The 282,926-nt window shown below is 36.8% G+C and overlaps 3 protein-coding genes across 7 annotated transcripts; 2 read left to right on the forward strand and 1 right to left on the reverse strand.

Annotated features, from left to right (window-relative positions):
- The first annotated feature begins 1,946 nt into the window (after positions 1–1,946).
- LOC105224605 (5-hydroxytryptamine receptor 1) lies at positions 1,947–186,648 on the forward strand. 5 transcript variants are annotated; one of them, XM_049448655.1, is made up of 5 exons: positions 1,947–2,483; positions 43,227–43,283; positions 80,297–80,329; positions 174,557–174,609; positions 181,410–186,648. In XM_049448655.1, the coding sequence occupies exon 5, from the start codon at positions 182,421–182,423 to the stop codon at positions 184,359–184,361; it is 1,941 nt and encodes a 646-aa protein (XP_049304612.1). In that variant the 5' UTR covers positions 1,947–2,483; positions 43,227–43,283; positions 80,297–80,329; positions 174,557–174,609; positions 181,410–182,420; the 3' UTR covers positions 184,362–186,648. The 5 variants fall into 5 exon arrangements, with proteins under 5 accessions (XP_049304612.1, XP_019845228.2, XP_049304614.1 ...); XM_019989669.3 differs by lacking the exon at positions 174,557–174,609; XM_049448657.1 differs by lacking the exon at positions 43,227–43,283.
- On the reverse strand, positions 155,583–188,713 carry LOC125776488 (uncharacterized). Its single transcript, XM_049448658.1, has 2 exons — positions 187,276–188,713; positions 155,583–155,664 (listed from the first exon to the last, which is right to left on the reverse strand). The coding sequence occupies exon 1, from the start codon at positions 188,441–188,443 to the stop codon at positions 187,358–187,360; it is 1,086 nt and encodes a 361-aa protein (XP_049304615.1). The 5' UTR covers positions 188,444–188,713; the 3' UTR covers positions 155,583–155,664; positions 187,276–187,357.
- Positions 188,714–238,444: 49,731 nt separating this feature from the next.
- Positions 238,445–239,087, forward strand: LOC105224607 (uncharacterized). The gene is made up of 3 exons (XM_049449738.1): positions 238,445–238,460; positions 238,558–238,681; positions 238,744–239,087. The coding sequence occupies exons 1-3, from the start codon at positions 238,445–238,447 to the stop codon at positions 238,976–238,978; spliced, it is 375 nt and encodes a 124-aa protein (XP_049305695.1). The 3' UTR covers positions 238,979–239,087.
- Positions 239,088–282,926: the final 43,839 nt, after the last annotated feature.

Raw genomic sequence — 282,926 nt, forward strand, 5'->3', positions numbered from 1 at the left:
TGAGCGCGAACAGCTGGCGAGCGCTTAATAACGACTGAGTAATCCAGAGAGAGAGAGCGGGAGAGAGAGCACGGAATACTCGTATGTGCTGCAAATCTCAAAATCGTCTGATAACAGTGCACAGACTAATAAACAAACACGCTGGTGAGTAATAGGTCGAACAAAGAAGTCTTCAGAGATTTACAGCCATGGCACTGCGATGCCATGGTCATGCTGTACAGCTGGATGGCTGACCGAGCACAAACCCCGAGCAACAGGGGCGTGCGCGGGCTGGGCAGCAGTGCTGATTGGCGATGCGTGTGCTCGATAGACCCACTGACATAGAGAATACGTTTACGAACAGCATAGGAAGTGTCAATTGTATGCGCCCGAAGTGCTGTTGGTCGTGGCCGGTGCTGATAACAGTTCAGTGCTTCGATAGTTGGGCAATACGGGCACACGTGTGTGTGTGTTACGCTGAGCGGAGAAATTTGCTGAGAGAGAGAGCGAGTGAGCGTATAACGTATGAAGTGCTCAGCGCTAATCACAGTTGCCCGCAAGCACGAACGATAACGGCATAAACGAGTGCTGCTATAGCGCGGATGACGTTGGCGCCGTGTAGAAACAGCAGCAACAGCAACAACTGCTGGGGCACCCAGCAGCTTACCTACACTGTTCGGGCTGCATAGCTGCGACTACTGTTGGCTTTTCAGCTGTTATTGGCTCGGCCTGCGAACGGGGGCAACGTCACCGCAAAGGTTCCAGTCGAAAATGCTCCGTGCGCGCGAGAACAAACACAATTGAAAAGCGGACGATAACGCGCTAATTAAATTTGTGTGATTGTCTTAATGTCTAAGCGTAACGGTTTAAGAGTTTCAAAAGCGCTGTAAAAAGTTAGTTTAAGTGGAAATTTTTCCTTCGAAACGAGTAAAAGTGGAAATTTGTGCGAAAAACTTCTATAAGTTTAAATAAAATTTTGAATAACGGAAATTGTGTAGTGTGTTAGAAATAGTTAAAAGCATAAGAAATTGCAGTGCAACGGTAAATAACGGAAGCTTCAATATAAAATTAAAAAAAAAGCTTACGAGTCAAATAAATCCATTTGATTGTGCGCCGCTTGGAAGTGCACACAAATTAATGATCTCTCAATGCAATAACGGTACATAGTTGAAAAAAAAATAAGAGTAATAATAATAATAATAGCGTATGCAAGTGATGAACTCTGTGCAGCGAAATTGCTATTAATTTTAATTCACTTAAGGAAATTGCTCATACGCCGTGTACGCTGCTGTGCTCCAGCGCTGAAGTGGCTTAACGACAGCAGCTGCGAGCCTGCAACTTGCAACACTGCAACGGCAACGCTAACGGTAACGTTGAGCTAAAGTAGCTGCGCAATTATGCGTTTGTGAAGATTAGCTTAATCTGATTGCAGCCGGAGAGGTGACACACTCGAAGCAAAAAGTAAAATTGCGCTTATCAAATCTGAAAATCAGTGCCACAGAGGAAAGACAGTGCTGTAAGTTGACAAATAGTGCTATAAAAAAGAGGGAGAGCAGCAATTGATAAATGCAGCCAATGAAAAATATAGAAAAAATTATATAAAAAAAAAATTATTTGAAGCGCGTACTTGTGAATTTTAATAATTAAAATGCATTAAATTGAGTTTGCAAACTTTTCCTGTAAAGAAATTATGAATTGATTTTGTGGTATTCACGTGTTTCTAGGCAAAAAATTAATCATTAAAAACAATTTAAAAAATTAAGAAAAATTAGAAAAAAAAATTTTGAAAAAAAATTTGAAAAAAAAAATTTAAAAAAGTTTTAATAAAGTTAAAAAAGTGTGAAGAAATTAAAAAAAAAATTAAAAAATTTTAATTAAATAAATTAAAAAAAATTTAAAATTTGAATAATATTAAAAATTATGTTTTAAAATAAAAATAAAGCTAAACACTTTAGTCTGATAAAATACAAATAAATACAATTTACTTTTCGAATTAGTTTTAATAAAAATTGTAATAAAAGCAAATTAAAAAAAAAATACAAAAATATATATTAATGCTAAATGTGCTTGAAAATTGCTTAGTAATAAAATTATATAAAAAATTATATAAAAAGGCAAAGAAAAATTATATTTTAAAATAAAATCCATATAAACAAACCAAAGCAACCCATTAACGCAAATTTCCCTGACGTTTTTACCCCACCTATGTACCTGTTTGTGTGTTTGTAAGTGTTTTCGCCTGGCTTGCTACCCTTTCGCCAAATATTGAAGTTTGCCGCATTGTGCGCGTCTGCCCGAGCGCCGACCTTCACACTCCCTCAGCTGCATCAGTGAAATATTTAAGAAAGTCTGCTGACTGCGCACTTTCGTTTATTTCCATATTTACCAAAGTGTTTTTGTGTGCGTGTAAGTGTGTGCGTGTGCGAAAACTAGCTCAGCAGTTTTCAGCTACAACAGTTAGCGGCTGTGTATTTTCGGCAACTTATAGCACAGCTTTGTTTTTGGTAAGTTTTGCATGTATTTGTATTAAAGTTAATTTTGAATTTTGACAGACTTTTACCTTCGTACTTTGAGGTTGGAAAAATATGGATTGGGATTCAGAAATAATAACTGTGTATCGACTATAAATCTAGGTTTGAATTGGTAAAATGTTGCTTCTCGGCTTAAAAGTGTCTCCCAGTATGACATTTTTAAAAAACCCTTTTTTTACATTCCTAAAAGTCATACCTTTAAAAATAATAAAATTCTGAATCGATACCAAGGTAGATTTACAATTACAAGTATCTGTAATGTGACCGCTCAATTCAATCAGATTCATGAGTTTATCTTTAAACGCGCTTTTCTCGAAATTTAATACGGAATAGAAGTATAGCCAACAATCTCAGTAAACCAAATTCAGTCTTTGTCTTGTTAGGAAACTGCGCCTACATACATGCACTTCTTCTTTAAAGACGTAGACACTGCTTACGCGGTTATAGCCGAAGTGGACGTAGGTGTAAGTATATTTTATGATTTAATGACGGTTTCTATCGTCTTTGATAACAACATGCTAGGGCTGATCGAGTACAAAGGTATGATTATTTATATACATACATAAGTATATATTTTTTTTTGAATTTTCAAAATTAAATTGGATAATTTTGAAAAGGATTTTCACTTGCAAAAACTCTTTGACTTAAAATATCGACTAGATTATATTAATTACATTATTTAAATATTTTAGACTCTTAAATACAAATTCGAACAAAAATTATTATTTCAGAATAAAAAACTGTATCTAATATTTAATGCATGAGATAATCAAATGGAATGCATATTATTTGCTTTGATTACATATGTATGTACACATAGAAAACTCAGTCACCATGTGGTTTATAGTTGTGTCATGTCTCATATAACCGGTTTCTTAATTTGAAATTCAACATTTAATGTAATATTTAATTACATATGCTTTAAGTACTACTATGAGCAAAAAAAGTAAGACTTTGTTAATAATTTAAAATTGTTAATATATTCTTCAAACTCTATGCCGTTCCTTTCAAAGAAATCCCAGTTAAAATGAATCGGAGTGCACCACACCTCGATAATCGAAGAAAACTGCCAACATAACCTTTATTTTTGACTTCATTTAATGTGACTTCTTCGTCTTCGGCTCACCTTTGCGACGATATTCGGCCGATTGATCGTCTGTTTTCGTGCATCTAAGCATAAGCATAGAACCAAGAATTATCGCCAGTAATAATACGTTTCAAGATATTTTAGCAGTCGGAAAGCGTTGTTTCACAGACGTTAACGCGAAGCTATTTTCGAAATATTTGAGTGGTTTTGGAGCCAAACGTGATTACACTTTTCTTAGGCCCAAATGACATTTCTTAATGGTTTTCACTGATCCGTTCGATATTCGAACGATGCCAGTAAGATCTCTGACTACAAATCGTCGATTCTCAAGTACCAATTCCTTTATTTTGTTGACGTGCTCTGCATAAGTTGATATTGATGACCGTCTTGGCGTGGTTCCTCGTCAACGCATTACGTGGGTTTACAGATTTCAAAAAATCTAACTTTTATTATCTTATTAAATTTTACAACAACTTTACAATACTGTCTTAAATAGTGATAGTTTTGGAGATGCGGCTGTGAGAACTTGTACATTCGAGGGTAAGCTAGGCTAACTGCACCATCTTTAAACGCGTTTTCCTCGAACCTGTGTTTTTGAAGGCAGAAATTTTTTTTATATTTCTGAAAATATTTTCGAGATTTAATGTTCAAATTTCTTACTGAAAATTCAAATTAAAGTATCTGTATGACAAATATTTGGTTACTCAACTAACCTCAATCAATACAGCTTCCAATGGCGGACCAGTATTTCTTACCATATTATAAATATACGACAATTTTGACCTTTCTACTTTGTTGATGAGTTTTTTCCAACAAAATATATGGGTTCGTGACGTCATAAACGAATATAGGCAAGCTTTTCGTTTACAATTACTATGAAAGCTTAGCGGTTTGTTTCATTTATGAGATTGCGCCTCGCGAGCTTGTATATAATATTCTTATACCGTTCCAAGTGACTAAATTATATAGTAATCATTATATTAATATCACAGATGATTCTTATAATCTAATTTAAAATCAAAATTGCATTTTCTTTGATAAGTATGGATGTACGTGAAACGTATCAAACAGTTACACACATTCTTCAAACGAAATTAAATAATTTTCAATAAAAGTCCGAAAGAAAAGCTTTACTTTTAAATTTTTATTTTAAACAACCACCATAAAGTATCGACATCCTCAATTTATTATTATTTATGTGCATAAAAATTTTCCGACGTAGCTACGCCAATATACCCATTTATATGCACTACATATGTATATGTATGTATATACTTCTGTCTCTTTATAAGAACACTGCAACATTAATCTTAAGGGCAATCGATCACACGAATACTATATAGCAAAGAATGCTACACTTGTGTATGTGTAGACCGGCTACAAGCCGTAAACATGACCATAAACTTCCAGTGAACATTAAACTTTTTATTCAATCTCTTTCTTGTTTGAAAAATGATAGCAGGCGAAATTTAAAGATAAATGAAGCAATTTACAAAATACTGTTATTGGCATAAAAGGGGTAACATGATGGGCGGATAGTGGGTGATATACAAAAATGTGACTGAAAGTTAATGTATACAATTTTTGTGCTTATAAAGAATCGAATATATATATATACATATATATATTTATTTTTTAGCAAACTAAGTGATTGCTAGAATAAAGCACTAAATTGACTTGACGCTCTAAAAGTAATGCCTAGTCATGCGTTAAAGTTACAATAAATACTTAACTGAGTGGATCGGACTTGTCATTAAAATTGTACCGAATCGCCAATGCATTAATTTTGTAAATATATTCTGTTTATTATTATTAATAGACATTTGCTTAGCTAAGGCTTGAATATGATTTTTGCCATGATTACTCAATCATGTTTTTACCCCCTAGCATTTGTGTGTTAATGAGAATATCACAGAAATTTATAAACTCAATTGAAATTGAGCCGCGAAGACCATAAAAGTGTGTGTTAATTATATTGAGGTTTTTTTTTGTTATAAAATTAAGTACTTTTCAAGGTCAAAAACATATTTTGACATTATTTTTAATGAGATAATGAGGTAAACTATGGATTATTTTAGTCAAATCTGGTAGGTCAATAAGGCACGCATAGATCAGTTTTGGTCCTTTGCGATACCAAATGGAGTTTAGTTGTTGGCTCCTTTGGGATGCCTGCGCTTGACGCGAATTTTAAGACACTCTGCGGCCTCACTATCGATATCTCCTCCAGTGTCTCATACTGTGGGGACCACAAATGCTTACAGCGTACTTTTGCTAATGCGGGACAAGTGCACAAGAGGTGCTCCATTGCTTCCATGGTGCCCTGCTCTAGACATTTCCTGCAGTCTTCTCTATCTGTCAGCTTCATCCTGCGTGTATGTGCCGTTACCAGACAGCGACCACTTAGTATTTACCTCAAGTTTCTACAATCTCTTCTATTGAGTGCCAATAGCTGTACTTCCGAGCTACCGTTTTGCACAAGACTTTCAAGTTTTGCACCCAGGTAGCTCGTTCCATCCGTTTTTGATTTTTTTACTATACTTCTGTCGATATCATCGAATAATCAACGATTAGGTTTCTCAATGTTGATCATGTTTCCGGATGTTAGCCGTACACCATTCTTTCCAATCTCGTTCACTATTTCGGTAAACTACACGGTGCTTTCCAAAGTATATAGGACTTTTTGAATCTAGCGCCCCTGGTAGCGCCGTCTATATGTCGACTGGTGTCCTTATCCAGTGAGAATTTCATGACATTTCATCGATTGAAAGTGGAGTTATTACGTTTTAAGTATTAGTAGGTTTGTGTTATCGGTGCGAAAATGAGCTTCAAACAAAGAGCCAACATTAAATTTTGTTTTATAATTGGTAGAACTTATACTGAAACGTTTCAATTGATGAAACAAGTTTTTGGCGATGATTGCCTATCCCGTAGCAGAGTGCATGAGTGGTTTCAACGTTTTCAAAGTGGTTGTGAAGACATAAATGAGGGTCAATATGTGGGCCAATGAAAATCTGTGATCACCGGAAATTCCATCGAAACTGTGCGTGAATTCATCAAAAATCAGCCGAAATCATCATTGAAATTCATGGAAATGGTATTGAACATCTCCAAAACATCGATTTATCGAATTTTGAACGAACATTTGGGCTAACGAAAGGTGTGTGCACGGTTTGTTCCGCACGAATTGACTGACGAACAAAACTTGCTCTAAATCCAACATTTGGAGGACGATTATTTGGCCAAAAAACACATTTTAACCATTAACCACTCCCCGTATTCACCTGATATGGCGCCGTGCGACTTCTTCCTTTTCGGAAAAATGCATTTGCCCGTGAAAAGAAAAGCCTTATGCAGAACTAGAGGCTATTTAAAAGGTTTGCACCGGCACACTGGCGGCCATACCGACCAACGAGCTAAATCACTCGTTCGACATGCTTTTGGACCATGCAAAAAGGTGTATTAAAGCAGAAGGAGACTATTTTGAATAAAATAAATTGATTTTGTCGAAGAAACCATTTGTTCTGTTTTTATTTTAAAAGTCCTGTTTACTTTGGAACGCACCTTGTATAACAAAGTTGTTCATTTGAGAGTGTCAAGGGAAGCGATGTAATAATTGAATAAAAGGCGTGGTACTGTACACTGTTAGGTGAATTCCTCTATCTCCGGATTTATTCTACAAACATCAACGAAATACTATATGTCAATTCCAAATTGTTTCTTTATCTCACAGTGTGAAAATTGGCTACATTGGAGTGCAACCATGCCTACTTCTCGCTTTTCAAAAATGTTTAATTCAATCTGAGCCGTACACCTTACCTTATAGAAATCAATCACTAACGAAGCCACGGAGATAAAACTTTCAGCAAACAATTTACTTAAAGTATGCCGCCTCGTGACCAAAAACTGTTCAAATCGCATCATAATGTTCCAAGCCCGCCGATAACAAATATTTGAAGCTCAGTGCATATGGCTGGCTTTTCAACGAAAATATTGGTTAATCTGTAATATGTTACGGTACCAAAAATGGATAACAACGGTTCAATATTATTCCTTGTTATTATATGCCTGATTATACCTTCTTCTTGATCCTTGATTATTGAAACTTTTTCTTTGTTTTTCCTAATGGATTGTCAAATTTCCTGTCCGAGTAATGTTCAGTTATTTTTTACAATGATCAAATATCAAGGTGCTAAAGTAACAAAGTAAACATTGCCCATATATTTTCTATGGAAATTCGAGAAGTTTAGATCACGTACCTTTTAATGTTAATATTAAGAGCTGAAGTTCTAAGAGGCTTGTTGTTTTACTTTCTTGTTAATGTTTGGCCTATTTTTAATTTTTTGTTTTAGAAAAGGTTGCCTAAGCATAACACAATTTAAAATATTATTATTTTACATACATACTTTCAAATTACTGTACTTTCAAACGATCTTTGAAAACAAAAATTAAAAATAAATTTTTCAATTGTCTCGTGTAGCGAATTTACTTATTTTATTTTTAACAGCGCTGATGAAATTTACCGGCGGCTTCGCTGTATTTTGCACCCACTAAGTGCGCGGGTACTCACCTCAGCTTCCGCGCTCTATTCATTTAGTGATAATAAACAATTTTAGTTTAGAATAAGAAATATTTACTTTAGCAACGTACTCGCAGCGCTTACTTAGTAAAAATTAAAAAAAGAAAAATCATATCGAAATATATTTGCATAAATACATATATACACAAGAGTGTGTGGACAGCCACAATATTATTATAGTGAAGAGAATACGCGATAAAATAATTTCGTGGCGGGTGTTGATGAGTTGGATTCATCAGCGAATGTAAAAACAAAACGTGAAATTGAAATGCGGGCGAGATTTATGTGCTCTCAAACATTGCCGTACACGGTCGTCACGTTTTTAGTGACAATTTTCCCAGTTTGATGATGCAAAAAAAAATATTCCATATTTGTGCTATGACGATTACTTTTTATGTGAATAAATGTTTACATAGAATGCGTGAATAAAACGCGAAGCATTATCTCGTTCTTACAATAAAAGTTTTGTTTAGTTTTTTGTTTACAGCTTTCGCTACAGTTAACCTGCTTTCTTAGAACAAAAAAAAACAGATGTGATATGAAAAGAGAAACATGTTTCCGGCGTTTAATCAAATATCTGTGTAATATGTTAAAACATGCCTTCGAACTGAAACCCCAAATATTCAGTGGTATATAAAGAGAGTGTTGGCAGTTCCTTCTCCACCTGGTCTTTCCAACGAATTGGAAGTATTTCTCTTCTTTTGTTGTTTCTGTCACGTACTGCGTCGAATACTCTCTGAACTGGCGTATTTTCATCCGTTCGGACGACATGACAGAAGACAAACATTTTCGAATATCAATGAAATTCTTTATTCCTGTGAAAAATACATTCGATGCCATTATGTATAAAACCCGTTTTCTTTTACATGGCTACCAAGGGCACGCTTGCAGAAGTGCAGAGGCTGAACCCAAAATCAGCAGATACTGCTGTAATTTCACATTCGATAATCTCACGAAGTTCATCAATCTTCGCTGGCTTGTTGGCGTAGACCATAGACTTGGCGTAGCCCCACTGGAAATAGTCTAACGGCGTCAAAGGTGGCCAATTGACCGTGCCATTTAGTGAAATAACACGTTCACCAAACTTGGTTTTCAATAAATCGTTTGTGACATTCGCATTATTGAACCACGTATTGTCCAAGGCCATCTCAACCAACTCGGGCCAGAAATATTCGGCTATCATTGAGCGGTAGCGATTTCTATTCACAGTAGCGTGCCGATCTTGATAATTATGGAAGAAGTACGGCCCGTAAACCGCACCAAACCGTAATTTTTCCTAGAAGCAATGGTGACTCATGGAGTACGTGTGGATTCCCGGCTGACCAATAACGCATATTTTGCTTATTGTCGAAGCCATTCAGCCAGAAATAAGCCTCAACGTTGATGATAATTTTTGATGAAAGTTCGGATCGTTTTCAAGTTGTTGCTCAGCGCAATTTACAAACGACCAACGATTTTGGTGGCCAATCGGCTTCAGTTCTTGCGTAAATTTGATTTTCTAAGGATGTAGGCCAAGATTTTTTTCGCAAAATTCACCACAGATGCCCAACACTTGAGAACGTCGTGTGAGTGACTGATTTGGGTCTTACTCAATTGATACACTATCGGCAGCCATCTTATCTCGACATTATAAGCACTACTTTGTCTCACTAGCACGGGAAAATTTATACTGTGCCTATGGTTTCAAATTTGTCCACTAGACGCTCAATTGTTGATTTAACAGGACGATTATGACGACCATAAATTGGACGTAGCGGTCTTAAAGATGATGCCACTGACTGAGTATTGTATCTTTCTATGATAAAATGACAAGCCTTACTGAAAAAAAATGTTAAAAGAGCAGAAAAAATATGGTGTCGTTTGCTGTCCCTATCGCTCTACTTTTGTAGCGTTCCTATTGAAACCCCCGTTACATTATTTTGCAAGCACCAGATGTACTATATTTTGCAATTGTTATGTGACATGTGGGAGAGAGTATTGCTTAAATTTAGCGAGCAGAGATGTGGCGAAGACGAGTATACCAGTGGTAGTTCACCTCATTGATAGATAACATTAACGATTGACAATTACATTTGATGGTGTTTGTAAGTTAATAATATACCGAGTTATAGAACTGTGACTTCTCGTTTCTTACACAAACCGATATAGCGTAGATCTTTGATCGTCTTTCTTTCGAATAATATTTGTATATTATTCTTATTATTTCACACATAATTAAGAGTAAAGTGCTGCTGTAACATCCCTTGAAGCAAGTTAGTCATTGATTATACAGTTATACGAGAATAGCGCCAAGTAAAAATCGCAAAAGCACTAAGCCAGCTTAATGTATTAAGCAATTAGCATTATAACAGGAATATGATGGCGAGCGTAGCCGTGATATAATTTTGTAGCAAATACTTTTTGTGGTGCTAAAATATTTCCATTGTGTTCCAATTAAGTCATTAGCATTACAGTTTGAATGCAAATAGTCAATTTATTTAGACGATTTTATTTTTAGATTCGCTCACTTCGCGCTTTGTAGCGAAATTTTAGCTAAGCAAACACACGCTTCAATTTTTATTTTGCTTTCAATGAAATATTTATTGGATTTGAAATATATGTGTTCACTGTTTTTGTTGTGTTATAATTAAAAACTACAAATAATGCTGATAAGCGGACGCCTTTAGCGTTTTAATCAGCTCGCATTCAAATTAATTTATTTGTTGTTGGTATTACTACCGTTTTACACCGTGACATAACTGTCATTCTATTCACGAATTCATAAATATACATAAACAATTATTTATTATCTACGGGCATTTAAATATTTCAATTCGCTGCGCCTGTTAACTCAACCCTTATCAAAATTCAGCGCCTTTTCTTGATAAGCTCATATTTAAGTTCACATATACATTTGTAAAGTAAGTGTAAGTGTGTGTGTGTGAATATGTCGGCACGTTTATGCTAATGATTGGCCTTTTGACTTGTCTTTGCCGTGGGTGACATAATTTATGCTGTAATAAAATTTATTTATTGATACCGCTACTTACCGCACACACACACACAACCTCAAATACGCATCTGTATGTATGTATATAATAAATATATGAACATATATATAAGTATAATTCGTGCACTGACCGCCGTGGAGGTTGTTCTGGGTTGTGCATTACTCATCCTGCATTTAAAGTGTTTTCTGGCTTTATTTTTATTCTATAGCATATACATATCTATCTTCATATTTATTTGCTATATCGATATACATATATTGATAAATGTATACAAAAAATAATTACAACTTTATATTATCTGTATATACATATAGCACATATTATTATAGTAATTTAACACGCGCAGGTGAAGTGTAATGACATATTTTCGACAAGTACACATATAACTACTTAAGTAATTTAAATGAACAATCGGTTCAAGAGTGTAATAATAAGCTCTCTGTTATTTGTGGTTTGATTGTTGATAGTGAAATGGTGTTTAAACAATTAAGGAAGCGCCACGAACATTTTATACTCCCGCAATTCTCACATATCAAAAGGGGGGGAAAGGTTTTGACCAATATATTGAAAGTGAGGTGGATAGTGTATAATCACTATATCGCTTACACTGAGGTTAAGGGAAGGTCTAGACTGATTGACTGAACTTTTACATAAATATACTCGAGGAAATGTTTACACGCATTTTTGTGAATATGGCACATAACTGGCCGTCATATTCTCCATGAATGTGGGTTCGGAATTTTCACAATCAAACATGTCCAAAGAAACCGCAAACACGTACTATTTTTGAATGAAAATTCAGTTTTATCGGGACGAGTCGTTTAAGAAGGGGTTTTATACTATATATAAAATACACACCAATATCATTCAAACGGGCTCACGAGAGATGTCGAGCTCTCTTTTTATCCCTCTAACACTTGCTTGACGATTTTTAAGCACCATATCGTTCATTTTTTTAATATTTTCATCAGTTGAAGAGACAGTATGATGTGTATGATATTTTTTTCCATTGTAAAAATCGCAACCGACTTATCAGTCTGTTTTTTTTTTATAAATAAATACAAAAAATAAATTTGACAAAATGGCTGCGGTTTGAACAAAAGGTATTGAATTTGCCCCTTTTTTCTACAGTTTTTCGTAGAAGAAAATAGGAAGATTTAAAAAAAAGCTTCCATAGCGCGATAGAGAATAACACTAAAAGTGTTCTCTCTAAATTGGAACTACAAATCTTCAAAACTCTACCTTTGAGAGTGGAAACCGAAAAATGCCATTTTGAGAAAAACGCGTTTAAAGATTGGAGTCGCTATGTTCCCCATTTTGGTCCCTCTCCACATCTTGCCGCTGTAGCGCCCGTAATAATTTCAATTTCCATTTCAAAATTTGAGAGAATGTTTATTATAATTATCGGAAATTTCACACTGATCGAATTCCTTAATTGTGTAATACTAATATTTTCTTAAGCGATCTAAGCCCAAGAGGAAGCATGAAAATTCCGACCCTGACCCGATCTTTTTAATTTTTACTTACTTATTTTCTTAAAATACCTCTAAGGTTGTGTTTCATTATCATAGTTCATGTATCGCCAATAACACATATGAAGTAAATCAAGTATGTACTCGTACATAGGAGCTAAAGCAAGAATTTTCCTAATGCTTCTGACGTATTTATTTATTGGGTTTATGAACCCTCATTGTCCGATTTCACCTATTTTAACGCTATCGCAAGAGGGATCGAAGTGATTTATCCTGTACAAATTTGTGTGACATAGCTTTAGTGGTTTTTGAGATACGATTAAATAGAGAGAAATATACATGTTGTCTGTTCTAAGAATCTTTACAAGAGCTTATTTAAATATCGTGGGAACTCTTGGCTCGATACCTCATGGAATTCACCTCTGAGTTTTGAATACTTTTGTATACTATATAAATTACTGCACAAGATGCACAAGTAACTTTTTGAGACACTCTAATATATAGTTAAACGGCATTGTAATTGTATTATTATTTTTGTAATAATGACGTTGGCAGTAGATCTAACGAATTCCGGTACTTAATAGGGTAAATTATAAATTTTCTCTAGGAACACATCGTTAATGATATTTACTTATATCTTTTCGAAAATAGAAACATAACGACCAAAATACCAGAACTAATACTGACTGAGAAGCTTTACAGTACAGCTTCTATAAATAAATATATACAATGTTTCAAATATGCTTCAGGTAAGCATTACGGTCCTTGCGTTCTACTTTCTACAAGTTGAGAGCGTTTTCCTGAACGAGAATCGTTTTGATGCTTGAAGAATAAATGAAAAATGTTATTAATCCGTCTATTTCCGTTATCGAAGTACGAAATTAAAATTTATCATCCTTGGGCTCTTATGACCTCCTTGTAACTATTTTTAATAGCGAATTTAGATTTCTGTTCAGATCTTAAGAATATGCTTTTAAAATTTTATAAAAATGTTCAAGAAGTTAATATTAAATCAGTGCATACAAATATTTATAAACATATCGATTATTATTTCCTGTATTTTTTAAAGCACTACGGAACTCTAAACCCAAAAGTTGATACTCACGCACTCCTTTTACTTCTTGATAAAAAATTTTAATAACTAATATTTAATATGCAAAAGATATGTTTCTCGTATGAATTTCTCACTCAACCTTTTGTGCCTTTATTTAGCATTTAAAGCACTTAAGTCTGCACTTTCAATGTAGCCTCAGCAAATAAGCCGTAATTGAGCAACAAAAAATATTTGTAATAAAATGAAAGGAAAATCAAAAAAAAAAAATGTATTAATAAATAAAAAAGAGCGTACAAAGCCTAGAATCTCGATAAGTGCTCATGCACCCATTGGATACGCTAGTTAAGTGTTATAATATTGTCAATATCAAATTCATTTGACGTGGAAATCATAAGCATATAAAAGCTTTTCATTGCCTGTGAAAATCGATTAATGCCTACAAAGGTATCAGGACGTATGAGTGACATTTAATCCTTTTGACACAATTACGTAGGAGAAATGCGAAAAGGCACAAAAATCTAGGTGAGTGCAACAACAGCAAAAACCAAAAGGAAAACAGCGATGAAAATAAAAAAGAAAACACAGTTGTGTGAAAAATATGAGTGTGGAAAAAAGGGTGAGGAAATTGAAGGCGCAAAAAATGAAAGGGAAATGAACTGAAGCGCGAAGGACGCAGGACGGTTGATGTGGAAGATGGGACTGTTGGGTAGATTAAATGGGTTTACTCTCCGCATTTTTTCATTACTGTGCGATTGACTGGATGCGCTGCGTATAACTAGTGTAACAGCATCCAAGTCGCACACACACACATGTGCATATGAACGAATGGCAATAGAATGAAAACAAGCAAATCGGATGTGGAATGAGTTAGCAAACTCTTTGTTATCAGCCAAACAATAACGTGAAGGTGAGTAGAGTGGAGGAGGATTGCAAAAAAATTACAAGCGAGCAAACCAGCGAATAACAAAGGAAACTGAGACGACAAAAAAACAAGCGGTGCAGTGCGATTCCACCACCTAGAGTCTCACTCAGTGTAAAAATAAATAGCTTTCGCCAAACGTATAGTTAACCGAAATAGGAGATTGGAAAACAAGAACGCATACAGCATCAAGCAAATGCAAAGCAAAAAAAACAAATTCTGAAAAAACACGCGAGTGTAAAAAACACAAAAGAGGAAACGGAAATACATTGGTTGAAGCTGAAGTCCTCTAACTGCCAGCGCCGCTTATAAAGCACGCACAAATGCAGACTCATACCTTGAACATACAGACATGCAAATCTACATACATATCTACGAGGAAATGTAAATCGGAAAGAAGTGAGAAGTGAAAGAGAATTCGCAGAAAAAACAAACTGCGCTGGGCAAGTGTTGCGTGGGATAAGTGCAAAAACTTGTTAAGATTAGCTGGCAGCGAAGGGTTAAGGCAGTTAGGAAGTTACAAAAGAACTCCGTTAGATATGTGTTTTCCCCAGGAAAGGGTAAACATTTGGTTTGGGAATACAAAAGTGGTAACCAAAAATTGGAAAATAATAAAAAAATAAGTGAAAAGAGAAGCGAAAGTAAACAGAACTTCAAGGCCGTTGGCAATACGTTTTCAGATCAGTGCTAATTTGGTTTTTCAATTGGGATTTAAACGGTTTGAAGTATTAGGCAACATTGTTCATAAATTCTATGGTCGTTTGTCCCAAACCTCTACAGTTGATGACGAAATGAAGAGTGGTCTTCTCCGCTTGCTTCCAAGCAATTCAGCTATAAAAACGGTTCGCAGAAATCTTCTTTGAGAACAGAAAATTAAGTCCAGAGAAAAAGATAAATCGATCAATATCAAGACATATTGGAGTTGATTTCCACCATGATAGTCTAGCGTTGGGCCACGGCGAATTATGATAAAAGGATGTGGTTATCACATTTTTCTCCAAGTGAATCGCAGTTTTATAAAAACTGTGTGTTTTGGATTAACTTAAAGTTAGACATGACAATAACCGACCGTGTAGTCGCAAAAAGGTATACGGTTTAAGAAGAATTAATAAAGAGATCTTATTCAGCTCTAACAATCAAAGAAGAAATCATAAGGGATTTGGTCAATCACTTTTAGAACACCGGTTCCGGTTGGAGTGCGCTACCTCCTTAATCTACCTTCGCTAATCTTATAAAAATACTATTAAATATAATGCGCAATAAACTTAAATTCCACCAAGACGGAGCTAAAATTGTTCAGACCGTGTTCTAGAAGCTACTTAGAAAAGAGCTCAGAACAAATAGTGGAATTCTTGGAACAACACCTAGTCAGGTACTAAATATCATTTTACATTTGACTTGTTCGCAAACAACTGGTAGCGAAGTCAGCTCTTTGACTAAGGAAATCCGTCAATTAAACGCCTGCAATAAGGAGCATTTTATGATTTTTACCAATTTCCCATTTCTTCCCACTACCACTTTTTGAAATACTATAGAACTGAAATTCGAACTTAACAATTGCTTTCCGGAGAACAGTGGGAAAGGACGAGGTAGACAGAGATGCAGGGATTAGCAGCTGTAATCAGATGCATCAGACTAAATAATTGACGTATTTTCAGCAAAATTAGATACAAAATCGCCTTCCGCTTACCAGATCACTCTTCCAAGTGGAGATCACAACAATCAACGACAGTTTTGTTGTTCTAAGAGTGTGCTTATAACATGGAATATTTATATAACGGGTGATTTTTTTGAGGTTAGGATTTTCATGCATTAGTATTTGGCAGATCACGTGGGATTTCAGACATGGTGTCAAAGAGAAAGATGCTCAGTATGCTTTGACATTTCATCATGAATAGACTTACTAACGAGCAACGCTTGCAAATCATTGAATTTTATTACCAAAATCAGTGTTCGGTTCGAAATGTGTTTATCGACAAATTTTGTTCAGCGATGAGGCTCATTTCTGGTTGAATGGCTACGTAAATAAGCAAAATTGCCGCATTTGGGGTGAAGAGCAACCAGAAGCCGTTCAAGAACTGCCCATGCATCCCGAAAAATGTACTGTTTGGTGTGGTTTGTACGCTGGTGGAATCATTGGACCGTATTTTTTCAAAGATGCTGTTGGACGCAACGTTACGGTGAATGGCGATCGCTATCGTTCGATGCTAACAAACTTTTTGTTGCCAAAAATGGAAGAACTGAACTTGGTTGACATGTGGTTTCAACAAGATGGCACTACATGCCACACAGCTCGCGATTCTATGGCCATTTTGAGGGAAAACTTCGGACAACAATTCATCTCAAGAAATGGACCCGTAAGTTGGCCACCAAGATCATGCGATTTAACGCCTTTAGACTATTTTTTGTGGGGCTACGTCAAGTCTAAAGTCTACAGAAATAAGCCAGCAACTATTCCAGCTTTGGAAGACAACATTTCCGAAGAAATTCGGGCTATTCCGGCCGAAATGCTCGAAAAAGTTGCCCAAAATTGGACTTTCCGAATGGACCACCTAAGACGCAGCCGCGGTCAACATTTAAATGAAATTATCTTCAAAAAGTAAATGTCATGAACCAATCTAACGTTTCAAATAAAGAACCGATGAGATTTTGCAAATTTTATGCGTTTTTTTTTTTTTTAAAGTTATCAAGCTCTTAAAAAATCACCCTTTATATCTATACACTAGGGTGTTTTTTTTTTATTGAACTATTAATTTTTTTCAGTCCCGTCACGAAATTTCCTTGACAATACCCTAAAAAAATTTCCCGAAAATTTTAGCCCTTAATATTAACATTAAGAACTGGACCTGGAGGCCTGTAAAAATTCTCCATAAAAAATACACTACAATCGTGAGTTTTTATTTTTAAATTCCTACAGATCAGAGGTATGTTATGGCATCGCTTTGTCTTTGGACGCATATTTCTCAGAATTGTTCACTCTACTAAAGTGCCCAGAGCAACAAAGTCGTAACTCACACCGGCGAGGTAGTAGGGGCTCTAACCCCGATTTTTCCAAGAATTTCGCATTTTTCTGTATATATCTCGTAAATGACAGGAGCTATTGAAAAAATGTTCGTGACAAATTTGTAGGAAATTTTATTTGCTATAAAAAAGATCCAAGATGAAAATTGCTCTCATTAATACTTCTCGAGTTATTCAGCTTTTTAAGCAAGGCTGTATGCAATTTTCATAGATTTTTTAATACATACCAACTATAAAAATTCTATAAAGCCTAAAAGGGTATCCATTATCATTATATTTCGTATAATATTAATTTATGCTACTACTTAGTCTGCCATAAGAACTGTTACAAGTTCAGGTCCTTATAAAAGTTCCTATAACCCTAGAAACTCCTTTTCTTCTCAAGAAACGAATATACGACCTTATTATCGCGACTATATTTCTTTGTTCTCAAGGCTAAGTTTTGAATTTTCCTTTAAAAGCCAGTTTAAATTTGCTGATTTAATATTAAAGATCTCTTCCGAGTAAGTATGGATGACTTGGCTTTAATGTTTGAAGGTTATGTTTATTTAACCATTTAGAGGACGGGGTCAAGCTCCCTTTGAAAAAGTGTTAAGCCCACAAGTGCCTCCTATTTTAATTCCCTGAACCAAACGACACTTATGTAACTTAATTTAGTGTTTAGTCATGTCATTTTATTGGTTTTCGTTTAATGGCGTGACTGGGATCCGACTAAAGAAAGTTTCATCAAGACATTCCCATGTTTACTAAAGTTTTCACTTGCAAACGGATGGATAGACAGACTATCACCCGGATTTCAACTCATCTCGTCACCCTGAAAAGATTCAAGAGCTGCCGTTTTATTTTATTTAGAAAAAACAATGGTTTGATGTGGTTTGGGGCCGGTGGAATAATCGGTTCTATATATCTTCAAAAATTATGCAAGTGAGAACGATATTGGCATAGCTCGGTTCTAAGGATATCATGAAATCATAAAGTTTCTCGCTTTAGTTAAATAATTTGCAGATTTTAATAAAATTTTTAAAATTTAAATAATTTAGTATTATTTTTTTAAAATGGCATTAACCACATCATAACCGGTTTTCGAAAATTTTTTAATTTCTATAAGAGTGCTGCTAATATGTGCACACATTTCCGTATACATAACATATAGTGTTTTTTTGTTGCCATACACTAGAACCACCGTAACAATAATGCCTGCGAGCTTTTTAAAGGCAAACACTGAACTTTGCCAAAAATCCAATTTATATATATTTTTCCTCTTTACTTTAGTTAATATGCCACACGCTGCTAACTTTATGTTGTTGTTGCAAGAATGTGCCCGTTTATATACATTTTTATGTGTGTTGGCACACAGAGCAGGTGAGCTGTGTAAAAAGTATCAAAGCGCAATGTAAATAAAAGATTTAGTACAGACTTGTTGTTGTTGTTGCTTGGCTGTGCTGTGCGCAAAGGGATTTAATTCGAAAATTAACGTGTTAAGCCGAAAGGGCTTAAGGAAACATAATTAATGGAATATAAACAAACTGTCAAGCGAAATCAAATGAAAGGCAAACAGAAATTTAAAAATATTTACCTGCCAACAACCCGAGGCACGGCCTAAGAGCTTAAGCCAGAGGTGTGAGTGAGGTGGCTTTAGGGCTGAGTTGGGCAAATATGTATTTTCAAGTATAAATTTAAACAAGCGGTTGTGTATACTAAAATAATTAACATACAAACTGAAAGTAAGTTTTAACGTTTTTGGGCGCAGAAATTAATTTTCCACAATTTGTATTCAATGAGGTGTACATTAGGGCGGATCGATTTTTTCACTATAAAATCACATATTCGGGAAATGTTTTACGGATTATTCTAAAGAACTTTTTCTAAGAGGTTATGGGTCTGAATCCAGTTTCAAGCCAGATTATTTACAAAACAAAATTAAAAAAAAATGAATTATTGGTTATATGGAAGATATATGATGTATGTAGTTGTCCGATCTGACCGATTCTGTCAGATGATCAATGGAATGTCAAAAAGCACATACAAGTATGTATAATTTTCATTCGGATGTGTTCAAAACTGACGCTGACTCGAAACCAGATTTAGACCCTTAATCTCTTAGGCAAAGTTGTTTGGCATAACCCGTAGAAAATTTCGCGCATACGAAATTTTTCCGTTGTTTAGGCTTCCTGTAGATGGACCCGTTCTAGTTTGCTGTGAAATTTCGAATTATTTTGTTTCTACTATGTGAAAACTTTTTATTATACATATGGAGAAAACTAATGAATTTCATTATTAAGAAGTTACATGGGTTTATGTGTCAATTTTTTTTAATCTTATTAAATTTTTCAACACCTCTGGAATATTTTGCTAAATTTTCAAGTTGATCCGAATGATAGTTACGAAAATACAGCATTGAGAACTTACGCGCTGTGTGTTTAAATTCGGTTGACAAGATTTTCGAAAACTGCTCATACATTTTTTAAAGACTTGGACGAAGGTTTTTTTCGATTACAACTGGTGGAAAAAAAATGTTGCGAAATTTTAATTTTGTTGTAAGGATGTCTGCCAAAACTCCAAAATTTTGCTTCGTCCAAATTCTGAGTTAAGGTTTGACTAAAACGCGTATTTGTTCACTTTGGATGATTGGATCGTGGTCGTGCAAGGAGTTATTCTACCAAGGCCGGCGCATCTTTTGTCGAAGGATCACCGGAAATGGCGTCTGAATGGCCGAGTTTAAAATATTTAATCCAAAAATTTCAGAATTTCTTTGCTAATAGTGTACTATGTTACTAACAAGAAAAAATTCTCATAAAGGAAAAGGCAAAATATCTCCTATCATCAAATAAACAGTCGTCGCGTCCGCAACTTGGTCACACGTCACTAATGACAGTCATAACTTCGAAATTGTTGATATTTTCGTCTATCTTGGAATCTTTCGCCAACAGGTGCTACTCTGGTCTGAGTAAGCAATTGAAAAGGAAAGTTTTTTCTCGTCGACTGAAGAATAAACTGTACATGTCCCCAATCGTTCCCATTCTGCTATCTGGTGCGGAGGTACGAAAGCGTTAGAAGTGAACGAGAGAGAGAGGGTTTGCGGAAAATGTATGGTCCTCTATGCAGGCTAAGTCATGATGTCAGAATGAAAGAGAAGACTCTAGCTCTGAAAGTATTCGATTCAGTACCCGCCGGTGAAAGCAGAGGAAGAGTTGTATTTGGTATTCCTGTTGTTAACTAGGCTAGAACCGCATAGTACAAATCAAGAACGCTTCGGCAAAAAAGTTTGAAATTTACTTTAAAATCTTCCGATATAGAATTAGGGACTAAGCTTCTGTGGTAAATACAATATTTGAAGAAATACCTATAAAGCGGCAAATAAAAAAATTAATTTTATGATATAACCTATGGGATCTGTTTTACTTGTGTGAAGGGATCTAATGAAGAGGTCACTAAGCAAATTTTATCCACTTTAGTTTAATATTCAAGGACTCTTTTGTTATCTTTACAAATGTGTAGATGGATAGGCTAAATTGTGGCCACTCAACTAGCGCTAGATGCCCTATTTTGATATACTCTTCGTAAGACATTTAAAATATTGTCATTCGTTTCATTATTGTGCCCAAACTATTTGTCGCCCTCATTGAAACTACTTATCGTGATTGAGCTATTCATAGATAAACACGCAAGGTTTGATATTTGATTCTAGATTCCAAGAATTCTAAATCGGTATTGTGAAAGAGTTGGACACACGCACATGAAGTATAGAACCGTTTCCTTACTCTCTTCGAATTTGCAACTGGGGCAAATATTGTTACGAGGCAATTCCGTTTTTTAACGTTTGCTATCCAAATGATCAATGCGCTGTTATGATATGATATGATGTCCTTAGTTTTGTCTTGTCATATTTTGGTCATATTGGTTTCACAATCTTGTACTTGGTTGTAGATTTCTATTTGTGCCGAGTTATTCGTTTCCTTATTTAGCTTCCTCTTGATAATTCCAAACGAGCACTGTACTGTCTCCTCCTCATACTCGTTTAAAGAGACTCCTGACTTACTCCATACTTCAAATCTGTGGTGGTTAAATGTTTTCGAACAAAACATTGTTCCAATTTATTTTTGTTTATTTAATTTTATTGTTATTAAGGGGTTATAAAAAACGAATTTTTCAAATTTTTTTCTAAGAAAACTTCTCAATTTATTTGTCCAAAAATTTGTACGCATATTATTGTGTCTTTAACGGTATTTTAGGACTTAGATTTAGTAAACATATTTATTTAGAAAGGAAGTAAAGCTGATCTACGGGAGCTCTTCTCATAAAAGACGGTTTCCGGTGACCACTATATCTCTGAACTAGTTCCTCTGAAATGAATATACCAAAAAGATTTCGTTAAAGTAGTGATAAATCTAGTAATAAACCAAAGAAATAAGTAAACTAAAATTTTTATTGGTTTTTATCCAAAATTTCGGCCTTAAGTTGTTTAAAAAAATATTTATAGGTGGGAAAAAATCTTTGTTTGATTACTAAAAAGCTTGTGAAGCTTGTGCTAAAATTTGAGACTAATCGGCTTAGTCGTTTTCGAGTAATGCCGGTCACCGACTTTGAAAACACCATCTTGAGAAAAACGCGTTTAAAGTTTGGCCATGTACTTCCAAGCGCTCTGAAACGCCTATTCGAATTTGCGTGTATATTCACCGGAACGATATGACGGTTTCTGTGTGCATTCTTAAATGTATTTTAAAAATTCGATTTTATTTTAAATTCTAACTGTACATATATAAGCCCTTGTACGGGGCGATAGGCTAAATTTTTTTTAACTTAATGTGAATTTCATAATTTTAAAATATATATCAATTTCTTATAACAACAAGCTTTTCCATTAAATTTGTTTTGCTGTTGGCAAAACCAAATGTTTAAAGAGCATCTAACTTCACTTCGTAAATATTTAATTCAAGCTCAAACCACATATACGCTTTGTTCATACACAATTTCGCAGAAAACTTCGTTGTGCTGCTTAAACTCCCCTCCTTTCCAAACCACAACAGGTGCCTCTTCTTGTCGGTTTAAATTCGAGTTTAGGCATTTGACTTATTGGTGATGCGGCTTTTAGGATTTTCGTTTCAGCCTAATCTTAACCACGTCGGTTTTTTCGCTGGTTTGCGTCTCGAAGTATTTAGCTGACAATATACTTTGTACCTGCTGAAAGTTTGTCAAGCAGCTGCGTAAGCCTAAAGCAGCCATAATCTTATTTAAACACATCAAACCTAGACTTATATACTCCTTCCTGCAGTCGGAAGCGCGGTTGGCTGAGTGTGTGTTTCTAATACCGTCTTGGTTGGCGGTTATGGGGTGGTCCAGTGATTTAGTGTGCAGCATTAGTGGCGGCAGAACTTTCGCTACGCTAAGTGAGCATTAAGCAAATTAGCTATGTTAATTAGTTTTGGTTAATGAGCAATGTAAGCGGCAGTGTTGTGCATAAGCTACCTGGGCGTATACGCAATCAGCTGGTTGGATACAAGCCAGAGTATACAGTATAGAGTAATTATGTGCGTGGGAGCATATACTACTTAGTTAAAGCGAGTAGAAATTGTCGCCGGATATTGCTCCTGCCATTTGAACATATTTGTCGGAATTCTTTAAATTTTATTTGAGTAAAGTTTATGAGAAAATTTCTTGAGGTTTTTCGCGTATTTCGAGAATGTATTTCAAAGTAAAGCAAAAAGCTAAAATAATGGAGACAAGTAAAAAATCACTAAGTAATGATGATGCTTTTGGATTTACATTTGCTTCTCTGTGAGATTTTATACAACTTTAAAAAAATGTGTGTCTTTGTGTGCGTGTAATGCAAACTATTTTTGATATTTTTTTGAAGAAACACAGAGAAAATATTGAATGAAAAATATGAATTGAAAATGCACTAACAATTTCCCCACATCGCCGTATGAATAGCAAAACTAATTATTATAAAAACGCTGTGATATTGGACGAATAATTTTCTTTGAATAAGAATCCAGTAAAGAATATCAAGCCAAACCTAAAAAATTATAACCAATACAAAAAAGAAAAATAAAAATATGATATACTAAAATCACATTTTAATATATAAATATTTCCATCAGCAAATCAGTTTCAATGAATTTTATCCCTTTTCAGCTGTTTTTGTATATATTTTCCGCTTCATTAAATTATCCAAGCGAACTTTTTCGCTTTTTCGCTAACTCACTCATTCATTCATTCATTTAAATTAATGTGTTTGTGCTTCAAAGTAATTAAAACTGCAAAGCAAAAATTGCTAAAAGGATGTAAATTAAATTTCAAGTTAACTGCATAAAAAGCATGTCAAGACAAGCAATAAGCGCGGCGAATGACTTCACAACAGTGACATGTAACGGCACGAACACCAAGCGAATTGGCAGCATTTGGCAGGGCTAAAGCGAGCAAAATGAGGAAAACATACACAAGAGCGCTGCATAAAGTAAGAATGTAGAAGGGAGCATTGTATGAGAGAAGTTTAAAGAAGCGCATAATTTTTCTGAGTTTGAATTTTGCAGTGTATTCTCTTCTTCTTCTTGTTCTTCTTTTATGAGCAGCACGTGTGCTTGGGTCTTACTTTGTTAATAGGGATTAGTTAACTAGTAATTAAGTAAGGATGAGTCGACTAATGTTTTGTAAAGAGTTTTGGGCAGAATATAAATACATAGACCATAAAATTGTTAAGCAAAGTTGCGGAATTAATTTTGGTGTAATATTGAAATATCACTCATTTTTTAATAATTAATTCTTAATAAATATCTTGCTGACATATCGACAGAAAGTAAGGCCTAAAATTGGTCAAGATATTTTTTTGTTTATAACAGTAACGCTTTTTGTGTTAAGACAGATTTTCTTCACCAGTTGTTTTTGAAGGTGTGATAGGTGTGGTGAAAAGTTCGTAGGCTAGTCGAAAAAATTTTAGGTTTTCAAACTTTGATTTTAGTTTTTAACATAATTATCTTATAGGGTGATACAACGATGATATGTTTTTAATATAATTTCTATAATATATGTACTCGTAGATCTTGGCACGCGTTGCTGTGGTATACATTTTATACTATTATTCATATAAGCTATTCAATGCAGTGAAAATTATTTACGAATAAAGGTGAAAATGTTTTTGGCGGTATAAGAACCCAAGGAATTTTACTGGAGGTTTAATTTTGAATATATTGATAAAAATAAATTTCTTTGGAAAAAATAACAAATTTAATGCTGCTTTCTCAATATCTGGTTACCAGTCTTTCTTTGCAGTTAATAGAGTTGTTTGCTTAATAGATTGTACTTAATAAACATAAACACATTGTGGGACCGGCCAATGTGTATGGTTAATGGAGATGTCCGCTTAATAGAGCGTCCTTTCACAGTATTTTTTATTTAGGATTGTTTTTACTTTCTTTTATTCTAAGCTGTTTCGAACTGGACACAGTGTGCTAAATTTTGCTAAAATCGGTTCTGTAGTTTAGGAGTCAATCGCAGCTAAACAACGTGGCACGTGGTTTTTATATATAAAGATTTGCCTTAAGCCTAAAAATTAATCTCAATCATTGCGATTGCCTCTTCACTGTTGTTACTTTTTTTCCAGCGAGCATTATTTTAAGGTCAGAGAACAGAAAATAGTCATTGGGGCCCAAATTTGCAGAATACGGTGGATGCAGAAACAATTCGAAGCTTAATTCAGGAAATTTTGACATCGTTTTCATTGGTTTGTGATATTCAAATGCTTCAATAAAACAATGTAATAGCCGCTGTTGAATGTTTTTTTCATCTTGTAGATACTTAGTAGATGAATATTATACCACGTGCACCCCAAAATACTCATGCCGTAACCGTATCAGCCAACTTTAGCGTCTTTCCATGCTTTGGGTACGGTTGGTTTTGTTGTTATAGTGGCAGAATTCTGTCATGTTGACAGTCCTTGACCAGATAAAGAATCCTGGGCTGGTACGGTTACATAGACCGGACTATGGAAGAAACGGCTTTGGGGTCAGCTTAACATGTGCAGTCCACTGGGCTAACTGTCGATTGAATGCCGGTGTGAAGCGAGGGAACTATGCTTCATCCTTTGTCACCCAAAAATTTGGTTTTACTCGCATAACGTTGGAATAGCTTAGGTAGCGAGATAGGCCCAACTCGGTACATAATATATACAGCATACATTTCATATAATATATACAGCTATTAACGTATTGACATCCATGACACAGCTCGAGTAAGCCGTAACAAATGCCCCATCAGCAGAAAAGGTTGCAATCTAAAATCCTTAGAATCATCACGCGTGCACCATGACACATGCGTAATGAAAACATTTATAAAGATCTTGATATTCCTATGGTAAAGAAGGAGATTGAGGACAGCAGAATGAGACATATATTTCTAAACTTTGCGAACATCCAAACGCATTGGCTGATGTCTTGGTAAATTTTTGCAATCAAAGTGATCTACCAGCCTACTAGAGAGCAGCGCTCTATCAAAAAAGCTCAACCACATTCTTGAGCTTCTCTAGTTTTAAATTAGATTTAAGATTTCAATACTTATTGTTAGGCTTTACCAAGCAGATCCAAAAAAGAATAGCTTCAAACGCCCATCTATGAATGCGTTCTCTTTGTCTGGCTAAGGAACACGTAACATAGCCTCATGAGATAACGGGTGATTTTTTGAGGTTAGGATTTTCATGCATTAGTATTTGACAGATCACGTGGGATTTCAGACATGGTGTCAAAGAGAAAGATGCTCAGTATGCTTTGACATTTCATCATGAATAGACTTACTAACGAGCAACGCTTGCAAATCATTGAATTTTTTACCAAAATCAGTGTTCGGTTCGAAATGTGTTTCGCGCTTTACGTCCGATTTATGTCTACATATCATTTCTCATTTCTGGTTGAATGGCTACGTAAATAAGCAAAATTGCCGCATTTGGGGTGAAGAGCAACCAGAAGGCCGTTCAAGAACTGCCCATGCATCCCGAAAAATGCACTGTTTGGTGTGGTTTGTACGCTGGTGGAATCATTGGACCGTATTTTTTCAAAGATGCTGTTGGACGCAACGTTACGGTGAATGGCGACCGCTATCGTTCGATGCTAACAAACTTTTTGTTGCCAAAAATGGAAGAACTGAACTTGGTTGACATGTGGTTTCAACAAGATGGCGCTACATGCCACACAGCTCGCGATTCTATGGCCATTTTGAGGGAAAACTTCGGACAACAATTCATCTCAAGAAATGGAACCCGTGAGTTGGCCACCAAGTTCATGCGATTTAACGCCTTTAGACTATTTTTTGTGGGGCTACGTCAAGTCTAAAGTCTACAGAAATAAGCCAGCAACTATTCCAGCTTTGGAAGACAATATTTCCGAAGAAATTCGGGCTATTCCGGCCGAAATGCTCGAAAAAGTTGCCAAAATTGGACTTTCCGAATGGGACCACCTAAGACGCAGCCGCGGTCAACATTTAAATGAAATTATCTTCAAAAAGTAAATGTCATGAACCAATCTAACGTTTCGAATAAAGAACCGATGAGATTTTGCAAATTTTATGCGTTTTTTTTTTTAAAAAGTTATCAAGCTCTTAAAAAAATCACCCTATATGATGTGAACGCCCCAGCTTTGGTTGACTAATATCTTAAAGGAATATATACAAGTAGTATTTATGCTATTGAAAAATGAGTTAGGAATACACACACATACCAGTGTGAAGCAAAATATTTGTGCTATTTTGGAGTTGAAAATGTTATATTTCCTACAGGGTAGCATAAATAAATATGTATGCACTTGTTTGCTAGTTTATAACTCATTAACTCGGTATGATATCATTACTGCATCTTCGCTAGATAAATCAAAATGTACCCTAATTATAAATTGTCTCTTTTTCGAGAATTTCTTTTAACCATTTCTCGAAAACTGCTTACTTAAAAAAGCTCTACATCCCACTAAATTCAGCTTAGCACGAGTTTAGCATAAACGTTGCTTACCAACGAATACCCATTTTCCATACGTCATCAGTTTTTTAACATCAAACAGTTTTTAATGACGTCTACATGGGAGTGTCATATGTGCAGATACTCTACCAGATTTTAAAATGCCACAAAAGGTGCCTGTGGTTGAAAGTTATTAATGATGTTGCTGATTATCCTTATGCATCCACATATGTGTGCTTACGACATCCATAAATACTTATATGCGAGTATAAATCACGCTCTTGAAAAATAATGTTGAAAACCAGCTGCTGCTTCTGTCTGTATATGAAGTTGATGAATATGAACAAATTTATGTACTTCTGCACACGGCTATAAATAGCAGTATCCATTGCCTGTGGACACACCTTTTCAATATGCAGCTGTCACGTGTTACCGCAGTGGCCATATGGTAACGCTCGCTGCTGCTACGAATGGGGAAAATGTGCAGCCCACAGATAGAGTAAGCAGAAGCACCAGTAAGAGAGTAAGTATAATAAGACAATAACCCAGCAGCACTAGATAGCTGAACCCAGACTTATATTTTGGGGTTGACCAGCATAATGTGCTAGAGAATGTTTTAAGACTGGATCTGACAAAGGAAATGGAGGCTAATAATCACCTCGCATCTGCCTGGAAGATATATGACCTACATATGTACATATATGTATTGTTTTGATTTTGCATTGCTTCTAACGAATAAGCTACCGAAAGATCGAGTGTTGCGTTCCTCCAACATTTTTTAAACATTTTTTAAATTTTCGAATTTCTAAATCTCCTACGATTATTCTTGTCTTGATGAAATTTCCTTTCCTCATACACTGAAGAAAATTGGTGCTACAGATGAGCCTGATTCAATTGCAAGTACAAAAATAAAAGTTGGTACAAAAGATCACAATAGGATTAATGAATGATTTAAACAAGAAAAAACGTTAACTTCGGTTGCACCGAAGCTAAATACCCTTCACAGGTGCATTTCTGTTAGTAACTATCTGTTCAGTTTGTATGGCAGCTATATGCTATAGTAATCCGATCTGAACAATTTCTTCGGAAATTACATAGTTGCCTTAGAAAATAATCTATACCAAATTTTGTGAAGATACATTGTCAAATGTCAAAGTTTTCCGTACAAGAACATGATTCAGATCGTTCAGTTTGTATGGCAGCTATATGTTATAGTGGTGCGATATCTGCCGTTCCGAGAAATGAGCAGCTTCTTGAAGAGAAAATGGTGTTTGCAAAATTTCAAAAGGATATCTTAAAAACTGAGGGACTAGTTCGTATATATACAGACGGACGGACGGACAGACAGACGGACATGGCTAAATCGACTCAGCTCAACATACTGATCATGTATATATATTTTTTCCAGTTGACTTTACGTCTTCATTTTTTTCACTACAAGGTGCTCTCCATGTGAATCAACATGTTCAGAATCCTATATAGCTAACAGGAGATGAGTTCGACTTCTCCGATTTTTAAACTTAGCGAGGATCTAAGGGTGATTTTTTTTGAGGTTTGGATTTTCATGCATTAGTATTTGACAGATCACGTGGGATTTCAGACATGGTGTCAAAGAGAAAGATGCTCAGTATGCTTTGACATTTCATCATGAATAGACTTACTAACGAGCAACGCTTGCAAATCATTGAATTTTATTACCAAAATCAGTGTTCGGTTCGAAATGTGTTTTCTCGACAAATTTTGTTCAGCGATGAGGCTCATTTCTGGTTGAATGGCTACGTAAATAAGCAAAATTGCCGCATTTGGGGTGAAGAGCAACCAGAAGCCGTTCAAGAACTGCCCATGCATCCCGAAAAATGCACTGTTTGGTGTGGTTTGTACGCTGGTGGAATCATTGGACCGTATTTTTTCAAAGATGCTGTTGGACGCAACGTTACGGTGAATGGCGATCGCTATCGTTTCGATGCTAACAAACTTTTTGTTGCCAAAAAATGGAAGAACTGAACTTTGGTTGACATGTGGTTTCAACAAGATGGCGCTACATGCCACACAGCTCGCGATTCTATGGCCATTTTGAGGGAAAACTTCGGACAACAATTCATCTCAAGAAATGGACCCGTAAGTTGGCCACCAAGATCATGCGATTTAACGCCTTTAGACTATTTTTTGTGGGGCTACGTCAAGTCTAAAGTCTACAGAATAAGCCAGCAACTATTCCAGCTTTGGAAGACAACATTTCCGAAGAAATTCGGGCTATTCCGGCCGAAATGCTCGAAAAAGTTGCCCAAAAAATTGGACTTTCCGAATGGACCACCTAAGACGCAGCCGCGGTCAACATTTAAATGAAATTATCTTCAAAAAGTAAATGTCATGAACCAATCTAACGTTTCAAATAAAGAACCGATGACATTTTGCAAATTTTTATTGCGTTTTTTTTTTTTAAAAAGTTATCAAAGCTCTTAAAAAATCACCCTTTAGTATAGATGACAATCGAGCTTTGATCTTGCCTTGATCTGACTTTGTATTATAGATATTTATTTATATGTTATACATTCCCAAGTACATATGTGAGACAAAGTAACCTCTATCCGTGGGGCAATTTATGTACACGTTTGAAAATTGCGTGTCGAAAAACGTCAAGCACTGCATAAGCATCACGTTCTTATCAACTCCATACTGGACATCTCATTATTATCATCGCCAACGTTTGTCAATCCATCACATTGTACTTAAGCACATTCTTTGCCGTTATTCGGGCGATATATGCAGCTGGTGGCAATCTATTATCCTCTCACATACACTTGGTGAAAATGCGGCGGTTAGCGTGTCTGCATATTCAGGAGACCGAGCGCCATATAACAACATGATAACCATAATTATGGCTGATGCATACGTTTATCGACTCCAACTTGATGCGACGCTTGGCAGCCTCACCCGGCTCTCGAGCGCCGTTCTAATGCCAAGTCACCTAAGTGTGCTTGTGTGAGTGAGTTTGTGTTCGCTCTTAATATATTTTCAAGCCACCGACTGATACCGGTGTGACAATGAAAAAGCGAAGCAGTGAAAATGTATGCGAATATTTGTTTGTGTGGGTGTGTGCGTTTGCGTGACTGGTGTAGCTATTGCGTCATTATGCCAAAAAGGACCATAGACCGAGAGCATCACGACATTATGACTGTCATTAATATTGCGTCAACAGGGTGGCTTATTTGTGTCGCACATTAGTGGGGTGTAGTGTGGGTCAGTCAGGAAAATGTTGCTATCAAAGCATGCCATTGACGATGCCGCTGTCGCTGCCGCTGCTTTTATTATCATGCACATGTGAAGGCAGGCGACGACATTTTAGCTACTTTTGTACTCCAGTTTCTTGCCACAAAATGCAGTTAATGAATATCATGCAGTATTTATGTGTGAAGCTATATGTTTGTAGGGAGATAAATGTGCTTGTGCCGAAGCAAAATTTTGTTTAGCACAGATAGCCGCATCTTTAAACGCTTTTGGAGCACATAAGTGGGAGAAATTTGTGCTTGGAAATTATTATTTTTCTATTATTTGATAATGAAGTGAATGTCCAAATTAACAGCGCTACTAAAATCGGTAACTTAATATTCTTTGGACTGAAACTATTTTTTCAAATAAAATTTTCCATGAAATTTATTAGAGTAGCATTTACAACAACAGAGTTGTCAAGCCAACGGCAGCTTTGTCCCCTAAGTGTTATAAAGGGTGATTTTTTAAGAGCTTGATAACTTTAAAAAAAAAAAAAAACGCATCGGTTCTTTATTTGAAACGTTAGATTGGTTCATGACATTTACTTTTTGAAGATAATTTCATTTAAATGTTGACCGCGGCTGCGTCTTAGGTGGTCCATTCGGAAAGTCCAATTTTGGGCAACTTTTTCGAGCATTTCGGCCGGAATAGCCCGAATTTCTTCGGAAATGTTGTCTTCCAAAGCTGGAATAGTTGCTGGCTTATTTCTGTAGACTTTAGACTTGACGTAGCCCCACAAAAAATAGTCTAAAGGCGTTAAATCGCATGAACTTGGTGGCCAACTCACGGGTCCATTTCTTGAGATGAATTGTTGTCCGAAGTTTTCCCTCAAAATGGCCATAGAATCGCGAGCTGTGTGGCATGTAGCGCCATCTTGTTGAAACCACATGTCAACCAAGTTCAGTTCTTCCATTTTTGGCAACAAAAAGTTTGTTAGCATCGAACGATAGCGATCGCCATTCACCGTAACGTTGCGTCCAACAGCATCTTTGAAAAAATACGGTCCAATGATTCCACCAGCGTACAAACCACACCAAACAGTGCATTTTTCGGGATGCATGGGCAGTTCTTGAACGGCTTCTGGTTGCTCTTCACCCCAAATGCGGCAATTTTGCTTATTTACGTAGCCATTCAACCAGAAATGAGCCTCATCGCTGAACAAAATTTGTCGATAAAAACATTTCGAACCGAACACTGATTTTGGTAATAAAATTCAATGATTTGCAAGCGTTGCTCGTTAGTAAGTCTATTCATGATGAAATGTCAAAGCATACTGAGCATCTTTCTCTTTGACACCATGTCTGAAATCCCACGTGATCTGTCAAATACTAATGCATGAAAATCCTAACCTCAAAAAAATCACCCGTTATTTAATATCTAAAACTAATTGATAGATTGATCTCTCTGACTTTAGTCATATTTATGAAATTGCTTTACCTAGAATCCAATTATCTATTTAAGTAAGTAAGGAAGGTCTACGTTCGGGTGTCACCGAACATTTAATACTCTCGCATGATAAAGTGATAATCGAGATTTCATTATCCGTCATTTACATATTATTTTATTTTGCTGTAAAATTAATTAGATTAGTAGTTCCTGAGATATGGTTTTTGGTCCATAAGTGGGCGATACCACGCCCCTTTTCAATTTTTAAAAGAAGCCTGAGTGCAGCTTCCTTTTGCCATTTCTTTCGTAAAATTTAGTGTTTCCGACGTTTTTTGTTAGTCGGTTAACGCACTTTTGGTGATTTTCAACATAGCCTTTGTATGGGAGGTGGGCGTGGATTTTATCTGATTTCTTTCATTTTCGAACTGTATATGGAAATGCCTAAAGGAAACGACTCTATAGACTTTGGTTGACATAGCTATAGTAGTTTCCGAGATGTGTACAAAAAACTTAGTAGGGGGCGGGGTCACCACCACCCACCCACTTTTCCAAAAAAATTACGTCCAAATATGCCCCTTTCTAATGCGATCCTTTGTGCCAAATTTCACTTTAATATCTTTATTTATGGCTTAGTTATGGCACTTTATAGGTTTTCGGTTTCCGCCATTTTGTGGGCGTGGCAGTGGGCCGATTTTGCCCATCTTCGAACTTAACCTTCTTATGGAGCCAAGAAATACGTGTACGAAGTTTCATCATGATATCTCAATTTTTACTCAAGTTACAGCATGCACGGACGGACGGACGGACGGACAGACATTCGGATTTCAACTCTACTCGTCACCCTGATCACTTTGGTATATATAACCTATATCTGACGCTTTTAGTTTTAGGACTTACAAACAACCGTTATGTGAACAAAACTATAATACTCTCCTTAGCAACTTTGTTGCGAGAGTATAAAAAATCATACTATTTTTTTGAATCAGACTATTTCATTTCATTCTACCATAATCCAGCATCAATGAAGATATCGGTTATAGTGTCTTCTAAGTATGAAAATGTCCACCAAAACTGGTGGAAATCGACCATAAGTTTTTAATATCCTAGATACGGAACATATGGACCCAAGAATCTTTTCCAGAAAATAATGTGGTCTAAAATCACTAGTTCCCATTTACCTATTAAAAAAGTTTCTAACTTCCGGCTGAATTTTATCGTATATGTATGTATATCGGCCAAGATGTATAGTCAGATATATTAGCAAACGTAAGTGAACGTACTCTTCTTCTTCCTTATTGGCTTATATACTGCTTACGCGGTAGTAGCCGAGTGTACAACAGCGCGCCATTCGTTCTTCCTTTTTCCCATTTGGCGCCAATTGGACATTCCAAATGTAGCCAGGTCCTACTCTACCTGGTCTTTCCAGTAGAATGGAGGTCTTAGAAATACTCTCGGAACTGGTGTGTTTTCATCCATTTCGACGTCATAACCTAGCCAGCGTAGCCGCTGTCTCTTAATTCACTGAAATAATGTCGTCGTATATCTCGTACAGCTCATCGTTCCATCGACCGACAGCGGTATTCGCCGTTTACAATGCGCAAAGAACTACAAATCTGCCCTAGAACCTTTCTCTCGAATATTCCTAAGGCCGACTCATAAGATGATGTCATTGCACCACAGAGCAGGTAGGTGATTATGGGAGATTAGTACAATTGGGCTTTTTTCGTCGAGAGGTGACTTAACTTATCAATTGCCTACTCAGTAGCACCTGTTGGAAAAAGTTATCCTGCGTTGGATTTCCTATGATGACGTTGTTTTTGGTGTTAATGCTGGTTCCAAGGTAAACAAAATTATCATGGACTTCGAAGCTATGACTCATAACAGTGACGTGCGAGCCAAGTCGCTAACGCGGTGACTATTTGTTTGATGACAGGAGATATTTCGCCTTGCCGTCGCTCAAAACCAGATTCATTTTTTTCGCTTCCTTGTCCAACTTGGAGAAATCAGATCGTTGTCAACGGCATTCGCCAGTAGTTGTACACTCTCCTAGAAGATTGTACCTCCTCTATTCTTCTCTGCCCATCGTTTTTGCTCTTCTGTTTTGTTCATTAGGCAGATCGCACTTAAATTCCAATCATCCCACAATATCCTGCAAAGAAGCCTGTGCACCTTGTCAGTTTTTCGCTGCCGTATTTGAATAGCTCGCCCGGCATTATTGTTTAATGCTGAAAATGGGTGAAATGCATTCATGAAGTATCTGAAAGTGAAGCTGATTTATAAAACTTAGGCCTAACCATCCAGCATTGATCTGCAAGGAGACAACCGAGCTTCAGCCTGTTCCCATTATGGAGGTAGTAAGACTAGATTAACTCTTTCAGTCGGTCCTTTCCTCCCATATTCCCTTGGAAGTTATATGAGCAGTGAAAAGTCAGCTAGGACTAAGCTCGGTGACGTGTTATTTCAAGTATTTTGGAACAAAACCAAAGTATGCGCGGATTGCAGAATGTTTGGACCCGCAATCATCTAAGTTTTCAGCTTATCTGAGTTCGAGAGCAGCTTTTAGAATACTCGTATACACTTTCCTGAAAATTTTAGACAATATTCTAGAGGTATTGTGGAATTAAATAATTTTTTGAAACCCGTAAACCCATGTAACTCCTTCAGTACTCTAACGGAGCGAGGATGTGCCCGAACCTTGATGACTTATGACTTGGCCTTCCTTATATACATAGATCTTATAGATTTCGTGAAAATATAGTCCTAGAATTAAATTACTATATCACTTACATTATATAGTGAGTAAATTTTTTCATAAACGTTATCATCTCTCAGGGAAGTAAGGTGTGCACTATAACCTTTTTCCGGTGCGTACAACTTTTGCATAAATCAAATTGTTATTGCATTGTTTATTATTGTAAGATAATAAAAATTTATATCGCATATTTCTCATGTATAAAAACATATAAACCTAAAATAACATTCTCACAAAAGTGCCGTAATGCCCAATGATTTAGGGATACGCGCCACCGCTGCGTATGCGCAATTTTATTTTTTTGCTGTATAGTAAGCCCATATGTGTACATTTGTTGGTGGTTTACGCTTTGTTGCTCCCTACGAGCCACAAAAATTGCCATATGCTATGTAATTAACATAATTAATTGATTAAAATGGTGCAATTAACGTCAACATTTATTGCATAAATAATTTATCTTACTTAATGTAAATATTTGCAATAAATTTGCGTGCAAACACACGCCGGCACGCGTTAATAAATGCGATTGTTTCGGTTATGAGGGAGTCAGCTATATGTGGCTATATTTATAATACGAATGTGTATAATTTTTTAATTCAGCTTTAAAATTAATTGTGTGCTGGTAATGGTAAATGGAGGCTGGCGGGCAACTATTACTGCTTATTTGCGGATTTTAAATGTTTGTGTAAATAAAAATGAAAAAGAAAACTAACGACAAGCAAAATCGTGCACTTCCGGACACCAAAAGTATAATATCACTCACAGGTGCATGTTTTGTAGCATTAAAGGTAATAAAAATATGATTATCTTGATTTTGATCGTTCAGTTTGTATGACAGCTATATGCCACAGTAGACCGATCTGAACAATTTCTTCGAAAATTTTAATGTTATTTAGAGATTTTGCTCCTCCACAACTATCATCAACATATTGAGGTTTTTTTAATTGATGAGCAGTCTGGAATTGTTACAAGTAAAACAAGTAGAAACGAAAGCATCAAATTGACGAAATTTTTTCTATCAACATGGTCTAAAAAAGGTCGGAATAAGTTTGCTCAATATCTGTTCACTGATATGTGCATCGCTGAGTTAGAATTTTGTATTTAAATTATTTCATATAACCCTTCTCCACGCAATTTTATAAGTGTAATACGTTATAAGAAATCACCATGTTTAACCTTTTATAACTCTTTATTTTTCTTATGAAGCCATTTTTTAATTGTATGATGTTCAGACACTATGTTGTTATAATATCATATTTAATCTCAACAATTTCTCTGCCAAATATGCGTTAAAAAATGCCATAGTCAACGCCTTTATCTCAGCCATCAACGCTGTTTAGACCGACTCACTAAATACCACTTTTGTGTTTCTAATCCCTGTTTGACACTCAAATGCCGCTGAAATGGTAATATAAACTATTTCCATTCCATATTTTCTACGCCCACTCATACCACGCAAATGCTGATATTGTTGGCGTCCGTGCAGTAATTAATTTTCGCACTAGTCAGACACCACAAAGTCACAACCTTATCGGTGAATTTATGCGCGCGTTTTCTATGCGCACCGTTTGTCACGCCAATTAGTTGATCAATGTGCGTGCCTAACTACTGGGTATCGTGTGTATTGTGATTAATGTGCTCTAATTAATGTTGAAAGCCAACAAAGTTGACATTCGTCGCATTCTTCCGGCTGCCGGTGGGCACTTTCAAATTGTGAGTGGCGAAATATTTTCCAAAATAATAATAAGCATGTAAACATATGTTTAACCTCTTTTTATGTATGTATATACAAGTATATGTATAAATGTAAAAATGGTTGTGTTTGCTTGCTATTATATAATTATAATCACGAACAGTCATTATCTAGGTAAGTTTTGACATTTCCGCTTTGGGGAAACCGCAACAAATTAGTTTGGCCTGTTAATATTTGCTGTGTGCATAATTAGCAAGGGCTTAAGGTGGACGTGAGCAGAGTCGCCATGTGGCACGTAATCAGAGATTTAACCCTAATATCTATACTACCGTTAAGCATGCTTGTTTAAAGTTTAAAGATAGAATATTAAGTATGTTGATCCTTTGTTTATTTGTTGGACAAAGAGTGTGATTATGCGTACTAAAATGGATTATAGCTTTCCCCAAAAACGAACTGATTAAATATTTAAAATTATAATCGTTTGTTCAAGTGTGTTAATTATTTTACTGTCAATTGCCTAATTCTCAATGCTAACGAAAGGCTGTAGTATGCATGGCTTAGAAGCAATACAAGCGACTAATGAGAAAATATGTTTATTTAACTAGTATTTGATGTTGAGCTATTATGATATTAGGTATTTGGTATATGATATTTGGTATTATTTTTAGTACCTACATACATGATAAATACATTTATATCTTGAACACGGTATATTAAGTTTGCTACGAAGTTTGTGACTCCCGGAAGGATAGTTCGGAGATCCTATAAATATATACATATATATATATATATATGTAGATCATCAGAATGGCAAGTTGATTTAGCCATGTTGGGTGCTTGTATATACGCGCCCTAGTCACTCAATTTTTGAGATATCGCTTTGAAATTTTTCACATGTTCTTTACTTCCCAAGAGGCGACTTATTTGATAGAACCACCCTTGTCGGACCAATAAAGCACATGGCTGTCATACAAACTGAACGATCAAAATTATGAAAAATCTTGCATGGAAAACTTTTTTAACTGACAAAATATCTTCCTGAAATTTAACATGGTTTATTCTCCAAAACAAGCGTATAATCACCAAAGAAATTGTTCTGATCGGACCTCTATAGCGTATAGCTGCCATACAAACTGATCAATCAAAGTCCAGTCCATGCATGAATATATTTTTGTGAAGGGTATTATAGCTTCGGTGCAGCTTATGTTTACGTTTTATGCTCGTTTTCATTTCATTTTCACTTGTCTTTGTCACTTGTCACACTGTATTTTATGTCACAATCATATCTCGTTAAATTTTATGTATACGCCATGTCATCCTATTTATTTGACCCGGAACTTATATATATAATATATGTAATTGCATTAAAAATACTACAACTATCTTTTAATATAAATATATATATGTTACTAAGTGTGAAGCCGATGTTTATAGATAATCTGGTTATTTAGAAAAAAACGCTGTCTCTACAAATAAAGCCGTTGGAATGATAGTCGGAGCATTAGGTGACTTACTCAAAAACAGTCACTCATAACGATTTTCCTGCACTGTTACATATACATATAATAATATAATACATATACAGTTATCTGCATACTTAGTAGAAAACAGGGAATGTAGATCTCCTACATAATATTAATCGCAACTGAAATTAAGTGCATACTTAGAAATTACAACTACAACCTCACAACTGCTCCCTCCAGCCTAGTTATCTTAACTGCTGAGCTCCTCGGACCACTTTTCACTTCGCAGTTGCCTTGGTCACGATGCCATTGAATGCTTTGTAGGTATATGCGGTTGTATGTATTGCACCGTTAGTGGCGGGGTCGCGACTCTGCCGCGCAGCGAGTGTGACGAGCACTCATTAACGATGTGTTTGCGGGATCAAATGTCAGTGGAAGCAGCCGCAGCGCGTAATTATCTGCAGTCAGCAACAGTTGCTCGTCGCACCCAAACACACACACACACACACAGGCAAAGAGCATCGCTTTGGCTATACGCTGGTGCAGCGTTCATTTCCACTAATTGTTTGTTAGCTTATTTGTTTTCGCTCAGCGTGTTTTGTGTGGGCTTTTTGCATTGCCTTTCATACACTTTAGTTTTCATTTCGCCGCAGACTCCAATACAGGCGTCTACAATTGCGTTAGCTATTTCCCCATTGGACTTTTCTTGCGCGCAAATAACGGGCAATTGTTATAACAGTTGTTGGCGCTATACACTTGTGAGTGCCTATATGTGTGTATAACGGCATGTTTAGTTGTTGTTTAATTGCTTTCTCGTTTTGTGGTTGCCGGCGCCGCTTTGTTGCATGTTGCAGCTGGTAATACAAGCGTTTTTGTTGCTGGCCGCCACGTGGAAGCGTGCTCACACACAATGCCATTTACAAATATGTTTGTTTACTTGCTTGCTTTTGTGTTTTTGTAATGAAATTAAACTGCTCCATTAAGATATTACTAAGTGTGCACATGCAAATGACAGTTTTTATGCGTTCGCAATTGCGCGCTTCGAATATCGTGTGCATTCGCGCGTTAATCGCGTTTTCCCTTTGATATGACATTTCAATTTCAATTTAGAAATGCTTGTAAGTTCAATGCCGACTGCGGCATTATACATTTATGTCCATTAACGGCTAATGATCGGAAATTTTATTAAATTACTTTTTATCCCTATTGAGTGTACATAGCAATGCAAGCTATAATTCCCATTATGAATCCGATTAAATATTTTATAGATTTTGAGAACGAAAGAAGCAATAATACAGATGTTTTTATGCGAGCTTTAAAGAGAGGATTAAAATCCGTTCTTCTAACATGATTTTTATAAAACGTGTGGAGAACATGAAAAACGTTAACTTTGACCGCAACGACGCTACCAGATGTGAAGTGAGCATTAAGGTAACAATGAGTTGGTAGCGAACATTTGTTGTGAATGAGCCTTAATTAATTGGTTGGCTCGACAACTGTCAAACATGCCAATTGCAACAACCTTACAGTCATTGAATTTTTGTACCGAAAAGTGATGCTTTGCGGAAAGCATTATTTTTTTGTTTCCATTTGAAGAAAAGTACTGCAGAGTCACATCGAATACTTGTCAAGGCTTATGGTGATTAAGCTCTTCAAAGGAATATGCAAAAGTTGATTTCAATGATTCAGAGCTAATGATTTTGATGTGAGAAATGAAGAACGTGGAAGACCACGTCAAAGGCGCCGAACTGCTAGCAATTTTTGAATGAAAATGATACTTTGAGTCAAATACATCCATATGAAATGTCGTACAACAAACAATTTCAGACCGATTGGAAGCTATTGTAAAGCACAAAAAGTTTGGGAAATGGGTGCCATATGAATTGAAAAAATTACAAATGCCATTTCGAAAAAACAATTGCGAAAGGAAAATCAGTTTTCCATCGAATTGTCACTCGCGATGAAAATTAGATTTATTTTAAGAATCTTAAACGGAGAAAATCAGGGGTTAATCCGGGACAACGATTAACATCGGCTACGAAAGCAGATCGATTCGGTAAGAAGACAATGGTTTATGTTTGTTGAGATCAGAAGGATGCGATATATCATGAGCTCCTAAAACCTACTGGAACTGTCAAGGGATCCCCTCGGAGTGGCCCTCAGAAAAATGACTGTTTTTTTACGATTTTTTTTATGGTGAAATTAAGTAATAGGTTAGATTAAAAAAAAAAGACACACACACACACGTCGAATACAAAATGAGTTTTTTATATTTATTTATTAGGTGTATAATAACGAAATAAATTGTTGAAATAGCACGTTAAAAAAAGTCCAGTACGATGTCCAATGATCAAAAATAAAAATTTCAAAAAGCTCATTAATCGGTAGGAAAGTCGTTATTGCGCTATAAAGATATTTTTGTTTTGAAATTTGACAAAATTTCTCTTTCATTTGTGTTCATCGACGGAACACGCGCTGGTTCAGCAGCAAGTCGATTCCTAAGCAGAAGTCAAAATTTACATCTTATCCACAAGTTGCCAGAAATTGAACGCCTTTCTAAAGCAATGCTCAATACTTTTAGTAAATTTTTTTAATTTCTCGTTCAAAATTAGTCTTTCCTCTTCACTAAAAAAAAAACACTCTTTCATACTGGTACACGTTATATAATACCCGTCTTACATGCCTTTTTAATTAAGCATTTATCATTAAAGGACATACAGAGAGGGTTAAGTTTGTATGGCGGCTACAGAGTTCCGGCCTGAACAATTTGTTCGCAAATTTGAACTTTACGTTGGATAATAATCCATCCATTTTGTGAATATATTTTGTCCAAGAACAAAAATTTTCACACGTGAACGTAATTTGGATCGTTCTAATCTAATTTGGGGAGAAAATGACGAATGCATAATTTCAGAACAATATCATAAAAACTGCGGGACTAATTCGCATATAGAATTCTAAACACACAGATGGCTACATCTGGACGCAGGTAGACACGCTGATCATTTAAACGTATATATATATATTTTATAGGGTCTACGACGTTTCATTCTTCTTCTTACAAATTTTGAGGTAAACTTAACATAACGTACTAAGTGCCTAAGAGAGTGTGCAGCACTTACTATGCCGATAGTCCTCCTTACAAACATTAAACACAAAGATTCTGTAAAAAGTGACAGCAAAAACTCAACTGAATGATGAGAATTGTATATCCTGTTATAAGCCCTGGTGAGACTAAATGCCTTACACAAACTGTCATAGTTGTATGGAAGAAAGTGAGGTGGAAATATTCAGGCAGCTCCTCCATTGTTCAACTTTTGCAGGACTGATGTTGAAACATCTCGGCAGCCATACCTTCGGCGTATCAGGAGGCATAGGTGAAACTGTCATTAGTCATCTCAACAAATTTCTGATAGGCTCAAAGTGCTTCTTCGATTTATACGAGTCTTTATGATTAGTTTTATAGTAGTTTTGGGTGGGATACCTGTTGGGATTAACCTTTGAAAGTAACCGAATCTTTTAAGTAAATACAGATCACACTTTCTTCATTCTATTTTGGGCAATAAAACGGTCTTCGCCTTCGCCAGATTAGGTTCACTGTTTCGACTGATGAACTATTGGATTCTTATTCTGTCAGCAGTCGCGATACGATGCAGATACGCCTTCGGGATGCGCTTAAATAACGTTAAACTTTGCTTTGAAGGTATACGCTCTCTGCTCTCACTGCTCTATCTGCTTTGTAACCGGTGGGCTGTAAAGATTGTAGGTTAACATAGAAAAACATTTTTTTTGCTAAAATCCATTTCTTTATTTAATAGAGTCGTCTTCAAGAGCAACACAATGATTATAGCGGTAAATGAACATGCTGCCTTGAATTTCATAATACTTTTCATTTTTTTGAAATCTTCGCGCTCAAATCAAAAGTAAGAGTCCCATTTCTGTTTAATTTTGAGAGTAGACGTCTAATGAAATAACTGCACGATAGTTTCTATAATGCATTTCCTATCAAATCCCCTTCTAAAAGCTTTGTTCCCACAAAAAACTTACACCCTTTATGGTGTATCCGTAATTCATATTTATGTATATAACTTGTCATATTGGACTGCATAACTTTGTTGCAATATATTTTTATTGATATGAATAAAAGAATTTTTATTGACGAACTGCAGAATAGGTCTCAAATTGCTTTCCATGTGTGTATGTATTGTGTATATGAATGTATGTAAACATTGTCAATGAATTTCCAATGCAAAAATATGCAATTTACATTTATTATATTACTACTGAGTTCACACCTTTTAATTGAGCAAATAAAATAAAAGCTATATTAGTCATATTTATATACGTGATTTTAATTTATAACAGAAAATTGATAATTAAATAATTATTGACACACGGCACAGTGGTTGATTATTAACTTAATTGTTTGCAAATATTTTTGATGAATTTAAATTAGATATAATAGAAGTGGATGGCGCGGTGCTCCGCAATTGCAGGTATGTTTGTGGTTATTTGACAGTTATTTGATTGCTTCAAATAGCTTATTAAGGGAAATTTCATTACAATAATTTATAAAAATTCACGTTTCCACTTTCTCGCATTGTTGTTGCCAGTTTCGGCTTGTGTATGCAATTTGAATGCATTTATGAATTTCAAAGGAAAAAAGTGAAAATTTGCGCCGCTATCTACACCTTGCGAAAATTGTATGGAGTTTAATTGCCTATGGCATTTAATAGTATTGCCATAGCGATTTTTATCTATTAATAGTGCTTGTCGCTAAGTACCTATTTGAGTAGCTGAAGTACCCGTTAAGCTTTGACACTTGAGAGCACTGTTGCGGGAAGCAATTATTGAATAATACAAATGTCAATATTTATGTAATAATATCTATATATATAATTAGTGTCAATTCTCTAGCTATAAAGTTTTTAAGCAGTAAAGTAGAACTAATTAAAAATGGCAGCACTGATTGTGCTTTAGAAGTACTATTAAGACTTTACTCATGCCATTAATGCTTTAAATATTGCTTTAATTATGATTTGTTATGAATAAGTAACTGTTCGAGTGTTTTTACGTATTTCTCTTTTACTTTCTTTCAGCAATTTACGAAGCAATTCAAGAAGTCACCTAGGATGGCTTGAAACCCTTCAGAAAAGGTTAGTTTAAAAAACTGGATTTGTTTTTTCTATGGAAATAAATATGTTTTCGAATAATATTTACGAATTTAGTACCTTAATGAGATGAACATTTTGCTGTCTTTTCATTTATTTAGCTATATTTTTCATAGACCATGCAGCTTAGCAACTACGATTAACCTCTAATATGTAACTGTAATATTGCGATTTTGATATTAATATTGTTTAAGTATTATTCTCAAAATATTTTTCGTCTAAGCATTGTTTAAGTTTTAATCATGCTCTAAATGTAAATATATATGATTGATTAGAAGAGAAACTCGAGTCGTACTTTACAAAATGTCAGTAGCACCGAATCACTTCGTAAAAAGACAAGAAAGGTTGCCAGGCCACAGCAAAATCGCAGGTAACTGCAAAGCTATTAAGAAAAAGTATCTTAACTCCGTTATTAGTGAAAAGATGACGGGTTCCCAAGTGCGTTCCCTATTATGACGATCAGCGAACATAACCACACTTCACTTATATAAATAGACGCTATTGCTCCTTGCAAAATTCTAACAAAATACGAGCAAACCATTGTTGTGCTAGATGAACTGATACAGCATCGTCTTCGTAAACTTCACAAATTTCTTTGGTGGCTTGCGTGGCATTCTTCCATTTTTTATAAAAAAATTTCAAAATATAGCGAATTTCTTTATTATTTTCACTCATTTCTGAAAAGCTGTGACTCTTTTTCAACTTTTTTTAATTTTTTTTTAGTAAAAAGAAGAAGGCAAAATATCACCTTTCCAACACTGTATGGTATGACACAATGTGATATACGACTGCAACGACATCTTTTGACAAAATACGAAAAGACTTTTTCGACTACCCAATTACATGGGGGCTAAGGGAAGTATTAACCCGCTTCAAGCTATTTTTGTTACACACACATAAATATATCAGGCGAGCATTCTCTCCAAATTATAAATATTTATCTCACTCATTGACCGATATTTTCGATACAAAATTAACTTTATTCACTGGGGTCTACGAATTCGGAACCAAGAGGCTTGAATATTTTTCGTTCGATTTGGATAATTTTTGGTCATAAGGCACCATTGGTGCAAAGTTTTCTCGTTATATTAATTGGTTTGTAAAGAAACGGCATCAAAAGTAATATAAAATTGGGAATTTGGCGTGGTTATACCCCGATTTTGGTCATTTTCGCACTGTAAGTTATGAATATCAAAGGAATATTATGTGGCGAATTGAGTTTAAATTGGTCGAGCAGGGCTCAAGATATGTGATTTTACCTAAAAGTCTGCGGTGCCACGCCTATGGTCCAGTTATGACTGCAGATATTACTCAAATCTGAACTGGGTCGCCACATTAATATGTATGGAATACCTTATAATAATTATATACTCTATATATAGTATACTATAAATAATATGTGAGAATTTGTTTTAAGAGGACTTCTCCTCATTCCTTTCAATTTCTATAGCAATTTCAAATATTTTTTGTTGAAAGTAATATAAAAGGTTCTAAAATACATCGTTCTATCAAATGCGAATGTACGATAGCATGTATATACCAAGAAAATCAGTGTAAAATAAATATTTTTATTATAACAGCCAATACTTATTTTCCAACTTAAAGTTTATACAAATTCTTTTTCGCTTAACCACTTCTATCTCTATTATATATGTGTGTACTAAACATTTTTCATCAACCGTTTATCAAGCCATGCATTATTCTGAAAGTTTGCGCGTCTCTTTGTTCCCCAAATCAAATATTTTTGGTCTTTCGAGCGAATGCTATAAATAACCATCGATTAAACGAATTATCAATTGCTCACGCTTGCGTCTTTATTATTATTTATATACAAGCTTACTTTATGAAATATAATTTGTGTCGAAGAAATATTTATTACCAAGCGCAGAAATAAATCAAAATCCCCAAAAAGTTCCACTGGGCGCTATCAAAAAGTACTCGGTCTTCCCCCGTGTATGAAATTTTTTAACAAAGGTGTTTGTATGTATGTAAATAATAAAAAAAAGGTGGCGACTAATTTTCAGTTCACGGTGGCCTTTACTGACCCGTATTTGTCTATTTTTTGCTCTCGCCTTTTATTTTCCGCTTATGATTTGTGGCGGGCGTTATGAGATACATGCTATACATACATACATACATATATGTATGTGAGAATTCTAGCTAATTGAAGCGCTTTAAGTGCGCCGAAAAGTAAATATTATTGAGTGCAAGCATGTGTTGTGTATTAGGGTGAGTCAAAAACGAATCTATCAAATGTATGTGTAAAAATGGGCCCGTATGCCGAAAAAAATTATAATAAAATTATATACAAATTTTATAATAAATTAAACGCCTCAAACATTTAAAATATGTATTTTTGAAAACTTTTGAAAATTTAAAAGGTCAAAACATGCAGTGTATAAATTATTACAAAAGCGACGGAGAATGATTTAATAAATATTGCACTTTTTTGACAAATCTTGAATCATATTATAAACTATTTCATTTTATATGAATCTGAGATTTTTGTCAATTTTGATTCAATTAAAGGGTGTTTATTTGGAAATGTGGCTTTTGAGAAAAAATAAAACGGCCATATTTTATGTTATGGCCAAGAATTTAGCTTTATTTTAAAATAAATAAGGGTTCGCCTTTACACTGAAAAAGTAATATCGGCCAAGTGAGCGCAGAAATAAGATCGGAGAGGCCCGCTTTTCGACCACTTTTTGCAACAACTGGTGCTGTATGTCAACAATAACGCTTCGAATATTATCTTCCAAGGTGTCAAGGTCTCTGGCTTATCTGTGTATACAAGCGACTTAGCATAACCACACAAAAAAGAGTCTGGAGATCATGTCACTAGCCCACGATGCGAGATAATGCACTAACCAACATTTTGATTCAACAAATTGATTGTTTCGTTGACTATATGGCATAGAACATCAACATTCCTCAATTCAAACACAAGTAAATTATTAATAATAGTTCTACAGAGCTTGTCGTTGACTGCAATACGAGTATTATGGACAACTTCATTTTTGAAGAAATTTAAACCAATGATTTCTTTTGTCCATATATCAGACAAATCAGTAACTTTTTACGGATGGGAAGGGGAATGAATCAAAAATGGTTTGTGGATTATCATCACTCCAAATGCGACATTTTATTTATTAACTTATCCATTTAACCAGAAATGAGCTTCATTGCTGAACAAAGATTTCTAGTAAAAATCGGAATCAGATCCTTCCGCAATCCATCTATGAAGTGGATACGAACAGCTACAATTATTGCGCGCAACCCAATGAACTCAGTCGGTTTTTCTTGGATACTCTGCGCCACAGCGCCTTCAGCATATCTCAAGATGACGGTATTCATTAAAGTAAACGTGCTGTGAAATTGATGCATAATTGATCGAAATAATCAATGTGCTGGGCTATTAAGTTCACCGACACATTTTTAAATTAAATGTAAAATCCTGTGCTGCTGGGCAATTTTTGTACCCTGAAGTTTGCCATGAACTTTGTAAAACCCAGAAGAAGAAAACGGCGAGGACCCTATGAAATATATATTATAGTAACATGAGCAGGATGACGAGCTGAGTCTATTTAGACATGTCCGTTTGGAGCCTAGGCCCTTAGAGGGTGTGTGGAGAAAATTTATTTTGACGAGAAATCTTTCGAAAATTTGTAATGGATTATTTCGTAAGACAATAACGTAATCTCCGAAGAAATTGTTTAAATCGGATTACTATAGCATATAGCTGCCATAGAAGCTGAACGATCGGCATCAAGTTCTTGAAAGGAAACTTTTGTATTATGGAAGCCATCCAGGAAGGACCAGGCTGCGCATAGGTTCATTTTTAGCCATAAATTATATATTTTACTTTTTTTGTCTCACCCTAGTGTGTATGTTTGTATGAATTATTTCTATTATGCGGCGCTATAAGGTTATAAATTGTAACACTAAATATTTTTAACTCGCTCTTTTCACTAAACGCTTTTGTGTGCGCTTTTCTTGTTTACTTGCTATAATTTGTATGCGTTGTTTGCATTTGTTGTTGTTGTTTCCTCAGTGTTTCTTTGATTCCATGGCTTTTCGGCGACATAATCAATTTTAAACGATTTATATGCCATAAAAGCAAAAGATATGAGTATGTACATATGTACAAACATATATGTGTATGCATGTATTTTAATATGAAAATATGTACTTATGTATGTATTTATACGAGTATGTAATTGCATACATATATGCAAGGGCGCCGTTTTCTGTTGGTACTCGCCACAAGTCATATTTTATAACACAAAATCATATACAAACGCACACATACATAGACAAAGTATATATGTACATATCTACGTTTATGTAAATAAATTTGTGTGCGCCCTATTAATATACATATGTATGTATGACGGCTGACTGGCCATCTTATCGCCAGCGTCGTGGCTAGCTAAATACTGATATAGCGTTTTAATTGAAATAGAATTACAATAGCTTGCTCTCTCCCGCTCTGCCTCCCTCTCATGCACTGTGCTCTGCTCTTCCCGCTCACTCCCCGCTCGCCGCTTGTTAGTTTTGAAGGCCGAGTGACTTTTATGTGAATTTTGCTGGCGTTATGCCGCAACTTTTTCGGCTTGGCGCTGAGGTAAAATGTATTGAAGTGTGGCTAATTAATTAATTAATTAAAACACTTGTGTTTCATCTGCCCTAAGAACAAGTTTTTGTTTTGCTTCCATAATGCATGCATTTGTTGGGCTTCACTTGAATAACTAATTGAAAATTTATAAAATTTCGAAAAAATCCGATTATTAAATTACACACGCATGTGCTTGCGCGTTCGTATTCTTATGAGTGACTTCGTTTAGAGTAGAAATCAAAGTCAGTGAAGCAGAATTTATGTATACATTTGAATCGACGCTTAGGAAAACCGAAGCTAGTCTACGAGTATTTACATATGTATGAATGTAGGCTTATTGAAGCAAAATGTTATCAAAGCAAGTCTTCAAAAATGCGCAATTAAATAAAAAAAATTGTGTTTAGAAATCAGATATGTGTGTATGAATGCGCCCAGACAAATTCTGACTAACCAAATTGCTGCATGTTTTGGCTCAAATTTATGAAATTTACGCATATTTTACATTTTTACTATATGTGCGAATATATACTACTATGAACAAATTGTAAAACTATGTTAATAATTGTTCCTACATTTAAAATTCTTAATTTACATATTCTTTAAAATCTATGTCGTCCCCCTCAAAGACTCACCTAGGACCCAACACACTTGTGATAACGTTTTCTCCCATTTTCTTAACAATAGTAAAAGTCAATTTACGGAATAGCAATCAATGGGTGTAGCGACTTCAATTGACTAAAACCGGTTTCCCAGGAACAGTCGCTTGAGTTTTCTGAATAGCCGAAGTCCCCCCGGTCAAAATCAAAGGAATAGGGTGGTTGAGGCAGGATAGTGGTTGAAAATTTGGCGAAAAACTCACGAAAAAGCAATGCAGTATGTGGCTCTGCTTTATCGTGGTGCAAAAATCAAGAGTTGTTGGCACATAATTCCGACCACTTCTTACGCAGAGCTTCGCGCAAACGACGTATAACACTCAAATAGTCTCTTTTTTGACAGTTTGGCCATTCGGAAGGAATTCAGAGTGGACTACATCTGGATAATCGAAACTGTCAACATAATTTCAACTGATGAAAACTGTCAACATAAGCTTGAGTTTTGACCTGCTTTGACAAGGAAGTTTCGACTTCGACTCACCTTTGCCATGATATTCGGCTAATTGGTCATCTTTTTACGGGTCTTAAGCATATTTCCAGCATTCACCGAGAATAATAATCCAACATTCAGAGCGTTACACTTTATGTTAATAAAAAGCCATACCATTTTTTGACTACAGTAACCTCGGTCCGAATAAAGTGGCACAAGAGTAACTTAGATTCTCGGATCAACTGGAGATATTTGTCTGCAATGTGTATGAGTTTGACTCCAACTACGCTATCCGCTGGCAGGTAGTCGATGAAGGTGCTAGCGGTAAGTGCGAGTTCAAATTTTGTTACGTCCGAAGACTGGTATAACACTATTGACAATTTTCGCATGGTTCTCTTTGGGCGATCATTTGCCTTGTTTATCCTTGTACGATCAAAAGGCAATCAAAACACGATTTGTTTTCATTGATCGATATTTCCGATAATTTGTGACGTGAATACAATCAAAATCACCTAAACGAAATCGAGGAAACTGAAATTCCGAAAGATTGTCTATGAAGCTATCAAAACCATAAAAAGTATTCACATTTTCAACTTTTTCAACTGCCTAGTTTGCTTTTTCGCTTTTATTGAAGTAAAATAGTGGGTTCTGGTGTCCACCTTTGACACGTGCTCAAACAGGCTATGAAAAATACCTTCTTCATGATCAATTATTAAATTACCTAGCAGAGAATATTAACTTCGAGAGGAAATATCAGCAAATATATAAAATAATATGTATAGAGTAGAAAAGGTAAACACACACTTATATTTTTACAAGCTAACATTATGCAAAACAAATGTCAATGCTGCTTAGTATCTTAGTTAGTCATCCTTTCTAACTCTCCGTCTATTCATGCTTTATTTAAGTCTTGTGATTACGTTTGACAATTTTCGTACGCAATTGTATGAACGAAAGCGAATTTAAAAATACTGCTTGAAATAACTCGTACATAACATGTCTAAAATAAATACTTATTTTCAGATATTTTAAAAATATTTATTTTTTAGTTTATATTCTTACTTCAACGAAATTGATAATACAACTAAATAAATGTAATAAATTTTTCATAGAAGGCTAGAATACAAAAATTAAATATATTTGGCCAGCTGACATAATGTGTTGTACATGATATAGGTTATTTACGCACAGCTTCAAATAAGTATTTACAATTACAATACAAACAGTTGTACGAAACAAAATTATAACATCAAATAAATGTATTTATGTAGTTTAAAATAAAAGCCGCTCATTAAAAGACTATCACAAATTCCTCTGGCAGCCTGGATTTTTCTAACACTTTAATAAATATTTCATCAAAGCAAATTCAGAGACAAGAAATAAAAAAAAGCGCACTTTTTTGCAAACATTTGCAAGTAATTAATTTTATGAGCAAATGTGGGCGAGTAAAAACTGGCACATCAAGCTCTTGCATATGTAAAATTGCAAGTATTTATTTCTTTAAATGCGCTAACGAGATATAACGATTACATTTATTGTTGTAATCGATTTTGGTCACTGTGATAATTTTGCCTTTTGTGTATGGTCCACAACTTTATAAGTAGGTACATATATAGTAATCAGAAAAAATTAGAATTTGTAATTATTTTAAGGGGCACATCTTAATTAAAAAATCACTTTAAATAATTTATTTTCTTAAAAACACATTAAAATTTTGAATGATTATTCGAAACTTTTTTGAGTTACAGCCTTTAAAAGCCTCAGTTCTATCAGTTTATTTTTAAACGCGCTTGTTTTCAAAACTCTTCCTCGTATTTGCTTGCATAATTACTCCCATACAGTGGCGGATCGGCCGAAGGATTATGGGGTTCAAAACCCCAAAAAAATCGACAAAACATTTATATCAGCAGAAGTATTAGCAAAATTCATGAACAAATTTCTGTGCTTACAAGATACTCATATACTCAATAAGATAACAGGTATTTAATTTTTTCTTCTTGCATACTAACATTTAAATTCAAAAGTCCCCCACTCATATCTCCTACATGCATAGTTATAGTTCGCTTTATGCAATATGTATATAAAAGGTCATGTGTAAAGTCCCCGGCCCACCATGGTAAAACACATTCTTTTGGCAAATTTATTTATTTTTTTATTCATCATAGACTACTGTGCCCAAAATAAGGTGGCATTGTATTTATTTTGAAAATTCTTTATTTATTCTTCCAAATCAATTTCATCCCCTTCAAAGTAATCCCCTTCCGATGCAATGCACTTATGCCAACGGATTTTCCAATCTTCGAAACACTGGTTGTAGTCACTTTCCGGGATAGCCTTCAGTTCCGTCTTCGCTGCGGCTTGAATCTCCTCCATCATATAAAAACAGTGTCCCCGGAGCGGTCTTTTGAGCTTGGTGAACAGCCAGTAGTCGCATGGCGCCAGATCATGTGAATACGGTGGTTGCGGAACGATATGGGTTGAGTTTTTGGCGAAATGATCACGAATTACGAGGGCAGTACGGGATGGTGCATTATCGTGGTGTAAAAACCAAGAATTGTCTTTCCACAATTCCGGCCTTTTTAGGCGGATAGAGTTACGCAAACGATGCATAACGTTCAAATAATATTCCTTGTTGACTGTTTGACCGGTTGGAAGGAATCCATAATGCACAGCACCATGATAATCGAAGAAAATAGTCAGCATGACCTTGATTTTTGAGCGACTTTGGCGCAATTTTTTTTGGCCTCGGCTCTCTTTTGGCACGATATTCGCTCGATTGATCGGCTGTTTTGGGATCGTAAGCATAGATCCAAGTCTCATCGCCAGTTATAATGCATTTCATGACACCCTGGTAGTCGGAAAGCATCGTCTCACACACTTCAACGCGACGCCTTTTTTCCAAAAAATTCAATGTTTTCGGTACCAGTCGAGATTTGACGCGCTTGAGGCCAAAACATCCTTCAAAATGGTATTGGCTGAGCCTTTCGATATGCCAACTTCATCAGCAAGGTCTCTAATTGTTAATTGACGGTTTTTCAATACCAAATCTTTGATTTGTTGAACGTGAGTTTCGTCGGTTGAGCTTGATGGTCGCCCTGGACGCTCTTCGTCTTCGACACGTTCACGGCCGGCTTGGAACTCACTATACCACTTGTAAACATTTTTTTTAGACATAGCCTCATCACCAAAGGCTTTCTGCACCATCCTCAATGTATCCGCAGCAGAAAATTGATTCCGTAAACAAAATTTAATGCAAATTCTTTGCTCAACAAATTTCGACATCGCAAAAAACGAAAAACTCACTTTTAGCAGCTCACAAAACGACGTGTATCTCAAACACTAATAAATATTTTGACATGAAATTTGACATAAATGTGACTGACAGTACTACCAACCTAAAAAAAAAAATTATTCTCCAAATCCTTCGATGCGCGCAGTTTAAATTCAAATTTCACCTTATTTTTTGGGCGCAGTCCTTCTAGGGTGATACACTGAACATAGCGACCTTCCAACTTCTTGATATCACTCGACGTAAGTTTTTTCCCAGAGAGCATTCTTTTAAGATCAGAGAACATGGAATAGTCGCTGAAAGCTAGATCGGCGGATTCGAAAACAATCCGAAGCCCAATTCATGGAGTGATGGAGCCACGTTTCATTCATTTTCACATATCGACACAAGAACTAGGGTTTATTATGGCTGAACGTCTTCAAAAACGTTGTTTTTGTCATACCAAACCTTGATGAATTTTTTGTCTGGGGTATTGCCCGTCATCAAGACAAGTTTTTGCCTCCACAGTACTCAACTGTATTTTTTTCCTCTTAAAAGCAAGATTTGAAAATGTCTTTTTAACCATTGCTTTCATAATAAAAAGTGTTTTATTCAGAACCAATGAACCAACATTAAAATTTATACACGCGCATTTTGAAGGTTAGTTCTAAGGAAAACCCATATGGATTTCGTTCCAGTAGTACCTATCTAGATACTTGTAAAGCCTTATTTGACCTGTGATATGAAAAAATTTTATTCAGATAATTTTCTATGTTTACACAAACAATATCGATTCCATGAAAATTTTACACACCCATGTCTCTGTGAATATTCATGGAAGCTAGATCGTTGAGTCCCTCTTGAACTGTTGCATTCCAAAAGTAGATTTTGATTTTTCGCAAACGTGAGAAACTTCGTTCAGTTGTTGCTATTGACACGGACGTAAACCTAAGGTATTAAAACATTTAAGAAAGATTTATTTTTTTACAATTCCTCGGTGCACTTCGTTTTGAGGTGAGGAGGCGACTACTGTATGAGAGTTGCGAAGCTTTAATGAAAGCCTCTGGCTTCATCCGATTGCTGGAGCATCATCATAACCTTGACAATATCAAAAAAAGCAATCAACAACAATTTCCAAACGAATCTATTCTATTACTGGTTTTTCCAACTAATTTACTAATTAACGAAGTTAAGATGCTTGCAAAATATCATAAACATATGTATAGCAGAAGGATCTACAAAGTAACATCAATATTGAAAATATGCTGGAAAAAAAACTTTTTCTTTTTCTATGAAAGATATTCTGGCACCATCACTTCTCAGAAACGATCGGATGAAATGTGTTTGTATGTTGGATACATAGTTTTACATACGTTTATACACTAGTTTTTTGATCATATAGAAAATCGAATTTTGGCAGCTTAAGAACTGGATTCAAGTTTTTTCAGATCGCGTAAGATTTAGGCTTCTTATAAGCATATACATTTTTTTTCAACTTCAAATATTCATAAGTGTATGCATATACGAGTATGTATATACTCAGTTGAAAGACACGAACGCCCATGGAATTCACTAATGAGGTCAACTATTAAATTTTCGCACGCTGACAAATGCGACTATGCGACCACTGCTTGAGGCAACATTCTTTACACGCACCACAAGTGATGACAAGAAATTAATTTGTATGCAAAAGCGAAATGAATTCCGTGAGATGCCCACACACGTTAATTAAATACCTACCTACTTAGCGTGCGACGTAAAAATGAGATCGAGAGAGAGGAAGAGTGTAACGGCAACAAACCATGAGCATAAATAAGTCAGCGCAAGCATTAAATTAGCAAGACTGCCGGGCTGCGTGCACGCCACCAACACCGCTCTCCACAGTTATTAACGGTTGACAGTGGCGCCGGTTCATGTAAATAAGTGGACAGATTTTGTGCTTACTGCGGCGTTCATGTATGAAATGCTTGAAGTCCAAACGTGCGCTGTCTAGCTGGTCTAGCCGGTCTAGCTTTGCTGTTTGCGTTTACTTTTTCGCCAGCGTAACGGTAATGCGATAAGTATCCTGCAACAGCTGTGTTGACGATTTTGCGGGGCTTTAGCGTGGTGCTTTTTTCTAACACACATTTGGAGTTTTGGTGCTTCCCGGAGCCACGCATTACTGTTATTTACTCGGCTTGCAACATCCTTTATTCGGGCCGCTGTCTGAAATTCGACAATTACGCGGATTCTCTGTAGTCTCCCGCCGCTTTCACGTGGCGCCGCTTGTAAAAGGCGTGATTGCCTTAAGCTTGTTGCACAGTGGGTTAAAAGCGCAGAATAGTGTGATAAAAAGAAGTCGTATTGGAATGTACTATAACACACTCCAGTTTTCGCAACACAAAACAAAGATATCTAGTTTTGATTTGATATATGACTTTGAGGCTTTTATGTACTTTAAATGACCAGTTTTTTTTGATATCAGAACTGTGAACTAAATTTTATTTCAACGAGATCTAAGGCAATGACTGATTGACTATTAATATATAAACCAATTTTAATGCAAGTATTCAACGAAGGTATGCTTGAACAAATACTTCTGAAAATATGAGAATGAAGTTAGTTCGAACTGGCTCTCTTTATGAGAAGCTTCCCTGGTCATTACTACCCTTCTTTCTTGCTTTAAAGGCATTTTACAGATATAGAAACCAGCAAATTCTCAGTTTTTAGGTTTGAATGCAACATACATTAATATTTATACATACATACATTAATTATTAATATTCATTCTATGATTGTGTCGTTGGAACTTTTTTATCCCAACAAATTTTGATATATAAATTAGAATTCCAATTCTTTCTAGATTATGACGAAAAGAGGGACAGTTGGACAGATTTTTGGTGTTGTATGTTTGTTATACTTATACATATACTTATACTTATACTTATACTTATACTTATACTTATACTTATACTTATACTTATACTTATACTTATACTTATACTTATACTTATACTTATACTTATACTTATACTTATACTTATACTTATACTTATACTTATACTTATACTTATACTTATACTTATACTTATACTTATACTTATACTTATACTTATACTTATACTTATACTTATACTTATACTTATACTTATACTTATACTTATACTTATACTTATACTTATACTTCTACTTCTACTTCTACTTCTACTTCTACTTCTACTTCTACTTCTACTTCTACTTCTACTTCTACTTCTACTTCTACTTATACTTATTCTTATACTTATACTTATACTTATACTTATACTTATACTTATACTTATACTTATACTTATACTTATACTTATACTTATACTTATACTTATACTTATACTTATACTTATACTTATACTTATACTTATACTTATACTTATACTTATACTTATACTTATACTTATACTTATACTTATACTTATACTTATACTTATACTTATACTTATACTTATACTTATACTTATACTTATACTTATACTTATACTTATACTTATACTTATACTTATACTTATACTTATACTTATACTTATACTTATACTTATACTTATACTTATACTTATACTTATACTTATACTTATACTTATACTTATACTTATACTTATACTTATACTTATACTTATACTTATACTTTTACTTATACTTATACTTATACTTATACTTATACTTATACTTATACTTTAACTTCACATAACACACAAAAAATAGTCCAGCGATGTTAAATTGGACGATATTAGAGTACGCGCCACCGACCCATCATGCGAGATAATGTGCTCACCAAAAGTTTACATAAAACTGTTGATGCTTTCGTTAGCTGTATGGCATGTAGCGCCGTGTTATTGGATCTATAGGTCGTCCATATCAACAGTATTTAATTTAAGACACGAAAAAGTCATCAATTATGGCTCTACAGAGTACCTCATTGACTGTAACGTTTTGGTCAGTTCCATCTTCTGAAGAAGGAGGGACCAATGACTTCTTCTGACCATAGACTGTAATTCTTTAGCGGCAAGCATTCTTTAAAGTATTAAAATTCTCGTTGAGCCTCCAGTACATCGCACCCTTCTGAAGGTACCTACACTGCACCACTGTTCGAAGCCTTGCATACAGTTGGTGTCATATTTCATACGCCGCCGGGAGTGTTTCGCACGCAACGCCAAAGTCAAAGCACTTAAGCGCGTCGTTGCTTTAGTAAAAATTACGCGCTTTGCGGCATATAAATTCGATACTTAAAGTTGCACACAAGCACGCACTTATGCGCCGCACCGCTGCTTGCCACTGCAGTACTTCTGCAGCACACGCTTACTCAAATGCATGCGTATGTGTGGCGGATGAGTCCATATGTGCCTATGCATAAGGGAAAGCATGACGTTGAAAGCGCAGAAAATAAATGAGACAAGCAGTTGACTGCCACTTGTGAATGCTAAATGTTACTCATACGCCATGTACACATGCAAGTGTTCTTCACAAACACCCACATTCACATGTGCATGTGTTCATATGGTTTTAATTTTTTAAATATAGCCGACTTACAGGCTTAGCAGCGCGCATTTGGCTTCTGTTTATGGGCTTTATTTCATATAATTTCGCTCAACTTTTTCGCTGTACGTTTCAGTTTGCGGAGTGTCTTCGCGTGCGGCGCTGAAATTAAACGTTTAAACGTTAATTCAACTTTTTATTGCTGTCTACGGCAAACTTAAATTGTCTGTGCAATTGCGCGAGCAGTATTTTGTTTAAATGACGACACCTTTAAACGGGGCCAACAGCGTGACTCGTCTGAAACGGCGTCACACACAGTGCGATTGCACTGAAGCTCCCACTGGCACTAGTAGTTCAACTTCAGTGCGCCTTTTTAGTAAAAAAATGAATTAAAAAACAGAAGTGTATGCGTGCCGCAAGGCCACAACCTTGCCACATGAACTTGCTACGTATTTATATTTACTCAACTCAGCCACTTAAAGTTGCGCCATACGCTTTACGCCTCTTTCACGAACAACCATTGACAGTGTTGGCAGTGCCAGCCGGCCAATGAACGCAGCTGCAACGCGTCATTAAAGCGAAATGCGCATTAAAACGGGTGAATGCAGTAAATATGCATTGCTTTATTGATTTTCACGCCAGCACAAGTGTAAGTTGGAAGAACATGTGGATGTATGTGTGTGCCTGTGCCTTAGCTTAAAGCGCTTTATTTATGACTTTGGCGCCTCTGTTGTATGCCATTTGTCTTCTAGCTGGTCGTCCAAATGTTTGTCTTCTACTTATCCGTCGAGGCACATGTGTTTGCAGTTATAGCGGTACTTTTGCCATAATGTGATTGTTCCATATTTTGTTGCTGTTCTGCTTGGCTGCGCTTTCTGTGCACATTTGTTACTGCTCCGCATTGGCAATTGCGCATTTGCCTCCTGTGCATGCATGCCAACTGACAATTTGGCAGGAGCGAGCATTGAACGATTTGCTGACGCTTCAAATGAGTTCTAAATATAAACTGTGCATTTTTAGTTTGAAAAATATACATTCATGCATTTTAATTTGTTTTATTTTTAATATTAGATAAATTGGTTGCTTAGCATGGCATGTTTTGTGTAGTGGGACATGCGATTTGTTATGCCTTCGTTGTTGGCGGACTATTTCAATATTTTTTATAAGCGAAAGCAATTGGAAGTATTTATTCTTTTATATTCGTTGCTTAAATAGCCCGCAAAAAGTTGAATATTAAGCAAAAAGGTTTTATTAAATGCATCAATGGAAAATTTAGTTTCATAGTTTTTGATTATCACAAAAATATAAAATTAATATCTGATCACAATTGATGCGGAATGACACTATATTTTCAGGTATTTTAATGAAAAGTTTATTATCGCCTTCTAAATAGGCTCCTGAGGCAAGTACAGGCATGCCAAGGAAAAATTCATTTTCATAAACATTTTATAAGCATCGACAGGGTTAGCCTTTAGCGCCTTCGGTGAATTTTGATTTTTTCGGCTTCGGCTAATTTTTGGAGCGCCATTCGCTAGATTAGTCTTTTTTCGTATTCAAACGCATATGTATCGCTATCAATAGTGGTCAGCAAAATTTTGACTGGTAAAGCATGCCTTTATTGTATTGCAACAGAAATGGAAAATCAATTATCCATATATATTATATTTACTAGTAATGCAAGCTTAGTGTCTGCTAATTGTGATTAATTTCTTCGTTTTATTGAATTCACAGGAATTTAATTAAATGATGGGATATGAATTGGAGTTTGATTTCCAAAATTCGAAGAGATTTCCTAGGAATGTCCGCTATGCAAGTGTTGATTTGACTAAATTGAATTTGGTAGTACAAGGGTTAGTTTTAACTCAATTAAATGAGTTATTAGTAATAGAAATGTGTGAAAGTTGTCAACAAAATATATGTACGTAACTGTACTTTTATGTGCTTGTAAACGGCTTTAACTCTAGGCGTGAATAGTGCTTTTCTATTGAGCAAATGGGTGGTACTAGTAATTGGAGCCTTATTTTAAGAACTAGAAGATTTCACTGGTATTTTTTGAATTTTGGTGAATGTAGAATAAACAGCTGATATGTTGCCGTTAATATGGAACGAAAATTGTTTCATTCTGCTCTCTTTCGTTGTACCCTTACATTAAGAATGTGCTTGTGTATTGGGTATTGCGTAGTAAATATTTATATGTGCAAAATGAGTCTAGCTGATCTTTCTTGCTGATATTGTCGCGGATAAATCTTTTTGCGTGAAAATTTATTTGCAAAACTATTGTAGGTGTATTAACTTGATGAATTATTTGCAATTTTAATACATTTATTTAACTTTAAGCCTAAAATGCCTCGTGGTATTAGTTTGTCAGCCAAGGAACAAGGAATAATTATAGGAATGCATGAAAGCGGTTCCAAAATATACGAGATTGCATCCAGACTAAAGCGGCATCGAAACTGTATATCAAGATTTGTTAAAAACCCCACCAATTATGGTACAGTGTGATGCAGCGGACGGAAAACCAACATTGATGATCGGTGCAAATGGATGATTCGACGGCTAGCAGTAGCGGATTCGATGAGTAGCGGTCAAATACGAACCAAGTTAAGACTGCAAATAACAAGGAATAGAATTGTTCAAATTATTCATGAAAATAAGTTTATCAAACACACCTCCATGGTACCTAAACCAAAGCTCTTGCAAAGGCATATTATAGCACGTTTGCAGTTTGCAAATAAATACCAATTCTGGGCCGAAGAGTGGCAGAATATAGTGTTTAGTGACGAAAAAAAATTCAATTTGGACGGCCCAGATTAGGGAGATTCGCGTCAGGAATGACGTTCCTGCTACATACAAGCGAGGCTTTGGAGGCGGTACCTTGATGGTATGGGCTGCAATCTGCTTCAATGGAAAGACACCTATATGCTATATATCCATTCAAATGAATGCTAGTATGTATGTAAATTTTTTGGACAGTGAGTTGATAGAATTTGCTGGCAATATTTATGGCGATAACTGGACATATCAGCAGGATAACGCTTCAATCCATACGGTACAGGTTACGAAGCGCTTCTTTAATGACAGGCAAATTCCCGTATTACAATGGCCAGCATTAAGTCCGGACCTAAATCCGATCAAAGATCTCTGGGGGATCCTCTCTGTGTTTTCCAAAACGGAAGGCAGTTTGAGACAGTACGTCACCTTAAATTAGCCATAGAGCAAGAATGGGCCAATATTGACATAACTATTCTACAGTCATTAGTTAATTTTATGCCAAAGCGGCTTAATTTAGTTTTAAAAAATAAGGGCAAAACTATTGACTATTAAAGTAGAGATGTCCTTTAGTTGAACTCAAATGAATAAGATTTAGAGGCAAAAATAGAAAAATGCACATATAAATATTTACTATAAGCATAAATTTAAAGTTTTGTTTTTTAGTTTAAAAAAATATTTGAAATTTGTTATTTCTTGTTTTTTTATATCTTAAGTAATAATAAAAATAAACCTGCATACCCAGAAATATTTTGCAATTTTGTAATCTTTTCTTTTTTTGCAAAAAGTTGATGCACATATAAATATTTGTATGAGGCTATTTTCCATTATGATCATTTCTCCACCTTTTGGCGAGGAGATTAATTCCATAAACATACAATTTTTGAACTTTTCAGACAAAAAAAAACTTGGTTCAAGCAATTTTTCAGTCCTGTTTTGAGGAGAAAGTTCTCCCATCCAAAAAAATTTGCATTAATGTCAAGGTGCGAGTTCTGGAGAATACGGTGGGTATGGCAGCACATTCCATTCAAGCTACAAAAGCTTTTATAAAGCCAACAAACTGGTATGAGATCTCACATTACCCTGTTGGGACATTACACTTTTTATATTAATTACTTCTGGTTTCTTCTGTTTGAGTGTATCACATTTGTCCGCCCTTGAAATTCCACTAAACAGACATTGTAATCTTTTTCTGGTGAGTATTGGCCTTTGAAGTGGTTTTAGCTGGTTCATGCTTCTTAGATCATGATTTCCTCCGCTTTTAATCTTTGTAAGCAACCCACTTTTCCACGCCAGTAAAATTGCACTTAAAAATTATTTACTTTTTTGGCGTTGATAATCAAATGACAGTTCTTAGGATGTAAATTTTGTTCAGTAAGAAAACGAAGAACCCATATATCAAGCATCGAAATTAATCCGTTAGACGACTTAAATCTTTCAGCCGTTTCTCAAGCTGTTATTGGACACTTTGCATTGTCCAGTGACTTTATTTAGTCCACATTGGCTTCAAGAGTCTTTCCGACTCGTGATTTATTTTTAAGATCGAAATTGCCAGAATGACATTCTGCAAAACGGTTTGACGTTGGCGTTCGGTCAACACATCTACTCCGTACACATTACATAATTTTTACTTTACTTGGTCTTTACAAGTTCGGGGACTACATATAACTCTCTCCCTCTAGATCAGCCATCAAACATAATATAACCTGACCTTATTTGAACCGCACTTTTAAGCGCTTGATTGTAAAACTAGAAAATATGCCGAAATTGCTGTTTTCGATCTTCCATCTATGTACAATGATTAGTATAATCAAAGCTTACAGCGCCAATTGTCCTAATGTTTAGTATATAAGAGAAACATATGTATACATATGTACTCATGCGCACATAATCGCATACTTAGTTCAATTAATTTCATTAACAAGAGCGAAATGAATGAACAACTTGCCGTTCATTGTCGCTTAAGTGTTACGTATACAAACGGTGTCCAACAATGCCCTGTTGTTAAACACATTGTACTTGCTCAATTTACCGGGCAGCCACATGTTAAATTGGTGAAATGTTGATCATTTGCACACGTGCTGCACTTAAGTGCAAATAAATGTGGCAAAGCGAAAATGATATGACATTATATACTTACATATACATATATACTACTATATATAAGCACGCACTAATTTGCAGAGGCAACCATATAAATGTGTGTAGATAAGTTTTCTTGGCAATAAAGTGAGAAGATTAATGCGCACTAATGTGGAGTACACACATGATTGTTAAGTATATGCATATGTACCGTATGTACATATATATATATACATATACATTAGTCCAATTAATCCAAAGAGCCCGCGCATGTAATGATACAAAACGGGGAAACATTCACACTAACCATGGAGAATAATCAAAACAAGCCCAAGTAAAAAGTAAAAGTAAAAGTAAAAGGACGAAAGCAAGTAGAATAACGTTTTCGGTAAGTAAAACATAAACTAGCGGAAATTGCGTACAATAGTCCTAACGAAGCAAAGCAGCGCACTGTGGCCCGAAAAGCAAGCAATGAAATAGTCGAAGCGTCCAAGGACATGGAAAATACACGCATAAATACACATGCACACCGTAACTGAAATGTGTTGGTGTTAAAACGCAGAAATATACATACACATATATGTGGATGATATTTTCCAGGCTTTGATTTGTCACTCGGCAATATGAGTCAGCCAGCAGGCAATTAAGTGTGAGTATACATATGTGCAAAGGTGCCATGACATACACATATGTATGCGTGAGTGTACGATTACTAAGTGGAGCAAAGAGGAAAAGTCAACAAGCTTATGTCATGACACTCAAAAGCTTCCTGTGCGCGGTGAACAGTGTGTGTTTTTACGTGGGAAGTGAAAAAAAAATAGAAATTGCTAAATGGTGTCTTCCATGTGGCGGTTCCATTCATATGATTTAAGTATGTAAAATATTTGCTGCTTTCAGAATTTTTTATGCAATTGTACCTCCTTTGAATAAGATTTTATTATTGTATAGGCTGGGAATTATGACTGACACATTCTTCGAATGACATGAAACATTTGTTGAAAATAAAATGAAATTTATTTTATGCAAAAATAAATAATTTTAATAAGCTGACATCTATTTAAAGACAAAATTAGGTAAGAGATATAATATAGATTTTCAGATATGATATTTTAAATGCAGTAGGTAGTTTTTAGGAGGATCGAGAAGTGCGAAACCTTAAAACTCATAATAGAGAAGTTATCAGCATTTCAAACTTCTACTAAAATTTCCTCCTACTAGTAATTCCCTCTCTTGTCATCTCTCTAACACTTGTCTTGATTTTTTTAATACTTTCGTCAGTTGAAGAGGTTGAAGATCGCCCAGAACGAGGCATGTCTTTAACGATCTATTGATCGTCTTTGAAGGCTTTGTAAGAAATAAAAAATATCTCTGTACAAGTAAAGGGTGATTTTTTAAGAGCTTGATAACTTTTTAAAAAAAAAAAACGCATAAAATTTGCAAAATCTCATCGGTTCTTTATTTGAAACGTTAGATTGTTTCATGACATTTACTTTTTGAAGATAATTTCATTTAAATGTTGACCGCGGCTGCGTCTTAGGTGGTCCATTCGGAAAGTCCAATTTTGGGCAACTTTTTCGAGCATTTCGGCCGGAATAGCCCGAATTTCTTCGGAAATGTTGTCTTCCAAAGCTGGAATAGTTGCTGGCTTATTTCTGTAGACTTTAGACTTGACGTAGCCCCACAAAAAATAGTCTAAAGGCGTTAAATCGCATGATCTTGGTGGCCAACTTACGGGTCCATTTCTTGAGATGAATTGTTGTCCGAAGTTTTCCCTCAAAATGGCCATAGAATCGCGAGCTGTGTGGCATGTAGCGCCATCTTGTTGAAACCACATGTCAACCAAGTTCAGTTCTTCCATTTTTGGCAACAAAAAGTTTGTTAGCATCGAACGATAGCGATCGCCATTCACCGTAACGTTGCGTCCAACAGCATCTTTGAAAAAATACGGTCCAATGATTCCACCAGCGTACAAACCACACCAAACAGTGCATTTTTCGGGATGCATGGGCAGTTCTTGAACGGCTTCTGGTTGCTCTTCACCCCAAATGCGGCAATTTTGCTTATTTACGTAGCCATTCAACCAGAAATGAGCCTCATCGCTGAACAAAACACGCGCGCGAAACACATTTCGAACCGAACACTGATTTTGGTAATAAAATTCAATGATTTGCAAGCGTTGCTCGTCAGTAAGTCTATTCATGATGAAATGTCAAAGCATACTGAGCATCTTTCTCTTTGACACCATGTCTGAAATCCCACGTGATCTGTCAAATACTAATGCATGAAAATCCTAACCTCAAAAAAATCACCCGTTACATACTCCATTTTGACCCTTCAGTTTGTATCGCAGCGTTTTGAAAAGAAAAGAATGAGTGCAGAGTTCCAAAGTGATATCTCAAAAACTGGAGGAGTAGTTTATGTATATTCGAGTAGACGGGCAGACAGATATGGTTAAATACTCCCAGTTCATCATGCTGATCAGACAACGGATTTCTAGAAGCTACAAAAGTAGACCGAGTTGGACAGCAAACGACGCAATATTTTTTCCTAAATTTTGACATTTCCCTTCAGTAAGATTTGCCATTTAGGGATAGATGTATGATCCAACGACGAGTCAAAATTATCGAAATTTACTACCGAAATTCGGAGTCAATGGCCTCAACTTTAAGAGCGCTACGTCCACTTTATGGTCGTCACCATCGTTTTCGCTGAGGAATATTGTGGAAGACCCATCTCACACGACGTTCTCAAGCGTTGGGCATCTCTGTGACATCCTTCTTCTTCTTCTTTACTGACGTAGAAACCGCTTACGCGATTATAGCCGAGTTAACAACAGTGCGCCAGTCGTTTCTTCTGACATCCTTACCTAAATGACGCGATTTTCATGGAAAAATTATCTTCAGCGATGAGACTCATTTCTCTCTGCATGGCTTCATCAATAAGCAAAATACGCATTATTGGTATGTACGTATTTTAGTACGGTTTGATGTGATGATCAAGACCGGCGCGTTACTGTGAATCGCTACGGCTCAATGATAACTAAACTTCTTTGGCCCGAATTGGTTGATATGGAGTTGAACAGTATGCGGTTTCAACAGGTCGGTGACACCAGCCACATAGCGAATGTCACAATCGATTTATTGAAAACTAAGTTTGGTAAATGTACCAATCAATTGGCCGCCTCCGTCGTGCGATTTCACACAGACTATTCCTGTATGACTGTGTAAAGTCTATGGTCTATGCCAACAAGCCGGCGACAATTGATGAATTTCGAACGTGAAATTTAAGCAGTATCGGCCGAAATGGATTTCTGCGAGCGTACTCGTTGTGACCAAGCAAAAAAAAAAAAAAAATACCTTTCACAAGAATAAAGAATTTCATTGATATCCCAAACTTTTGTAGCACTCTTATTGAAAAACGCGTTATATATATATTTTACAGAGTCTTCGATGTTTCCTTCTAAGTGTTTCCAACCTCGTGCTAAACTCAATTCGCAGCGCGCTGGGTATATATATATATATATATATTATATATATGAGAATATTCAGTCCCTCAGATATATACTATGGGTACCCCCTTGACTTTTTATCGAAATTTTCGTTAAACATCTTAATTTTTCTTAAATGAAAAATGTTTTATGTAAAAATTAATCCAATAAGTTTAGTGCCTCTATTTAGAGTAGGTCCGAACTATATAGCAAGTTTCTTTCAGAAAGGTTTTATTCTTCGAACAAATCTATACAAATAATTATTTGAACCCTCCAGCTAGCTAGTGTAAAAACTGCAGTTTCTTTATACATATGTACATATATCACTTTAAAGTCTGTTGTAAAAAATGGTCAAACGTAATAAAAATAAAATTAAATACTCAAATATTTTCTCAATATTTTCACCAAGTCACTTTGGTTTTTTGTCAAGGCACCAAAAAATCCATATCATTTACAAACTTCCTGTTTGAGATTTAACTGTATTTTGTACTTCAACGCATACGCCCACTCAAAAGTAGATGCGTAAGTGTAGGTGCGTGTGCATAGTGAAAAGATAAGGATTTGCAGTTGCTGCTGCCGGTTAAAATTTCTTCCACTCCATTATATCGCATTAGCAGGCAGCGATGTGCAACGAAATGTAACGACAACAGAAAGGCAAACAACAACTGGCAAAAGGCGCACAGCTACACATTACATACACACAGACTTATTAACGACAACGTCTGAGTGGTGATGGCTTTTTGAGTGGACTATGCCGTAGACAAATGTAAACACAAGTGAACACACGCGCCCGCACACCCATACACCCACACAACATATATGTACATGTGTTTTCATAAAAGCAGCATATTTTTCACCTAAATACCTTGACGGAACATTTGGCTGAGTGCTCTCCTAGATGTCATGGTGATGAATCAATGCTGTTAGGCCTAACCCAAATCTTAGATAGCACACAAGCATATGTGCTGAGCAAAGTGATCCTTATAGTGTGACAGTTACACGTGTGTGTGTATATGGGGGTTTATATGTATAAATCTCTTTCAAAAACAGACGTATGTGCATACATCACTGAAGTAATTTAAAGCCTTGTACCGTGTAAGACGAAATTCTGTGAATTCTGTAAACTCCACAAACTCACATACGCCTAAAAATTTTAATAACTTGTTTATGATTCGTTTTAAATTACAAAGGAAAAGGCATTCGTTTCTGTAAATATATACTTAAGACCTTTTTGCCATCTCGTAATGACAAGATTCCTAGCACACCATTTTAAGCGCTTCGATAGTGAGGTTTAAGCAATTAATCAGTAAACAAATCTTTTGCAAATTCCAAAACAAGCTCAGCAAATCTATTTCGAATTTTTCGTTTCAAAATTATTTGAGTATAAAAATCTTTCGGAACTCAAAGTTCTATTATTAGCTTGATGCATTCAAGTGCTCATCCACGTTTTAACTATTCCACATCCCCATCCGAATTCCACGAAGCTTAAGTAAAATTTTCTACATTTTCCGAAAGAAATTGAACTTCCCGATTAGAACCAAGACAAGAAATGAATCTCTGACTTATATAGGCAAAAAGTAATGATGATACGTTTATAATCAAACCTCAAGAGAAGAATTTGGAAAGCAGGAAATATTCAAGACAGAGGGAGCCGTCTCGAACCTGACTTATCTAGTCTTTTAATTCATAGTAAACTTATCAGACTCCTGAATAGTCAACTAGAAGATTATTTTGAAAGAGTCAGGTCTCAATATTTGAGTTGCTTGCTTCTCATGAAATCAAAGGTAAAATGATGTGTGGATTATGATGAAACGCATCTGAGCATAATTTACCCGGACTGACAAAAAAAACTATATTTGTAGATATTAAGTTATACAGTTATTTTAGGTTAGGTTCGATGGTTGATCAAACCATCAACCGATACAAATTTGCACAGGCGTTTAATTTCCAAATCCCCAGCTCTGTGGGACATCTGAGTGTCTGCGCTCCTAAGCATTTTGCTCTTGATCTCCCAAACGCGGGATAGTCAAAAGGAAGTGTTGAGTAGTTTCCACTTTATTTCTTCCATAGAGCTTCTGCAGATGCCGTAAGATTCCCGGCCTTACTTCCAAAAAGGGCAATGGCTCGGCTTTTCGACAGCGCATGTACCGAAGATGATCAGCTAGCCATAGTAGTAGAACATTAGAGGATACGGGACCACTGACCGGCTTCCATTCTACCGATAAGGGTTCTACGGTGCCTTTTCTTGATAGCTTCTTTGATCCATCCGTAAATAAGCTCAATTCCCCTCTCCAATAACGGTTTCTTCTCACTCACAACTTCCACGCCGATATATGAGTACAGAAGGAGCCTCCAGAGTTCGGATTAAGGACTCCAAGATCAAAGTGATCCGGGTTGAAGTCAAAATGTTTAAGGATTTTCGATTGTTCTTTTAGAAAGCTAGACTCTCTGTGTCTGATGGCAATTTTCACAGCAATACATGCTGATGAGCGTTGCCCGTTGAACGCTCCCTAGTTTCTTTGCAAGTTTGTTTGACTTCCGAAAAAGCTTCCTACCCAGGATGAGCCCTAAATATTTAACCGTATCCGCTGATCACATACTTTCCTTTGTCCATATGCCCTACATCATCTGCATAGTCAATCACCTTGAAGTCATAATCTTTTTTTAAGCAGGCCGTTAATGGCCAGAATCCATAGGAGGGGACAGAGAACTCCACATACTCACATTTTGTCGAGCACGTGCGTTTTTTCATCTCGTTTCATTCACTTTGTCGCACAAAAGACTGAAAATGAGTTGTTTGAAGTTAGATTCAACCCCAAGACCGACCAGAGCAATTAAGATTGCTTCCGGCAGCACGTTATTGAACTATATCGAGTAAAGATCCCAACAGCGATATTCTTAACCCTAATGGCTTCCTCAAACCAAGACACGATACTATGCAGAGCAGTATCCACTGACTTGCCTTTACAATAAGTATGTTGCGCACCTGATAAATGGTCCCTCCGAATGCCCTCCTTATGTACTAGTCCATCAGTCTCACCAAAGTTTTTAGTAATAAGGAGGAGAAGCTGATAGATCTGAAGTCCTTGGCAGCAACGTGGGAGCCCCTGCCAGTCTTCGGGATGAACGTAACTCCGAATCTTCTTCAGGCCCCCAGCATGTAACCCAGTCTTATGCAGTCTGAAAAGATAGGTGCCAACCACCTTAACAGCCTGTTGAAGCTGAGCTAGTATGATGCCAACTGGTACCGAAGACTTGAAAAATTTGAATAAATTGATCGCCAGGTCAAGTGTCGTTCATCCTGAAGGTCGATAAAGACCGCTTGGTCGTCTTGCAGCACTCCGAAAGATATCTCCTTAGAGGACTTGTTTCTCGGGAAGTGAACACCAAAAAGCATCTGAAGTGTATCCTCACTCTTCAGAGTCCACTTCTCAAGTGTAACATAATTCCTTTAATGTTTTCACCAAATTTTTTTGGTCTAATTTTTAGAGCGGTATAGTGTTGGACAGCTTAGTGGTCATATTCATAAACCCGCGTCTCGTCCCCAAGTCCTGAACTACGTTGTGACATTTCACATTTTTTATCCGATTCCTTAATTTTTGCATTCCTTAATTCATGATTTTAAAGTGATACATTTTATAACCTTCAAATTATTGAAGTGATTTCAGGTAGAAATAATACCGATCAAGTTATATGAATTTAGTCTGATACCAGTATGTACTTCTCTACCTCCCTAACCCCTACAGTGCATACTTCTTCAATCTACGGCGCGATTAAAATCTTCCAGTTTGACATTTTTAGCCGGTCTCTCTGCTCTGTGTTTCATTTTGGCTGTTAGCACTAAAACGCCTACCAGGTCCCTTAGCTGCGCCACGGCGTACCCTTAGGCATACTAGATAACCTCAAACAAACACTCGTACACCTAGAAAGCAGGGTTGCACGTGCGTGTATAGAAGTTTGCCAGTGCATGCCAAAACAACAGTCGAAATAACGCACACACATATACTCACCACTACATATGAAAATTTTCTAGTTTCTCACTATTACAACAAAGCGAACACAAACGAAATGGCACATTTTGGTACTTTTCCAGCTGCGAGTGCACAAGCGATCCGCCAGCGAGCGCTCCCTCGTGTGCATACTGTATGTAATACTTACGCTTCACTTCAACGTAAGCGTAGGAAAATCGATACTGCGTATAAGAGACGGATATTGTGTGCATTGGCCCCCAAATGACAGCCGGAATCCCCTATTAGGAGCTGCCTATCAAGCATAAAATCTATTACTAGCAGTTTATTTAACCATATCCTTGGTCATATTCAAGGCATAACTCGCCTTAAGTCTCCTTTGCGTGATCCTTTTTCCTACTTGCACTGGCAGCTGCCATTGTCATTTGCCCCGAAAAAGCCTTACTGTCACTTTCTATTTATTCTGCTCGTCGTCAACAAACAGCGACGGTTGTGTTCGTTTCGCCATCACGCATATTCCCAGCGCGTGTCTATGTGCAAACTCTTTATTTGTATGTAAGTCTTCTGAATTTTTGTCATTTTGTTTTTTACTCTGTTTGCATTACCGTTATCTCATTTGTAAGATTTACTATTTTTGCAATCTCATCCACTTTGCGTTTGTAGCTTTGTCCCCAGGCGCGCCTCTTTTTTGCCAAGCTTTCTATGCTCGCTTGCTATTCGTTCTTATTTAGCTTGCCTAGAAATCAATTTACGACTTGTCACTTCATTTAAGAATTAAGCGCATTGAAGGGTTTATGAGTTTGTCAATGTTTGGTGTAACGTAAACGACCGCGTGTGAGTTTATGGTATGCTCGTAAGTAGTCCTGTTTATCTTGATAATTTGTTAAGAGCTCTGTGCTACAAATATGCTATTGTTGTCAAGTGTGGTCAGATTCTTTGGTATTTAATTGAACAGTGTAGCGTATTCGATACTCGTAAAAATGGCACTTACTTCACGAAGCAGAAGCTCATTCAATTAAGTGGAGCGTGTGCATTTCATATTCTTGTTTCGGGTATGAAGTGATTAACTTGTTTGTTTTAAAATCGCCTGGTGAATATCTGGTCAGTTGTTGATTTGCCGGGTCTAAAGCCACACTGATAAGGTCCAATCAGTTTGTTGACGGTGGGCTTTTATATTTCACATGCTCTATAAGACCTTATACGGGATGTTGAGGAGGCTTATCCCACGGTAGTTGGCGCAGATTGTGGGGTCTCCTTTTTATGGATTGGGCATAGCACACTTAATTTCGAATCGTTGGGCATGCTTTCGTCCGACCATATTTTGAAAAGAAGCTGATGCATGCTCCTTATCAGTTCTTCGTCACAGTGTTTGAATAGCTTGGCCGCCCATCCATCGGCCCCCCGCTTTGTTGTTCTTCAGACGGGTAATTGCTATTCGAACTTTTTCATGGTCGGGCAATGAAACGTCGGCTCCATCGTTATCGATTGGGGAATCGGGTTTGGATCCTCTTGGCATTATGCTTAAAAGATCGTTTGTTGGGAAAAAACAAGGAAAAACATTAACTTCAACTGAAGCATAGCTATAATAACCTTCACAGGCGCATTTCTTATAGAAATAAGTATAATTAAATCTGAAAGGGAACCGGCTAACCATATTAGATGTATGGAGGCAGTTTACACCTTATAAATCTATCGAAATGTCATCAGTTATTTGGATTAAAAAGCTAGAAGAGATGTCAGCGCCAAAATTTTGTTGTATGACTATCATCTTTCATTGGTTTTATAACAATCATTTATGGTATATTTCACTTTTGACAGTTGACTTGCATCTTATTGAGCTGACCTCTTATTCATTCAAATTGTGTTTAGGCTATCGATGACCTGTTGATTTTTGATTACTTTGTGTCTCCTTTTGACTACTGTCTGTCACTTGTTTACTATTGAATTGTTTGCCTAACAATGATTATTGAATATCAACAGTTGCCCACGCAACATTGACTATTCGGTAGGGAGTTACCCACTGGCAATATAAACAAACCATGGATTATTATCCTGCCGTTCTGCCATTGTATTGACAATACGAATAATTATTTATTAAATTCTGAATCATACTAATTACAGACTATTGAATATTGACTGTTAATTATTGACGATTGAATTCCACTATTTTATTATTGAATAAACTATTTCCTATTAATTATTGTTGATTAAGTTTTGAAGAGCCATTAGAATATTGCCCCTCACTTCGAGACTGCATCGAAACTACTTCATATATTAAATACATATGTATATGTACTTAAATAATAATAACAGTGTTGCGTCGATGTGTCTAAAGGACTGCAAAGAGATATCTACATATATATGTAGGTGCGTTCATATACATATATACTGAATAGTAGCAAACCAAGAATGTAATTTTATTTCCGTATTCATTTTAAAAAGCGGAGCAAACTGGAGCGGTTAAGTAAGCAAGGAAATGTGCATGTTTACTTCCTGATATCAAGTTCTTGTAATAATAGTTAAGTGCCAAAAGACGTCTATTTTCTTTCCGATTGTCTCCCACGCATTGCTATATCTGACTCCATAAAAACAAGCAATATTTTTGTAAGCATTTTCATATAAAACAAAGCGAAACTTGGCAAAAATAAAACATTTCTGTAATACATAGTATATTTTGAATGTGCCAAAGTTGGCGTGAGTTCAAAAGAAAATTCCTTAACGTTTTTTTTAATTTTGAAGACTATGTGATCACTAGCCTATAATGCTTTGAATGCCTTAAGAGATACAAAGAGAAAATGTTTTCAGTTCAGGACACAGTAGTAAAAGCAGCCGCTGTTTAGCAAACTTGAAACTTAAATAAGCCTTTTACGTTTTTTATTACCTCCTTGATCTTTGGGGCCCTTGTCGATGAATTCGGCGTTACCAACATTTTAGGATATCAAAATACAACTACTATTTTTATACACTGAACAGAGTATATGAAGTTTGTCCCAAATCCAAATTGTATAGAAAACTTTTTTAAGTGACATAATAGCTTCAGAAAGTTTACATGGTAGAATCTCCGAAGATCTCCCTATAGCATATAGCTGTCTTACAAGCTGACCAATCAAAATCCAGTTCCTTTATATAAACTTTTGTATTTGTGAAGGATATTATAGGAAGAAAGTTAACGGATTTTAGCAATAACACGCAATATATTTTCATCCAAGGAGTCGCTTATCTCTGGTTTATCTGCATAGACAAGCGACTTCATATAATCGACAAAAAATAATCCAGACATGCTAAATTTTACGATCTTACCAAAAGTTTCCTTCAATAAATTGATTGTTTCGTTGGGTGTATGGCATGTATAACCGGTTTTGTTAGAATCGAAGGTCGTCTATAACAAGCTTTTCAAATTCAGACACGAACAAGTCATTAATCATGGCTCTATAACGAAGACCAGGTATGCCCCCTTCAAATTTGTCTTGCAAATATCGGGGTCGGTGGTCATCTCGTTTTGAGCCCATTCATTGAACGTGCGATGCGCTTGATAGTTGTTCGGCTTCACCCGAACGGTAATATTGTTAAGCAGTTCCACGATTTACATAAGTTACTCTGCTGTAAGTCTGTTCATTATGACATTAGCCGAATAAATAAAATACCAGCTGTTAAAAAGACCGTCTCTGAAAAAAAAATATAGCCTCATTCAGAACCAAACCTTTAAAAAAAAACTTATAACGGGTGTTTTTTAAAGGTGTTTGAAGACGATTTGAAATATTCCTTGAAAATGCCAAAATTGAGTTGGGTTCTAATATAGTGGATTTCTAGTGTACTTTGGACAAAAATCATTTTGGCAGCTACAAACCACTAGTTAAAGACCTCCTGCGTCCCTTCATCAAAGTTCAATGTAAAATGATGTGAAGTGTTGTCAGACGGTGACCGTTGGTCCACTTCTAAACAATTTGCAAGCTGAGCTAAAATAACTGAACGACTATTCTACGTAAAGCTTCATATTTTTAGCGCGTTCTTACTATACTCGTATGACTGATTCATTGCTAGAATTGTGATAATTGAGATGAGAATTCATAAACTTCTTCTTCTACTTTCAATCGGATGGCATGACCTAATTCGCTGAACTAAATATGTCAATGCTGACCATTTACTGCGGTATTCGCTGTTTGCAATGCGTAAAGTACAATAAATCTTCGGAAGAACCTTTCTCTCGAAAAACCTTATCGTCGACTCATCAGATTTTGTCATCGTCCATGCCTCTGCACCACTTAGGAGGACGGGAATGATTAGTGACTTGTAGAATTTGGTCTTTGTTCGTCGAGAGAGGACTTAACTTCTTAATTGCCTACTCAGTCCGAAATAGCACCAGTTGGCAGAAGTTATTTAGTGTTGGATTTCGAGGCTGGTATTGTTGTTGCTGTTAATACTGGTTCCAAGATAGACGAAGAATACACGACTTCGAAATTATGACTGTCAACAGTGATGTGAGAGCAAATTCGACGACTGTTTGGTTGATGATGATCGTCTTGCCCTCGTTCACTACCAGACCCATTTGCTTCGCTTCTTTGTCCAACCTGTAGAAAGCGGAACTAACGGCGCGGTTGTAATGGCAAATGATATCGATGTCATCGGTGTATGCCAGCAATTGTACATTCTTGTTCCTTTCCTATTTAATTCTGCAGCTCGAAAGGGAGTCGCCTTATCTGAAACCTCGTTTGGTATCGAACGGCTCGAAGAAGTGTTTCCCGAACCTGATCGAACTTTTGGTGTTGGTCCACGTCAGCTTATACAGTTGTATTAGTTACGAGTACATTCAGACCTAGCGGCATAAAACTAGTTCCTTTTCGTGAAGTTAAAAGCAGCTTTGAAATCGGCGAAGAGATGGTGAGTGTCGATTCTCATTTCACGGGTCTTTTCCCAAGATTTGGCGCAGCGTGAATATCTGATCAGTTGTTGGTTTTCCAGGTCTGCAGGCTGATAAGCTTCAATCCATGATATTTATGTTGCTTAAATTCGTAACATTTCGTCTATTTAGGAACCAGCATTAACACCACCAACAATGTCAGCCTAGAAATCCAACGCAGGATTACTCTTGCCAACAGGTGCTACTTCGGACTGAGTAGGCAATTGAAAAGTAAAGTCCTCTCTCGACGAACAAAAACCAAACTCTATAAGTCGCTCATAATTCCCGTCCTGCTATATGGTGCAGAGGCTTGGACGATGACAACAACCGATGAGTCGACGTTGCGAGTTTTCGAGAGAAAAGTTCTGCGGAAGATTTATGGTCCTTTGCGCGTTGGCCACGGCGAATACCGCATCCGATGGAACGATGAGCTGTACGAGATATACGACGCCATCGACATAGTTCAGCGAATTAAAAGACAGCGGCTACGCTGGCTAGGTCATGTTGTCCGGATGGATGAAAACACTCCAGCTCTGAAAGTATTCGACGCAGTACCCGCCGCGGGAAGCAGAGGAAGAGGAAGACTTCCACTCCGGTGGAAGGACCAAGTGGAGAAGGACCTGGCCTCGCTTGGAATATCCAATTGGCGCCACGTAGCGAAGAGAAGAAACGATTGGCGCGCTGTTGTTGACTCGGCTATAATCGCGTAAGCGGTGTCTACGCCAGTAAAGAAGAAGAAATTCGTAACATGTACTTTAAAATAAACTGGTTTGTAACATAAAATCTAAAAGACATTTTTTAAATGCTTAGCTTTAAAGCATTACCCAGAGGGACCAACTATCAAGCATGAGTGAGCACTTAAAAACGCAACAATAATACATTTAATATATGTACCCATATATTATATTATATGTGTATATGTATGTATAATATGTAAGTTCTGCATTTTTCCGTGACAGCAATTTTCTTGCAACTAAATGCAAAAACAAAAGTTCTTTATATTTGTGTGTAGGAGTAATATACATATTTGTAAGAGCATGCGGAATCGCAGACATAACGCCTACACGAATGCCTGCTGGCCAACAAAAAACCGCTATGGTGTGCACAACAACTGCTCATAACTACAAAATAGTGTCCATATATACGTATGCATGTATGTTGGGCTGTGTGTGGTGTAATTACGGCGCTTGCATGTCGTTGACAGGCTGGGGTGTCAAGTGTCATTAGCAGTGGCGACTAACAAAAAATAAATAACAACAAATTACACTGGAACTAAAAATAAAATCGAGAACAAACATACTCACGCTGCCAGGCAACTCACAGATGCACTTAAACATGCACACATATGCATGCACATATAACGGTGCAATTGAAACTTAGCCTTCGGCGTTGAAGCAAAGGTTGAGCACCACCGTCATATTGAAATGGTGAGAAGAGCATATGTGAGTATGTCTATGCAATAGGAAAGCCAGACACACTCTTCCTGTTGAATAATATAACAGTACATATACAGTTTCTCACACATGTATGTTGATTTTTACATGCTGGCGTATGCACTTAAGCATGCCGGTCCATAAATAAGTCCGAATATTGCCTCGAGTTGCAGTAAGCTGTGTTGTAGCAACATAGTAGACACCGTCATCGAAATGCTCTGCTGTGTTCTCGCATAATTTGCGGACATTGCAGGCTTGTAAGTGTTGATACGGCATTAAGGCAACATTTCTAAGGCAATTCATGCGATAAGCAAAGTCCTTCCACTCCATTAATTATTCTTAATATTCTTCGTAAAATGTTTTGAAAGTTTTCATGTAACTGGACATGATGTTTAAGACAATGATAGCATCATTGATACATATTTTGCAATATTTCATCTCTTTTACGGTTATACCAGTGTAACGCTTTTATTGGACACGTATTAGCATGTATTTTTTTCACTCTTGAAACATGCTGCTACAGAGTATCATTTGGTATTATGTTCACCTAACGGTTCTTTATATTACCTAAGAGGTCAATTGAAAATCCGCAGTCTAGCATAGTAAAACATACTTTTTGGCAAAATTATTTTTTTTTTTGTTTTCAACATAGTTCCTTTTAAGGGTGATGCACTGATTAAAGTGATGAAACTTTGATATGAACCTTGCTTGGTTCCGATCATCTGGTTGACATTTTGTACCTTAAAATATTTTCCTAGCTTTGATTCTTGCAAGTAGCAAGGGAATGAAAGTTCGGTTACACCCAAAAATAGTCTTCCTTACTTTCTGTAATACGATTTTCCCCAGTTTCGTCGATCACCTCTTCATTTGACGAAAATTTCTTGCTAGTGAACATTCTTTGGAGATCTGAGAACAGGAAATAGTCGCTGGGGGTCAGATATGGAGAATACAGCGGATGCGGAATCAATTCGAAGGTCAACTCACTGTGATTTGTGACACGGTTCATTATCTTGGTTAAACAGCATTTTCCTTTCCTCCAAATGAGGCCATTTTTCGGCGATTTCGTTTTTCAAACGATCCAATAACGCTATGTAATAGTCACTGTTGATGGTTCCTCATTCAGGTAGTCAATAAAAATTACTTCATACGCATCCCTAATACAGAGACCTTAATTTTGCCAGCTGACTGTTGCATATTTGCAGCTTTGGAATGAGTTCATCGGGTATAGTCCACTCGGGCTATGGATTGGACAAAATGACGGGACCATTTTACCTTTATTGTCAAAAGTCGACGCAAGAACTCGCGTTTATTGCGTTTGAACATAACCAAACACTGCACTCGTCGTTAGTTTTGATCAAAAGTGAGTTCGCGAGGCACCCACTTTGCACAGAGCTTTCTTATGATATACAGGTTCATTTGAAATTTTTTGATTGTTTTTTGTAGGTAACAACCTTTTTAAGGCGTCCTCTGCGTTCACTGTCTTTGGTGCTCATATCAACACATCTAAACTTAGCATACCGACCCTTGATAATTGATTTTCCTGGGGCTGTCGTTAACAAGCCAAAGTTTTGCTTCAACTGTATTTCTTCCTTTCAAAAAGCAATATTTCATCTAGACGCAAAATTTCGTTGTAGCAATTTTTTCACAATAACAGAAATTCTGTAAAACGATTCACAAACTGATGATCCGTCAGCTGTCAAATTTATACACGCACCTTTTGAAGGTTAGGTCTAATTAAAAATCATAAGGATTTACTTATTTGTTAGACCAGGGACTTTTAATTTGATCTATTATTAGTAAACAGGCTGATCAGACGAGTTGAAATCCGGGTAAGTGTCAGTCTGTTCGTCCAGCCCTTCATTTGGATGAAACTTAGTATACCATACCTTGATACAATAAAAAGGTTTGTATTCTAATTGTTTCGTCGTAAATGTTTTCGTCGAACTTTGAATTATGAATTCTTCGCAACATTTTCTAATATAAAGTTTTGCCAACACTTGAAGGTATTTCTCAGGTTTTGATTCTTGAGCTTAGCGCTTCATTACTTGTTAAGTCCGGCTGGTGGCTGAGCGATGGCTCGCTTTTCGCGTCAGTCAGCCTAAATCATGCCAGGCTGTGAGGCGCAGTGAGGCCTTTCGACTTCAGGCTTCTTAACCAAAACGCACAGTTTAATGGACGAGACCAGTTGAAATTTGATGTTGAGTATAATACACGCTTGCATCGTTACTCAGTACTAGATTACATGCATTAAATTATTTTGCTTTTGAAAATTTCTGTCAACTCTAATCAGCGCTTTAAATCTTTTAATATATTTTAATCTAACTTGAAAGATTCTGTCTTGTCATTGCTAGTGTAAATAGCGATATATGTATATGGATGTATCTGGATGTGTGTATGTAATGAATTAATCTAATGCCGCCTGCAATTCACTTCATCAGTACTTGGAGCTTCACAATAAATACAATTGCGCACATCAGCATTCAAATTTCAAAGGACATTGAAAATTTTCACAATCAACAAAAATTCGCAGAAACATTTCTCTTATATTTTATTTATAAAGGATCATGTGTATACACATGTACATATGTAACACGTATTTTCAGGCACATAAGCTTGTCGCGGCATGGCTGTCACTGCTTAGCATTACTTGTAGTGGCTGTCTGGCTAAGTGCGAAAGTGCGCCTGCCCGCCGGCATTCTTGTATTCTGTTGAATGTTGACATGAAACGAGCGAACGCCGTGTTTACCGAGGCGACCTCCCCTCAAGCGAGACTGCAGCATTTGCTGAGCATTTACATACGTGGTTTTCATTTAATGTTTACTCTACAATTCCGATTTTTTCTGGTGAATTTATTTTTTGTTTGCACGGCAAAAAATACGCTGTGTCACAAAATAAATATATGTGGGTTTGATTGTATGGGTGTGTACAATTTTTAGTACAATTTGATGCAGCTGTTGGCTTCAGGAATCATTAGGCTGGCGCCAGCATACAATCAATGCCTTGCAAGTAAATGTATAGTATCACCCACACTTGATTATATACATGTATGTATATTATGTCTAAAACAATAAATGTATATGTATAAAATGTTGTTGGTGTTGTTGGAAAAATGCACTTGATTATATGGTTTTATGGCAAATGCACTGGTTGTGCGCTGAATGCGTATTCTGATGAGCGTCTGGATGCTGTTCTGCTGCTGCCACTTGAAAGGCATAATTTTAAATATAAAATTCATATATAATGTTTGAATTTTATATATTCATATCTGCAAACTTATGCAAATTTGCACATCACTCCGTCACGCGTGTGGACCCGCTACGCAACATAAATTAAAATTATAATATTTATGTATATTTTTATTTTTAACGGCAATATTTTTTTAGAGACTGTGAGTGTGTGTATGAAATCATACTTTCAGTAAGTGGGCGTTTGATCAATGCAGCGCCAGTGTGCCTCTGGATATTTTGACGACCGTTGCTTATGGTCGAAAGAAATTGCACTGTGACACATAAATTAGGGTGAGCTTAAAAATGTAGCATTGAAGTTAAGAATGAAATGAACTTATATACAGAGAAAATACATTCGTGCAAGGCAAGACTTAAAGCTTAAGTTTTAAAGTCGGTGAACATTAAAAATTTTCTAAAAGAGCTACTTTTATACATTGTATAATCAAAACGCAAAATATCTAATTATTCATCAATTTTTATTTTGTCGCCTTCAAATTAATCCCCAGCAAATATAATACACTTATGGCAACGATTTTTACTGTCCTCGAAACACTTTCCATAAGCACATTTTGGGATGGTCTTCAGCACCTTCAGCGAATTTTGTTTTATCTCTTGATTCCGATCACACGGAGCCAAATCTGCTTAATACGGTAGTTTATCGATGGTATCCCTCGCATTTTTGGCTGTAAATTCGGTCACAATCGTAGCTTGATACGATAGAGCATTATCATCGTGTAAAATTCCGACCATTTTCAACGTATGTTCTAATGACCCACTGCCCCTCCGGAACAAATTCATGATGCACCAAAGCACGAGAATATCCAAAAAACAATGAGCATATCCTTGATTTTTGGGCGGCTTTGTCACATTTTCAATAATGTGTGTAATTCTGTGGATTTGATTAATCGTATAATGGTCAGCTCTAAACCCAAACCGATGAGATGTTTTATGATAATTTTCTCAAAAACATTGGCACGTATTTAAGATGAAAGACGCGTTAGTAATGTTGCTAATTTTTACTTTACTCACTAAAGGAAGCTGTTGTAGAACCTCGACAGTAATCAGGTCGTAAGCGGCGTATCTTTTGTTTTTTAAATTTTTTATTTCCTCATTCAGCTCACAGCTCGTGCAACTTTAGATTGCTTCGCTTTTTTGTCTAGAAAGATGAGAGATTAGTACTACAATGCAATTTTATTTCAACCAAACAATACCGGTAATCTTAAAAATCTTGAATCTTCTCATTATTTGACATTTCCATATCTGCTTTTGCAGTTGACTATTTCACTTCTCTATACTTGCTGCTCCTTAGTCGGGTTTCACTCGCTTATACTAAACTAAATTAATATTTATGAACAAGTGCAACACTCTTTATATTGGAAATGCATTACTTAACAATGGGAAAATTAATATAATTTTTTCTTAAAAATTGAAAACTTTCTCAAAAACTGTAAATGAACTTGTACATTTCTGTTGAAATTGACATACTTTGTGATTAGCCAATAGTATTTCTGCATACACTTAGCTTTTGGCCAGCTGAAAGCTAGATAAGCCCGCCAGATATGAATTTTTAAACTTTTATTTCATTTGCTTTTTGTTTATTTCTAGCCTAAAGATAAGAGTAAAGCAAGTAATTTTCCATTTCAATTTAATACCATAATAATGCGATATCTCTTCTACTTTGCAGATAAAATATGTCATTTCGATCATTTGCACGAAGGTGAGTAATAAACGTTGATTATTTGTTGCTTTCAATACATTTGCTACTTTCTTTACGATTTATTTTTTTTTTTTGATAATTTGGTCTTCGCTCAGATAGCGCCGCCAGTCACGTGCTCAGAAATTGAGCTGTCACTGCCTGATACATATATTGACAGGCGGTGCAATCAGTCAATTGCTGCACATATCGGCTGATTGGTCTGGGCGTTGAACGCAGCCGGCCCGTATGCCCTTATAACGCACTGCTCGTGTGTGCGCTCTGCTGGACGTAATTATTTGATATGGGTGTTTATATGGCTATGAACATGTGTTTCTTTTTTGTAGCTTCGTGTGCTCACCTTTGATTCTTTTCATTTCATTTATTTTGTGTTTGTGGTGCTGAGATTGCATGGTTATTTTTGGTTTTTGGCAAACAATAAATTTCATTTGACATTGGTTTGCTTTTATGGCGCAAATTTATTGCAGACAGGTAAACATAACGGTAGCAAAAGACGTAACGAAACCAGACGAAGGCCGTTTGTGTGGGTTATTTGACTTCTTCCATATTGCAGTTGATTAAGGCTTTAAGTTTTAATGGCAATTTGTTTATTTTGAATATTCACTCAGAAGGGTTATTCTATTTGTGGTGGCATATGTTTATTTTCGACCATTTGACTAACGACTAGATAAGGTACATATAAACTTATTTTCTCGTATATATATAAATTTATATTTAATATGATTCATACTTCGAATTAAATTCAAATAGGTTCGTTCACTGAACCTCACCTCTTTCTGCCTTAACTAATGAATTTGATAAACTGCTGGATTATTACGTAGCACTTATGCTACTTATACTACTATATGAAAACTGAGTAAAACGAGCCACCAAAACTTTCAAAGGTTAGGTAAATATCCTATGAAAGCACTGTTAGTAGTTATAGCGTAGAGACATATAGACTTTCCTTCAGTCTTCACGTACCTCCAACTGCATATTTGTCGGCGGGGCGCCCGGGTGTACTCCGTGAGCTGGCGGTCTCTGCAAAACTGCTACTCCAGAGTGACGTGGCGAGCAAACCTTCGAATATTTGTCGTAATCTAACGGTGATCGACGCCTAACTATACGGTTAAGCATAACAAGTGAGCCCTACCACTTACAGACTTAAGAAATAAGTGCGGGTCTGGTGAGTATAGACACTATTATGACATCTCCATCTGTTATGCTGCTATTTTGGTATATCTCCTACAGACTCGGCTTCAATTCCATATTCAGTTTGGCACTCATCTACAGAACGCATATATAAGTGGGCATTCAAGGGCCTAGGGACCTACTCGTCGTGCACTTAGTAAATTAATACACATTATCCTACAGCTCCGGCGGACTATACACGTTGAATCTTATGATTCCAATGGAGTAGGTCCAATAGAGCATAACTGAACGCCGCTGAACACACCTATTCTGTTGCTACCGGGACAAGCTTCTTCCGAGTGTACCAGTGTTGACTATGGCGCAGTTGAAGGACGGGCCGCCTTTTCCTAATTCTTTGTGCATCGTCACTGAAGGTTTTCTTTTTACCGGTCGCTAAAACTCATGGTCCTTTCATTTAGTAACCTCGAATGTTCCGTGTCGGGTTTTTGTTTATTGTCTGAGAGGTCTCCATTGTCCTGAGGTCTGGATACTAGTATCCGTTGTTTGCGCACTGCGCATCCTTCGGCCTCGACGGCTTTAACAGAATTTTAGCCAGGCTTCCATTTACTGCTAAAATGGTGTTTGATGAACTTTTTCGTACTTCTGTGAGCAAGGTTGAGGATTTCAAAATAAGTGACCAGCCAGTCTAATCTGTGCACAGTTTAACACTTCTGTGGAAGTCACCTGGAGTATATATATGTACTTTCGATATCACCTATTCTCATACTGATTACACTGTGGAACATTTTTGGGATTATTATCTGGGGGGTGAGAAATTCCAAGTCAGGGTGATGGTACTAGGTCAGTACAGTAGAACCCTCAAAGGGTTTGGCGTTCGTATGTGTCAGTTTTTTTATGACCTTTTAAATTTTTTCCTTATCTTGATGTTTTTTCGCTTAGTTGTAACATTTTGGCAAAAACGTAGTTTAACATAACTCGCGAACCGCTTGTCCGATTTTGATAAAACAAATTTAGAAAAATTAATAATTACTAAAGGGTGATTTTTTAAGAGCTTGATAACTTTTTTAAAAAAAAAAACGCATAAAATTTGCAAAATCTCATCGGTTCTTTATTTGAAACGTTAGATTGGTTCATGACATTTCCTTTTTGAAGATAATTTCATTTAAATGTTGACCGCGGCTGCGTCTTAGGTGGTCCATTCGGAAAGTCCAATTTTGGGCAACTTTTTCGAGCATTTCGGCCGGAATAGCCCGAATTTCTTCGGAAATGTTGTCTTCCAAAGCTGGAATAGTTGCTGGCTTATTTCTGTAGACTTTAGACTTGACGTAGCCCCACAAAAAATAGGCTAAAGGCGTTAAATCGCATGATCTTGGTGGCCAACTTACGGGTCCATTTCTTGAGATGAATTGTTGTCCGAAGTTTTCCCTCAAAATGGCCATAGAATCGCGAGCTGTGTGGCATGTAGCGCCATCTTGTTGAAACCACATGTCAACCAAGTTCAGTTCTTCCATTTTTGGCAACAAAAAGTTTGTTAGCATCGAACGATAGCGATCGCCATTCACCGTAACGTTGCGTCCAACAGCATCTTTGAAAAAATACGGTCCAATGATTCCACCAGCGTACAAACCACACCAAACAGTGCATTTTTCGGGATGCATGGGCAGTTCTTGAACGGCTTCTGGTTGCTCTTCACCCCAAATGCGGCAATTTTGCTTATTTACGTAGCCATTCAACCAGAAATGAGCCTCATCGCTGAACAAAATTTGTCGATAAAAAAGCGGATTTTCACATTTCGAACCGAACACTGATTTTGGTAATAAAATTCAATGATTTGCAAGCGTTGCTCGTTAGTAAGTCTATTCATGATGAAATGTCAAAGCATACTGAGCATCTTTCTCTTTGACACCATGTCTGAAATCCCACGTGATCTGTCAAATACTAATGCATGAAAATCCTAACCTCAAAAAAATCACCCATTATTTCTATTTGTTTTTATTCAAAAAAGTGTCATTTACCGCCTTTTTTTATAAATTTTCCCCAATAACTCCAGACTTTTGGCCATAAACTACTGAAAAAATAAAGTAAACATTTTTATAATTTTATATTTTTATTTTATTTATTTATTTTTATTTATTTTAATAAATATTGCCTAGACTTTTTCGATGGTGGTTGTTCGGTACTAGTGGCATCGCATTCCTCGCTATCATCAGTTTCTGAACCACACATAATGTCAATGTGTGACTACGCCAGCAGCCGTACACTGTTACCATCTCTATTTATTTCTGCAGCTCGAATTATTTACTCCAAGAGAAATCGCACGATTGCACGGAGTCGTCTCGTCTGAAATATTGTTTGGTATCGAACGGCTCGGATATTTTCTCCGCGATCCTGATGATGCTTTTAGTGTAGCTCAACGTCAGCTAACACAGCCATATTAGCTTCGTGGGAATACCAGGTTTAGATATAGCGACATTATGTATGCATGTTTCATTGTCTGTAAAAAGGCTTGATTTTTGTAAACAATAAAACTAACACATACAAAAAATTTATAAATATTAATATGTAATTCTGAAATAAAATATTAATTTCCGCATTTTGCTTAATAAATTTCGCTGTCATAAATTTTACATTTTCTATTTACCAAATTTCCCAACAAACGCAATCGCTTAGTCACTTGTGGGTGTGTGTGTGAACACATGCATATTTATATACATAAAGACAAATTTCCGCTACACTCTAATCCACTTTGCTGCCAAATTCGATATTATCTCCGCCAAATTTACTACTACGTATGCCACACACATACACATGCATATAAACACATGCACACACGCGCATGCAAATGTCACCGTGCGCCGCCTGGATATGAGTGCGCGTGACCACAGCAATAAATTGTGCAAATTTAAATCAACAAATGGATTTAATTTCATTTGTACAACAAATGCTTGTGGTTGTGGCTTGCAAATGTCACAATAACTTTGCAGGCAAATATTCGGCACAACGCGCCCACACATGCACACACACGAACGTATATGAAATTTGCGTGCTTTTTGAAATGTGTGCCGATGTGGAAAGTGATTATATTAATCTAATATTTACAGTAATTAAAAATAAATCAATTGGAGTTGCATTTGCTGCACAAAGCAAACGGTTTATTTGCTTAGGCTTACATGTATGTATGTGTGCATGTATTAAAATTGTAGCTTTATCAAATAGAGCTACATTTGAACAAATAATTGTAATACTAAAATTGGGGTGTGGTTTATACTTTTTTAAGCTTTTACTGAAGCTTAGCGGAGACTTTTTCTTGATGCTATTGAACAATTTTCGAATTTTGTATATTATGTCTTCAATTCCTGATATACTTGTATTTTAAAGTTACAAGAATAGTTCATAGTTGAGTCAGGTTCAACAATCATATTGAATGCAACTTTACAAAAATAGTTACTCTTGAATAAAGCTGGGAGCCGCATTGAATTATTTGTTTTTGCCATTGAGTCAGAATTAGAAAAATCGACTAGTATCCGTATTTGGCTTTTTACACCCTAGGCAGAGTACATGAAGTTTATCATGAAGCTTGTAACAATCGCATTCGCATAGTCATAGAAGGAATTATCGGTGATAAAGTTTATTTATAAATGATCACCAGGACGAGCTGATATTTATCTGCTTATATGCGAACTAGTTCTCAAGTTTTTGAGATAACACCGAGATACTTTGCACATATAATTTTCTCGTCATGACGTTGCTGATTAATCGGAACCGCCAATATTAGACCACTACAGCATATAGTCGCCTTATAAACTGTTCGATGAAAATAAAGTTCTTATATGGAAAATATTTTTATTTGACGAAATATATTCATTAAATTTGGCATGGACTATTGCCTAAAACAATTCTTTCATATTTGAAAAAAATTTTCAAATCAGACAACTATAGCATATAGGTGCCATACAAACTGTTCGTTGGAAATAAAGTTCTTATATGGAAAATATTTTTATTTGATGAGATATCCTTACGGAATTTCGCTTGGAATATTGAAGAAATTTTTTAAGATCGGATCACTATAGCATATAGCTGTCATACAATTTATACAAGCAAAATCAAGTTTTTGTATGGAAATTTCAGCATTTGTGAAAGCTATACTACCCCTAACATAATCGAGTTTAACGTTTTGCTTCCTTCAATTAAAAATGTCTATATCCAAAAGATTTATTCAAAGAAACTCGAGTTATTGAGATTACACAAATCGCTACAGCAGGATCTCCAACTAGTTCAAATACCTATGCAGTTAAAAGTTTCCTTCATAAATATAAGTAATTTAATTGCCTTAAATAATAATACAATTTTTCCAATAAACAACACGATTTGGGAGTATCTGTTCAGCACCCTGGGCGTATACGCAACATTTAATGACTTAATGCGAGTACTAGCCGCCATGAGTTTAATGCGCTTATTTTCTTTATTAATCAACCAACAAAATAGTCGCACAGTAATTATTTAAGCTAATAAAAAAAAAACTGAAAGCGGCAAATTATATGAAACGCGCTAATTTATCACCATGTAATTGTAACAAGATAATTATCTCTACTGCTACCCGTGTCTTATTAATTATATGCAAGCTATTAATTTTTCATGCCGCATAATATTTAAGACAACAACTATAACAGCGTCGCTTAGCGCATTAAGTAGACGCGGTCTTAGCTGCGCGGCCGTCAGTGCGCACTACTTCATTATTTAGGCTTTCGATTAAGTGACGGAGCTGCAAATAATTACATTTGTTTATATATATACTTATAAGTATATATATATACACATATCTGTGAGTATATACTTTTTTAATATATATTTTGTGAGAGTGCGCTTCTTTGTATTTACTTTCACATAATAAATTAAAATATTTTCTGCACTCAATTCTTCACGGGCAATTTATCGCGCGCTTTTCTTGGCCTGCCATGCGGTTGAGCGCACTGCCTCTTTTTCTTCTCCTTCTTCCTATTCTTCTTATCGTCTTGGTTGAGAGCCGTTGCAAAGCAAATGCGATTTCTAATGAAATTGAAGCAATTTGTTGTTGGGGCAGTCGTTCTGCCGCAAAGCATTCTATAATTCCAATTTGTCAAATATGAGCGTTGGCAATAAAGTCTCGATAGTTTTAATTTCCAGTGCAAAATTAATTGCTATAATTTATTTGCGAGCAGAAAATAATTGAAAATGGCAAATATATATAGTGAGCCTTCAAGGCCAGTACGGCGAAGTAAAATAAATCTGCACTTGGAGCAAAGCAATCAATTAAATCCTGCTCTTCTCAACATTCATGATTTCCTCTTTTCCGACTAAATGTGCTTAAGCCATATTGGTTATTTTGCAATATATACTTGTATATACTTATGTATTTTAAATAAATGTCAGCGGATTTACTGTCCAAATGTATCCACAAACTTGTTTATTAATCGGATTTTCTATTTACAACAAAAGTGTTTTATGCTGCCCTCACTTTACGGCGCAATCCGTAAACAGTCCATTGATGTAAGCAATTGCATTTTGCTTAAAGCTAATCTCATTGAATCGGCCGGGTGAGGAAACGTGACTAATAAAATCTCAGCTTATTGGTTTATTTTTGGCACGCTTGCCAGACATCTAAAGCCAAGCGCGTACATATGCACAGACATTCTTACAAATAACCTCCCTAGCATATGGCTACACTTGCCGTTCTTTTTGTATGTGTGAGTCGCACACACACGCCTACAACTGCCACTTATATGCCATAGACCGTATTTAAGTGGAAAATAAAGCTGGAATTTATTACATTTAATGCCACAGCAAACCTGAATACTCGCCTCCTGGGTGGATAGGGGCTGTTGCAGGAAATGAAGTTTGAGATTAGCCTCTCTGACAGCGCTTTATTTTATTTTGTGAAATTTTCAAATTTCGTTTGGTCACAAACGGTGATGTCAATGTGAATAAAAATATTATTTTTAAATTAAAATACTTTAATATTACTAAAAGTAGAAATATTAAACCTAAGTAAGAAAATCGTTGACTTTGATTACCTTGAAGGTTTATTATCTTCGACAGTTACATTATTATGCCACCTCTACTCGTAGGTATAAGTAAATCTGAAAACGGAAAACATTTTTCTAGTTATTTCTAGTGACAGTGTTAAAAAGTACTTTTAAGTAAATCGATTTTTAAATCGACAAATCGTTTGGAGCCAATCACAAATTTCTTGAGACGACCAATGTCCGTTTCGCCTATCTCTTTTTGTTCACCGAAGGTAGGATTGCCGAGATGTTTCATCCTCAATCTTGCAAAGAATGATCAATGGAGAATAAAATGCCTAAATATTTCCACCTCACGCTTTTCCATATAACTTTAACAATTTGCGTCAAGATTTTTAGCTTTGCTGCATGAATGAGACTTGGAAAATTTCTAGTAAGAATTAGTATAGTTGCGGAGGTGAATGAGACTTGGAAATTGTCTAGTAAGAATTCATATAGTTGCGGAGTAGTCGAAAGAACCTCACAGTCGCACAGGAGCTAGATGTTAAATAGTGCTTTCTAAGCGAACGTGGGGTGGATTGGTCTATTGCTAGAACGGAAGTTGTGGATGGAGATCTAACTCGGCCCTATACCAACGTGAGCATGGCAAGGGTGCCCCTCTGGCTAGCTCGTCAGCTTGAAGTTTCCAGGGATTCCGCTGGGGTCAAGCACCCAAACGAGTTTGGTGATGAGGTAGCTAGATGTTATTTCTAGTGAGGTGAGACACTCTTTCACTAGCTTTGAACGCACAGTTAGCGTGATTAGTGCTAATATCGCTGTTCTACATTCCTAAGGTAAGCTCACCTCTATGAAAGAGGCTGCACTTCGTAGCAATACGTTTATCGCCACCTAAATAGCACTACGGTGGTCACATAGCCTAAAGCTATGATTGACGGAGAGTTTTTTTTATATAAAACTCTCCCTCCAACCTACTTTCTAAGAGTGGTTTAGATCGATGACAAACAACTTTTTATGAACGCAATTGGAAGAAGTTTGGCTTGACGACAAGTGGTTTCAACAAAATGAGCCTACGTATTGCGGTTTAACTATTTCAAGAAATTGTGACATTGAATGGCCTCCTAGGAGTTGTGATTTCACACCATAGACGATTTCTTGTGGGTTATTTGAAGTCGTTAGTTTTAGTAATAAAACCGATACTCTTCAAGCTTTAGTGGAAAAAGTACCTGAAAGGTGATTGTATCGATTGTATTTCGCATTAAGAAAAATCATTTGAGTTTCCTTAGCAATTAGTGGGCTTATTTTTGAATATAAATCATATCACGCCGTATAAAAATTTTCCATACAAGGGAAAACAAATGAAAAGAAATCATGTCACTCTTATTGGAAAACCCTCTATAAAAGTTTTCCATATAACGACTTGAGTTTGATGGGTCAGTTTGAGCTTTATATGTCCGATATCGTTAGTTCCGACAAATGAGCAACTTCCTATGTAGAGAGGGACGTATCCAAAATTACACGCCGATATCACAAGAACTGAGGGCCTAATTTGCATATACAAACAGACAGACGAACACGAGTAAATCGACCCAGCTCGACATGTTGATCATTTGCTATATGCATACGAGGTGTGTTCAAAAAGTATCGCGAATTTTGTGTTTTTTTTCAAAAATTATTTATTTATTCATGAATATCTATTTTGTCCCCTTCAAAGTAATCCCCATGAGATATTATACACTTATGCCAACGGTTTTTCCAATCTTCGAAGCACTTCAAAAAATCATTTTTTTTATCTTCTTCAGATCCTCCTTCGATGCCGTCTTTATCTCGTCAAGAGAAGCGTAACGTCGTCCTTTCATGGGCCTCTTCAGTTTAGGGAACAAGAAAAATTCACAGGGGGCCAGATCTGGGGAATACGGTGGCTGCGGCATCATTAGTGTGTTGTTTTTGAGTACCAACATAACGCCACAAAGAATTCGAAATTCGAATATACGAAGCCCGCGAAAATTAAAAATTCGCGATACTTTTTGAACACAAATGGCAAATTTTGTAAACACTGTTTAAGATATTAAGACATGATCCCATATTAGATTGGCATTAGAAAACCAAATATTTCACAATTTGGAATTTCGAATATTTTGAAAAATAATTATATTGTTTCTAAATTTGAAAAAAAGTTTAAACTTTCTTGTCAATAAATAAATGGCGCTGAAATACAGTCAAAACACTTATACCGTATAAGAACTCATATTTGCATGCAATTTGCACCTCGAAATAGTAATTTCCTAAATAGCGCTTATTCTGCCAAATTATTTGAAAAGTTTCGGCAAATAAAGAGATTGACCATATGTTCATTATTGCTTTCCAATTTCGTTTGTAAACACATGCACTTTAAATTTCATTGTATGGACTTAATTGGCGGATATGTTCAAAGTATTGCCTCCATCAGCAAATTTTTGTATATTTACTCACTTATTCTAAATATGTAAGAGCTCACCCGCACCTACAAATATATTCAAATAAAAAAATAAAAAATAGTGCGGATAGACAAATAAAAACGCTTAAATTTGTTTACTTCCTGCAAAGAAGTGTGTGTTAAATAAATTAAATTTTTTAAGCGCTTTTGACTATTTACCAATTTTTATCGCCACTGTATACAAGTAGCTAAATGTTTGCGGTTTTCAGTGATTTAGCATATCCGATAGCCAAAGCACCAGTCTTTATAAGTGTTTATGCAAGTGTGTAGTGTATAAATGAGTAAATATTTAGAGAGTGAGGTGAAAGTGAATGTAAAACAACACATATTGCATTTTGCTTTGTGAGTTTTTCATTCATTGATTATTTGTAAATATGTATATTGCTCGTTTAAAATGAGATGTTGATTTATTTGAAGCGAATGCACGAATTTTTTGCTTTGACCAAAGTTTGTTTACAACAAGCTTTCATGTAACATTTTTTACTTAAAACCTATTGCAGTTCAAAAAAATGTATTTTTTTAAGTTTGATTCATAAAATTTTTCAATGTTAATTTAAAGATAGTGTAATTATAAAAAATATTATACAAATTTATTCTTGAAAAATTCAAAAGCTCTTTTTGTACAAACTTTTATTTACTTTTCTCTATAGCATCCAATTGGTTTATTGCCTCGCAATTGAAAAATAATTTTAGATTACATTCTATAGCCATTGTTTTCATAGCAGTAGTAGATAAACCCGTAGCTAGCAGGTGCATTGGTGCGAAAGTCACTTTCAGGCTCAACGATGCTGAGTATATGAATGGGTGCAAACATGAACAATATGGTATAAAATTCACTCCACCTACAATTGGATTCGTGTACCACTGCGCACAATGGTTTCTTTGACTCTACGGAGTTCTCCAGCAAGCTCAGTTTTAGGTACCCATATCACTGCAGCGTTTTTCAGGCAAAAGTGGCTATCATTAAGGATGGAATATTGATCCGCAGTACAGTCTTTCTTAAGAAGGCGCGCATTCACTGCGGCAGCAAAGGTTGCAATACTAGCATTGGACCCGCTCACTGTGTGATTAAAGTTAGACAAGAACTGTTTCTCCTCCGCATCAAAATCATAAAGCTACTTCACCTTCAGACTCGTTGGGGTGCAGTCCACAAGGATACCGAATTCATGTAAAATTTTTTTGGTGTATCCAGCAAGGTCTGCCATTTCAACATGAAACATTTCACTTTGCAGCGGTTGGACATTGTCCAATGTTATTACGAAAATTCTTCTTCTTCTTTACTGGCGTAGACACCGCTTACGCGATTATAGCCGAGTCAACAATAGCGCGCCAGTCGTTTCTTCTCTTCGCTACGTGGCGCCAATTGGATATTCCAAGCGAAACCAGGTCCATCTCCACTTGGTCCTTCCAACGGAGTGGAGGTCTTCCTCTTCCTCTGCTTCCCGCGGCGGGTACTGCGTCGAATACTTTCAGAGCCGGAGTGTTTTCATCCATCCGGACAACATGACCTAGCCAGCGTAGCCGCTGTCTTTTAATTCGCTGAACTATGTCAATGTCGTCGTATAACTCGTACAGCTCATCGTTCCATCGAATGCGATATTCGCCGTGGCCAACGCGCAAAGGACCATAAATCTTTCGCAGAACTTTTCTCTCGAAAACTTGCAACGTCGACTCATCGGTTGTTGTCATCGTCCAAGCCTCTGCACCATATAGCAGGACGGGAATTATGGGCGACTTATAGAGTTTGGCTTTTGTTCGTCGAGAGAGGACTTTACTTTTCAATTGCCTACTCAGTCCGAAGTAGCACCTGTTGGCAAGAGTAATCCTGCGTTGGATTTCCAGGCTGACATTGTTGGTGGTGTTAACGCTGGTTCCTAAATAGACGAAATTATCTACAACTTCAAAGTTATGACTGTCAACAGTGACGTGGGGGCCAAGTCGCGAGTGCGACGACTGTTTGGTTGATGACAGGAGATATTTCGTCTTGCCCTCGTTCACTGCCAGACCCATTTGCGTTGCTTCCTTGTTCAGTCTGGAGAAAGCAGAACTAACGGCGCGGGTGTTGAGACCGATGATATCAATATCATCGGCATACGCCAGCAGCTGTACACTCTTATAAAAGATTGTACCTGCTCGATTAAGTTCTGCAGCTCGAACTATTTTCTCCAGCAGCAGATTGAAGAAATCGCACGATAGGGAGTCGCCTTGTCTGAAACCTCGTTTGGTATCGAACGGCTCGGAGAGGTCCTTCCCGATCCTGACGGAGCTTTTGGTCCCGCTCAATGTCAGTTTACACAGCCGTATTAGTTTTGCGGGGATACCAAATTCAGACATTGCGGCATAAAAGCAGCTCCTTTTCGTACTGTCGAAAGCAGCTTTAAAATCGACGAAGAGGTGATGTGTGTCGATTCTCCTTTCACGGGTCTTTTCCAAGATTTGGCGCATGGTGAATATCTGGTCGGTTGTTGATTTACCAGGTCTGAAGCCACACTGATAAGGTCCAATCAGTTTGTTGACGGTGGGCTTTAATCTTTCACACAATACGCTCGACAGAACCTTATATGCGATTTTGAGGAGGCTAATCCCACGGTAGTTGGCGCAGATTGTGGGGTCTCCTTTTTTATGGATTGGGCATAGCACACTTAAATTCCAATCGTTGGGCATACTTTCGTCCGACCATATTTTGCAAAGAAGCTGATGCATGCACCTTATCAGCTCTTCGCCGCCGTATTTGAATAGCTCGGCCGGCAATCCATCGGCCCCTGCCGCTTTGTTGCTTTTCAGTCGGGCAATTGCTATTCGAAATTCTTCATGGTCGGGCAATGGAACGTCTGCTCCATCGTCATCGATTGGGGAATCGGGTTCGCCTTCTCCTGGTGTTGTGCGTACACTGCCATTCAGCAGGCTGGAGAAGTGTTGCGTCCATAATTTAAGTATGCTCTGGGTATCGGTGGCTAGATCACCTTGGGGGGTTCTACAAGAGTATGCTCCGGTCTTGAAACCTTCTGTAAGTCGCCGCATCTTTTCATAGAATTTTCGAGCATTACCCCTGCCGGCCAGCTTATCGAGCTGTTCGTACTCACGCATTTCGGCCTCTTTCTTCTTCTGTCTGCAAATGCGTCTCGCTTCCCTCTTCAACTCTCGGTATCTATCCCATCCCGCACGTGTTGTGGTCGATCGTAACGTTGCGAGGTAAGCAGCCTGTTCACGTTCTTGAAAAAATCGTTGAAAAGCCGATCCACCTTCTCAGATGAGACCCTTTTTTGGCTTAATGACCTCGGCAAAAAAACCAAATTGTCATTACTGGGATGAGGATGAGTAGTTCAGGAAACGCAATCGCATTGCGTCAAAAAATTAGTTTCTACTAATTCGTATAAACTGATCTGCAGAATTCAGTGTACTTTGACCGACCTAAACGGTTTGAGGTCAAGTTGGGGCATATCGTGGCTAGAGAAAATTCTTAACGGGTTGATTATACAAGCATACTCAAGAAAATGTTTTCACACGAGAAGATATTTTACACAATTTTACACAGTTTGGTAGAAAATAGAATTTAGAAAATCGTATTTTGCATTTACGTGGGCCAAATATCCCACATGATCGGTTTTTAAAATATCCAATATTAACTTTGTTAAGATATTTTACGTAACTATACCGGTTTTAATTAAGTTTAAACATTACGACATATTATCATCATAAAGAAGATATTTTGCTGTTTTCATTAAGAAATCTCCTAGATTTACTTCTATTTAAGAATATTTACTTTTCCCTATTGTTGAAAGAAAATGTCACCGAGATCACGAGCTCTAATTTCAGACATTAAATAGACGGTCGCCTTTGACGGTTACGTTCTCACTGGAATCATTTTGATGAAATATAGACCAATAATTCCACTGGTTCATAAACCACACCAAACCGTTGCTTTTTCTTAATGAAATGGCGCTCTTGAATCTCTTCAGGTTGCTCTTTGTCTCAAATTCCGAAATTTTGCTTGTTTACATACATATTGAGCCACAAATTGGCTTCATGGCTGAACAAAACTTGACTCGAAAACGACGGATGTACTTGAAACTTTTCAAGAGCCCATAGAGCGATTTCACTTGGAAAGGTCGAGCGGCTTCAGTTCTTGTTAAAGCTGTTTTTGTTTCTTAAAATGAAAGATTTCGACGTAAAAGGTGCCAAGTCGTTCTATACGTCAGTCCGAACGGCGCCGGATCGACTCTCCACGGTCTTCGCGCACACTCTCAGTTACGACTACTATATTTCAGTTCACAACAAACCAAATTACAGTTTCGTTTCTTCTTGTGAAACCCAGTTAATGTCAGTTTGTAGGTTTTTGATTAATGACGTTTTATGGGCGACGATCCGATTCAATCCATCCTTAATAATAACCTTTTAATGGTGCCAGTAATAACCATAGCTTATGGTTCCAACAAAAAAATTTATATGGAATAAGAACCTCCTTAACGACACAGTAGTTTAAAAAATATATTGTTTTTGATTACTTTGCTAATTAAGACCGAATAATAATCAAAAAATGATGAGGAATATTTTAGTAATATCTTTAAATATGATAAAATATTATTCGGTTCTATACAGAACAGAGTGATTGTAAAATCTTACTTTTCTAATAAATTACTTAGGTAGTGTTTAAGATTTCAGAATGTGCATTATTTGAGTAATTTTTGTAAATTTTCTTCATCAATATTCTTGTACATATATTTATTTCTGTTTAAGGAATTAAAACAGTTATGCAAATATTTCAAGTGTCCCCTCAACATTTCTCAGAAAAAAGTTAGGTACTTCGTGGTCTCTGTGGCTACAACCAATTCGTTTGACACCACTTTGAGCAAATAAATATAAAAGAAACTTGCAAAGTGTTTTCAATTTCAATGCTTACAGTACCGTTACAATTCTTAATATTTATAAGAAACTTTGAAAATACTGTTCTCTGAAGAACAGCAACGGTAAATACTAAAAGGATCTGCATATCTGAGAATAGTCTTAGTTTTAGTGTTTGAAATAACATTGATATTGAGCTTATTATCCACTTTCGGTTCCAGTAAAATCTAAACCGTTTCACTAAATTACCGCGCAGCACATTAGATTCCATATTTATTGCTAGTGATAACAGTAAAACATGCGCTATTTGCTTAAATGATCGAAGTTTAAGGTGCACATCAAATACAAAGTTTTACCGACACCCAATTTATGTAGCTAACGAGCGATTAGCAGTTGGGGGCAAGGAGACAAGCAGTGACAAGAGCTCCGGCACAGATAAGTACATATATGTGTATGTTTGCATGTATGTTTGTATGTATGTAAGTATGCGTACACAGCAGCAAGCTCAACTCATAACTAATCATAATCGCTTTCGACGCCAGATCAACATTAGCGATATGAACAACAAAAGCACCGTATCGCCAACAGCAGCGTTTGTGTATAGAAACACACAAAAGATTGGCGCACTCACACACACACACAAGCAAACATTTCATCACATCGCCGCACATCGACTGCGGAATAAACTTATCAATGGAGCGGTGAGTATGATTGATGATGATTTAACGAAAAGGAGCTCCAAGTAAAATAACTTAGTATTTAAGAATGCGCTTATGTGTATGTATGGTAGGTGGCCAATTGTCGAAGCTCAGCGCTTGGAAGGGAAATTTCAATGCGCCTCAATATTCAACATAAATGTATTATTCAGCAAAATTTCGTCTGATTCAGAAAATTTGCGTAAATAAAAATTACAAACATACGCTACTACCTACTTAAGTACGCATAAATATGTTTGTACATTAGAGCGAGTCGATTTGTAAGATGCCGAAAAACGGAAAATCCCATATACAGCAAATGTTCTACAGTTTATTCTAAGTAACTGTTTAAGCTTTAAAAACTGCTTTTTTATATACAAAAAATTAGAGAATAGTCTGTTTCATATTATGATGACTTGTTAAGATCTTGAAAGTCTGCGAGTTTGCTTCTTCGTTCGTTCTAAAAGAACAAGCAAAGAAGTTGGCTTTGGTTGACCTGAAGCTGTACTATCTTTAGCAAGTGTATTTTAATATCATAAAACGGTTTAAAAAGTTAATTTTCTCAATTTTAATCGTTCAGTTTATATGACAGCTATATGCTATTGTAGTCCGATCTGCGTAATATGTTCCTTCAACTGAAGTATTAGAAGGATTTTAACTAAATATTCTGCTTCCAGAAAGTTTGTGCTTTGAAAACTAATGTAGTAAAGTTGTGAAGTCACTGCAGAAGAAGTTTTTGAAAGATTCTTAAAACTTGGCCCAAATCTTTTTTTTTTGTGACCTACACGTCTACGATTTATAATGTGCTTTTTCTAATTAGTAGGATTTGATATTAGAATGTCGTTTTGAAATTTTTCCAAACTGTATAAAGAGCATTTAACATAATAATCGTCGATGATAGAATTAAGCATCTGGCCATATGGGAGCAGCTCATAGTGGATGATTCCCTTCCAATCCCACCAAACACACAGCAAAACTTTCCTGGCCGTCAATCCTGGTTTAGTCACTGTTTGGGACGAGGATATTGATATTGTCGTATGTGAACCATTTTTCGTCGCCAGTCACCATCCGCTTCAAAAATGGGTCGAGTTCTTTCAGCAGCATATCACAGGCGTTGATTCGGTCCAGAAGGTTTTTTTGCGTCAAATCATTCGGCACCCAAACATCAAGCTTTTTTGTTTATCCAGCTTTCTGCGGATGATTTGATGACTAACTTCCATCTACTGGGCGATGTCACGAAATGCCACATGCCGGTCTAACGCGATGTCACAGGTATTCCGCCAGCTGGCTTATGAATGGTGTCCAATACATAGCCGCGTATTCAAAATACAAAAAGGCGGAAGGGACATATTCGACAACCTAATATTAGAGTAAAATCCAAAAAAATTATGTGCTCTTAGGTATTTTCTGCTTGTTATTATAAAACTTAAATAAACCTAATATATGTTGAACTTGCTCGAGCTGGTTGATTCCGAGGAATAATATCGAATCAATATCGAAATACTCCTAGGCGTTAAATTTCGATCGGTTTTCTGAAAAACTGGTGAACAGATTTTTATAACCCCTAAAAGCTAAATGTCGCCTTAAAAGGAGCGGCAACGAATCTATTGTAGACCCATACTCTCTTGCGCAGAGTTGTTCGGCATGATTCGTAAAACAATTTCCACACAAGGGATTTTTTATAGACAAGATTGACCCGCTCTAAAATACATACATACATATGTATATTTTTCTCTGCTTTGTAAGCATTAGCTGTGGCATGAGCAAAACTTGCACCGTGTTATTATGAAAATACCGTTAATGGCTTCATAGCTTTGACTGCCACGGTGGGAGCTTTGTAAGTTAGAGACGAACGCGTTAGCATGTGCCCATTATGTTGGCTTTGTAAAAAGATTTTATACATAAAGACGCTACATATAAACCAAGAACGATAAGTTGTTACATACATACGTATATATAGTACAAAGTATGTGCTTAAATATTGGTATATGTCAATATTTAAATATACAGCACTCAACACCTTGAAAATGTGTTCATATGCCTTCGTTTACTTTAAGCCCTGTTGATTGAATGTTTATTTGGCGTTAAAACACTGAGTTAATTATAATTTTGTTGTTTTTTCATATAAATACTACCACTAATAGTATGTATGTCTATAAAACACCATTTACTTAACTTTATATATGTATGTATATTATACCTTATAACGCCGGCTCACTGGGTGTTCATAATAATTCATCAAAATTGATAAAGCGTTGCTTTATGCAACTTTTAAACATCTACACACACTTTACCAGCAACTCTTTGCTGTCGAAAATTGCCTAACTTAGCAGCTCCCACCCGATTTTCGGCAGCCACAAAATTTACGTCTAATCAATCACTTGCAGCTTAAGTTGTTTATATCTAGTGTATAATACTTTTATTGTTTATTTTTCAATAATGTTTACATTACGGTAATTGCAGCAGTATATTTATACATACATATATAGATTTATATATACAAGTGAGATACATTATGTGGTTCATACTCTGTTTTGGGCACCACCTGTTGCGCTAATAAATTAGGTAATCGACCAATTAAATGTATGAATATACATATGTATGCAGATAAATAGAGAATGAGTCTATAGCTTCTTTTGAATTTTGGTTTTTTGTTTAAATTATTGACACTTAAAAGAGTATCTAGTAATTCCGAAGGTTTTCATATTCCTACTGCAAAAGTTGATGATATAAGTCAATTGAGTTGATACGAGGGCTGCTATATATATTTCTGGCCTAATAATGAAAATAGGAATATTTATCAACGAAAATGTTTTTTTTTTTCGTTGGATTTGGTTCGTCTTGGAAGACCCACACGGTCGATTGCTGTTTTGTTTCGGGCTCATACGCTTAGATCCATGATTCGTCACCTGTGACGATCTTATAAACGTCTTTTGAAGCACCGCGATCGCATTTTTTCAGCTTTTCTTTACACCAATCCACACGAGCCTTTTTTTGAGCGATTGTCAAATTGTGCGGGATCCAACAAGAACAAACCTTTTTTTACGGTCAGGTGTTCATGCAATAACGAATGTATGCTGGTGGGAGAAATGCATAGGCATGCCTCTATCTGAAGGTATGTTACATGACGGTCTTGCATTATCAGTTCACGTACGGCATCGATGTTTTCTGGCACAACGGCTGTTTTTGGACGACCTTCACGGAATTCGTCTTTGAGCGAGCGTCGGCCACGATTGAATTCTTTGTAACCGTTTTTCACAGAGCTATAGGATGGTGCTTCATAGCCATACAAAGATTTTTGTTCATCGATGCACTCTTGTCGTGATAATCCACGTCGAAATTTGTGAAAAATGATCCCACGAAAATGTTCACGAGTTAATTCCATTTTTTGGCCCAGATGAATTTTTTAATTCCCTGTAAATAAAACAATTAACGATTAAATGACAAAACGTTCTGAGTGATGTTATGCTAAAAAATGTCAAACTTTCCAATGGAAATGTCAGATTGCACACTTAGTGTTGCCTAGTCCAGAAATATATATAGCAGCCTATGTAGTATACTAGATCATCCGATCTTAGAAATAACTGTGGTTTTTCCTGAATCATTAAATTTCGCTTTAATATTATATCATCTCATCAAATTTGATCTAAAAAGAAGACAAGATTTTCGCGTATTTTCAAACAAATCTGTATTATTGCCTTTAAAAAGGTTCCTTTTGAGCTAATACCAAGCTTGCTAACACTTAATTCAGTTTTTCATACATTTGTTATAAGTCTCGGTTGGTATAGCCCTCAGTAGTTATTGTCATTGCTAGACTCGTAAGTAGAGGTCGCTTGACAACCTTGCTGAACTACTCTTCATTCATCCAAAGCATCTTTGTTGGTTACAGCACAGGAAAATAATTCATCTCTGGCGCCATCTACCAGAATCTCTATAAATTTCGAAACTGACCAAGAACTAAGTTCCAAATGAATTGTTAACAATTCTTTCCGGGCTATGGAGTATTTCAAAATATTGCGAATTTCTTCATTATTTCAATCATTTTTGAGAAGCTGTAACTTTCTTCAACTTCGCCGAATTTAATTTATTTTTTTGTTAAATGAAGCTTAAAATCGCACCTTTCCAACACTACATGGTATGACACAATGTGATTGGTAACACTGCAACGACATCTACGACAAAATACGAAATTACTTTTTCGACTGTCCAATATAATTCCAATAACTTTAATCTAATGAACCCATAAGCAATAACTTTTACCTGCCCTTCCAATAGTATATTCAAAGCCACTGAAACTAACTTTTCAAAATGAATAATATCGTAATATATTTAACTTATTTTCCTCACCGACCTGGAACATATTGTATATCCAACATAAAAGTCCCCTACATATCAATGTTGTTTTTTTTATTTGTCTGAAATATTATATATCTTATTTATAACATCGGCATCGAATTTCTTATGAAATTCAATTGTAATTGGGAGCAATACTACTTGCCACTCGCACATTCAGGGAAAAAGATATTGAGGTTATATATTTCTTGCTTACAGTGTCATTTTGTGTATTTTGGTATGAACATACAAACAAATAATACCGAAGCAAAATTCTTAATCAAACTCGTGCAATATTAATGTGACAATTTCGGCTTCCTATTTGAATTTGAACCCAAATGCCATGTTCATATGCATTCCTAATAACCTATACATACTCAAATAAAACTGGAGTAAAGTGATTCCCAAGTGCTGAATACAATACCGACGACAGCCCACAAATGACATCTGTCAAATATTAAAATACACACGTTCTTATGCACACTGTTATTTTGGCAGCTGCACGACTACACGACTGTAGGCCGACGGTTGTCGTTCTCGCTAACTTCAATTTTCTCCTATATTTGCCAACGACAGTAGAGTTGACAGTAGAATGGAAGATAGAGAGATGAGGAAGAGTGGTGATGCCACTAATATGTAAAATGTAAAATTAAACTTGACGTTATTTTACAAATAAAAGCATAAAATAGCTCTATTATATATATCATTTGTAATAACAATTGATAATTTAAAACAAAAATATATACATATTTAATTATTTTTTGCATAAAAATTTTCACTTTGAACAAAATATTAAAATTTCATTGGAGTGGAAGGTATTAGTATGGCCACAACGAAATTGTGTGCATGCAAAATGGAGAGCTGTGTTGTCTTGTTCATGTCGTAGGATGCACAACGCCGTTTTCAGTTCACTGTCGTGGTGCTATGTCGTGTCTTAAGCATTGTATTCAGCATACCAAAAGGAAAATCAATTGGCCCGAAGCAATATTGATGATAGTTCTAGTGAAATACTACTTTTATTTATAGCTGTTCGTATTATTAGAGTTTATATAGCAGTTGTGGAAAAATCATTTAACTATTAATAAACTGGCACGGAAACGAAATATAAACGACACCTGCTATATAATTTAAACCTTCTACATCTTACTTCTTTACGCCAGGTGACCAAGTAGGAAATAATTGTCACGACTGTACTTAAAAAGTTAGACTCAGCTTCAGTTATTATTTTTTTTTAATTAGAATTACTAGATTTTACAAATTGTAAGAGCGCATTTCTAAAAATACAGAACTTCTAAAATCCTGACTTGTATAACTTCTTCCAACACAGCCGTTCTTGTGTTGCTAACAACGCTTCGACTTCAAATTTTGATTGCTCAGTAAAAGCTGGTTGACTGATCGTAATATTTAAACTATTCCAGTATTGTGAAATCAAATGGTCGCGGTGGTCATCAGTTTGTCCGTTAAAATGATAATTTCATGGGTATAAATATTTTTCGGTCTTACTGAAAGCATTTAGCGATGGAAGGACTCTTATTGCTGTGGGAAATGAAAAGCTCGCTAATTGACCGCCTTGAACAATTGACAGCAATGTTGCCTCCGTATTTCATTTAAAATAAAGGGAACCAATGTTGGGTTAATAGTATACAAACCACGTAACAAGTGGAACCAGAGGACAACCAAAACGACATGAAATTTTTTATGACACAAATAAACTTACAACCTTGAAAACATTATATTTTAGTTCAAAATTTTTCTCTCGATTTTTTGAAAATACTTTTTAAGGTTTTACGCTCTTAGAATTATACATCAAATGTGCTGAGGTTTATAAATTTAGTAACACAACATTCATACAATCCCATGTCGCTTGGGTGCAATGAGGCACTTGTATGAATGCTCAGTACATTTGATGTAAAATGTTATTAAGAAAATGTTGTATTTCACCATTTTTTAAAGTTGAAAGTAGAACTAAGATAATTAAGGCATGGTCCTCAACAGATTCGTTTGGGTCATAACGGAATTATTGCAAACTGCAAGGCCGATGAGCTAGCCACACTGACATCGGAATGTGAACGAGTTAGATCTCCAATGTTCTAGCAATAGACCTCCTGTGCGACTCATATAGAACGCAGGAGATCTGCTGAACTACTTGCCATTAGCATCTTACCGCAATCATTTTCATTCAGGCGGTAAAAATCCTGAAAGACGCAGATGTATCAAAGTTGTACGGAGAACGGATTTATTATTTAAAAAAACTGAGGATCATAAATGTGAACTTTCAGTTAATTTTTTTCGAATTTCACACTCAGCTTAGCTCAATTAAAGTACGAGCATATGAATAGCTTTCCTCAAATAAATTTTCCCAAAAATATTTGCAAAAGTAAATAAGATGTCAAGTGTGGATTCGCACAAAAATATAAAAATACATGCACATACATACGCGTATGAACAGAGTTGATTTATGTAAGAGTCTGCACGTGTCTAAATTATGTTCTGCTAATTAATTTGATTGCCTGGATCAAATATTTGTCTTTGCAGGAGTTTAAAGAAGTGGTTCATTATTTACTATGTTTGTAGAAGAGTGTTACGAAAGCAGCAAGACCACAATGGCGTGACTGAATGTCTCAATACCAATATATACATATATGTCATATAAACATATATATCACATATATGTATGTATATAACATGTATAAAATATATATGCGTATGAGTTATTTATAGAAGTTTTCAGCAGCTGCAAATTACTGGTAATTGGCTGGAAGGGTATAATTTGTTTTATTGCCCAGGCATGTTGACATTTATTATTTGAACGCTTTTCGTATAAGAATGTTAGCTAATGAATATACTACGTGCACATACAGTTACGTATGATAAATATATGGATATTGTTCTAATAATTCAATAATGTACGTGCGCCTAAATTATGTGTTTGTGAGGGTGTGTGCACGTTGGTGATAATTTGTCATTTCCAGCGTTTGCTCAATTTGCATTTTCCGGAAAATATTTAGTTTGTACCTAGATGAAAATACGGGCGTGTGTGGGAGCACATATGTACATATGTATGTGCTCAAATATGAAATCAATTAGTATATATACATTGCTAACTACAGGGTGATCTATTGTGAGGATCTATACTTTTTTAAAGAAAAGGCACAGCAACTTCAAATTTATTGGGAAATAAACATTTCATTCGAAAGAAAATTCTTTGGCATTTATTTTTGAAGATTATATTTTTCAAATCTTGGCCGCGGCTACCTTTCAGATGGTTCATCCGTTTGGTCCAAATTTTCGATGACTCATTCGAGCATTTCGAATGGTAACTGGCGCATGACACGCGTGCTATTTTGCCACAAGGTCTGAATCGAAGCGGGATTTTCCGCATAGACTTTAGACTTTACATACATATTCTCACAGAAAAAAAGTCTAACAGTGTGATATTATATGATCTTGGTGCGCAATCGACCGGCCTAAATCGTGAAATTATCTGCTCTCCGAAGTGTTCTTTCAATAAATCCATTGACTGGATTGCGATATTTGGAAAGTAAAAAAGTTTTTTGAAACCAAATATTGCCCAGACTAAAAGCTACAATTTGTGACATCATATAGTGGGTTATCATGGCGGTAAACCATTTGGAACCAACTGGACTGGATGAAATGGCAGCTCTTGAATATCTTCAGGCTGCTCTTTGCTCCAAATACGACAAGTTTGCTTGTTTATATACTCATTGAGCCAGAAATGGGACCCATCGCCGGATCTTTTTGGATATTTTCAAAGCCCATAGAGCGATGAGATGTCTCCTGAAAAGGTTGAGCAACTTCAGTTCTTGCACAATGTGTGCTATGTAGGCTTTCAATTTAAGATTTCGACGTAAAATGCGCCAAGTCGTGCCATACGTTAGTCCGAGTAGCTGCGAACGGCGCATAATCGACTCTCCACAGTGTTCGTGTACATTCTTAGCTACGGTTGTGATATTTTCTTTACTGCATGCACACCGTAGTTTGTTCGGTCGATTATTGTGATGGTGTTGCGAATAGTACGCTTTTTCAATAAAGTTGAAAACGTTGTTTGTAAACGTTGTTCAGGCGTTAGTCTTTCCACGATGAAATGCCAAACAATAATAAGCAAAAATAACATGACAGCTTGTCATGACTCACGCGTGATCAGTCAAAAAAATACTATTGAAAAAAGTACCTCTACTTAGATGACCCGTTATATCCGTATATATTCATTAAAGTTGTCTTTTGGAATATTACGTTTTGCACTTAACAAAGTAGTCAGGAAGTAAAATGGTTTCTGCGATTTCTGACTTGTTTCTATATCAAAATACCGCAAATAATTAGATAATAAATAATAAAATATTAAACAAATTTAATAGAGTAAAGTTTTCAAGTAGGAAATCAAACAAGTAACAGCTACCGTGGCTGTCGATAAACGTAATAAATCTTGCGAGGTGAAGGCATCCAACAGGAATGTTAAATATTTAAATATCCAATGCTTGAGGAATTTTTATGTATGTACAAATGATATAATTGCTCTCGTTTAATAGTTTTTGAATCTGACTTATTAATTTATGATTTGGAGAATACTGTATGCGGAAACTAATAAATTTATTTGCTTCCTTTAAAAAAATATATATGTACATATATTATATATATGTATATCAGAATATTAAAGTAAGCTTTTGTATATCTCACTCGTAGTAAATACTCGAGGCAGTGTAGATTTTCTTAATGTTTAATGGCTAAGAAGTCAACACGCTACGTGTTTATAATTTTTGTTGAATTTTCTTTAACATCATCTTGAAGTAAAATTTATATAAAGCAGTAGCCAATTGCACTAAGAGTATATATTGCTGCTTAGCATATGTTTAGTGTTAGTAAGAATTGTATATCAGTTCTATGAGAGCACTAATAGAATATAATTACACGTTAACTTCCAATAAAAGTTACAAAAGGCTGTACAGTTCAAATCGAAGTAACAAGAAAAAACGTTAACTTCGATTACAACGAAGCTATAATATACTTAAAAAGTCATTTCTGATTGTATAAAACTATAAAAGCAAGTTTATCTTGTTTTTGATTGGTCAGTGGTCCAATCTGAACAATTTTTGTAAAGATTGTAGTGTTGCTTCGAAAAAATGTATGTGCCAATTTTTTTGAAGAGAACTTGTGAATTAAAATAGTTTAGTATAAGGGAATTTGATTTTGATCGGCCAGCTTGTATGGTAGCAGCGTGAAAATGGACGAATTGGACAACAACTATTAATAGGCAAAAATAGATAAATATTCCCGAAAACTTAGCATAGCCCCTATATAACTAATATCAGGATTTTCGAACATCCGGCTGACTTTACTCTATGTGATTGGTTGTACACCTTAAAGTATTTCCCTGGCTCTTTATACAAGAGTATAAAATGTTTGGTTTCACCTGAACTTAGCCTTTTCTTACTTGCTTTTATTACGTTTTCTTTAAGTATATCCTTTTAAGATTATCTCTTCCAATTTTATAGAGATCTGAGCACTAGAACCGAAGTTTCAGCCGTCAACAGCGCGCTTCTCGCATGTGTCCTCGAGTACGTGCCGAAATTTTATTTATTTGAAACAAGAATTATTTTTTGGGATTGAAAAAAACAGAATTTTTAGATCCACAAAACTCGATCTTTCCAGTAAAATCAAAAAGTCAAAATTGATATGAGCATTGTGCTTATGCAGAAAATGTGGTTTGGTTGTTTCAGTCATCATTTCAATAATGTTCTTGAAAGGGCTTTGAAAGCCTTTCCGAGAAACTTACTTAAAAACTGAACCTCTTTTTTACAAGTTCTCCATTTTGTGAACAATTGATGTAAAGAAAAAAATTTTACCACCAAATTGTGAATTTAGATTAAGATTGGTTTGTTTTAGATATGACTACACAAAAGAAACAGGACCAGGACCTTCTGAAAACTGAGGTTCGGAAGCTAAACCCAATTGCAGTCATTTTATATGAAGATGTCAGTTTTAAAATCTTTAATCGTGTTTATATCTTGAAAGAGAGAATTTCTACTTTTCTTTGAATACTCCCAGAATAAACTATCAGAGGCAGGTTTTTTGATGTAGATCAATAGTTTATGTCAGTAACAAAAGGTGGCAGTTATATCCAATTAATCGCATGATTATGTTAAATTTATTTATTCGCTTTCTTGTAGTTAATGTTTTTGTCGTATTAAGTAAGTCTTTATTGAGCAAATTTACTGTAAATAATATGTCACCTGAATCCTTTTCGTAAGAGTTTTGAATTTAATAGTAATGCTACTTTAAACCTCTCTGAACATTGCTCATCTGCACACACATTCGCACTAAATACATTAAAAAGTTCCACGAAATACTGCAATCTCTATTCAATTAAAGTCTGTGGACAATTCTGCCCAGTATTTGGGTAAATAACAATTCCTCAACGCAAATTGCCAACAGAAGCAATTTCAATTTCGATACTAATGAGAGACATCATCAAAATTGCATTTTCAGAATTTCATGTTCCATAATCAAACTGGCCGTTTAAGCCTGCAGCAACTGCAGACACACAGTCCCACACGTGTACATATCCAGGCCAGGCTGTGGGCGTACAATTGCATTTGTTCGCAAGTGCATGAGAAATCAATCGGCCTGCTGTCAAATTAAGCCGAGGCAGCGGGGCAACTGCATGCATGAATAATGATAATCCGCATAATTGACAATCTCACCAACACGTCGGCGATATGGGACAGCTGTGCAGCGCTCGCCTTGCGTGCCGATGACAAGTGACGTCACCACTGGCCGGCGGGTGTCCGGCAATCAAAAACACGAACTGCATTCAAAACAATTACCTGCAATAGAAAATAATTATATAATTAAGCGGTTTACAGAAAAAGATGAAAAAAGTTGGTGTGGTGAAATAAAAGTTTGCATTTGCTCACAACAACTGCAAAGGAGTGAAACTCACACGCAAAATGTCAATGTGTATGTTACGGATTGGCATTAGGGTTGTCGATATCTTTGAGTCGAGATTTTCTTAGTCCCATTCTTCTTATTTGGCCTTACAATCGTGGTTCGGTTGAGAACACAAAACATTATGAGTTTATTCTATCCCTTGGGAGTTTTCGCCAGTTGTACACGCTAAGTGAGAAAAGTCCTTTCATTGCCTGCGTAGGTGCCTTTGCTTCCGTCACCCAACCATGGCTCTCCAAACGAAGGCGCTTTTAGCAATCTTTTTTATTATTTTCAAAGGAAATTTCATAATGCCACTCTCATAGAAAACCTTGTGCCTATTGTTGAGAAACTGGGACAGTCGATTTGCACAAGCTGCTCCCGAGGAAATTTTTTCATCAGCCAAATCATCTTCTTAGATAGGAGCAGGAAGTTATCAATCTGTGCTAGGCTTGGGCTATATGTTAGATGCCGAAGAACAGGGTTCTGGAGCTTCTGCTGAGTCACCAAAGATGTGTGCGGCTTTTTGGTAGTAAAGAATTCGATCAAGAGTTTGAAGGAAGTTAATTAGCTCACAGTAGGTGATCCTCTGCCACCAAACACATAACAAAAACCTCTCAGACCTTCAGTCCTGGCTTTAAAATATTTTAGCATGACGTTATCGTAAGCGATCCACTTACAACTCACGGCGAACTACTGGCGCCGCATGGGATGGGAATGAGTGACGTAAAAAGTTTGGTCTTTGTTCGTCGAGAGCGGACTTTACTTCTCAATTGCCTACTACTAGTCCAAAGTAGCACCTATTGGCAAGAGTTATTCTGCGTTGGATTTCGAGGTTGGAATTGTTGTTGGTGTTAATGCTGATTTCAAGATGGACGTCTTCAAAGTTATGTCTTCTTTTCATTGGGTGCACTTTTTTCATGGCGGGTCGCAAAACCTGCGCACAACCCTGGGAAGAGGTATTTCGGTCGGACCTGGGGATTATAATTTTTGAACGTAACTTTCGGCAATTGGTATCAAGTATCAGAAACATAAATGTTGAATTTGGCTATGCAGATCTTGCAATTTTTCAGATCACAATAGCCATCAGGCATCCAGGCATCATTGGCCAGCGGAAATGAATGGCTTAGCTGTTTTGCTTTAACTCTTCTTTTGCAGCGCCCTGATTCTATTTTATGAATTCGAATGGTCAACTTACGACCGGCATGCGGTCCGAATGAGCTGAAAGTGTTAGGTCAAACAATGTTCTTGCCATTTGCTTGCATTTCACTCGCTTTTATTATTATTGCAATCGTATTGCTGCACTCAGCACGCTTGTAATTATGAAAATTGCAAATCAGAGTACATAATTACCTCGAACATGCCAACGGCAATGTGCACAACAACAACGACAACAATAGAAACTTCATATGAAAAGTTCAACTAACAACCCACAAACTTTCAGTGAACACCTACAACAAGTCAACGTATTGGTCTAGTACACGCGGCCAAGCGCAAATTCAACAAACAACAGCACCAACAACAAATAGGAAGTGACCAACAACTATAGAAGTAAGCAGCAACAGCAACAGCGACCACGACTGGCACATCAATAGTGAAAACGGTAATAAAATTTATTACCATGCCGGCAAAAGTTTACGCCAACACATGGTCAAAATCGACAGCAGCGCTGCATGTACCGTTATCTACACTAAGCGCTGAAATGCTGAATGTGGTTGCGAAAGCTACTCAATGTGTATGTATGCGTATGCGTTGGTGTTTGCCTGCGTGCAACAAATATTTTCCGAAACAAAAATGCTTTTACACACATACACATGTATTTGAACACATATACACGAACAAGTACATACGATCGGAAGTTCGGACAGTAATTGCAATGTATGAACAACGAATATTTCCCCTGAACTCACTCTTTAAATACACTCGCGCGCAGATTTATGCAGTTTAGTTTTATTAAACTTCTCCCAGTTTAATAATAAATATTTGCTTTAACCGACATTTTATTTCCAGGTATTTCGTAGTTTCGTATTTGCGTATAACTTTTGCTTAAAGAGGTCGTTCAAAAATTAATCTAACCTTCCATATTTACTAACGAGTATAGAAAATGTTGTGTGCTGTATGTTGTAAACAATGTAAACTTGAAGTTATCAGATGCTAGTAATGATTATTTCATTCTATAAATACTCGTACAAGTGAAGGTAGTGAATTTAAGCTAAGTATTGAATAAGCTTTAGATGCCTGAGTTCAGCAACGGAGCACGTAGCATCGAAAAATCGTACTACTCAACACTGACTGGTACTTTGGTCTGATATTAATTTGGTTTGTGTATGGATTTGGTCTGAGAATATGTTTAATAAAATATTTAGTTAACTCAGAGGTTCTTCCAAAAGTTCCAGAAAAATACAAGCTTTTTCGGTCGCACATACAATGTGGCATATGCCGCAAAGTGGTTAATCTTTCCTAATTTATACAGACTTGTGGAATAATGTTGCGAAACACAGCTGTTCAGTCAATCCAGCAAATACTAACATAAGTGAAATTCGTCGATATCGCGAGGGCATTCAGTAAGATACTATCAGAAGTGATTGTTCGAGCTCTGAATGGATTTTTAGTTAACTGGAATCTTAAGTATCTCATTTTCAGTCTTCTCTGCAATAGAAAGATAATATCATATACTGAGGATAGAGCGCGGACAGACTGAGTGGCTCTTTAGAAAGAGAGCAATTCGTAGAAGATATGGATGAGCTAACTTAAAGATATTTCTACAACGTTGGCAAATGACCTCGCAACAATAGACAATACAAAATTCCTGAGGCACCACAGCCCGGTGAAGTATCTAGAGCTATCCTAAATAGTAAGGTCTCATGAAAACCCAATATCGAGAAAAGCGCAAGGAAATCATCATCGGTTCTTCTATACTCCTGCATCGGAGGTATTAAAAAAACTTAAATAGTTTGCGTCTCTCACGAAAATATGTTGTTGACTCCATGGAACCATAATTAAGCCTCTTATGTTTTTGAAATTTTTGTATAGCAGAAAGCGCTAGAAATATTTTACTCATGAAAAAATTATCGAGCGTTCAATGAGCGGCTCTTATCAGTATGTGCGGTGGATTATGAAATACGCCAACTATGGCACTTATTGTCGGAAGGTTCAGACTCAGAGAGGATGTTTACTTTGACTTTGATTTCATACAAAAATTAACAGATTTACCAGGTCGGCGAGGCTAAACTTGATCATCTTTTTCTCTTCTCATGTACCTTAAAGGGGTTATGGAAGCTATGGACTCGATGGAGGTGAGGGCGGTGAGCTTTTTTAAGAAAGAACAAAGATTGCGGGTAGGGTGAATGGAGTAGTATACTGTCGGGAGTTATGTATTGACTCCAGTTTTCTGCATTCTGACCATTGTAGCAGCTTCATTGTGAAGAAGGTAGTAGAAGATCTACTGCTAAAGAGCGCAGCCCGTTTCAAAGTGGTGACTATTTAATTAAATAGTGGGATGACGACATTAACTACGAACTCGCTAACCATGCACACGAGAGACCAGTGAAACATACCTACAGTTCTTATCTCTGGCATCGAGTTTCTTACTAATGGTATAGCTTTGGGTGCCTGGCTACAGAAAGACTAGTGAGGACGCTGGACCAACTAAGTCAGCACTCCGTTGAGTTTTTGCATTTATCTACTGCATGGGCGGCTCCTCAAACGAGCTAGCCAAGAAACAAAAATAAGATTGTATGTGTACTACGTAAGAAATCAAAGACAGCGGAAATTCTTCGAATGCATTGAAATAATAAGAAGCCTATCAGGAGGAAGAAATATACAGGTCTCTAAATTCTTTGGATCAGCATTTAAAAAGGCAAGAATACCATTATTATTACGAAGATTAGCGTTACCTCTATATCCATCAATACTGTTAAGCACTTGCTCCAGACTTTTCTCTCCAAGAAGCTGCTGTATACAGCCTCCATATAAACTTAAAGTTCAAAATAAAGTGCTTGTTCAGGAAGCTTTTTCAATTGGCGAGACATCATCAAGATTTTCGGCTTCTATTATTGTCTAAAGCAACGGTTAAATCTTCAGATAAATTGTTCAGATCGCATCATTAGGACATACTTGTATAACTACCATAGAAACTGACTAATCAAAGGTCTTATAAAGAATCGTTTGTACTTGTGAAAGCTATTTCAGCTTCGAATTTTCTTTTCTTAACTTCGCTGACCTGAAATTTCTACTTTTAGATTCAGTGCTAATTGATGTCCATTCACTCGATTTGAAAATATCAAAGTTCTCTTAATATTCCCTTGAAATCTTTATTGCGAGTTTCGTTTTCAACATCTTTATTATACTTTAGCTAACTTAATGGTACTTTTCTATGATTGAGTGAAATTGTCACATAAATGAAATGCCGTTATTAAATTTTCCATTTCTCTATTCCACCACACTCTTTCATCTCCGAAAACATAAACATTTTATGCATAAAAAATTGCATTCCATTTCCCTTCCCTTTCCCGGCAGCAAATGTGCTTAGAAAGAGTGAGAAAGATTGCCTGGGTTGTCAATCTGGCTGAAAGCTGGAAAATGAGACTTTATAATAACGTTTCTCGCTACACTGAACGTCTTAAATAAAACCATAACAATAGAAAGGCACTAAAAGTGAAACAGAACTGGACCAGCAACAATATTTCTTCATTTTCTGACATTACAGATTTCTTGTTTCTTTTGTAGCGTTCCGCAAGACTTGCATATTTAAACTTTATTTTCACTCCAGATTTGCCGCTTCACTTTGCGCTGACTAATGGTTGTGCACCAAGGCGCTTGATGAATGCACGCCGAGCGCTGCATGGCTGGTAATCTATCAGCAAAAGTGCGCTGCCGGTCACTTGGGTGGCAACTGCTGCTTCACCAACATTGTCTGTCTCAGAAACAGAAACAGAAAAGGAAACTGAAGCAGCAGCAGCAACATCAGCTAAGTCAACTTTAGAAGAGCTTCTGTTTGTCGAGCAAAGTGAATTTATGCAACTTCAATTTGCATGTATAAATGTCTATTTGCTCGCTTCCGTTGATTTGTATATTTGCAGATATGTGTGTTTGTGCGTTTCTGCTACAGAAATGTAATATTTTATAAGCAACGCTTTAACTAAATATAACTGTATTAAGTTGCTTTTGATTACAGCATCTTCGCATTATTTTGGAATATTTTTCCATTTTGCTTCCGCATTTTTCACTTCAACTTTCGGCCCTCATAAACGTCATGCTGTCTCCGCTTCTCTGGTGACTTGTAGCTCGTTCGATTCATTTTGCTATGATCCAACACAATTTTTGTTGATTATTTGCTTTTTATTAGCTGAATTTGGCAAGTATTTTGAAGCACTTGCACTAGCTGATCTTTTTGCAGAAGTAAACTTTCTTACTTTTTACGACAAAATGGGTTGGTAATTCAGATATCAAAACATTTTTGAAATATCTGTTCCTACTTTTTTTACTACTACAATTGACATTTTAAGTTAATGCATTTGAGTTTCTCCAAGTAGAAACCGAATTTACTGAAAGTTTATGAGAAAAGTCGTAATTGACGCAGCGATAAAATATGTGGTCATGGCCCGCGAATTCCATAAAATGTTCTGTAATTTCCCGTATTGAAATCCACAGTTACCAACATTGCCGCACATTCATCAGTGACATTCCAGAGAAAAGTCATGCTGACGAAAAACCGTCAGCCAGAAATAACAACAAACTTTTAGCAATAATTTTAGCATTTCTCATTGCATTAAGAACCACTGATTAAAGTGAAAACAGATAACTGAATGTCAACAACAAAAGAAGTTTCATGCTTTCTTCACTCTTCATTTCAACGAATTAGCATATTTTGCGTTTGCTTTCAGATTCAAGAACGCCTGAAAATGCCCGCTGTCTTCGTTAATGATGTCGCTCAAGTAGATTGAATAAACAAGTTATGTTTTATCAAAATACTGTTATACCCAGACTACTACCGCAAAGAATTGTTTAATATCTCATATCGCTTGTTTAAGTACTGGCGCTAATTTGAATTTTGTTTAATTTGTACGCTTATGTAAGTGAGAAGTTTACCTTGATTTTTTACTTTCTATTTGCCGTTTATGTACTTAACAGTGTTCAAGGACTTCAGTGCTATTGTGTTCATTTCAGATTATGTTGCATTACGTTTGGTAGCTTGTGATTGCTTCTGACGTTTTGCAATTCAAATTCGTAGATGTCTAGACGTTTAAGAATTTATATCAGGGATTTTAGATTTTAAAGCAGTTAAATATTTTTATCTAAAATTAATTTTAGGGTTTTTTTGTTTTAATTTAATTTGTGCTAGCAAATATTTGATCCTCTTTTGTTATCTTATTTAAGTATGTAGGTGTAATTCTACAAGAAAGGATTAAAAAGAGAGGTTTTTCTTTTTTTTGGGCGAGTGAAGGGGTGGTGAATGCATCATCAGGGCTGTTGTCGCTGAAACGTATGTATCACTTGCAGGTCACTAAACACCATCCTCTAAGGAACCGTCGCCCACCCTGGACCACATTTGCATTACTTTAGAGTGGCGTTCAATTTTTCTTATTGAGAGATGCCCACCTTCATACAGGTTCTACTTTTTGCAGTGTTGCCAGATTGCTATGAATTTCTGGATAATCCTCCAGCATGCTTTACTCTCCAGCATAACGCTGACTAAATTATCCGCGTTTATTTCCATCGCACACATTCAAAGAATGTGTATTCACATTGTCTTCTATTGCCTCGTTTAATAGGCATGACGGCTCCTCGTTATTTCCCATCCTGTGGAGGCTAAAAAATTCCTCCACAGGATGGGAAAGAACGAGAAGTATCCGTGACGGGATAACACTGAGTTGTGTAAAAATCGACTTCTCCAAATTTACGGCTTGTCCATAAGTGCACGTCTTTTATTTGTCTGGCCGTCCCTCTGTCGTGACTATCATTCTCCCATCTTCGTTGCCATGTTGTTATTGTATCTTTATTTGTTTGTTCTATAACGCTCTTGCTTCGGGTGTTTTCTTTAGCTTCCACAGCTTTTTCCTTTCGTTTGCCAGAAGATCGCCTGACACTGTTCGGAAGGCTGATGCAACTCTGAGGAATGCGGTGCGGTGTACTCTGGCTACTACCTTACGCCGGTTTACCTTTTTAAGCACATCTACGCAGATCTAAGCTCCATATAATAGGACGCTGATTGTCGTCGACATTAGGAGTTTTCTCTTTTCATGGCCGGGGCCTCCTATGTTGGCTATTAATTTGCTCAGTTGGGAGGTGAATTTCGCTGCCTTTCCTGCGGCGTGTTGGATTTGTACCCAGAAGCTTAGTCTGGGGTCCAGTCTTACACCTAAGTAGTTTACTGGTTTTTATGTCCCAAGAATATACGTAGTCGTTTACATACTTATTTCGAGGGGTATGTGCTTATTTTTTAGCAGTAGTAGCTCTTTTCTATCCGTAGCGAGGTGAAGGTTGTGTGACTCGAGCCATTCTTGCGTCCGTTTCATGGCCTAGTTAAACTTTCTTCGCGCTTCCTTTCTGTCTCGTGCTGCAATTACAGCTACAATGTCGTCCACGTAGCCATTTAAGTACGATTCGTCCAGCATATCGAAATTTAGTACAGCGTCGCAGCTGATGTTCCACAATTCTAGACCTAGAATGGATTCTTGTTTGATTTTTTTTTAGTGGAATGCTTGAAACTAAATGTTCGATATCTTAATTATTATTCACTTTTTCTACTTTTTTGTGCGATACTTTAAAGATTTATTTTATATATATATTTTTTACCTTAAATGCATCATATGTATAATATGAAGTTTCGGGTGATAAATATGGACCTTGGCAGTATTCATAAAGGGGTTACTTCGGACAATCTCGAAACAGTTCCAGAAATTGAAACCGTTTGTTAGCAATAACGCGCCGAATATTCTCTTCCAAAGCGTCAATTGTCTCGGTCTGTTTAGATAAGCGACGTCACAAAACCCCACAAAAAATATTCCAGCGGTAAATCGAACCGTCTTGGATGCCAGAGGCACGGGGCGAGTTTCCTTCAACACACTAATTGTTTCTTTGACTGCATGACACATAACGCTGTTTTGCTAGAATCGAAGTTTGTCCTCAAATTCAGGTAGGGAAAAACTAAAAATTATGGCTCCATAGATCCTCAATGACTTAAACATTATTTTGTTTACAGAAATATGGAACAATATTTCCCTCTCAACAACGGTTTATGGATTGACATCACTCCAGCCCTCGAAAGCGTTCAAAAGTGAGCTTCAACGCTGAGCAAAATTTTCATGTGAAAATAGAGTTCGTTGATTGGTAATAAGTGTGCAGGATTTGCAAGCGTTGTTCCGGAGTTGGCTCCTTTATAATGAAATTTTAACCCAATATGAATACAAATCAAGTAACAGCTGCCAAGAACAACAATTGCGACAAAATACTGCCTCATTGAAAACCACTAGTCTAAGAACAGACTTTATATAGTACTAGAGGACCCGCCCAAGTTTTACTGTGGCTGTTACATAGGCAGTACTACTAATACCATCTATATGATTTCTATTAGTTAGATTATAAATATTATTTAAGGAATAATCGCATTTTTGGTGAAGCAACTTGTGTTAGTTTACAAAAAAATGAATCATAAAGAATTTCGTGCGTTAAGAAAGAATTGGTTTTTGGGGTAAAAATACTATTGAATTTGGGCTGTGCATCAGTGAAATCAATCAAGTCCAATCGATTGTCAGCCTGGTGGACTGCATATTAAGAAACGGTTCTCAAGCGTGGAAAGACAAAAAAATCGGCTGGCAAGGTTATGGCATCAGTCTTTTGGGATGCCTGTGGTATATTATTCATCGAATGATAAATGAGCCAGTTTTAATTCATTGCATTGTGTGTTTTATTGCAGTTCTATTCTACCATTCCTAATATTTAGCAATTTTAATATTTTTCAGGAAGGATCAGTTTGAAATTGTACGCATATACATATGTATTCATCGTTCCCGTTTAAATATTGCATTGCTCTGTGCAATGCTTCGAAGAGATTTCTGTATATCTCAAATTTTAATATACCTTTTTATCAACACTTAGTTATGCCATTATTTTTTTATGCCAGACCTTTTGCAATTGTAAATTGCCTATCAAGATACCCTCTCCAATAGTTAGCAGGTATGAAAAAAAGTTATAATGCAGGTTTACGCCAATTTAAGGTCTGAATATTGAATACTGCGATGGTAGCGCCATCCATCGGTCAAACATTGAAAATTAGCAATTAATTACAAATGGAAAATTAATTTAAAAAAGCATTTTCCAGTGGACCAAATTGTAAATCTTAACCATTCTCGAATCTCCTTGAACATACACACAAAATTTCATCAAAAATCATCGGTCCATCCGTTTAGGAGCAGTACAAATGCAAACACACGGTCAGAAGATTTACATATATGTATAAAGATACATATTGCAAACGTCATTTTCTTTTCAAGAAGCTGCTCATTTGTCTGAACGGCCGATATCGGACCACTATAACATATAGCTGCCATACAAACTGAACGATCGGAATCAAAAACTTTCACTATTGACAAGATATATTCACGAAATTTGGTATATATTATTTTATAAAGCAACAATGAAATCTCCGAAGAAATTTTTCAGATCGGATTATTATAGCATATAGCTTCCAAACTGAATACATAGTTACTAACAGAAATGCACCTGTGAAGGGTATTTAGCTTCGGCGCAACCGAAGTTAACGTTCTTTCTTGTTTTAATATGTCAATGGAGAGTGACCGTTTGTCATAAAGTTCGAATATTTATTATAAATTATCTTCAATATTACAAGTCCAAGTAGATTAAAATTCATAACATTTCTGCTGAACCAAAATATTCCACAGAAATTTGGGCTTCTAAAATTATTTCTTATTTTTAATACAAAAAAAGCAATTAAATTGCGGCATCATTACGCATTTGCTTTTTGAAAATAATTGGCACAAGTACACAGTTTGGTTTTTAATTTGGCTGACTTCTGCCAAAATGTTGCACTGGACGTTTCACCTCCACCCCACATGTCCAAGGCAGGCACGTACACGCCTACACACACCCACAAATACACTCAGTGGTTAACACGCATCAAGGCTTTCGCTAAAATTCGCTCACTTAAAATCAGCAAAGTATGAAAAGTTGGAAATTATTTTGAAAACAAATAGCAAACAATTTGCATAATAAATTAAACTCGAAAATTTTCGGCCACGCCAAACATCAGTGAGGCCGTCAGTGGTGGCAGTAAAATGCTCACATTTTATGCTGGCAATGTTTGCTGATATATGTGTGTGTGTGAGTGTGCCGTTAAGCGAACGCTTTGGTGGCAGCAGTCCCTGGTTCGCTTTCATTCAGCAGCATTTGCTAAACTGTAAATAAACATAAGGAAATACTATATACATATATTTATGTATATGTGCAAAAGATTTTCCTTTCCTTAAAATATATTCATGGAGTTGTGTATATATTTATATTTTTATTTATCCCACCACTTTAGCACATATTTCAACATCATTCTCACATTATATATGTATATAACTTGTATATGAGCGAATACATGAGTACTCGTGCACCGCAAAGCATAACTTGTTGATGAATGAATGACGAATGTTTCCTGCTCACCGCTGGCTTTGCACCGCTCAGCATAAGCGGTTGTGGTTTTAGCAAGAGCAGCTACGCCACAAGTCATTCGTTTAACAATAAAGGCATCGTTTTAAATATCGAAACGAAATCTCTATTGTTTCTGCAAATATAATAACCAGTTATCAATTCTGCACACATTAATTAGTTCCAACCTAATGCGAATCAGTTATAAACTAGCACAGAAGTCTAGATTGAAACCCATCGGAAACGAAAGTTAAAATATCAAAAGATAAGGGAATAACAATTTAAGGGCGATTTGTAATAGGGGAAAAAAGCGAGACTTTCGTGGCTGTGAATTTTAAGGGTTAGGAATGGTTTATCTCGGTTTCCGGCGAAACAAAGCGTCTTATAGTAAAAAATTGTAAGGAAAATTTTTAGGAAATGAAAATTTCTATAACTTCTTTTTCTCACATAACCTCAAGATTTATTTGAAGAATTCACATAACCAAAAATAGAAGAATACCACGCAACCCACCAATGAATTTTGTGAAGTTTGTGGAGACGATGCTATATCAGTTCGTGTAGCACAACAATGGTTTGTTCGCTTCCATTCTGGAAATTTCGAAATTTCGATTTACCCTGATAGAGTAATGTTTCTAGCGGAAAATAGACAAAAATTGGTCGACCAAAACGGTACATATTTGTTTATTTATTTATTAGTATAAATATAAAAAAATAAATTGTTTTTTATTAGAAATACGAAAAGGTTTTTTCGACTACCCAATATTTTTCAATCTCACCTTATTTACATATATATCTCTCTGAACACATGAACAATTTTACATAACATTAGTTAGAGTAACGAAAATAATTTAATGGGGATTTCGGTAATTCGTAGATAATTTCACGTATTTTGCTTTTGACCGATATTTTCTACCATAAGTAAACTATAAATACTGGGGTTCGCATATTTGGTATCAAGCGGCTTGAACAATTTTGGTTCGATTTGGCCTCCGATTTCAACCATTTTCACCATAAGTACCCCTGCTACTGCGATATCCTATACCAAGTACAGTTTTATTTCTTAATCTAGTACTTAATTGTGACCTTTTATACGTTTTTCATTTATGACCATCTACGAGCCCCGCCTTATTATTTATAGCTTGCGCTGATGAACAGACAACCAGTTGTCCGGATTTTAACGCACCTCGTCGCCCTGATCATTTACATCTATCTCGCTTAGTTTCAGGGGATACGTACAACCATTCGGTGAACAAAACTTTCTTACTCTGTAGCAACATGTTGCAGGAGTATAAAAATAATAAAGTAATATTTTTATTTCGATATTCCTGACTAATATTTACCGAAATGTAACTTTAGATCATTTCGTAAAAAAAAACATTCTTAAATTTCAAAACGTTTCCTGGAATTTTGGTTCAATATATGCAAAAATTCTAAAGTGAATTTCAGTTTTGTATGCTTATGTATACCATACATGCGTTTATCCTCCCTGTTTTCATATGAAAAACGAAAGTGAAAGAGCACGACCATATACATACGTATTTTGTGCTTTTAATTTACAGTTTTTCCTACATAAGTACCATAAATTAAGAAGTTTGAGTCAGAACAGACAAGCTTAATTTAGCAAATCATTTGTGGCGTAAAACAAAACCAAAATAGCATAACATCAAACACATATATACATAAGTACTTATGTATATACAAGCGTATCTATCGTAAATGCTCAATTATATCGAAAAATTTTACAAAGAAGCCGACAAAGTACAACAAATTCAGCAATATTTTAGTATTTAAATTACAATAAAATTCACATGAAATTGTTCTGACTAATTTGGCTGTGTTTATCTTGAAAACATTACATAAATAACAAATTTATGCAATAAATTGTGAGCCCAATTGCTTTTTCGAGTAAAATATTTACGATAATTTAAGTGTTCGAATACAAGGTGTGCCGAAAGCGAGTTCATTGGCTCTTAACAGCTGAATGCGTAGTTGCTGATTTTGCAGTGAATCTTTGATTTTCATATTTCCTGAATTTTTTTTAAATTCATATATGGTATTTTCATGTATTGTATGAATAGGTTTATAAGAGACTAGAATAATAATTCTTTTTATTTTTCTATTTTCAGGTAAGAACGAGTGTATGCTTAGAAAAGAAATGTTATATAGTAAGTACAAAAGTAAGACACGAACTTATGTCTGCATAGAAACCTAGAAAAGTGCAAGAAAAAAAAAATTTTGTATAGAACTTAAAATTTGATTGCTTTTAAAAGAATGCATAACCTTAAGCAGTATTTCCGCTTTTTTTGAAAATATTTATTTTCGGAAAATCAGAATAACTTTTAAAAATATTTTGAAAGATATAACATCAAAAAAGACGTCACATTTATTTCAAGTATTACGGTTTATCAAAGCTTCAGCCATATATCAAAGTCAGATACGAATTCTTACGAATGGAGAGAAAGACAGTAATGGTCTGTCTATGGAGGAAATCCGTTTGAGACATTGCCAGAGACGCAAGCAGATTTAATAGTAAATACGCAAATTTCTTTCTCATTAAACATAAAGTCAAAAATTACTAAATCTGTCCAGCGAAGTTGTGTTTAAAAACTTTGCAGTTGATTGAAATTGAATATAATCATAGCTTAGTTTTTCAGCTTTTGATTTATGTTTTTGGTCACGCCCTGACATAGTTTTCCGAAATCAGCTACTCTTGAGGATACTTCAGAAGTATTTGTCATACATATATTTGAAGCTTAAAACTACTATATTATATGAGATAATATGTTGGAAACGTAGTTACTCATACGCCATGCCGTCCACACCTTCTTCTTTACTGGCGTAGACACCGCTTACGCGATTATAGCCGAGTCAACAACAGCGCGCCAGTCGTTTCTTCTCTTCGCTACGTGGCGCCAATTGGATATTCCAAGCGAAGCCAGGTCCTTCTCCACTTGGTCCTTCCAACGGAGTGGAGGTCTTCCTCTTCCTCTGCTTCCCCCGGCGGGTACAGCGTCGAATACTTTCAGAGCTGGAGTGTTTTCGTCCATTCGGACAACATGACCTAGCCAGCGTAGCCGCTGTCTTTTAATTCGCTGAACTATGTCGATGTCGTCGTATATCTCGTACAGCTCATCGTTCCATCGGATGCGGTATTCGCCGTGGCCAACGCGCAAAGGACCATAAATCTTTCGCAGAACTTTTCTCTCGAAAACTCGCAACGCCGACTCATCTGTTGTTGACATCGTCCAGGCCTCTGCACCATATAGCAGGACGGGAATTATGAGTGACTTATAGAGTTTGGTTTTTGTCTGTCGAGAGAGGACTTTGCTTCTCAATTGCCTACTCAGTCCGAAGTAGCACCTGTTGGCAAGAGTTATCCTGCGTTGGATTTCAAAGCTGACATTGTTGGTGGTGTTTACGCTGGTTCCAAGATAGACGAAATTATCTACAACTTCAAAGTTATGACTGTCAACAGTGACGTGAGTGCCAAGTCGCGAGTGCGACGACTGTTTGTTTGATGACAGGAGATATTTCGTCTTGCCCTCGTTCACTGCCAGACCCATTTGCGTTGCTTCCTTGTTCAGTCTGGAGAAAGCAGAACTAACGGCGCGGGTGTTGAGACCGATGATATCAATATCATCGGCATACGCCAGCAGCTGTACACTCTTATAAAAGATTGTACCTGCTCGATTAAGTTCTGCAGCTCGAACTATTTTCTCCAGCAGCAGATTGAAGAAATCGCACGATAGGGAGTCGCCTTGTCTGAAACCTCGTTTGGTATCGAACGGCTCGGAGAGGTCCTTCCCGATCCTGACGGAGCTTTTGGTCCCGCTCAATGTCAGTTTACACAGCCGTATTAGTTTTGCGGGGATACCAAATTCAGACATTGCGGCATAAAGGCAGCTCCTTTTCGTACTGTCGAAAGCAGCTTTAAAATCGACGAAGAGGTGATGTGTGTCGATTCTCCTTTCACGGGTCTTTTCCAAGATTTGGCGCATGGTGAATATCTGGTCGGTTGTTGATTTACCAGGTCTGAAGCCACACTGATAAGGTCCAATCAGTTTGTTGACGGTGGGCTTTAATCTTTCACACAATACGCTCGATAGAACCTTATACGCGATATTAAGGAGGCTAATCCCACGGTAGTTGGCGCAGATTGTGGGGTCTCCTTTTTTATGGATTGGGCATAGCACACTTAAATTCCAATCGTTGGGCATGCTTTCGTCCGACCATATTTTACAAAGAAGCTGATGCATGCTCCTTATCAGTTCTTCGCCGCCGTGTTTGAATAGCTCGGCTGGCAATCCATCCGCCCCCGCCGCTTTGTTGTTCTTCAGGCGGGTAATTGCTATTCGAACTTCTTCTTGGTCGGGCAATGGAACGTCTTTTCCATCGTCATCGATTGGGGAATCGGGTTCGTCTTCTCCTGGCGTTGTGTATTCACTGCCATTCAGCAGGCTGGAGAAGTGTTCCCTCCATAATTTAAGTATGCTCTGGGCATCGGTGACTAGATCACCTTGGGGGGTTCTACATGAGTATGCTCCGGTCTTGAAACCTTCTGTAAGCCGCCGCATCTTTTGGTAGAATTTTCGAGCATTACCCCTGTCGGCCAGCTTATCAAGCTCTTCGTACTCACGCATTTCGGCCTCTTTCTTTTTCTGTCTACAAATGCGTCTCGCTTCCCTCTTCAACTCTCGGCATCTATCCCATCCCGCACGTGTTGTGGTCGATCGTAACGTTGCGAGGTAGGCAGCCTGTTTTCTCTCCGCTGCGACACGGCACTCCTCGTCGTACCAGCTGTTCTTTTGCACTTTCCGAAAACCAATGGTTTCGGTTGCAGCTGTACGTAAGGAGTTTGAAATGCCGTCCCACAGTTCCCTTATACCGAGTTGTTGACGAGTGCTCTCAGAGAGCAGGAGTGCAAGCCGAGTAGAAAATCGCTCGGCTGTCTGTTGTGATTGCAGCTTCTCGACGTCGAACCTTCCTTGTGTTTGTTGGCGTGCGTTTTTTGCTGCACAGAGGCGGGTGCGAATCTTAGCTGCAACAAGATAGTGGTCCGAGTCGATGTTAGGACCTCGGAGCGCACGCACATCTAAAACACTGGAGACGTGTCTTCCGTCTATCACAACATGATCGATCTGGTTGGTAGTTTTTCGATCCGGAGACAGCCAGGTAGCTTGATGAATCTTCTTATGCTGGAATCTAGTACTGCAGATAACCATATTTCGGGCCCCGGCGAAGTCGATCAGCCTCAACCCATTTGGGGATGTTTCCTCGTGGAGGCTGAATTTACCGACCGTAGTGCCAAAGATACCTTCTTTGCCCACCCTGGCGTTGAAGTCGCCAAGCACGATTTTGACATCGTGGCGGGGGCAGCTCTCATAAGCGAGCTCCAAGCGCTCATAAAAGTCATCTTTGGTCACATCGTCCTTCTCTTCCGTCGGGGCGTGGGCGCAAATCAGCGATATGTTGAAGAACCTCGCTTTGATGCGGATTGTGGCTAGACGTTCATTCACCGGAGTGAATGATAGTACTCGGCGACGGAGTCTCTCTCCCACCACGAATCCAACACCAAACTTGCGCTCCTTTATATGGCCACTGTAGTAAATGCCACAAGGACCTACTCGTCTTTGTCCTTGTCCCGTCCATCGCATTTCTTGGACGGCGGTGATGTCAGCCTTTATTTTCACGAGGACATCAACCAGCTGGGCAGCGGCACCTTCCCAATTAAGGGACCGGACATTCCAGGTGCATGCCCTCAATTCGTAGTCCTTATTTCGTTTTCCATGGTCGTCATCAAAAGGGGGGTCTCTCATCCGAGGCTGGTTGTTGTTATTCGCTGGGGTTGTTTTTTTACGTGGCGGGTCCCAAACCCAGCGCACAACCCTATGTAGGGGATATTTCGCCTTCTCACGTTAGCTCGCCTTCAAACGGATGTTCTTAGGCTACCCAGAGGATACTTGGTCAAAGACCGGAAGTCGTGAGCTGCTTGAGTCATATGTAAAAGAATCGTTTCTGGCCACTCCCAAGTGAATGGCGATCAGAGAACTTTCCTCACTTGCGTGAACTTCTACATATGACTCCATCCTCCCTTCTACATATGACTCCATCCTCCTCTACATATGACTCCATCCATCCTATCGTGTAGATAATTTTTGAGAGCAAAATAATTAAAGTTAAACACATTAAACATTAAAATAAAATCACAAAGATTTGAAGAAAAATAATTTACGGCCGTCCTGAGCTCAGGAAGGGTAGGGCTAAGATCCTGTGTTTAAATTTGTGGGGGTTAAAAACGATTTATTACGTTTTCCGGCGAAACTACGAATGCTATAGAAAAAAGTTATATGGCAAAGGGGTGTGTAATGCAAAGACCTAGAAAGTTTTGTATCAACTTCTTTTTCGCATAACCTCAAGCTTTATATGAAAAAAGCAAATATTGCATAGCAATATATTTCTCCCAGGAACTATCGTAGTAGCAGAACGCGCGTCAAAAATTTTTTTGGTTGTTGTTTTATTTTTTGTTTGCAAGGAGTTACTTTACTTAGAATTTCCTTCTTTGTTTAGTACTTTCAAACGCTGCTGCATTAGTCTAGTTACATTCGAATATAAAGTGTTTAAATATATTGCTCATACGCCGTGTAGTAATTGGGTTGAAAATTACGATAGTTCATACTTAGAGTATGAAATTAAAATTAAATACCAACAATGCCTAAATTACTGAAATTGAGACTAAACAAATTCATTACTGAATATTTAATATAATAAGCTGAACAATTTCTGTCTACTCTGTCTCTACATAATACTCCCCTAATTCATCAGAACGATTGTGTTTCACAAAAAATATATATGTACTTATACATACATATATATAAATTGAAATTTTTATATATATCGTCACCTAAAATACAAAAAAACATAACATAACATATCATAAGTTAACAGGCGAAAGGAAAATTTGAGTTTTGGTTATAAAATGGTTATGGGTATATTGGTAATATCTGACCGCGGAAGCTGAAAATTATATGCTACATATAGGATGTATGTATATTAGGGTGATTCAAAAAAATTTTTTTTTTTTTTTTTTTCAATTGGTACTCGCAACAATAGGTTCCTAGACACCTCTAAGAAAGCCTCTCCAAATATGAGATTTTAATTGTAACGGGAAGGTCCTCCGCCTAACGGTTTTCTATTTTTTCTTATTATCAGATAGAAAAATTTATATCTCACTTCTAACTACTTGAAAAAATATCATGTTAATTAGGTTTTGTAGGAAATTGATTGCTCTAAAATATGGTCTCGTATGATTTTTTCGTAAACCCAACCGTTTAAAAGATATTAACGGTTGAAATTTGACTATTTTTGGAAAAATTCTTTATTTCTTATTAATTTTATAACTCAATGAAAAAAAATTATTATGAATGATGAAACTCATAGTTTTGTAGGAAATTTACTGCTCTATAAAAATGGTCTACGGTACTTTTTCGATAAAGTTAAGCGTTTACGAGATATTCAACGTCAAAAATCAGTGCATATTAGGGTGGATCAAAAAATAATAATTTTTTTTTTAGTTTGGTACTCTGAAAAATAGGTTCCTAAGCACCTCTAAGTTAGCCTCTCCAAAAACCTATTCGTAATAATTTTTTTTCATTGAGTTATAAAATTATTAAGAAATAAAAAATTTTCCCAAAAATCATCAAATTTTAACTGTTAATATCTTTTAAACGGTTGGGTTCACGAAAAAATCATACGAGACCATATTTTAGAGCATTCAATTTCCTACAAAACCTAATTAACAAGACATTTTTTCAAGTAGTTGGAAGCGCGATATAAATTTTTCTATCTGATAATAAGAAAAAATAGAAAACCGTTAGGCGGAGGACCTTCCCGTTACAATTAAAATCTCATATTTGGAGAGGCTTTCTTAGAGGTGTCTAGGAACCCATTTTTGCGAGTACCAATTGAAAAAAAAATAAAAAATTTTTTTTGAATCACCCTAATGTATATGTAATATGATGTAGTAAATAACAAACAATAAAAAACTCAATTTGGTTTTTTTTTTTTGATGATACGTTGTATTGCATTTCAGGTTCATATATACATATACTTGTACATATGTATGTATCTATAAAATAGAAATTTATTTGGAAATAATTTCTTGTTTCTCTAATTCCGAAATATGCTTGTGTGACACATTCGAGCTGTTTTCTGTTTTGTTGCCAACATAAAAATTTTAAATATAAAATAAAAAAAATCGCAAATACAAAAGCAATTTTTTCCAAAAACATGGCGATGTTTGTGTGCTGTAAATATTTATTTCATGACAAACAGAAAAATTAATAATTGAGTGACAAATGCGACAGCATGCAGCTGTGGCCTTAATTTACCCGGCACACATTTTCATTGATATTATGAAAAGAAAAGTTTCTTAGAAAATTTCCGACGAATTTTGAATTTGTGGACTGAAATTCATTTAAACATATATTAATTTCGCAACTTTTGAGGTATTTGTACAAACCATATATAGAATTTGTTTTGAAAATCCATGCTAAAATAGAATAGTAAAATATTTCGGTTCTTGTATCCAAGAAATTTCCAAAACCCCAAAAATACTGCAGATTTCTGAACTCCACACTCAAAATTAAAGCACATGCTGAAAGTGTTGGCAATTTTAAAAAACTTATAGTAAGCACTATGCAAAACTTAAACCACATTTCATTGCGGTTTGCATGCGAATAATTGTTTAAGTTGAGAATTTATGTTCTCGCTAAGTTGCTGGGGAAAGTTTCGCAGCGGTAAAACTACTTCTCATTCGTTTTCCTGCTCAGCTCTGTTCAAAGTTGGCATCAAATGGAGTGGAAAAAAGATTTATTTACAAAAATTATTTGCAAAGAGGTTGATGCTTGTGATTATGTAAGAAATGTAAAAGCAAAAGCTTCGATGAATCAAAATATACATATAATAGCAAATAGATACCTTGCTACCTTGCGACATGTACATATGTATCTATAAATTCTGGTGAAAAATCATCTTCGCAGAATTTTGCATAAAATATGTTTTTTATTTTAAATTTAAACATTTATATATTATTTATTTATAGGTCGAGTTACTAAAATATATGTTTTTCTATATCCATTAAGCGAAAATATTTAACTCTGGCTAGTAGTAAGACTTTTAAATTTAAATTTCGTGCGAAAAGCAATTCGTTAAAATACTTTTTTTCTATGTTCTTTAATGTCGTATTAAAATAAATATCAACTGCATTCGGCGTTTTTTACCATGAGCGAAATTATTCAACAAAGAAGTTCGGTAGTAATTGTCCGAAGCAGCAAGTTGACGACGAAGCACGTCCAGGGCGGCCATCGACACCAACTAATGATCAACACGTCAATTAAATAAAGGAATTGGTGCTTACGAATCGACGATTAACAGTTATAGACCTTACTGGCAATGTGGGCATATCGGAAAATCAGTGAAATCATTTCGAAAGATTATTTGTGACTAAGAAAAGTGAAAGCACGATTGGTTCCAAAATCACAAAATTTTTTCGACAAACAGCGTCGTTTAACGTAAAACAAGGCTTTACCACTACCAGAACGTCATGAAACGTATTGTTACTAGCAATGCTTACGACCCACGAACAGATGATCAATCGACCGAATATCGTGGCAAGGGAGAGCCGAAGTAAAAAACACCACTTCAAAGCAGGTCAATAATCAAGATTAATTGACAGTTTTCTTCGTTTATCGAGGTGTGATGCACTATGAATTACTTCTGACTGACCAAATTCTCAACAAGGAATACCATTCGAATATTAAGCGTCGTTTGCGCGAAGCTTTTCGTAAAAAGGAGCCGGAATTATGAGCCGACCACATTTAGCTTTTGCAACATAATAATCCGCCGTGGCCTATCCATTGATTCTTCGTGAGTTTTTTGCCAAATTGTGCCATCGCCACCTTATTTGCCTGATTTAGCTTTAGAAAAAACGTTGACACAAGTGTATTAATGCCGAGGAAAATTACTTTCAGGGGTATGATACAGATATTGATGAATAATTTAAGAGTTTTAAAATTATGAACAAAGTCTACTTCTTTTTTTTATGAACTTGGCATTTTCTGTTGAAACCAAAAAAAAAGGTGATCATTAACAGCGTCCCTCTAGGTATAACTCTGCTTTCAAAAAAAAGATTAAAACCAAAGAAATAAACTTTTTAAAACACTCGTTGGCATAGAGTAATGAGCAATCGCTTAATTTTATGTTAATACTTTTACCATACTGACACAAAAAAATTTGTCTCGCCTTTGCAGCCATACAGAAAATAAAACGCGTCTATTATCTCTTTAAAAACTGCGCAAACAAGAGCAACATTTTTTTCTGTTTCTTTTTTTGCTTTGGTGCAAAAGAAAAAGATTAATGCAATTATAGAAAACTCGCTTGTCGCGTACGAAATGAAATTACCGCCAACTATTTTAATTGCATAAACATCAGCAACCAACTTAAAAAATACGTTTAATGAAGTTTGCGCGCATGCTGGCATCAAGACCTAGTAGAACGTGCAGCTTGGTCAACCCACCTGCCCACATATCAGCGCATTTTTTACAGGCTAATTAAATTTGTTGACTTTGAGTTGAAACTGAAAAATTTTCGCTCGTTTACGTTGTTCATACCATTCGTTTTTCCTCAGATATTGTTTTTCGCTTTTGCATGCCTCGGATGCCTATCGCAGCTGAAACTACAATAATATCGTCCAATTTTTTGGATAATTGCCGCTGACTCATGTGATCTTTATGGAGTTTTAGTCATATAATTGAAAGCAGTCGTTTAGATGTCAGCAAAGAGCGTAGAGTGTTCTGAAGACGACGTTTCATCATGTTCGAGGTATCAGTTAAAAACTCAATCTGATGTCCAAAAATTACCGGCTAAACCATTTTAGATCCATTGTTATGTTTTTTTGAGCACTTTCCACCGTATTCCAGTGAGGGCATTCTGCACCCGAATAAAGAGTAATCAGAAAAGGCAAGGTATGTGTGGTACGGTTTGTATGTTCGGAACAATAAAAAATTCTAGTAAAAGAATTAATTTTTTATATGAGAAAGTAATTATGAAAAACTCTGTTTTTTACCCGAGGAAACTCTGTAATACTTGTATATGGAAATATGAATATAAATGGTATCAAAAACTTGTAAAACAGCAAATTTCGTAAAAAATATTTTTATTTTCCATTATTCGCGATTAGTCTAAAGAAAGCTTCACAACTCTTCGTTTTACTTAAAATTGCAACACAAAACTCTTTCCCTTAAAATGTGTTGAATTCTATATTACATGTGCTACATATGTATATACAGGTAGAGCATGTAAATATATTTATTTTTACTCGTACCAACATCCACATGCCTCACAACACATTTTGAAGTGAAGACGCACGGTCAGGCCACGCGTGAGCGGTGCCGAGAAATTAAATGAAATCGAACGTAAAACTTCGACAATTGGCTACAGTCCGACGCCAACAATCAAATTACTATGCAAGGTGCTCAATCAATGCGCTGGAAATTGAATATTCTCATTGACTAGAAGTTTCGACCGAGCGCACACGCAACCACACCAATAACGCAGTGTGTGCTAGCCACAGCTTGAGTGTGTTTTCGCACAACTTTGCCAACAATCAAAGCACTTCGCACGCAATCAATCGAAGGATTAAGCAATTCAACGCAATGTACAAAGGCTTCATGCTTCGCTTGACGGCGTGGAGGCCACATCGAACGTCGACTAATTTACATGGAATGGACATGGATGTTGCACGCGCAGATCAGCAAGCTTTTCATTTAAGTAGCAGCTCTATTTTTGTTTGCTTGTGTGTTGTTGTGCGTTGTATGCGCTTGTGGGCGCAAGTAACTCTTTCGATACAGTGGTTGTGTATATTTTATATGTGTTTGAATGTATGTACATATGTATGTGTGTATGTAGGTTGAGTGATATATGTATGTATATTCGTGGTTACTGCAGCAAGTTAGCTTGTTTTGTTAGTTAACGGTCAGTGGTGCCGCGACTTGCCTGAACTCGGTCGTCACTTTTGCTTTTTGACTAATTGGCACTTGGGAGTCAACTCGGCTGCTACTGTTATTTGCCGACGTTCTTGGTTTGTTGATTATTTAAGTGCTAGGCCTGCTACCTCTAATTGCTGCTGTTGCTATTAGAACGCTATTCGCGTAACCAAATCAGTTAGTGTGGCAGTTTTGGTGAAATTTGCTTCCAAAATTTTGTGTGCTTTTAGTTGAAATGAGATTTTTGTGCCGAGCATTTGAGGTTATGGTGAAAAAAAATTGATATTTCGATATTTCATAGGTAGTGACCCTGATGCTTTGCTTGAAAAACCCGAAAATTTTCTCTATAACAAAATCTAATAAAATATCATATGAAGAAACACGAATTTCAAATTCTTTTTGAACATTTAACCGCCTTAACAGTCGTCCTAGCTAATACTCCACTAAACAGTAAAATTTGCTAGGATTTAATGCCCTACCAGCATAACTTTCGTTGTTATTATGCAGTAATTTATAGACAACTATATTTTTCCTGCAATTTCCTTTTAGCGCTCCTCTCAATTTTATTGATCTTCCTCCACACTTTGCTGCCCCCACCTTATTCTTATTTTGCTTTTTGTTTTTACTTTTGCTTCTCTTATTGCTCCATCCATTTACTATGCTATCATTACTATTATTATTATTGCAACTTTGTGTGCCATTCAGGTTTCATTTCGCGTATACAGTTCCTCTTGTCTCTGCTGCACAACTCAAGTAGCGCTTGCAAGTGTTGCACAAGGGCTCTTCAATATTTTATTAGTATTCTTGCGAAATTAATGAGTGTCAGTGCGGTTTTGTTGGACAGCAGTGAATTTTTGCTTTATTCTTAGCAAAATGTTATATAAACAAAGTTGCAAACACATATACATATATTTCTATGTATATATGTATACATATAAGTGGCATTCGACAGCATTGAAATGAGAGCAGAGAGATTGGCAGAAAAATACTTGCAAAAAAGTAACCGAAAGGAAACATGAACTACCAACGTTTTAATAACTTATTATTTCTTTTTATTATTTTTCAGGTTTTCTCCCCTCTTCAGGCCGCGAAAAGAAGAGAAAGAATTTGTGTAAAAGGCTCTTCATTTTATATAATTCAGTGTAGGTACATATATATCGTTTTTATAAACATATATCTTTCATATAAGCAATATAAGTAAATATTATGAAAATTATGAAATTTTAAATCTATTAATTCCGTTGTTTGTTTGCTAACATTTAGAGGCACAGCAGATATAGTATACACCAAAATATGCTTAAATGTTTGCTTTAACAATACAAGAATAGTATGAAAATTAAGTATTCTCAGCACATATCAACATATTATAATGAATCAGAATACATGGAACAACTTTCCTTCAACCCCTTGTGAGAACGTTTATTTCCTTTGACTTTTACTTGACTAGTTTCAGTCCTTTGAATTCTTGCATGTACTACCACTACGCATTACTTTGGCTCAAGATCGGTTTTTAACCAACATAAAAAATTTTTTTTCAACGCGATGATTTTTCGTTTTCGCATCAGCACTCTATTTCGGTTTATTCCGGAGCTTTATGATTTTTAGCAGTATCCTCTATTACTATTACATACAGTGTAGTATTACATACTATTAAACAGAGAGAGATAGAGATAGAGAACGAATTTTATTTTTATCATGTTTTACCATCCACCTTTCACAACCTTAGTTTGCCCTATATTAGAAAAGAAATTTAAAATCATGTCTCGAGTAACTGTAAAATGGTATATCGTGAACCTTGACGCTTACTAGTTTTAGCTTAAACATATTTCTACGCCATTACCATAACCGCCGTTCTCACAGCAGTCCAGTAACAATGTAGTTTTTAGGCTTCTCCGTAAAATGTGAGTGCGCAAATCTAGAGAAGGAGCAGCTCGGCGTTGGCAGCTGCGCGTAATCGGACCACTTGATGCACACATTTAGGTGAAGTTCTATTTCTCAGAAACAACTCGACCAATTTCAAACAAATTCCACACGATATTAGTTGAAAATGTAGCAAAATGCTCACGAATAACCAATGCAGTATGAGTTGGTGCATTATCGCACTTCCTTTTACAATAAATTCAGACATAGTAAAAATTGAAGAGTTCACTTTTAGAGCTCCACAAAACAACGCGTATCTCAAATACTAAAGAATATTTTGACGTGAAATTTAGCATGGATGACACTAACCGTACTACCAACATACAGAAAAAAAATTTACTGATTCGAAAAACAAGCGAAGTATAAAAATAAAAATTTACCATTCAATCTCAAATAGCGATCACTGTAGTATGTAAACTACTGCGCCTATGGCTGACTTTTCACCGAAATTATAGCCAATTTGTGCAAATATTATTGAAGTTCGAAGAAATTATCTTCCTAATAATTAAACACTATGTCAAAGTGGGTAAAATCGGCTGGTGATCCTGTGAGGTTTCAAAATTAAACTCATAAGGAATCTTTCTCTGGTAATGATATGCCAATTCGGCTCAATATTAGCCCCTTAGGCCCAAAAACCTAACCTTTACACTGTAAATCCTTATCGGTTAATATTTAAGACATTTTAGGTGCGCGAATTACTCCAGCACCCACATATTAATTGTAATGATTTTAATCTAGGTTTACGGGTTTCAAAAAATTGATTTTTTTTATTGTTTTATTAAATTCTATAACACCTCCAGAATATTGTCCTATATTTTCAAGATGATCCGAGTAATAGTTTCGGAGATATACAATTATTCTTCAGATCTGATGCGCTCGAAGCTAGCTTGGCTAAGTGTGCCGTCTTTAAAAGCGTTTTTTTTAACCGTGTTTTTGAAGTCGGTGGGCAAGATTTCTAGAGAACTAATTAACGTATCTTCATGAAATTTTACACAGGTCTTTGAGATACGATTCTTAAAGACTTGGACGAAGGATTTTTTTTCGTTTACAATTTACTAACTGAAAAAATACGCGAAATTTTCCCTGAAAATTTAATTTTTTTTCATGTCTGCCAAAAACCCAGTCTTCAGTTTTTGTTCCTTCTCTACGTTCTAAGTTAAGGTTTTAACTAAAACACAAATTTTTTCACTTAAGAAGATCCTGTAAGGAGTTATTCTGCCAATGCGGTAGCATTTTTCTCCGAGGAGTCACCGGAAATGGCGTCACATTGGCCGAGTTGAAAATATTTTGTTTTAAAAATTTCAGAATTTCTTTGCTAATAGTGTATGTTTGTAACAGTAAAAAATTCAAGCAAAATATTTAATTTTTTGTATGAGAAAAAAATTTTTGAAAAAGGTTGTTTTTTAACCGAGGAACTCTTCATATTTTTTCTCTCCTTGTTTGGTATTGAAAAGTGGGTGTATATTTACCATCAGCCTGACATACATTATGTTTCGATGTCGCAGCAATTAGAAAAGTTTTTGAAAGGGAAAATTCAAGTTAAGCAGTTTATTCGAATGACCTCACAACGCTCTCATAACAAATTAATTTCGCTTGCTCTTCTCAATCGATGTAGCTAAAAAGCGTATAGCTGTTGGTATGGATTAATTATTTTTCTGTTTCTACGAAAACTTCATAGACGACGAACTTAATGCCAATACGTGGAAAAATAAATTCATTTTTTTTATTTTAGCTCGGCAAGAGAGGACTTATCTCTTGAAATAATTTCTCAGAAACATAGTTTGCTGCAGTTTTATACCGTTTATGCGGGTTTGAAACTCAATAGGTGATTTTGAAATTTCAAGGCTTTTTCAGCCTAACCTTATTTTCTCAATTTTTATAAATTGCATGTTATTCCATACCTAGAACTGAGCTTTTGTATACTCTCTCATATAAACATATTCAGAGAATTGTGCTATTTTCTGTCGCAACTACAGATTTAACAGCACTTTTCTGTGCAATCGAGTATCAATTATTAAGCTCAATGCAAACAGCATTTAACTGTCGAGTCTTTCAAAAGTTAAGCCAAAAAGCCATCATTCAACACACGTGCGCATAAACGGCATAAAAACTTCATTCCATCCATTCGTTTGAGCCTTGAGCCGTTATCCCGCGCGCTTACAAAAATATTGCGAGTAATTGCTTGCAGCATTAAAGGCATATAGTATTTCAGTTTAAGCCGCATATGTTCAGGTAAATAAGTAAATAACTAAAATACAATTCAAATGCTGTCGCAAAGGCTTTGCACCTGTCAAAAATACAAACCCACCTGCATACATATTTTATGAGGCAGAAAATCGATCACAGCTTGCAGCCGCAAAAGCACATGCAAAGCATTCGGGCGTATTTATTCCAGACAAAATCCCATTTAAATCAATAAACAAATGAAGGCACACACCAACATCAAAAAAAAAAAATAATAATAACAACAAATACGAACACAGCAAATTTTTGAAAACCATAGCGAAAAACAACTGTGACACACGGTAAATAAGAGCCACACAAATGAAAAATCAACATTCATAAAGAGATAAAAAAAGCACCCACCCAACAAACACTCGATTCGGACAAATGTCTGCTGGTGTCTGTTTCAGCGTCAATTTAAATAATCGGATTACGAAAATGCTGCCAATTTATTGCCTCGCAAATACGAAATGATAATTTTGCTCAAAACGAAAAAAAAGCGGATGTGATAAACAAATAGTCTGGCAATGTGCCTGGATAAAATGTAATAAAACTCACTGACATATTTGTCCTTTGGCAGAAAGTGTGTTTATATGTATGTGTGTGTATGTAATTGGATATGAAAAAGTTTTAATTTTAACGGAAATAGTCGTAATTTTCCGGACAGAAGTAAGATTAAATTAAAAACTGCAAATACTATTTTTAAAGTTGCCCAACTACTTTTGATAATTCGCTGAATTTTCAAACTTTCATTAGTGCTGGAATCAGATCCTTCTGAATTTCTAACTTTTCTACGTTATCCCTTAGAACTAGTCCAATTAAAAAAAATCCAATTTATGGATTAAAATGAAATATACAGAAGCAATATTGTTATTATAACCCGCACAATTACCCTCCCCCGCCTAACTGCCATGGGGGGCTCACCCGCATCCTTGCGGAATCAGCCGAGTTATGAAAGGCAAGAGAGTTTTAAGTGTCGAGATCTAAAACTGGTCAGCTACGGAAACAAAAATTTCAGCACCTAAGATGTACTTGGAGGTGTTATGTGACGGTTGGAGATGTTATGTGACGGTTCCCAACCCTAGCACACAACCCAGGGGAAGGATGGTTCGCCTTTTCACTTTAGCTCGTTTTCGAAAAGATATTTTTCGGGTACCCAGAGGAAACTTGAATCCGATAAATAAAATATGCTGGAATGAGTATTAAAATCGTGACGTATGCGACGGAATGGCTCGACGTTAAGCTCAAAATTTAATCTACAAGATTTTAATAGTAAGAGTCTAAACTACCTCGAAAAGCGAATCGGGATATTAAATTTAACTTCAGACAAGAGAAAAGAGCTTCTAACTGTTCCATACAAGATTTTTACTAAGAATATAATACCAAGCATTTCTCTACGACTCGTAAGTGTAGGTGGATTTATAAGTTTTAAAGGGCTATTGTGTGGAGGAAGTCTTAACCTAAAATCCCATCGGAAATTCCTTAATTAAAAATAAAACTTGTTTTTATACCGACTTGTCATAATGGATTTCGTAACTAGAGTTCCATACAACAGAGCCTTATTCCAATATAGGTCTAACCAAAGGTGTAAAAAGTGTTTTAGTAACACACGGATCTCTAAATTTCGTATCCCTGCAAGAAATTTTTTTTAGCTTAATTAAGTGACTTGTTTTACTACATTTATTCTTAATCGAATTGCAATGCAACACTGCGTTGTCCACATTGCCACTTGCAGTCCAGTCTGTAAATTTGGCTGTGTGCATTGATAAAATAGCAACCAGTTGATAAATTTTCTACATTAGAAAAATACAATATGAAGAACAAACACAAGTGTAATAGCTGATTGTTAATCGTTAATGAAGCCTGTCGTTATTTCGCCTGTGGGAAGGGCAAAAACTGGTTTTTCAATTATAATTTTAATGTTCTAAATTAATGTGTCTTTGTGAAAAGGTTTTATCGCCTTGTCGGAAACTTTTTGTAAAAGTTATGGGATTATCAACCAGCCTAAAAATTTTCGCTAAGCACTTAGTCATGAATAACTGATGGTATATTTTTAAGAGTTTCTGGGTGTTATAAATGACCTACATTCACAGCTTCCAAATGAGATTCATCGCTATCTTTGAAGCGAGGATCAACCTTTCGGCTAACCTAACTCAACCTCAACACCGATTTTCAACAAAAATTTAAGTCCAATATACTAAGCATAATACAGTGGATAAAGTACTTAGAAATATTTGTGAAAAATATGGCATAAGACAAAGGAATGCGAGAACTTTGAACATTGTAAACTCATTATAAAGCATACTTACATTCTTAACACTAATGGTTTTTATTTTTTTTTTATAAAGTTCCATACATTAAAATCTTTAAATGCTAAATTTAATTTATATTTTTGAGGTAAAGGTGTCTTTGTCAGAAGATCTATCCATTTCGAGCTGAAGCTACTCTTCAGCTATATATGCTAAAACGTAAGCTTCATAATTTTCCTAGTTAAATACATTTCTGTCATGAATACGTGACTTCTTCTTCTTTATTGTCAATAACACCTCTTACCCGGTTATGGCAGAGGTCCATAATTCTTCCGAGAAACCTTTATCTAGAACACTCCTGAGGCCGACACATCAAATGATGCCATCTTTCATGTCCCAGCACCAAATAGCAGGACGAGAATAGTGGAGGCTTATTGAGTTTGGTCTTTTCTCATAGATAGAGGACTTTACTTCTCAATTGCCTGCTCAGTCCGAAGAACCTGTTGCCAAGAAGCTCACGCAACTGAGGAAAGTTCTGTGAGCGCCATTCATATGGCTCAAGCAGCTCACGACTTCCGGCTTTAGACCAAGTATCCTTTGGGTAGCCAAAAAATATCTATTTGAAAGCGAGCTAAAATGAGAAGACGAACCATCCCTTATCAAAGTTGTGCGTTGGGTTTGGAACCCAATGTTGTATCAAAGTAAGGAAGAGATGTGATAGTGAAAACGAAAAGTTGCTTATGTCAATGACTGTCATCACTTGACTCACTTTTACACTCTTTCTTAAATAAATTCGGTTTTGATGTCAATTATGAGGCAATAGTAAAGACTAGGGCACTGAGAAGCAAGGGGAAACAGTAATTAAATTTGTTAAAATAGGAGATCTAGTAAACAGAATCTTTTATCGAAATCTATTAAATAAGTCGACATCCACAGGTTGCAATTCATTTCTTTCCTGGAAAACTACTACTGCTAAGAAACTAAAATTGGGTTAATTTGAAATTGTGATCAAACTTTTCCAGTTATTATGATTGAAGGTATATAAATTAAATCAACACTTTTCCACTTCAATCACTTTGTCAAAATATACAAATTGAAATAAGCCGAATTTATAATTAGTTTTGTGTCAGCGTGGAAACTCTTTCAACCGTAAATTGTACACTTCAACAAACATTTGATTTTTAAGTTCCATTCAAGTGAAAAAGATTATCTAAACGAGCGCAAAAACACCGAATTAGTTGATGAATGATTTTGTGATTTGTTAGCCGAAACCGAAAAAACGAAATTGAAATAGAGGCTTGACTTGCACAATTTCGCTGCTGATTGCGGAAAATCCACAAAAACTAAACAACAAAAACAAAATAGAAAATGACCACTCAACGCTTGTATTCATTCAGTGCAGCAAATACAGGCATTTGAACGCGTCATGTAGACCGGCCACAAAATCAACGAACCGCACACACACACATGCAAAAATAGGAAATGTTAAAATGGCGGGAAAATTAATGAATGAATAACTGAATGGGCAGTGTGGCAGCGTGCGCGCGTAAGGTGTGCACCAACGAACGCCCACTCGAGGCGGCTGGGTGGGGATGTGCGGGCATGCGGTTGCGTGTGCGTGCTGCCGCAAAAGCGATTATCCGTACGGTCGCTTTGGTTTGACAATTAAAGGTGCCTAATGCGACATTTGCGAATTACATAAAAATTTGCTTAATGCATTGCTGCTGCTGCTGCTGGCATTGTTACCTTTTCCGCTGCTTTGTATTCCCATTATTTAATGCGAACATGCGAAAGTGCCATTTAGTCATGTGCCAGAGATATATACACATAAGTACGAGGGCGGTCTGATAAAAGCTGAGTCTCACTGAAGGCATTCTAGCAGATGGCTATTGTCGAAATTTTGGACTCGGTTGTTGTAATCTCGTCTTAAAGAACGTAGACGACTGGATATTTTAGAATAATTGAATATGAGTAATCTCGGCCGCTGATTCAATCGTTGTTTTCGGAAGGGAGGTCACCTAGTAAAGTAGGGCTGGAACGCTATAAACGATGAACCTTCCGTCTGTGGGACTTCCATCAATAATTAGCTTAATGCTGGTTAACGCGTTTCATATCGGTCGTGTTCGCATGTCGGTTTATGAGGAGTCTCTCTCAAATGCTTCTAAAACGGCTACCACGGAAGATAAGAGATAAAAGACGTCTCCTATTGGCAAACCGTCAGCTAAAGATGCGTCAGATACCTAATACTAGTAGGCCTATCAAGAAACTTGGTGGTTGAATGACACTTGTGCTCTTTCCGGATAACAAGAGAAGTAATCGTGATCTCAACTTACAATGGTATTTGACGCTATTTAAGCCTGATTATTTCTTGACTGTTATCAATACATGGATGATGTGGTATACATCAAAGGCCAAGGGATGGTCAAAGTCAAGGTCAAAGACCAAGGAATAGTTGTACTTCACCTTGCAAAACTTGTCCAAAAAAAGGGAAGGTCTGTCCTATCGGTGAAACATTTACAGCGACTTCCTGGAGACGGATAAAACGGTTACAGTGTTCTGCCGAAGTATCAGGCTGTATTTAAAGTGTATTTAAGATGTATCCTACATCATGACTGCACTAGCTTCTATAAACTGCTGCCCTATCCAACGTAACATTGAAAATCTGGCCCCAAGAAAAAAGTTTCCAACTTTGAAAAGGGCATTCCCCTCGTATAAATTTTAGTCGAATGAGATTATAGCAGCTACGGAAACCTGCTTTTCAGATTTCCACAATTTTTTTTAGATAGTTTAAAGACTTCTTCTTGGCTTCTTCATTCAACTCGAAACACTCGACTCAAGAAGTCTCCAAATTCTTAAACCCATCTGATAAAAACGTTTTCTGCAAGTCCGATGAGTAGGCTCCAAAATCATTGCTTTTCTTTTAAACGTTAAATACTTATTAGATCACCCTCGTACATAAGTAGGTATTTATGCGGCGAAAAAGCAATGAGTTGCAGCCTCATCAGAAGGAAAATATGCCCCCATCGCAAAGAGGCGGCGGTCATTATGTTTCATGCAACAGTTGAAAAAAAAATGAAATAACAAATAAGATCCAGTTAGCTGAGCCCTGAAAATGAGCTTTGGATTTAGTATGCCAAAGACGCGCATATTTGCTTGGGATAATGTAATATTTTAATTGGCTCACGCTCGCGGCGAAAGCGCAAGTTTCTTTAATATTTTCCATCTTTGTAGCCTTTTGCCGCGCGCTCTTGTTTATTGTTTTCACTTTTGGTATTATTTAGAAAGTTTCTGTATGCGATCTTTTACGCACTGTTGGGCTTCGAATGCCCTGCGGAGTTGTTTGACCTTTATTGTTTAGCCGCGTGCCTTTGTTGTTCTTGTGTTGTGCTGGCGCTTAAAACACCTTTTGCATTTATCCTTCTTTTGCTGGTTTGTCTTAATTAATTTTTCAAACTTTGCAGTTTACCAGTTGTTTATGATTACAAAAAATATATACTTGTATATTTATATACAATGAAAATGAAATAATGCAAAGGGCGGGCTTCTATTGACGAACTCAGCGCATCAGCTCTTGTTTTTCGGTGAGGTTGCATCAAAGGCTGGCTGCCTCTTTTGTTTTGTCAGCTATTGAAGTAAATCTCTTTATTAAGAAATTACAACTTTCGAGCTCAAAAAGCTTATTCTCTGTTAATGTGTGTATGTTTTAAGCATAACTAATAACGGTAAACCGTTTCCAGCAAAGCATAATTGCTTAACGAACTAAAATAACAATAAACTATTTTTTTTTTCCTTTTTTGTTCGGTGCTCTGCAATGTTACGCTTCAGGCAAGTAATATATTATGAGGGCTTTTAAAAAATCCTTAAAGTTTTCCATATAGTCACTGTATTAGCGTTAAGGTATTCTTTATTAATATTCTTTATTGACGCATTAAAGTATTACTGACGTCATACTAGGAACAGTTGCCTGATCTAGAGTGCACGGATTGCAAGAAATAACCAGAAATTTATTTTTCAGATCCTTGCCAATTGTCTCCTAAAATTATATATAATTAATATACTCGTAAATGTTACTCCTCTTTGTTAAACAACGTTTAGAAACGCGTTGGAGTTAGAACGAAGCGAAGTACTACGTACGCCGTCTAGAAAATGGTGCTTTGTGGAAAAGTGTGTTTTATGTACCGCTAGTTGAAACTTCCATATGTATATGTATGTATACCCACACTAGCTGAAATATAGACTATCCTGATTAAGGTTAGCACTTTATTTACAACAGCCACAAAATCGCAATCAGCATTACGAGCACTCAGCAGAGACCACAAACTACCGCGTTTTACGAGGACAATAAAAATGCATAGTTATATACATACATACGTGTAGTTAGAGAAATTAGTACTTAGCAAATAATAAGAAAATAATATACTATTTTCTATAGTCCCATCAAATTGGCGTAAATAAGGCACCAATGGATTTATAGCTTCTTCAAGTATTTGACGACGACCGCAATTTGTTTCAAGGAAATTAATTTCATATTTATTGTAGAACATTTACCAAGAAGGTTATTTTTACGTATGTAAGAATGTAAATTCTTGTATGTGTCTACATAAAAGTAAAAGGTTTTATAGATTTTACTTGTTTTTATGGAAGAAAGTATGTGTCATATTTTTTATAATGGAGATGTATATGACGGATTACAAATAATTTGGCATAGTAAGTGAAGAAACAGTCGTTTCGGACATATTCTAATGCTTGTTAGAGTTGTGAGAACGAGTGTCTTTCTTGCATAATTTTAAAATTGTATCAAAGGAGATTTGAGTGAGCTTTTGAATGCCAGTCATGAACTTAACATAAACTTCGACTGTTATGCCGTCGCTCAAATTGCCTTTTATTGTATGTTTAGTGTAAATTCCTGGCTTGGCTTTATATTTCGGGACTTAACAACACTGGTGTTGCAATCGGACAACTCACAACTTTGTCGTAAAGTTTAATATTTTTCGTGTTACACATACTCAAATTGTTTTGGCATACGAGAGCTATTCGACCTAAATATAGTACAGTAACTTAAAATTTTCACTTCGGCCGAAGATGGAATTATATGGCGCGATATTTTTTACAACTTGACAGCGTCATTTATGTTATATACAGTAACTTAACATATTAATTTTCGCCAAAGAATTGACAAAATCGCGAGATTATTTTTTACAACCTTTAACGGAGCTTAACTCAGCAATAGTGCAACAATGAACTTTGTTCAATTTTTGACGATGAAGTTTCATCAAGGATCAGTGTTTATCGGTAGTATGCCAAATTCTATAGAGGTTGTAGATAACCCTAAGACAAATTTCGGTACGGTCGTCCAAGATCCGTTGTTGTTCCGGAAACTATTGGTGCTGTGCCCAAACTAATATTGCAAGATCGTCATACGGCCGCTAGTGAGATTGGTTCAATTATTGGCGTTTGCATCAATGTTGCATGAGCATTTCACTGTAAAATAATTTGTTCATGTTGGATCCCACACACAGTTGGTCGATCGCTCTAAAAAAGACTCGTGTGGACGAAGCAATTTTAAGGGGTTAAATGGGTTTATGGGTATCAAATAATATAATTTTTTATTGTCTTATTAAATTTTACAGCACCTCTAGAATATTGTCCTATATTTTCAAGTTATTTGGGTAATAGTTTCGGAGGTACAGCCTTGAGAATTTGTGGGCTCGAGGCTAGCTGGCATTGTACGAACCTTATACCAATCTTTAAAAAAATTTATCTGTCTTCTATACTCGTATAAGCGGGAGATGAGAGGGGGAAATAAAAAATTACCGATTCTTTCTTGACAGGGTGTATCAACAAATTTTGAGAAAAATCGTTTGTAAGTTTAAAACTCTAATTAGACCTTTATTGAACCCTTAGACTTTTACTTTACCCTCGATCAAAACCTTTTGCTATGCAAATTAATTTCCGCCTTTCCACCCTATTACATTAACTCTCACACATGAATTTATAATATATGCACATATTTGTGCCCTTTCTGCCAATCGCTGATTATTTTCAAGCCGACTGTCAGTTTCAGCTCGTCCTTAGCTGCTTTTATGTGAATTTAATTTCCATAATAAATACAAGTGCTCATATTTACTATCCACCTCCATGTCATTATTATTGTGTGTCGACCGTCAGGCAATAATTGACACATTCACAAACAACCAGATCAGCCACACGCACACACATATGCGCCGCACTAATATGGTGATATATTTTATGTACCCACATATTATGCGCATGGGTATACGTGTACGTGTATGGAGATGTGGAGTATTGCATTGGTAAACAGCATTAATGCGACTGCGAGTATGAGCAACAGTCATAAAGTGCCCAGTCAAGGTCTTGTGGCACACGTTGGGGCGCCAACAACATTGCTGGTTGCTGCTGCATGAAGGAGGTAAGGCGGTAAGGCGAAGTTAAGGAGAGACAAGCCTTAAACCTTACCTCGGCATATCTATATGCATGTATAAATGATCGATGTAAGTGTGTGTGTTGTGCTCTCTGTGCCCGGTACGCACTTCTGAGTGACGGTGGCAATGTCAAAGTGCCAAGTGCAAAGTGACAGTGGCAGTGACAGTGATTACGAACAATATTCGTACGCTTAAGCGATAAAGTGCTACACAAACAAAGCAGAAGGAAGTGAAAGCTGACACTGTGCAGGTGGATGTGCGTGTGTGTGTGTATGGGTGTATGCGTTGCAAAGAAGGGCAAACGCCATAATGCTGAAGTCGAATACAATCGATATTTATGTACATATATAATGCAGCAAGACAGCGGAAAAGAGTGTGCAACAACTCCAAAGGCAAGCAGAAGAAATATGGCAAGTACGTGCACCCATATATAGATATGGAACAAGATAGCAAGGCGCATTGCAAGCACTGCTTACAGCACAAGGTGGCGGCACAAAGCAAATAAGCGAAGGCAAACAACGCAATAAATCAAGTCTTCAGCTGCCAGCGCCGACAGCACGAAGGCGTAAATATCGTATTAACTTTGTTAAATTATGTCATAATATAAAAAATATCATTCGATTTATAATCCAGTGTAAATAGAGAAAAAATTTAAATGAGATCGTTAAGTGTCGAAGAGCTTTACGCCGTGCACTTTGCTCTTTGCGCATTATCTTTTGCTATAATCATCATTATTGTGGCTTATTATGGCCACCGTTAAATGCTTATTAAATTTCAGAGAAAAATAAATAACAACTCATTTCGGTTACTAGCCTGCGCCAAGGATATTTCTACTTATATGTACAAGTATGTGTGTTTGTTGCAAGTGTTGGCAAGCGCTACTTTGTGTGTTCAGAGTATCCTAGCGCTTGCCACAAAATTGAATGGATTCAAAAATCCATTAAAATTGGTGAAAGGATGGCGACGATAACAAAGGCCATTATAAGTGTCTTCGCAAGCAAGCGGGGGATTAAGAAAGCAAGCCATTGAGCAGCTGCAGTGGATTAAACAACGGACATTTAAGATGAGCAATTTAGCAAAGTATTGCAACGCCACTTGGTTGAGGCGAGTAAAGGTTGATACACACTGAGATTTTAATGGTCTGTAGGAATCGACAGAATATTGTCCTGACAGCGCTTACAGAGCAATGTGCAGCTTACTCTAACAGCAAAGCGTTTTTGGTAGCTTTGGCCAATGACTGTATCTTGTACGTACTTAACCACCTGTAAATGCGTTCTATAACAGACCGATGAAACACATTATTTATTCCAACATTGGTTTAACCGAATACGGTGCATTAAGGGGCTAGACCAGTGTGACACTTTCGAAAAAAAATTCGGCCTCATAACCCATTAAAAACTATTTGTAAACAGACAATCATGTGTTGTGGTCGTTACAAAACACGCTCAGTGGAATACGGTTGATTTTGAATCCACAGCTTACCGGAAAGTGGAGAACGTTCAAAATTTGAAAATAAAACTCACGAATATATTTATAGACCTTCTATTAAAGTCCTTTTCTTCATATCGCCACCCTTTCTTCTCTCTCATTGCTTCCACACAAAGCAAACCGCAGAAAGAAACCAGAAAACAAAACAATGCGGCTTACCATTCCACCGATGTTTTAAAACAGAACAGTGTTTTTATCCGACTATGGTACGAGTATATATAGGAGTATACGGAATAAATGTGATAATTTTGGAGGTGGTAGTATAAAAGTTTTTCATTCCACGGATTTAGGTTTAAATAGGTTAGGTTAAATGGCTGATCAGAGATCGCGCGTGAACGACTATATGTAGTCCTTTGTGGGGCCATAGAAAGCCGCCAGCCGTGGGATATATGAAGGTAAGGATATTTTAGATTTGGTTTTGAAAGGGTGATCCTAAAAATTAAGTAAAATGTTGGTGTATTCATTTCTCTATAATCCTTCTTAATCTTCTTAATCTCTCACAAACTGCATTTGAATTTAAAATTTGGAGACTATTAAAATTCCTGGAAAATATTGTTTGAAAAAAAGCTTTGATTAATTCGCATTTTCCCCTCTCTCCATCTTTTGCCATTTTGCTCTGTTGTCATCTAAAGGCAAAAAAAAACTTAACAAGTTGAATATGAATCAAGAAAGTAAGTGAGCACCTCATAGTAGTTTGTTCGATTCGCTACTCTTCACCGTTTGCAAACCAAAGGCAGCATATCATTGAATGTTGGCCAACCACTATGATCACTAATTAAGTAATCTTGGAATGAAACTTGCATTTAAAAGGAATTCAATTGGTAGCAGAGCAAATGAACGCTGTACTTTTGTTAAATTTGTATCATCACACAAATATTACATAACAAATTTGATAATTTCACTGCTTCATAGATGTATTGTTTATAGCATAAGAGGATATAAAAAGATCTTTATTCTGATATTGATTGGTGAGTTTGAATGGCAGTTATATACTATAGTGATTCAATATAAGCAGCTTTTTGAAGAAAACGGACGTGAGCGAAATTGCAGACCGATATCTCACTTATATACAATCAGACTAATATCTCCTGTCTACGACTAAATCAACTCAGCTCATCATGCTGATTATTTATGGAGTGACATGGGTTTACGGGTTTCAAAAAAACGATCTTTTCTATTGTCTTATTAAATTCCAAAACAGCTCTAGAATATTGTCCTCAAATTTCAAGTTGATGAAGGTTTTTTTCGATTACAACTATTTGAAAAAAATTGTCGCGAAATTTTCACTGAAAATTTTATTTTTTTGTAAACATTTCTGCCAAAAATCCATTTTCAGTATTTTTTTCCTCCGTACAAGTTCTTAGTAAAGGTTTTAACCATAACACGAAATTTTTAACCTTAGACGATCCTGTAAGGAGTTATTCTGCCAAGGGGGGTCACCGGAAGTGGTATCGAAATGGCCGAGCTTCAAATATTTTTTCAAAAAATTTCAGAATATTTTTGTTAATAGTGTATGTTTGCAACAATGAAAAATTCTAATAAAATATTTAATTTTTTATACGAGGAAAAAATTGTGGAAAAATGCTGCTTTTTACCCGCGGAAACTCATGTAACCCCTTATGTACATTATACAAATGCATATATGATATACTTTATAGGGTTTCCTTTGGATTGCACAAAAGTCATAGCAACCTGAATATAAACTGCTGAAGGTATAAAAATAGGGTAAACTTCACAGCTAATATTTTTCCTAAAGGCTATTTACGAGTAAATTTAACGCAATCAAAAAACACTTTAATATTCGCCTAACTCGATGTGCTTATTTGCTCATTCATACGTGTCTGCGTGTGTGTGTGTGAGCAATTTGCTCTGTCATTTGCCAAGAATGTATTCGTTTACTTGTATTTAAATACGCACAAACACATACAAATAACTGTGCTTGAGTTCATATAAACGTTTATGCCGTTGATGGCACCATTAGTGCACGACCACCAACACCACCACTAACTGCTCCATCGCGCCAACACTTTGTGCAGCACTCAGCGGCTCATTGTTACCCGGTTGCTCGGTTGCTTGCGGTAATGGCACTGACAATAGTTGTTGCCGCTGACGACACCGCCATCCCCACCACCACTCCCATCATCGATCGCCGCATGCAATCATAACCGAAGCAGCGATTGAAGAGGCGCGCATTTGATGGGTTGGCGAAGCAGACGGTGAGATGTTGGGATGGGAGACTATCGCCACTAAGGCTAGATTTAGCAAGCGTGCATGTATGTGTAAACATATGTTTGGCTGTGTTGGAGTGCGCGTGCAAAAAACTTACAACGCACACACACACATTGGAGCAAAGCAATTTATTCTCACGCATATTCGTTGTAGACGCATCTTTTTCCGCGTCTCTTCTGGCTTTGCTTTAGTTGCTTTGTTTGCTTGTATTCACAACTAAAAATGCGTAGTCACAATAAGTTTTTGCCTTTCTGCCTTCATTTACCGTTAAACGTTCGATAGAAATCGAATTGATTTCTCGGTGAATGCTGAATTGGTTGGAACGAGAGTTAAGTGAATGCGTTCGCACGCTGCAGCGACCTTTTACAAATTGCTGGCTTTTAGGCTTTCAGCCATTAATTTTTTGCGTTCCTTGCCATTAATATTACTGTTATCTGAAATGATGATTTTCTCCACAAATATGTACAGCTGGCTTATCGGAGTGAGTAACTAATTTTCTACACTGCCAATATGTCATTTCATTACTTAGGTGGCGTTCATTCACTATAAATGGCAGGATATCACGCAGATAAATGCGTGGCAATATGTTGGCGCCAATGAAAAGCAATTCAAGTAATGTGAAAATTTCAAACGTAATCGCTTACAATTTGAAATTAGCCCGAGGGTTGTGTGTGATTATTCGTAAGGATTGACTTCTGAAATACAATCGCATGGGTTAGTTGTTTATATATACATATGAAGGCACAATATGTAAAGCTAAGCATTGGCTTTATGGAAGACGCAACTCAGAAAATTCTAAAACGAAAGTTTTCTCTTCAAATTTTTACCAAAAGAGGGATATGTTTTTAAACAAAAGTTAGGCAAATTACTTATCATTTATATATCACAGTTCACTCAAAGATTAAAGTACACTATTTAAATAGGCAACTTGTAAATACTCAACCACAGAAAACAGGAAAAGTTATAATGACGGTCTATTGTGAGCCAATCGCGTTTGGCTTTTTTTCAAACTTATAATGCATTGTGACAAAAAGATACACGGAAATTGTAAATAAAACTCAAAATATTAATTACTGATCAATCTTTTTTTGTCGCCTTTAAAATAATCCCCACCAGATGTATTTCACTAAAGCCAACGATTTTTCCAGTCCGCTAAACACTTTTCCTAAGCACTTATTGGGATAGCCTTCATCGCCTCCAGCGAATTTTCTTTTATCGCTTCGATCGACTGAAAACGGGTTCCACGAAACGGAAGTTTCACTTCGGGAAATAAGAAATAAACACACAGAGCCAAATCTGGTGAATACGGTGGCATTCATTGGCTTTTAGCTGTATCGGTCACAGTTGTCGCTCGAAGCGCTGGAGCATTATCACCGTGTAAAATCCATGAATTGTTCTTCCATAATTTCGGCCGATTTTGATGGATGTTCTCACACAAGCGCCTTAATACGAGCAAATTGAACTCTTTATTGACTGGCTGGCAATCCGGAACAAATTCATGATGCACCAAAACGAGAATATCAAAAAAAAAAACATTGAACATCACCTTGATTTTTGAGTGGCTTTGGCGTAGTGTTTTGGTTTCGACTTGTTTGTTTCCCTCCATTCTGATGATTGTTGACTAGTTTGCATGTGAAACTCATAAGCCCATACCTCATCGGCAGTTATAATACTCTCCATGAATGTGAGATCATAATTCGCACGATCGATTTTTGAAAAAAAGTTCAGCTTTATCGTGGCGCGTCAAACAAGAACGCGTTTTATACCCAAAATATTCAACAAACTCATTCCAATGGACTCGCGAGGGATGTCGAACTCTCTTGCCATCTCTCTAACACTTGACTGGCGATTTTCGAACACCATATCCTTAATTTTTTTATATTTTCATCACTTTAAGAGACCGAAGATTGTCCAGAATGACCGTTTTTTCAACGATCTCTTACTGTCTTTGAAGACTTTGTACCAATCGTAGGCTTGTGTTTTTGATAAAACTGATTCGTCGCAATGATTCCGCTCATGAAATTTAGTTAGAAATATAAAATTTGAAACAAATTCTTGTTTCGATATTTTTATCCATTTTAACTGAGCCCAATTAATTTTTATACTCTCGCAACAAAGTTGCTAAAGAGAGTATTATAGTTTTGTTCACATAACGGTTGTTTGTAAGTCCTAAAACTAAAAGAGTCAGATATAGGGTTATATATACCAAAGTGATCAGGGTGACGAGTAGAGTTGAAATCCGGATGTCTGTCTGTCCGTCCGTCCGTCCGTCTGTCCGTCCGTCCGTCCGTCCGTCCGTGCAAGCTGTAACTTGAGTAAAAATTGAGATATCATGATGAAACTTGGTACACGTATTTCTTGGCCCCATAAGAAGGTTAAGTTCGAAAATGGACAAAATCGGCCCACTGCCACGCCCACAAAATGGCGGAAACCGAAAACCTATAAAGTGTCATAACTAAGCCATAAATAAAGATATCAAAGTGAAATTTGGCACAAAGGATCGCATTAGGGAGGGGCATATTTGGACGTAATTTTTTTGGAAAAGTGGGCGTGGCCCCGCCCCCTACTAAGTTTTTTGTACATATCTCGGAAACTACCATAGCTATGTCAACCATACAACGTAATTTTTTTGGAAAAGTGGGCGTGGCCCCGCCCCCTACTAAGTTTTTTGTACATATCTCGGAAACTACCATAGCTATGTCAACCAAACTCTATAGAGTCATTTCCTTCAGACATTTCCATATACAGTTCAAAAATGGAAGAAATCGGATAATAACCACGCCCACCTCCCATACAAAGGTTATGTTGAAAATCACTAAAAGTGCGTTAACCGACTAACAAAAAACGTCAGAAACACAAAAGCTGCACCCAGGCTTTTTTTAAATTTGAAAATGGGCGAGGCGTCGCCCACTTATGGACCAAAAACCATATCTCAGGAACTACTCCACCGATTTCAATGAAATTCGGTATATAATAACGGGTGATTTTTTTGAGGTTAGGATTTTCATGCATTAGTATTTGACAGATCACGTGGGATTTCAGACATGGTGTCAAAGAGAAAGATGCTCAGTATGCTTTGACATTTCATCATGAATAGACTTACTAACGAGCAACGCTTGCAAATCATTGAATTTTATTACCAAAATCAGTGTTCGGTTCGAAATGTGTTTCGCGCGCGTGTTTTGTTCAGCGATGAGGCTCATTTCTGGTTGAATGGCTACGTAAATAAGCAAAATTGCCGCATTTGGGGTGAAGAGCAACCAGAAGCCGTTCAAGAACTGCCCATGCATCCCGAAAAATTCACTGTTTGGTGTGGTTTGTACGCTGGTGGAATCATTGGACCGTATTTTTTCAAAGATGCTGTTGGACGCAACGTTACGGTGAATGGCGATCGCTATCGTTCGATGCTAACAAACTTTTTGTTGCCAAAAATGGAAGAACTGAACTTGGTTGACATGTGGTTTCAACAAGATGGCGCTACATGCCACACAGCTCGCGATTCTATGGCCATTTTGAGGGAAAACTTCGGACAACAATTCATCTCAAGAAATGGACCCGTAAGTTGGCCACCAAGATCATGCGATTTAACGCCTTTAGACTATTTTTTGTGGGGCTACGTCAAGTCTAAAGTCTACAGAAATAAGCCAGCAACTATTCCAGCTTTGGAAGACAACATTTCCGAAGAAATTCGGGCTATTCCGGCCGAAATGCTCGAAAAAGTTGCCCAAAATTGGACTTTCCGAATGGACCACCTAAGACGCAGCCGCGGTCAACATTTAAATGAAATTATCTTCAAAAAGTAAATGTCATGAACCAATCTAACGTTTCAAATAAAGAACCGATGAGATTTTGCAAATTTTATGCGTTTTTTTTTTTTAAAAAGTTATCAAGCTCTTAAAAAATCACCCTTTATTTTCTTAACACCCTGGTGACATGTACGAAATATGGGTGAAATCGGTTTACAACCACGCCTTCTTCCAATATAACGCTATTTTGAATTCCATCTGATGCCTTCTCTGTATAATATATACATTAGGAACCAATGATGATAGCGGAATAAAACTTTATAAAACTGTATTTGAGCTGAGGTATCCCTTGTGGAAAAATTGTCGTGATCGGACTATAACTTTTCAAGGTCCCTGATATCGAACACGAAGAACTCAGTGCCCAACCTAACCTAACCTAATTTTTCACCGAAATTGTCGGTAAATCTCTCAGAATTTATTTCTAATTAATTTTACAGCAAAATAAAAAAATATGTAAATGACGGATAATGAAATCTCGATTATCACTTTATCATGCGAGAGTATAAAATGTTCGGTGACACCCGAACTTACCCCTTCCTTACTTGTTTTTAATATCGTTTACCCAGAGAGTTTAGTTACAATTTCCCGTTGCATTTTTGTCCCAATTAAATCCAATACATTTCTTCATAATGGGAACCATTTTTCCAGTCTTGGTGATCATATATTGCGCCGCTGTTTCACAGCAAGTTCCTGCTATTCCTTTACGCCTAGAAACACTTGTTTGCGTACCAGTGTTCCCTAAGTCATTTGTTTAATTCCAATTTTTACTAAGATGCAGAAGACTTTTGAATTACTTAAATCGAACTAACTATACATATTTCTCACATGAAAAAGTTTTATGTGCTTTCTTTGGTACTATGTATAAGAAGATTGATATTGTATGAGAGCGGAATAGCACCACTATGAGCCTACAAAATTATATTGCAGCTTAACAAATTGGGTTACAAAAAAATTTGTGTGAAAAAGGGTGAAGTCGGTTGATGACCCTACCCATTCTCAATATAACGGCTATGCTGAAAACTACTAAAGTACGAAAACTCACTAAATAAATATCTCAAAATCATTAGCAAAATTATTTAATGTTGGATTTTAAATAGTTTTACGCCAAAGCTTTGTAAAATCTGTCCACGAATCACACCAGCTTCCATGTTCTACATATAAGAATTTCACTTTAGTAGACTTTATACAGAATATAGCGGTCAATGTGTGTGTTATCTTCATAAAATGATTATGAAATGAGACCTGTTACCAGTATACTTGAGCAATGTCAAACGTTAATCCAGTCCAGAGCTTGCATTAGCCTCAATTAACCCGATATATTAATTTTCTACTATCCAGCTCATACCCGAACATAGCACTTCCATACTTGTTCTTACCACGTTTTACTGCAATATAGAATTTGTACAGAGTTGCCACAATTTGAAAAGTATTTCTTCAGTTACAAGTCAAGGTAGGCCAAATATTCAAGCTTCCTGCTGTCAATTATAATCAATCAGCTTGAAGCACTTTTTTCTGGATTGTAGTATTGTCAGCAGGTATTGCTCATTTAGTAGTTCCACATTAACTCAAGTAGATAATTATCGTTATTCTGGCAAATATTGTATATAGTAAAGACACAACTATTTCTAAATTTGCGATGATAATGAGCTGAATATTTCTCAATGTCTTCATCCTAGTTGTTGCATATTCAAGCATTCACAGGATCTACGTTTGTAAACAATGAAGAAGTTCTAAAATTTAATGGCTTTAAGTTGAATGCTAAATGTTTTTTATTGTAAGTGCTTATTTATATTACAGTTACTTTCACTGATATCTTTATCAATATTTTTAAGTATTGCCACCTCTTGGCTAGATGAGAACTTAAATGGAAGTAAAAAGAGATACTTTCAATGAATATTAACATATTTTTTTCACTAAACCAGTTTTATTATTTCCCTATAAATTCTCGTTCTTTGCATTTATGCAGTTTCTCTTGTTATCACTTCACATTTCCTTTCAGGACTTTACTTTATAATTTACCCACTTTGGAAAGCACAACGTTTCAATAGACCGCTCAGTAGTAATTATGACATAATACCGCTTAATAACTATGCTTGATTTTCTCATGCCTTGCAAAGCAATCAAAGTTTGGACAAAGCTTTTCAGCACAAATGACTGGAATTATAGCGCCACAGGAGCTTTATTATCTAGCAACTAAATTGCACAATAAAAGGTCAAGGCATTTAGGTCTGCCGTAGCCAGTAACCTTCATTCGGATATTAAATTACCATTTTCTGTGCTGATACATGTGTGCGTATGTGATGTGGATGTGCTACAAACACATATGTATTTATATGGTTTGCACATATTTGAGTGTGTGAATCACACAAAGTGCTTTTGCTGCAGCCAAATCATGTCGGCATTAGTATTTATGCAAAAACATTGTCAGTTTTGATTGGAAATAATAGAGAAATATAATCACACACACATACGCTTATTCACATTCATTGGCAGACTACATTACTTTACAATGTACAAATGTATACCTAAATATAGTGGTATTTATGTGCTGCTTGTGGCAGCCTTTTGTTGGCTCAACTTAATGGACAAATTCATTTTGTTGTGCAAATAAATGCATTTGACTAGAAAATTTGAAACGTGACTTAAGCTCACTTAAGCTACCTAGTGTTCTAATGCTCACAGGATTTTACGGGCTCTAAGGCTAGCCGCAAGTTTGTATCTACTGTTATGTATACAGGTTATTTTAAATAATTTTAGTCCATGCGTTGGTGTGCCTTCCACAATTACATTTACATTCGTTTGTTTACCAGCTCTCCGCCCGGACTTATCCAACAAAAGCCCAATATCAATTTGATGTTTCCAATCTGGTTACACACATACCATATAAACATACACAGATATATCTACATATACATATTTAGTTAACCTATCGCACTCAGTAATTTTCTATCAATTTGTTCGCGCAGCCCTTTTATGCTCCATGTTGGTTAAATAAATATATTACTCAGCATGTGTAAGTGCTTACTTTTCATATTTATCAACGCAAAGGATAATCTAGCTGGATCGCTCACATGCACGCGCTTTTGTTTATATCCTTAATTGGAGCTTGTTTATGATTAATTTTGCAATTAATAGTTAGTCATTTCACGCAATTATCTTCATAGGAATGAGATCGCGATTAATTGGTATAGGAAAAACAAATCAAAATCGGTCGTATGATAAATCGAAAAGAAATAATACTAAAAGTTGAAAGTACACATCTCACCGCCTATCCGCTTCCTCCAAGTGGGGTGGCAAACGTAGTATCAAGTCGATATTCATACAAGGAGCCTTCCAAAGTAACAAAGAACGTTATGAATCTAGCGCCACCTGGTGGCGCCATCTATATGTCAAATGGTGTGATAAAATCTGTTATCTTTATCGATTGTCCAGTGAGAATTTCATAATATTTCATTGATCGGAAGTAAAGGTATTACGTTTTAAGTGTCAGTATGTTTGTGTTATCGGTGCGAAAATGAGCTTCGAACAAAGCGCCAACATTAAATTTTATTTCAAAATTGGTAAAACTTTTACCGAAACGTTTCAATTGATGAGACAAGTTTATGGTGATGATTTCCTATCCCGGGGCAGAGTGCACGAGTGGTTTCAATGTTTTCAAATTGGTCGTGAGGACATAAATGACGATCAACATGTGAGCCAATTAAAATCCGTGACCATCGGAAATTCCATCGAAACTGTGCGTGAATTCATCAAAACTCAGCCAAAATCATCATCGAAATTCATGGAAATGGAATTGAACATCTCCAAAACATCGATTTATCGCATTTTGACCGAACATTTGGGCTTACGAAAGATGTGTGGACGGTTTGTTCCGTACAAATTGACTGACGACCAAAAATTGCTCAAAAATTGTCTCATCGATCGACGCTTGTGATATCTTTGGTCTGATGGTAGCAAATGCGACTCTTTAAATAGCGAAGATAATACAAGTATTGTGTTTTAGCCTTACCACACTTTGCGTCCATTCTTAACTTCTTTCGTTTCTCTAAGGCAAATGATCCGACCACTAGTATCCAATTTTTTCTGATATTCTGTATATACAAGATCTACCAACAACAACGACTTAATGTTGAAATGAAACAAAACACTCAAACTTGGTCAAAATGAGTTTTTTGTTTTTGTTATGTAGATTATTTTGTGCCGTTTGCAATTTCAATAAAATGTCGGTTAAATAGTCACCACGGCTCCGGTTATATGTATGACTCCACTCATTTACGCCAATTTTTGATGTTCCGGTTTAGCATTTCCGCTGTAATTCGAGCTCCTCGTGCTTTGCTGGTTGATTGACGTAAGTCTTCATGATTGATATAGGGGCCTAAAATTACATGATCTTGGTGGCCAACTTGAAATTAAAAAAAACGCTAAATTGTGCACGCACTGTGTCCATACTTTCTTCGTATTGTGGGAAATAAATGTCATACGAGACAATTTCATAAAATTCCTGGAAAAAAAGTCAGTCAACATCTTTTTAAAACGCTCGCTATTAATGGTAACCGCATTTCCTAGCCCATTTCGAAACAATACCATACCACAATACACAGAAACCTTCCAGTTCTTGGAACGTTCTTGTGTTTCCTGAACCGTACAAGGATTTGACTCACCCCAATAGCGATGATTTTGATTGTTGGCACAGCTATTAGGCCAGAAATGGGGCCTAAGATGACCGTTTTTTCATCCATTTTTTCGAGAATTTGAAATTGATCTTGGACAATTCCCAAGCTCTGTAGCAAAGTGAGTGAAACGTGACATGATGAAATGGCAAACCTTACTGAACACACTGACAAAATTTTACACAATTTCGTAAACAGACACCGTCATCACGCTGCTCCATACTATGACCTACCTGAACAAAATTTTGTGTAAAATTTATTTTTTTAAGACGCTGCAATTTTGTAAATTCTTTTCTTTATACTCTCGCAACAAAGTTGCTAAAGAGAGTATTATAGTTTTGTTCACATAACGGTTGTTTGTAAGTCCTAAAACTAAAAGAGGGTGACGAGTAGAGTTGAAATCCGGATGCCTGTCTGTCCGTCCGTCCGTCTGTCCGTCCGTCCGTCCGTGCAAGCTGTAACTTGAGTAAAAATTGAGATATCATGATGAAACTTGGTACACGCATTTCTTGGCTCCATAAGAAGGTTAAGTTCGAAGATGGGCAAAATCGGCCCACTGCCACGCCCACAAAATGGCGGAAACCGAAAACTTATAAAATGTCATAACTAAGCCATAAATAAAGATATTAAAGTAAAATTTAGCACAAAGGATCGCATTAGGGAGGAGCATATTTGGACGTAATTTTTTTGGAAAAGTGGGCGTGTCCCCGCCCCCTACTAAGTTTTTTGTACATATCTCGGAAACTACTATAGCTATGTCAACCAAACTCTTCAAATTTGTTTCCTTCAGGCATTTCCATATACAGTTCAAAAATAGAAGAAATCGGATAATAACCACGCCCACCTCCCATACAAAGGTTATGTTGAAAATCACTAAAAGTGCGTTAACCGACTAACAAAAAATGCCAGAAACACTAAATTTTACGGAAGAAATGGCAGAAGGAAGTTGCACCCAGACTTTTTTTAAAAATTGAAAATGGGCGTGGCGTCGCCCACTTATGGACCAAAAACTATATCTCAGGAACTACTCCACCGATTTCAATGAACTTCGGTATATAATACTTTCTTAACACCCTGATGACATGTACGAAATATGGGTGAAATCGGTTCACAACCACGCCTTATTCCAATATAACGCCATTTTGAATTCCATCTGATGCCTTCTCTGTATAATAAAGGGTGATTTTTTAAGAGCTTGATAACTTTAAAAAAAAAAAAAACGCATAAAATTTGCAAAATCTCATCGGTTCTTTATTTGAAACGTTAGATTGGTTCATGACATTTACTTTTTGAAGATAATTTCATTTAAATGTTGACCGCGGCTGCGTCTTAGGTGGTCCATTCGGAAAGTCCAATTTTGGGCAACTTTTTCGAGCATTTCGGCCGGAATAGCCCGAATTTCTTCGGAAATGTTGTCTTCCAAAGCTGGAATAGTTGCTGGCTTATTTCTGTAGACTTTAGACTTGACGTAGCCCCACAAAAAATAGTCTAAAGGCGTTAAATCGCATGATCTTGGTGGCCAACTTACGGGTCCATTTCTTGAGATGAATTGTTGTCCGAAGTTTTCCCTCAAAATGGCCATAGAATCGCGAGCTGTGTGGCATGTAGCGCCATCTTGTTGAAACCACATGTCAACCAAGTTCAGTTCTTCCATTTTTGGCAACAAAAAGTTTGTTAGCATCGAACGATAGCGATCGCCATTCACCGTAACGTTGCGTCCAACAGCATCTTTGAAAAAATACGGTCCAATGATTCCACCAGCGTACAAACCACACCAAACAGTGCATTTTTCGGGATGCATGGGCAGTTCTTGAACGGCTTCTGGTTGCTCTTCACCCCAAATGCGGCAATTTTGCTTATTTACGTAGCCATTCAACCAGAAATGAGCCTCATCGCTGAACAAAATTTGTCGATAAAACACATTTCGAACCGAACACTGATTTTGGTAATAAAATTCAATGATTTGCAAGCGTTGCTCGTTAGTAAGTCTATTCATGATGAAATGTCAAAGCATACTGAGCATCTTTCTCTTTGACACCATGTCTGAAATCCCACGTGATCTGTCAAATACTAATGCATGAAAATCCTAACCTCAAAAAAATCACCCGTTATATACATTAGGAAGCAATGATGATAGGTAAATGACGGATAATGAAATCTCGATTATCACTTTATCATGCGAGAGTATAAAATGTTCGGTTACACCCGAACTTATCCCTTCCTTACTTGTTTTATTTTTCTTTCTTCTTTTTCTGAACAAAAATTATGAAAAACTTCATGAAATCTGAAAGTTTTAACTTCAACACTTTCGACACATGTGTTGCCCTTAGCATTTCTCGGTTTCTCTATCATTCGGTTAAAAAAAGATTATGGTTATAAAGTAAATTTGTGAAGAAGCAACCATAGATGATGTACGAATTGATGTATCGTTCTGTTGAAGCCAGTTCTGCACTCAGAGATGATTTAATTTGATCAATAAAATCTAATATTGGCGACAGATTTGTTTGTAGCGCTCACCATAGTTGGTAATGATGGTTCAATCCTTAGTTTAAAATAAATATTTTCCAGTAATGTTTTTGTTTCGCAAAACACGTTAGTTTTCAATTTCGAACACTGGATATTCTTTACAAATTTCCCAATATGGAAATATGCCAGCTATGTGGTTAGTTATCTCTTTAAGATATTCGATAGTTCGAAATACAAACACCCTGTGTATGTACTGTGTATTCTGTACTTATTCTTATCTATTTCTCCACATTTTTACATTCAAATATTAACTTAAGGCTCGGATGGTCTTTGGCTCGAAATTAAATTTGGTGAAAACACAAGAAATTGATTAATAATTTTTTTAATTATTTAAAATTTAATTTTAAGTAATTATATTTTCATTAGATGTCATCAATAACGTGGCTAAAATTTCCGAGTTATATTTAATATGAATATTTACTATTTCCACAAAATTTAAACAATTTTTGTATCAATAAATAGTTTGTAATAAGTAATGTAAAAACAGTTCAATCAAACCACTGTGTTAATTTCAATATAAATAAAGCAACATTTTCCAATTAGCAGAAAACTAACTAATATCGAATTAAAATTCAATTGAGCATTTCTAAAAATGTAATAAATATTTACGAGCTCATCGCTTACAAATGCTTTGCAGGTAATAAATCATGAAATAAATTCGCAAAGTCGACAAAAAACTCGAAACTATTAATAGATATTTGTTCAAAAAAAGTAATATTCTCTCAGGCTCATATGCATTTTCGATGAAATTATAGTATGTGCTAACATGAATTCCAACAATGGCACTTGCAGTTGGGCCATGACACATACACATACATACTATACATGCATACAATGAAAAAAGTCAGTCGTGTCAACGCCACAAATGTTACACGACGCGCAGGAAGTGCAAACAGAATTCGAAACTAGATTTACATAGAAATTGCATATGAATTTTTTAGTCTGGCAAATAAAAGAGCCAACACCAGCGAAATCATTTAAATAAAAACCATGCAAATATATGGCACAACAACAAAGGAAATAAATGATAATTTATTGCCTGCAGATTGGAGCATACAAAGTGATTTTTGAATATTTTTCTCACTGAAAAACAACAACAGCAACGCAATAAATACTAGCACATAACACTTGGTACATAGAATTTATGTGAAATGCAAAAATGTTCAAAAAATTGCGAGAAGAAAGTAAAAAAATGCTTTGTTGGCATTGCTCAGCAGTTGCATCATGAATCCAATATATCTGCATTGCCGCTGATGGCAAAACGATGATTTCAGCGACATTAACTCTAAAAAGCCATAAATATTTATCAACTGCCATGGGACCAAAGCAGCGAAGGCTGAGCAAAGGATGTTGGGTTTGATGTGGAGCTGTGGAAAAATTTACATTCTATGCTGTTGGCTATGTGTGTGTGCATGTGGAAGAGTGTATGTGATGTGTGTATTCGAAAGAATATTGGAGAATGTTTGTGTGTTTTTATTGAAGCTCATATATTTGTATGTATTTATGTATGTATATGACGATTCTTGCGAGTTCTCAGCAAGAAATGGTTTGGAATATATGTAGTATTCTGCTTCATTTAAATACACCAACTGACAATAGCCTAAATACGCCAACATGTCAATGGCAGCGCGTAAAGCAATGCTGTGTTTAGAATTGCAATTCTCATTCAATTGTATATAAAATATTTATTTCTTCGCAAACATTTTTGATTTTTGTCTGCACTATTTCTGTGTGGAGTTGGAGGTGAAACGTAAAGTCCTTTGAATAGATGCATCGTCAGGTCGTAGTTAAATATATTTTTCAAAAGCGTCCGAGTGATATTCATTCATATCATTCATACTCGTATGATTTATATTTAAATTTAATACCCTTTACTCAAAGCTTCTGTAAACTACTAAGTAATATATTCTCAATATATCTAAGCCGCACACTCAGAACTCTAGCAACTCAACATCACTGATAAATGGAGTCAAACAACAATCGTTTACACAATTGACAAAAATAGCTGGACGTGAAGGAAAATTTCTTAAATTCGTAATCAGGACACCTCAAATACCCTACAGACCTCTTATACTAAGGCAGCGACAGGTAGTACATGAGAGATATACTACCAGATAAGAACTAAGTATCTACTCGTATGTGTTGGATGCATAAAAACTGCCTAAACAAGTTTACGAAACTTCTGGTAAGTTTCTGATGGAACAAAATTTCTCTGCTACTGTCCAAACGTGATTGTTTCTTGGTAATTGTTTCCTTCAGTCGGTCCAATTGTTGACAGCTCTTCACCGTGGGGATCAGCTCATAGCAATTTATTCACTGCCACTTGCACCAAACAAACAGCGAAACCTTTCGGTCCTTCAATCCTGGCTTGCCCACCATTTGCTTTCGTTCATCGACAATCGTTTTAGCTTGACGTTGTCATAAGTGATCCAATTTTCATCCCCAATCTTTGATGTTTTTTACGTACCACTACTTCAACTTTGAAGATATAGGCCATCAAAATCTTGTGAGAGAACTTGGCTTTTACGTTCAGTTTAAGATAAGTTCTCTATCAATTCCAGTTTCAGACTCTCTGATTATTGCAGTGTTTTCCAGGTCGAGAAGTGCAGCCTCCTTCAGAGAAGTGACCATCTATTCAGATAGCAGAGCCTTGAACTCATTAAGAGTGCGTTCAAGGCTGGTCAAAGAATGCCTAACCTCGCTATCAATAGCATCGAGTGTTTTTGTGGAAAAACTGATATGGGTGCCAGGCCACAGCTCAATCGCAGGAAAATGTAAAGTTGATCGGTGCTCCTGTATTCTCTTACGTTCTACTACTAAATAGCTGGGCTTCGCGGAAGCTTGGTCCGCGCTGGGCTACCATCGCTACATACCGATCGCAATTGATCTTTGCTCTTAGTAAGGCTAGCTTCTCCCTAGTTTCTGGCCTTTTAACGGGTTATTGCCTATTGGGGTCAACGCAGTAAGGCTGGGAATCCTATCAAACGCCATCTGCAGAAGCTGTATGGAAGAAGATGGTTTGGAAACAACTTAACACTTTCTTCCTGACTATACCGCGTTTGGGTGGCCAAGACTTAAGCACCTGGGGCCGCATACCTTCAGACATCCCACTGAACTCGCGGAAATGAAAATTAAACGCCTGTGCAATATGTACTGGTTACTAAAGGTTTCGCTAATTTATAGTTCGAACACAGAGTTCCTCTTTTCGTTGGCCTCACAAAGAACTACATATAACAGTCCACGTGCGATCTCTGATCAGCCATCTAACTTAGCCTCATATTGCCACCAAGTTAACCAAAACAGCTTTCATTACGATTATACTGAGAATCTTCTTTTTAGCTTGACTTCTGTCGTAATCACAATTCTGGTATGATATTTTCGAAAATAATTTAGAATACTGAAAATTAAATATTGAAGTTGTAGTTTATAAAAAATTCATTGAAGAATAATACCCCACCATATAGAGCTGGCATGAGCGGGTGGCCAAGACTGGTTGAAGTGTCGACACGTGCCAACTCATCGACCCAATATCAAAGTTCATCAGCGTCAGTGCATATGAATTGAAGTTATAAAGAAAATTGGCAGAAAATTAAAATCACAGGCAATAAAATGTATTCAGTGATACCTGACTGGGCCCGCTTCCCGCCCCAAAGCACATGCGTTCATGCAATATGCAGAGCAAAATGAAATGATTGAAAGACAATACAAGCACCGGTGCACCGGTGTGCTGTAATTTCAACATCAATATTGACTTTTTCACTTTGCAACACCACACGCAAGCACAAAGGTGCACGCAACTCAAACAGGCCGATGGTCATGCGGCATGCATTGATACACATATAAATGCATAATGACATACGTATATACAGTGAATATATATATATATATATATGCAGTTAAATATGGCAATCATTCAGTGAGTACACTCGGCAGTCCTCTGGCACGCCAATATAACTTATACGAGCGGACACCGAAGTACCCGGCCATTTAACAGACGGACGAAAGTAATTTGCTGAAATGAAAAAATACACAAAAAAATAAACGGGGAAACAGAAAAATGAAAAAGTAGATTAATGAAATGAGAATAAGAAACAAATGCGTGGCTGCAATAAAATACCCACGACAAATAAATCAGAAGAAACTCTGTTGAGAATGTCAAAAGAGCTTATAATGAAATAAAACCGAAACGAGAAACAGAAAAACAAGAAAATTAAGCAAGAAATTACATCAAAATCTCTCAAATAGAATGAGGAAAGGAGAAGAAAATATTTGAATGTAGCAGATGGGAAATTTTATAATGGAACTATTTACTAACTTGTTTATGTTTAATAAGAACACGTAGTTAGAAAGCTAATTGGCAATTATTTTTGCATTCTTCAATCTTGGAATATTATTTTTAATCTTCTTCTTTACTGGCATAAACACTGCTTACGCAGTTATAGCTGAGTTAAGAACAGCGCCTCAGTCGTTTCTTTTTTACGCCAAATCGAGATACCAAGTGCAGCCAAGCCCTTCTTTACCTGATCTTTTCAACAGAGTGGAGGTCTTCCTCTGCTTCCACCGGCCGGTATTGAATCGACAACTTTCAAAGCTGGAGTGTCATCACGTAAGACTGATGTTTCAACTGTCCTTATGAGATCCCTATGATCTTCTCGTAGAGATTAACATTTTCACAAATCTTGGTTATAAGATGTGTTACGGTAAAGTTGTCTCAGTTGCGTTAAACTTTTAGGTCTCTCTTTTTTTTTTGCCCGAGATAACTACATGTGAAAGCAAAAGCACGGCTCGTAAATTGTTACCGGAGAGCATGTTGAAACTTTGTTCAGAAAGTTATAAGTTCGTTCAGTCTTATCTCTACTATACGAGATGTGACAATTAAGTAATGAGACTGATTCCATAAAAACCGTATATTTGAAAATTATTCTACAACTCTGCCATCCCCTTCAAAGTAGTCCGCTTGGCCAGCTATACAGCGACTCCAGCGCGTTTTCCATGCTTCGTAACATTTCTGGAACGCTTCGACTGCGAGTACCCTCGTCACGACCGCCTGGGTGTCCGTAATCGACTCAAAATGGGTTCCTTTGACTACCGATTTTGTATTAGGGCGAATAAAGCGGCTGTTGCAATACGGCGATCCCTTTAGAGGCCAAATACTGGGATACGCTGAGGGCGGTATGGCATGGCGCGTTGTCGTGATGAAGGATCCAGTTACGGGCGATGTCTGGGCGTACCCTGTTAACTCGTTTTCACAATCTTTCAAGTACTTGGCAATAGTAAACTTGATTCACAGTTTTCCCCGCTGGAACGAATTCTTTGTGGACGATTCCACGGCTACCAAAAAAGGCAATAATCATCGTTTTCACCTTCGACTTGCTCATGCGAGCTTTTTTCGGGCAGCGGGCGCGCGGAGACAACCATCGTGAGCGTTGGCACGACTAAGAGCACTATCACCATGCACTCTTACAATTTTAGCGTACGTTTCCAAAGCTGTTTGGACCAAGCCGGAATTTTAAGGGCACAGGTTTACCACAAGCGCGGCAATAAAATCAGTCTCATAACTTAATTGTCGGCACTCTCTTAGGTTCTGCCAAAAGAATAATATTATTGTACGCCGTAATCAAAACAGTACCAATTTCATAAAATCAGGATTACTTTCAGAAATATACGTAAAATTGAAATGGGAGCTCAACGAACCAAGTTCAAATGCAATATCTTCGAAAAAAATAAAACAAAGTTTTCAACAAAAACAGGTAAAGGTTTCCTGTTGGTCTCTTGAATTGATAGCGGAAAGTTTAGTTTCAAATCGCAATTCAGGGTTCTGTTCTGAAGAAATCAGGCTAATATTGTTGAAAAAACATATACCAGTTTTAATGTAATATTTTAGTTATTCAGAATTCAAGTTATTTTTCCTTCAAGTAAAAAATATAATTTTTCGGACTTTTAAACATTTTTGATATGCCAATTCTATCTAAAATAGAACGAGTTTGGGTATATATATAGTACATGTACATATGTATAAAAGTACTTAAATATTTAAGATCCCGAACAAGCAATTAGTTACTTAAATATACTTATTTGAAAATTTTAACAAACTTCTGTTATTATACCCCATGAATGTATGTATGTTTGTATATGTGTACATATGTAGGCAATCAGTTGGAATGTTGTGGCACTCGAGTGTTTAATGCTGTGTTATTGAAAGTCCTTTGGGTGTTGTAATACAAATTGCCTTGCAATCTAATCAAGGTGAGTTTATGTAGTATGCAAACATAATAACGGGTGATTTTTTTGAGGTTAGGATTTTCATGCATTAGTATTTGACAGATCACGTGGGATTTCAGACATGGTGTCAAAGAGAAAGATGCTCAGTATGCTTTGACATTTCATCATGAATAGACTTACTAACGAGCAACGCTTGCAAATCATTGAATTTTATTACCAAAATCAGTGTTCGGTTCGAAATGTGTTTTATCGACAAATTTTGTTCAGCGATGAGGCTCATTTCTGGTTGAATGGCTACGTAAATAAGCAAAATTGCCGCATTTGGGGTGAAGAGCAACCAGAAGCCGTTCAAGAACTGCCCATGCATCCCGAAAAATGCACTGTTTGGTGTGGTTTGTACGCTGGTGGAATCATTGGACCGTATTTTTTCAAAGATGCTGTTGGACGCAAAGTTACGGTGAATGGCGATCGCTATCGTTCGATGCTAACAAACTTTTTGTTGCCAAAAATGGAAGAACTGAACTTGGTTGACATGTGGTTTCAACAAGATGGCGCTACATGCCACACAGCTCGCGATTCTATGGCCATTTTGAGGGAAAACTTCGGACAACAATTCATCTCAAGAAATGGACCCGTAAGTTGGCCACCAAGATCATGCGATTTAACGCCTTTAGACTATTTTTTGTGGGGCTACGTCAAGTCTAAAGTCTACAGAAATAAGCCAGCAACTATTCCAGCTTTGGAAGACAACATTTCCGAAGAAATTCGGGCTATTCCGGCCGAAATGCTCGAAAAAGTTGCCCAAAATTGGACTTTCCGAATGGACCACCTAAGACGCAGCCGCGGTCAACATTTAAATGAAATTATCTTCAAAAAGTAAATGTCATGAACCAATCTAACGTTTCAAATAAAGAACCGATGAGATTTTGCAAATTTTATGCGTTTTTTTTTTTTTTAAAGTTATCAAGCTCTTAAAAAATCACCCTTTATGAATAAAGATATATAAATATTTATTTGTATATATGTGTGCACGGAAATGTATAATAGGGTTGTTATTATTTACTGGCAGAACATTTTTAGAAACTATTTCTAACTATTTCTCAGAAATTTTTCAATTATTAGAAGGTAATATAAATTGTTTTTTTTTGGTTTCGATAGGACTCACCAAATATATAACAATTAACGGATTTTATAATTAAATTAGTTACTACTATAAATTAGTATATAGGTTATGATATATACGATATGTAACTTTTGAATACTAAAAGCCAGGTAGTTTGTAATAAGCCATACAATCGCTTACCGACACAAGTATAATTGAAGACATCTAATGTTTTTACCGATTAAAATAGTAAATAAAAAATAAATTTTTTTGCTCCACCTTTAGTTCTTTTTACATTGAAGTGGATTTATGCGGATATCAGCAGATTATGCACCTAATTACTTTTCAATGCTGATACCTCTTACTGAACTTATGTAGTTTTATTGAATTTAATGTAATGGTTAATGGTTGAGAATATAATTAATTGGTTGAACTTTAAAAACTGTTCAGCGAGTGTAGTTTGCCTTAATTAAATGAAAATAAGTATTCGACCTTCCAACCAAATTCTTCCATTTTCGGCACCAATAAAAGCCGAAGGCCCTGGCAGCCAGTGCTTTAGCTCGTAAGTGAGGTAATTATTTATAATTGTTTCTCTTTTAAATAAATAAAAAAATAAAAATTTGCCTGAAGATTCCACCATATTTTATGAAGTACTTAAGCCAATCTAGAACCTAAATAAACTTGTATGTCTTAACTTTAACTAAGGAAAAATGATCCGAATGTCTTTCATTCAGGCCTCATTAAACATATTGGTGGGTGCAAACAAATTTGTATACGAAATACGTGGCGGCATTAACATAGTTCAGCGATTCTAGAGACAGCGGCTGTGTCATGTTGTACGGAAAGAAGAGAACAGCACAGCTTTGAAAGATTCCGATTCAGCACCTGCCACTGGAAGCAGAGGAAAAGGTAGACCTCCGATCCGTACGCTGGCTGCTTTTTCAACAGGATCACAGCAGGCGAAAGTGATTTCTGAAACACAATAAGAAAATTATTAGACATAACACATTTCATTTTTATCAAATTTTTGAAGCCTCGGCGTTGTAAAACACGGAGCTTTCTTTAAACTTGTGAATACTGACGCTGACCCGGACACTTCGACCCTACAGCGATACTAATATTTTCTTTTTCACTTCAACCCATTGAAGTGTTGATAAATTTTGTTTGATGATCTCTATTGAAGCTTCAACCATCCAGTATAAAACTAAACAGGCAAATGGATTACAGAATTGCTTAGTCTAAAAGGGAGACATTTTTAAAATTCGGCTTTGTCTATTTTCATGAGTGACCAAGACCAAGTTAGATTCAGATGACTGGAGTAGTTTAATGAGGCACATTGTGTGAAATTTCAAACAAAACAATATTTTGTTCTGACTCTAGCTTCGATACTCGCATCCAAATCTCGCCTACCCCATATATCATTCAAGGATTGTATTGGAAACTACTAAAAGTGTGATAAATAATATTTAGAGTATATAAATGGAGCACTAACGCAGACATTAGAACAAAATCTTCCCCAATAGTTCCTTTACGGTAAGTCAACTCACGACGATAAGTTGTCTAAATTCTTCTTCTTCTTCTTTACTGGCGTAGACACCGCTTACGCGATTATAGCCGAGTCAACAATAGCGCGCCAGTCGTTTCTTCTCTTCGCTACGTGGCGTCAATTGGATATTCCAAGCGAAGCCAGGTCCTTCTCCACTTGGTCCTTCCAACGGAGTGGAGATCTTCCTCTTCCTCTGCTTCCCCCGCCGGGTACAGCGTCGAATACTTTCAGAGCTGGAGTGTTTTCGTCCATTCGGACAACATGACCTAGCCAGCGTAGCCGCTGTCTTTTAATTCGCTTAACTATGTCAATGTCGTCGTATATCTCGTACAGCTCATCGTTCCATCGAATGCGATATTCGCCGTGGCCAACGCGCAAAGGACCATAAATCTTTCGCAGAACTTTTCTCTCGAAAACTCGCAACTTCGACTCATCGGATGTTGTCATCGTCCAAGCCTCTGCACCATATAGCAGGACGGAAAGTATGAGTGACTTATAGAGTTTGGTTTTTGTTCGTCGAGAGAGGACTTTGCTGCTCAATTGCCTACTCAGTCCGAAGTAGTACCTGTTGGCAAGAGTTATCCTGCGTTGGATTTCTAAGCTGACATTGTTGGTGGTGTTTACGCTGGTTCCAAGATAGACGAAATTATCTACAACTTCAAAGTTATGACTGTCAACAGTGACGTGAGTGCCTAGTCTCGAGTGCGACGACTGTTTGTTTGATGATAGGAGATATTTCGTCTTGCCCTCGTTCACTGCCAGACCCATTTGTTTTGCTTCCTTATTCAGTCTGGAGAAAGCAGAACTAACGGCGCGGGTGTTGAGACCGATGATATCAATATCATCGGCATACGCCAGCAGCTGTACACTCTTATAAAAGATTGTACCTGCTCGATTAAGTTCTGCAGCTCGTACTATTTTCTCCAGCAGCAGATTGAAGAAATCGCACGATAGGGAGTCGCCTTGTCTGAAACCTCATTTGGTATCGAACGGCTCGGAGAGGTCCTTCCCGATCCTGACGGAGCTTTTGGTCCCGCTCAACGTCAGTTTACACAGCCGTATTAGTTTTGCGGGGATACCAAATTCAGACATTGCGGCATAAAGGCAGCTCCTTTTCGTACTGTCGAAAGCAGCTTTGAAATTGACGAAGAGGTGGTGTGTGTCGATTCTCCTTTCACGGGTCTTTTCCAAGATTTGGCGCATGGTGAATATCTGGTCAGTTGTTGATTTACCAGGTCTAAAGCCACACTGATAAGGTTCAATCAGTTTGTTGACGGTGGACTTTAATCTTTCACACAATACGCTCGATAGAACCTTATACGCGATATTAAGGAGGCTAATCCCACGGTAGTTGGCGCAGATTGTGGGGTCTCCTTTTTTATGGATTGGGCATAGCACACTTAAATTCCAATCGTTGGGCATACTTTCATCCGACCATATTTTGCAAAGAAGCTGATGCATGCTCCTTATCAGTTCTTCGCCGCCGTGTTTGAATAGCTCGGCTGGCAATCCATCCGCCCCCGCCGCTTTGTTGTTCTTCAGGCGGGTAATTGCTATTCGAACTTCTTCTTGGTCGGGCAATGGAACGTCTTCTCCATCGTCATCAAAAGGGGGGTCTCTCATCCGAGGCTGGTTGTTGCTATTCGCTGGGGTTGTTTTTTTACGTGGCGGGTCCCAAACCCAGCGCGCCTTCAAACGAATGTTCTTAGGCTACCCAGAGGATACTTGGTCAAAGACCGGAAGTCGTGAGCTGCTTGAGTCATGTGTAAAAGAATCGTTTCTGGCCACTCCCAAGTGAATGGCGATTGTAGAACTTTCCTCACTTGCGTGAACTTCTACACATGACTCCATCTTCCTAAATTGGTCCATTGCATTTTAAGCCCTCCGATACCAAATATGTGGCCTATAGCTGAATTTTTACTGAAAGGAAAAAAAATATCATTCTGTGAAGTACCTGAAAGTAAGTCACAAAGCAACTTTATTTAGCAAAAATATATCGGGATAATAAAAATTAAAAACATCGGTTAATAAGCAACCCCTCGCCTATACTTTATAATAATTTCAAACTGCGGTTGGCTTTACATACTATATACTGTATATATCGATTTTTTTTCGCGGGCTTAGATCCTTACGAATTTGGAAAGCGTAAAAAACTCTTTTACACCCGAATTTAGCGCTTCCTTACTTTTTCCTTCAATTTCTGTTATTATATCCTTCCAATTATCATTTTTTTTGCTTTCAAACATGGTTAGCCGTGGTCTATATAACGTGTTTCATATAATATATGTTTACTGCCAATCCATTCGAAACTAGTTGTTTCACCATGCTCATGAAATTTACTACTGGGTTTAAATACCGCTATTTATTTCAATTAGCAAAGTGTAAGCGTACTGCATACATTTATCAGGTATGAAATTGGTAAAAGTGAAAATTAAATTCTTGTCAAAGTAGCGACTCATGAAAGTGCGCGAAAATACGCAGCAACAAACATTTTACTATGTGTACAAGTATGTGGAGAGCGTGTGCGAGCGCTTTTCGCATTTTACAATTCGCCATGCACAAATGCAACTTTATTTCCAATGTAATTACAGTTTTTAATTTACATTTCAATTCCGACATTGGCACTGCTGACACTCGCAACCGCCAACCAACCACGAAGCATACCATTTGCCACGGCGTATGAGCAACCCACAACACAGTGGCGCTGGAGCGCACTAACCGCAATCCGCAAGCTGTTACGTAGCGAGAGCGGACGTAGCGGTATGCAATTATAAAACTGCGAAATGCAATTACACACCGTTATGACGCAACTGCGCACACGCAGTGCCACAGTGCCAGCACAAGCGGTGCCACACCGTTAAGTGGCTGCGAAAGTAGTATATCAGCAACAGAGAAATGAACGCACAGTTGTGCAAGTGCGAAGTCAGCGTTGCAACTGGAAATTAGCGCGGCTCGTGCGCCTCTTCTTCCCTCCCGCTACCACTTTCGCGCAGTTTAAGCGCTTGCGGCGTCTTCAAGCCAGCTCGTACTCTTTTATGCCTTTACCGTTAATATGCAGCGCTAAGAATTGCCGCCAGACTTCATCACTTGCTGTTCGCGCCAAACGCTTTGCACTTTTGCACAATTTCAACTCTCCACTTACAAACGGTGGCGCGTGTGTGCGTCTTTGAAATTTCCTGTTGGCATATTGCCACTTCTGCGGCGAAAGTATTTGTGCCAGCAATTCGCGGTGCGTTGTGTATGGCGGCGTCTGCATATTAAATAAGCATTTCCTGCAAATCTCGCCACGCGCACTTTCGACATTTCTGCAACGTTAGCAATTCCAGCTGCGCATTTCTTACGAAGTAATCTCCAGTGTGTTTTGTTGCAATGCTTGCGGTTTCACGTGGTTAAACTCATTTATATCCAGTTACTTTTCTTAAGGCGAATCAAAAGACGAAATTCCATTTGCAGTGAAGGAGCTCGAAATTCATTTTCGCTGAAGTGAAATTGGTCATTTCGGATAAGCCGCTGGTGGCACTATGCCGTCCGGTTCACAACTATGCAAGATGGTAAGACAGAACAGTTGAAATGACGAAATAACTTTGTGACGGTCGGCTGCAACAAAACTATGTATCGTCACGCCCGCCGTGTAATTTAAATGCCTAAAAGCAAAAGACATTGTCACATGTATGATTCCATATTTTGCTGTTTCATCACGGAGGCTGAATTTACCGACTGGCCGATCAGAGGTGCACTCCAAGCGCTCATAGAAGACATCTTTGGTTTGGACATTTTTGGAGAACTTCGCTTTGATGCAGATTTTGGCTAGACGTTTGTTCACCGGGGTGAATGCCAGGACTCGGCGACGGAGTTTCCCTCTCACTACGAATCCCAACCAGTGCTTCTCTCGTCCACCGCACTTCTTTTACGGCGGTGATGTTAACCTGGATGTTGTTATGATGGAAATTTATTGCCTCGTGTCGTGTCACAAATTCAGGGTATTCATTCACATTCGTTCGCAAAAGCAAGACAATTGTTGTGGGTGTCCTTCACCTTTAATGGTTGCACTCGGTTTTAGAAGTTCATCATCCCTTCAAAAATAGAGTATTATTTTGGCGTATATAAGTACATATGTGCAACATTTTAAGGTTCTGCAATCAGATATAATCCAGTTTTAACCAATATTTAATTTTTTTTCTCTCATGTTCCATTTTATGGCGTGTTTCTTTCATTCCCCTGTAAACATCCGAAAACGTTGTTACGTTATTTTGCATTTTAGGTGACGATATGACACGCAATTTATTTGCTTTTGAATGCATCCGCGGCTTCTTTTAAACTTTTTCAAATGGTTGTTTGTTTGACTAAGAAATACTCATCGCGCTCTAATTGTGTTTAGCAATAATCTACAATTAGTAATTCTTCATCCTCATGTTTTCTTGCCCGACCAGGGCATTCTTTTTCTTCCAAGCCAAAGTTACCACTATTCAGTCGTGGAAACTACTCTTGACTCGTTTGCTCGGCTAAAGCAAGTTCACCACAAGACTTCCAATAAAATTGAATGACTTTCGGCTTAGGTTGTCTTCATAAAGAATTAAAACACACTCTCTACGAAAACAATTTCATAGTATTTTAGTAAAAAAAAAATACTTCTGTTTGGATTTCAAATGAATGCCAAATACGCACAAGGCAATAGCTGTCCAACGCACATTGGAAATATAATAAGATCGGATGCCATCATCTGGCAAACCGCACGAATATGGGTTGTTATTGATCCAATATTAAATTAAATATTTAAATATTGATATCAATATAATCTTTATACAGTACACATTAATAAATAATGAACTCAGTCCACTTGAAGACAGTGCATAGATAATCTAAGGAAACACAGTTGCTTCCATTATCAGCTTAGCTTTCTTGCTCTCGCACTAGTTAAACTTGCACATTTTTCGAAAGAACAAGTGCAAGTCACTCATGAAGCATTGGGAATATGCAAAGCAAATAAGCAGCAAACAAAGAAAGATGCACGGAAGACCTACAAGAAAACTGTACTTTTATATAAATATATTGAGGAGGTAAAATATTTACAATACCCTTGTGGCGAAAGCTTTGCGGCGGATTACTTTTGCAACAAGAATGAGGTGAACACTACCGTTGCACTGCCGCTGAGGGCAAAATAAAATGAAATTGTGCATTTTGTGGTAACGGTGAGCAGCAATAAATGATGAAATGATAAACTGGTGAGAGCGGAGTAAGCGAGTTCTCGCAACAAAATATGAACGGGATGCAATTCCGAAGCGTTTGCTTATAAAAGATACTTTCGACGCATGCAACCGTTACTTGTAAACAAAACTCATAGATGTATGTATGTGTGTGTGTGTTTACATTGTGTGCAAACACTAAGGATGAGCTAGCACTGCATAGCTTAGCCACAACTGCAGTCAAAGGGCAGGAAGCAGTAAGTTGCTGCGTCACTTGATATTCTAGAGTATAAAAACAATAAAGCCAAGCTACCGCAGCTGCTATTGTGCGCAACTTTGTTATCGACGAACGATTTATGGAGCAGCTTACACAGGCGCCGCTTTGGTGCGCTCTTGCCTTGCCAACTTGCTGGCTGTCCTGTTGCCCGCTGCCCGTTGTCTTTCTAGACAATAAATTCTCAATTGCTTTCAAACACATGCGGGTAACTTGCTGCTCTGTTGAATGCCGATATATGTGGATAAGGGTTGAGCATACAAAATAGCTGACAATAACATAAATTAATAATTATAATTCAATATGCTTTTAAGAAAATAAATACAACAAAAGGAAATAAAGAAAGTAAAATAAAATAAAACAAAATAAAATAAAATAAAATAGAATAAAATAAAATAAAATAAAATAGAATAAAGTAAAATAAAATGAAATAAAATAAAATAAAATAAAATAAAATAAAATAAAATAAATTAAAATAAAATGTAATAAAAACAGAAAAAAAAGAAAAAAACAATAGCTTCGTTAGCACCGAAGCTTACCGTTTTGTATGGTAGCTATATACTATATTGTTCTGATCTACACAATTTGTTTGGATATTGTAGCGTCGCCTTGGATAATAATTAATGCCAAATTTTGTAAAGAAATATTTTCAGATAAAAAGGAATTTGATTCCGATTGTTCAGTTTGTATGCCTGTTTTACGTTATTGTGGTCTGATATCTGCGGTTTCAACAAAAGAGCAGCTTCTTGCGGAGAAAAATAAATACCTATGCAAAATTTCAGAGAGATTTCTCAAAAACTGATGGACTAGTTCGAGAGGAACATGACAAAATCAACTCAGCTCATCACGCTCATCAATTATATATGTATGTACATATGTATGCAGTGCTTTACGAATCAAACAAGGTGCCGGTTGCGTGACATAACCTGTATTCTAAGGACCCCCTACCATGAAAATTAAACAAAAAAATAAAAAAATAAAAAAATTAGTGGCACATTAACCGTACTTCTTCAATTTTCATTACCAAAGTTTTTGCCTTCACAAGCCACTGCATCGGTCTTAATGTCGCGACGGCTCTTCAACATGAAAAGATTGATGACTACTCATGGCGATACATAGTATGTGTGCATACAACTAGAATTGGTAAGATGAAGATAATACAAGCTAAGCATTCAACGAAATAAGTGGGAGAAAGCGAAAGACAACGATGACTACGTGGCATGCAGGCAAGTGTGTGAAAGCGCCGTCAAAGATATTTTCGAACTTGCAAATGTACTTTCGAAACTTCCTCACAAAAAAGTTTATGGAAATATTTTAACAGAATATAGAATGTGTTGTAATGAAAGTATTTGTCGGAGACAAAATTAAATTCAATAAATTATGATACATTTGATAACAAAAATCAGCTATTGAATGAGAGACATATAGTCGATGTTAGTGAGAGATATATGAGGAAATTTTAAAAATTTCTATAGCTTCATCTTAAAGCCATTTGTTGAAGTAAAAAATCTGAATATAATAAAGCTTTCCAGTCTCTAACAAATTCAAATGACTTACAGGGTAGAAAGATGCCTATTCGCATACTTTACATTACTACATACATTACTTTTACTTAAGCACACATTTACATAGCAAATTTGGTGCGTGCAATTCACATTACTCAAATTACGAAAATCATGTTCAAATATTTGCGCAAAGTCACATGTGTGCAGCGGAAAATATGTAAGGGCTACTGGCACCTATTCTACATAATACTCATGAACAGAAGGATGCAATACAATTTTACTATACGTGCTATAATAAATTACGTAAAACTTAAACGATTCGGTTATGGATCAATAGCAATACGCATAGTTTTTATTGGCATTGATGACGCCGCTCGAAGTAAAGATTTTTTGGGAGTCTCAAAATTTCTATGGGGTAGTCGACAGGCCATTTTCTCCAATTCAGACCACAAACTGTAGCCCAGTGAATTCAAATCTGGACTTCCTGACGGCCAGTAACTTGTTGCTATGAAGCCAAGAATATTTATTTTAAGCCACTGCTGTGTGGTTTTTAGCCTTGTGTGCTAGAGCAGATACTTGCTGGGTGATCCGTTGACCTGCATTGAAGAACTTCTATGTTTAACTGCTTTAACACGCATTCAAAAACCTATTGATGGTACACTTTTGTCCAGTTTAAATCCCTTTTTTACAAAGGTCAGATGTGTAAAGCCTATAAAGGAGACTCTCCACCAAACAATTACAGCAGCTCTATGTTGATCACATTAGACTTTTATATGTAGATCATCTCGGATAGGTCTTATCATTGATCTGGTCGATACATCTATTTCTCTTGAACTTATTTTCCGAGTTAGAAGGAAATTTTAGCTAATGCGTTCGTAAATTGTTTTTTTTTGTTTTTGCTGAATTGGTTTGGGAAAAACAAGCAACAGTAGTGGTTAAGAACTATTTTCGAAATATAATTAGTTGTCTTTCGCCAATTAAAAAAAAACTAATTAGAATTATACAAATAATGAATGAAATCAACTTTTTAAAATCTTCCTTTCAGCAACACGATTCAGTACGATGATTTTCGAATTACCTTTTACTTCACCATCCGATTACTTGACTTTACTGTAGATAAAGTCAAAAGGTATTTGCTAAATCTGAGAACTCTTTGCAATATGACTGTATAATCTATACTCTAAATATTACTAAAGTTCCCACATGCTGTAATAAGTATGTGCATACATATATACGAATACATTTATATATGTACAGAGTAAAGCGCTAGCTCCATAAGCAGCTTGCTTGAAACTCCACACCTTGAGCTGCGCGAATTGAGAAATTTTCACAACACAAATCAAAAGTCAGAAACAGACGCGTTCGTTTGCATTCGTATAACATGCTAAATATACTTATATATAATACATATGTGTGTATTATTACATATATGAAGCAATATTTTCCGTAAATTTACCTTTCTCACAAGTTTTCAAACATATACCTATTCCATTTGTGCTGGTATTTGAATTCTTACTTCAGGTTTTGTACCATCCACCCAAGTGCACTCATGCCACACTCGTTGACTTTCACACATATGTAGGAACTTATACATATTGACACCAACCGGCAAAAATTATATAATGCTAAAAATATTTATACATATACTTACACAAACACTGCAGCCTTTTTGCTGGAACACCTTGGTAGGTACAAAATTTTAAATCGTTTTTCTTCCCTTGCTTTTGCCTTTACAGATGAGGAGCAAATAAGTTGAATTTACGCTGTTGGCGGTTAGATGCTACCGAAGGTAATTTCTTGGTTTTTTTAAGTGACTTTCTAAATTAAGAGAGTGGTTTAATTCAAGATATGACTTCTTCTGCCACTTTGCAACTCAATCACTTTTTTGTATTTGGTTTAAGTTTCTTAGACTTTTGACTTTTAGTTAGGAAGTGTATAAGTCGATGCGAAATGCACACCGTGGCATTCATAAGAACATGCATAGATTTACCGAGAAGAATATTTGTTGCTGTAAAAGGATAAAATGATTTTGAAGTAATATGTGGAGAAATAGCAAGCGCCTTTGTTTTCTCGGTTAGGTATTAGGTGCAACCGAATATTTGAGCTCTAGCAACTTGCCAGGTATAAAGCCGAGGAACGATCTTCAAATATTTATAAAATTTTACATTAACAAATGTTGCGAAAGAATTCGACATTCATTGCTCGACGACACGACACGTTGTTTATCATGTAACGCTCCAGCTGTATATGGAGTATATGAGAAAGCAATCAACCAAAATATGAAAATCATTATATGTGACCTGGTCTACGGAAAGGGGGCTTAGGTGTCAAAACAATTAATGAGATAACGAGAAACTGACGAAACGACGCTTATTTTTAACAGCTGTTTCCCAAAAAACTAGTTTTCGCACGTAAGCTCCCTTTTCGTAGACCAGGTCACATATGTCGTAAATGGAAACTGGGGTACCTCGTGAATTGATATCGCGAAAGTTTGTCTTTAAACTATAACATTTCCAGTATTCTACCTCCACTTAATTTTACTGTATTATCCTACAAATTGACGGTATATACCTAAGCGAAGTTTGAAATTCTTATATAATTCTTATAAATTCTCTTATATATATAAGGTATATGGGAACGAGGAAATATTTTGACACAATTTTATCCAGTTTTGATACTACAACATGAAACAGAAATAAAGGATATTTCATTGAGAAGTCTCACAGCTGGACGAACATATTATTTTACCTTCTATCAAGCAGCTGATCAGTTATACGTCGACTGTGGGAAAAATTACCCTGATTTTATTTACTTTTGACAAGGGGTAACAAGGTTATTAGGGGTAGATTATTTTCAACTTACATATTGTTCGACAGATGCGTTATAAAGTCAACCGGAAGCTTGAAAATATTTTTGTGAAGTATGGGCGGCTAAGAGAAGTTTCGCTTCGGTTCAGCCCACTTTTGACATAACAGAATGCTGTCATTCCAAAAATATTATCTCACAATTTTAATATTAGAACTCATATATTGAGCGATTTCGAAAGAAATTAGGCTCGATGATACCACTATACTACAACCCGCACCAAATTTTAGGGATAGAGCTGCGTTTTCTGAGCCACAAGAGGATTTAAGTGATTCAAATGGTGAAATCAGCCTCATAGTTTTGCGCTAAAAGTTCTTACAGTAGACCCCGGAATCCTGAAGTTGCAAATAATATTGAACAATTGTAAGATTGAGAGTCGGTTTTTTAAAGATGTTATTACCCAGTATAGTTGCATATATGTCTCTGAAGAATTTTTTAAAAATATAATAATGACAGAAGGTACTTATGGAACCTCTATTGCCGAATACGAGTAAATGAAAATTATTTTTATAGTTGAAGTTTTGGTGTACATTTGCAGACCTTGAGTTACGAATCCACCAACTATTAGCTCACAATCGTAGACAAAATCAACCAAATTATGACTGTCGTCCTTGCGTCATTCATCATGCAGTTTCCTTACAAAACAACTGTGGCAAAAAATGTACTATTTTATGGCCAGTGAGTTTTCTTGCAAGTATATCCTTTAATCGCTACTTACAAACAAATAAATTTCGGGCGGGCATTCAAGCACGTAAGTGTAGCTCATGTCTTCCTTTGTGTCTTAAATTTTACGGCTTAGAAGAATTATTGCACAAAATAAAGAATGTACATGAATACATATCCATATTTATATATATCTCACGTTTGTTGTGTTCATATGTAAATCGGTAGCTAGGTAAAAAATTTAAAACATTGTTATTGTAAATTATATGTCTGTGTGTATGTCATGATGATATATTTCTCATTAAATTGGAATTTTTAAAGATATTGCAGTCTAACTGCCAGCCGTGTACATACATATGTATGCACAACATAATTTATGTAGACTGTTTGTTGCTGTTTTTGTGCGATTTCACCTTTGTTGGCGGATAATACTTGTGTTTTTTGGCTTGTTGGCGCAACTCATCATATTCATTATTTATGCTTAACGCGATTGCTATAGAAATTTATTATAACAGAGGACAAAATTTTTGATAATAGACATACATGATTAATATTTATGGTCATTTTAAACGCGTAATATGACGCCAGAAGTGACTGCTGCGGATGGTGGGTGGACCTTCGATGTATTTATATATTCTAAAATAATGACAACAGTAAAAATAAATATTTCAGGAATATTTTATTTGTATAAATAAAACATAAATCTTTTGATAATTATATAAAGTTACTGATACTTATTACTATTTACCATATTTACATTATATGGTAAAAGAGTAACACTGTTCTATTTTTTAATTCTAATTTTGGTAGCGTAGTCCGATGTCAGATCGTGCCTGAACGACAATTTTCATTGCAAAGCTTTATTATTTCGGCTCATTCTTTAATCTGAATGTAACACTTCCCTGATTAGAATTTTACTGAATTGAGGTTTTCATAACTAACATACATTTACCGACATGAGAGATGGAACACCCTGTATACACCACTGATTACGAACTTATTACAATTAATATAAGCTTTTATGTTTCTAATTTGGATATGTAAAGAACGAAATATCTAAATTAGTATTAATTAGAAATTCGCAACACTCTCGCAACGGCTTAAAACTTTCATAGGACTTCCTCTTAAAAGTAATTAGAGAGAATATATTTGTACTTATAGCTAGGCCTTTGTGAAACTCATTAACCATGCTGCGCACCTGAAGGGTATGCAATCCGGAATTTTATAGCGCAACTACGCGCATTTATGTACAAACGCGTATGTAAGGCTTTACGACCACGCTTGCGAGTGGGTGTGCCAGCATACTTGCTATTAAATATTATATTTGTCAATCGTTTCCCTTACGCACTCACATCACCAAACGCTTGACGCACACATAATTTTGCCCAAATTATTATGCTTAGCGAGGAATTTAAGTCCTTTCGCGTATTTTTTGTGTATTCTCTTACGTGCGCGTGTGATTACATTATTTTGGTTTGTCACATTATAAGTATGTGTGGCGCGCCATGGCGTATGAGTAACGTGCGCTCCCTATGGTGACTTAACGGATTTTCGGTTAAATCAATTTGACGTAATTTGTGTGCGAGTTTAAGCGATTTGGCGACAATAACACACACTCGTGCGCGCACAAATGTATATGTGTGGTACCGCATGTATGTATGTGTGTGCTTGTGTGTGTAAATATTTATATGCCATTATAATTTTATTGTGCTCTGTTTGCTTGCGTTTTTTATGCTTTCTTGGAATTTCCTTTTGGCAAATACGCTTGTTAGGGACGTCGTAAAATGCAGAGGTGCCCTTCTGTGTTTGTATTCGCCTTTGTTTACAATGTAATCATATATGCTATTCGTTGTATTTGTATAAAATAGCGCACACAAGACTGTTTGATGTAAATATGCGCAGTAGATCGCACATTATTCGCTTGTAGGTCAAGCTATTGTCGCTGGGCCGCAGCTTGTTTCTAACATAGGCAATAAAAATTATTTGCAACAAAGGCATTTGAACAATAAAACAAAATTGCTTTGCTATTTCTGAAATTCACAACAAAGCATTGCAGATTTGATTTAGTGGACATTTTTTAGGGTGTTTTGGTATTTATGTTCGCTTTTTTCTCTTTTCGTGTATTGCCTATTAGATGGGATGAAAATTAGCTATATTAGGATAAAGTTTCTGTAGTCAGCTCCTAAATATGTATTATCTTTCCCTTTGTATTAAACACAAATAATAAATAATTTTTCAGCCATTATACTTACATATATCTTCTCTAATAATAAAAGTTTATAATTTTTACTCAATAATTCAAATTTTGAGCCTTGAATATCTATATTTCGCTTTTGGCGGCAAACTTTGATAAAGCAAAATTGAAGAAATTTTAGTCTATAAATATGAAAACAATTTTTTCGCTGAAGGCACTGATGGCCATCCTAATCGAGGCTATCATATTATGTGTATCAAGTGTATGCAAAATTGGTTTAATCGTTGGTAAATTTTTATTAGCTAAGGCGGAATATATAAGAATTTGTATTAAAATAATTGATAATGTAAGTTTTTTTGTCAGACTGTATCAAATATGATGAGAAGATACATTTGCTAGTTTATTAGCCGTAAAGATTATTCCGGAATAATTCTCACAGTTCGTTCTTTGGAATATTTCTTAAACAAACAAAACATTTTCCGGCCTTAAAGGGGTATTCTAGTCTAGAAATTTCAAAAAATCGAAATTTTTTTCATATTTCGATAGTTTTGATATTCAAAAATATCTCCCTAAAAGGATTTTTTAAAACTCAAATTATTTTCAAAGTTATAGCCATTTTAGTGAGCGAATATCGTACAACGGTTGAGCGAATATCGTATAACGTAAAACTTTAATCGCGTTTTAGTCGAAACTACTATTTTCAACACTTCTGACATGATTTCTCAAGTTCTAATGAACCGATTAACTTGAAATTTGGTGTGGACTTTCTTTATATATCTCTCTATGGTTGGAACTAGGATTATTAAGAAATTTTGATTTTTACTATTTTTAAAAAATTTTGATCTTTGCCAAAAAAACGGGCAAAAAATTCAAACAGTCGCCATTTACTGAAAATTTTTTTTTTTATTTATCCTACTTCAGACGATAGCGGCATTTGTACTGATTAAATTTTTTTTTTCTTTTTTTTCCTGATCACCCAAAGTGTTGGAATCGTGTCAGGAAGGGCGCACCCTTATTTTCAACCCCCGCCACGCCACCACGCCGCAATTATTCAAATTATCACACAATTTTTATTTTTATTTTTTTTTTGTATTCTTAAAAGATCAATAAATATCTGATAAAAAAATGTTCTTAGTTTTTTTTTTATTGGACTTTAAAAAATGTCATTTCTAGACTAGAATACCCCCTTAAGAGTTTCGTTTCACAAAAAACAAGATTTCTAGAGAAAACAACAATGGCAATCTATGATACAATGCTAGCACTACACCATACTTTGATTTATGTAGTTTAGTGAAGTTTTGTATATTTAAACCACAGTGATTCAGTACAAAAAATAGCTCAAGCTATACACCCATAATTGGCACGCAAATCAGCTCACCACATGAACCACAGACACGCAAGCACCAGCACAATTTTCTAAAGAGCTCCTGAATATTCATTTATCTGCATGTCGTTGCTCATCTAAAGAGATTAAAGCCCACAATCTCATAATACAAGTTTTTCATTCTGAGCTGTTTTCATTTGTTACAAAGAAGCTTTGATTTTCTCCTACTGAGTATTCCATTAGCTCGCCAGAATATGTGCTCTGTCAATTTGGAGCAAATACCAGGCAGCCGAACTTGCATTATCAGCAAAATTGTAAGCAGAATAATTTGTTCACACTTTGTTGCATTCTTGGGATATGAGCAAAGGCAAGCAACTGCTTTGGCCCGTCTGATTGTTCTGCAGTATTGACTATAGTAAATAAATATTTTAAATTTTTGCTGCAGCTTTCGAGATTTACTGCGAAACAAACAAAGTGACATGGCAAGTATTATACTCTGTTCTGTTTACAAGCAAATTTCTAAATCATAAAAGATTTGTGTAAAAGAAATTGCGATACAAATTACTTAATAATATATACCTGTCTGAGTCATACTTGCCTTTCTGTTGAATCTCCAAAATCAAGGCTGAATAAAATTAGCTGAAAGAACCCAGCTAGCTTTTTGAAAACACCCTTTTTATAATACCCAAACATGTTAGATGTTGCTTTGGTCAAGGGTGGACCATTGTATGTTATTGAATTGATCTACGATTTTTTCCAAGTTGGTTGAAAGACCTTATGCTGAGAAAGTCAGAAAGAAAAACTCCAAATAACGTTTGCTTCTTCAATAGAAAAAGGAATAAACACTTGACATATTGGTTTGTTGTGATTTTAATAAATTCGAACTGAAAAAGAATGCCAATCTCAAGGCTCTAATGGAAGGTAAACATCAATGAGAAAGTAAGGAAAGTGTAGGTGGACTTAAGCCTTTGGGGATGTGGTAAGACCTCTTACCAATATTGATGTACTGGCGCTATGAAACCGTAGTTATGTCAATAATATTTTATAGGTTAAAGCTAAAGCTGGATGGAGAAAAGCGAGGTGGAGTAATCATCCCACTTTTTCCGGCTTTTTCCAGACAGAACAGCGAAGTGGCCGGAATTGATATTGACCGCCTATGTAATATTGCTCATCTAACTCGTTTTAAGAAATTAGGGTTCTTGAGTTTGAAATCCTATTTTATTTTTAATTAAAACATATAAGTTTATTTCAATTTCAATTACAAACCTTAAAAGTAATTTAGTAATTTTCAACCATCAAGTTAGCTCTAAGTTGTATATCTCGGATACCATAAAAAATACCCTAAAACACTTAAACTATATTTTTTTAATGGGTGAAAATTGAAATCCAGCAAATGTTGGTAAATTTTGGGTTTTATGGGGAATTACCCTTTGTGGTCTCATATCCGTTCTGATTATAAAAGTACTTATTGATATGTCTCTTCAAACACTTCTTTACAAAATTTCTTGAACTCAAGCCTTAAATATTCTTTTTTTTATTACAGCAACTGGACAATCATCACATAGTTTCAACAATCCATCTATGACAGATGAAGTAGACAAATCGAACGGTTTCACTTCAACAAAACAATCCCCATGGAATAGCTTTGCTAAATTTAGACACGTGAACAAATTGATGGATAGCAAATCCCCGATGAGACATATATCCCACGAAATTCTGAGACTAACAAGTTGTACTACAACAAGATTAATTGCAACGAAACCCAGTTCGGAGATGCCGGTGATTAAGTGCCATAAATGAAATGGTACGAGCAACAAATGAGATGACCGAGAAACTAACAAAAATTCTTGAAGGTGAAGAAAACATAATACGAACTTGATAAAAAAAAAGTCAAATTGCACAAGAACACACTAAATAAAGCGGCGAGCCAGACTAAATTGATTGAGATGTGAGGCTTCCTCATTATACTATGAAAATAAGCGCGCAAACTGTGTAAACGCCACAATTATGATTAATGACAAACAGATTAGGCGCAACTAATTCAGACGATAAAACGAAAATTAAGCGAAACAAAAGCGGAGAAAAACGTAAACGAGAAAATTATCAGCAACCACTTGGGCTTAGTGTGGAGCGCGCGCATGAAGCATGAATCGACACAAAGTCACAGAAGCCACAAAGCAATTGCGAGCAAAATCCCGGGAGTAAGCGGGAGATAAATGGATTTACGGAATTTGCCGCGTCAACTGAAAGCGCGGGCGTTGAAAGCACTAAAGCCTGCGCGCCACATATACTTCCACGCAAAACACGAGCAAAAGCTGCTGGCAGACTAAGGCGACGTTGCACGCTTTGGTCTTAAAACAAAAAAACAAAAAATAATTTGGTAATTAACTAGTCAAGTTAGAGTTAGCACGTAAAAAGTTTAATTTGAGTTTTAAGCGAGTTTTCCTAAAATTTTCCACAATCCATTTCTTTCTAATTTTCGCCTACTCGTACTCACACTCACTCATACAAAAATTTTCATTTGAATACTCATACAACCCTATTTATATTTTATATGGCTTCATACATGCAGTCGGACGTCCAACAACTACAACAACAACACAATTGCGAAACAAATACACCTACAAAACATAAATACAACACATGCACGCTGCCAAAGCGCTTTGCGCTTAGCCGTCACCCAAACAAAACCACCACAAATAATAGCAACAACAGCAACATACGCAATAAATTGTTACTACGCGCGCAGCCCAGCCCGCGAGCACTGCGCCACACGCTACATGCCACCGTCCTTCTACTGCTCACACTACCGCTTAGCAATTGGCTAGCGCAGGCTTCAGCTGCCGCCACTGTCACCGCTACACAAGTGCGCCACCGCACGCTGCCCAACAGCAAGCCCACAAATCCAGCGTTGAGCGTCGGCGCCGGCATTGCGTACAACGCGCCTGCCGCAGCGCCATCAGTGAGCGTTAGCGCTGATGAGTTCAATAGCAGCGCATTTAGTACGAACTTAATTTCAATAGCCGATGTTATCAGTCTCACGTCAACGTTGTCGAACGTTAGCGGCAGTGGCGCGCTGAACGGCAGCAATCAAAATGCAAACAGTATTAATGCGAGTTATGCGGGCGCTGGTAGCGGTAGCGGAGGCGGTGCAAGCGCCGCACTCATCACAACCAGCAGCATTTGGGATCCCATGGTTGGCGCACACCCCACCGACGTTAGCGCCGCCGCAACATCACCGTCGGAGCAGGGATCGAACGAAGACGAGTTCGGCGGCGAAATTGAGCTGCCGCCATGGCAAGCGATTATTGTCAGCATTGTGCTGTTGCTCATCATTATCGGCACTGTAATTGGCAATGTGCTGGTCTGCATTGCCGTCTGCATGGTGCGTAAGCTGCGGCGCCCCTGCAACTATCTGCTCGTCTCGCTGGCGCTTTCTGATCTGTGTGTCGCGCTGCTGGTGATGCCGATGGCTATGCTATATGAGGTGTTGGACAAGTGGAATTTTGGTCCCATACTGTGCGACATATGGGTGTCGTTTGATGTACTCTGCTGCACTGCCTCCATATTGAATTTGTGCGCCATCTCGGTGGATCGCTACCTGGCCATCACCAAACCGCTAGAGTATGGCGTCAAGCGTACACCGCGTCGCATGATGGCCTGCGTTGCGCTGGTATGGTTGGTGGCGGCAAGTATTTCGCTGCCGCCACTGCTCATACTGGGCAACGAGCATGTGGACGAGCACGGCACACCCATCTGTATTGTCTGTCAGAATTTTGCATATCAAATTTATGCAACACTCGGTTCCTTTTACATACCGCTCTCTGTGATGCTCTTTGTGTACTATCAAATATTCCGCGCCGCCAGGCGTATAGTGCTCGAGGAGAAGCGCGCACAAACACATTTGCAGCATGCGCTCAACGGCACCGGCTCACCGCCCGGTAATACAGACTTAACTGTGATGGGTAGCGGCAATGGACAGCGCCACAGCAGCTATGGCAACACCTCGCTCACATACTCCACTTGCGGCGGTCTGAGTGCGCATCACACTAGCGGCAGTGGCGGCGCTGTGAGTGGCACTAGCGGCCTGCTCGGTTCACCGCATCAAAAGAAGCTGCGTTTCCAATTAGCCAAAGAGAAGAAAGCTTCCACTACGTTGGGCATAATTATGTCGGCGTTCACCATTTGCTGGCTTCCATTCTTTATACTCGCACTGATACGTCCCTTTGTCGAATCGGAAACGGTGCATGTGCCGCCCTCGCTCGCTTCACTCTTCCTCTGGTTGGGCTATGCCAACTCATTGCTCAATCCCATCATTTATGCCACACTGAATAGGGATTTCCGCAAACCCTTCCAGGAGATACTCTATTTCCGTTGCTCGAGTCTCAATACAATGATGCGTGAAAACTACTACCAGGATCAGTATGGCGAGCCGCCGTCACAGCGTGTGATGTTGGGCGATGAACGGCATGGCGCGCGGGAGAGTTTCCTCTGAAATTAGGCTGTCTAAGCGCGGCATGTGTGTGGGCAAGTGTAAGCGTGTGGCGTAGGTAGGCGTGTAGCCACTAGACTCTACTATTTTGACTAATTTAAGACTAAGTATGTTTTTTGTTTTTCGTGTGTGTGCGTGTGTCTGTGTATTTGTAGGTGTATTTGTATTCTCAGTGTTTCAAAGCGTTTTAAAGCAATTGCAAGCGTTTCAAAGTGACAACTCAAATGTAACATAAATGAGGCATATACTTTATTGTATAAATTAACAAAAACATTATAAAAAATTAACAACAGCAAAAACAAAAACGCTGAAAAATTCAAAAATAAATGTAGCCATAAAGAAGTAAGCGGGAGTGGTGGGACTAGTGTACTAGTTAGAGCGCAAAAAGTTACTAAAAGTAGTCACAATACAAATGTGTAAATATATATGTACAATTATAGATGTGTTTAAGCAGCTGCTCTATATTGAACTGAAGTAAACTAAATTAGCGTACACTTAAGCTCACCTACTACTAGGTACTAATGTTGTAAAAAATGCAAATAAAGTTAATAAAAATGTATGTGTGTATATGAAAAACAAAAGTGACACTGCAAGTGCAACTACAATTATCTGTGGGTAATTCTAATGAATGTTAGTCAATAAGTACTAATTCCTAGTTTTAAGACAACAAAACCAACTTACTAACTTGTGTTTATACTTTTTCGTAACTGTCAAGTGCTGGATACATAAATACAATCAAAAGAAACTGAAATTTGAAAATGTAGTACAAGTCATCAGATACATTCAATTACATACAACTACATGCATACATACATATATAACGGGTGATTTTTTTGAGGTTAGGATTTTCATGCATTAGTATTTGACAGATCACGTGGGATTTCAGACATGGTGTCAAAGAGAAAGATGCTCAGTATGCTTTGACATTTCATCATGAATAGACTTACTAACGAGCAACGCTTGCAAATCATTGAATTTTATTACCAAAATCAGTGTTCGGTTCGAAATGTGTTTATCGACAAATTTTGTTCAGCGATGAGGCTCATTTCTGGTTGAATTTCTACGTAAATAAGCAAAATTGCCGCATTTGGGGTGAAGAGCAACCAGAAGCCGTTCAAGAACTGCCCATGCATCCCGAAAAATGCACTGTTTGGTGTGGTTTGTACGCTGGTGGAATCATTGGACCGTATTTTTTCAAAGATGCTGTTGGACGCAACGTTACGGTGAATGGCGATCGCTATCGTTCGATGCTAACAAACTTTTTGTTGCCAAAAATGGAAGAACTGAACTTGGTTGACATGTGGTTTCAACAAGATGGCGCTACATGCCACACAGCTCGCGATTCTATGGCCATTTTGAGGGAAAACTTCGGACAACAATTCATCTCAAGAAATGGACCCGTAAGTTGGCCACCAAGATCATGCGATTTAACGCCTTTAGACTATTTTTTGTGGGGCTACGTCAAGTCTAAAGTCTACAGAAATAAGCCAGCAACTATTCCAGCTTTGGAAGACAACATTTCCGAAGAAATTCGGGCTATTCCGGCCGAAATGCTCGAAAAAGTTGCCCAAAATTGGACTTTCCGAATGGACCACCTAAGACGCAGCCGCGGTCAACATTTAAATGAAATTATCTTTAAAAAGTAAATGTCATGAACCAATCTAACGTTTCAAATAAAGAACCGATGAGATTTTGCAAATTTTATGCGTTTTTTTTTTAAAAAAAGTTATCAAGCTCTTAAAAAATCACCCTTTACATACTAATACAGAACTTTGCAACTGCGAAGTAAAAAGGCAAAAAACATAACACTTTGAAGCAACGGAATTACGACTGCAACAATTTTGTTTGAAATTTTTATTCTTCTTCTTTCTTGCCATTAACACGACTCTCTCAATTCTCAACAAGGCATTGCTAATCTCAATCTTGCAATATAACGTTTGCAAATTAGTTCAATAATTGGGGAACAAATCAGAATATTTTTTGTTTGAGCCAGCGAAAATTTTAAAATTCCGAATAAAATATTTGCTCTTATCGCATTGCTACTGTAATTTACTATCAAAAAGCTTACAAAGTATGTAATATTCCGAAATCTGATGCGATTCTAACCTAGTGATATGTTGAGGCAGTAAGGTGATTTCAGAAATAGAGCAAATCTCTTGAAAGAAACATTTTTAGTTACTTTAAGCTCAGAGTTCTCCCCATAAAAGCTAAAGAAAAGAGGAGTCTATCTATCTCCTTCTCTGTCTATTACTCTCACTCACTCTCTTTTTTCACTTTGGATGTGGTTCTCTTCAATATTGAAGAAATGAGGCTCGTCTGAACACAGTCTGACAGATAAAATAGCTTTCCTGCGAGAATTCGGGATAAAGTGATGAAAGGCAAATAGAGGCACAGCAAGCATATTCTTGGGCTTAAAAAACATTTAATAAAGTTCACCAGCTATTCGGAGTGAGTTTGAGCATAGGTTGTACACCCCGTCTCCCTCAGCTGACAGATAAATTTAGTTTTGAAGCTGTGTACGGATCTACTGTGGCTAATAAATGAATTTGAGCAGTGAAAGCATCAGCATTCTGTCTATAACATCCTTGGTATAGCATCAGCCAATAGTTTCTGGAGAGAGCGTCGGTATGAGATTTAAGCTTCAGTCCAATATATTACAAAGTCTTTGAAAATTTATACTTATGAAACTGTTCCTTATTAGCAAGTTATGCAAAGTATTACCATCATTGCCTTGGCTTACCTTAAAACGCTAAAAGTGATAAAATATCGATTTAGAGAGATTACCCCACTTCATATTTCTAATTAGTTGCTTCAAAATATTAGAAATATTCCAAAAACTTTTTTAGAAAGCTATCAAACTACAACCTTCTACATTTTGTAACAGTTATAAAGGGTGATTTTTTAAGAGCTTGATAACTTTTTTAAAAAAAAAAAAAACGCATAAAATTTGCAAAATCTCATCGGTTCTTTATTTGAAACGTTAGATTGGTTCATGACATTTACTTTTTGAAGATAATTTCATTTAAATGTTGACCGCGGCTGCGTCTTAGGTGGTCCATTCGGAAAGTCCAATTTTGGGCAACTTTTTCGAGCATTTCGGCCGGAATAGCCCGAATTTCTTCGGAAATGTTGTCTTCCAAAGCTGGAATAGTTGCTGGCTTATTTCTGTAGACTTTAGACTTGACGTAGCCCCACAAAAAATAGTCTAAAGGCGTTAAATCGCATGATCTTGGTGGCCAACTTACGGGTCCATTTCTTGAGATGAATTGTTGTCCGAAGTTTTCCCTCAAAATGGCCATAGAATCGCGAGCTGTGTGGCATGTAGCGCCATCTTGTTGAAACCACATGTCAACCAAGTTCAGTTCTTCCATTTTTGGCAACAAAAAGTTTGTTAGCATCGAACGATAGCGATCGCCATTCACCGTAACGTTGCGTCCAACAGCATCTTTGAAAAAATACGGTCCAATGATTCCACCAGCGTACAAACCACACCAAACAGTGCATTTTTCGGGATGCATGGGCAGTTCTTGAACGGCTTCTGGTTGCTCTTCACCCCAAACGCGGCAATTTTGCTTATTTACGTAGCCATTCAACCAGAAATGAGCCTCATCGCTGAACAAAATTTGTCGATAAAAAAGCGGATTTTCTGCCAACTTTTCTAGGGCCCATTCACTGAAAATTCGACGTTGTGGCAGATCGTTCGGCTTCAGTTCTTGCACGAGCTGTATTTTATACGGTTTTACACCAAGATCTTTGCGTAAAATCTTCCATGTGGTCGAATAACACAAACCCAATTGCTGCGAACGGCGACGAATCGACATTTCACGGTCTTCAGCCACACTCTCAGAAACAGACGCAATATTCTCTTCTGTACGCACTGTACGCATTCGTGTGGTTGGTTTAATGTCCAATAAAGTAAACTGAGTGCGAAACTTGGTCACAATCGCATTAATTGTTTGCTCACTTGGTCGATTATGTAGACCATAAATCGGACGTAAAGCGCGAAACACATTTCGAACCGAACACTGATTTTGGTAATAAAATTCAATGATTTGCAAGCGTTGCTCGTTAGTAAGTCTATTCATGATGAAATGTCAAAGCATACTGAGCATCTTTCTTTTTGACACCATGTCTGAAATCCCACGTGATCTGTCAAATACTAATGCATGAAAATCCTAACCTCAAAAAAATCACCCGTTATAACAGTATATACATTATATCACTGGACAAAAAACACAAAATCTGATACAGTGTTGCCCAATTCCCGTCTGTTTGCAAATCATAAATATTTATAAATATTAGGGTGGCTTTAAAAATACGAATAATTTTTTCACTTGTTACGCTGAAAAATAGGTTCGCAGACACGTATAAGAAATGCTCTCCAATTATGAGCTAACGGTAAGGTCCTCCGTATTTTTTCTTATTATCAGATAGAAATTTCAAATATCGATTCCACGATTTTGTCTACGCATACTTGAAAAAAAAACTTGAGAAATAAAAAATTTAATACCTAGACCTAATCGTTTATTAATTAATATTAATGGTCAGAGTTTGATTAGTGTAAGGAATTTTGCTTTTCTTTGCACTTTATAACTTCCCGTTACAATAAAGAACTCATACATGGAGAGAATTTCGTAGAGGTGTCTAAGTTCTTATTGTCAGAGAACCAAATAGAAAAAAATATAAGTACATGTAAGTATTTTTTGAGTCGCCCTAAAAAATATATATTCGTATATACATCTATATATCGTTACCTAAAATGCAAAGTAATGTAACATCACTTTTCATAAGTTTACAGGCGGAGGAAAAGCGATGTAATTGAACCCACCCACATTGAAACAAAATTTGAGTTTTGGTTATTAAATGGTTATATATTGGTTATTATTAACTCATTTGACAAAATTTGAGTTTTGGTTATAAAATGGTTATATATTGGTTATTATTAACTCATTTGACAAAATTTGAGTTTTGGTTATTAAATGGTTATATATTGGTTATTATTAACTCATATTGGCAAAACTTGAGTTTTGGTTATAAAATGGTTATATATTGGTTATTATTAACTCATTTGACAAAATTTAAGTTTTGTTTATAAAATGGTTATATATTGGTTATTGTAAGCTCTTTTGACGAAATTTGAGTTTTGGTTATAAAATGGCTATGTATTGGTTATTATTAACTTATTTGACAAAATTTGAGTTTTGGTTATAAAATGGTTATATATTGGTTATTATTAACTCATTTGACAAAATTTGAGTTTTGGTTATAAAATGGTTATATATTGGTTATTATTAACTCATTTGACAAAACTTGAGTTTTGGTTATAAAATGGTTATATATTGCTTATTATATCTGACAGCGATTTTCGACCTTTTTTTTTGATGATACATTGTTTGCATTTTGGGCGCCGATATATTTGTTTCATTATTTCCATCTCACTCTCGCGCTCATCCATAAAAATTAAAGCAATTTCATAAGTATTTTTATATTTTAAGAAATAAATGACTTATGTAATTACAACAAAATATAAGAAATAATATGTGTATAATATTAGAAAAAATTGCTGAAGCTGTTCTAAACAACAAAAAAATATAGGACTAAATTATAAAACTTATTTTCATATTATGATATTTTTTTGTGACATAATTATTCTTTTTTTATATATGTAAAATTAGATTTTTTTGTTAATTTATTTTTAGTAACCAATGTGAAAATGTTTAAAATGCAAAAAAAAAAATAAAATATAAAATATTTTTTTTAATAAATAAAATATAAAATATAAAATATTTTTTTAATAAATTAAATATTAAATTTTTTTTTAATAAAAAATATGATTTATATATGTATTAGACTGCATTTTATGTTTTTTACTTGCAATTCCAAATCATTTTAGTGCAATTTGAAAATATCATTGATTTGAAAAAAAAAATTGTGGATATTTTACATATTCGATAGTCTGCTATTGTATTAATTATGCTATCATTTATGAATTATTTAATCGTGGCACATTAATTTTGCAAACTATTAGTAATTTTACTATAAAAATGCATACTAGTTAATTTGAAATAACTAAAGTTAGCCAAACAAGCCAAATATAGGAAATTTTAACCAAACCTAAATGTGTAAAAGCTGCATAAAAGTAAAACAATGTATTTATATTTTTAGCAAATTTATTTAGATAATTTTTTATACAATGCATTTTCTGTTGTTAGCCATATTGCCGCTGAATTAATGAGAAGTGAATTGACATTGTGTTTCTCTGTAAATAATAAGCAAATATATTTAACAATTAGTGAACAAAAAATATGTTGTTAGTGTAAAAAAGTGCAAACAAATGTTAAAATAAATATAGTTATGTGTAAATTATACATTTGCTAAGTTCAAAGTCTCTTTATAGAAGTCACGTCTCTCTGTGATACAAATTTTAATGTTAATTTTACTAAATGAAAATTTTATAGCAACAAATATAAGCAAAATAATAAAGTAGAAATATGAGAGCAAACAATTAAAAGTAATAACTAACTGTTATTTGGTAAAAATTTAAGAAACAAAATAAATAAAATTATTAAATGAAAAAAAAACAGAAAAAGAAGTGCTGTCAAATGTGTGAATATAATAACTGTCATAAAAAAAAATAAAAGAAATAAATAAATGAATGAAAATTAAAAAAAACAGCAAACACAAAATATGGTTACTGCTAAAGTCAACTGATACAAAGTAAGAAGCAGCATGTCATCAAATCATTGTAGCAAAGCAATCAAACAAACATGCATACATACATACATACCATCATACATATAAATACATAGTTATAAAATTAAGCATTCATGTGTTAATCGAAATCACCCATAGCTAGCACACACATAGTAGCTATATATGTATGTACATATAATACAAATAACGGCATTACATGCTAGAGTACACTTCAGCTTCCATACTTTCATAGTTGACGTTCAAATTTCTGTGCATGCGCAAAAACGTAAGAAACTGTAACAAAACTCTTCCATTGTCTGCGAACTACATACGCTTGCATCTGCTACAGGGTGGTACAAATACGCAGTGCGCAGATTAGTTAAAAAATATACAAATATGGTCAAACGAGTGTGACTCTGCTAAATATACAGTCTTTCGAATATCATTCGTCATACTTGAGTGCGCGTCTAATTCTCGTCGGGTTTATAGATAGTTCTGTTTTGATTTTTGTTTTGTCTAAAAGGACATTTTTTCTTATAATACTTTACGTGCGTTCTTACTAAATAAAAAAATGTCTATTACTAAATTGCGTAAACTAGCTAGCAATATTTTTGAAACTTGAAGCTATATTTCAAAAGCAGAACAATTTTTAAAATTTTCTAGAATGACCAAGACAGTTGATATCTTTATATTAAATTAAATTAAATTTATATTAAATTAAATTATTTAAATAGCAGACGAGTTCTAGTGATATGGATATGTACAGACAATCAAAAAGAAGTATGTGTAATTAGATTTTGTCGAATAATATTGTTAAATGAAGTTATAATATTTTTTAGGGCATATAAAGTGGAGTCAGTTCATAATCCTTAGAATATACTAAATAAACACTTTGTAGTTAGTTTTGCTTGAACTTTTAAATACCCATTCATGTTTTCAATAGCAAATGCATCAAGATAGTATGACCCCTTCTATTGGCAAAACACTTTCAACTTAATTGTGCTAAAACCAAAGATGTTCTGAACGGCTTAAAAGAAATGTAATACCAAATAAAATTGTTATTTGGAACACCCTGTATGCAAGCATGCAAGTTCACTTCTTACAATCAACAATTCAATTTGAATGTGAATAACTGCATAGCATAATATTAATTATAAATTAAGCAAAAGAAAAAATAATTACAAAAAACTGAAAAGTATTATGTGCACATTTAAGTGAGTTCTAGTATGATTTAGGAAATAAACTCTAAATTAAAAACAAAAAACAAAAAACACAAAAATAAAAAAACTCTGCAAGAAAGTGCAACAGAAAAATACTGAAATACAAACTAAATAAATTTATTTGTCAATGACATAATAGAAAATGTTACATTCTCTGTGGATTTTCAATTTATGGAAACAAAAGCTGGTAAGTAGAAGGACTCACTTGAAAAAGAAATACTTATCATATTATTAATTTTCAAATCGATTTCGGCAATACTCAATATTTGATGAAAGATATTATCAATCATTGAGGAAGTTTCGAATATACATAAATCTTCAATAAATTAAATTTTATACAGTTCCTAGAATTGAAGAGTATCTTTCAATACTTTTCGATATTTATCGTTAAGATCACTCTATAAAAAGAGTGATATCCAAAAACGAAGAGTAAAAGCATATTTCTATATAGATAACTGAATCGTATGTGTTTCTGTATACATTTGGCTCGGTTAAAAGTGAAATCACGTGGTGGTTTTCATATCTGTAACCATTAAACGGTGCCTACGTATGTTCGTATGCCTAAACTACTGTTAATTGTCGCTTCAAGCAATATATTCTAGTAAAATACCTATCTTCTCTGGAACAAAAACTACATTTGGCTATTCGTATACTGGATATCTTCAAAAGCTAGTGAGTTATCTCAGCTGCTAACTAATAGGGTTCCAAAAATTCATTGTTTTGTGGATAGTCCGTAAACAGTTTCTGAACTAACAGACAGGCCACAACAATTGACAAATTACTTGACTTTGCTGACAAAACTCTCCCGACTTTCTTGTCCTGACAAACATAAGAGCATAATTTTTCACATCTGGAATGTCGGATTCTCTTGAAGACTTCCACATAAAAATTGGCGTTAACGGTTTGTCCAGGAGGAACAAATTCATGGTGAACGATGCCTTTTATGTCAAAAAAGACAATGAGCTTTGTTTTCGCTTTGGATTTCCCTTGCTTTCCGGTCTTCATCAGCGTCCTCTTCCCGGCCCTCCAAAAAAGCCTGGTGCCACTGAAACACACCACTTCTTACTTACATCAACAACATCTTGGTAAACCTGCTTGATCATATCAAAAGTCTCTGTCGCAGACTTACCGAGTTTCACACCGAATTTAATCGCGTACCTCTGCTGTAACGAACGCTGCAATTTCGGCTTGCGCCACTCACAGAAACACGTCGGGCGTCGCGTGTTTGTCCTGACTTTTAGGTGCTCAGAGACATTCTTTAGTTTGGAACGCCCTCTACCGAAACCAGTCGGAGCGCGCACGCTCCGAAGTACAGTCTCGGCGGAAGAAAATCAGTCTTATTACTTTCCGGACAAATCCTGAAATATCATTTTGAGTGAAGGTACTTTTTTATGGTGAAAATCTTTATAAAGAGGAATTTCGCGTGTGGATAAATATTACTTTTTGAGGGGAAAAAATATGGTTGAAGCAAAAATCTGACTGGACGAGTTTCCGGCCACGGGAAAACCAAACGTCAAGCATTGGTATGTTAAGTTTAGAAGTGGTGAACTAAATACCGAAGGTGGTGAATGTGGTAGACGTCCAACAGGGTTTGTAAACGACGAAAACATTGAAAAATTACAAAAAATAATTATGAATGACCGGAAAGTGAACTTGTTCGAGATAGCAGAAACTCTAAAAATATTAACTGAATGTATACAACAAAATTCGCTAAAGATCAGCTCCTTCCCAAAAAGAGCTTCGAGGACTAGAAAAATCGTTGGCATAAGCATATTACATCTGATGGGGATTGCTTTGAAAGCGGCGAAATATATATTGATTAATAATTAAATATTTCGCGGTTTTCTAACAATTTTTAGTTACTTTTCTGTCAAAATGTATATACTCTAAACGGTCTCCTTCTAGGTGTTACAAACTACGCGGGAAATTAACGTCGCTTACTCAGGATATAAAGAGACTAGTAAAAAGTATTGTTTGGTTTCATAAGAAGATACCATAAAATAATGAGAAAGTTTGTAATTTTGATAAATATTTATAGCGAAAAATGAACAATTTAATATTTTATATATTTATACAATAACTCTGTATCAATAGCATCGATCACGATAGTAAAAATAATCTGAAAACATATAAAATACTTTCAACCACAAGCCCCAACCATTTAACCATTCGCGAACGCAGGAAGCAAAAGTGAGCCCCATTATCTCTCTATATATGTACATATGTATATAAATGTGTATTTGTGTGCGTGGGTGTTTCCCGTTTGGCCTTGGTTGCCGGTGATTGCTCAGCACAGCGGCGCCGGAGATTACTTTGTCATTGTCATTGTTCAACTTGAAATTGTTGGTGTATGAACATTCTTAAAATTTTCCAGCCAAAGCGATTGATTATTTTCTATGGCAGCTTTTTTATAGTTAGCTAACTGTGCGTTGTTGTGAAATCCCATATGCATTGCGGTAACCATTTAAAAACTTTTTAAGAGCAATTCCCTGTGTTTTTTCCGGCGAGCACTTTGCTAGACTAACTATTTCTAATGCTTTTATGCGCTTAATGTCAGATAAGCGAAAATATTTCGCAAATTTCCTGCAATAATATATTTGTATTTATTTTAATTGGTAGTGAGAAGAACTGGAGGCAGGAATAAATAATTTCTGTTTTTAAAATTAATTAGTTAAAAATCATCATGTGTTCATTGTCGAAAAAACATATTTTGTTGTCACTTGGTTGCATTCCTTTAGATTTTTTTAGCTTTTTCAACTGGCAGCAAATAGTCAATGAAATGAATATGAAAAAAATCATAAGACTTCTGTTCTCACAGCCTCCAGTTTGTTTATGATCATGTCTGCATACTCTCCACTATGAAGCACAATGAAATTCTCCGGTAGTAATCATTGTCAGTTTCTTAAGCCGCAATGAACCACGTAGATACTTGTCGTTTCTCAAAACTAAAAACAAGTACAATATAAATACCCCTCTATCCAGCCACAAATAAGAACAGGGCACTTTTGATCGAATTATGGACAAACCAGCTATCACCATGACAACGCATCAGCTCATACCACCGCCATCGCCACGACCAAATTGATAGTATTAGGCTATAAATTTCTGTCCCATCCATCGAAATTCGATTCGAAAATTCTCCATATTTGACCCCATGCGATTTAGTTTTGGTTACAAATCTGAAAAAGCATTCGATGGCTTTGGCCATGTCCATTCAGCTGTCCATCGATCCGTCTGTATATACTCAAACTAGTCTCTCCGTTTTTGAGATGCCGATCAGGAATTTCTTTTTCTTCTCAAGACGTTGTTCATTTTTAGGATTTGCTAATTTCCGACAACTTTAATAAAGACATAGCTGTCAAGCGAACTTTCCGTTTCTACTCAAGCCCGTGTATAGAAAACTTTTTTATTTAACGTGGTATCTTCACGAAATTCTGATTTGATTAATATCCGAAACATCGCTAAAATCTCCAATGAATCTGTTCAAATCGAACAAATATAGTAATGTAACTGCCATAAAACAGAAAGATCAAACTCCAAGAAAACTTCTTAGATTTTTAGTGTATTTTCATGAAATTTGGCATTGAATACTATCCCAGACATTGCTACAATTTACTAACATGTTGTTCGGATCGAACCAGCATAGCTTTCAGTTGTTATCTAAATTAACCGTATGAGAAGAAAGCATCGAAGGCCGGAGTGTGGAACTTTAATCCGCTAAACCTAACCTACCCTTAACTTACATCTCTCCAACGGAACTAGTAGCTTATTAAGTATTCCTTCGGGATAGAGAGAAAGACTGCATGTCTCATCTATCATATGAACTGACTGACGCCTAATATACGGTATATGTCTTAGTTTTGTCGTAATTCGAGCTGACGCTTCGCTGGCAGCTTTCCATCTGTCAGAGTTACCGACATATGAGTGACCAGGGCATTGGAAGAGTACGTGCTCAGAGTTTTCTATGTATATGTCGGACAGTACGGACTAAGGTCGGGATGGAGCCCAAAAAATAAGGTTACATTTGAATTTAAACTGCGCGCGTCGAAGGATTTGGAGAATTATTTTTTTTTAGGTTGGTAGTACTGTCAGTCACATTTATGTCAAATTTCATGTCAAAATATTCATTAGTGTTTGAGATACATACGTGTCGTTTCGTGAACTGCTAAAAGTGAGTTTTTCGTTCATTGCGATGTCGAAATTTGTTGAGCAAAGAATTTGGATTAAAGAAAGCCTTTGGTGATGAGGCTATGTCTAAACAAAAAATGTTTACAAGTGGTATAGTGAGTACCAAGCCGGCCGTGAACGTGTCGAAGACGAAGAGCGTCCAGGGCGACCATCAACCTCAACCGCCGAAGCTCACTTTCAACAAATCAAAGATTTGGTGTTGAAAAACCGTCGATTAACAATTAGAGACCTTGCTGATGAAGTTGGCATATTGAAAGGCTCAGCCAATACCATTTTGAAGGATGTTTTGGGCCTCAAGCGCGTTAAGTCTCGACTGGTACCGAAAACATTGAATTTTTTGGAAAAAAGGCGTCGCGTCGAAGTGTGTGAAGCGATGCTTTCCGACTACCAGGGTGCCATGAAATGCATTATAACTGGCGATGAGACTTGGATCTATGCTTACGATCCCATAACAACCGATCAATCGAGCGAATATCGTGCCAAACGAGAGCCGAGACCAAAAAAATCGCGCCAAAGTCGCTCAAAAATCAAGATCATGTTGACTGTTTTCTTCGATTATTGTGGTGTTGTGCATTATGAATTATTTCCAACCGGTCAAACAGTGAACAAGGAATATTATTTGAACGTTATGCGACATTTGCGTAACGCTATCCGCCTAAAACCGGAATTGTGGAAAGACAATTCTTGGTTTTTACAACACGGTAATGCACCATCCCATACTGCCCTCGTAATTCGTGATCATTTCGCCAAAAATTCAACCCATATCGTTCCGCAACCACCATATTCGCCTGATCTGGCACCTTGCGACTTCTGGCTGTTCACCAAGCTCAAAAGACCGCTCCGGAGACACCGTTTTTATACGATAGAGGAGATTCAAGTCGCAGGGAAGACGGAACTGAAGGCCATCCCGGAAAGTGACTACAACCAGTATTTCGAAAATTGGAAAATCCGTTGGCATAAGTGCATTGCATTGGGAGGGGATTACTTTGAAGGGAATGAAATTGATTTGGGAGAATAAATAACGATTTTTCAAAATAAATACAATGTCACTTTTTTGGGCACAGTATTATATTTTGTTTGCTTTAGCCAAAGTATACGCCAAGTGTTGCTTAAATTTTAATTTGGAATCACATATTACTCCCAGCTGCGGCTGTGAAATAATGCTACAATCCCATATTGTGAGTGATACTCTTTCTTCCACCTTCCTTGTGCTTATGATTAAAACTTCCGTTTTCTGTTCAGCCAACTTTAAAGTCACGGTAACGAACCATTGAGGCAGATCATTTATGCTATCATTGCAATTGAGCCGCAGGTCATCCAGATGTTTAGCCACTGCTACCACTATGAGGTCGCGTGAAGTGTATTGTAGCTTCAGTGCAGCTGATATTGACATTATTTCTTGTTTTCAAGATATTTTGGAAACGTTACAACAGTCTTTGATAAACACATATAGATCTACATAACGTTTGTGGCAAACTACATCGATTATTATGACTCATTGGTTGTTCGTTGATGTAGTTGTAAGCCATTGTGAAGGATCGGCATGCAATATTCACTAAAATCAGCCAGATTTTTAATTATAAAGTGTTATGGGAGCATTTTTTATTTGGTGAACATGTAACTGGATTCAGCGGTAATGGATTTGTTCTCTAACTCTTTGATTTCTTTGCCAATCTACACCGCTCTGCCTCTTTCGTGTACTGTTTTGAAAAATCGGTTTTATTAATATGAATTGCTTGTTTCATTCGATGGTTTAAAGAATTTCGCTGGCTCTCGCTTCAAACTATTTCTTATTTCACAACGGCGAATAAAATTTTTAATTTTCAATCTTTCAACACTTAATTGGGTTTTACGCACTTTTGACTACATTACTTCACAAAATGAAAACACATCTGCTTCTAATACTATCTCCCGCATCCGTTGGTTTTTTTATATTATTAAAAAAATAATAATAATTCCTTTTTCTAAAAATCATTAGTTTTTGCATTTTGTCAACAATGCAATGCTGCGTAATATTGAGCCAAGTATTACCTTCAAGGATCTAGGGCATTTCTGCTTTGACTGCATACACAATTTACTTAATTTCCTATTATTTTGCGTCTACCAAAATTGGCCTAGTTACAGTATTTGTTATTTACCTTAGTGGAACAATGGTTACACAGCACAGAATGCGTGGGCAAACATTCATATGAACCCACAAACAAAACGCAGACATATAATACAAGTGTAAGTGAGTTTGTCAATAACAATTCTCATATCGAGTTTCCTTTGTGGTCTTGCACTACTTACCTAAGGCAATATTGGCAGACAGTCAAACGAAATGGATATTAAAAAACAAAGAAAATATTGGAGCTTGAGTTAAGATTGCATTTGTAGAGATTCCATTTGTAGATAAGTAGGTCGCGGCAAGAGCTCCTAAATGTTGCTTTTCTAATGGCGAACGCTAATGGTAGGTAATATCAATTCTCTGACCTTATTTTTAATGGGAAAAGCTTGTGGGGTTAAAAATTTGCGGTTCCAGCAGTTCGACAGTTTTAAAAAACTTCAGAGTATACCCTATAGCTATTTTTATTACAGTTATAAAACAAAGCATCTATGAATATTACAAAAGTATATTTTACTTAGTAAGTCACCAAAATCCATGAGTAATGTTTTGAAATATCTATACCATACATTCTATATCAGGAAAAAGTTGCGCACCAATTTCATTTAAAGCAAAAATGCTTGTTTGGCTCATGGAGAATTTTTCGAAAAAAAGGTTTCTTTCTTTCATTTTCCCTTTTTGTGGTGATTATAACTGATTCCTCGTACGAATTTGTTTGAGAGTTGTTGTTTAGCTTTGTATTGAGAAAAATCAGCAGCTGTACACCCGCCCTAAGCCACTCCACATTCGACCTTCACCAGGCTGGAAAGACGTAGAAAGAAATTGCGAATAAGGGTATATGACAAATAATGCCTTTCAATGCTCATAAGCATATACAGAATTTTTCCCATATTGCACCCTAAAAAATACACTAACCTCGACGGAAATAAACCGCATAATCACTATCATCTACCGAAAACTTACACTGACATTCTACCTGTAATAAATAATTGCCCTGCATTTGGTCGAATCTGGACTTCACCGCAGGGCAGCAAGAAAGAAACAGCTCCTGACTAAAATTCAAAAGGAAACGACGCGTGGACTTTGCCAATTCTCAATGGCCGTGGACAAAAAAATCTAAAAAATCTTTGAAGCAAAAAACAAAAATTAATCGCATAGATCCTGATGGTCGAAGGCATGTTCGCCGACCAATCAATCAGGAATTTGATGATCGCTACTTTCCGCGCATAATGAAGCATGGTTTGGACGCAATCATGGTGTGGGCGACGACTGGGCGACGAGCTCGCCTGCTCTGCAGTTTCCAAAAGAATGGTAGGACCGGAACCGTATATTGCTGTTGGTCGCCATATCATAAAGAAGCTGTTACGTAATGAGGAGAGAGCAGACAGGGAGAGATACAAACTTCAAGGCATGCGCCATGCAAGGTTGCTCATGGGTGGTTACAACCTTAGTAGATTAAATAAACTTCGGAAACTTGTCCCATTTTGCACTCAGAAAGTACCTACACAATACGGGCCTAGCTCTTTTTGCAAACTGCCGGTTCAGTGACAAGGAGCCGGAAACCTCAACACAGCTGCTAATAGACTGCACAGCAGTATGCAGACGCAGAATTAAGACTCTCAGATCCATCTTTCTGTATAGGACTCAGACGGCCTCACTAGTACCTAACAACATATTGGATTTCATCAATGTGCTGCGCTAAGGGTCCGTTGTGACATTAAAGAGACACTGACTATTGGCGACTACACTTTAGTAGCCGGAAATCCCAAGAGATATTTCAATAACTAAATGAAACCATATTATGCTCTATGTTAATATGTAAACGAAAGAAATGGCTTTTATCGAAATATCACACAAAACAAAAAATAATTTTTGAAAAACCTAGAGATTACTTTATACTTACAGTTTTAGTGGTTTTGTTGTAGTAATTTTTTACCGATAATAAAAGTCGTACCTGCATACTTAATATACATTTTTGGTTTTTTTGCCTGATATTTCTGCCTGCATGCTCTCGTTTCCACTACAGTACTAAGATATAACATTCAACACTTTCACATATGAGCCCATAAGAATACTGAAATTGAAGCAAGACCATTGAGAAAAGTATCCAAACCGCCATTCAAGCTATCTGATTACCCAAAAATAACCATCATGTATAACCAAAAATGTCTATGTGTGTACAGATAAGCCTAAATTATAAATAAATATATGTATGTATATGGAAAGTTAGATATGGTGTATGCGTGTGTCAATCGGTGTTTTGTTTACATGAGCGTAAATGTATTGGTGTCGCCGCTTAAGCCGCAGGCGATATCCAACTAAAATAACTCAGCACAAAAAAGACAAATATGCGAAATGCTTTGGGCACTTGCCATAAGTGCTAAATCACAACAAACTGCCTTTTTCGTTATTGTTGTCGCTCCGCTTTTGTTATCACCGTCATCCCCACATTAGCTGCAACAAATTTTCTTAAGGCAAGTGGCGTAAAGTAGACAAAACGCTAAGCAAAACTTTTCTGCTTTACACACAATTTTATTGTTTATTGTCTCATTGGAGATAAGGCAGCGGAAACGGAAGCACGCGCTAACATACACACGCGCAATTTCTACTTGAATACATATGTATATAGCAAACTTAAACCAAAGCAATAGATATGGCGGCGCGTTATCACTGTACAACGCACTTTCGCTTTTTCTAGAGATTCTTCCACTAACACATATACACACTCACACATGTTTGTTAACGCACACACGAGCATTTGCGGCTTCATAATTGCTCATTTGTAAGTGTTTCACGCCACACGTCGATTTAATGAAAAAGTTTCGACGCACATTTTGATTCAAAAGTACTTAAAAACAGCACAACTCACTGCGGCACATTGCCTCAGATAAAGTGCAACCGCAGAGCAATAAGCGACGCTGTAATTACATTCGTTGAACGCACACGCGCTCCTTGGTGGCAGTCAAAATGTTACGTATACGCACACGCTTGCCCAGGTGAGTTGAGCGCAACAGCTATTCCCCGCCGCCATTTGCTTGAGCTGTCGCAGCGCTTGGCTGTCGTTATTGTTGTTGCTGTAGGTGAACAATAACTTTATAAGTTTATTCGCATTTTCTTGTAATGAGATCAATATGCTCTTGAAAATAAAGTGACTTTTATTTAAGAAATAAAGCCGGGGTAATCGCTTGCGTTAAGGCATGAGTATGACGATGAGTAGAAGCAGCTGTTTCTACAAATTGACTCATTATTTATTATTATTTTATGTTTTCAATAAATGTTCATCTTTATCGTCGGCTTGACTTGCATCTACTGAGAAGTTTTAAATTGAAAGTGTTCGCATTGGTTTTCATAACAAATTGGCTATAATAACGGTTGTAAATATTATATGCACCATGCGGACTATAATACTAATGGAAATCTTTGAAAAGATGGATATAGCTTAAAGTAAGCACTCTTATTGTAGAAGTTTGTTTTCCCGAATATCTGAATTAAAAGTTATTTTCAAATTTCTAATCCTAAATACCAGATTAAAAAAAGTGATTACCCAAATATTTTAATAAACAAAAGGGGTCCAACTACGTCCTCGTTGTTTTCTTATTGACAATGCAATTTTATTAGGAGGATTGGTGCAGGACAGAAGGAATATGACAGTGTGAAAACGGAATATCTCCCTTCCGCTTTTTTGATCTTTATTCAATGCTTTAAAAAAAACTGCTACAGTGATTGGATTTAGTTCAAATATGCGCCATTTTGTTCTGTAATTTGTTTCCATATAAACGGCTACTTCATAATACCTCCCTTGTAGAAGCCCCTCTCTTCATTTGCGAAGAACCCGGATAGCCACTTTTCACTAGCCTCTTTTGAGTTCTACTCTACCCCAACAAGGGCGTTCTCAATGGACAGAAACAGTTGAAAATCACTTGGCGCTATGTGCGGGCTATATGGTGGATGCGATAAAATCTCCCATCCGAGCTCCCGTAGTTTCTAACGAGTCATCAACGAAGTGTATGGTCCGGCGTTGTCCTGGTGGAACACCCTTCCTATTGGCCAATTCTGTTTCTGGTAGATCGCCTGCTTCAAGCGGTCCAGTTGTTCACAGTAGAAGGTAGAATTAAGCGTCTGGTCTGGCCAGCTCATAGTGGATGATTCCCTTCCAATCCCACCAAACACACAGCAAAACTTTCCTGGCCGTCAATACCGGCTTCGCCAGTGTTTGGGACGATTCACCAGCCTCCGACCACGACCATTTTAGCTTGATATTATCGTATGTGATCCATTTTTTGTCGCCAGCCACCAACCGCTTCAAAAATAAGTCGAGTTCGTTCTGTTTCAGCAGCATATCGTAGACGTTGATTCGGTCCAGAAGGTTTTTTTGCGTCAAATCATGCGGCACCCAAACATCAAGCTTTTTTGTGTATCCAGCCTTCTGCAGATGGTTTAAAATGGTTTGGTGACTAACTTCCATCTTCTGGGCGATGTCACGAGATGCCACATGCCGGTCTAACACGATGTTTTCCATGATTTGATCGGTATTCGTCGTCACAGGTCTTCCGCCGGGTGGCTTATCCATGGTGTCGTTTTCACCCGCTCTGAATTGTCGAAACCATTCGTCCGCAGTTCGAAGTGATAGAGTACCATCCCCAAAACAACATTAATCTCGCAGAACGTTTCTCAAGCGGATTTGCCTTTAACAAAGGAAACTTTAAAATAGCGAGAATTTCGGCGTTAGTGAACTCCATGTTTACGCGTCTATAACTGTTGAACGCAATATCCAAAACAATCATGCATAGCGTCGCTTTTAGGTTATGTCAAGACCTTTCAAAGATGGTATTTCCAGATACGAGCTCTGTAGCGCTTTATACATAGCCGCGAAATTCAAAATACAAAAAGATGGATGACAACCTAATATCGGTTTTGTTAAAATATACTAAAATATTCATAAAGTATCTCATACACACTCACCAATAAAGTGAAGTCACTCGGATGTTATATGTTTGTTATGTGGGAGCTAGGTCAAGTTTTCGAAAACCATTGGTGATTTTTCTACTTATAACGGTTTATTTGTCCCAATAATATTGTGCAGAAACATTGCAAATGTTGCGGAAGACCTTCGGTGATCAAAAGATGGCAAAAAAATTTTTTGCCGACCAAGGCGACGTCCAAAGGTGCTTTTACAATTCTGACCGATATGATACACTTTGGTATTTTATAGCGGGATTGGCGGGTGACTTGAAACGGATCACTTGAAACTGATTATCTCCTTTAGGCTGAGTGTCCGGAGTTGGCCAACGTGACACAGATCGAACTACAAACTTTCTCACGCCCAAAATCTAATAACATGCTATGATACACATAATATTTTGAGGCACCATCTTTCGTCTAATCCGAGATCATGCAATTCTGCCGCAGTATTCTACGTGGTCTCCGTTTTCGGGCACTTGGGTGTGGCTCATCACTCAAACAAACTTTTGATAGTCGTATCTTCTTATTTGTGATTTTAGACATTTACCTTCAGAGAGTTTGAAATGTTTGGTTATACTTCCTTACCCTTTCCTTATTTGATAATCCAAAAATTTTTATTTAAAAATATTTTAAACATTGTGGTAAGTACCACAGATCGTCATTGTCATGGCTAATTTTTTGATACATTAGTTTCAATCGTTCGTAGTTATAATACAAAAATCGATGGCCTTATAAATTCGTATAGAAACTAAGAAATCAAGCGCTGTGAACAACACTTAACTGAAATAATGGGAAATTTCAAGCACATTTTAGAAAATGTTTGTATATCGGAAGAGGAAACCAAGTCAATTTAAACTTTTCTGAAGTAAATTCGTTTTGTTTATCTTAGTTTTTTCTTCTTTGAAATTAATTTCAAAAAAATACATCTGCGGTATTCTCCAACAAATCACTGAATTAAAAATTACTCACGTTTATGCCACAACAATTGGAACGGACAGCTGCGAAAAGTAGGAGAAGGACAACAGTAGATACAATGAAAACGAATTTTTTGCAATTTTTCCAATGCTCTCCCATGAAATTCATTACTGCTTATGTCATGGTCTATTGTTGCTCTAAATTCTGTTGTCCACCTTTACAGGTGCCAGGCATGTGCCAGCATGTGATGTCACTTTGTGTTTCGTCACTTCTACTTGTATATCAGTTCATGTGTTTGCGGTGAATTGCAAAAAGCAAAGAAACTATTAAAAAACTAATTTTCTATGCGCTGACAGCAAGTTGCCACAACTAAAACCATTTTGGACACAATAGCAAATTCGTCGTCTTTTTGCTGTTTTTTTTTTTTAATTTTTACATTGAACTTTGTTTTTGTCACTAAAATAATGCAGTAAGCCGGCTGTAATGAGGGAAGTACCAAAATAATGTAGTTCACTTGAGTATCCGTCATTTGATCGCAACTACTAAAATTTTGAAATGAGCATGTGGCAGTTTTTCTGCCGAGCATGGCACTGAAAGGCGCATAAAAACCGGCTTGTAATACACTTTTAAAACGTAATTCGTTATGTTTGTGCCATAACTTCCACTACGTTGCACCATTACACACACACGCGCACCCACATATGTATATGGAAACATACTCATTACGAGCGCAACTTTAAAATTTCGAACATAAAGCTTGGCGCTAAAATGCGCCAAGAGCAGCATTTGCTTTTGTTTTCATGTTCTTGGGCGATTCTCATTTATAGCATACTGTAAATATTTTATATAATTTTTTTCTCTTTCCACGAAGTATTTTTCCATTTTTGCTTGTTATACTTCACCTCCAAATTCGCTTTGTGCATAAAGTTAGCATAAAGTGTAAATTCGTTTTATTATTTGAACACCTGCGCTGAACTGAACTGAGCCGAGCCGAGCGCAGCCGAGCCAGATTCGAAGGTTGCCACTTGCAAATGTAAGGTCGTCTGGGGACTTCAATAGCGACCCTCACTCATATTTTTATACTAAAATATATAACTCCGCATACACACATACACTAGTCATTCTATGCATGTGTGCAGTGGCAAGAATTTCAGCTTCATACTCTTCCTTCTTTTTTCTGTAATAATCTTCGTTTCAGCACATAGTCGTGTTTGTGTGTGCGCTCTTGGCCATAAAGTATCCCTGGCGCATTTGGCTACTTTATTGGCTCAAAATGCAATTTCATATATTGTTAAGTGCATACGTTGCAGATTTCTTTTGTTGCAACATTCTGTGACCTTTTGTTATTATCTGCTGAAATGTTGTTATCTGGTGCAATGCTCTTGCTATAAAAACACTGCGCGTTGGTCGTGTGAATGTTTCCTGAACTAAGTTGATAATTTTAGAAAGCAATTAAATGCAGCTCAGTTTGATGCCCTTGGTTTATGCGATTCGTAACTTTAATTGGATCGTCAAATCAAAAATTTTATTTTAATTAAGATCTTCTTGCCGAACGACAAGGAACTTAATGGCCAGATTTTAAAAATGTATTTCATAGAAACTTGGCATAAGTATTACTAAGGGGTTACATGAGTTTCCTCGGGTTGCAACAATTTTTTCTCATATAAAAAATGGAATATTTTATTAGAATTTTTATTGTTACAAACATACACTATTAACAAAGAAGTTCTGAAATTTTTGGAAAAAAATACTTTAAACTCGGCCATTGCGAAATTACTTACAGAATCATCTAAAGTGAAAAATACACGTTTTAGTTAAAACCTTAACTTAGAACTTGGATAAAGGCCAAAAACTGAAATTTGAATTTTGGCAGACATTAAAAAAAAATGAAAATTTCAGTGAAAAATGAAAAAAAAAAAAATCTCATCCAAGTCTTCAAGAATTCTATCTCAAATATCTGCGTAAAATTTCATGAAGATCAGTTGAGTACCTCTCGAGAAATCTTGCCAACCAACTTCAAAAACACTGTTTCGAGAAAAATGCGTTTAAAGATGGCGCACTTTGAATAGCCAACCTCGAGTGCACAAGTTCTTTTGGCTAATTCTCCAAAACTATTACTCAGATCAACTTGAAAATTTGGAATTATTCTACAGGTGTTTTAGAATTCAATAAAACAATAAAAAAAAAATCGATTTTTTGAAACCGTAAACCCATGTAACCCATTAATCGAGTTATTACCTATCAGAAAGACAAAAATCGAATAGGACAATTTTTTTTGAAGGTAATAATTAAAACTAAATGTTTTCATCGTGGTTCAATAAGGGATATATTGTCCAGACTTAGGCGTAAGCAGCCTTTTAAACTCCTGATTCCCCCTGAAGTATATGTCAAGGAAAGGTCTTTGCGATTGAAGAAGCCGCAAAGCTAGCCAATAATGCAATAGTTGGCAATTCCACAGTTCATATACTGACTATACAATAACTAATTTCCCTTCTACTGACAACCAGGTCACAAAAGTCTGTGTATGTCTTAACGAAAATCTGAACAAGAACATGACAAGGAAGGTTAAAACTCGATGGAATAATTTTTTGGGATGCCAAACTGCAAAAGTCAAGTGCAAAGCGATGGATCCAAAATACTCAAAGTTCATGTCCACACTTAGTAGAAAAGACTGTAGGAACATGATTGCAATACATACGGGTCAAAGTTTGATGGCGCCACACGCCTGCAGAATGGGACTGACAGCTTGCGATAACCGCAGGACGTGTCAAGAAAAGAACACCAGACAAACAATGGAGTTGAATGGCATATATTGTGCACTTGTCCTGCACTTAAAAGACAACAATTCAAACATTTGGGGATCCCACGGTATAAGACACTGGAAGAGATGTCGATTGTATGGCCCCAAAACCATTTAAAACTCGCGTCAAGCACTGGCATACTGATGGATGACTACTTTTCATGAACTACGTAGCGGCACTCCACCTAGCATCGCTCAGGACCAAAATGTAAAGATCTTTCGCGGCTTCTGAGTCCACCTAGTTTGGATATAGACCTAGCCTAACCTAAACGTAATTTCATCGTAATTCAAAAATGTTTTTAATATTGCCGCATCTGCTTGTGGCCTTAAACGCTGATTTTACTTAGAAGAACTTTAAACAGTATTAGTTAATGTTCGTACTTAGTATTAATGTAAACCCAAATGTTCATGTACCAGAAGCCCATAAAACTATATGTTTACCACAACTACAATTTTGGCTTTCATATACATATAACACACTACTTACATATATGTGTGTACATGTAATTTTTTAGAATACCTATGACATTGCGCAAGAACAACAACTAAAAGTAAGTAACAGTGGCAGCAGCAGCAACATGCCGCTATCGTTCTAACGATGGCAGCCAACAGCAGCGGTTGCAACGGTGAGCTAACTAAATACATATGCATGAAGGAAGTGGTATCAGCAAGTTTAACCGAAAAACCGCGCTTACTACACAACAACACAATGCTGCGCAGCGGCCACAGGGCGGTGGCGGCGGTAATTGTACAAGCAATTTTAAAAGCAAACAAAATGTTGCCGAAACACCAACGCCCACACAACAGAATTACCAAACTATTTGCTAACATGCACACACACACATACACACTTGTAGTTATATAAATATGTGAAGGTGTAGTTGAGCCAACGGAAGTGGCAGGAAACCGAAAGGCAGGTGAAGACAGATCTGCTAGTAGATTTATTTCTCTATATAAAGTCGGCTGCAATATGCTAAGGAACGGCAGTAGCGGTGGCAGCAGCATGTGGCAAGTATAAGCGTTAGCTAGTTTTAGACGAGGTGCGGCAGCGTTGTGGCAGAATGCAGCCAATCTTTCAGAATAATCTTACAAGGGCATACATACATGGTCACATGTTTATGTGTGTGAGTGCATGCTTCTACTTCCGCATCCGAGCCACTGTGGCGTGAGTTTTAATCTAAGCGAGCTAGCGAGTGCGCCGTTGTGCGCTTGCGTGTGTGTGTGTGTCTATCAAATATGCCCCATAAATTATTTTATTATTCCCTTACTGACAAGCAAGCCGAAATTTTGTGTAAATAGTTGCAGTTTGTATGCTAATGCAAGGAAATTTATGACATGCAAGGCTGTTGGTGTGTGCGTAAGTGTGTATGGGAGCGAGCTCCTTTGAAGAACAACAGGGTCATGGATGGGAGAAATTTAAATTTATTGAGTTAGAGCTTTTAGTTAGGTTAAAAGATAGAAGAGAACCACAATTGTTTGTGCTTCATAACTGTATTTATTATGAAAATAAGAAATCTTATCATTTATAATTGGTTCGCAATTATAGTTCAAGAAGTACTTAGAATTATTTTATTGAAATCACAATAAGAAGTATTTTTAATTTTTTTCCACACTCTCTTATTAATATATCTTTATGAAATTTTAAGTGAATCTCAATCTCGACGTTCGACTACCACAATTGAACACCTGAGCAGGGTATATTCAGTTTCCACGAATTTTGTAAAACTCAAAGGAAACATTGGAAATCCTTTAAAATATGCATACTATATAATTGAGCAGCATTACGAGCCGACTCCCTTTGTCCATGTCCGTCTGTCTGTATATGCATGAAGTAGTGCCTTGGTGGTTGAGTCGAAATGCAGCGTTCGTTAGAGCAAAGGTACGTGATTAAATTCTGTATGAAACTCGGTAAATCTGCGACAGAGACATTTAATATAATATGATCAAGCAGGCTTACCTAAATTGTTGCTTTAGTAACTAGTGGTGTGTCCGTGCCCCAGGACTTATTGGAGGGCCAGGGAAGAGGTCGCTGATGAAGACCGTGCTGGGAGATCTGCTACTTCGACAAACACCGACAATGTGACTCCTGTGCGCAAAGCTTTGAACTCAGACCGTCGACTATGTATTCGTTCAATTGCTCAGATGTTCAATTTATCAAAATCTGTGGCTCATGACATTGTGACGGAGCACTTGAACATGCGCAAGGTGTGCGCGAAGGTGGTCCCAAAAGTGCTCACTGACTACCGCATTCTTTGTGAACTGCTACCTAACCAAGGCCGGTATCCCAATGCTTCCTCATTCGCGCTATAACTCAGATATGGGTCCCCGGACCTTTTTTTATTTCCTAGCCTGAAAAGGCCGATGAAAGGCAAACATTTTGAGACGAGAGAGGGATCCAAGTAGCATGCACCTCGGCTCTCAGTGCTATTCCGGAAAATGTCATCCGTGACTCCTTCAATGCTTATAAATCGTCGCATCTGACATCGATTTTTTAAAGATTTTTAATTATTTTTAGATCGAATTAGTCTTATTACTTTTCGGACAAACCCTGTATTCAGCCGTTCTCTACCACTCCAATAGCGATTTGAACTCATAGACAGAGATTGCTTTAAGTACTTATAGCAAAGACTTCTGCTTGAAAAATGCTTGGAAAACTGCCAATATGTACGAAGAGTTTGGTGCGTTGTCCTGCGATACTTGATTGTACTATCGCAAAGCAGTAGCTCGCGAGTGGAATCTTTCCATTCAAACTTATTGCTAAGAATACCCTTAAACTTCTTGGTAAAATTTATCTTTTTTGTAATCGTTTGGGAGAAGAGCCATTCTTATTACACCATTTAATTCTTTACTTTGCTGGAATGAGATTACCTGACCACCAGAACGATAGCTAGGTGAAGAGGTGTGCGCTCAATCATGACTACAAGTGCTGTCGCCGGGCATGTGCGCATTGCACTCGACATGCAGATGCATGCAAGTCATTGCAGCTTTTATAACTAGTTGGAGTTCTACCGATGGCCCAAACCACCGCCCCATATGCGATTATCGGACGCAGGATCATGGCGTACAACCACCTGATGGTCGATTACATACCATTAGTGCTTTAGTCGCTTTGACCATGGAGAGTGGAATCCAGCGTGAGGCCTAGAAATTTGACCATGACTTCTTTGCCCCCAAGTGTTAGGTTCCTGAGGCCTGGCAGGGAAACCAGCCTGTAATCATTGTTATGACTTATGATGTTTTTATTCTAGACAGCTCTTACTTTGACACAAACAATCATTTAAAAATACAAATGTGGCTCTTTAATTGATTAATTTATCTTAATATTTCATATCAACAAGGTCATAAGCAGAGTTTAAATAGTTAAAATAATGCCGATGATATAAGTGCTTGCCGAACTAGCCAGCAATCTGCACATTCGGTACTCTATACATCAATAGCTTCGATTCGCTATCTCTCCGCGGCTATCTCTAATACACATGTTTCCTGTGAAAGTAACAAAAAAGTGCTGAAGTTAAATTGATACAATACAAGGTGTGTTCCAAAGTAAGCAGGATTAAAAAAAACAAACAGAACAAATGGTCTTTTCGGCGAAATCAATTTATTTTATTCAAAATAGTCTCCTTCTGATTCAGTACAGCTTTTTCGTGGTCCAAAAGCATGTCGAACGAGTGTTTTATCTCGTTGGCCGGTATGGCCGCCAGTATGCCGGTACAAGCCTTTTGAATGGTCTCTACGTCTGTATACATAGGCCGCTATATATATTTCTGGACTAGGCAACACTAAGTGCTGCCAGGTGCAGTCTGACATTTCCATTGGAAAGTTTGACATTTTTTAGTACAACATCACTCAGAACGTTTTGTTATTTAATCGTGAATTGTTTTATTTACAGGGAATTAAAAAATTCATCTCGGCCAAAAAATGGAATTAACTCGTGAACATTTTCGTGCGCTCATTTTTCGTGTGGATTGGTGTAAAGAAATGCTGAAAAAATACGATCGCGGTGCTTCAAAAGACGTTCATAAGATCGTCACAGGTGACGAATCATGGGTCTATGCGTATGAGCCCGAAACAAAACAGCAATCGACCATGTGGGTCTTCCAAGACGAGCTAAATCCAACGAAAAAAAAAACATTTTCGTTCATAAATATGCATATTTTCATTATTAGGCCAGAAATATATATAGCTGCACTCGTAATGCTTTCCTTCCATGGGCAAATGCATTTTTCCGAAAAGAAAGAAGTTTCACAGTACTATCGCAGATGAATACGGGGAGTGGTTAGTGGTTAAAATGTAATTTTTGGTAAAACAATCGTCCGTCGAATGTTGGATTCTGAGCAATTTTTGGTCGTCAGTCAATTTGTGCTGAACAAACCGTGCGATTACTCGATGTTTTGGAGATGTCCAATTCCATTTCCATGAATTTTAGTGATGATTTTGGCTGAGTTTTAATGAATTCACCCACAATTTCGATGGAATTTCCGGTGATCACGGATTTTGATTGGCCCACATGTTGATCGCAATTTATGTCCTCACGATCACTTTGAAAATATTAAAAAACACTCGTGCACTCTGCTACGAGATAGGCAATCATCGCCTTAAACTTGTTTCATCAATTTAAACGTCTCGGTAAAAGTTTTACCAATATTAAAACAAAATTTAATGTTGGCTCTTTGTTCGAAGCTCATTTTCGCACCGGTAACACAAACACACTGACACTTAAAACGCAACAACCTCACTTCAAATCAATGAAATGTCATGAAATTCTCACTGAACAATCGATAAAGATAGCAGATTCTAACTCAGCAGTCTACATATAGATGGAGCCATCGGGGGGTGCTAGATTCAAAAAGTTCTGTTTTCCTTTCAACCCACCTTGTATATTCCGCTGAAACAGTATTAAAATTCTAAACCGCTATATACAAAGCTATGGAGGTTTTAGAGCAATTATCCTAATACGAATGGCTCAAATGACAAATTAATTCTTTAATTTTAAAAACTTAAGACTGATGAACAATTATAATGGCTTACAGAAACAAAGGGTTGCTTAAATGTCTTTAGACACGGAAAAATAATTTCTCCATTATGAAAAAATTCTTTGCCTAATTGTGCATTGGTATCAGTAGAATACTTATTATAAAGTTATATACCCAAAGTAGTTATCCTTAATATAATATCAGCATACTGCACATGTAAGTAATTTACAGCAACTTACCATATCACTAATAATAAATGTCAACCTCCTTAAGCTTAATTTAAAAATCAATTCTTTGCAAAATAGCCATTATCTTCCAACTAGCGCACTAATGGCTATGCATTTGCCATTTCCACACTGACTTTTGCGTACTCAGACCACCGAAATGCGCACTAATTTCAAAATCAATTCACCGAGCAGATGGACAATGCCAAGTCAAGCTCTCGACACTCACTAATTAAGGTCATTTCAGTTGCATAAACTGCGCTAGAGAAACTCACATGAGTGCTTTAACAAGTGACTTTAGGCCCGTTTGCCACAACTCACTCGTTTCAACGCATTAAGCTTTGATGTTTCATGCGGTAAAAGCTGACCGGAATTGCGAGACTCTACATTTGGCGGCAAATCGGCAAATAGGTGATGTTCGCGTTGTGCTCCGCTAGTCGTGCTCTCCCCCCAGCTTGTGTGTTGGTTCTTGATGTTCGCAACTGTATACCATAAAGCCTCTGGCGTTCGGCCTTTAGCTTGAAGCGACCTCTTCTGTTGGCGCATGCTGCAGCGTTTTTGCACCTAACAGTTACCAGGGATATGCCCGAGTATGTGACCTTAAGTGTGTATATGTGTCCATGTGCTTGGCTGAAATTGTGTGCGGAAGCTTGAAATTTTAATTAATATTGTTTGAAATATGAAGTGAAAATGAAAGAGAGTGAGAGGGAGCGAGAGCAAAAAAAAACTTTCACCGTAAATTCGAGACGGTTTAGGTGCTACTACGAATGCTTGTGATGGAAATTAATTAAAAGGTTGTAACGACGAAAGTTTATGACAGCATTGTCATTACACCCACTTCGTCGGGTAGTGCTAACCATATTGTAAAAGTGGCAGGGGTTTCCATTTGCACTCATGTATGTATTTGCGTTGCAGGCACCTACTCATATTTCACTCGGTCTTAGTGCCGTGCAAATAATTCATTGTTCTTGCTGGCATTTTACGAAGTTTGTGCATATGTTCAGCTTCATGTTGGAAGTTCTTTTATATGCTAACTCAAAGGCATTTGTGTTATTAATTAATACGGAAATAAATTTCTGTACTATCTCTATTAAGAAACATTTGACAATTACGTTGCAATTTTGTAGGTAAAACAGAAAATGAGATATTATTAAAATGTAGTTGACAAAGTGCTTTTATTATCACTTTATTAGTGGCGTTTTAGCAGACACATGTTCAAGGGTTTTGTCTGGGCTCATCAGTTTCGTTTCGAGTCAGCAAAACAGTGAATTTTAAAATACTTATACTTATTCTGTGCATTCAGCGTCACTATAAATAGTTTAACGATGGCGTATTTCTAGACTCTAGGTCTAATCTTGTTATGATGAAACCTCTTTGAAAAATAAATTATAAATTTTACAATAATTTTAGGTATGAAACATTTTATAGGATCGATCAACCTTTGATTCTTGGCACACATTGACGGGTTTCTAAATGTTAGGTTAGACCTTCTTGTATGAACCGTTCCAGAAAACTTTGCTAAACAATAAAATCAGAAACAGTAAATTTCGGGCATTTGGTTTCATGCATAGAACCTAATCTCGTCTCATCATATTATACTAATTTTGCTAGAATTTCAATTTACAAAAAAAAAAAAACAATAAAGCACTAATAACTCTATGCTCATTTTTGCAAACTTAGTTACTAACACTTCTTCTCCTCCTTCTGTCACTAATTGCAAAGTTTCTCAAAGCAAAGTCGGAATAATTAAAAAATCGTTCAGTGTGTGTAGGTCGTGTTGCAAACTAGGTATTACTCCCAAATTAAAAGTGCATTTTCCTTCTTGCAATGCCCCAAATTTTCTCTCTCTTTGAGTGCATTGATCTCTTTGTGGCAAAATCATGTTTTAATATTGTTTTTCGCACACACAGAATTTCAGTTGCTACATTGTTTCGGTTATTACGAGTTGTGTGTGGAGCTAACATAAATGATACCCTCTAGGAAAGATAGTCATTTTTGAACGAATGACTTGTACGGCGGTAGGGCTGTTTCCAGCTAGTTAGTCAATGTCATGTAAGGGGTGATCCAAGTAGAAGTAATTTTTTTTGGTAATTTAGTGGCTTTTTTGACAGATCACGCATGGATCCTGTCAAGCTGTCATGTTTTATTTTGTTCAGTATTGCTTGGCATTTCATCATGAAAAGACTTACATCTGAAAAACGTTAACGAATCGTTCAACTTTATTACGAAAATTCAAGTTCTATAAAGAATGTGTTTCGCACGCTTCGCTTAACTTATGGTCAACATAATCGGCCTACTGAGCATACTATTCGCGAACCCATCATCCATCTTTAGACCCAGCATTCATTATTGGATAATTTTCGACCGAATAGATCACGTCCAGCACGCAGTAAAAAAAATATAGTAGCCGTAGCTGCGAGTATTCACCAAGACCGTGTTGTAGGACTTTATCGATAGTTTCAGCATAATATTCTTGGTATTAATTTGTATATTGAGACATATGTTATTAATTTCTGAAGAGATCTGAAGCTGTGGTTTAAAAACTCTAATATAAGGTTTAGTCAGCGCAAACTTTTCATTGGTTTTAGTGTGCTGCTTATCTTCCAAAGCAAGAAAATCAACATCCCTTTAATAAGTTAATGAGTGCGAACTCAAAGATACTGATCTTACTTCGTCCTAATTTGCCATTTGATTTTACGTTCAACAAATTTCTTTATGGCGATGAATAATTTCAAACAAATTAAGTAAGCAAATTATTTTCCGAATAGTATGGCTCACTAAAAAAACAAACTGCTATACATAAATATGTTTCGAGTATTCTCAGTTTGCAAGTTTCTATATATCGCAAATTCCTAAAGGGTATTTTCCTGACCACTTGCAGCAAGCAATTACGTTGATACACACAAATATAATCTCAGGAAAATTGCACTTAATTAGGTTGGCAAGAATTTCACAATTTTATGGAACATGCAGTCAAAAATTGTATCTTTCATTGTAACATTTTCCAGAAAATATAACAAAGACACAATAAAGAAAATTAACAAATGCCCAGAGAACGAAGTTATATTCGTATAGAAAGAAAATGAAAGTATGAAGGCATGTAGACATAATGAGGAATTTGTTTTTGGCAGCAATAAAATTTTAATACTCACTGTGCATTTGTAATACAGTGTGTCTGTGTGAAAAGACAAGTATGTCAGCAACAGTAAAGAGAACTCGTAGAGTAGAAGCTTAGCTGCTTTAGCTTGCAACTTTGATTTGCCTGTTACAATAAAACCGTCGACATTGTAATGAACTAAAGTGTGAACTACTGTGCAGTGCAAACGTAAGTATTGGGTAACAAGAGGTATTGCTTTAAGAGCGATAAAAATAACTCTATAAACGAAATGCAATGAAATCAGGTGTTGACTAAAATAGTTGATACCATGCGTATTTTATTGTTTTTTTCACGAGAAGCAATAAATTCGCGCAACAATGAAATTCGTTGTCTCGGTACAATGTTGCGAATTGAATGTAGGCATCGTGACTTTGATGCGAGTAGCAATAGTGTCGCGAAATGGTAACCAAAAATCACAGAGCGACAAGCTGAAAAGTCGTTGTAGAGCCGAGTCATTTTAGGAAGTGGTTGTCATTAATTATAAGCTATAACAAGTGGCATCATTTGTTGTCCGCTCCTCATTGTGTCAGTATATTGTGTCTCCATCTATTGCAACTATGATTATACATATTATCAGCAGTGAGGTGTCCATATAATCGAGAGCGTTGCATATACTGCTGTTCCGTTTGAACTGCTCTGAAGGCTGATATGTGATCATTATCTTTGACGTTAATACACCGTTCTTGGTGACCGTTTCGATACAAATAGTTCGACGATTAAAAGAAAAGTTGGTATTGTTGGAAAATCTGGAGTCAAGCTGACGTCACAACCGTTCGGTAGCACCAGAATCGCTTCCCGAAGTGCTGCGTCCTTCAGGTCTTGTACGTAGGTATACACTTTGATAGGTCTACGAAATGGAAGCCCTTTGAGCCTTTTGTACACTGATGCAAGGCTATTACTTGGAGTTTTAATTCAAAAAGGTCTTAAGAGATCCTTTTCAACAGCGGTTTGGGGATTTGTACCCGAAAATGCTTTCAAATGAGTTTTTTAAACCGCGAAGAATTTGAAGAGAAGAAAAGATTAAAATCCTTCATATCTATTTATGGCTTTCACCACAGTTTCAGTGGAAATAACATCACAGTCACAGTCCATAGGATGAACAATCATCACGCGTGATCCAAGTAAATGTATTTTTTTCAATAGCCCCTTTTTGACAGATTACGCGATGACGTGAGTCGTGTCAAGCTGTCATGTTACTTTTATTCAGTATTGTTTGGCATTTCGTCATGGAATGATTTACGCCTGAAGGTCCTTTACAAATTTGAAATAAAGTTGAAACTTTATTACGAAAATATCGGCCTACTGAGCATACTATTCGCAAAACCATCATCCTTCTTTAAACCCAGCATTCATTATAGAATAAGATTCCACCGAATAGACCACTTCCAGTAAGCAGTGAAGAAAATATAGCAACTGTATCTGAGAGTGTCCATGAAGACCGTGGAGAGTCGATTCGGCGCAATTCGCAGCAACTCAGGCTGACGAATGGAACGACTTGGCGTATTTTTCGTCGAGATCTTCAATTAAAAGCGTACATTGTGCTAGAACTAAAGCCGCTCGACCTTCCCAAACGACATCGCTTCGCTATTGGGGTTCTTAAAAAGTTTCAAGAAGATCCGCAGTTTTTGAGCCAAATTTTGTTGAGCGATGAGGCCTATTTCTGGCTCAAAAATGATGCTGGTGAGAACGTAACCGTCAATGGTGACCATTATCGCACTATGACAACCGAGTATTTGATGCCTAAATGAAAGCTCGTGATCTCGTTGACATTTGGTTTTAACAAAACGGCGTCACTTCCCACACATCGTATCAAGCAATGAACTTATTGCGAAAACACTTCGATTAGCGAATAATTTCACGTTCTGGGCTAGTCGATTAGCCGCTAAGATCGTGTGATATCACACCGTTAGACTTTTTCCTGTGGGGAACCACCACCTTCCCTCAGTAAAATAAATTTTGGCAAAGAGGCTATGGAATTTTTTCCCCTTTAATTCAAGGACGCACGACTCAATAGATTTCTAAATTAATTTTGTGTAGTCTTCAAATATAAATACACAAATGATAAAATGGATCGTAAAATAGCAAATTCTGTTTGTGCAAATTACCAACGATGCTAGAAATTCTAGCCTCCTGACTAGAATAACCCCTTAAGATTCAAACCCATGTATATTTCATAAGTGGGTAATATCATTTTTTCGTCGCAACCCCAAAAAATAACATTTTTAAGATATTCGTACTTTTATATACATTTTGGCAACAATAGTGAAACGTGGTAGCACACCATCACCGTGGCCTTACAATGGTCCCGTGCCACATACTCGCTTTTATTGTTGCAGGTAAATTTTATTTTATTCGACACCGAACGAAAACAATGTATAGTGAAGCAACAAATACAAAGTGTCGCCATGCTTGACGTGCTCTTCAACACCTGCCCTTATTTTCCACCTAGAATCACTTCGCAAAGGGGCCAAGCATTTTTCTCAAAAAAGTTTCATTTCAAGCACTCACTGCCGTCTAGTTCGACACTTACACAATAGGCAATAAAAGTTAGTGACACTTTTTATTATTTTCTTTTCCAATTCTATTCTGTTTTTATATCGTCCCTCCTCATGTATTATTGTTTGTGTGTGGAAGTGCTTTCCTGCCCTAAATATTTTTGCCATGTGATTCTTGCCGTATGCTCTTGTGGTCTTTCGATTTTTAATGTAAACTGCTTTGGAGGGGAACTGGTGACTAAGGTGTCAAAATAACGCCAGCAACCACATTGTTGTTACTTATACAGGTACACTCATTCATAAGTACGCCATATGCCACAAGCCGCAACTGAAGAGGGAACAAGAAAATATGAGTTTGCACTTACCAAAAACCAAAAAGAGAAATGATATATAAATCACGAATACTATATTTATATATATATATATATATATATGTATGTATATTATGTATGTAGATATATTCAATTCAAATTTTATACATATTATTTTTATGAAAGTGCCTTTTTCGGAATGGCCAAGAACTTTGCTTCATTATATAGATAAGCAATTGCAATGTCTTAAATGATTTCGGGCGGGTGATCCCGACGGCAGGGCTGAATAGATTCCAGTCGAGGGCTTTTTCAGCAATTCGAGCCGGATGTCCGCAATAACGCACCGAATATTCTCTTTCAATGCGACAATCGTCTCAGGCTTTACTGCGTAGACAAGCGATTTTGCAAAATCGAGGTGGCCACACCATTCTTATTACATTTAAAACATACCAATCAGTGGCTTTTTAAGAATGTAACGGCGTCACAAGAATTACTTGCCGGTTTTCATCGATTCAAATGCGACAATTTTGACAAAAGTGGGCTTTATTGCCGAACAAAATCGTAATCGGTGACTTATTCATCGCATATGCGACGAGTCTTATGGTCGTTCGGCTTTAATTCTTGCACGAGTTGGATTTGGATCATCTCGCAAATCAAGATCCTTCCCCAAAATCTTCGATAAAGAGGGTGGGAGGATAACTCCAAATTGTTACTGTTGTTTTTGCGGGTACCTAGTCCCGTTAGGATGGTAAGGATTTTCGAAGTTGCTATCGACGTCAACCAACGGAAAACCCAAGACGGGGTCGGACCAAAAGGAGACTGAAACCCTTCTCCTGGGTTGATGGGCCATGCAAAGAGATGGCCAATGTCATGCGGCGACTGATTGCACACAGAACATATATTGGATATATGGGGGTCTATTCTGGATAAGTTGGAGTTTAACCTTCTATAGCATCCAAAACGAAGCTGCGCAAGGGTTTGCAATAAGTAGTGCTTGGACCGACGGATGGAGTGATTCGGGTCTTCTTAGACGATACTCATTGTAAGGTATCTGTGAAAGTGCGCATTATACACTAGAGTAAACGTGGTGCGAAAGCGATTCATAGTTACCCGAATTACGGACTCAGGTGGGATTATGTCGACCGAATATTGAACGCAAGTCGTTTTGGTAATAAATATTTACAATATGCAAATTTTCTAGTATAGATCTATTCCTACTGAAACGGAAAATCAAACTAACATCAAGAAACAGGTGTCAAAAATTATAATTTTTATTAAAGAGCGCTACCACAGTTTAGTATGTTTCTTAGTTAGGCCAAACTACGTAAGCTACATACGTACCTTTTCAAGCCTCTTACGATTTGCGCACCGTCTTGATGCTTAGTCGGCCACATTAAATTTTTTCTAACTTCCTACCTAAAGTAAATGGTCGCTGGAAAAAATTTTGACTGCTATATTGAAGTAAAAGGGCAATAGTACCACAAAAGAAATATGGGAAAGTTGGAAGATACCAATTGTAAGCATGTTGTCCTTGATTACAACTATGTTGAATAATAAAATCAAATTCGCAAATATATTTTTTTTAAATGTTACTAGCTTTTCCATCTACCAAGACTTATTTTGCAATTTCATTATTTAAAGCCGCCTATATCAGTAGAAACAGCAATTTCATTAAAAAATTAGACGCGGCGTCACCAAATTCATTACATTGTAATATTAAGGCTCGAAGGACTTAGACAAAAGCTCTATTGGATTGCTGTTTGAAAAGCGCCAACACATTGATAATAAAATAAAATGGCTACCGGTGCACCTGCCCACCAGTTTATTTCTTACCACTCACCCTTCCTCTACGTCCTTTCTATTTAGAAGTGACTTACTTAGACACCATCTCCAAATTGTAGATTCCCCGAAATTTCGCTTTAATTACACTTTCATTCACTTCTGTGAAAGTATGCCAAGGATTTTCTGAATAATCGCCAAATTAAATCAAAGTCATTCATTGAGAAAAACTTTCACGAACTCAAGCGATACTGATTGGCGTTGGCGTGGTGTGCGAGCGCCGGTGTAGGCAACTCATTTCGGTAGTCATTGTCAAGGTCGTTAAGTGTGCCTAAAATTGGAACGTTCTATTGTATTATGTTCCTTGCGAGTAACGAGTAATAACATGTTGGCATGTGCCGGTGGCAGTCTCCTTAACTTTCGCACACGCAGCTTCGGCTTTTATCGCACCAGTTCGATACGTAAACACAAAGACCGGTGACGCCACACTGATGGCATTGATGGTTAATGGGCTTTTGATGAAGCAATGCGGGTCGGATATTCTACTACTTTTCGGAGTATTTTGTGGGCTTTGTTTTCTATCCATTGAAAATGAGTACGAAAATGACCGAAGATGAATAAAAATGTTTGTTTACAAAGTTGCACGCTTGCGAGATGCGCAAGGGGCGGGGTGGCGCAATATAAATGTTCGACAATATGATAGCAAAGTGCTTACGATTTCCTTAGAGATGTGGGCAGAATGAAATGTGATTAATACAATGGGGCTTTACGGTGTGATGCAGCAGGTCGTTAAGCGCATTGAGGGAATATAATAACAATGATAATGCTTAAAGGGCACACACACACACTACCATATAAGCACAAGTAAGACAGTGGAAACAACGGATGTAAGGTTTGAGTTGTTCGTGATGTGGGCCTTAAGTTATTGAGCCTAAATATTTGCTTATAGTTTCAGGCAAGCAAATGTTAACATGACGGCGTGACGAAAAATATCGAAAAAGTAAATAAAGCATCATTGGTGTGAGTTTCAGGATTTATTGCTGACAGATATGTGTAGGAGCATATTTCCTTCGTGGATTTAGCAAACTTGGCGATTAAGTTGTGGAAAACTTGAGCTAATTAATGAAGAAATGTTGACTTATGACAGCTGAAAAGAGACACACAGAGATCTTTATGAAGTCAGCGTACCTTGGGATATTATTTGACTATTTCTAAGTCAAAATTAAAATTAACACATGGGCAAATACAGTTTCGTAAAAGATTATTTCCCATTTATTTTCATCACACTCGTTGACATTTTCTTATCGGCTAAAATACATGGCATGAACAATTCAGTTTTTTAAGATTTTGGTTATTCGTAACCACAGATCTCAAGTCTATGTAATTTCCTTAAATTTTAAAATTCATGGTTCAGATTACCAATAATCTCATACTTTCACATTAATAAGAATTAATCAGAATGCAATAAAACTAGTAAGGAAGTGGAATACTAGATACTCTTCGCTTCGCTGGTAGTGCTTTTTAATGAATATTTTTCTTACTTACTGACAAGTGAATTTCAAAACGTCAGGCATCAAATAGTCGGTTATCATAGCGCGATAAAGGTCGTCTTTAACGGTTACGTTCTCACCGTCATAATTTAATTATAGACCGATGATTCCATCGGCTCACAAACCAAACCAAACCACTACTTTTTCTGGATGAAATGGCAGCTCTTGAATCTCTTGAGGCAGCCCTTCATCCCAAACGTGGTTTAGGAAACTTAAACGACTGCTCCGGAAAAACCGTTTTGAGTCTATTGAAGGCATTGAACGTGACTCGCTATGCGGATTGGAGACTATTCCAAAAATTGACCTTAACAACTGTTTTGAGGACTGGAACAAACGTTGGTATATTTGTATTGTGACCAAGTGAGATTACTTTGAAGGTGAAGACATTGACTTTCACCATTAAATTAAGAATTTTAAAATTATGAACAATATCTAAATATTTTTCGCACATAGTTGTGATTGATCTAACTCGTCGTAGTGCTCTTTATTTTTATACTCTGGACAGGGTATATTAAGTTTGCCACGATGTTTGTAACACCCAGAAGGAAGCGTCGAAAACGCTATAAAGTATACGAGGTATGACAATTAAGTGATGAGACTGATTCCATAAAAAACCGTGTATTTGAAAATTATTCTACATCTCTGCCATCCCCTTCAAAGTAGTCCCCTTGGGCAACTATACAGCGATTCCAGCGCGTTTTCCATGCTTCGTAACATTTCTGGAACGCTTCGACTGGGATGTCAGCGAGTACCCTCGTCACAGCCGCCTGGATGTCCGTAATCGACTTAAAACGGGTTCCTTTGACCAGCGATTTTGTTTTAGGAAACAAAAAAAAGTCGCAGGGTGACATGTCGGGCGAATAAGGTGGCTGTTGCTACACGGCGATCCCTTTAGAGGCCAAATACTGGGACACGCTGAGGGCGGTGTGGCACGGCGCGTTGTCGTGGATCCAGTTACGAGCGACGTCTGGGCGCACCCTGTTGACTCGTTATCGCAATATTTCGAGTACTTGTCAATAGTAGATTTGATTCACAGTTTTCCCCGGTGGAATGAATTCTTTGTGGACGATTCCACGGCTATCAAAAAAGGCAATAATCATCGTTTTCACCTTCGACTTGCTCATGCGAGCTTTTTTCGGGCGGGGGGCACACGGAGACAACCATTGTGAGCTTTGGCGTTTGGTTTCCGGGTTTAAAAGCACTATCACCATAAACTCTTACTATTTTAGCGTACGTTTCCGAAGTTGTTTCGCTCAATCTGACGCAAAATTTTATCGTGACGCGTTGCTCTTGATTTAATTTTTCCATTTTCGTGACGAGCACTACAAACACTCGTCTACTCAACTTGACGCAGCAGGCGAACTAAACAAGCGAGAGCGATGGTACATACATATATCAATGGAGAGGAGAGGGATGCTGGAAAAAGAGAAAGGGAATTTCAAGGTCACAGCTTTACCACAAGCGCGGCATTAATTCTCATAAAGTCTCATTACTTAATTGTCAAACCTTGTAAATATAAATGATCAGTATGTTGAGCTGAGTCGGTTTAGCCATGTCCGTCTGTCTGTCTCTTCGTCTGTATATATACGATCTAGTCCCTCAGTTTTTAAAACAACATTATGCAAACGTCATTTTCACTTCAAGAAGCTGCTCATTTGTTGGAACTGCCGATATCGGACCACTATAACAAATAGCTGCCATACAAACTGAATGATCGGAATCTAGTGTTGGTATGGAAAACTTTTGCATTTGACGAGATATATTCGCGACATTTGGTATAGATTATTTCCTAAGGCAACAATATAATCTCCGAAGAAATTATTCAGATCGGCTAACTATAGCATATAGCTGTCATACAAACTGAACACTAAAAGAAATGCACCTGTGAAGGGTATATTAGCTTCGGTGTAGCCGAAGTTAAGGTTTTTTCTTGTTTAAAAAATCTTTACTAATAGGTGGCCTAGGTGGCCTTACTAAATATTCAATTAACAAAGTAAATAATATTTTAGCGTTACAATATCGCATAGTAAGTATATTTGTAGGCTTTAAAATATTCTGTGAAATTATTTTTGAACAACCCAAAAATAGCATTAAGGCTACTTAAATGCCTATAAAAATTAAACGCGCTGACGAAAATTAATCAGTTTTAATGTTTGCTCCGAAAATAATTTAAATCGAAACGATTTGCAATTTCGTAATGCCTTTACGTTCTTCCACAATTACGGTCTGGTAGTTTACGGATCATGTTGATGAAGTTATCCACCGCCTATAACTACTCTTTTAACCCTTTTTTTATGTCTTTAAATTACCCTTTTCCTGCCCGCCATGCAACATTGCCTCCAACAACACTTTGGAAAAACGGGGCACAAGAAAAGGGAAGTGATTAATATCAAGAAAAAGGTACATTAAGTATTAATAACATCGCATAAAAACTCTGCAGTCTTGATTTCTACTTTATTTTCATTGCCTTACGGACTATGTATAGCTATGCAAGCATATAGTGTATGCATACATACATAAGCATGGGTTTGCTGTCGCTTGCCACATTTCGCTCTTCCTCGCTTTTTGCTTTTCTGGCGCTTTTCGGTTGCTTTTCGCTGGCTGCGACGATGACTGCTTAATGCCCTGCCATTTATGATGTTAAAAAATCTGTGTACAAGGTATATGTATGTGTGTACGTGTGTATGGGGGATTGTAATTGTGCTGTGGGTGCATGAAAAAGCGCCCGAGTTTGGCCCAACTGCAAGCGTTGGTATGGTGGAGGCGTCAACTTTACTCTTCTGCGCCAATTGACGGACATGATCCTTGTTGAATGTCGCTTTCTTTATTATTTTTGCTCTGTCTTCTGCGTTCACTTGCCATACCCGTTCAATGCGTCTGTGATATGGTAATATGTTTCAAGTTCAGTTTTCGTAAATAATTCGCCTATAAATGTTGAGAATTCCCATTTATTCCCCTAACCTCACTTTATACTTTCCAATACATTTTGTTTGCATCCTTTATTATTTTTAGGGTAGTGTATCTTACTAATGACTGTTTCAATATTTTAGTGAATGTATTAAAAGTGTTCAAGTATATTTTTGCCTATGCAAAACAAGAGCTTGTCTAATGTTAGAAGTCAGAAGATAGTTCGTTAAGCGGCCCACTCACGACAAATTTGTTTGACAAATCTGTTTGAGTTTGAGGTGGTTTTTGTCGTGAGTGGGCATGTTGTCAAACGGATTGAAGGTTTGCGACAAATTTCAAAAACTAACAACCGATTTGTGGATTCGTTTGTCGTGAGTGGCGTGGTTTGCAAACATTTGGTCAGTTGCTTGAAATTTTTGCAGAGTAAACATCAGCGGATAAAAAAATTACATCATCCGCGTTATAATCAGACATGTTAACTCCGCGAAACACACAATGGAAATAAAGTTTGTCAAATCGGTTTGTCGTGAGTGCTCAACCGTTTTCAAACAGATTTGTCAAACAAATTTGTCGTGAGTGGGCCGCTTTAATCAAGTAGAAAAGTTGTAAACTTCTTCTGAGACTATATTATCAAAATGACATAAAATACTTCTTCTTTATTGGCGCAGACACCGTTTACGTGGTTGTAGCCGAAAGGACACAACAACAAAACAGCCTCAATCTTTCTCATCGGTGCTTATAGAGCTAATAATATTCGTTTTCATCTGAGTCTAGCTCTAGTTGGATAGGTCAACGAGAAATTACCAAATAAGATCTGGGACCATTGTATAAGCAATAAAGTAAATGAATTTTTAGATGATTTTATAGATAGAGATATCATCTAACAAACAAAAATTTGGCATGAACTCATAAACAATACTAAATTTTCGAGTCTTTTAATATAAAGCTTTTTTATTGACTTCAAACGTGCCAACGTTTAATCCAAAGTCCATACATTTTCTTTAAGAGCGGCTAGTATAGCTCATTGTTGAAGCGTCTTCTTCTACTCTCTTTTTTAGCACTACAATCATGGGTTGGTCTGCGCCGAGAACAAAAAACTTCACTGTTTGCCTCTAACCTTTGCGTTGTAAATCTAGTTGTACATTCCTAGTACAGACAATAACACGCTTTATGAGTGTTTACATAGTCGCTGGAACCTGGTGCTACAAACTATCATTTCCATTCGCTAAATTGTTGGAGAGTTTCGATGTCATATTCATAAGCGCACATCTCGTCGCCAGTAAAGAGGCGTTTGACCAACGTTGTCAATCATCTCTTTTGCGATTTCCACTCTACGTCGGTAAAAGATTCCTGTTTTTTTGATATGGCTTAAACAAATGCCCATATGAGAGTTAAGATCCTTAGACATCTCTCTGATGCCTACACGATGATTTTTGCGCAATGTTTCTTAAATTTTTTCAGTGTTCTTGTCATTAAGGGAGGCAGTTGGACGACTCACAAGAGGCATGTTTTCGATTACTTCCAGATTTTCATTGAATGCTTTGTGGCACTCAAATGATTGTGTTTGAAAAAAAATAGACTTCACAAAAACCTTGTGCAATGTTTCTAATGACTCCATAGCCGCGATTCCATTAGAAAAACAAATGTTTAAACAAAATTTAATTTTTTTCAATATAAAAAATCTCCATACAAAAATTTTTCAGGACGATACCTCTTCGCCACAATGCTCAGAAAAAAGAATAATTAATCAGATTCGAGGTGTGATATGGTCTTCCACCTTCTGATAGAATTCTCTACGCTAACGACAATAGTTTTCAGACAGATTTGATGACGGTTGAGTCAGTTTCTTGTCTGGAGTTACTCAAAGAGCTGTGTCAGTGTCTCACCTACGTAAGATTATGTTTAAGGCATATACCAATTGCTTTTGTGAGAATATTATTAGACTTGTTTCAGTTTCTTATCTGAAATTGCTTTTAGACCTATATATAGCAGTTTACTATCTAAGATTACTCTTAATCTCGTCAATTTCTTGTCCAAGATTACACTACCAATCTACCAGATTCTTATTTAAAAATGCTCTTAGACCAATGCCGGTTCCCTATTTAAGTTTACTCTTATTCACCTTCACCATTATCATATTACTATTTTAGTTAATTTTAAACTCACACATATGAACGCAAGTACTCCGCACGACCTCTTTGAAAAACTCTCAAACGTGCTTGATTTTCAAACCTCGTACTGCATTAAAGATGAGTGCGTGAATGCGCTTGTACGTGTACGAACCAAAAGCACTGCATAAGCTCGCGCAAAACTCGGCGCACGCACGAGATATAAACTTCGTATGATTGCGTGTGCAGTTGCCACTTGAAATGCGTTTTGCGGAAGTTCGCCACTCTTTGCTCCAGCATTTGTATAGTTCGAAAGTGAAGCGAGTTCGCAAAAGCAGGCGACAGCTGTAAGCTTCAATGAACTTGTGGCAACTTTTCGCATTCGTTGAGTAACTTTACTTCACTCGCGCGCTGTTTTAATACTCAGCTTAGGTAACTTAGACATTACTACCACAATCGGTAAGATTTGCCGCACCTCGTCGTAACTATTCGCATCACACACACACCCCTAGCCACTTGCATAGCATTCCGTACAGCCGTCGACTCAATTAAAGCTTTAGAATTGCATAAATGGCAAGTGATTTGAATTTCAAAGTGGATATTATACAATATTTATGATCTGCAAAACAAACAGTCACAACAATAACGGTAACAACAATAAAATGTTCTCGTTGCAGACACACATACGGCAGAGGTGTTGAAGCTTTCAGTGGAGTTGGGTGAGATAAGTTGCTTTGTTAGTTGAATGCCTGGAAATGAACGCCGAGTCTCTACACATGGAGGGATACAAATACGTAAATATATGATATTATTACATATCTATGTATATATGTATATACAATATAAAACGTTTACATATTCAGCAACCTGCTCGGATATGTGCTGGAATTTATGAGCGTCCCAAGTGTGTGATAATATTGGAGGAAGGCGAGCGCTTCAACTGAAGCGGAAATGCCGCTTATTCTCTGAGTAGCGATTTGTAGATAATATTTGTTTTTCTGAATTTGCTCTGCACAGCCCATTCATACATATGTACATGGATAAATATATAGTATAGGTATATTTACGATTCTCCTTTTATCTACCAGTGTTGATTTTATAGGCGCATTTGCCTGAGCATGATAACGCATAAAGGCACGTGAGCTAAATATTACCGCCTTAAACATAAATCGTTTTAATTTGACAGCAGCTGAATAAATTTCAATCAGCAATGCAGGGCCAAAATTCATATAAAATTTCAATAGAAAATGCCTTGACTTAATAGAAGACCTGTAGCAGTTTTCCTGGTACAAGCAAATAAATAGATCAGAGCTACATACATACATATACTAATATTAAAGAGACCAATGGTAAATTTGCATTCACTACTATTTAAGGAAGATAAACGGAAGATGGTTGGATGGCTGACGCAGGGTTCAATATGCGGTTTCATAAAATATGATAAAATTCGTCAGAACCAGTAGCTGATGATGAGGGATTACAAATACGGTGGGAATCGAACACTGTTTATATTACTCTGTCAAATTTAAAGTATCAAAAGTGTAAAATACATATATATCTCAGGAAGCAAATAAAAATTCATACTTCAAACTTTCTTCTGTCTACTTTCGATAAAAGCAAAGAATTTTTTCAATTAAAAGTTAAATTATATTACTATCTATCTCAAACTATATCAACTTCACAATCAAAAGTGCTGATATGAATGAGGACATTTAAACAGTCTTAGATAAAATACTTATGTCGGCTAGAAAATATATCTAATTTCAGGTGTGATACCAGTTTACTACTACATGCTATAATGAATTGTTTTTATAATCTTGCAACATGTTGCCATAGAAAAATTATATTTAGAGTATACACATAGCTCCTTTTTTATATAAAACTATTACATTGTACGCATCGGAGAGGGGCATCTGCGGACTGAAAATGTTCAAAAAGTGTGCCTTTCCCTGCCCTCAATAGGTTTAAATACCAAGCATGCTGAGATGGGGTGATTTTTTTGCCACCCCATATCAACTCCGAAAAAATTATTCAGATTGGACTACTATAGCATATAGCTGCAATACAAACTGACCGATCAAAAGTTCTTGTACGGAAACTTTGGTATTTGTGAAGAGTGTTATAAAATCAATTTTCTTTTATACTAAGTATTGATATATCATTGATAGAAAGAAGAAAATGTCAATCAAAATTTAAATGTTCGCTTTCACTCCAAAGAACCATAAAGTATATGCCTATCATATAATTAGTAATTTGCTTAAACAATATTTTTAATATTTATGGCTAATTGAATGCGCACATACAGGTATATAAAACGTAATAACGGGTGATTTTTTGAGGTTAGGATTTTCATGCATTAGTATTTGACAGATCACGTGGGATTTCAGACATGGTGTCAAAGAGAAAGATGCTCAGTATGCTTTGACATTTCATCATGAATAGACTTACTAACGAGCAACGCTTGCAAATCATTGAATTTTATTACCAAAATCAGTGTTCGGTTCGAAATTTTTTATCGACAAATTTTGTTCAGCGATGAGGCTCATTTCTGGTTGAATGGCTACGTAAATAAGCAAAATTGCCGCATTTGGGGTGAAGAGCAACCAGAAGCCGTTCAAGAACTGCCCATGCATCCCGAAAAATGCACTGTTTGGTGTGGTTTGTACGCTGGTGGAATCATTGGACCGTATTTTTTCAAAGATGCTGTTGGACGCAACGTTACGGTGAATGGCGATCGCTATCGTTCGATGCTAACAAACTTTTTGTTGCCAAAAATGGAAGAACTGAACTTGGTTGACATGTGGTTTCAACAAGATGGCGCTACATGCCACACAGCTCGCGATTCTATGGCCATTTTGAGGGAAAACTTCGGACAACAATTCATCTCAAGAAATGGACCCGTAAGTTGGCCACCAAGATCATGCGATTTAACGTCTTTAGACTATTTTTTGTGGGGCTACGTCAAGTCTAAAGTCTACAGAAATAAGCCAGCAACTATTCCAGCTTTGGAAGATAACATTTCCGAAGAAATTCGGGCTATTCCGGCCGAAATGCTCGAAAAAGTTGCCCAAAATTGGACTTTCCGAATGGACCACCTAAGACGCAGCCGCGGTCAACATTTAAATGAAATTATCTTCAAAAAGTAAATGTCATGAACCAATCTAACGTTTCAAATAAAGAACCGATGAGATTTTGCAAATTTTATGCGTTTTTTTTTTTTAAAAAGTTATCAAGCTCTTAAAAAATCACCCTTTATTTGCATATTCCAACGAACTAGTTGACTGCTTAGAAGGTCATTTCTGTCGTCTTCGCGATCTTGACTTTTGCCGACATGTTGGTGTCTTGACATGTGGCCAAACCAGAAAGCGTATTAGGTAAATATTATTCATTTATAAAAAACAAAATAGATTTATTATTCATATATATGTGATTTATACAATTATTTATACAATATGTGAAGGCGTTAGTTTTGGAACATTGTGTTTTTTAGAAATTATGTGAAAGCAAATAAACAAAGATTATGGTAAAAACGCAAGATTTTTATAGAATTTGAAGAACATACACAAGTATTTTCCGAATGTCTGACCAGTTGTATTTAATTCTTTTTTTTGCTATCTACTTTTCAAACGTTTTTAAAAAGATCGTGGAAAGCGTAGATACCAAGCATAATGTGTAGACCAAAGAAGGTTTACTATTTTAGTAGAAACAAATTTTAGTTTAGAGTTGTAGTTCTTGAAGTTAATATGTTTAATTTACTTATGGCAAAATAACAGATCCATTTTGTTACGGTCATTCAGGAAAAATGGAATTTTCATATATTTTTGAATATACAGATAGGTTTTCTTGGAATTCATACAAGCCGTATATTATTTATAGCCATATCCTTTCAAGAAAATATAGAAATTATTAAGAAACTGGTGGGATAACTAGTGGGCTGCAGCCTACTTCAATTATAGTAATTGTAAGTATTAAAATCAGTTGCTTGTCATTGACGAAAATTTGGTAATTGCAAGATGGGTTGGTTTGATAGATGACAACAGCACTCCCTGTAGTAGTCAGAGCGCTTTTAGTATCCCAACTTTGCTCTCAATTTTTGGCCACATTGTTAAAAATGTTTGTTTGAGAAGAATACACCGACAATTGTTAAGTATTTTTGGGTCACGGGTTGACAAACGGAAGTAACGAGGAATTGTGAAGAATAGGTCAATGATCAAGCTGGACTGCTGCTGTTGCTGTAACTGTTAGTTCGAAACCCTCACTTTAGACATTAACTTTGATATTTTCGAACTATAATTTCAGTATAAGATGAGTGCGAAGTGTAGATCATCAATTCTTTACATACTCGTATATGCGCTGCATGACTGGTACATGACATTTCAATAGTAAGTGCAATTAAAAACGTTATTAATTGATCTTCTGTGATAGCAGGTGTCTATTTCTCTGCCATACTATCTCCAAGTTTTTACAATTTAAAATAAAGAATCACCAATAAAATCGCCAAGAACGGAGTACATTAATTGATTATTTAATACAACATCAAAAGACGGTTTTCAAATCTGCAGTAGAATTGTTGGACCCCCTGTTTACCTCGATATTACGTATTTGCTTTGCATATATGTATCTATTTACAGTGGAACACAGTAAAAATGCAACTTAGGTTAAAAATAAGCTTATATTAAGCTGATATTTATTTTGCCTGCTTTGCTTCAGTATAGCCCTGATCAAAAAATTCGCATAATATTTCAACCATATTATTCAGTCGAATACAGAACAATGATGAACATACATATGTTATATGACAGTGTGCTCTCTTTAATCTCTATTTAATTAACTCACTTTATATGATTTACATGTGAAGTTGTTCGATTCGCCTTTTTTTTAAGTTTTCGATTTGACAGTTGGTATAAATTTAATTGCCTTACAAAAAAGTGTATTTTCTCACTTGTCACTGTATGTGTATATCCACTTGCAAATCACAATGATGCATATCTAAAGAGATGGATTCAATGGCATATGATTGGAAACCTTCGTGTTAACGCCTCTCATTACAATGTTTCAGTCGTTTCTTTGATCTTTAACGTAATACAGTGCAAAATGGTGTCCGCAAAGTTGGTAGGTGATGCAGAAGAAGCTTGGTGATCAGTTACAAAAACTATTGAATGTATCACACCTAATATTATATTACAAGGAAAACATTATACAATATTGCAAAGATAATTTCAATGAATTTTCGAAATATGATATATTGTGAATTGTGTGAAATATGATATATTGAATATGAAAAGTAAATACTGCAAGAGCACGAATTAGTGGGAAAGTTTTGTTTGATATTTCAATGTGATATTAACTAAGAAGTGATAAGGAAAGTGATTCTACTAAAAGTTGATAACTAGAAGAGTTTTTTCGCTCGCATATTTTGTTAAATATTTAAATTAATAGTTTTGAGCGATTTTTTATATTATTAGATCGACGGATCTGATCTAGAATCGAATTAGGAGCCGTTTTATGGAATTCTCCAGTGTACTTTTTCGATTTTTAAATAAATTACATAAAATTTTAGCTGTATATAAAGGCATATTGGAACATTTTTTACAACATGGTCGATTTTGGTTCAACTTTGGTTGAAAATATTCATTTGTAAATAGATTTAATACAATCGACAAATTCTCAGCCAGATTTGTTACAACTAATTACTCGGATAGTTCTGAGGTTAAGGCACAAGCAATCATTGCTCGAACAGCTCGAAGAAGAGCAGAATATTATGCTGCAATCTTGACTTATGTTCTTCTACAAACATTAAAATTACGCAAAAGTGATCATTCCACCTTTTGATCAGCTTCTAAAGTTATATTTCCATTGGAGGTTAGTTCTGTATTTTTAAGAAGTGAAACAACTTTAATATTCCTCGAGGTAACTCTTACAGCAAGATGTTTGGATCAAACAATTTCTTCCAACTTTTCGCTCTCAATGGCACTGGTATTAGATAATATTGATTTCACTAAAAAATCTAAAATGATTTTGAGCTGAGAAATAGTGAATTTGTACAAAATGAATCATGAAGCGATGTTTTGGGTCCCCAATACGGATATTTCTTACCAAAACATTTGCACTTTTCTGTATATGATTTCATATCAGCTTTATATAGAGTCTCTAATTTTTAGTAATCTTTTAAATCCAATAATCAATAGTATACTTACGTAAAAATATTGTTGCTGCTACGGGCTTCGAATTATTAATCTTTTTTGGCAGGAAAATGGTTCAAGCTCGAGACACGTAACACAAAATCTTCTTGTATATTTATGACCTTTTTCAATAAGAATTCAAGTTTCAATTAATTTTTATAACTGTATTATAATCATATAAGTGTGTGATAATATTGGAGGAAGGCGAGCGCTTCAACTGAAGCGGAAATGCCGCTTATTCTCTGAGTAGCGATTTGTAGATAATATTTGTTTTTCTGAGTTTGCTCTACACAGCCCATTCATACATATGTACATGGATAAATATATAATATACATTTATTTACGATTCTCCTTTTATCTGCCAGTGTTGATTTTATAGGCGCATTTGCCTAAGCATGATAACACATAAAGGCACGTGAGCTAAATATTACCGCCTTAAACATAAATCGTTTTAATTTGACGGCAGGTGCATAAATTTCAATCATCAATGCAGGGCCAAAATTCATATAAAAATTGAATAGAAAATGCCTTGACTTAATAGAAGACCTGTGGCAATTTTCCTGGTACAAGCAAATAAGTAGATCAAAGCTACATACATACATACATACATACATATACTAATATTAAAGAGACCAATGGTAAATTTTCATTCACTACTATTTAAGGATGATGAACGGAAGACGCAGGGTTCAATATGCGGTTTCATAAAATATGATAAAATTCGTCACAACCAGTAGCTGATGATGAGGGATTACAAATACGGTGGGAATCTAACACTGTTTATATTACTCTGTCAAATTTAAAGTATCAGAACTGTAAAATACATACATATCCCAGGAAGCAAATAAAAATTCATACTTCAAACTTTCTTCTGTCTACTTTCGATAAAAGCAAAGAATTTTTTTAAATTAAAAGTTAAATTATATTACTCCCTATCTCAAACTATATCAACTTCACAATCAAAAGTGCTGATATGAATGAAGACATTTAAACAGTCTTAGATAAAATACTTATGTCGGCTAGAAAATATATCTCATTTCAGGTGTGATACCAATTTACTACTAGATGCTATAATGAATTGTTTTTATAATCTTGCAACATGTTGCCATAGAAAAATTATATTTAGAGTATACACATAGCTCCTTTTTTTATATAAAACTATTACATTGTACGCATCGGAGAGGGCATCTGGGGACTGAAAATGTTCAAAAAGTGGGCCTTTCCCTGCCCTCAATAGGTTTAAATACCAAGCATGCTGAGATGGGGTGAATTTTTTGCCACCCCATATCAACTCCGAAAAAATTATTCAGATTGGACTACTATAGCATATAGCTGCAATACAAACTGACCGATCAAAAGTTCTTGTACGGAAACTTTGGTATTTGTGAAGAGTGTTATAAAATCAATTTTCTTTTATACTAAGTATTGATAGATCATTGATAGAAAGAAGAAAATGTCAATCAAAATTTAAATGTTCGCTTTCACTCCAAAGAACCATAAAGTATATGCCTATCATACAATTAATAATTTGCTTATATCATATTATTATTATTTTTAATATTTATGGCTTATTGAATGCGCACATACAGGTATATAAAACATAATAACGGGTGATTTTTTTGAGGTTAGGATTTTCATGCATTAGTATTTGACAGATCACGTGGGATTTCAGACATGGTGTCAAAGAGAAAGATGCTCAGTATGCTTTGACATTTCATCATGAATAGACTTACTAACGAGCAACGCTTGCAAATCATTGAATTTTATTACCAAAATCAGTGTTCGGTTCGAAATTTTTTTATCGACAAATTTTGTTCAGCGATGAGGCTCATTTCTGGTTGAATGGCTACGTAAATAAGCAAAATTGCCGCATTTGGGGTGAAGAGCAACCAGAAGCCGTTCAAGAACTGCCCATGCATCCCGAAAAATGCACTGTTTGGTGTGGTTTGTACGCTGGTGGAATCATTGGACCGTATTTTTTCAAAGATGCTGTTGGACGCAACGTTACGGTGAATGGCGATCGCTATCGTTCGATGCTAACAAACTTTTTGTTGCCAAAAATGGAAGAACTGAACTTGGTTGACATGTGGTTTCAACAAGATGGCGCTACATGCCACACAGCTCGCGATTCTATGGCCATTTTGAGGGAAAACTTCGGACAACAATTCATCTCAAGAAATGGACCCGTAAGTTGGCCACCAAGATCATGCGATTTAACGTCTTTAGACTATTTTTTGTGGGGCTACGTCAAGTCTAAAGTCTACAGAAATAAGCCAGCAACTATTCCAGCTTTGGAAGATAACATTTCCGAAGAAATTCGGGCTATTCCGGCCGAAATGCTCGAAAAAGTTGCCCAAAATTGGACTTTCCGAATGGACCACCTAAGACGCAGCCGCGGTCAACATTTAAATGAAATTATCTTCAAAAAGTAAATGTCATGAACCAATCTAACGTTTCAAATAAAGAACCGATGAGATTTTGCAAATTTTATGCGTTTTTTTTTTTTAAAAAGTTATCAAGCTCTTAAAAAATCACCCTTTATTTGCATATTCCAACGAACTAGTTGACTGCTTAGAAGGTCATTTCTGTCGTCTTCGCGATCTTGACTTTTGCCGACATGTTGGTGTCTTGACATGTGGCCAAACCAGAAAGCGTATTAGGTAAATATTATACATTTATAAAAAACAAAATAGATTTATTATTCATAGATATATGATTTATACAATTATTTATACAATATGTGAAGGCGTTAGTTTTGGATTTTTAGCAATTATGTGAAAGCAAATAAACAAATATTATGGTAGAAACGCCCGATTTTTATAGAATTTGAAGAACATACACAAGTATTTTCCGAATGTCTGGCCAGTTTTATTTAGTTCTTTTTTTGCCATCTACTTTTCAAGCGTTTTTTAAAAGATCGTGGAAAGCGTAGATACCAAGCATAATGTGTAGACCAAAGAAGGTTTACTTTTTTAGTAGAAACAAATTTTAGTTTAGAGTTGTAGTTCTTAAAGTTAATATGTTTAATTTACTTATGGCAAAATAACAGATCCATTTTGTTACGGTCATTCAGGAAAAATGGAATTTTCATATATTTTTGAATATACAGATAGGTTTTCTTGGAATTCATACAAGCCGTATATTATTTATAGCCATATCCTTTCAAGAAAATATAGAAATTATTAAGAAACTGGTGGGATAACTAGTGGGCTGCAGCCTACTTCAATTATAGTAATTGTAAGTATTAAAATCAGTTGCTTGTCATTGACGAAAATTTGGTAATTGCAAGATGGGTTGGTTTGATAGATGACAACAGCACTCCCTGTAGTAGTCAGAGCGCTTTTAGTATCCCAACTTTGCTCTCAATTTTTGGCCAGATTGTTACAAATGTTTATTTGAGAAGAATACACCGGCAACTGTTAAGTATTTTTGGGTCACGGGTTGACAAACGGAAGTAACGAGGAATTGTGAAGAATAGGTCAATGATCAAGCTGGACTGCTCCTGTTGCTGTAACTGTTAGTTCGAAACCCTCACTTTAGACATTAACTTTGATATTTTCGAACTATAATTTCAGTATAAGATGAGTGCGAAGTGTAGATCATCAATTCTTTACATATATGCGCTGCATGACTGGTACATGACATTTCAATAGTAAGTGCAATTAAAAACGTTATTTATTGATCTTTTGTGATAGCAGGTGTCTGTTTCTCTGCCATATTGTCTCCAAGCTTGTACAATTTAAAATAAAGAATCATCAATAAAATCGCCAAGAACGGAGTACATTAATTGATTATTTAATACAACATCAAAAGATGGTTTTCAAATCCACATATCACTGCAGTAAAATTGTTGGACCCACCTGTTTACCTCGATATTACGTATTTGCTTTGCATATATGTACAATATCTATTTACAGTGGAATGCAGTAAAAATGCAACTTAGGTTAAAAATAAGCTTATATTAAGCTGATATTTATTTTGCCTGCTTTGCTTCAGTATAGCCCTGATCAAAAAATTCGCATAATATTTCAACCATATTATTTAGTCGAATTCAGATCAATGATATACATACATATGTTATATGACAGTGTGCTCTCTTTAATCTCTATTTAATTAACTCACTTTATATGATTTACATGTGAAGTTGTTCGATTCGCCTTTTTTTTAAGTTTTCGATTTGACAGTTGGTATAAATTTAATTGCCTTACAAAAAAGTGCATTTTTTCACTTGTCACTGTATGTCTATATCCACTTGCAAATCACAATGATGCATATCTGAAGTGATGGATTCAATGGCATATGATTGGAAACCTTCGTGTTAACGCCTCTCATTACAATTTTTCAGTCGTTTCTTTGATCTTTAACGTAATACAGTGCAAAATGGTGTCCGTAAAGTTGGTAGGTGATCCACAAGAAGCTTGGAGATCAGTTACAAAAACTGTTGAATGTATCACACCTTATATTACAAGGAAAACATTGTACAATATTGCAAAGATAATTTCAATGAATTTTCGTAATTGTGTGAAATATGTTATATTGAATATGAAAAGTAAATTTTGCAAGAGCACGAATTAATGGGAAAGTTTTGTTTGATATTTCAATGTGATATTAACTAAGAAGTGATAAGGAAAGTGATTCTACTAAAAGTTGATAACTAGAAGAGTTTTTTCGCTCGCATATTTTGTTAAATATTTAAATTAATAGTTTTGAGCGATTTTTTATATTATTAGATCGACGGATCTGATCTAGAATCGAATTAGGAGCCGTTTTATGGAATTCTCCAGTGTACTTTTTCGATTTTTAAATAAATTACATAAAATTTTAGCTGTATATAAAGGCATATTGGAACATTTTTTACAACATGGTCGATTTTGGTTCAACTTTGGTTGAAAATATTCATTTGTAAATAGATTTAATACAATCGACAAATTCTCAGCCAGATTTGTTACAACTAATTATTCGGATAGTTCTGAGGTTAAGGCACAAGCAATCATTGCTCGAACAGCTCGAAGAAGAGCAGAATATTATGCTGCAATCTTGACTTATGTTCTTCTACAAACATTAAAATTACGCAAAAGTGATCATTCCACCTTTTGATCAGCTTCTAAAGTTATATTTCCATTGGAGGTTAGTTCTGTATTTTTAAGAAGTGAAACAACTTTAATATTCCTCGAGGTAACTCTTACAGCAAGATGTTTGGATCAAACAATTTCTTCCAACTTTTCGCTCTCAAGGGCACTGATATTAAATCACATTGATTTTACTAAAAAATCTAAAATAATTTTGGACTGAGAAATAGTGAATTTTTACAAAATGAATCCTGAAGCGATGTTTTGGGTCCCCAATACGGATATTGCTTACCAATACATTTGCACTTTTCTGTATATGATTTCATATCAGCTTTATATAGAGTCTCTAATTTTTAGTAATCTTTTAAATCCAATAATCAATAGTATACTTACGTAAAAATATTGTTGCTGCTACGGGCTTCGAATTATTAATCTTTTTTGGCAGGGAAATGGTTCAAGCTCGAGGCACGTAACACAAAATCTTCTTGTATATTTATGATCTTTCGCAATTAGAATTCAAGCTCCAATTAATTTTTATAACTCTATTGTAATCATAATGTAGCTTTTGACGGCATCAATTCTTATCAATTGCTCTCCGCAAATACCCAAATGTTGGACTATATTTATCCTGGATTCATCACCATGTACTTCAGTCAGGTGCCCACAAAGGAGGGCTATCGATTCAAGTAACTGTCATACAAGTCTATAACTATTTTAACATACTAATTGTCGCTTTTGATCTACATAGACAGGAGGAGCCGAATGGCAGTATACGTGAGGAGATTGGCGTTATTATGAATCCCGGTACGGCGGATGAGGAATTGGTGGTAATGGGCATGTACACGGCCTATGACGAGAACAGCGATACTGAGACAATGACGATATATACAGCCGATAAAAATGGTTATAAAACGCGTGTTAAGGTGATGAAGCGTGGTTTGAGTGCCAAGCTCTTAATGTCATTGGCCAAGGGCAGTAAATAGTGGAAAATGGTATACATGTTGTTTCCACATTCAATCAAGAAATTTATGTGGAAGTCTCCACAATAGAAATAATTAATATAAATCTACATATATTAATAATAAACTAATCAAACAAATTTTTAATGAAAGTATTTTACTTAATGATTATAAAGTTGAAAAGACTATAATTATAATATTAATAAAATACTGGTTAACGAGTTTTTTCAAAGCTTCCAAAGGAGTTTCATGAAGATTTTGACTTCCCTGAATAACTGATAATTTGATATGAAAGTCTCCAATGTTGTATTCCTTATAATGTTATATTCTGGAATAGAATTTGAAAAACTTTCCGCGAATGCTCACCATGTACAAACTGATTTTATTCAAATTTCTATTTTAAAACTCAACTTAAGATAGCATAAATATGGAAAAAAGTCACTAATTCCCATGAACCACAAATATTATCACCGAGTTAAATTTGTTGCCTTACAGAGAGCTCGGCTTAGTTAATAAGAACCATGTAGCCTACTTTAAAGAGTATGAGGGCTGCTATATATATTTCTGGCCTAATAATGAAAATAGGAATATTTATCAACGAAAATGGTTTTATTGTTTTTCAAAATATTCTCCATCAAGATTTATACACTTTTGCATGCGCTCAAACCAATTTTCGAAGCACTTTTTCCACTCTGATTGAGACACCTCCAAAACATGGTTTTTGAATGCTTCAACAGCATCTTCTGGCGACGAAAATCGTTGACCACGCATTATTTTCTTGATGTGTGGGAATAAAAAGAAGTCATTGGGTGCCAAGTCAGGGCTGTATGGCGGATTACCCATCAATTCGACGTTTTGGCCGGTCAAAAAGGCGCTGGTTTGAGCCGATGTGTGAGAGCTCGCATTGTCATGGTGCACAATGATTCGTCTTCTCTTGTTCGTTTTTCGAATTTCTCCGAAGACGTCAGGCAAACAAATGGTGGTATACCACTCAGAATTGACCGTCCTACGTTACTCAAGCGGAACAGTCGCCATATGACCAGTTTTGCCGAAGAAACAGGCGACCATTTGCTTTGAAGTGCTTCTTCCACGAACAACTTTCGTTGGATTTGGCTCATCTTGGAAGACCCATACCGTCGATTGCTGATTTGTTTCGGGCTCATACGCATAGATCCATGATTCGTCACCTGTGACGATCTTATAAACGTATTTTGAACGTCGAAAGTTGTGAAAAATGATCGCACGAAAATGTTCACGAGTTAATTCCATTTTTTGGTCGAGATGAATTTTTTAATTCCCTGTAAATAAATTGTAAATTGTAAATTCACGATTAAATGACAAAACGTTCTGAGTGATGTTATGCTAAAAAATGTCAAACTTTCCAATGGAAATGTCAGATTGCACCTGGCAGCACTTAGTGTTGCATAGTCCAGAAATATATATAGCAGCCTACGTATCCTCACAAACTGAGTGCACGTAAGTGGTCGAAACATAAGAGCTGCCATTGCGCAGAGAAAACGGGTCATTGAGCTCAACATTATAGCTTACAACGCGTGTTTCTTGTGGTTTTCAATGAGGCAATACTTCTTTCGGAGTTTGTCTTGCCGATAGCTGATATTTCATTTATATTTACTTAGTTTGATTGGCTATTTCAAAACGAACAGACTTACTCCATTTGAAAATGAACATTTTTGTGAAATTATGTGATAGCAATTGGCTACGCAGATAAGCCCGAGACCATTGACACCTTGAAAGAGAGAGTTCAGCGCGTTATTGCTGATCTACGGCCCCAATTGCTGCAAAAAGTGGTTGAAAATCGAGCCTCACTCAACTCACGAAGAATCAATGCAGTATGCAATGGTGCATTATCATGTGACAAAATCAAATAACGGGTGATTTTTTTGAGGTTAGGATTTTCATGCATTAGTATTTGACAGATCACGTGGGATTTCAGACATGGTGTCAAAGAGAAAGATGCTCAGTATGCTTTGACATTTCATCATGAATAGACTTACTAACGAGCAACGCTTGCAAATCATTGAATTTTATTACCAAAATCAGTGTTCGGTTCGAAATGTGTTTTATCGACAAATTTTGTTCAGCGATGAGGCTCATTTCTGGTTGAATGGCTACGTAAATAAGCAAAATTGCCGCATTTGGGGTGAAGAGCAACCAGAAGCCGTTCAAGAACTGCCCATGCATCCCGAAAAATGCACTGTTTGGTGTGGTTTGTACGCTGGTGGAATCATTGGACCGTATTTTTTCAAAGATGCTGTTGGACGCAACGTTACGGTGAATGGCGATCGCTATCGTTCGATGCTAACAAACTTTTTGTTGCCAAAAATGGAAGAACTGAACTTGGTTGACATGTGGTTTCAACAAGATGGCGCTACATGCCACACAGCTCGCGATTCTATGGCCATTTTGAGGGAAAACTTCGGACAACAATTCATCTCAAGAAATGGACCCGTAAGTTGGCCACCAAGATCATGCGATTTAACGCCTTTAGACTATTTTTTGTGGGGCTACGTCAAGTCTAAAGTCTACAGAAATAAGCCAGCAACTATTCCAGCTTTGGAAGACAACATTTCCGAAGAAATTCGGGCTATTCCGGCCGAAATGCTCGAAAAAGTTGCCCAAAATTGGACTTTCCGAATGGACCACCTAAGACGCAGCCGCGGTCAACATTTAAATGAAATTATCTTCAAAAAGTAAATGTCATGAACCAATCTAACGTTTCAAATAAAGAACCGATGAGATTTTGCAAATTTTATGCGTTTTTTTTTTTTAAAAAGTTATCAAGCTCTTAAAAAATCACCCTTTAGTTGTCGGTCCATAATTGCGGCTTCTTTTTACGAATAGCCTCGCGCAAACGCCTCATAGCACGTAAATAGTATTCCTTGTTGACAGCTTAGCCGATCGGAAGGAATTCGGAATGTACTAGTCCTTAATAATCGAAGAAAACTTGATTTTTAAACCGCTGGGACGTGGTTTTTTCAGCATCGGCAACGATATTCGACCGACTGATCGTCTGTTTCCGCGGCGTAAGCATAGATCCAAGACACGTACGCAGTAATAATAAGTACCATGACATCCTGGTAGTCGAAAAGTACTGTTTCACAGACGTTAATGCGACGCTGCTTTATGAAAAAATTGAGTAATTTTGGAACCAATTGTGCTTTAACTTTTTTTAAGCTCAAATGATCTTTCAAAATGGTTTTTAGTGATCCTTTTTATGCCAGAAGGACCACTGATTGAACCTCAAGCACTAATTACATTATTTTATTGACCTGTTGGTCATCAGTTGATGGTGATGGCCGTCCTGGATGTGGTCCATCGTCAACGCGTTCTGGACCTTCTTTGTACTAATCAAAAACACTTGCCCGCGCCAGACAATTTCCCCCGAAGGCCTTTTCCAACATTTTGAATGCTTTGGCACCAGATATTTGATTAAACACACAAACGTTAATGGAACTTATTTGTACAATAATTCCACTCATCGTAAAAATCGTCGAATGCACTTTATGTACTTCAGAAAGACAATCGTATACTTAACAAAATTGGCAAAGATGTCGCTGGCAGTCATACCAACTTAGAAAAAGGATAATTAAACGAATGAGTTTTTGCGTGAAATTTGAACAAAAAAGTCTTACTATTTTGTGCCCACAGTAGAAAATATATTTGGACAGGTAAGCACAATTTGAATTGAAAATAAAGAACTGTTCTGCATTAGATACTAATTTTTAGGGTAAACACAAATCAAATTAGGAAATAACGTACTTTGTGCAGTGGCAAGTAAATTTACGAATTGATTTTGAATGTTAATACGCAAAGAGGAATTATCAACTTAAAATAAGAAATGTTAAAACACAACAATTTCAAATTCTTTTTATTTAAAATTATATATATTATGCAAATGTGACAGTAATACTGCTTAACGTTGCATATTTCAGCACGTTGCTTGAGCAGCACTTGGCGCAAGTTTATAGTATTGTGTGTATTTCGCGCATATTGCGGCATAAACTCCGCATTTACGACACCAATGACACTTGAGCATTTTGTAGTGAAACGGAAATGCAACCGCCATTATGCGTTCAGCGCTTCCAGCTGGCTTTGCCGTTCGTCTTAGCAACTTCCGCCAGCAGCACACTATGCCGCCACATATCCACGTACACATACACACGCTCACGGACGCAACTGGGCAGCGTTGGCGGCACGAACAAAGCACTTAGTTGTCAGCATTGGTGGCAGTAATAGCCCGCATTTGCCACGCTTTCACTATTTTATGCATCGCAATTCTCTTTTAAATGCGTTTTATTCCCTGCACTTTGCGTGACAACAGGCAGCCTCAATGTCGCGCGTCTACAATGAATACAACAATAGCCTGGCTGCGTTACCTGACTGACGGACGAATGGCTGTCTCTCCGCACAGCTGGTTTTGGTTAGCGATTTTCTGTTGACACACTTTTTCGTTTTGCAATGCATTTTGTTGCACGTTTTGGTGGAGATAAACGCTATTGACGACGCGCACACGTTTACATACTTGTAAATTTACATAACGTCAGCATTTACTATGTAGTGGTTTAATATCGCAATGAAGTTAGGAAACTGGCTGAGTGATGGCCAACTTAATTTACTTAGGTACCGTGCGCTCGCATTTGTTTCTATAGGGTGATTTTTTAAGAGCATGATAACTTTTTTTAAAAAAAAAACGCATAAAATTTGCAAAATCTCATCGGTTCTTTATTTGAAACGTTAGATTGGTTCATGACATTTACTTTTTGAAGATAATTTCATTTAAATGTTGACCGCGGCTGCGTCTTAGGTGGTCCATTCGGAAAGTCCAATTTTGGGCAACTTTTTCGAGCATTTCGGCCGGAATAGCCCGAATTTCTTCGGAAATGTTGTCTTCCAAAGCTGGAATAGTTGCTGGCTTATTTCTGTAGACTTTGCACTTGACGTAGCCCCACAAAAAATAGTCTAAAGGCGTTAAATCGCATGATCTTGGTGGCCAACTTACGGGTCCATTTCTTGAAATGAATTGTTGTCCGAAGTTTTCCCTCAAAATGGCCATAGAATCGCGAGCTGTGTGGCATGTAGCGCCATCTTGTTGAAACCACATGTCAACCAAGTTCAGTTCTTCCATTTTTGGCAACAAAAAGTTTGTTAGCATCGAACGATAGCGATCGCCATTCACCGTAACGTTGCGTCCAACAGCATCTTTGAAAAAATACGGTCCAATGATTCCACCAGCGTACAAACCACACCAAACAGTGCATTTTTCGGGATGCATGGGCAGTTCTTGAACGGCTTCTGGTTGCTCTTCACCCCAAATGCGGCAATTTTGCTTATTTACGTAGCCATTCAACCAGAAATGAGCCTCATCGCTGAACAAAATTTGTCGATAAAACACATTTCGAACCGAACACTGATTTTGGTAATAAAATTCAATGATTTGCAAGCGTTGCTCGTTAGTAAGTCTATTCATGATGAAATGTCAAAGCATACTGAGCATCTTTCTCTTTGACACCATGTCTGAAATCCCACGTGATCTGTCAAATACTAATGCATGAAAATCCTAACCTCAAAAAAATCACCCGTTATGATGAAACAAGACGCGGTCTGATTCAAAAATAAACTATGCCAGTGTGTCATGAAATCTAGCTGCGGTTGGCTAATTTTGCACCCATGATATTCAACTCACTTTGTTAGTGCTCTTTAAGTGAATCCTTCTTCTTCTTTATTAGCGTAGACACCGCTTACGCGATTACAGCCAAGTCCACAACAGCGCCCCAGTCGCTTTTTTGCCACTAATTCGAGATACCAAGAGCAGCCAGGTCCTTATCCACCTGATCTCTTCAACGAAGTGGAGGTCTTCCTCTTCCTCTGCTTTTCTCGGCGGGTACTGCGTCGAATACTATCACAGCTGGAGTGTTTTCATCCATTCGGAGGACTTGACCTAGCCAGCGTAGCCGGTGTCTCTTAATTCGCTGAACCATGTCAATGTCCTCGTATATCTCGTACAGCTCATCGCTTCCTCTATCGCCGTTATCCATGCGCAAACGACCATAAAACTTCCGCAAAACTTTTCTCTCGAAAACTCGTAACGTCGACTTTTCAGATGTTGCCATCATCCTCGCATTTGTACCATATAGCAGGGACGTTAATATACGTAATGAGTGACTTATAGAGGTTTGTTTTTGTTCATCGACAGAGGACTTTACTTCTCAGTTGCATACTTAGTCCGAAGTAGCACCTGTTGGCAAGAGTTATTTTGCGTTGGATTTCGAGGCTGACACTGTTGTTGGTGCTAATACCAGTCCCAGGATAGATGCAATTATCTACGACTTCAAAGTTATGATTGTCAACAAGGACGTGAGTGCCAAGTTGCGAGTACGGCGAATGCTTGTTTGATGACAGGAAATATTTTGTCTTGCCATCGTTCACTACCTGCCCCATTTGATTTGCTTCCTTATCTAGTCTAGAGAAAGCAGAACTAACGGTGCGGGTGTTGAGGCCAATGATGTCAATATCGTCGGCATACGCCAGCAACTGTACATTCTTAAAAAAGATTGTACCTGCTCGATTAAGTTCTGCCGCTCGAATTATTTTCTTTAAGAGCAAATTGAAGAAGTCGCACGATGCGATGTTTAGGAGGCTTATCCCACAGTAGTTGGCGCAGATTGTGGGGTCTCTTGTTTTTTTCGAATTGAGCAGAGTACACTTAAATTCTAATCGTTGGGTATGCTTTCGTCCGACCATATTTTACAAAGAAGCTGATGCATGCTCCTTATCAGTTCTTCGCCGCCGTGTTTTAATAGCTGGCCGGCAACCCATCGGCCCCTGCCGCTTTGTTGTTCTTCAGGCGGGCAATTGCTATTCGAACTTTTTCATGGCCGGGTAATGGAACGTCTGTTCCATCGTCATCGATTGGGGAATCGGGTTCGCCTTCTCCTGGTGTTATGCGTTCACTGGCTGGAGAAGTGAATTCAGCAGGCTGGAGAAGTATTCCCTTCATAATCTAAGTATGCTCTGGGCATCGGTGGCTAGATCACCTTTGGGGGTTCTACAGGAGTATGCTCCGGTCTTGAAACCTTTTGTAAGCCGCCGCATTTTTTCGTAGAATTTTCGAGCGTTACCCCTGTCGGCCAGCTTATCAAGCTCTTCCTACTCACGCATTTCGGCCTCTTTGTTCTTCTGTCTGCAAATGCGTCTCGCTTCCCTCTTCAACTCTCGGTATCTATCCCATCCCGCACGTGTTGTGGTCGATCGTAACGTTGCGAGGTATGCAGCCTGTTTTCTCTCCACTACAACACGGCACTCCCCGTCGTACCAGGTTTTCTTTTGCATTTTCCGAAAACCAATGGTTTTGGTTACAGCTGTACGTGCGAATCTTGGCTGCAACAAGATAGTGATCTGATTTTGACATCGTGGTGAGGGCAGCTGTCGTAGGTGCGCTCCAGACGCTCATAGAAGGCATCATTGGTCCGTGAAAAAATATCTATAATATAGTACGAAGTTTTGGGTGAGGAAGTTTATGCTTGAGGATGAAAAGAAAATAAGAGACTTAAAGTATGTTGGTACTTAAACTAATTTAAGTGAGTATAAGTTTTGAAAAGGGATGATAACGATACTAACCAATCATTTCATACGAAATAGAAATTTGGTCGAAACGAGGTATCGCAATGAGATGGTTTTAAAAGAAATAACAGTTTAGTTATTCCGTTTCTAATCAAAAGTTGACGGACTTAAAGATAACCATATCTAGAAGAAAGTTCATGAGTGTTAATAATTCTAAAAGAACCCAAGTATTTAATGGCAATCATGAAATCGCCGACAGCTTCAGCAACGTCAAAAGCAACTGTAAAATGAGCAAATCGAAAGCGGCTTTTCAACAACTGCAATTGAAGTGAGTAAGCTCTTTAATTTGACAAAGCACAAAGGTACATTTGGTTCATGCGTGAAGTCGAGGCTATTTTATGGAAAGGAAGACTGACACACACATACTACAAGCATTCATCAACAAGAAAAAATACGTACAATAATATATACCAGATTCTCTCGCTTGCTTGTCTTATAATCCAAAATTTTTTAGAGTAATTTAAGCCACTAACCTTGAATCAAAATGATCATTTCGAAAACAATTGTAATATTTTTAACCACAGATTTTCGTTCGGCTAATGAACGGTATTTCATATGAATATTAAATGTTAAATTCACCTAATTACAAATAAGAGCAAATGCTTTCTTAGTTAATTGTGGAACAAAGCAATCGAAAGTAAATGACCTAATAACAAAGGCGTCGTAATCGTTGCTGATCTCTAATTAATATTAAGAGCAGATGTCGAAGTGTAATTACAAATGGACCACCCCGTGAACCAAAGCCACGACTCAGACACACTCATAGCCACACTCGTACATACACACATGTGAGGGAGCGTCTTTTTATGTGACACAAACATGAACAAAGGAGTGCATGTATTACATAACATTCTACATGTATTACGTGCACAAGTATGTACAACACAAACAACAAGCAAACGCTGCGGTGCCTGCGACAATTGTGATAATTAAGGACAATTACCGCAAATTATCAGCAGGCACCACGAGAGGGAGGTGAAGCTTTCGGATGCACTAAAGGAGGAGATTCGGCTGCTTTTGTTTAAGATTAATTGTCGGAAATATTGTTTGTATGATGCGACAAAACAATGGCGAGTGACTGAGTTGCACCAAAATTACATAACCAAATACTTACATACATACAGTTATCTCAATACAACTGCAAAAACAGCTGACTAATTAAATTTGCTGCATTCTCCTAGAATATTGTCGATAATACTGACTCACCATCGACCAATTTCATGATTAAATTCAAACGGATTTACAATGCAACCACAATCCAGCCGCTCACCTGCTAATTAGTGATACATGAAATACCTCGGGAGTTACTTACACGCAGCTTAGAGCAGTGAGTAGGCAGTCGCTCTCCAGCTGATTTCCTTGGGCCGACCGCAATATTGGAGAAATGTAATCAATAAGCGCATTGGGCAAGCTTTTCAAGGTGCAACTATGGCAGCTTTAGATAAGACGTGATTCATGACATTGGCATTGTACTGGATCTCTATATATACATACATACATACATGCATCTGCATGCGAGTGGGCGCACACTGGCTTATATTTGCGAATTGAATTATCACAAAGTGATTGTATATTCTTGTGTAAACTATGCATAGCTATAGACTCGTATGTATATCTATATTGAGTGCTTTTCGTACGGAGCATATAATAGTAAACTAATTTGTTACTGATTGATTGCATAAATATTAGCTGCATTGTATTCAGAAGTCATACATTGCCTATGATAGCAAGACACGAAATGCATTCCAAAGACTTGCATATATATTGAAATTATTAATAAACAAACAGTCAGCCGTGGTTAGTTATGAAATCTTCTTCTTTCTTCTTTACTGGCATAGACACCGCTTACACGATTATAGCCGAGTTAGCACAGCGCGCCAGTCGTTTCTTGTTTTCGTTACGTGGCGCTAGTTGGATATTCCAAACGAAGACAGGTCCTTCTCCACCTGGTCCTTCCAATGAAGTGGAGGTCTTCCTCTTTCTCTGCTTTCCCGGGGGATTTTCGGGTACTGCGTCGAATACTTTCAGAGCTGGAGTGTTTTCATCCATTCGGACACCATGACCTAGCCAGCGTAGCCGCTTTCTTTGAATTTGCTGAACTATGTCAATGTCGTCGTATATCTCGCCCAGCTTCCATCGAATACCATATTCGCCGCGGCCAACGCGCAAAGAACCATAAATCTTTCGAAGACCTTTCTCTCGAAAACTTGCAACGTCGACTCATCAGTTGTTGTCATCGGCAAGCCTCTGCACCATAAAGCAGGACGAGAATAATGAGTGACTTATAGAGTTTGATTTTTGTTCTTTGAGAGAGGACTTTATTTTTCAATTCTCAGCCCGGAGTAGCACCTGTTGACAAGAGTTATCCTGCGTTGGATTTCCAGGCCGACATTTTTGGTCTGGTTCCAAGATATACGAAATTATCTACAACTTCAAAGTTATGGCTGTCAGAGGCGTGAGAGCCAAGTCGCGAGTGCGACGACTGTTTGTTTGCTGATTTGAGATACTTCGTTTTGCCCTCGTACACTGCAGGCCCATTTACCTCGCTTCCCTATCCAGTCTGAAGAAAGCAGAACTAACGACGCGGGTGTTGAGGCCGGTGATATTAATATTATCGGCGTATGCCAGCAGCGAAAAACTTATAAAAGATTGTACTTATTCGATTAAGCTCTGCAGCTCGCGATATTTTCCGTATACCCTCTAAAAAATAATTATGGAACTCCAATAACTTTTTAAGCATGCTAGCATGCTAAAGTCTAATGAGGAGTTATGGGCATCTTGACAAGTACCTCTTGTTATTAGTGTATGCTCGAATACTAGAAGCAATTGGTATTTCATTATATAATATCTTATAACATGCTTATACAAATTTATTTATTCATGTTGATGGAGCGCTCTGTTGTTGGTGGATGAATGTACGGTACATCATAACATGGGACAAATTCCATTGTGGCTAATCACAATCAAACGCTGTCAAGCAAGAAATACTCATTTTTTAGCACAAACCAAAATTAAATTATACAGATGCCTTTCGGCCAACTGAGGCTAACTAATACAAATCACATCAAAATCACAGTATGCTACTAAATTTAATGTTGCAAATCCAACCAGCGGCAATGCAAGCATTTAGAAAAACTGAAAATTTCACTTAAATGCTCGGCCACTGAGCCAACACGTTGAGTCCACTGTGTGGAGATAGCAACGAATACAAAATAGAATAATTTCACCAAAACATTTTTTTGACTAAATTTGGGCGGAAAATATTGAAAATATGTTATGCATAATAATGGCTAAATAGGAATAAGTAAAGTCTCAAAGGGTGTCACAATAGCAGAGGTATGTTAATATTGGATTAGTTAGAAAGTTTGAAAAATATTGAGATTTTTTATTATTTGTTGTAGTATGAGAGCCTTAAATTCGGGTTAATTTTATTATTAAGATTAGTGATCTATGGTTTAAGTGAGAATTTGTTAAAAGATTTTAGACATAGACTTGCAATAATACAGATATAAACTTATACGAAAAATGTAGGCTAATTAAGTCTATTATGTAGAAATTAAGTCTATTGAATTTAAGGGTCAAAATTATATGTTATACATTTCATAACACAGTTAAGAGCAAAAAATAGTACGACTTCGTTCATAATTTTAGAATTCTAAATTTATTGTTCACAAATTATGTCGTCCCCTCAAAGTAAGCCCTCTTGCCCCAATACACTTGAGACAACGATTTTTCTAGTCCTCGAAACAGTTTTTAAAGTCAGTTTATTTTACAAATAGCTTCACGCAAATGACGTATAATACTCATATAGAATTCCTTGTTGACAGTTTGACCCATCGGAAGGACTTCGCAGTGCCTCACACTTCGATATTCGAACAAAGTATTGTATTATCTTAACGTAGCTTGATTTTTTAGGCAACCCTATATATTGATATGTTTAATCATCTACAAATTTCAGGAGCTCATGTTAGGGTGGGTCATTTTTTAACGCTTTTCTAAGCATCAAAAGTTGGGGTGGTTTAACTATTATTCTTTAATATCTCAACAAAGATTGCCGAAATCGGTAGTTGCCAGCTAAAATTTTTTTTTTACTTAGGAAAACCTTTGAAATAGTATTATTCAAAGTATTGTCCATCTGAAGTGATAACATTTTCTCATCTTTCAGGCAAATTGTGCCGGTTTGGCGTCCAAGAATGAATCAAACCAATTTTTAGGACTTGTCCTGAAGTAAGCGTATTGAGTGCGTTCTGTATCGACCTGAACGATTGGTCGTTTAGCTAGAGCATGTTAACCATATTCAATAAATAATTATACATACACCTCCAACCACCATTAAATAAGGCATACCCTAGTGTAGATTTTTATTTACAAAACGTCTATTGAGCGGCAAATGCACAGTGGGTGAGCAGATGCTGAGCGAAAGCAAATAAAAGGTGCAACTAGTGCGGTAAAAGCAATCAAATACATAAACCGAGAGGAAGCAGCAAGCAGCATGGGACCCCTGCTTCGTTTGCGCCTGCTATTTGTAAGCTTTCCCGGGTATCTATGTGCGTACGATTTGCTTTGGTTGTTGGTAAACACCTCTATGCTCATTCTCCCATCCCTTTCGAACTGAGGACATGGAACATGGTGTGCACGATGCGATTTAAGATTTTACTTTTTTATTATTATTATCCATCTGTGGAAGGCCTTACAAATGCTCGACACGTAATAATCATCAGGCGATCAACTAAAAGCAGACAACAGCTGCAAATCAATGAGCTGAGCTGAGTGGCAGGAGTTGGCATCGTGTAGCAGGAGGCTACTTGCGCATCAGTGGGGTTTGCCAACATTGACGGGAATCACTCTCACACAGCTGTCTGCTAGCGTACGCACGTGTAACAAGTCACGCAGATGTCTTTGCATCCCCCGTCACCAGTGAACACCCCCTAACGCCTAACGCTGGTTTTTAATAAGAGACGTTAAGTGTGCCGAAGCTCTTCGAATTTCTGATTTTACGCGCGCCCATCAACACTGCTAAGCGGATAATGCAGGCGGTCGGGGAGGTAAAGCTCTAAAAGAGCGGAAATTCGCAACAGCTAATGAGGATTTATGACTGCACAGAAACTAATACTAATGTTGCACACTCGCTGCCTGGCTAACGAGCATACGAATCGTGAAGCGCATTTAAATATCGCGGCGTGCAAGCTAAGTGGTATGGTATTTGCACTTTTTGACGCTTTTTTAATTACAAGTTAATGGGAAACTTTAAAATCATACGCCCTTCAAAGAATTTCGCTGACTTTGCTTTATTCGCTTTTTATGTGCATCATTAAAATAGCGACCCTAATGCTTCTGTATATTACATTCTGTTTTGCAATATATTTCACCCTTTGCAAATATTGCTTGCAGCGCCCTTGTTTTTACTTTATTTGACGGTTCAACTGTAATAATTTTTACTTTTTCTTCATTCCCTTCTACAGCTCTCAATATGACTTTTGGTTACTTTCTCTATTATTTAAATATTATTCTGTTGATTTTTACCATTTTCATTTAATTTTTTGTACAGTACTTATACATACATAACTATGTATACATAAGTGGGGACCGTTGTTCTACGAAAGCTTCTTTTTCATTTTTCATTTGTCTTTAATAGATATAGGATGACATGTAGGTCCTAATGACAAAGCTGGCCACTTCTGGGAGCTTTGTTTGTTCAGATACTCCAATTGTGAAAGTACAGGTCCGAATTAGAGGCCTCCGTTTGCGCCGATCGGTACTTAGCCACTACCGTAAGCGGCACTTTTTCATTACTCCTAACCATCCGCTTCATATAGTGATGGATATTTGTGCAATATGACTGGGGTTTTGTAGATATAAATTCAGTTCAGTAGTTTTGCCTGCTGAATTATTTTCATTATTTCAAATGGGCAATCAACAGACTTGTCGGTCGGACGATTCGACGATCTCCATTATTATACTTTTGCAACATGTGTCTCCAGCAGTAGATTGAAGAAGTCGCACCATAGGGTGGCGCCTTGTCTGAAACCTCGTTTGGTATCAAATGGCTCGGAGAGATGCTTCACGATCCGGATAGAGCTTCTAGTATTGCTCAACATTAGTTTAGTCGGAGTTAAGCCAGCTAATTTTCGTGCTATCAAAAGCAGCTTTGAAATCGACGAACAAGTGGTGTTTTACGATCCTCTTCTCATGTTTTTTTTACAATATTTACGGCATGGTGAAAATCTGTTGAGTTGTTGATTTTTCTCACTTAAAAGGATGGAGTCATGTTTAGAAGTTCACGCAAGTGAGAAAAGTTCTCTGATCGCCATTCAATTGGAAGTGTCCAGAAACGATTCCCAATAAAGTGATGGCCTACCATATACTTTGAAACAATGACGGCTGGCTGCGAATCTATATTAGATTAGGGTATAAATTTCCACGAATTTCAAATCTCGTGCCCTTCCATGTCTTTGTAGATATCAGTCAAAACTTACTAAACATAAATGTCAAAAATAGTGCTTACTTTAACGACTGGCTTAACAGTTATGCGCCTAAGAGTTTTTTACCCTATACTTTGCTTGAGTATAATATTTCCTTGCACTGATTGCGTAATTAAATTTAATTCGAGCTCATTTTACTATGCGTGATCTGTGTACCAGATAGAAATCGGCTAAAAATATATTCTATCAAATTGTTTTGCAGAGCATACCCTCCTGCGTCCAAGCATCTAGTTCAGAAATTAATTCTGACGGCTTCATAATGGCATAATTTGCACACATATTCTTTTCAGGTTTCATTACCAAGAGGGTGGATGTGTTCGTAACAATCTTCTTGATATTCTCACCTTTATTTTCAAATGCAAAAACTTATTTAAATTATTCACTTTATATTGAATGTTTCTTGCCACAAAATTGTTTACGCTTACTCTGGCAAGTGCGTTGCATACAAGCAAAATAACTTCGGTCAGATTAACGGTTAGTTTTCCCATTATTTTTTTTTCACACTTTAAGAAAACGATTTTTGCGGCGTTGCTTTCACACATACATACATACATCCGTACACTTTGTTGAACTTTTCAGCTGCCCTACTCTCCAGTCGCCATTTTCCACTTGGCCATGCATCAGTGGTAGATTATCTTGGTTTGCAGTGCATTTAAAACTGCTCCGTTGGGATTCATTTCGTTGGGATTCGAAATTAAGCTACAACTATAATACAGCTTGCAGTGGTGAAGCTCTGAGCAATTTAATCGAGTCGTAATGCAGTCTATAGTGTTTCAGTAAGTGTGTACATGTATACATACACAGACTTTGCTCGATGTATTTGAGTTTTGTTTTCATTTAATTTTCGACTCTGCTAGTGAAGTTGCGTATACGCAGTGGTGTATACGTATAACAAGGTATGTACATCGTATAGATTGAGAGTGGGACGGTAATAAGAAATGTAGTTTGTTATTATAAACCTTATACCTGTACACTTGATCTTCTTTTTGCACCGTTGATTTGGGATCACTATCCGGACCAATTTAAAAAATAAACAATAAAAATCTCATTCTACATGTCAATCTATACATCGTTGTCAAACAAAGTGAAGATCAAGTCACTATTGCATGTAGCTGTCATACAAACTGACCAATCGAAGTACTTCGAAGGGATCTTTTGTCATTGTGAAAGTTAAAATAGCTTCGCTTCACCCAAAGTCAACGTTTCTTATCTATATAAATAAAAATGAATCGCCAAAATGTATGTACGCGCATCACTTTCATACGACTGAACCAAATTTGATAATTCTTTTTTTAAAATGTTCGTTGAGGTTCAGGGATGGTTTATGCGGAGAAAAAAACTCGAAAAATTGCCGGAAAATCCCTAAAATCGGCCCTTTTCTTTTTCCCATAGAAACAAATGGATGTTTGTTTATTAGCAACGCTAAGGGAACGACTGAACCAATCTTGATGAAATTTGCAGAGAATGTTCTGCGTGGATTGGGGAAGGTTTAGAAATAAAAAAACCTGTATGTCATTCATGAGGGAAAGTCGGAAAATTGAACAATTCCAAAAAGTTAATTTTTTCCATACAAATTTTTTATTCAATTTTTTTGTTTTGGTTTTCAATTATTTAAATCTTTCAAATTTGGCGTTTGCTTCAAAAATTTTTTAAAATTATACAGTGAAAATGTTATGTGTTTTTCACATAAAGTGATCAATTATAGATTGAAATTTGTCACGATGCCATGAAGAGGTCGCGCTAATATCGGTCGGCGTTCTTTTTGGCATCAACACATTAGCAGCCCAAGGCACATGAACGAGTGCTCCCTGGATGCGATGACATTCGTACGGTATTATGGGTCGCGATCAATCAGAAAGCGATCGTCACGATGTCACAGCAAGACTTTTCAAGCAACAGCTTCGATGGACATTATCTTGAAGCAACGCATATACTATGGTGCTGTTAGATGCTAGATGTACCCTGTTGAGTCAAAAGAGAGGTTTGCCGCACGCACACATTCTTCTTTGGATGGTGGAAGGTGATTACATCAGATCAAATTGATGAAATCATTCAATCATGCGGCAATTCTTCTTCTTTGGATGGTGGAAGGTGATTACATCAGATCAAATTGATGAAATCATTCAATCATGCGGCAATTCCTGATGCAAAGAAAGATCCAGTATTATACGAAGTGATGAAAACCAATAAGATTCATGTCAATAAATGCACGAAACAGTATCCACGTACTTTTCTTTCGGAAACACAAACTAGAAATGATGGATATCCACTCTATCGATGTCGCTCACCAGACGACAACGGCAGAACATTTAGCATTCAATTAAGAGGCGGGAGTATCGAAGTTGACAACACATGGATCGTACTATATTCTCCACTGTTGTCTAATTCACATTCAAAACTCATATCAATGTTTAGTATTGCAGTTTGGTGTAATCGATAAAATACGTTTGTAAGTACGTCGCCAAAGGCCGCAACATGGCGATTATTGGTCTTGAACGATACGGTCGATACGTGAACTGCAATAAAGCGCTTTGTAGGATATTTACTTTTACAATTCGTGAACGTTTTCCGACTGTTGTGCGTCTCGCAGTTAATTTGGAGAATGGCCAAAGAGTGTATTTCAACCCAGAGAATACAGTATAGCCAGTGGAAAACATCGAGAGCAACAAAATTAACATTGACGAGTTTTTTCTCAACTTTCGTCAGTGATGCGTTTGTGAGAACATTGCTCCATTCGAAAATACCTTGGTATTATACATGGAATGCATCGTCGAATAGTTACGCAGAAAGCAAGGCCAACCAGTAGATTGACATGCAGGTTTCTTATCAACTAATGCATTAGGACGAATTTACACAATCCACCCGAAAAACGACGATTGTTTCTATCTTCGGTAGCTATTGATTAATGTACGCGGTTCAACTTTATTTGAGTCATCGTTTACTGTGAATGGTATATGGGAATATGTGAAAGTTTTGGAGAAGTAAGCCAGCAATTACAAATGCTGGAACACGTTAATCACTGGAATGAAAATGAAGTTTGCATACTTTTCGATATAAACGTCGACATTGTCAAAGACATTTTACATCGTCTTCGCTAAAAATTGGAAATGGTACAATAACGGTTGATACTTCCGGTGGTTCGATATCAATTCCATCTTCCCTTTATCAATTCACGAAAGATGAACTCATCACAAATGTTCGGACATTGGCCAAATTATCGTAACTACGATTCCTTAAGTGCACGTGCAATGTTAGCTGCCAAAAATACCGATGTTTTTGACTTCAACTGAAAGATTTAAAGTCAAATTCCGGGAGACTTGCGCTCATACAAATCGATCGGTCGTATGAAGACGACGCCGTGAATTATCCAGTGGTAGTACTAAATTCTTTAGACAGGCTTGGTATGCCACCGTATCATTTGCGTCTCAAAGTAAGATCCGTCGTTATTATATTTCGCAATCTTCAAGCGCCGAAAGTGTGTAATGGAACCTGACTGATTGTGACGCACCTATCGAATACAAGGAGGAGAATGCTTGATTCTACGAATTCTTTTGAGGTCTAAGGATTTCTCTTTTAAGTTCAAACGTATTCCGTTTCCAGTGAAATTTGAATTTGAGATGTCAATCAACAGGACCTAAATATAGTCGCATAGTGTGAGGCATAAATTTGGAAATGCTATGTTTTTCACACGGCCGTGGCGTGCTCACGAGTTGGAAAACCATCATTTCTGTACACCGGAACAGAAACCGAAAAATGTTATTTATAAAGCTGCGTTACATTGAAAAAAAAAAAATTAAATGAGAAATTTAACTTTCTTTTCATTACAAACCATATAATTTCACGCAGGACAACGGCTGCGGGGTCAGCTAGTTTATAATAAATACATCTTTACATACAAAGTTTCTCTGACAGTGTATCGAATATGGCTTGATTTACATCAGTTTCGTTGTAACAGCGCAAGACTGATTAATTCATGACTTCCTCTTTGTCCTTATTCGATATCCAAGATACTAAGCACAAAAAGAACTTTATCTTCCATCAGATCCGCAATTAAAATATTTCCTTACTGTCACTAAATACTTGCATCTTCTTATTTACACAAGATGGCTACATCCTTGAGGAAGCGATTAAAAAGTTTCTCTGAAATTTCCACCAACTGCTGTTAAGCCGGAGCATTTGCTACTTAAATTCTTTACTTTTGCTACTTTTTGTCATGCTGTCATAGTATCAGCCTCACACACACACATGTGTGCGACACATTTTATCTGCTTTCTTTACGATTTTGCGAAGTTCTTGCCACCTGCCCCAGTTGGCGTTACAAGCAGTGCATTTCAGCCGCATGCCGCATGTGCGTTCGACTGTGACAGCTGCTGCTTTCGACTTTAAAACTATTTATTTCCGACAAAAGTCCCTCCTATTACACTTTACTTTGCAGTATTTTAGTATTTTAGCTCAGACTAAAACATTAAGAGCTGCTCGCTTGAATTCCAGCAGTTGCCGTTATGCACTGCTGCATGCCCAAACTCGACTCCGACTTAGCCAAGTGAACATACACACTTTGACACTTTCCCATTTTGGTTGTGCATTTGTGTGCCATTAAATAAATATTATATAAAGAGTGCTAAGATTTGTGTTCCGAGTCAAAGTGGCATTTTAGAAGCCATTAAAGCAGCTCAAATATTTGGAAGAGGGGAGAGGAAAAGGAGATTTTTAGAAAACCCACAACCTACAGAAATTACTATTTAGATGTAAGACAGGAGTTCCTTGGAAGCAAGATTTTAATTTTTATATTTGATAATAAAAAAATAGAAAACTGTTTGGGAGGAGCACCTTCCCGTTACTATAGAAAATTCATACTTACTTGAAGAGTTTTTATTTAAGTATCTTATAAACTATTTTTCAGGGCTTATCAGCTTTACATTTTTCAGTGATTCCGCCATTTCCAGGCACACAAACAAGAAAGGTAATTCCAGTGATCCTTGACTTAGAGAAACTGTACCAAAATCTTAAATTTCGAAGTAGTACCTTTTGGCAAGAGCTATTCTGCTTTGGATTTCGAGTCTGACGTTGTTGTTAGTGTTAATACTTGTTCCAAGATAGACGAAATTATCTACGACTTCGAAGCTATGACTATGAACAGTGGTGTATTTGTTTGATGACAGAAGACATTTCGTCTTGCGCTCGTTAACTACCAGACCCATTATCTTCGCTTCTTTATCCATTCTGGAGAAGGCAAAACCAACGAATTATTTTCTCCAAGAGTGGATTAAGGAATTCGCACGAAAGAGAGTCGCCTTGTCTGAAACCCCATATGGTAATGAACGACTCGACTCGGAGAGGTTTTTTGCGATCCTGCCGGAGTTTTTGGTATTATTCACCGTCAGTTTGCGAAGCCGTATTCGTTTTCTGGGTATACCATATTCAGACATCGCGTCATAAAGGCAACTTCTTTTTCTGCTGTCAAAAGCAGCTTTGAAATCGACAAAGAGTTGGTGCGTGTCAATTCTCTTATACGGGATGTTGAGAAGGCTTATCCCACGGTAGTTGACGCAGATTGTGGATCTCTCGCATTTCTGGGACGACGGTGATGTCAGCCTTCACTCTAACGAGAACACCAACCAGTTGGACAGCGGCACTTTTCAAATTAAGGAACCGGAAACCCCCAGATGAATGCCCTTAAATAGTTACTTTTAATGCGTTTCTCTTCCGAGGCTGTTGGTTCGTTTTCATTGGTGCTGTTTTTTTTAAGTTGCGGTTTTCAAACTCAGCGCACAACTCGTTCTCTATCTTTCCAACGTATTTATTTATTTAGTTAATAAATTATCGACCGTGGTGTATTAATAATATTTTTAAAATTAAGTATTACATATAATTGCTATGTTATATATATTTTTAATCCGCTCATTTACACATCCGCTTAACTGTTAAATCAGCAACGCGCAATTTCTGCGTACTTTCATGCAAAATTTTCCGCTAAAATAAGTGCTCAATGGTCACTTCATAATATGGAGATTTACTTTGCGGTCACCGGAAAACAAAAATATATTATTTTAATTATAAATACAATGACGTTTATGGAATTGCAAAATGAAATCAATATGATGTACACCAAATCCTGCAACGGCTCAAAAGTCCCGGTAGCTTGCTAGTGGGGTGGGGGCGCGTTGTGTCAATTTCGATAAAGCAATAATGACGGTAGCAATCATACGCCCTGTCGCACCGCTAAATGTGCGCGCATAATGTATGCTTTGGGATTGGCGTTTTTGTTGTTGTTTATCAGCAATTTTTTCCCTCCTAGTGCCACAGGCTTCACTTAATTTTGATGTGGTGTATGTATGTATGTGTTAGTGATTTTTGCCACTAACAGTAAAAACGCTCGCTACGGTAAATGAAATGTTTTCATAAACCTTTTGTTATTTTTTTCTTCTTTCCAACGTGGTTCCTCTTCTCTGTCGTCCCCCGCTCTCGTTTTCTCTACCCATCTCTCCGTTTCAGCTGCGTTCACACAATTTCATTTGCATTTTATTTGATACTCATGTGAGCTCCTCGCTTTTTATCGTCTAAAGCTATATGTATATACAGCTATTATTCCGCTTGTTGTTGTTATTATTTTCTGGTGTGGTACCCACACGTTTGCCTATTCTCTATGAAAATAATTTCACTTGCTGAGGTTGTTTGGTAAGGAACATTCTTCAACTAACCTTCAATCAGCTCCTGCTTTTGTTGAGGTTATGTATGCCGGCATTGTTTGGCAGCTCGCTGATTTTGCTTAAGTAGGTGTGAGTTTATATTTTCATACATTTGTGAGTGTGTGTATGTACACCAGGGCTTTGGCATCGCATATTTAATAAGAGCTACAGTCATAAGTGCCGCACTTTTGCTTTTTGTATGCTTCATTGGAGCGTAAAATTCATTAAATATGAGCATATATATGTTTGTGTGTTTAAATATTTGTGTATATATTCTTATATGAGTATGTAAAAGTATGATTTAAATACATTTTTTGCATCAGCCTGACTGTGTGAAGAAAAAACTGCTCATAGCCACTTCTCTTTAGTGTCTGCTTCATAACAATGGTGCCAATTCAGGCGTAGTTTTATTCATTACAACCTATACATAGACAAATTTAAGAATACACTCGGAAAATATAGCATAAAGCTTTTGAAGCCAAAATTTAAAATAAACTGCTGCGAACTTTTAAAGATAAAATAAAATATTTTTAATTATTGGAATATGATTTATAAATAATTGGAAGCTAGAGGGTGAGTCATAAAGATGCCAACAACATTATGCTTAGAAACTCAGTGCACTGGAGCTGATTTTAATAAATAAAAAAAATAAAATTTTAAAACTACTGTTTTCAAATATTTACGCCTGCTATGCTTACGGTTGGTTAGATTCGCTGGCTGTTCCACAGATCGGACTTGAACTACTTTATCCAGTCCTTTGTGAAACCACAAAAACATAACTCCTGGGTCCGATCTTATAAGTAAGCTAAGCGCCTTGTGGATAGCGATATTTGCTAGATGTTTAATTTCTATTCCCAGCCACTCGGTGAGACATCTGAAAGTGAGAGCTTCAAAGTGCTTAAGCCTTAAACTCGCAAACACGACACAATCGAGAATGAAGTATAGAGATCTTTCAAATGTTTCCATCTCATCTTCTTCCAAACAGCTTCTGCGATAAGTTAATGAGCTGCTAAAGAGAGGTCCTGACAATATACTGCTCCACCCACATTATACTAAACTTTGAACCATTCGTAAAGAAGCTCGTCGCCCCTCTCATTTAACGGCTGCTGCCCATCTGGAACGTCATTGCACGTATGTGGACTAAGAAAAAAGCCGCCAGAGTTTCCGATCACCATTCAATGTATATTTGAATTAAAGGCGAGACATCTTCCATCTCCCACAACTAGTTAAGGCGCTTAAATAGCCTTGTGTCAACTCACATAAAGTACTCAAGTACTTTCCTTTGACCATAAGTGATACATCGTCCGCATAGGTAATCACCCGGAAGTCATGATCCTTCAGTTTTTTCAGCGTGTCATTGACCAGCAAGATCCATAGAAAAGGTGTCCGTACTCACATTTCACTGTCACGAACACTCTGTACCACACAAGACTGAAAATAAGGTGTTTGAGGTTCGATTCAGCTCTAAAATGTAAAGAATGTAAATAAATGAAATTAAAAATTTGCACTTATCTAAGAAAGTTGGAAATAAATGCCGTTTCGGGAACGACATTTATTAATAAAGATGGAAACTACAAGCTCGTATTTATAGTTCTCTTAAAACAATTCATTTCAGTTTCTGTGAGGGTACCCTTTTAATTTGGGGCTCACTAGCTATAGTCTAAACTAAAAATTATACATTTTTACAATTTGATATTTCATAAATTCACTTTAAAATCGGCCCTAAATCATGCTCTTAGTTGCACTTCTATCAAGTGTAGAGCTGACGATATGCAAATAACTAAGCACGTAAATATGTTTATGCTTTAATCAAGAAATTTACTATTTGCAATACCAAATTAACTAAAATCGGAATCAATGGAGCGTAAATTTTTGATCGCAAAATTAATATTTCGACACTTGTGGTATGCGTAGTTCCCGTATACACACACGTATGAGCACCGAATAACCTAGGAGAAAAGCCGATGGATTTTTAAACTAACAACACTGACATTACTTGGAGCCAATTTATTTTACAACGAGAGCTGTATTACATACTTTGGTAGTATAAAATGTCTTTATGGAACTTATGGTGGACGGGATGGAAATATGTGCTACTTCCGGAACTTATCATATGTTTTCAGGACTATTCTTATTAGAGTCTGCTGTATCTTAACCTTATTATAACATCTTTTTACGTTGCGAGTTTTCACTTCAATGTTTAAAAAACTTTGATTTTAGTCTGATAATTTTGTAAGAGAAATATCGAAACAGTCTATTGACTGATAAAATATTTATGCAATAAGGCCTAATTTTTATCTAACACAGGCTTCTAATATCCATTAAGGCCAAAAGCGCTTCCCGCATTCTATGCTAAACCAAAATTTTGCTAATAAACTTGAATTTATGATTATTTTCGAAACTGATGGACCTGGTTTGGTAGCTCTAGTTTACAGTCTTTTCACATCTATGATGTTAGAAACTGTTTCTCGCTAATTTTGAGTTCCTAAAACCAAAAATGATAGTAAAATTTTTTATTCGTAGTAGTATTTGTAGTCTGACCCTCTTGTGAGGTATTTAGTTATTAAAACAACAAGAAGAGATGTACTTGAGGGAAAATTTGTGAACTCTAATTCGCAATCAAGACACCTCAAATACCATACTCTTAGCATATTTCTCAGAATTATTTACCCTACAAAAGTGCCCAGTTCAACAAAGTCGTAACTCCCACCGGCGTGGTGATTTTTCCAAGAACTTCGCATTTTCTTTTTGTATATATCTCGTAAATGACAGGAGATATAGAAAAAATTTACATAACAAATTTGTAGGAAATTTTCTTTGCTATAAAAAGGTGTAAGGTCAAAATCGCTATCATTAAAACTTCTGGAGATATTCAGCTTTTGAAGTAAGGCTATATGCAATTTTCATAGACTTTTTAATACATACCATATATAAAAATTCGGATTAACAGAGAGAGACTCTAAAAGAAGTTGTTGACACTGCAAAATGTGTAGTAAATGACCAGAGATGATTACCCTGGATGCGAAGAACGCACTCAACTCTGCTAAATGGACAAATATATTTGATGCCTTATGTGAAATACGCGTCCCTCAGTACCTCATAAATATTTTTATGAGTTGTTTTGAAAAAAGAAGGCTGATTTACGACACCAATGAAAGCACCAAGAAGTATCCTATTTCAAGTAGAGTACCACAAGGTTCAGTATTAGGCCCTCGCGGACGACCTAATAGTGGTAGCAGTAGCTAAACAACTTGATGACCTCCAAAATAGATGTAATTATTGCATATATGGTCTGCGCCAATGGTTTTCTACCATGAGTTTGAATTGGCTGAGCATAAAACAGAAGTATTGCGAAATATATTCAGCAAAGCAGCAAAAGTATTATCTAGTATGCCGCCCATAGACATCCAGGGAAACGAATTCACGAGATTATATGAGCTAAGTGAAAGTTATAAAAATCAAAAAGAGAGAGGGGAGAAAGAAGACCATAATTATATGCCAAAAACGATGGACCCACAGACCAGTATATACCTGACATCCAAACGTGGATAACTAGACAACATGGGGACCTGGACTTCCACCTGACCCAAATATTGAGCGGGCATGGATGCCTTAGAGCCTATCTGTACAAATTTTAAAATGACGTCAGTCCTATTGCTCAATGCATACGGAGTCCATAGAATGCCTTGAACACGTGTTTTTCCATTGTCCTCGGTAGGTGGTAGTTCAACGCTGTAAATTTTAACTGCATTTATGTGCCAGTACTCTGATAAGTAGAAAGCAGTTCGCGAAGCCGCAACTTCCATCATGACTAAATTAAGACACTTACAGCAGGATAGGCGTCTGTCCGTCCGTGCTATCGAGGAGACGTAAAATGTCTTCACACTTCCACGAAGTAATGTCTTATCTGGTGGTTCCGTAGAAGAGTTTTGAGTTTGGAGTAGGTAAAATTTTGTTTTTTGACAAAATGGTGTAAATTATTTGTCGAACCAACTTAAAATAGAGGAGGATATAACCCCTTAGAAGTTCCTTAACGTGTTTTCGCTCTTATTACCGATAGCTTTAAAGCGTCACTTTGCGTCACACTTGAATTCGATTAGTCACGACTGGAACCGGTAGTGGAAACGTTCAGCTGTACGGGAAATCACCATTTGGTATATCTACCTCACACACACACACATGCATACACAAAACATATTTGGTTAGTTTTGGCCATCGCTGGCATTTCCTCTCGCCCTCAGCAGAGTACACTTGAACGAACTTTAACTATTTACGAGCACCCATATAACTCATGGGCCATGCTTGCACCGTGCCACTGCATACGCACCGTTAGTTCAGTACTAAGCATCGATTGCGCTTGAATTGTCAGGCAGCTAGTCAGCAAGTTTGCCGACATATCATTGGAGGTGCATATTTAAAATTTATGCCGCCGGAAATGTCGCATTTTCATGTTGCGCGTGTTGCAAGCGCAGTGACTGCCAATGATGTATTGCATTGCGGCGCATGTTGCATGAATTGGCACATGAGTGCATAGAGCTTTATATATATGTATGCATGTGGGTACTTGTGCAGTGGTAGGCCGCCATGCTGAGACTCTGCTTTGTGGCCTCGTTATTTTCGCCGCTTGCAACGCGGGTTCTCGCAGCAAATCACTTGCCACTTTGGTAGAATGTCATCACATTTTGACAACGGTCGGTCATGTGTGTGTGTGTGTGTAGAAATATAAATGTGTAGAGGTATTTATGTAGTGGTATGTTAGTCGCTTCATAGGAGAATGAAAATACATAACTGGGATAATGTACTCGTGATGTCGCCAGCAGCTGTGGCAGCTATTTGGGAAATTGTAATGACTGACGAAAAGTTTAATGATCTCTATAATTTCGAAATTGTTGGTAAATAGGATGTGTGTGTGTTCTTGTTTGGTGATTTTGGTGGCACGTGTTCTGTGCCTGACTCAAATAGTACGACTAGTTATATATAAATGTAAGTAATTCGTCGTCGATGATTGTTGATAAAAATATATTTAATAATAAATGATGGTGGTTTTTACGATAGGTAAAATTATTCAACAAAGAAGTTCTTTTAGAATGTTGGAAAATAGTGGTTAATAAAGTAAGTGTTTTTGATTGGTATAAATCATTGAATGATTCGAGAACGCGTTGAAGATAAATCACGTCCAGGACGACTATCAACATTAACTCATGATCAACACGTCATTAAAATAAAGGAATTGATGATTGAGAATCGAGGATTAATATTCAGTGATTTTACTGGAAGGATCAGTGAAAACCATTTTGAAAGATCATTTGGTTCTAAGATCTGCGGAAGATTTCGTTGAACCCAACGACTCTGATGAACGCTGAGGAAAAATTGGGCAAGTTTGCAGATATAAGTACTGAAGAAAACAACCAAGAGGAGATTTCGCTTACAGGAGCTGCATTAGCGCAGTTGGTTTTGAAAGAGATGAAAGACGTGGGGCTGGATGTTCAGAAATGCAATGCAGTGTTGTATTGTTATGTTGGGAGATCCTGGATCCGTGAAGGAAATACAAATGCAAAAACCGAGACTCAAAGCAGAAGTAGCGCTTTGGCAACAAGAATGTAAGATGCAAATGACTACGAGAACGCAAGTTCTTTCTGCCTAGAAACTCTCAGCACTTGCGATAAGGATATATGTACATATTTTCGACGATTCATACTCTACTTACATTTTGCCAGCCACAAAGGCTAGCGCTAAACGACCCTTTTCTTCTTTTCGCCGAATCAAGACTTGGCTCATAACAACGATGCTCCAAAAAAGATTGAACTTAGACCTCCACAAAATAAACTACGACATTCCTCTGAAACCAGCACGGCAATAATTAGTGACTTATAGAGTTTGGTTTTTGATTCGTCGAGAGAGGACTTTACTTCTCATTTGCCTACTCAGTCTGTAGTAATACCTGTTGGCAAGAGTTTTTCTGCGTTGGATTTCGAGGCTGACATTGTTGTTGGTGTTAATGCTGGTTCCAAGATAGTCGAAATTATCTACAACTTCGAAGTTGTGACTGTCAACAGTGGCATGGAAGCCTAGTCGGGAATGCGACGACTGCTTGTTTGATGGCAAGAGATATTGCTCACGTTCACGGCCCGACCCATCTGCTTGGCTTCCTTATCCAGTTTGGAAAGGCAGAACTAACGGCGCGGTTGTTAAGGCTATTGATATCAATATCATCAGTGTACGCCAGCAGCTGTACACTCTTATAGAAGATGGTACATTCTCGGTTTAGTTCTGCAGCTCGAATTAGTTTCTCCAGAAGAAGTTTGAAGAAGTCACACGAAAAGCAGTCGTCTTGTCTGAAACCTGGTTTGGTATTACCCGGCTCGTAGAAGTTCTTTCCGATCCTAACTGCTTTTGGTGTTGCTCAACGTCAGCTTACACAGTTCCTTTCCGTGCTGTCAAAAGCGGCTTTGAAATGGACGAAAAGGTTGTGTGTGTCGATTCTCTTCTCACGGCTCTTTTCCAAGATTTGGCGCCACACTGACAATCAATTTGTTGACGGTGGGCTTTAATATTTCACACAATACGCTCGACAGAACCTTATATGCCCGTTGGTCTTGGCTTCTCAGTGGGGCCAGACTTTTCAGCTGAGCTCTAAGCTACCGGGGGGGTCGGCAGGTCGCGGATAGCCGGACGACCTGTAGTAGCAGGTTAGTTGCGAAATAAGCCATGACGAATAAGCAATCCCCGACGAGGAGCGGCAGGAGTGGAGGTTGCGGTATAAAAGCTAGCTAAGCCGATGAAACTCCTGCGACAGAGGCGAGCCGATACCGCCTCTCAAAAATAGGTGTCCCCCACCATGCACGGGTATGGTGGGTAACATAAAAAAAAATCCAGGCGCGACGGACTCACAATGGGCGGCTTCCTGGTCAGCGTCTGTTCACCATGTTAGGTGCGGCTGTTAGTTTTCTTTGACCGATGTACATCGCGGCGCACTGGGAGTCCCTTTAAATCTTTCCAGCGACTTCTCTGCTGCCAAGATGGATAGGGTGATGTGAGCTAGCTCTGCCGAGGTGTTAGCCGCGGTGCCCATTAGTAACCAGCCCCTTCGGGCTCTGGTCAAGGAGTGTGCATTGGGCGCAAGATTAGTAGTCTGCGTTGCCCCGGGCGAGCTCTGGTCCGTCCGTGTTTTCCGGGACCAGTAAAGCGAAGAACAGGCCTCAGGGAACTGGGGTAGGTGCATAGCCACCGAGGGTACACCCGCTCCTGTTTATTTCGGCCCGCCCCCCTACACACGATGCGCTGGTATAATAGAAAGAATGGATTTGTACCTGAGAAAAAACAATAACTTAAACGACAGTAGAAGTAGCAGCAACAGTAGCAGTAACTTCCATGCTACCATACTGAGCAATGACGGGGGAAACCCAAAAGACCCGAAGAATACCAAAGCGGCAGGAACTGACTTGCAAAGGACACCTGTAATGGAAATAGAACCATTCAAGCGGTCATCGCGACTTAGTAGATCCCCAATAAAGATGCTAAGTGTAGAAAAACCAACACGAACAAGATCGTCGCCACCGGCGCTGCAAGACAACACGCCGCAAGCGAAGACAGTAAAACCTCACGGCGACTACATGACGGAGCTTGGCGAAGAAATTAAGAAGATGTTAGATTTGATACGCCCACCGCATCGAACAATTAACAACAACTTTAGGGACCTCGTTGGCAATATAACGAAGCTCTATGAAAAAGCCTTAGAGGAATACCAGAAGAGCAAGGAAGCAAGACGAAATATTTTAAATATGCCCGTAACAACGGAGATAACGCCTAAAAGGCCTCGCGAGGAAAAACAGGCGAAAAGGCAGACTCCTCCAAAAAAGAATAAAACCACCCATGGAGAAGAATCAAAGAAGGCCAAAAATAATGAGGAAAAAGTAAATACGTTAACCTCAATTAACAATGGAAAGGCACCGGGAAAACAAGATGGCTGGACGGAAATAAAAAAGAAAAAGAAGGCAGTATATAAGCATCGACCAAGGCCTGATGCGATAGTGATCGAGCGAACTGGTAACATGACATACAGCGACATTTTAAAGGCGGTTAAAAAAGAAGATGCCCTCAAGAAACTGGGTGAAAGTGTAACCCGGATTAGAAAGACAGCCAAAGGGGAAATTTTAATGGAACTAAAAAACGCGCAAATGGAACACACTGCTGTCTACACCAGCGAAATAGGCAAAGTGCTCGGGGATCAAGCCAAAATTAAAGCCCTAACGAGTGAGACCACGGTGGAAATCCGGGATCTGGATGAAATAACCGGAGAGGAAGACATTGCCAATGCTATTCGTACGCAAATTGGAAGCCTAGAGGAGTTTGATAAAGGCTCAATCAGAACCATTAGGGCGTCATACGCAGGTACCCAAACAGCTGTAATAAGCCTCCCCGCCTTACAGGCTAGGCTACTAGTTGAAGCCAAAAAAATTAAAATAGGATGGGTAGTGTGTAGGATTAGGGAGAAGCCGAACCTTAAAAAATGCTTCCGGTGCTTGGAATATGGCCACCTGGCGAAAATCTGCAAAAACCCAGACGATAGGAGTCAGTGCTGCCTCAAATGTGGGGAAAAAGGTCACTTTGCAAAGACATGCAACAAGGAGCCGTCTTGCATTGCATGTAAAAAACAAGGAAAGGAAAACTTTGACCATCAGATAGGTAGCAAGAAATGTCCTCTCTACCAAGAAGCGTGCAAAAAAGCCAAAATATGAGGGTTCTACAGCTCAACCTCAACCACTGCGAAGCAGCACAAGACCTGCTTACGCATACAGTGTTTGAGCAGAAAATCGACGTGGCAATAGTCTGCGAACAATACAAAAACGTCAGCGCAGCAACGTGGACCTCTGACCTAATGGGCAAAGCGGCCATTTGTGCCTGTAGAGAAAACGTGTTCCAAGAAAAGCCATTAACAGGACAAGCCTATTACACACGGGCAAAGATCCGCGAAATAAACTTCTATAGCTGTTACATTCCGCCAAGCATCGCACAATGTGAATATGAAATAATGATTGATAACCTTGTACGAGAAGTGTCGAACACCACAATGAACGTAGTTGCAGGTGACTTCAATGCATGGGCAGTGGAGTGGGGTAGCATATGCACAAATAGACGAGGAGAAACTCTTCTGAAGGCTTTTTCGGTACTGGACACCGTCTTGCTAAATACCGGCAACAGAAATACCTTTGAAAAAAACGGCCGCGGTTCGGTAATCGATATTACGTTTGCTAGTAGCTCCCTTGTGCGGTTGTGTACATGGCAAGTGAGCGATCTGTATACACACAGTGACCACTTGGCAATTCTGCTTGAAATTGATAAAACGCACAAAAGCAAGTATCTCAAAAAAGTTCAAAACAGAGGCTGGAAAACTGAAACCCTTGATGAGGATTTATACAAATTAATGCTGGATGACAATCCGAACAACGCCTTAGACATAGAAAAGAAGGCAGAATGCCTTGTTAAATATGTGAGCAAAGCTTGCGACGCCGCTATGTGTAGGAAAAAACAAGGCACATACAGGAAACCCGCATACTGGTGGAATGAGGGTATTGAAGCTCTAAGAAGTGAATGCCACAAGGCGAGGCGCCAGTGTCAAAGGGGACGACAAACGGCGGATTTCACAATGTTAAACGAGCGCTTTAAACGAAAGCGAAATGAACTCAAGAAAGCAATAAAGAAGAGCAAAGCCTGTTGTTTTAAAGAGCTCTGCAACAAGGTCGAAGAAAACCCTTGGGGAGATGCATATAAAATCGTCATGTCAAAGATTAAAGACTATAAAGGACAAGCGCCTACATGCCCTAGTTTATTAAAGACGGTTTTCCAAACTCTTTTCCCGACGCAATTGCTACAAAGGTAGCAAATGAAAGAATCTGGGGCTACAAACGCACCGCAAGTCACTGACCAAGAAACCGTAGAAGCAGCAGAGAGATTCGCAAATAGGCATCCCGAATAAGGCCCTAAAACTGGCTATTAAATATAAACCCACCCCGTTTACGGAAGTTTATACGCAATGTTTACGAGAGGGAGTATTCCCTAAGATCTGGAAAAAACAGCGGCTAGTGCTTATACAAAAGCCAAATAAACCAGCAGGGGAGCCAGGATCCTACCGCCCACTATGTATGCTGGACACAATGGGGAAAATACTGGAGCGTATAATCTGTGTGCGGCTAGAGCAACACCTAGAAAGAGAGCCGCCGGGCTTAGCCGAAAACCAATATGGTTTTCGAAGACACAGGTCAACAATAGACGCCATAAAAAAGGTAACAGAGGTCGCAAGCAAGGCTATTGAAGGAACCAGGTGGTTATATGGCTCCAAGGAATACTGTGCGGTAGTGACGTTCGACGTAAAAAATGCCTTCAACTCGGCCTATTGGCCGCACATCATGGAAGCCCTGAAACAAAAGAAGACACCACTCTACCTGCTGAGGATCATATCCAGCTACCTCTCCGATAGATTATTGCTATATGACACAGAAGAAGGTCCTAGGAACTACATTATAACAGGCGGTGTACCACAAGGCTCTGTGCTAGGGCCGCTACTGTGGAATGTTTTGTATGACGGGGTGCTACGTCTTCCATTGCCCAAAGAAATACAGATAATCGGGTACGCTGATGATATAGCAGTAAAGGTAGTAGCAAAAGAAATAAGCCAGATAGAGTACCTGTGCAACCACGTGGCGATTAAAATAAAAGAATGGCTAACAAAAGCAAAGCTCCAGTTAGCAAGCCAAAAAACTGAAGCGGTGCTGATAACGAGCAGGAAAAAACTAGAGGCGACTACGCTCAACATCGATGGATACAATATCCCAACGCAACAGTCGTTGAAATACCTGGGTGTAATTATTGATGCGAGGCTAAATTATCGGACCCACATCACGAAAGCCTGTGAGAAAGCAGCAAAGGTGACGGCTGCATTAAGCAGAATCATGACCAATATAGGTGGACCTAGTGAGAATAGACGCGCTCTTCTGGCAAAAGTTAGCCAATCAGTTTTAATGTACGCCGCACCCATATGGGGACCAGCATTGCTGCACAAAACGTATGCGAATGCGGCAAAAGCAGTAGTTCGATTAAGCGCAATTAGGGTAGCGTGCGCTTTCCGGACTGTGTCACACGAAGCGGTTGGAGTTATCTCAGGCATCATGCCTCCAGATATTATGGCAATGGAGCTAAAAAGAATGTATGACAAAGCGAAAAGCGCGGGGAGACGACTAAATATTCAAGAAAAACAGCAAGAAAGACGAACCAGCCTTAATGAGTGGCAAAAACGATGGGACGAAGCAACAAATGGTAGATGGACACACACATTGATCAGAAACGTGCAAATGTGGGTAGAGAGACAACACGGAGAAACTGACTATTACTTGACGCAGTTCCTGACTGGGCACGGTTGCTTCAGAGAGTATTTACACAAATATGGACATGACGATGGGTTTCAGTGCTCTTTTTGTGGAAACGGGATTGAGAACGCGTGGCACATTTTCTTTCTGTGCCCCCGTTATAAGGATGAAAGAGACGAATTAGAGAAACTACTTTCAGAGCGGCTAACCCCTGAAAACATTGTACCACACATGCTACGTTCCCAGCAGGTGTGGAACTTTGTTAGAGAATGGAGCGCGACAGCCCTAATAGAACTCAGACGGAAGGAGTGGCAAAGAAAGAGCGACAGACAGGTGACCCACATGGAGTTGGTAAATTTATAGATCGAGAGCCAAACGGCTAAAGCTTATCCTTGTGAATAAATGCCTAGCGGCGGTACCGCAAGGAAGATAAATAGCTAGAGGAGACGGAGTTAGGGTTTAGTACGTAGGCGTCCTACCCCGCAGGTTCCGCACTTGGTAACAATGGCGGCCCACGCGCGTGTAGGATGAATCGTGCATGCCGTCTGAAATAGGACGGTATCTTTCGAAGATTCCCCCTCCGGTAACAAAAAAAAAAAAAAAAAAGAAAAAGAACCTTATATGCGATATTTAGGAGACTTTTCTCATTTTCTCACAGGAGTTAGCGCAGATTGTGGGTTATCCCTTTCTGTGGATTGGGCATGATTTCATCTGACCATATTTTACAAAGTAGCTGTTGCATAAGGAGTATCAGTTCTTCGCCGCCATGTTTGAATAGCTCGGCCGGCAATCCATCACCCCCCGCCGTTGTTGTTCTTAATGTTCTTTTGACCATAGCTTAAACGCATTTTTCTCAAAACGACTCTGTTTTATTTTAGAACGCAAAAAAAAATTGCTCAGGCTACTGATGTAAAGTCTAAATTGTTTTAGACTATTTCTAATGCGGAAATAATTGCAATTTTAAGAAAAAAATTATGTTTTTTGAATCCAAATTTTCTGAAAATTGTGATCTGTCTAGGATAAAAAATCGTGAAAAAGTACTTTTTTTCGACTATTACGGACGATTCTGCCCTTAAGCAAGTAATAAATTCTCACTACCGATGTAAATTCATTCTACGCGCCTTTTTCCCTCTATGTGCTTTCATTAAATATTTTACACTTGTATCTTTGCCGAACAAGTGTGACTGTTAAGAATCTTAAGAAAATATGACCCCATTTGTTTTATTAGTGTGTACATAATATTCCCCCATTTTTATGCGTTGGATGTGCTCCTTCCACTTTTGCTCTCTGCTGCTCATTTCTTATCATACTTCTGCGTTCAAACAACATTACTATGTAGCACTTTAATTCACCTTTAAAATCTAAAAATAACTGTTTTGTGTGTTGACTTAAGCCCTACTTGGAACCCCAAATGTTAGAATACGAATTTTGCTTCTCAACACATTTTTCCTAATCTGCAGCTTCCGCCCTCCAGTAGCTGTTGATATCTTTCAATTTTATTTGCTGTTGCTGCCATTGTTGTTGCCGTTGTTTTTTCTTGTTTTGATTTAACGCGCTGCCTCTGCTTGTCACGCTTATTGCCCCAGTTGTTTTGATTTACCTTACTTGCTGCATGCAGCGTCCCCCAATTTTGAAGTCTACAACTTTTTGTCACTTTGTCTCCACATGAGTGTGTGTGTGTGTTGGTGTATTTGTGTACCGACTAGTGTGACAATATTTGCCTTGCATTTAGAAAATGTTATTGTTGCTAAGTGGTGGAAGTGATGTTGCCGCAAGCGTCTACGCTGACAACTGCTGTGGTGGGGCTGCAACAAGTACTCCGCGGGGCGATATGGGGTGCTGTAAGGGCAAAGGGGTAGAATTTCGTGCAAGGGAAGCGTTAGTACCGCAGCTTGCCAGCGTTGTGTCGCCGAATGGGCGCATATGTCAACGCTTTGTCGATTCGTCCCTCGTATACGCGCTACCATACACACGCTCGCCGAGCGCACATACGCCCTGGCGGCTGCTACTTTTCACTGTCATCTTTTCATTCCCATCATGTATTGCACGCTTTGTTTGCTTTTGTTTGTTTACGCCCGTGCGACTGTCACTTCTTGTTTGTTTGTGCTCGTTTATTTGCTTATCATTTTTTGTTTTTGCTGCTCTTGTTGTAATTTTTTTTTCATCCGTCCTCAGGCAATCCTCGGCGCTGTGGCTGCCGTTGCGTACGTGTGCATCTCATGCACGTAATTCAATTTACCCGTTTTGATTGCTTCGCAATGGTGCGTCCTCAGCTCCCGACCACTAAAGAGTTGATAACTGTTGGTTTGTTAGTTGAATGCTGTTGTTTTTGTTGGCGATTTATATTCAAATGTCAACGATTGTTGAGTGTTCACACACGCACATTTATTTGCGTTGGCATTAACTTTAACTCGTTTGCTTGGCAAAAAGTAAACAAATAAGCGAAGTGCTAACGGTATCTGCCTATAGTGTGGGCGCTTTAGCTGCTTGCGGCAAATCGCTTAACTACAATCATACGCTTTATATCTATATAAGCACTTTTTAATGGTTCGATATTGCCAAATGATTTTTTATTGATGATTTATTTATGCTGAAATTATTGGTTTCTGGAATCTTATGCCACATATTTAATATTTTTATACAAAAAAAAGAAGTTTAAGCAGCAAACAGAGGCGAAATTATCATGTCTGCATGAGTAGTGCTAACAAAAACTCTGAGCTCTAATATCGGACGGGCTCAACATATTTGGTTGTTGTATTGATCAGAAAAGTATTTCGTCGGCGTTACAAACGCGTGCCAGTTCTGCGGAAAATTTAAGGATCTTTGCACATTGCCAACCGTGAATATCGCATTCGATGGAACGATGAGCTGTATGAGATATACGACGACATTGACATAGTTCAGCGAATTAAGAGGCAGCGGCTACGCTGGCTAGGTCATGTTGTCCGAAAGGATGAAAATACTCCGGCTCTGAGAGGAAGACCTCCACTCCTTTGGAAAGACCAGGTAAAAATCTAGCTATATTTCGAATCTTTAATTGGTTTGTTTAATCAAACATCGAAAAGGAAGAACGACTGGCTCGCTGTTGTAAGCTCGGCTATAACAGCGGAAGTAGTACCTATGTCAATAAAGAAGAAGACAAGGTAGAAAGTTTTAAATAATAAAAGTAGAAAGTTAGTATAATAATATAGTTAAAACAAACTTTTCTGTTAGAATTTGCCGCCAAGGGCAATACTTCGATTATAGCCAATATGAAATTCCTATCCATTTAGTAACATATTTTTATACCCTCGCAACAAAGTTGCTAAGGAGAGTATTATAGTTTTGTTCACATACCGGTTGTTTGTAAGTCCTAAAACTAAAAGAGTCAGATATATTGTTATATATACCAAAGTATATATCAGGGTGACGAGTAGAGTTGAAATCCGGATGTCCGTCCGTCTGTCCGTCCGTCCGTCCGCCCGTGCAAGCTGTAACTTGAGTAAAAATTGAGATATCATGATGAAACTTGGTTTCTTGGCTCCATAAGAAGGTTAAGTTCGAAGATGGGCAAAATCGGCCCACTGCCACGCCCAAAAAATGGCGGAAACCGAAAACCTATAAAGTGTCATAACTAAGTCATAAATAAAGATATTAAAATGAAATTTGGCACAAAGGATCGCATTAGGGAGGGGCATATTTGGACATAATTTTTTTGGAAAAGTGGGCGTGGCCCCGCCCCCTACTAAGTTTTTTGTACATATCTCGGAAACTACTATAGCTATGTCAACCAAACTCTATAGAGTCGTTTCTTTCAGGCATTTCCATATACAGTTCAAATATGGAGGAAATCGGATAAAATCCACGCCCACCTCCCATACAAAGGTTATGTTGAAAATCACTAAAAGTACGTTAACCGACTAACAAAAAACGTCAGAAACACTAAATTTTACGGAAGAAATGGCAGAAGGAAGCTGCACCCAGGTTTTTTTTAAATTGAAAATGGGCGTGGCGTCGCCCACTTATGGACCAAAAACCATATCTCAGGAACTACTCAACCGATTTCAATGAAATGCGGTATATAATATTTCCTTATCACCCTGATGACATGTACGAAATATGGGTGAAATCGGTTCACAACCACGCCTTCTTCCAATATAACGCTATTCTGAATTCCATCTGATGCCTTCTCTGTATAATATATACATTCGGAACCAATGATGATAGCGGAATAAAACTTTACACAAATACGGTACTTGAGCTGAGGTATCCCTTGTGGAAAAATTGTCGTGATCGGACTATAACTTTTCAAGGTCCCTGATATTGAACACGAAGAACTCAGTGCCTAATCTAACCTAACCCAATTTTTCACCGAAAATATCGGTAAATCCCTCAGAATCTCGGTTATCAGTTTATCATGCGAGAGTATAAAATGTTCGGTGACACCCGAACTTAGCCCTTCTTTACTTGTTATTACGAATTTCTTTCAAAACCAGCCTCAGCTCGCTTCGCACTAAATTTATTTCCAGCGAACTGTATTTTAAGTAGTGAGTACAGGAAGAAGTCGCTATCGCTGTATAGTATATGGAGTGTATTACTGAACATGAAAAATTTTTTAATGGTGAAGATAAAAATTTTAATACCATCAACCATTTTCAAATATATATAGTATGAGTATAAGACATGTGTATTCTGAAGGTTAGATCTAACTATATTAGATACTAGTGATATGCCTCTCATACGGGCGATACAACCTCGCCTGCCAAGATATCAGCGCAAGTGCAAACGAAATAGTGACTTATCAGTCCATAATATAACTTTTCGCCGGCGAGTTATTTCATTTAAATTAATTCTTATGAACCAGAACAAGGCTAATAAATTTGAAATAATACTAGATTTATGTACTATTAAAAACTTCTAAATCAACAAACATTCCCACTGCTTTAACAACAATAAACATCGAATCTATATATTCACAACACATTCAATAAAAAAATTACAAATCAAATATGATACTTAACTTAAGTGAAAGGCAATTTTGTCGTCAGATCAACTAGAAATTTGAAAGCACACTGCCTTTTCCAATTGAATTTGTTGTCACTACGCGTGTGCGCCCCTCTCTAAACTTCTTCACTCTGCCCAAAATATATGGCAATCAATAAAATATAAAATGTTACTTTTTGTTCAATTAATTGTGCATTTATCTCGAACAGATTTGCGGTTCTTGCAAACCTTTATATGCGTGCGTTTGTGTAGATATGACATTTCAGTTAACATCATCCATTAGGTGAGCACACAATGCAGTTATACAACGCGCGAGCAAATAATACCGCAATCGATTAAATCATATTGTACTGGTGTGCACACCACACACACATGCGCACATGCACACATGCCTAAATAAATTTGTAAGTAGATATGGCTATAAATCTATAGATGCCGTTTGGCTCATAAATCATTTAAAGCGGATCTATTGAATTAGATTGGTGTTGTTGCATTGGTTACCAGCTACGCTTGTTTCGGTAAGCGGACAAACAAAGATGTCCGCAAGGAAGTGCCGAGATGATGATGCTGATAATGAAGTTGTGTACCAAGAGGTTGCTGACCCAGCGGAAGCAAATAAATTACTCACATTTCACACATACATATATGCATACACACACAGCATTTGCTGTCAAATACCCTCATATTTACAGAACTTTATTTGTACATATTTACATGTAATATATTCGTGTCTTACTATCTATATAACGGGTGATCCTTTTTGTGATAGATCGCGCGTCAAGTTGTTATGTTATTTTTGTTCAGTATTCTTTGGCATTTCATCGTGGAAAGACTTACATCTGGAAAACGTTTACAAATTAAATTAATTTAATTATGAAAATTCACGTTCCGTAGAGAATGTGTTTCGCGCGCTTCGCTCAACTTATGGTCAACATAATCGGTGTACTGAGTGTACTATTCGCAACACCATCACCCGTCTTGAGACCGAGCATTTATTATTGGGTAACATTCGAGCGAATAGATCAACAATTTAACTCAACGGATGAACCATCTGAGACGTAGCAGCGGCCAACATTTGAAAGAGTGAATCTTCCAAAAATAAATGCCAAGGAATGTTCTTTGATAATAACCATTTCCCATAAAATTTGAAATTTCTGTAATTGTTCTTTAAAAATCAGGGAAGCTCGAATTGGATCACCCTTTATTAACATCTGGGTATCTATTTTTGTTGATGCCCTTAATTGGCAGCGTGTGTCCATTTATTACAACTCAAACCAGTTGACAGCCAAAAGCTTGTACAGGTACCCGTTAGCAGACATGTCACTGCAGATGCCAGGAGATAATATTGAGGATTATTGATATTTATGAATTAATCTAAGTGATTGTGTATTATATCCACTTGTACAATAGGCAGTCTATATAACCGCGCAGAAATTCATAAAATAATTGTCATATGTGCACCTATGATGAGTAATGTATAGAAGATACTAAATTATATACGAATGAATATATACGAGAGCAGCTTGAAAAAAAAAACTAAAAATAGTTAGCCAAATATATTTCATTCAATACTTTCGAAAATTAAACTTGTAAAACTTAGTAATCGCATCATACTACCATACACTTCGTTCGATCCAATCTCTTACCACCTAGATAAATTTAAGACGGAAAATAGTCAGAAGAAATGAGACTAGAAGAGAAAATTTAAGTGTATCTTTGTTTCCTACTTTCGTCTTTTATATACTGATCGGGGTGTAATATCCGGAAGAAAACGTCGGAGACCCAAAAATATGTATGTACGAGTATATATAAGTCATCAGCATGACGTGCTGAGTCGTATTAGTCTTGTTCGTCCGATCGTCTATCCGCCATACTTAGTGTAGCTTTTTTAAAAAATACAAATTTTGTTAAGTTTTTTTTCTAATGGTGAGTTTGCTCAGAACGTTGTCTTTGCTTAAGTTTCTTACTATTACAAGATGTCACTTAATGTATAAGTATCAAAGGGTAAATTAAAATATTGACGAAACGTGAGGGAAAAAACATTAAAAAAAATGAATTAAATTTCAGTATTTTCGACATATTGGCTATAAGGACACAAAAAACATTGATTTTGGGGTTTAAAGTCATCTAAGAACTTAAAGGCGGACTTATTCTGAGAAGCTTTGCCTAAGAAAGTTTACCAAAAAAGTCAACATTAAAAAAGTTAGAGACCGAAGAAAAATGTGCCTATCTATTACAATGGGCCACTTTGGTGAAAAACTTCAACAAAAATTTTTGTATGAAACCATGATTGTAACTCAAAAAAGTAATGATGCAGTTCGATTCGTAGGACCCGAAATAGGGGGAAACCGTCGAATTTGGTCTTGTCTTTTTTTTGACTATCACAGTGATATCATTATCAACGTGGTTTGTGTCGAAAGAAATGTTTAGGTTGGTGCGCATCAGATAAACTTTCTAGAATAGAATGGAGTAAGATAATCCGAATTTTAAGTGATTCCAATTTTGATAGTGATCCAACGGCACCATACGATTTGCTAGGGTTTTGCTAATGTGTAGACACAAGGCGATTAAAAAAGCTTCTGTCTTTTCGAACTGGCCTTGTATATTTCTTATCTTGACTTTGATCAATAAAGCTACAATTCTCTAACTACAAATGTATCTAGGTATTATGATAAATATAACAAAGATTAATTATATTTTCTTCAATGACCATTGTGTCACACACTTATGCTCAGTTGACATATGATTTTCAGAAGGAGTGTTGGCAAGCCACAAATCGGAATGATTTTAGGTCACACACTCTCATCTCTGTCAAACGGCACGTGCTTTTAACTAGCAACCGCAGATAGCATTCGCCACACTCGAAGACATAACCAAATATAAGATTATACTTATAAGCACTTATGAATGTAAACAAATAAATCAACAGACACTTCGGTAAAATGTCAAAGCGACAAAGAATGTGAAACAAAACGTATACCCTGCACAAGTTATAATAAGTTTACAACGAAGTTTATAATTCCCAGACGGAAACATCAAAAAACTTATACGAATACATGACCTGCGGAATGAGCTGAGTCGATTTAGACATCTGTTCGACCGTCTGTATACCTTATTATATAGTATATACGAACTAGTTTTTTAATATTGATCTGATATTTGCACCGTTCTTTTCATACCAAAAAGCTGTCTGAATGGCTGATATCGGCCTACTATAGCTGCCATACAAAGTGTACGATCACGATCAAGTTCTTGCGTGGAATCTTTTGTGAAGGGTATTATATGTAGCTTTATTGTAACCGAAATTAACGTTCTTTCTTGTTTTATGTACATTCTATATACTCGTTCATAAACACGTGTATTATAAATTGATATGCTTATCAGAAAAATACAATGTAGCACATAAATAGACACGTGTCGAACGCCTATAAGAAGACGTTTTCATACTAGAAACACATTTTCCACGAAAAGGGTAAGGAGGAAAGTAAAAATAGATATATGGAAACGGAATACGTTTGAAAGTGTAGTAATAAGTAAATGAGGTCTCTGTCCTCTGAACCATATTTAGAGCTAGAACATTTTTATTTAATGAAAACTTTTAACATTTCTAATAAATATTAGTAGATGGTTTAGAACTTTGCTAATTTGAAAATTGGTTTGAAATGGAGAGACTTAGTATAACGTTATTAGTAGAGAGACCCTATAGTAAATACTAATGAAACTGAGAAATTGAGTAGTTTAGTCATATATAGCTTCATAACACAAACAATGACAGAAGGAGAATTTATAGCCATTTTTAGATCTTACAAGTATATCAACATGCAGATACGAAGAAAGAATTCAAAATTTCAAAAAACAGCTACAACTTTTGGGAGTAAAAGAAACATCCCTAATCGAACAAGAATTTATCAATTTTCTGCGTGGACCAGCTCTAGTAAAGGTATCAATTCGTCAATACTTTTGAGAGTAATATAATAAATAAGTTAATGTTTATAATCAAATTGAAAAATATAATAATAAATAATTAATTTAATAAAAATGGGTCAGAAACCTAAAATTATTTCTAAATTCGACAGCTTCGTGCCACTACGCTATAGCTATAAGAATTAATTTTTAAGTGAAACAAGAAACATAACAGCATCCCACAGCCTCTTGCCTTTCAACATAAATAATAGATGCTACAGCGATGACGAAGCTACTGAAAAGCAAAACAGCCGCAAGATAAAAAAACAAAGAAAGCATGAAGAAAGCTTTTTCCTTATTCACTACATTCACACATACATACACACAGTCGACGCTCGTGGCACATTGGCAGGCGTTGACCCTAATTTGTCATACTCAAAACTTAAATGGAGGTTGACAACTACTGGGCCGACGGAGACAGACAGTGTCGAAATCCTTGGAAAAGGCAGGTTAAGAGTGCTTGCGGCGGAATTTTCGAGGAACTGACAAGTCCCAAGATGAAAACATACATATATCGACATTTACATGTGTGTTGTCATGTTATATAAGAGCAAAGTTTCGCTTGGCCGCAGAATTTCCAAAATAAAGAAACTGCTCATCAATGACTAGAAAAAAACACGGCGCTGTCTTTTACTTGCCGTCATCGACGAAAAGCAACGCAAAAGGGACAATGCACAAAAACAATCGAGGAAAGCGTGTCACACCCACATACATGAAGCTACGACGTATTGAGGACGAAAATGTAAACACGACGCACAGACATTGAGCGGTGAGCGCACACAAAGAGGCGTTGCGCATATCTAGGAGCGTTTATTTGCCACTCGAGGCAACGGGCTGAGTGCAGAGTGAAGACGTCGATAAGAGGTGAGGAGCTATTGAGTGGAATGGACAAGCCGACAAGTGTCGTTGTAAGGCTAAGAACAGCCTGTGGGCAGAATTTGGTGATGACCACAAGCAAACTCGTCGCTGAAGAGCACTTTCGTATGAGTGGTAGTGTGTGTGGGTGTGGTCGGAGTACTGCGGGTACATATATGTCATTTATGCTAACTGTCCACTTAGCCATGCATACATATATATGTATATATACTCGTCTTTAAACTTTAATGTAAATATATTGCATTTATCAAATATACTTAGATTCAGAATAAGAGCTCGCTGTAAATAGGTGATGTTAGCGAAGACATTTCTTCACTTCCATTTTGTAAATTTCATTCCACCTAGCATCCGAATAGTCATTAACCTAAGCAAACAATTTATTTTGTATTTCTTTCCGTTCATTTTAACCTTTCCTTCGCTACTTTACTTCCTGTTGTATAAAAGTGGCGCTTTTAACTCCTTTTGTGTGTTGACTTTATTGTCGGGCAAATACATACGTATATTGATGTTCTTATAATTTCTTATGTTTAACGACAGCCCAGCATATCTTTGTAGCGTGGTAAAGCTTCAGTAGCTCAGACTCAAGTGAGGAAAACAAATAACGATGTAAAAAGATCAACCTAAGAGAAATTATTGAGAGGCAGTGTCATCTTTCTCGAATATTTGGTATAAGAAGCACACAATAAAACAGCCAAAATTAATAATTGTTTTGAAATGAGAACCACAGCCAGTAAAGTAGTATCTTACGAAATAATATTTCTTACAAACATTTGAGTAATAATATCTCTAAAAGATCTGATACTGAATCTTTTATTGAATTAAGTTTAATTAATAGTGACAGCTTTCTCATACTTTTGGGAGGACAAACTTTGGTGGAAATATAATAGATAATTAACGAGTTTGTCAATAAGAGCGTAACAAAAACGGTTTGAGATATCAATTAAATTCGTCATTGGATGAAAGAACATTCGATGTCATTGTGTATGGAACTCGACTTCTTTTGCATGACCATATTCGTTCGAAGTTCATAAATCGTCGCTGGCTTGTTGGCATAGACCATAGGCTTGACGTAGCCCCACAGAAAATAGTCTAACGGCTCCAATCGCAATTCGGCTGTTTCGTGAGATAACACGTTCACCAACCTTGTCTTGTGGTGCCGGCCTATTAAATCCACATTTTGTCCAAGTTCATATCAACTAATTCGGGCCAAAAATAATCGGGTAACATTGAGCGGCAGCTATGCCCATTCACAGTAACGTGCCGGTCTTGATGGTGATGATCAAGGCCTAATGACGCCGATGGCCCATAAAACGCAACAAATCGTAATTATTTCGGAATGCAATGGTGACTCATTGAATACGGACGAATTTACTTTCACAGGAATAAAGAATTTCATTGATATCCCAAACCGTTTTTGTTTTTTTTTTTTAAGAAGTAGCCCTTTTATTGAAAACCCCACTCTTGAAGTTGAGGCCACTGACTCCGAATTTCGGTAGTTAATTTGAACAATTTCAACTCGTTGCTGTATATCTTTCCATGATGAAACGGCAAACCTTACTGAAGAAAAATGCCAAATATGCGAGAAAAAGTGTAGCGTCATTTGCTGTTCCTACCGATCTACTTTTGTAGTACCTTAGTGAAAAACCCTATATTAACAATGATCTCAAAAAAATGTTCGCATTGAATAAACATTTCGTCGAATGAAAGAGTCGATAACAGAACTAACTCAATAGATGGGATAAACATTTTTGAAGAGGTTGTATAAGCACTTGAAGCTTTACTGCAAAACAATCGTTAATATTGTGTAACATATAGTTCCACCCCCCTTAAAGTATTCACAATTTTTTTTACTCTGTGTATCCACTTAAAAGGTTAATATTTGATTGCATTCGTATGTAGTGCGAACTTACTCGCCATTTATTTACATACCTTTTTTATTTGCTGTGATACCTTTCAATTTGATTCTATCTATGTT

The sequence above is a fragment of the Bactrocera dorsalis genome, chromosome 2, assembly GCF_023373825.1.
Source record: "Bactrocera dorsalis isolate Fly_Bdor chromosome 2, ASM2337382v1, whole genome shotgun sequence".
NCBI lineage: Eukaryota > Metazoa > Arthropoda > Insecta > Diptera > Tephritidae > Bactrocera > Bactrocera dorsalis.

Excerpts from the sequence above, each read along its gene's own strand:
- LOC105224605 (XM_049448655.1), top strand. The coding sequence starts at position 182,421 with ATGGCTTCATACATGCAGTCGGACGTCCAACAACTACAACAACAACAC.
- LOC125776488 (XM_049448658.1), bottom strand. The coding sequence starts at position 188,443 with ATGAATAGACTTACTAACGAGCAACGCTTGCAAATCATTGAATTTTAT.
- LOC105224607 (XM_049449738.1), top strand. Across the intron at positions 238,682-238,743 it reads AAGGAGGGCTATCGATTCAA|ACAGGAGGAGCCGAATGGCA; the intron begins GTAACTGTCATA and ends TGATCTACATAG.